This window comes from Schistocerca piceifrons, chromosome 7 (genome assembly GCF_021461385.2).
Source record: "Schistocerca piceifrons isolate TAMUIC-IGC-003096 chromosome 7, iqSchPice1.1, whole genome shotgun sequence".
Classification (NCBI taxonomy): Eukaryota; Metazoa; Arthropoda; class Insecta; order Orthoptera; family Acrididae; genus Schistocerca; species Schistocerca piceifrons.
In genome coordinates, this window is record NC_060144.1 from 10,701,531 (window position 1) to 10,974,101 (window position 272,571).

Here is a 272,571-nt window from a genome sequence, read left to right on the forward strand (position 1 = left end):
CTTTTTTAAATAGAAAAATATATTTTTTATTCGGTAATATTGTTCCTATCCTCAAGACTGGGTCGGAAACGTATCTCAAAACTGACTTTCACTCTCCCATATTCACAGTGGAGGTACACGATATAACATAACTCTTTCTCTTGCAGTTACAGAAGAGTTACAGTAAATTTTGTCTAACGTTTTTAATAACGTTATGTCTACATGGGTGATACACTGTGATACGTTTTTGAAGAGATCTTGAGGAGAGAGAATGTGTTACCGAATGAAAAATAGCAGTGCTCTTTTAAAAAAAGGTGTACTGCTGTTCCTGACTTCGTAAAGAAAAAAAGAAACAAAGAAGGCAGTGATGTTGGTTGATGTCCTCCTGAGAGAAAAAACATTTGTTCGATACAATTTATTTTCGAATGGATAAAAAATTATTTGGGGTGATTAATATAAATGGGGGATCTAGAGCTAAGCACTCAATAATGGTTTAGAAAGTCGAAACTAGTAAGTTGTGGAAAGGCAAATGATAAGTAAATGCAGCCAAAATGAAAATTCATTTAACGAGAGTGTGGCCGTGGCGTCCATTACGAAGAAGAACTAATTACGTCCCCGCGAATGACGATCCAGCTGACACGCCCTCCTGTTATGTCTCGCAGGCACCGATGATATCTTCACGCCGGCTTTCCGCAACCTGGGAGGGGCGTGACGGCTGGCGGACACGTCCGACTGTTGCGTAAAGCGAGGCACGTTCTGCGAGCACCCCGGTACGTAACAGGTGCCGGTTTGCGGCTCTCTCGCCTTGCAGCGCGACCGCCGGGGCCGCAGCAATCAGCCGCTGTCTGCACACCGCGACGGGCCGCTCAGCTCCAGAGGCTACACCACACCACACCACTCCACTCCACAGCAGACCGCACCTGCCGGCGGGTCTGCGGCGCTCCTGTAACGACACGCATATCATTTCACTACGTATAAGGTACGTCATTAACAACAGAGCTTTGTGGAGTCAGTGTCTTAGCGAATAATTGGCTCATATTGTGATTTAACAAAGTGCTAAACAATTCCAATACAAAACGCCGGAGAAAATTATGGAATTGCACACGGTTACATATTAGATCCATTACTGCTTTCTTCACCATTGTTAGGATGTTGTCGCTCTTTATCAAGCAAGTGTTCCAATTGTCTAGTAGATGAGTTTTGCTATTTGGGCAGCAAAATAATTGATGTCGGCCAAGTTAGAGAGGATATAAAATGTTTACCGGCCATGACAGGGAAAGAGTTTCTGAAGAAAAGAAATTTGTTGACACCAAATATACATTAAAGTGTCAGGAAGTCTTTTCTGAAAGTATTTATATAGAGTGTAGCCATGTACGGAAGTGAAACATGGACGGTAAACAGTGTAGACATGGGGAGAATAGAATCTTTTGAAATGTGGTGCTACAGAAGAATGCTGAACATTAGATGGGTAGATCACATAAATAATGAAGAAGTACTGAATAGAATTGGACAGCAAAAATTTTGTTTCACAATCTGACTAGAAGAAGGGGCTGGCTGGACATACTATGAGGCATCATTATTTAGTACTGGAAGGAAGTATGTGAGTGTGTGTGTGTGGGGGGAGAGGGGTGTAAAAGTCGTAGAGGTTGACCAAGAAATTTATACAGTAAGCATATTGAAAAGGCTGTAGGTTGCAGTAGTTACGCGGAGATGAAGAGGCTTGCACCTGATAGAGTAGCTTAGAGAGTTGCATCAAACCAATCTTCGGAGCGAAAACCACAACAACAAGAAAAACAACATCGGTTGTTAATAATACGCTGCAGTAAAACTTACCGAGTAGTAACAGAACACATACGTTTGAGAACTTATTTTTCCTATTTCAGCACAGTTCACCAATGTTTATGTCACTGTTTACAGGGATCGCAAATAAAATACAAAGTATATCCTGATCTACACATGAAACTTGTGCTCAGTCTATACACTTGGTACACAGCAGCCATTCTTCTTCAAATCACTCCAAACACATAACGCACTCTTCAGTCTCTTCTGTTGAGCCATTATTTCCTGAAAATTCGGGTTTTTTTCGCCGCTTTTTAATTGGCTTTCCTGGTCAACCCCGGTACGTTTATTTTAATTTTGGGCCATCTGATTTTAGTTCAGCATTATTTTAATCCCTTTCAGACCCCTTGGGTGGCGATCTTTTTCTCGTCTATTTGTTGCCTCAGGTACCGCCCTCGAGGTAACATTTTCCGCTTACTTTTTTCTCATTTTCCACCATTTCAGACAAATAACTTAAAAACTGAAATTCCTTATGGCAGACACTGAAAGACCGTCAGCTGGCCGGTACCGCGCAACGAACGTGCAGAATGATCTAGTCATATTGAATGCTCTTTTCAGGAATTGTCACTAAAAGTTTGTTAGATGTCATTCCTTACAAACATAGATAACGGAATTGTAGCAACGAAATTAACACTAAGCAATGCTTACCACAGGCCCAAAAATATCTTCGTGCACCAACAGCTACAGCAACACCATCAAGCACTCAGAACAGACAAAGCGCTGAAGAGAGGAGGAAGATCTCCGTCTCGAGCACTCGTGGATACGCAAGCTTGCTTCTGCGCGCTGTACCCTTCTGCCATTTGGAGGCTGAAAGGAAAATCACAGTCGTGGCAGATACTGTAAGCCGGCCGGTGCTGCACAGCTCTACCCTGTAACTCACTGTGATCTACGTAATTCGCTCTATAGCCCACAAATAATGCGAGTATCGTCCAGACAGCGGTGAAAAATCACGAGGAGCTGTAAAGTATAGCTGCGAATGTAGCACAATAGATATTTTTTATACGTAGAACAGCAACATTTGCGTTCTTTTGAATTTCGTCTTTTGAAAAACACAATGTATTTCTTTTTTTTTTATTATTCTTTATCCAAACATAGTGACACATCTGTGTCTGATTTTCACCTGAGGCATCTGTGTCTGATTTTCAGGGGACATCGTTTTATTTGTGAAACTACATTAATTCTATAGACGGATTTGTGCACGCTAAGTTCTTTTTATGCCTTCGATACAGCATCGATCGATAGGTATGGCTAAATAAGTTTTCTGAAATCTTGTTTCTGCGTATAAAAACGTGTGATACCAGATGAGAGTGAAGCGAAAACTGTTTGGAAAACGGTGTACTATACAGTTTACAAGCAACAGAGGAAACACACGAAAGATTTGTAATACGTCGAAAAAATGTCATACTGTGTCAAGCTATTAAAAAGCCATAAAAGGAAGCCAGATTGCATGAATCGAACTTTACAACTAAAGCAGTTTCAGAAATAAAACAGTACTCACAGAAGATGGCGCATAGTTGCCCAAAAAGTTTGGGTAAATACGAGAAAAAAGAAAAAAATACATTATGTTTTGTAGCAGGTGGATTTTAAAAAAACCTTGTTTGCTTTGTAAACACAAAAAACGTTAGAAATAGTTTTCAACCCCCTTCAAGATGTTTAAATAGGAATCAATTGAAGATAACGAAGCACGTACTGAAAAATAATAAAATGTTGGATTAATAGACAAATTGTTACCCATGGGTGTATATAATGTTCCAGCAGTTAGTCTTATCTTTGTAGATGCCACAACTGTTATAGTGAATCCTGATAGATAGGCAGCAGTAGAGTGTATGGTAACAATTGTTTTCGGAAGAATTATTAATGAATGATTTTTCTGTGAATGCTCTACGCAAACTTGAAGCACAATTGTTACTGCACGTCATAAGGCATGACGTAAATCACAGCTGTAGCAAATCGACAAGAGTTCGTAAGGAGGGCAGTACCTCCTGAACTTTTAAGTGAACATATACAAAACGCTAACAGACCCGTTATGGAACTTGTTAAACAATTCAATTAAATTTATACTTACTGTCACTGTAAATCTCGAACATGTTATGCCCAGTTTCTATTTGCTAATGGCTTATGGAATTACAAATCGTTGAAACTACTCTTTTCTCCAGTGTACTAAAGCGTGCTCTACGAATAATATTTCGTTCTCATCGAAGTCATCTTGTACATGATTCTTCAGACAGGCATTTTAATTACAGCTGTATAACATATTTTCTCGTGTAATTTTTGAAAATTAAACATAGCATAAAAGATTAATACTGTTTGTCATTATGACGCTGGATGAAGAGAATGAAGCCGGCCGTAATGGCTGAGCGGTTCTAGGCGCTGCAGTCTGGAACCGCGCGACCGCTACGGTCGCAGGTTCGAATCCTGCTTCGGGCATGGATGTATGTGATGTCCTTAGTTTAGTTAGGTTTAAGTAGTTCTTAGTTCTAGGGGACTGATGATCTCAGAAGTTAAATCCCATAGTGCTCAGAGTCATTTGAACCATTTTGAAGAGAATGAAGATCACAAGTTGTCTTTTGTAATGAAAGACACTGTTTGTGTGGCGTGCTTTCTGAATTTCCATTAGTGCCATATTACGCTAACAAGTGTCTGGTATACGTTTTTGTAGAAAACTCAAACCTCAACTAGCAGTTGGGTACAGCCAGTTACCAAAAATGTGCCACAATATCATTGTTAACCCCAACGTGAGAGTATAAACTCGCGAAATGCGTCCTAGGAGTGATTGATGTAGATGATTGTTTATTCGAACTTCTATTACGTTTGAAATTAATACTTTAGCGAGAAATAAAGCAAACTTTGCTACTGGACCGTTGCACTGTGAACAGGACGAAATTGGCAAAATTCACGTTGTTGGGGCGCTGACGCCGCCTTGAAACCCAGACAGAATAATACTGTGTCGTCTGCATACCTCAGGGTCAGTAACTGCCTTGTATCGAAGAAAAGCCAAACGCAGATGGCGGGCCTCGTACCCTTTTGATCTACACACATGAAAAAAAAAAAAATTGCGCCATCCTGGTTCCCAGAACTTCTGAAGGTAGACGTTAACTGTGGATATTGTATCACAGACACAGTCCCTTTGACTGTTAAGAGATGTCACTAAACCCGCCCAAAAATGTAAACAGCTATGAATGAGCAGCGCCTATTAGACGGAGAGGGTCCGACAGCCGATGAGTTCCAGTCATTCCACCAAGAAGGAGGTACACGGCTCTTAATGTCTGTAGTTCAACCATGCCTGGACGGTCAATACAGCGGTTCGATCGCGTCCGCATTGTTACTTTGTGCCAGGAAGGGCTCTGAACGAGGGAAATGTGCAAGCGGCTCGGAGCGAACCAAAGCGATGTTGTTCGGACATGGAGGAGGTACAGAGAGACACGAACTGTATATGACATGCGTCGCTCATGCCACCCAAGGGCTACTACTGTAGTGGATGACCGCTACCTACGGATTATGGCTCGGAGGAACCCTGACAGCAACACCACCATTTTGAATAATGCTTTTCGTGCAGCCACAGGACGTCGTGTTACGACTCAAACTCTGCGCAGTAGGCTGCATCATGCGCAACTTCACGCCCGGCGTCCATGACGAGGTCCATCTTCGCAACCACGACACCATGCAGCGCAGCAGATGGGCCCAACAACATGCCGCTAACGATTTGCATCACGTTCTCTTCACCGATGAGTTTCGCAAATGCGTCAGTATATTTATTCCTTAATGAAGTTTGTTGTAAATAATACATCTCTTTTTCCAACTAACTGCTTAGTACACAATATCAATACTAGGAATAAGAATAATGTACATAAAGATTTAAAATCACTCACTCTTGCCCAGAAAGGAGTCCAGTATGCAGCAACGCATATTTTCAATAAGTTACCAGCAACCATTAAGAGTTTAATTTCAGACAAGGCAAATTTAAACATAATTTAAAATAATTTTTGGTGGCCAACTCCTTCTATCCCATCCACGATTTTCTCAACAAGTGCAGTAGACCATTTTAATGAAAATTTATTATACTTTAATTTTTGACAGTAATTGGTTGCAACAGCCAAAGTAACTACCTACTGCATGAATGATGGATGTATGGAAAGCAGATGTAAGTCTTGAGTCTGTAAATAGAGGAAGTTTAATTTTAAATCTTGTACATAATCTGACTGTTCTTAACTGAGGATCACTGAAATGAATAATTTACTTTAATTTTTGACAATGGTTGTAATAGCCAAGAAACTAGCAAATGTCTAAACGATGGATTTAATGAAAGCAGATGTAAGTATTAAACCTGTAAATATTAAAAGTTTAAATTTAATTAATGTACATAATTTAGTGCAACCATATCGGCAACTTATTGGCGAGGCATTCGTCTACATGAAAGACAATTCGCGCCGCGATCGTGCACACCTTGTGAATGATTTCCTACAGGATAACGATATCGCTCGAGTAGAGTGGTGAGCATGTTCTCCAGGCATGAACCCTGAGACAGACTGAAAAGGTCTGTGACCTAACAACCACTCTGAGGGATCTACGCCGAATCGCCGTTGAGGACTGGGACAATCTGGACCAACAGTGCCTTGATGAACTTGTAAATAGAATGCCACGACGAATAAAGGCATGCATCAATGCAAGAGGACGTGCTACTGGGTATTAGATGTAGCGCTGTGTACAGCAATCTGGACCACCACCTCTGAAGGTCTCGCTGTATGGTGGTACTGTTGTGTTGGCGGAAGAGCCAACACCGTGTTACGAATGGAGCCGAAATGCACGCGTTTTAGCTCACGCAGGCTGGCGTCAGGGAAGGACTATACTGACATGAGGTCTGGAACATGACAAGGAATTAGAATTCAGAAAGCGGACGTAATTAGTTTGATACTTAACTTTAATCCATTAATGATGAACGTCGCTCTTGACAGTACATGATACACAATATTATCTGTTTGGAATACATTCTTGAAGAATATGGCGCCTTGCTAGGTCGTAGCAAATGACGTAGCTGAAGGCTATGCTAAACTGTCGTCTCTGCAAATGAGAGCGTATGTAGACAGTGAACCATCGCTAGCAAAGTCGGCTGTACAACTGGGGCGAGTGCTAGGGAGTCTCTCTAGACTAGACCTGCCGTGTGGCGGCGCTCGGTCTGCAATCACTGATAGTGGCGACACGCGGGTCCGACGTATACTAAAGGACCGCGGCAGATTTAAAGGCTACCACCAGCAAGTGTGGTGTCTGGCGGTGAGACCACAGGTACAACGTGTGGTTTTCAAGAGCAATGAAAAGGTCGGAAATGATGTTTATGTTGATCTCTATTCCAATTTTGTGTACAGGTTCCGGAACTCTCGGAACCGAGGTGATGCAGAACTTTTTTTTGAAGTGTGTATAACAGTGGCGGCGGCCTGCCGACAGGATGGAGGGCGTACGGCAGTCGCTGCGGCGGCTGGCTGCGGCCGTGCTGGTGGCGGCGCTGCTGCACCGCGGCGCCGGCGCCTTGAGCGCCGCCAGGGCCAGCCAGCCGCGGTCGCAGGCCAGGCTCTACCAGTTCCCCGAGGGCTTCCTCTTCGGCGCCGGAACCTCCGCCGTCCAGGTCGAGGGCGCCTGGAACGCAGACGGTGAGCCGGCCGCGGCTGCGCGCGCTCTCTATTCCACTCACTCACCTGCCGCGCAGCTTCGGCAAGCGTGCGACAGCACGAACACCTCGTACGAAAGCAAAGAGAGCTTCACTGCAAGTTTAAACGCAGCCGAAACCTCTCACACAAACAGAAGCTAAACGATGTCGAAGTTAGCGTAAGGAGGGCTATGCGTGAAGCTTTCAGTGAATTCGAAAGTAAAATTCTATGTATCGACTTGACAGACAAACCTAGGAAGTTCTGGTCTTACGCTAAATAAGTGGCTCGAAACAACATATCCAGTCACTTCGGGATGATGATGGCATTGAAATAGAGGATGACACGCGTAAAGCTGGAACACTAAACACCTTTTTCCAAAGCTGTTACACAGAGGCAGACCGCACTGCAGTTCCTTCTCTAAATCCTCGCACAAACGGAAAAATGGCTGACATCGAAATAAGTGTCCAAGGAATAGAGAAGCAACTGAAATCAGTCAACAGAGGAAAGTCCACTGAACCTGACGGGATACCAATTCGATTCTAGACAGAATACGCGAAAAAACTTGCCCCCTTCTAACAGCCGTGTACCGCAAGTCTCTAGAGGAACGGAAGGTTCCAAATGATTGGAAAAGAGCACAGGTAGTCCCAGTCTTCAAGAACGGTCGTCGAGCAGATGCGCAAAACTATAGACCGATATCTCTGACGTCGATCTGTTGTAGAATTTTAGAACATGTTTCTTGCTCGCGTATCATGTCGTTTCTGGAAACCCAGAATCTACTCTGTAGGAATCAACATTGATTCCGGAAACAGCGACCGTGTGAGATCCAACTCGCTTTATTTGTTCATGAGACCCAGAAAATACTAGATACAGACTCCCAGGTAGATGCTATTTTACTTGACTTCCGGAAGGCGTTCGATACAGTTCCGCACTGTCGCCTGATAAACAAAGTAAGAGCCTACGGAATATCAGACCAGCTGTGTGGCTGGATTGAAGAATTTTTAGCAAACAGAACACAGCATGTTGTTCTCAATGGAGAGACGTCTACAGACGTTAAAGTAACCTCTGGCGTGCCACAGGGGAGTGTTATGGGACCATTGCTTTTCACAATATATATAAATGACCTAGTAGATAGTGTAGGAAGTTCCATGCGGCTTTTCGCGGATGATGCTGTGGTACACAGAGAAGTTGCAGCATAGAAAACTGCAGCGAAATACAGGAAGATCTGCAGCGGATAGGCAGTTGGTGCAGGGATTGGCAACTGATCCTTAACATAGATAAATGTAATGTATTGCGAATAAATAGAAAGAAGGATCCTTTATTGTATGATTATATGATAGCGGAACAAACACTGGTAGCAGTTACTTCTGTAAAATATCTGGGAGTACGCGTGCGGAACGATTTGAAGTGGAATGATCATGTAAAATTAATTGTTGGTAAGGCGGGTACCAGGTTGAGATTCATTGGGAGAGTCCTCAGAAAATGTAGTCCATCAACAAAGGAGGTGGCTTACAAAACACTCGTTGGACCTATACTTGAGTATTGCTCATCAGTGTGGGATCCGTACCAGATCGGGTTGACGGAGGAGATAGAGAAGATCCAAAGAAGAGCGGCGCGTTTCGTCACAGGGTTATTTGGTAACCGTGATAGCGTTACGGAGATGTTTAGCAAACTCAAGTGGCAGTCTCTGCAAGAGAGGCGCTCTGCATCGCGGTGTAGCTTGCTGTCCAGGTTTCGAGAGGGTGCGTTTTTGGATGAGGTATCGAATATATTGCTTCCCCCTACTTATACCTCCCGAGGAGATCACGAATGTAAAATCAGAGAGATTAGAGCGCACACGGAGGCTTTCCGGCAGTCGTTCTTCCCGCGAACCATACGCGACTGGAACAGGAATGGGAGGTAATGACAGTGGCACGTAAAGTGCCCTCCGCCACACACCGTTGGGTGGCTTGCGGAGTATAAATGTAGATGTAGATACAATGACGGAAAAAAATTTCAACACTGAGAAAGTGTTGCGCGACATATGAGAAAGGTGGTAGGCGTGTTTCTACATCTCAAAGACGATGTCAGCCCAAATTTCGCGCCAGTCACGTAGGAGTTGCACTAGCAGCGCCACTATGAGGATGCAAATCAGGTTTGCTTTAAATACACAATGTAACGGTCGTAAATGTTAGTTACACACTCACACACTCACTGGTCATACCGGACTCGAGAGTCCATTACCGCAGCGTATTTTCGCCATCTGTCCCTGTCTTGGGCTATTTCCTTCCATTCACCTTCCATACCTGGGCTCCTCAAATCAGCCTTCACATTGTCCTCCCATCCACGCCTCGGTCTCCCCACAGGACGTTTTCCCTCTAGGTGCCCTACCAGTACTCTGCGCGCTGCCCTGCCCTCATCCATTCGAGCTACGTGACCCGCCCATCGCAGCCTACGTGATTTAATAATACTGATTATGACAGGGCTTGAATAGAGGTCGTGAAGCTCTTCGTTATGCAGTTTTCGCCACTCTCCGCTAATGGCATCCCTTCTTGCTCCGAAAATTTTCCTCAAAATTTTGTTTTCAAATACTCGAAACGGCTTTTCATTTTGCACAGTGAGAGACCAAGTCTCACACCCATACAGCATAACTGGTAGAATAATAGTTTTGTATATTCTAATCTTTAATTTCCTAGACAATATCCGTGATGAAAGTAATCTATTCAGTGAGAAGTAGCACGCATTTCCCGCCTCCTGATCTACTGTTGTTGACATTCTAGTAGTAACCAGGTATTTAGTTTTGTCTTCACTTATCCTTAGACCTACATTTTCTCTAGCCTTGATATTCGCATTTGCTGTTACAGATTCTTTCCTATCGCTAATGATGTTTAGATCATCTGCATACCCTAATATCTTAATATTACCATTTAACTCTACATCCTCTGAATTATCTGTTACAAATTCTTCTGACTCCAATTTACCCACGCGTACTCTACCTTTTGCGTTTTTCAAACTCGCTTCTATAAGTCTAACATACTTCTTTGGTATTCCAAGTTCCAAAAGAATTCTGTATAATTATGATTGCAATACTGAATCATACGCTTTTGTAAAATCTATGAAAAGATTATGAACTGGTTTATTGTATTCCCATTTCTTTCCCATAATTTGACGCAGGGTGAATATTTGGTCTATAGTTGATCTGTTCCTCCGAAAGCCAGCATGGTAATCCCCCACAAATTCATCTGAATATGGTTTAAGCCTGCTTATCAGAATATTCGAGAAAATTTTGGAACATACTGGTAATAGTGATAATCCCTCTATAATTACTACAATCCATTTTGTCACCTTTTTTAAAAATTAGAATCGACTGCTGCCACTCTTGAGGTATCATCTTTATGTTCCATACTTTAGTTATCACTTTGTGAACTACTTCCACCAATTTCTGTCCCCCATTTTTAACTAATTCTGCAGTTATGCAATCTGATCCTGGTACTTTATGGTTTTTCAATTTGTTGATTGCATCTCTTACTTCCTTTAACGTTGGCTCAGGTATCTGGGGTTCTGCTGTATGTATTTCGTACGCCTGCTCATTTCCTGCTTCCTGGTGTACCTTTAATAGATGCTCAAAATACGCCCTCCATTTACTTAATATAGCACTGTGGTCTGTCAGTATTCCTCCAGAATCCCCTGTGAATTTGTCCTAGCCTTGAAGCCCTTCTTATACCCATTTATGTCTAGGTAAGGTTCCCTAATGGTTTTTGTTTTACTGTTTGATTCCATTTTTTTAATTTGACTGTTGAAATAATCCCTCTTCTTTGCCCGTAGCCTACGACCAACTTCCCTTCTTATGTTCAAGAACTCCTCTCGTTTTCTATCTCCCATTCTATCCCATTCTAATCGCGCTTTTCTCCTTTACCAATTTCTTGCAATCCTCTTCTTAATTGTACCTATTGTGACCTTCGCTGCCTCTTTGATATTATTCCTCATAGTGATCCACTGTGTATTTACATCGTCGTCTTGATCTTCGTGTGTCCTGAGAGTATCAAACCTATTTGAAATTTCTATCATGTACCTTCTGCTAAAGTTTTCATCATTTAGCCTGTCAGTGTCGAACCTAACAAGTTTTGCATTGTGAAACCTTGATGTTGCTGTAGATAGGCGTTGGTTAACTTTGGCAAATACAAGAAAATGATCAGAATCGCAGTCTGCTCCCCTGAAAGTCCTAACATTTTCTATACTAGTGTGCCATCTCCGATCTACAAGAAGATGATCAATTTGGTTTCGGGTGTGTCCATCAGGAGAGACCCAAGTTGCTTTATGAATGTCTTTCCTTTTTATGTATATGCTGTCGACAATCATGTCTTTTGAAAGAGCAAAATTAACCACCCTTGTGCCATTATCATTCGAAATGCTATGCAAACTTTCTTTACCAATTGTAGGCCGGAATGCTTCCTCCTTCCCTATCTTCGCCTTAAAATCACCTATGATTAATTTTGTATCGTACGAGGAGAACTCATCCCACAGCTTATCCAGTTCTTCATAAAAGCCGTCTTTAACAACCTCTTCAGTGTCCTCAGTTGGTGCGTGTACATTGATTACTACTAGTCTATTCCACCTGCCGGACAACACTATAACTGATAGTCGGTCACTAATGAACCTTGAAACGTCCCCTTAGATAAATTATAAATGACTGTGCTTAAATTGGCACACAATATTTTTTGGCGCAACGCAATCTGACTTTCAATAATCCCTACAAAAGAATGGCCCTGAGTAACATTAACCTATACCTTTCACAAATCACCTATCTCAGAAAAATCTTCGTTACTCGAACTACTGCAATACAGCTAGCTCCACTACTGCCAGCTAAATTAAAGATTCAAACTACTGAAGGCACTAACTACTGATAGGCATAGTTAGCAAATGAACGATTTTGACAGAGAACAAACAATGTATTTACCTTAATAGTGTTCCAAAGTCATAATACGAGGGCAGTTCAATAAGTAATGCAACACATTTTTTTTCTCGGCCAATTTTGGTTGAAAAAACCGGAATTTCTTGTGGAATATTTTCAAACATTCCCGCTTCGTCTCGTATAGTTTCATTGACTTCCGACAGGTGGCAGCGCTGTACGGAGCTGTTAAAATGGCGTCTGTAACGGATGTGCGTTGCAAACAACGGGCAGTGATCGAGTTTCTTTTGGTGGAAAACCAGGGCATCTCAGATATTCATAGGCGCTTGCAGAATGTCTATGGTGATCTGGCAGTGGACAAAAGCACGGTGAGTCGTTGGGCAAAGCGTGTGCCATCATCGCCGCAAGGTCAAGCAAGACTGTCTGATCTCCTGCGTGCGGGCCGGCCGTGCACAGCTGTGACTCCTGCAATGGCGGAGCGTGCGAACACACTCGTTCGAGATGATCGACGGATCACCATCAAACAACTCAGTGCTCAACTTGACATCTCTGTTGGTAGTGCTGTCACAATTGTTCACCAGTTGGGATATTCAAAGGTTTGTTCCCGCTGGGTCCCTCGTTGTCTAACCGAACACCATAAAGAGCAAAGGAGAACCATCTGTGCGGAATTGCTTGCTCGTCATGTGGCTGAGGGTGACAATTTCTTGTCAAAGATTGTTACAGGCGATGAAACATGGGTTCATCACTTCGAACCTGAAACAAAACGGCAATCAATGGAGTGGCGCCACACCCACTCCCCTACCAAGAAAAAGTTTAAAGCCATACCCTCAGCCGATAAAGTCATGGTTACAGTCTTCTGGGACGCTGAAGGGGTTATTCTGTTCGATGTCCTTCCCCATGGTCAAACGATCAACTCTGAAGTGTATTGTGCTACTCTTCAAAAATTGAAGAAACGACTTCAGCGTGTTCGTAGGCACAAAAATCTGAACGAACTTCTCCTTCTTCATGACAACGCAAGACCTCACACAAGTCTTCGCACCCGAGAAGAGCTCACAAAACTTCAGTGGACTGTTCTTCCTCATGCACCCTACAGCCCCGATCTCGCACCGTCGGATTTCCATATGTTTGGCCCAATGAAGGACACAATCCGTGGGAGGCACTACGCGGATGATGAAGACGTTATTGATGCAGTACGACGTTGGCTCCGACATCGACCAGTGGAATGGTACCGTGCAGGCATACAGGCCCTCATTTCAAGGTGGCGTAAGGCCGTAGCATTGAATGGAGATTACGTTGAAAAATAGTGTTGTGTAGCTAAAAGATTGGGGAATAACCTGGTGTATTTGAATGCTGAATAAAACAACCCCTGTTTCAGAAAAAAAATGTGTTGTATTACTTATTGAACTGCCCTCGTATATATATATATCAGTTCATGACACCCAGTCTTACAAATTTACTGTCTCTGTCCAGATCATCCGCTCTCAAAACTCCGCCATCTCACTCCCCACATCCACCACTGCTGGTGGCTCACCTCCAACTGCGCAAAGCTACGCGCTGTTAACATCCAGCTGCCCAGCACTACAATAGTAAACAACAATGCAAACCAGCCACAGACTGCACACAGCACAGCCAGTGATTTTCATACAGAGCGCTACGTCGGGTTACCAATACAAAAACCTAAACAGCCTACTTACAACCTTATATCTCTGATTGCGTGAAGCACTTTTCTCTGTTCTGCGAAACCTGTTCCGAAACTTTGAGCTTCAGCACCTCCATAGAAAAATGTATAGTTACCCCTCTTTATGCTACCCTCCCCCTGCCACCGAGTTTCTTGAATAGCTGTATTGTCTAAATCGTATCTATCTAGTTCGTCTAATAATGTCCGGAACTTTCCTGGCCTGTTCAAACTTTTAACGTTCCATGTTCCCAAACTGAAAGTTCCTTTCGGCCTGAATCTCTTCGAAGTAGGTTCCTCCCGGAGTTCTGAATGGGAACCTAGTTTACCTCCGGGATATCATAAATGTTAGTTACCTTCAAGATTTGACGTGGTGACGTTAGTCAAGATTGCCTTCAAGGCAAAAAAGACAATTATCGACACCTCACTGATTGTGATCGAGATCGGGAGAGCTACGAGAAGATGGATATTCCTTCTGCGATGCTGTAGAAAGAATTGACAGGAATGTCGCCGCCAGCCGGCCGTAGTGGCCGATCGGTTCTAGGCGCTACAGTCTGGAACCGCGCGACCGCTGCGGTCGCAGGTTCGAATCCTGCCTCGGGCATGGATGTGTGTGATGTCCTTAGGTTAGTTAGGTTTAAGTAGTTCTAAGTTCTAGGGAACTGATGACCTCAGATGTTAAGTCCCATAGTGCTCAGAGCCATTTGAACCATTTGTCGCCGCTGTACACGATTGCTGGCAGCGGTGGAAACGACAATGTACGGTCGCAAGAAGACCGGGGTCCGGGCGGACAGGTTTGACTACCGGGAGGGAAAACTATCTTGTTCGACGTATTACTCTGACGCATTGTACTGCATCTGCAAGAGAAATACGAGCAGATTTTGGCGCCTCAGTCACTCCTCGAAATGTTAGAAATCGGTTACTTTAAGGTCAGCTCCGGGCCAGACGCCTTGTAGCGTGCACTGCATCTACCCCACACCCCGTCGTTTCCGACTACATTGGTGTCGTGCGAGAGCTCAATGGAGAGCAGGCTGGAGGTCTTTTGTATTCTCTGATGAGAGCTGGTTCTGCCTCGGTACCAGCGATGGCCGTGTGTTGCTTAGAAGGGGGACAGTTGAGTACCTGCAACCAACCTGTCTGCGTGCTACGGACACTCGACGTGCACTTCGAGTTTGGTCTGGGGTGCGGTTTCGTATGGCAGTGGGAGCACTCGCGTGGTCCTCCCATTCACTGTCACCGCAAATTTGTATGTCAGTCTAGTGATTCCACCTGCTGTGCTGCCACTGATGAGTAGTATTCTGCGGGGTATTTTCCAACAAGATATTGCTCGCCCACATACCACTGTTGTAGCCCAACATGGTCTACAGAGTGTCAACATGTTGCTTTGGCCATCTCGATCGAATATATTACCTAGATAAATGTATTTCCGAAACTTCATGCCGGCTGCTGTGGCGGAGCGGTTCTAGGCGCTTCAGTCCGGAACCGCGCTGCTGCTACGGTCACAGGTTCGAATCCTGCCTCGGGCATGGGTATGTGTAATGTCCTTAGTTTAGTTAGGTTTAAGTAGTTCTATGTCTAGGGGACTGATGTCCTCAGATGTTAAGTCCTATAGTACTTAGAACCATTTGAGCCATTTGAAATTTCATTACTATACATTAATTAGTTTTCGGTGCTGCGATTTTCTTTCCGTCAGTGTGTGTTCTCAAAAGCCACGCATAAAAACGGGAGTACCCAGGGGCACATACCTCGGGTCGTGATCGTGACAGAAAGGTTGGGTTAAGTGTTTCGGATAACCCTTAGGCTACGTACCATTTCTAAACCCAACCGAAGGATCGTCTTTCTGTAACTATCCTGGAGTACAGTATCAAAATTTCAATATTACACACTTCTTCCAGCTCACGCAAATGGAGCAAATCGCTTGTTTCTTTTTGTGTAATATATGATGAATGGGGCGCCTTAAGGGACTTATGCGGGCACCATTTATTTCATGGGCGGTTCCTGAGAAAATGGAGAAAACTTGGTTTTCCGGTACCAAAATCGAATCGCTAATTCGAAGACGGCTATGCAAGTAAATGAAATTTTTACCATATATTCCTAAGATCCCTAGGTCAAACAATCTTGAAAATTTTGTTGATATATTTGTCCATTCCCGAAATACAGAGGTTCAAAGTTATCCCACCTGCATACGTAAACATAGTTCATAAAGCGAAGTAGCACGGAGAAATATACTGTAAAGTGTCCACGTTATCATCAGAAGGGTTCTGAAAAGCCGCGCGGGATTAGCCGAGCGGTCTAAGGCACTGCAGTCAATGTGCGGCTAGTCCAGGCGGAGGTTCGAGTCTTCCCTCGGGCATGGGTGTGGATGTTTGTCCTTAGGATAATTTAGGTTAAGTAGTGTGTAAGCTTAGGGACTGATGACCTTAGCAGTTAAGTCCCATAAGATTTCACACACATTTTAACATTTTTTTGGTTCTGAAAACCAAATGTTGTAGTACTGAAGCAGACGCAAAGTATCTGTACACGTAGAATCTGGTGTCAGGTGTAAAATTAGTTTAGCTGTATTTCAGTTTCACGTAAGTGAAGTATCAAAGTTTTAATGATCCGTAAAGCTTTTCTCATATGAGTGACATATCCTGCTGTAGAGAATCAGCGGGCAAATGCTCCTGTTTAAAAAAGACTGACAAGGGGAAGGCCTCAGACACGGCCAACCGATTCGGCTCAAATTTGACAGATCGCTTGCGTAAAACCTAAAACGAAGGAATCTAAGATATTTTGGGTCAACACCCCCGCGTTTTTGAGAAAATCACCCCTAAAGGCTATGACGAGCAATCGACTCAAAATTGACGGGATCAATAAATAATTGTAAATAGAGCATTTCTCATTATCATGTATTTGGTCCTAAAGCACATACTTTTCCAGAAATCGAGGTAAGAAACTTTTACAACTGTCGCTTCTGTATCCACATGGAAAACGCTTTTTGCCGACAGCACCGATAGCGCAACGCCAAGGTAAATGGCTGGGAATCGTAGAAAACGGGTCTGAATCTCGAGGAAATCTAGCAAATGTTCTCCTTTTCGTTTGTATTTTTCATATCTCAATTGTTAGGGATAGGAGGGTTAATAAGATAAATAAATCAATAAGGAGTGATAATAATAAGGTAGGCAAATAAATTTCTCAAACCTCTTGGGATAATAAACAACTAAAATGTTACTCCAGCTCACATTACATTGGCTTTTCCAGTTACTGTTACGTGTCCTCACTTTTCTTCGAACAATTAGATGGATGGTACTTGTCATATAAACATTCGAAACAAATATACTCAAAGCTCCAATAACATCTAATGAATGCAATTTTTCGACAGCTACACTGCTCCTTTCGAAGAGTCAGCGGAAAACAAACATAGTTTACATTTAAAAATATGTCTTTTTCGGAAATTAATTTTGATGCATACCACGCATACGATATGATTGCCTGAAAAATCTGTGCTGAAAGTTGGTTATGAATTATACTGTGGATAGTTATTACATCAGTGCGGTTGTGCAATTCCCGCTGGGTTTCCAGAAACACACTGCAGTTCTGAAGCCTGGAAATAAAGTTTTTAACCTGACGATAGAAATAAACATGACACGGCTGGCACACAGGTGTGCAGTTTGGCGGTATTACTTTCACTGTGCACGTCGGCTGACCCTCGCCATCTACAAACATTGTGTCACGTATTTTAGTATTAATTTGTCCACTCCAGGAATCCAATATTAGACAAAACGTGTTATCAGAAACTCATGGTTTTAAAACCTTCTCAAGAAATTTTCTGTAAATCGCATCAGTTCCCCGGATTTGGAGCAGGTAATGTAAGCATTTTTCAACGAGTCGGTTAAACGATTGACCTCTTCTATAATCCGAGAACCAAATGTAACATTCGTTTCTTTTAAACTCAGGAAAACCTTAGGCAACACTTTTACAGAGGCTGTGATAGCATATTGCGCCCTGTACGAATGTGTTAGTTTGGTTTTACTACCAACTGCGACAAGGGTTCGTTTTTCTTCCTTATGCGATAACGTGCGTCGAATGATCACCCTATACTCTCATCTTGTTTGATCAGTGTTGATAACATAACCACGGCTAAAACCGGTCATAAGTGACGCCGTTTGCGTGCTGAAAAGAGCCGCCACTTTCTATCTTCTATATTTTGTACCTCATTATGAGAAACGTATTTAGTGACGTGCCGTTGACGAATTTTATACTCCGATTTGAGAATTTCTTGCCCAAGATAATGATACAGAAAACGTAAAACCCTTGTTGGCCGTATATTGAAGCGCTGCACCTGCAGCCCAGTCCTGAAGTATTCTCTTTGTGACATTCTCGTTACGACAACGAGATTCGACAAATCGGTCGTATGTCCACTTATTTATCGCCCGGTATTTGTCGTATCTTGTCGCTCCTTTAATGATATCACTTTCCGAAAATTTCAAGTCTTTCTTCCTTTTCAGGGCTGTTGTTGCTCCATTCTTTTGCAGTGTTTGTAAGTTCCAGTTTGGATGATTCCTAGTTAGCGCTACCGCACTTACTTTTACTTCAAGGGGTATAGCACCGTAGTTCAACCGTTTAGTAAACGGTTCGTAATATTCATCGGGATCAGATGAAGCACATATTCCCAGTGATGTGGAGATTTCCAAAGTGTTATGACCATTTTGCGATTCACTAGTCGGGATATCTTCCACTGAATCAGCTCCTGCTTCGTCTTCATGGTATAGTATTTCACTATCAGCAAAAATTTCGTTCGTCAGCTCCACAAATCGCACGACGATAGCCGCTCCCATCAATCTGGAATGCCGAGAAACAGAACTGCCTGCTTCCTGTAGTGCATTGATAATGCATCTGTCTTGCAACACTTTTACAAACCAAAACACAGCGTCGGTAACTTCCCGCTTGTCTTCGTCTGTGACAGGCTCGCAGCTATATATTACAGCGCTAGTCGAAAGGTTTACATCCTCAATTATTCAGATTATGCACCTGAGAGATAAGACAGAAGAAACAATAACTAGTTACTACGGCATAAACAGACGAGCTAATTACTACAAACTAATTACAGTACTCGTCATATGTTACTTACGGAAGAACACTGTATTCATTTACAAAACGTATTTCACTCGGCGCATTAACGATGTAAAAATCGCGACATGTATCTGCGAGGTTCGCGGCAGCCTGATGACGGAAAACAACTCTTTCCGATTGACTACTATAAGGCTCGTGCTAAACACCTTCACTCTTCCAGGTTCACAACCATGATATGACGGGGAGGCAACCGGGACAACATAGCTTTCCCCGCGTGCATTCTGTCCCGTGCCTCGCTGTAAACAAGCGTCGCGTGGTTGGCTATCTGTGATCCCTCGTGAGGAATTCGCAGCACTCTTACTCGGAGTTGTTTTCATGTTCAAAATGGTTCAAATGCCTCTGAGCATTATGGGACTCAACTTCCGACGTCATTAGTCCCCTAGAACTTAGAACTAGTTAACCTAACTAACCTGAGGACATCACACACATCCATGCCCGATGCAGGATTATGACCTGCGACCGTAGCGGTCTCGCGGTTCCAGACTGCAGCGCCTATAACCGCACGGCCACTTCGGCCGGCTGTTTTCATGTGACAAGGCTTAAAAGTTAAATACTTTACTAACTCACGGTGTTTGGGAAATTGGTTTGCCTACCTTATTATTACCATTCCTTACTGATTTACTTACCTTATTAACCCTCCTATCCCTAACAATTGAGATATGAAAAATACAAACGAAAAGAATAACATTTGCTACATTTCCTCGAGATTCAAACCCGAGTTCTTCGATTCCCACCCAGTTACCTTGGCCGGTGCGCTATTTTTTTTTTTTTTTTCTTTCTATGTGGTTCGTTATGTTTGGTCTCGGCGGACGTCACAAGACATCTGTTCAAGTTCATCGTGGATTCCTTGACTCAGTTTTTTTTTTTCATTACAGAGAGCACACAGCCCTCTCTCTTTCCTTTTTTTTTTTTTGTTCGTCTTTTATCGTTGTGTTTGGTCGTTGCGGACGTCGCAAGACATCCTGTTCAAGTTCGGTGGTTGATCCTTCCAGCCGGCCGCGGTGGTCTCGCGGTTCTAGGCGCTCAGTCCGGAACCGCGCGACTGCTACGGTCGCAGGTTCGAATCCTGCCCCGGGCATGGATGTGTGTGATGTCCTTAGGTTAGTTAGGTTTAAGTAGTTCTAAGTTCTAGGGGACTGATGACCACAGCTGTTAAGTCCCATAGTGCTCAGAGCCATTTGAACCATTTTTTTTTATCCTTCCACTCAGTTTTTTATTACAGAGGCCAACCGGCTCTCTGACCGAACACGCTGAGCTACCGTGCCGGCTATGCCCTCTGACGGAACACGTTGAGCTACCATGCCGGCATGCTATCACCGCTGTCGGCGAAAAGCGTTAACTATGTGGATACAGAAGCGGCAGTTGTAAAAGTTTCTTCCCTCGGTTTCTGGAAAAGTTTGCGTTTGCGGACCCCATACCTGATGATGAAAAATGCTTTATTTACAATTATCTATCGATCCCTCCAATTTTGAGTTGATTGCTCTTCATAACCTTTAGGGGTGACTTTCTCAAAATTGGGGGCGTGTTGACCCAAAATACCTTAGAGTCCTTCGTTTTAGGTTGTACACAATCGACCTGCCAAATTTGAGCCGAATCGGTTGGCCGTGTCTGAGGCCTTCCCTTTGTGAGTGAAAATTGAGGTACCGGCGGTCGCATTTTACCTTCCTCAGCATCGTTAAAAAAAATTCCAAAAATTTTGGCATATGAACGTATTTGCGCTTTTTTTATACTGAGAAAGAGGGAGATAAAGGCGGATGGAAAAAAATGGAAGATACTGCACAGTGGTTGTGGTATAGAAAGAGCGAAGGAGACAATGAGGGAAAGACAGGGACACAGTGGCTGTGAAACGTAACTGGCTGTGACGCAAGAGTGCTAGCAAAAGAGTGAAGGAGAGTAATAAAGAAAAGGAGAAATTGGAAGTGGGTGAGAGCCCATGGTAACGAGGGACTTAGTCACCGGGAATGACAACGAGGAAGAGAGAGACAGCGACAGTGTGAAGAGACAAAAACCGTGGGAATGAACGAATGAGACAGTAGCAGCAAGAGAGAGTAAGAGGCAGACAGTAGTGGTAGACTGTCAATGATGTGGCTGAATGAGTGAGTGAGAGTGGACAAGAGGGAGTGGATTGGCAAGTGGGAGCGGCCTAGAGCGATGTGCTAGTGGGTGTGAGCAAATTACACTTAGGGGAGTTCGTAGGAGTGAGAGATAAGTGGCATTTCCAAAGAGTGCGAATATCTTTGCATGCCAAAATTTTGGGGAAAATTTCTAGTGCTGTGCAAGGTAAAATGAGACAGTTAGCAGCCAATTATTCAGTTATTGTTTTAAAACAATACCATATTAGCCTTTTTTGTGCACCGATAGGAGCTTTTCATCGTTGGTGTTTAATTTACACTGTCCGCGCAAAAAGTTTTGAGATTAATTTTATTCCTGGTGTATAAGCGATATCAGCACAGTGACTACAACTGCAGGTTGAACTAACAACTGTAGCCGGCCGGAGTGGCCGAGTGGTTCTAGGCGCTACAGTGTGGAACCGCTCTGCCGCTGCGGTCGCAGGTTCGAATCCTGCCTCGGGCATGGATGTGTGTGATGTCCTTAGGTTAGTTAGGTTTAAGTAGTTCTAAGTTCTAGGGGACTGATGACCTTAGCAGTTAAGTCCCATAGTGCTCAGAGCCATTTGAACCATTTTAACAACTGTAAATAACAGGTCGCATTCTACCGGTCAGGTGTGAGCAGGTAGTATTAAGTAATGGTTGTGCGACTGTAGTGTGTAGTAGATCTAAATGAAGCATCGAACTAAACATCTTTAATATGCGACAATCGGATTTATTTATTTATTTTTTTTATATTTATGGTTCAGACAAGGGCCAGAGGTAGACCAATGCGTTATTGACTTTCTCTTGAATAAATCATCCAGTTTCCGCGAAATTTTCTTATTCTCTCGCTCGCTACATGCAAACTACAAAAATTGAGCAGGGTATTTTTTTAGGAAATTCGATTTTTTAAAATTTTGTACTGAGCATGTTCTCGTAGGGGGCCACAGTTTCCAAGTCATTCAATAAAAGCGTACAAAAGCGTTCTTCAAACGTACCTCCCCCCTCCCCTTCCCCCACGCTCCATTCAATCCTACCAGTCAGGATTTCTAGTACGTTGTTCATGGCACTCCATTCTATCACTGTTCAAAAATTTCAGACTGCGTGAACTATTTCTGATATTCGAACTTTTTGGGTCTTCGTTGATCGGGTGTAGTCGGCTACTTCTTTAACGTTGTTGATTTAAAGATGCCAGTGAGGGTAATGAACGAAAAAGAACTTCCATAGATGTTACGTTGAAACTAATTACGTTGACAATTAGGTCCAAACTTAACCCTTACAAGCACAGTACTTTCGAAGTGAGAAGGCATCATGATTACACCAATGTAACTGTTTGTTTGTTGCTTTTAAAATTCGAAAAAGTGTTAGTAAAATTTACACAAACATCTATTTTACAAGTGCTCGACTAAGCCGGTGGCGTAATAAGGCCAGGGTCAATGAAGACCAAGAAAGGCCGAATGTGGGAAATAGTTCATGCAGTCGTACAGTGGTAGGAGGAAGTGCTGCGAACAACATACTAGAAATTCGGATCGGTGGGAGCTGAATGTGAGAATAGTGCAGCAACGTTAAAGGGTCATTTTTTAGAACACCGTAGTTGTCTCCCATTGCGATGGAGAACTTTTAAATTTGTATCTTTCTCTGCAATGGTGGAAAAGCGTGGCGCCCTTCGACGTCACCCTTGGGTTTGGCGACGCTTAAAACGGCAAGAAGTCGGCACATGAGGAAAAAAAGGCCAGAGCGTAGACGTTCAGTGATGCATAGCATTGGTTGACGTCACATTGGCACCATATTTCACCAAACCTGTCCATCGCCACCGTGAGGGTTTTTCGAGGGCTATTCGGAAAGTAAGGAACGATAGGTCGCGAAGTGGAAACCACAGTGGAAATCAAAACTGTTTTATTTGCAACGGTTAGCGACACCTTCCAGCTACTTCTGTACACAGTCGTCGCTGAGACTTACACATCTATCGTAGCGTTGAACCAACTTTTCAATTGCCTCGTTATAGAAGAGAGCCGCGAGTGCTTTTCGACAATTTTATACTCTTTGTCTGTGTCAAAACATTGTGTTCGTAGACAGCGGTTCATTTGAGCAGAGATGAACCTCAAGGGTAGCCAACTACGGGCTGTATATTGTGCGTGATCAAAACTTATCATCGAAAGCGCTGCAGGAGCATCTTCATTGCCCCTGCAGAGTGTGGCCGAGAAATGTCGTGTACAACGAACCGCATGACAGTTATGTTACGTGGATTACATAGCTTCAGGCGAAATCTTTCACCAGGCCCTCATACTTGGCGGGAGACGCTAATTTCTAGCCATCTTTACGTTCTCACTGTCAGAACTGAAAAGTGTGACATGATGCGATCGACGGGCGTACTAGACACAGTGCCCAACGCATCTGCGCAAAGCTTCATCAGATTTTCACCGTATTTTCCATTTCGCGACCGATCGTTCCTTACTTTCCGAATAACCCTCGTAGACAATGGAAAGGCTGTCACACCCCTCCCCCACCATCCCGCAATCCCAAAGCTCACTCCTTCTCCTTATGCCTTTGCAATGTAGGTCAGAATAGCGACGACAAGCGTTGAAAACACGCGATGATCACGTGGGCGGTCGCAGAAAACATTTCAGGCACTCCGTCGATCAGAAGCGACGCGAAAAGCCTTCAGGAGGCGGTTAAAGAGTGTCACTGAAACTGCGTACATTCTTGGATGTGCGTTCACAAACATTTCGCGGTGAAAAACGACAGTCTGCACGGTGGTGTGCAAGAGAACGACATTTCTGACAACGTTTGACACTGCTGACACGCTTCACACGATTCAAGCCTTTTTGGGGATATCTCGGGGCAGCAATCTGATCTGAAGCGTCAAAATGAGGCTTTTTCGGGCCTCCTGTGATATGATCGCAGGGAGTTACCACATTCATATACCAGTGAAGGAAACATGACAGGGTAGTTGCAAGACGCCTCTGTTCGGCAACACATTCGGCGTCACAGGCGCATGTTTCTTTGGCAGTTTAAAAATGTTCCTGTACAGAGACAGCCAGTCCACTGATTCCTTCGTGCTGACGTGACACGCATCCCTTTCGACGCGCTTCAGATTTCGTGTGCAGCCAGCAGGAGCTAGGTCAGCGACGTAGCTGCACTCAGGAGAGTCACGTCAGCACATAGGAGTCAATGACTAACTGTCTCTGTGCAAGGACGTTTTTAAGGTCCGAACAACGGTGCGCCGGTGACCCTGAGGGTGTTACCGAACTCGGGACGGGGTAGCGGGAGATGCTCTTACAGCTAACTTTTTCTGTTTCATTCGTGTGTGTATCAACGTCGTAATCCCCTGTGATCAAGTCACATAGGGGCGCGAAACAGTAGCGCTGAAAAAGCAATTACACCCTTTGTTGCTTCAGATTACTTTTAGATTTCATCGAATGGTTTTCATCGGTCCCCAGTGGTTGCATTCTGTATACCAGAGCAAAATCTGTGGTCGCGTCACACTCCAGAATAGTCAGATCACATTCCGTGTGGTTGCAGCCCCACGATGTCATTACAAAGGATTAATTCATCCGAGGGTGGGCGGTAAGCAGTGTAAAATGTTGTCAAGAACATCATTCAGTCGGACACCGCAGTAGAAATTTGTCGTTTCCGACTGCAAAATGTGTGTAAATGCACGCCCAAGAGAAGGAGTGTTATCACTGACGCCCTTTATGCCACCTCCTGAGGCGTTTTCCTGTCGGTTCTGAGCGACGGTGTGTCTGAAATGTTTTCTGCGGCTTCGTAAATGACTTCGTAATGAAACCGTGTACGTAAATCAGTACACATTCAGATTTTGCTACACTAGTGGTGAAATCAGTTTATTTTTTTTTTTTTTTTCTCAGTCACACAGCTCACACACCACCAACACTCGCTACGTGTGTGAGACTACATGACTTAATCTTATGAAAATATTTTCGTTATATCCATTCTTACACACGAACAAATATGTTATTTAAGCATTTTAATAATTTCTGTACTACGGTTAGAAAGGTAAAATTCCTCACAACTAATGCAACAGTTATCAAGTTATTTATCCCTTTTAAAGTAATAATACATTTATTATGGAGATTCCCTACTCCTTGTTCAAATAATTCAAGAACATTACAGTGTAATATTTGACATAAAAGCTTATAAACTAATACATACATAAGATTATCACATTATTACTGCTAATTATTTTACCATAAACATTATATTTACAGTTATGGGGTAGTGCACTTGCACTTCTGATTGGTTCATTGTATCTTCACTTCGTTTTTCTTAGTCCAGGGGACCGCGTAAGATGCTCTTCAATAGGTCTTATGCGGATATACTTTCAAATTATATTGGTAATCTTTTATGATTCCAGGGTGTTCAGTGAATACTTCGAGGTATCTGGATAATAATTCTGTTAATTGTCTAGCCTCTGAAGCATTAATGCAAGTTGCCTCCTGTACTTTCTCTTCTATTGTTGTGACGATGTCACTCACGTTGCTGGGTGCACCGTTATTTCGACTTTTGTGACACATCTGTGGCTGCTTATGATCCAACACTAACAACTTCTGTTTGCTGACAGAAAGATTTATTTTTCTCATCAGCGGAAGGTTCGCACCGAACTCCCGATTCAGCATTAATGTTATGGGTCGCTGTTGGTACTTAAGTTCACATGTCCCACGGGCGAGATCAATTACAGCTTCTCTTTCCCGAAGGAAGTCAAGACCCAGAAGCACCGGTACTGACAAGTTATCCGTTAGTAGGAACGTACATAATAAGCGATCATTTCCCAAGGAAACTTCCACCTGTGTCTGGTATTTTATACTCTGTGCTTCTTTTCCCAATGCCCCTATAACCTTACAATTTGCAACCGGCAAAATCGGCAATCTCCTTTTCTCCGATACCTTCTTGAAAAACTGCGTGTTCATAACTGACATTAGCACCTGTGTCAAGCAGAATAGTAGTTGTTACACCATTTACAGCTCCGGTGACACTTGCTTGGATATTATCCCTTTGTGGCTTTTCAGAGTCAGCAGGTTCCTGATATAGCTCATCTTCGATCCTGTTGCCATTCTGATAGCGTATCATGTTTATTTTTTGTTCCGTCGACCTATTGCCTTCATTGTTGGCCTCGGTCACCTGGCGATGGCCTACAGGGACCGAAATTAGTTTGTTGGCTTCTGAGTGTTTTGTTTTGTTTCCAAAGGTACCTCCACTATTCTAACATTTTGTGAGTTTTCAGTCGGAGGAGGCCTGCTTGGATCCCACCACGGTGGATATTGATTGCTTGGTATAGGTATAGCCTGTACATAATTTATTGGCTGACCTGAATTGATAGAATTTTGCTGCGGCTGCCAATGACTTGGCCCTGGCTGTCGCCAATATTCACTGTCACCCCACATATTTTTAGGCTTGTCTTTATATGGACTGTCTGACCTGTTGTCATTTCGTCTCTTTCGGTTGCTATTGTTATTGTTTGGGTTTTCATTGTGGTACGGCTTCTGATTACCATTCGGTTGTTGGTGTTCTTCGGCCTTTTGATAATTACTGTTATTGGGATAACCAAAATTTTGGTTGTAGGGATTCTTACTACTATTATTATTATTGTATTTTCCGTTACTATAAGCTTTACTTTTATTTTTCTTTGGACTACCTTCGCCCCTATTTCCATTATTTCCATTCCATGAATTTTTTTCTATTAGGACTATTATTATTGCTGATCACGTCAGAATTTTTTCTGGCGTCTTCTTGCACTAGATCCAGAGAATCAATTACAGACAGAAATTCTTTCATATCGGTATCTGTAACATTAAATAATTTTTCTCTAATATGTATGGGTAATCTAGCTTTTAACACTCGCAATAAGTCTCGGGTGGTTACTGGCTCATCCCAGTACCGGGTCATCTTAATATATTTTTCAAAGTACTTTCTTAAGGGACCTGACTTCGGATTGTACATTTCTGCATTGTAAACAATTTTACGGAGTCGCTCTTGAGTAGACGCTGACCAGAATTGATCAAGGAACGCCTTCTCAAAGTCGTGGAAAGTCTAGCAAGTTTCTGCTGCATTTGATGCCCAGAGCGTCGCATCACCAGAAATATGTGAAACCACAAACTGTATTTTCTGTTCTTCCGACCATGATTTTGAAAGAACGCTTTTGAAGTTTCGAATGAAAATTACTGGATGTATGTTTTTCTTGCTTTCTTCGTTAAATATTTGAAACTGTCTATGCTTAATTAGGCTTTCTTCATGCATCAAAGTAGTTAAGTGCATGGAATTGCTATCATTCGCAGGTGGTGTGGTTACTTTATTACAAGTACATTCTATTCCACTATTATTGTTCCTTGGTGTCACATATTGCTCTGGTAACATTGGTTGATTACCAAAATTTGGTCTTCCTTTTGGTGCATTAAAATTCGCCGTTAGATTATCTGCGATCTTTTCCCTGTCAGTACCAGTGTTGTCATTACTGCATACTGTCAGATTATCAAAGTTTTGATTTTCAGAGCCCAGGCCCCTGGCTACTTCTATTCGGACTTGCTTTCGGATTTCCGAGGGCATGTCCTCCTGCGTTGTTTCCACAGCGGTAGCCAAGGCTTTGAATTGGTTCTCTAGTCTATCTACTTCAGTTTGAAGACTATTGACCTGAACTGGAATGTTTGTTAACGGTTCAATAGTGGTTTTTACTGAATCGATCTCCTGCTTAAAATGGGTAGTAATAGTATTATGACGATCGACCAACACTTGATTTATCCTACGGACAATTTCTTTATTTCTTTCCAGAAAAATATTGTTTATATTTTCCATAAATTTCTTTTCCTTTTCTTGGTCCCTGAGCTCCTGTTGCTGTTTTTCTATAAGCTTTTCCTGTCTACGTTTTTCGTTTTCCTGCTGACGTTGTCTTTCGCGCTCCTGCTCTTTAATAGTAAACTTCTCAAAAAATGCTGTTAGAATATCCTGTATCGACATAGCTTGAGCATTGCTAACTTCTGCCCCTTGCTCAGAACAAATATTGCCATTAATTCCTAACTGGTTGAATGCAGGAGTGTCAGTTTGTTTTGGCAGCTCCTCAGTTTTACTATCACTTGGGACATCAGTTACTAAATTGTCAGTCATAATTAAATTTTCTAATAATTCGACAGAAATGTGGGTAGATTGTTCTACCTGAGACTCTGATGTCATCTCTGCATCAGTATGCTCATTCGGTTTATATTTCTTTTGTTTAACCATTCTATCACCAATATAGCACAACAAATATATAAATCACTGACAGCACCAACTGACACAAAATAATCTTATAACTAACACATATACACAAGTAACACTTAAAAAATTATTCTCGCAGCCAGAACATTCAACTATTATTACTTACCTCTGGAGGTACTGATTTTAATTTCAAATTACACACGCAGCAGATGTTTATGTGCTGCTGCTCAGTTACCGAATATGTACATCTGCTCCTACCTGAATTGATTGACAGTAGTGGACAGCACTGCTTATGTGAAGTAATTCGTGTGTCTGGCACCAGTGCAGATACAGATTCGTACAGCAGTTTGGTAGGAAGATGTCAATGCTCATGAAACAAATAAATAAACAATGATTAATAGTTTGTTTTGGTACCCTGTACCTGTAATAGATCACAATTTCAATTATTAAAATGAATAAATGTGCATTGGTGGCACCACGTTGGGCGCCAGTGTGGCGTTCGCTGGGTTATTCAGTGGTTTGGTATTTACCTAATTTGTAAATGGAAATGATAATCTTATTTTGTTATATTGAGTAATTGCTAAATAATTTTTCTCCCGGCTAAAGATTTGATCAAGTTGCTAAAGAACTCCAAGTTAACGTCGTGTTAAAGTGTTGTCTGTAAGTTGTGTAAGTGTCACTAAATCACAGTTCATACAACAGATTCTATACAACTATTGATTAAGATGGAAGCAGTTATCTTCAGCAAAATGATCATTAAAACCCAGCCGCGCACAACACTGACATATGTTACCTGAAACAATATTCCTCGCAACTCGTGCGTAATTAATTTCGGTTCCATACATCAGCTAGAAAAGTTTCTTATAAGGATCGTGCTATGAAACATCCAATCTGATTCGAATTATTTTCATTAAAATGAGTTCGGGACCACCGGAGCACATTTATTTTTACACATTTGTATTACGTTCAGCGTTTATGTCTCCAGAGTTGCGTAATTAGAATTTGCCGCTGTGATAATTGTTAAGATGGCGGCGGACAATTGATAGAGACTTTCTATTGTTAGAGCAAATAAGTATTTTAAATGCTTATTGAACTTTACAGAAACTCTACTTTCGTATTGTGCACTATTTAGACTTCCTCAAGCAAACATTTGATTTGTTTCTAAGGAAAACACAGACAAAAACGCGATACAAATCGATATCATCAATGGCTGCGCTCGTTGCAGCGGAAAGAAATAATTAACACAGATAATGCTTACTGAGAGAGGAATTAGAGTTACAAATAATTAATCACTCATATTTATAATAATAATGAACTCTATTTTCAAGTAATAATTAACAAATAATTACAATTTCTTAACAGACCTCAGTTTGATATGCGTCTTGCGTGCTGAACCTACAAAAGCCAACCAACAAAAGGTTAAAACAAAGGAAGACAAACGCAGATCATAAAAGGAATTTACAATTATCATTGTCTTTGTATGATACACATCGATATGTCCAATTACATCGTAGAATATTATATAAATAATTAATTCACTATTTTTTCGTATGTCGAATAAATAGTGTTAATAACTGTTAGAGGCATAATTTTCTCTCGTCGCACTGTAGCCAAAAATTTATCTCGTGGATGTTACAGTCCGTTCATCTCTCGCGTAACTGTTAATTTTTGATAGTCTGTTTATAGTGTTCGTGTGTTAGTTAGCTACAGTGGTTGTGTTACACTTACCCCATGTTAATGCTGCCTAATTACAGGTTTAACGTAACACTTGATAAGATAACTGGTCACTTTTATCCTACTTAATCTGTTGATATGTTTCTATTTTACTTTGTCTGTGTATTACTTTTTCTGCATTTAATGACGTTTACTGTGTATGTTAAGTGTTTCTTTTTTGGTTCGTCATTAAACGTGTGTTAATCCGCTAAGGTACCTGTACTGCAGTTTTTCTACGTCAATTTGTTCTAGTTGCATATCTAAATACATATTTTACGAGGCACATGGTACAATAACCGGGCACGAACTATCCTACGCAATACGTTAACGGATTTCTCTTCTAACTTGTCTCTGTGTACTATTTCACCATTTAGTGTTGTACATGCCGTGTATGTGTAACGTGCATGTTATTGTTCATTTGTCTCGACATTGGTGTTAGTCTCAGAGGCGTCGGTTGCGCTGAACTCTTCATCTGAACCAGACCATTAGTCTCACCGTTCTCTAATTTGTTCTCTCTTTTGTTTACAAGCAATGCGTTCGATATTGGAGATTTGGTCTATGTGTACTTCTAAGATCTTCCCTATTTTTCTGTATCCCTGAGTGTTTCTTGTAGAGTCTCTCAGGTAATTCGTGGTACACTGATGAGCCAAAACACTGTGACCACCCACTTAAAGGCGTGTTGGTCCACATCTGGAACGCAATTCAGAAGTGGTTCTGCGTGTCATGGATTCGACAAGTGCTCGGTAGGTTTCCACACGTTTGGGGCACCAGATGTCGACGCACAGGTCACACACTTCCTCTGATTCACGGGCGGTTTGTTTTTAGGCGATTATTCTGTATGGTTCATCCTACATGTTGGTTTCCAATTGTGTTCCGAGGGTTTCCTCTCAGTGCTGTTTTCTTCTCCTCTGTAGTACGTTCTTCAATAGGTCCTTGGCATTTCTACAGTCCTGTAAACTTATTTGTCTATCATTGTGGCTGTAATTGTTCATTCATACATTTTTCTCTTCCGTCTTATGTCCTGCCTAAGAATGGTTAGTTCAGTACTCCAGGGTGCTTTTGTTCTTGGTCTGTTTTATATTCGTGGTGTAGCAATGTTTTATGCATTCTGTAATATTTCAGTTATTTTGTGAGTCCTACAAGCAATACAATAGTTCATATTGTACGACATTCTCAATTTGTTCCAATCTGCTTAACTGATAATGAGTCTAGCGTCTGTACCACGGTATGTAACATTGTCATGAATGTCAGTAATAATAATCTTATAGTCACTAGTCGTGGCTAATGATATAGCTGACGACGTGATGTTTGTGTTTCTACTTCCGGCACTGCCTAAACTTATGTCTGTGTTGGACATCCAACTTGCTTGTCCCATATTAGTTGGTCTTCCCGGTTTCATACGAACAAATTATTCTCTTGACTTACTTCACTAACAGCTTGTCTTCAGTCTTCGGTTCTACCTCCATCCCAGAGTGTTGACCTGGCATTATTGTCCACAGACATCAATAACTTTGTACCTCTGGAAAATGTGCCACATTTCCGATTATTGTCCACAGACATCAATAATTTTGTACCTCTGGAAAATGTGCCACATTTCCGATTATCTGCTGTGTCTAAATAGTGGGAGTCTAGGGATGCTATCGTCCAAGTTTGTCTGTCATTGCTTGTCTCAACGTTACTAAATGATTACTGTATTGTTCAGTTATCTTGGTGATACTTATGTTACTATTAAGTACAACAATTGCCGCCATGACTATACGATCTCCAATCATCATCATGGCACGGGAGGGAAGGCAGTTAATTGTCTATTCCTGAAGTAAGGTTCTTGTAGACATAGAATGTCTTGCTTATAATCATCTATGAGCAGGGTAATTACGAGTGCAATAAAGTACAGGGTGTTTCAAATAGCACTTTATAACTTTGAAAATTAATAAAAATTAATTCATTGTAGCTACAGAGGTGATTGTAGTGTCAATTTGTAGGGCAATACATCAAGTTTTGTCTCGCATAGTTTCCTAGTGCCGAATCGCACCGTAAGGAGCGCTAGCGGCAGTTGCGTTTGAGGTGGCTGCCTTCACTGGACCCGAGCGTGCTAGCTGTGTGTTTTGGTTTGAAGAATCGAAATCGGCGACAGCAGTTCAGAGTAATTTCCGTACCAGGTACGCTAAAGATTCTCCTAGTAGGTCTACAATTTATGAATAGCATAAATTTTTTCTAGAAACAGGGTGCTCGGTAATACACAGGAAATCGTGAGATAGTCCAAGCACATCTGACGACGTCGTTGAGCGAGTGAGGCGACGTTTTGTCAACGGCCCTACAAAATCGACCCAGCATGCATCTCGCCAACTGCAAATCTCACATACGACTGTTTGGCGTGTGTTGAGAAACCGTTTGCATTTCAAACCGTACACATTCATGATCGTACAAGCAATAAAAGACACTTATAAAATTGCTCGCAAGAACTTCTGTGCGGATATGTTAAATCGATTGCGTGAGGATGAACACTTCTTGGAAAAAATCACCTTTTATGACGAGTCGGATTTTCACTTAAGTCACAGGGTTAACACACATAACTGTAGGATTTGGGGCAGTGAAAATCCACATCAAACATTGTAGTAAAATGTTCGTGATAGCCCTAAACTGAATGTTTTCTGTGCATTGACCAAGAACAAAGTGCACGGTCCCTTCTTCTCGTGAGAGAACCATCAACGGGGTAGTGTACCTGGATATGTTACAACAATTTTTGATACCACAGATCGATGAGGATGACCAAGAACTAAATGTTCACTTCATGCAAGATGGTGCACCACCCCACTACCTGACAGATGTCCGAGATTCTCTCAGCGACCGCTTTCCGGGTCAATGGATTAGCCGTGATGCACCAATTGCACGCCCCCCACTTTCCCCAGATCTGACGCCACTTGATTTCTTTTTATGGTATTTCATCAAGGATATCGTGTTTGTACTTCCTGTGCCGGTATCTCTACATGAACTTAGAGCAAGAATTACGCAGCCACTGGTTACACCTGCAATGCTACAGGGATTTTGGGAAGAAATTGACTTCCGATGGGATGTGTGTAGCATAACCAACGGAAACCACATAAAACATCTTTAGTTTACCATAAAAAGAACTGATGTGTTTCCCTACAAAATAATACTAAATACAGCTCTATATCTTCTTTCAATAAATTTATATAAATTTTTAAAGTTGTAAAGTCCTTCTGGGGAAACACCCTGTATTCCTCACAGTATTTAGCTGTAATAACCTCAGGGCAGTTTCTTGTAGACGAATCATTTGGTACCTGTTTGTTTCGGGGGAAAAAACACTCTACCTTGGGCTTCCACCATGTCTCTGTAAATTTTCTCCGGTTCTAGGCGCCATAGTCTGGAGCCGCGCGACCGCTACGGTCCCAGGTTCGAATCCTGCCTCGGGCATGGATGTGTGTGATGTTCTTAAGGTTAGTCAGGTTCAAGTAGTTCTAAGTTCTAGGGGACTGATGACATTAGAAGTGCTCTGAGCCATTTCATAAATTAAGGATAACTGCACAATGTGCTACCACAAAACGTGGCACTACACAAAACTGGCGCTAGCAGCATAGGCACATAGGGAACACACACGACACAGATCTGTATATCCACGGTATTGGTGATAAGTTGAGAAAACCGTCCCGAAACACATGTGCTACGAAACGCCACTGTTTCCTGCGCATGTACCTCGACATCAATATGGGATATGATCACCATGCACACGCACACAGGCCGCACAACGGGTTGGCATACTCTGGATCAGGTAGTCGAGCAGCTGCTGGGATATAGCCCCCCCATTCTTGCACCAGTGCCTGTAGGAGCTCCCGAAGTGTCGTAGGGGTTTGAAGACGTGCAGCAATACGTCGACCGAGAGCATCCCAGATGTGCTCGATGGGGTTTAGGTCTGTAGAACAGGCAGGCCACTCCATTCGCCTGATATCTTCTCTTTCAAGGTACTCCTCCACGATGGCAGCTCGGTGGGGTCGTGCGTTATCATCCATCAGGAGGAAGGTGGGGCCCACTGCACCTCTGAAACGGCGGACATACAGGTGCAAAATGATGTCCCGATACACCTGACCTGTTACAGTTCTTATGTCAAAGACATGCAGGGGTGTACGTACACCAATCATGATCCCACCCCACATCGTCTAACCACGACTTCCATACAGCTCCATTTCAAGGACATTAAGGGGTTGGTATCTGGTTCCTGGTTCACGCCAGATGAAAACCCGGCGAGAATCACTGTTCAGACTATACTTGGACTCGTCCCTAAACATAACCTGGGACCACTGTTCCAATCACCATGTACTGTGTTCTTGACACCAGGCTTTACGGGCTCTCCTGTGACCAGAGGTCAGTGGAGTGCACCTTGCAGGTCTCCGGGCGAATAAACCATGTCCGTTCAGTTGTCTGGAGTGACTGCGGTAAGGTCCCGAGCAAGGGTACCTGCAGTACTCCGTTGCCGTCTGCGGGTACTGATGGTGAGGTATCGGTCTTCTTGTGGTGTTGTACACTGTAGCGCCTGGACACATTTACTGTCTGCTGGAATCGTTGCCATGCTCTAGAGATCACACTTTGTGGCACACGGAGGGCCCGTGCTACGACCTGCTGTGTTTGACCAGCCTCCAGTCGCCCTAGTATTCTACCACTCATAACGTCATCAGTATGTGTTCTTTGAGCCATTTTCAACAGACAGTCACCATTAGCACGTCTGGAAACGTCTGCAGACTTACTCGCTGCACCGTACTCTGACAAGGACCAACAAACTTCTGCGTAGGTGGACTCCTGCCAGCGCCACCGTGCGACGACTGCAAGTCAAATGCACCGCATGGTCATACACCGAGGTAGGTGATTTAAACCCGCAAACCGCCCACCAGAGCGTTGTTTCACCATGTATCAGCATTATGCTTAATTTATGAGCATGAGTGTAGTTCGTCCGATCTGCAGTTACAAGACTGATGAAGCAGCTCGCGGGGTTCACGTGAGTACGTTGGCATGTTCTCTGTACGCATTATAATTTGATCTGTCTGCTCTGTCGTTGGGAAACAGACTGCAAGTCACTTTGGGTGGGACTCATAGATCAAAAACCTCTGCGCAGTATGAAGTATGTCTCAGCGCTCATATCTACTTAATTTGAGATTATTTCCCAGAGCTCCATATTCCATTTAAAACTCCACCCCTTTTGTTGGTTCTTTTGAGGTGTGCCTGTTTATATCATTGTGGTATAAATGTTGCGTCTTTTAGGTACCTCCAGAGTGGTTTTTAGAATTGTGTCGTTTGTCATTACAGAACTCTACTAGCATGTTAGAGTCTATGGAAATTACTGTCTTTGTCCTAGTTACTTGATTGTATGTGTCAAATGCTTGTTTGTCATTTTCTTGATTGTCACTTTTTTCGCTTGGGTGTCGCATGTATTAATCGTCTTGTCGCAGTTTTAACGTATCTGAGCTTGATTTTTCCACTATGGATTACCTGGATTCAAATATAAAGGTGACTGGTTTTATATAAATTTGGCACCTGCTAGTATCGTACGTATTCTGATTGCTGACTTTTCGGTAGTTCGCAGGTTTTTTTGAGTGATACGATCTGTTAGTAGTATTTCAATGCTTTGCGACGTGTTGGCGAGGTTAAAGTTGCCACGAGAATCTCTCCATGCCTCGTGGTTATTCTCGCATCATACCTGTTGTTACTCTGGTTCCTCTATTCTGAGAAAAGTGTATTCTGTAATTTGGTCCACTGATCTTCTTTTAAACTGACTTGCTACCCCTAGTCTAATCAACCCCAAAGCACGTATCTCAAATTCAGGGAATAATGTAGGTATAGAGGAGAAACTTGACAAAAATACCTGAAATGACTTGGCTTTTTATTGAAACTAAAAAGTATTGCAAAAACCGGCAAGCTGATGGCGCTAGACACCACAGGCCAGTCATACCGCATGAGAATCGTGTACAAAATGAGCTGTAATGAGAGAGGAAGTCTGATGCGCTAGCAGTCGCGGCGTGTTGACTTTAGCAGAAGAGGCACTGCCAGTGAAGCTTTCTTATCAGAATGGGGAATCAGCTACTGCAGCTCTACGATCCTATTGCCATAAGAAGAGTTTTCGAACGGGTAAAGGTCCTGCGACAAGTATCGCTGTGAAGAAAATTATCACTAAGTTCGAAGCCATGTGTTCAAATGGTTCAAATGGCTCTGCGCACTATGGGACTTAACTTCTAAGGTCATCAGTCCCCTAGAACTTAGAACTACTTAAACCTAACTCATTACGGATGATAAGAGACAACATCCGAAGGCAGTTTCTCACTATACCTACTGATATCTGTACAATGCGGTTTACAACATCGTCCCTCGACTAGAGATACTGTTGATCAATAACGGCCGACATGTTCAGCATTTGTTATAAAGAATAAAGTGTTTTACAAGAAAATCAAATTTTACGCTGATTATTGCTTTCTTATTGTATGATGCGCCACCTGTTGATAATTTTGTGTAATTTTTTGTTTCAATAAAACTCCACATCATTTCAAGCATGTGTGTCAATTTTCACCTCTCTGCCTGCATTATTCCGCGAAGTATTGAATTTTCAAATGTTAACGGACTTCAAGTCACCCTGTAATGTTGAAGTAGTTCGACTGCGCTACTTCATTGTGGACGACTGAGGGAATTACGTCATGGTCACCAGAGAAAGACGACTCTGACGGCACCAAGAGATGGCTCGGCTCCACCTTCTTGTCCACGTGGAAGTCGACTTATGTTTCTTCCTGCTGTGTATTGTGTAGACCTTTGAGTGGGGGTCTAAGTTTGGGTAGTCACTTACTGTCGTTATCTGTAGAAATTGTAGCCATTACGGTGGTCTATTTTTTCAAGCTGTCTTGCATAAAGTCTCTAGTATGTCTGACAATTCACCCCGCAGTTTTTATAACGAGATTTTCCTCTACATCTACGTGAGCCAAGTATGCATCTTGTGATGTTTTTCTCCACCTGGCACTCTTTTTAAATTCCTCTCTTCCGTCACTGGCACACACCACTTGCTTTCTAGCGCAGTGTTTGGCTGTCTGGCCTACGAAAGTTGCACATAAAGCAATATGGTACTGCCAGAATGACTGGAAACCCAGAACACCCGACCTTGGCTGAGAAGTATGTTTCTCACAAGAGACTGACTGAACTAAACTCCTCCCGAACAGGCCATGAAGGCGCAACGGTACCGGCCGGCCCCCGTGTCATCCTTAGCCCATGGGCGTGATGGGAGGCGGGTATGGAGGGGCACGTAATCAGCACACCGCTATCCCGGCCGTATGTCAGTTTCCGAGACCAGAACCGCTGCTTCTCAATCAAGTAGCTCCTCAGTTTACCTCACAAGGGATGAATAGACTGACTGACTGAGACGAGAGCTAACACCAAGTATGTCGTTTGAAAAGCTTTTTTCCTTTTGACCTGCATTACACCTACGTTCAGCTCCTTGCACGAACTGTTCCTTTGTGATTTCGCATATCTGTGTTTGCGCCAGGAACGTATCGAACAGTTACAAGTTGTTGGTTCAAAAATGGTTCAAATGGCTCTGAGCACTATGGGACTTAACTTCTGAGGTCATCAGTCCCCTAGAACTTAGAACTACTTAAACCTAACTAACCTAAGGACATCACACACATCCACGCCCGAGGAAGGATTCGAACCTGCGACCGTAGCGGTCGCGCGGTTCCAGACTGTAGCGTCTAGAACCGCTCGCCCACTCCGGCCGACCAAGTTGTTGGTCTTTTCTTTTCTCTCGTACTTTATGTCTTTGAGTACCTTTCTCTTGGAATTATCTGCAGTAGTTCTGTACTTCAGTTTCAATGATTACGACAAATGAGGTCTGGGGCACTATTGCTCTTATTTTCAGCTTCTCTTTGCACGGATTTATTTGGGATGTCAGTACTTCGCTAATCTGTTTTAGGTCTTGATTAATAGCTGATTTAACAAATTTGTTGCTTTTTTACTTCGTTTTTTTTCTATTTTTGTTTCAACTGTATTTTTCACTTTTGTTATTCGGAATACTGCAGCCAAAGAATGCAGTGGGAGTCCGGTACAATTTTTAATTTCTCGACTTCCATCTTAATTTACTCTCTTTCAGTTTTGAGTCCCCAGTTTTCCATCTCTAATCTGGATTTGCCCAACTCTAACTCATCCACAAGTATGTTCAACATAATGTTTTCATCCTTCGGGATGTCGATTTGATTTTCAGTTCAGGCGTGTCGTAAAGGATCGTTGGATTCAGTGTCATGTCTTACAACAGTGATGGCGCGTATCACTACTTGTATTAGTCTGGCATTTTTCTGTTTCAGTATGTTTACCTGACTTTCCCAGTCCGCCTGGGGTATTGCACAAGTAGGCTGCGCTTGAGAACTCGCACTAAGAGAGCCCTTTTGCTTGAACTCAGACACAGTGTCAGTAATGTGTCAATCGCTGTTAATTTGTCGTCGTCGAGCTAGTGCAGTGTACCTTGCAGAGACCCCACGTGCATTTTACTGCACTGCTGTGTCCTGGATGTTGTGCTAGCAGTGCTCGACACGCCACCTGTTCTGCCCTTTGCTGACGCGGCAGCCTCCGTCTGCGCTGGCCGTGTTTGTACTCCCAGTTTCAACACGTAGCATACATATCCCGACCTACTTTCCCGACACTACTCGACGCTTTGACACATACGGAGAGCCAGCCAAAACTTCACAATTTGAGCAATACAGTTTGCCAAACACTTTAATTGCAATTTAGTCTTTGCACTGTGCAGCTGGAGTCAGCCGAAACAAATACTGCTCATCACGTCATCCATTCGACGGCCGCTGCCGATGAAAAGCGCCGATTTGTTTCTCGTTATTTTTAAAGTTCAATTTTACGTGCCCATGCGATAGAGCGTTCCGAAGTTCGTCCAGGGCGATATTCGTTTTGCCGATATGTATTGGTAGGGACACTAAAGCACGACGAATAGCCAGTACTTTGTCAGCGGCGATAGCACTGCCCTGGCCCGCGCTCGCTGTTACCGCCATGCACAGACACTGCTACTAAGCCCTTAGTGCCTGCTGTGTTACGAAAAACTGCTGGAAAAACTTATATCAATGTATTGTCAGGGATTCTTTGCGCCTAACATAGGGTGACCAAATTATTTTCGGTGAAAACCGGGACACATTCACCCGGGTGCCAATGGATACCTCATTCCATATGTACCCAGGTTTCTTAATTTTAAATATTAATGTTTTGTTGATACATTTTGTTAACCCGATTATTATAACTAATAAGAGGATACAAAAGATTGATATAATCTAGATTATCTGTATTATTAATGACATTTAATAAACGTATACAGTAATAAAGAAATGTATTACGATTTTACAAAATTTTACAGCCATTCAACTTTTAATCAATTAATATTAACATGAGCTTTAATATTACTGAACACTTGTAGATGGAATTGACTGTCCTTGGAGAAAAGGGTATTTTTCACTGCCTCCAGCCTTCTTGATCATGTCTTTGTTCTTTGAGACACAGTGATAAAACTCGGCACAATCCATTTTGTAGTTGTACAGGATCTGCAGGATTGCTTCAAGAGAGTCCACCTCCATTCCGTTTCTTTCAACAGTCCACTGGATATTCATAAACGAAAATATTCTTTCTAAATTGGCATTATGGGCTGGGATCGCAAATAAATACCTTGCAATTATTACCAACTCAGAGTAATGCTGAAGACAGTCACATCTTTTAAAAAAACTCACTCACTTCTCATGACATTCCAATGGTTTTTTTCCCATCATTCCACTTGTGAAGACTTTCTTCAACAAAATTTGTCAGTATGCCGAACTGATCAAAGAGAATGGAATCATCGATTTCAATCTCTTTACTCTTCAAATAAGAAACTGTCTCTTCAACACTTTCCCATTTTGGCACTCTCTTCAGTAACATCCAATCAAACGCCGGCGATGAGCGTAAATATGAGACGCTCCACTTGCTGAGATATTCTTCACAAGTGTCATAAAACTTGTTAACTTCTTCTCTAAAACTCCTTTCCGCTGCTTCTGATACTTCTGCTCTATTAAGGACAGATTTAACATTAAAAGAAATGAACTGCTGTTCTCTCGTCTTAGTAACAGAGTATTTTTCAAAACATCATTTACCTCTATTACACTTTTCGTGCTTCCCTCAATTTCCTTTATCCCATGCTGCAAAGTGCTAAGCTGACTGTGCATGAACCATAAGTAGGCTTCACTTAAAGGGTTATTGAAAAACTGAACCAATATTTTGGGGGCTTTGTCTTCATTTAGGAAAAAATCTTTTAACGGTTCAAACAGGCGGATTACTCTTTCAACTGCTGGAAACAGTGATAACCAGCGAGTTTTCGAGTGACACATTACATTCATATATTCAGTTCCCACATAATCACAGAACTCCTTAAGCCTCTCTGTTCTAACAGTATGTATGTAAAAGTGTGAGTATACCTTCACGACGATAGTTTCAATATCACAGCTTAAACTGGCAGCAGATGTCTGCACGCTACTGTGTAAAACATGTACAGGGCACCCTATGCCTTCAATGTTTTCCTGCAATGTTTCTTTTAATTTGGTAAATACGTTGCATTTGCCTTGTCTTTTTAAACCATCGAAGGTTGTGTTGATGTTGTCTCCACAAAATGCCACACATTTATTTTTCTCAAGATCAAACATTTCGATAGTATTCATACAACATCTTGAAATTTCGCCAGATGTTTCATTAGGTAGGGAACTCACCTTCAAAAATTTGGTCTGAATTCCCTGATTAATATCGAAAAACTGAACAACAAACGGAAATATTTTATTGGCCTTATGATTGCTGGCATCAGTGGATATCAAGTAGAAAGTCTTTTTTGATGTATTCAAGGCTTTCCTTTGCACTCTGGGGAGCAATAATTCCTTTCACTAAGGCTGACACTTTAGTTCTTGCTGAACTAAACTTTTTTGCAGTAGAAGAATCATCAAACATACTGCTGTTAAGCTTATTAGGACAATCACTAGATCTATAATTTTGGTGATGTTTTACCGTGTGGTAGGCTAGTGTAAGCTCGGCTGCTCGCACTTTCATCTCTTCACTTGACTGATGTTTCACAAAATTATTATGTAGAGTTTTACTGCAGCTTGGTGCACTGTATCTGTTAATGTGTTTCTTTGACCTGATCTGATCAACTATGTCGGAACGTCCACCATGACTTATACTAATAAAACATTTACATACGGAACACTCTGCTTCGTAATCAAAGCGATCTTTCTTAATGAAATTCCATTCCTTGGAATAACAGTCACTGAACTTGCAGGCACGTTTCAACATTGTGTTTCACAGTACTGCAGCAATAATACTACTAATATGAGAAACAAATATTGCAGTTTGTCTGACAAAACATCAACTACTACACTGTCCTGACAATGAGTGTGTGAGTAAGTGACGCGACAGTCGGACGGTTTCATAGCTCTGTTACAATAATACAACTTACTACTTGTTGGCCAAAGTACCGCTTAAAAGTAAACTATTGCCTGAGTGTATCAATATTGATACTGTGATTACTAGTATGGGACAATGGAGGTTTTAGACAAATAAACTAAAATACATTAATTTCTTGTGTTGTACTTCCTTTAATATAGCGAAATCCCAAAAATTTTAGAAAGTTTCAGGAAATGTATTTAAAAACTTAATTCCGGGACTTTTGAGCGTTCCGAAACAAATATTCGGGACACCCCGGTTTTCCGGGACATTTGTTCACCCTAGCCTAACAGAACCTTTCTTGCTGTCTCTATCCAGCAGTTACTTGCGTTGTTGACTTCAGCTGAAGCACTGCCCCTAACAGTTGGCTGACGAAATGAGTCGGCAAAACAAGTAAGTTCGCAAAAAATAAGCAAAACATCAAATGACAATAAAATTCTTCTGGGCCTGTGACAGCATTGTAAACGCGTAGCTAGTTATCAGAAAAACACGATGAGGAAGGCCATTTGCAATAGTGGCCGAAAGATCGGAAATTTTCCACACTGACAGTACGACAGAGACCCAGTAGAATTTTATCGACTGTCACAGTGGTCACGGAAGCCTACGCTTACAAAATTTGCTCAAAACGGAATCGCATGACTAAAATAATTTTCCGAGTTGGACAAGTTTCCCGATTGCACAAAACTCACTGGGCTACGAAAGTTTGTCAGGTATCATGTACAAAAGTACAGTACAAATTTTTAATTATGGATATACTGTATTTATGTACCTTCACTTCAGCGCAGTAGATGTTTATTTACCGTTCATTGGACCATAGAACGCTTGGCTATTACACTAATTGATAAATAATTCAGTATTTCTATATTTTTACTCGAACTTTAAATTCGTTTATTATTGTATGTACATACAAATATATTCCTATGTTTATTTGCTTTACATTTCACTTTTTTCGCCACATATGAAGAGGGAAACTTTTCTTAATTTCCTGTTCAACATTGTTTTTTATAGACAATGTTTTGCACCATACAATAGTTCCAACAACCTGGGAGAATCTGTGTATGCTGCAAATTGCATAACATCGTTTATGCATGCAATGGCTTGTTGAGGCGTATTAATTTTTCTAGGGACATCATTTTGCTCCTCTTCTTCTTCCTTTGTTTCTTCTTCATCATGTCTGTGTTGCGAATTTCTATTAAATCTGTTGCTGTTGTGAACGTGGAGTGAGTTGACAGAAAGTCATCACTTCGAATGTAATCATCTGCTCTATATGAAATGTGTCGCATTTTCATTAATTCCGCAATTTCTGCTGCATTTTCTAAAACTTAGATGGCCACAAGAACGTCCTGTTCTTGACAGCCAAACCCCGGTTTGTTGAAGCACTTCCTCTACTGCCAAGACAATCCAATTTACTGCATCCAGGACAGAAACTGATCGTGCAAGAGCAAACGCACTTCCGGCTTCTTCAACACTAAGGATGAGAGATTGCACCAGTAATCGCCTGTAATGACACTTCAAATAACCCCCTGGCCCACGGGTTGTGTGAGGCTGCTTGAATTTGGAGGGGACCAAGCCAATTTCACGTTTGATAACGTTACTTTCCGCTGGCAGGTTGCATTGTCTAGGAAAAGGAGAACTTGGCGATTTCCTTTTTTTCATTTTCGCATTGAAAGAGCCCAGCCATTCTTCCATAAGACCACTCACCATCCACGCCTTTTTATTGCTTTGCCATGTGACTAGAAGCTTACTGACGACTATGTTTTTGAATCAACGCGATTTTGCCGCCTTTCCAATCAACAGTGGCTTCTCCATTTCACCTAACATGTTTCTACACAGCAGTACAGTGAGTACTTCCTTGACATTTTTCCGCCGGTGCACTTTTCATCTCTAACTGCTAGCGATTTTGAAGGCAACGCGCGATAAAACAGTCCCGTTTCACCGGCACTGAACACGCCTTTCGGGTCATAATTTACAATTAAGTTGGACAGTATTGTCTTCCATTCTGTTGCTACATTTTCCTACACACCCTTAACTTCCCCACACACTTCATTCTACACGGTGTTGTGCCTAGCTCTGAAACTGTCCAGCCATCCTGTGGATGCCTTAAACTCCGTAATTCCAAGCTCTTGAGCGACATTCAGATCCTCACTCTGCAACATGGTTACAGATGAAGATAAGTTTTTTGCCCACGCACTTTCGATCCATTCCCACACTCTTTCGTTAATTTCTTCACTTCCGGTCTTCTTCGCCTTTCTTTTCATCTGCCCTCCCCTTTCATCCATTTGTCCTGAATATTATCCTTGTTTCTTAAAGTCTCATAAATTTGTGTTTTACCGCATTTGAAACGCAACATAATTTCGCGCACATAGAGTTTGTCTTTCTCACTCGCCGCGATTACATTAATCTTTTGGTTAAGTGTTACAGACACATACCGTTTGTTCGACGTCATATTACTGTATCTCTTATTAAAGTGCTACTAGTCAACGGAAACTGGTAAAAGCATTGTTTGACGGAACAATAGCCACCTCTTTCACTGCGCACGTTGCAGCAGAGTATTGGAAGATGCGCAACAAAGTTCCCGTATGCGCCGGCGTGCGTCAATAATAAAACGAGAAATCCAACAAATAGAGCACTGACGAACTTACCGTTTTCTTTGGTATACTGTACCGACACTTTCTTTCTTTCTCGGGGCCTTTGTCCAGCTCCACCGCGGGGTCGGCTTTGTTATGACGTATTTGGCAGTGTTAATGGCAGAGGGTGCCCAGATGCCCTTCCTGCCGCCACCCCGAACCCCCAGGGACGGAAGTAGTGTACCCCAGCTGTCTGCGTCTAGTGTAAGTAAGGAAATAGTGCGAACGTTTTCAAATGTCTGTGAGTCGTTTAACTGAGGCGGAACTTGGGGACCAGCCCGGTATTCACCTAGCGGGATGTAGGAAACCGCCTAAAAACCACATCCAGGCTGACTGGCATACCTCGTCGTTAATCCGATCCGAGTCCGGCGCGCTTATCCGAGTCCAGGAAGAAGCGTATTAGCACTCTCGGCTACCCTGGCGGGTGTACTGTACCGACAATGAGCGTATCTTACATATTCGTTGTTGCACAGAGCGGCTCGGTTTAGGTCCACACCAGCAGCGCCGCGCTGCGCTGGACCGCTTTTCTTGGTTTTGCACCGCTTAACAGACGCGTTAAAAGTAACGTTCTCGTAGAGTCCTGAATAACTAATGACCTGTAATATAGTAGTACTGTATATGCTCTTTCCCGCATTATATAATGAATTATTAAGTATCTTCTAAGATTTGCTTTCCGTTTCCGCGTTAGCCACGTTCTGCTTTATACAAACAATCAACATATAAAAGTGCACTGAATGCATCGGGACAGAGATACTTGTACGGTTTGGGCAGATTTCCGAATTATACACGTACCGATTTGAGCAAGTTTTACTGTATATTCCGTTATTCTTTGAAGTTCCTAGATTAACTGTAATACCCGCAACAGTTCTAAAAGCAAATAATTAGTTATTACGTTTTTTCTAATGTTCCGTTTTTGGAACACTGGTCATCCGGATTTCCCCGGATTTGTCGTACTTTTGAGGGCGTTTGGGGGCGTCCTGGTTTTTTGTATATAACTGTTTGAGTTAAACCTGTCTCTTTTTTGTGTCTGGAAGCATTCTATTGATTGGAAAGAAACAGACTTCAAGAAATCTTAGTTAAGATTCACTTATAAAATTTGGTGGTCATCCTCTGATTCGTGAAATACATGCACTAACATATAACATAGGGAAAATCAAAGAACGCCTGAGGACTGCAAAATGGGAATAATGTGCACTATATGCAAGAAAGATGAAAAACAGACTAGAAGCACAAGAAACATTGCAATACTTAACTGAAGTCTTTTCCAAAACAGATCTACAGATATCATATGAGAAAACACAGTACATGGAAAGAAAGTATATCAACACATAAGCCACACACAAAATATGGACGCTAACAGAGTTGAAAATCTAGGACAATATATACAATCTGTAGGATGACACAGGCATCCACCATAGAGCGAATAGTTCCTTTAGAAAGCATAAAAACTGACATGGATGCACTATAATAAAAGGAACATTTCAAGGCAGCCCAGTTCTGGCACTACAATGCAGTTGTACTAATAGAAGCACTCCACGCATTAGAAACGACCACAATAGAGCATCAAACATCACGGAGACAGAAAAAATAGAACGTAACATCCTCAGAAAAATTTCTGTAGCAGTACAAAGAGATGGTATATTGATGAAGAGACCAACCGCAGATTTACACGAACACATAGACTCACAGAAGTGATCAAAAACGAAGACTAACACTCTATGGACACATATATAGAATGAACAACAACAGATCCACAAAGAGATTTTCATGTAGTACACAGCTCAATAAGAAAACCAATTGGTTTTTAGAGGACCTAAAACTAGAAGGATTCAGTAGGGAAATGAAAAATGAAAGAAAGAAATTCATAAGACAAATTATGAACACTAAATTTGAAGTAAAAGAAAGGAATAAAACAGACAAAAATGATGTGGACAGAGTAAAAGAAACCGCAACACATCCAAAGAAGGAAGAGGAAGAGAAAAAGAAGAATGAAGCAAGAAAAAACTGAATAATCCTGCAACACTCAAGTTAAACAGTGTCTGCATCTACACATCTACATCTACATGATTACTCTGCAATTTACATTTAAGTGCTTGGCAGAGGGTTCATCGAACCACAATCATACTATCTCTCTACCAGTCCACTCCCGAACAGCGCGCGGGGAAAAACGAACACCTAAACCTTTCTGTTCGAGCTCTGATTTCTCTTATTTTATTTTGATGATCATCCCTACCTATGTAGGTTGGGCTCAACAAGATATTTTCGCATTCGGAAGAGAAAGTTGGTGACTGAAATTTCGTAAATAGATCTCGCCGCGACGAAAAACGTCTTTGCTCTAATGAGTTCCATGCCAACTCGCGTATCATATCTGCCACACTCTCTCCCCTATTACGAGCTGCCCTTTTTTGCACCCTTTCGATGTCCTCCGTCAATCCCACCTAGTAAGGATCCCACACCGCACAGCAACATTCTAACAGAGGACGAACTAGTGTAGTGCAAGTTGTCTCTTTAGTGGACTTGTTGCATCTTCTTAGGGTCCTGCCAATGAAACACAACCTTTGGCTCGCCTTCCCCACAATATTATCTATGTGGTCTTTCCAACTGAAGTTGTTCGTAATTTTAACACCCAGGTACTTAGTTGAATTGAGAGCCTTGAGAATTGTACTATTTATCGAGTAATCGAATTCGAACGGATTTCTTTTGGAACTCATGTGGATCACCTCACACGTTTCGTTATTTAGCGTCAACTGCCACCTGCCACACCATACAGCAATCTTTTCTAAATCGCTTTGCAACTGATAGTGGTCTTCGGATGACCTTACTAGATGGTAAATTACAGCATCATCTGCGAACAACCTAAGAGAACTGCTCAGGTTGTCACCCAGGTCATTTATATAGATCAGGAACAGCAGAGGTCCCAGGACGCTTCCCTGGGGAACACCTGATATCACTTCAGTTTTACTCGATAATTTGCCGTCTATTACTACGAACTGCGATCTTCCTGACAGGAAATCACGAATCCAATCGCACAACTGAGACGATACCCCATGAGCATAAATGTGTAATAATAATGACAAGTTAACTTGTGAACATTATACAGGCATAACTTTATTGATTATAATCCAAAAGATATTTTCCGTGGTGATGAATGAAAGGATAAAGAAGTGGGCTGAAAATATTATCAGAGAATAACAACGTTGTTTTCGCCCGAATAGAGGCATTCCTGGCCAGTTTTTTGTTAACAGACAAATTATGGAGAAATTTTTATGAAGATGACATAGATCGACACTTCTTATTTGTTGACTTCAAACAATATTTTGATAGAGTTAACAGGCCAGCATTGTATAAGACTCTTCAAGAATTGCGCGTCTGTGACAAGCTAAGAATGTTAGTTTGGTTCACAATGAAGGACATAAAGATAAAAGTAACAGGGAACAACAAAACGACGAACGGATTTAACTTTACAAAGTGAAACAGAGTGATTATCGCTCAGCAGTTCTTTTTAACGTAGCGCTGCATAGTCTGATACAAAAAATAGACAAGAGAGGAGCAATAATGATGAAATCCAGTTAGATACGTGCATTTGCAGATGATACTACAATTGTGGAAAGAGATGTAAATATCCTTAAAAAATTTACGAAATGATGAAAACAGAAGGAGTAAAAACTGGACTAACTGCAGACAAACACAAGACTAAATGCAGAGCAATGTCCAACTCTGAGGCTAGAAGAACGCTATACGACCTGAAGGCCTCTAATAGATGTCTTAAAGCTGTCAGCTGCTTCCGTTATTCAGCTGTCCTCTTAAACAGCCATAATAAAATGAGACAATGCATTAAAGACAGAGTATACCAGCAACGAACAGAGCCTATTTTGCAAACATACAGGTATTCTAGAATTGTCTAATCACAAGATCGATCAAGCTGAGAGTATATTACTCCTTAGCCTGCCCAGTTAGCCGTGCGCTCTAACACACTGCTTTCCGGGCGGCGGATTAGCGCCGAGGTCCGGTGTGCCGGCCAGTCTGTGGATGGTTTTTAAGGCGGTTTTCCATCTGTCTCGGCGTATTCGAGCTGGTTCGCCTTATTCCGCCTCAGTTGCACTATGTCGGCGATGGATGCGCAAACACCGTCTCCATGTACGTGTACACCATAATAATTCTACCACGCAAACATTGGGGCTAGACTCGTCGGGTGTGAGACGTTCCCGGGGTGTCCACTGGGGGCCGAACCGCATAATAGCCCTGGGTTCGGTGTGGGGCGGCGGCGGGGTGAGTGGACTGCTGTAGCCTGTTGTGGGGTTGAGTATCACTGAGGGCTACGGCGGGGACGAAGCCTCTTCGTCGTTTCTTGGTCCCCAGTTCAATACAATATTATTCATTTGTGCGACCAATAGGGTCACAAATGTGGACGAAGACTGAAGCGGATACGAACAAACTAAGGGCATTTTAAAGGAAAATCCTGCAAAAATTTATGGGCCCTGAGAGGCGCGGAGGGTTGGAGAGTAAGGTACCACCGTGAAATGTAAGAGCTGTTAAAAGGGAAAGATTTAGTGAAATTTATTAAACCCCAAAGAATACGACACATGCACAGGATGATAGATGATAGGACGTTCCAACGAGTAACGAGAGGCAGATTTATTGGCTGATCTTACTAAGATGGAGATCCGAGGATGGAAGAGAAAAGCAGAGAACAGAGACGCGTGGAAGCAGATTGTTGAGGAGGTCAAGGTCCATGAAGGGCTGTAGTGCAAAGAAGAGGAAGCAGTTAAAATTCACTAAATGAAGATTGTAACGTACGTCCCTTCGTTCGTTTTCTGTTACAAAACGAGCGGCGAGTACGCTTCGACGCCCTCCCGTATACTCAGTTCCCGTACTTCATCAGTGAGAACGATAAGAAACGAACGATAAGCGACTATTGGATGCACCGTGCTGCCTTGGAGAAAAACTGCATTACATAGAAGAGGCATGTCATACTGTGCAATTTATGACCACAGTTCGGAAAGTGTAACGTACCCGTAAATCATTTGGATTATGAAAATTTTCAGTTTCTCACGTGTACCACGTCTTAATACACAAAAGTGAAGCAACCAGAAGACATGATCGGACGCCAGTGAATCTTTCTACACGTGCACACCATGGGCTGCCGTCTTACTGACTGAAGCTGTAATTCTTTGTGAACGTTGTTCATGTTCAGTGTTGCTTCCAGGACTGGTAGGGTATATGAGGTGCGTGAAAAGCGTCAGCTGTTGAGTGATCACTCTGAAGTACAGGAGCCAGTGTTATCAGAACCTGACAGGGCTTCATTGTGGATCTGGTCGAATTGTGCAATGTCCAGATTTTTGGGGCAGATGGATATGAGAATGGCCCGATGTTGGACTGCATGGGATCGTTAGGGCAAGTGCACTCGTCACCAGGGTTCTGGTCGCCACTTCTGCCTACCTCATTGAACATCGCCACACAGCGCACAGAGCACACCGTAGCCCCTTCACGACACCTGCGCCTGCCGTCCGAAAACAAGCAGTGGAGCCCCTTCAAGTTTGTGTGTCCTCCTGCACCGTTAGTCGGAGATAGTCCGCCTCCGTAGGGTAGCGGTAGCGTTACCGCTTACCACGCAGGGGCCCCGGGTTCGATTACCTGCGGAGGACTGGGTATTGTGTGTCCTTCATCATCATTGACTCGCAAGTCGCCGATGCGCGTCACCTAAAAAGGACTTTCAATACGGCGGCCGAACTCCCGCGAATGGGCCCTCCAGGCCAACAGTGCCATACGATCATTTCCATTTCAGTTGAAGATAAACAGCAGCCGCACTAGGAAATTGCCCTGCCAGGTTTAGGCTGCCGTTAATACTACATGATGAACGACTGTGTTTGGAGATCTGCGGTGGCGGGGAAGGTTACGCATTGTGTTTCTGCGATGAATCGCTGTTGTACACTACTGCAGATGACCATCATCAGCGAATTGTGGAGAGGCTCGGAGGTGTGGGCAGCCCTTGGATATGAGCTGAAGTCGCGGCTGGCAATGACGGAGCTCTAACGACACCACAGTATGTCGCGAACATGCTAAATCCTCGCGTATTATCTCTCAAGTGACAATATGGTAGTGGCTTTTTTCAACAGGACGACACTCGTCCACCCTTGGCACCTGTATCTACGAACTGCCTGCATATTGCTAGGGTACTCTCGTCATCAGCAAGACCCTAGCGTCCGTATCCAGGACATCAAGGACCAGTTAGAACAGTAGTGAGCAAGCTTGCATCAGCAAAATGATACACGGCTTATGACACATTTCGCAACCGAATCAGCGCGTGCTTCTTCACCAGAGTAGAGTGAGGTGGCGCAGTCGTTAACACACTGGACTCGCACTCGGAAGGACGACGGTTCAAATCCCCGTCCGCCCTTCCACATTTAGATTTTCAGTGATTTTCCAAAATCACAAATACCGAAATGGTTCCTTTGAAAAGGACATGGCCGATTTCCTTCGACATCCCTTACGTATTATCCTAAGGACATCACACACATCCATGCCCGAGGCAGGATTCGAACCTGCTACCGTAGCAGTCGCGCGGTTCCAGACTCTAGCGCCTAGAACCGCTCGGCCACCCCAGCCGGCGACCGAGAGGGAATACGGTTTATTTCACAAGGAGGCCGCAAGGCAATCCGATTTTTGTAATTTTTTATATTTAAGGTACGTGTAATTCACAACCGAAATATCAATTCCTGAAATCTGGTCGATGCAGCTCTCAAAAATTCCGAAGAAAATCGACTTTGAAGTTTTAAAACCGTCTTAAATACCTTTAAATTAAGTCGACTTTCTCGACCAGCAGCGTGACTGTGTGGTAGAACGGTCTTTTGCCACGTTTGGGCCCTTAGTTCGGTTCCCAGCTGATACAAATTTTTAAACAGCGATGCATGTTTTACCAACATTTGCGCGAAGCGTAAAATACATTAAGCTGGAAAAAATCAATAACGTTGAGACTAGTAATCGATGGTTGGAAACTCGTTTCGATCATTACTTTTTTGTTTCTTTTTCTTTTCAGTTCGGTTACCTACTTCATTTAAACATAAAATTAATCTAATATACGCTAATTAACAATATGTGTCATTTTTATGAAGAATGTGCGTCTTCTTATTGCTAATTACATATAGCTTACAAAAATTCAGTATTCATTGCAAATATAAATCCTTAATTAGGACTCTTTTATGAAAGATTGTTTAAATTAAAAACAGAGCGGACTGAAGGGCCTAGAACCGCACGGCCACCACCATCGCAAGAATTCCTTACCTACCTTCTAACTAGGAAGGGAGCTCGTTGCAGAGAATGCAGTGTGTCGATGGTGTTCGCACACCCTATTATAAAACCACGTCCTGCCTTTTGTATTGTCCAGAACACCGCCATAAATAGCAGTGGCTTCAGTATAATGCTCGACTTTCAATAAAAGTGTCATTTCTTTTCGTATCACTGCCTATTTCTTTCAGTTACCTGCTCCACTACAATGTATCAGTCATTTCTCTATATGGCCCAAGTTTCATCGAGTTATGTTTCTTGGTAGTAACTTATCATGCGAAAGCTACTTTCCTCCAAAATTTTTGCACGGCAGTGTATATTTCGCTACGTGACAAACAATTTTCCTGTGCATCTACATCTACATCTACATGGATACTCTGCAAATCACATTTCAGTGCCTGGCAGAGGGGTCATCAAACCACCTCTATTATTTCAATTCTCTATTATTCCAGTCTCCTATAGAGAGCGGAAAGAACGAACACCTATATCTTTCTGTACGAGCTCTGATTTCCCCTATTTTATCGTGGTGATCGTTTCTCCCCATGTTGGGATGTGTCAACAAAATATTTTCGCATTTGGAGGAGAAAGTTGGTGATTGGAATTTCGTGAGAAGATTCCGCCGCAACGAAATACGCCTTTGTTTTAATGATGTCCACCCCAAATCCTGTATCATTTCACTGACACTCTCTCCCCTATTTCGCGATAATACGAAACGTACTGCCCTTCTTTGAACTTTTTCGATCTACTCCTTCACTCCTAACTCCTAAGGATCCCACACCTCGCAGCAGTATTCTGAAAGAAGTTGGACAAGCGTAGTATAGGCAGTCTCCTTCGTAGATCTGTTACAATTTCCTACTGTTCTGCCAATGAAACACAGTCTTGGTTAGCCTTCCCCACAACATTTTCTGTGTGCTCCTTCCAATTTAAGTCGTTCATAATTGTAATTCCTATGTATTTAGTTGAATTTACGGCCTTTAGATTTGACTAATTTATAGTGTAACCGAAGTTTAAAGGATTCCTTTTAGCAGTCATGTGGATGACATCATACTTTTCGTTATTTACGATCAATTGCCAATTTTTGCACCATACAGATATCTTTTCTAAATCGTCTTGCAACTTCTTTTGATCTTCTGATGACTTTACTAGTTGATAAACGACAGCGCCAACTGCAAACAAATTAACACGGCTGCTCAAATTGTCTTCCAAATCTTTTATACAGACAAGGAACAGCAAACGGCCTATATAACACCACCGTGGGGAACGCCAGAAATCACTTCTGTTTTACTTGATGACTTCCCGTCAGTTACTACGAATTGTGACCTCTCTGACAGGAAACCATGAATCCAGTCACATAACTGAGACAATATTCCATAAGCACGCAATTTTACTACAAGCGGCTTGTGTGGTACAGTGTCAAAAGCCTTCCAGAAATCCAGAAATGTGGAAGCAATTTGAAATCCCTTGTCAATAGCACTAAACACTTCATGAGAGTAAATAGCTAGTTCTGTTTCACAAGAACGATGTTTTATAAATCCGTGCGAATGTGTGCCAATAGACCGTTATCTTCGAGGTAATTCATAACGTTCGAACACAATATATGCTCCAAAATCCTGCTGCATATCGATGTTAATGATATGGGCCTGTAATTTAGTGGATTACTGCTACTACCTTTCTTGAATATTGGTGTGACCTGTGCAAGTTTCCAGTCTTTGGATACGGAACTTTCGTGGAGCGAACGGTTGTATGTGATTGTTAAGTATGGAGCTACTGCATCAGCATACTCCGAAAGGAACCTAATTGGTATACAGTCTGGACCAGGAGAGTTGCTTTTATTAACTGACCTAAATGCTTCACTACTCCGAGGATATCTGCTTCTACGTTATTCATGTTGGCAGCTGTTCTTGATTCGAATTCTGGAATCATTACTTCTTTTGTGAAGGCATCTCGGAAGGCTGTGTTTAGTATGCTTTGGCAGCACTGTCTTCGATAGTATCTCCATTGCTATCCTGCAGAGAAGGCATTGATTGTGTCAAGCCGCTAGCATACTTTGCATACGACCAGAATCTTTTTGGATTTTCTGCCAGCTTTCGAGACAAAGTTTCGTTGTGGAAAGTATTACAACTATCTGACATTCGAGTCCGCGCTAAATTTCGAGCTTCTGTAAAACGCTGAAGAATGGAAGATTGGGGTGAAGAGAGGAACATTAGTGTCTGACTGTCCTTCGACGACGGGGTCATTAGGGACAGTGCACACACTCGGAATGGGGAAGAGGGGAGGGGGGAGGAAGGACGGCTGTGTCCTTTCAAAAGGACCACCACGGCATCTTCCTAAGTGCTTCTGGAAAATGACGGGAAACCTTAACCTACAGAATCGGATTTTCAACTGCCTTCCCCCGGAATACTAGTTATTGTCTTATGCCTACGCTTCCTGACTCCATACATTCGCAGATGTTGCGGAAGATATGATACAAGTCGGTCACTAACAGAACAGTTATTCTTCCTTGGAATCACCTGCCTTATGACTGCTTTTATGCGGCCCGCCACGAATTCGTTCCTTGTTCCAAAATCTTCACTTCACCCCAGCACTTGCTCCCTGTGTTCTCAATTGTTTGTTGCATAATTTCCAATCTCTGTCTTCCCCTACAGCTTCTTCCAACTACAGCTTCCTCTAAAGCCACGGAAGTTATTCCCTGATGTTTTAACACATACCCTATCTTCCTGTCCGTTCCTGTTGTCAGTGTTTTCCATATGTTCCTTTCTTCGCCACAGTCCACCTAATTTTCAACCACATCTAAAATGCTTCGATTCTCTTCTTTTCTGATCTCCCCTAAATCCATGTTTCGTTACCATACAATGTTGTGCTCCAGAACTACATACTCAGAGATTTCTTCCTCGAATTAAGGTTTGTTTGATGCTAGCATTTTCTCTGCCTCGTGATGACTGGGTGTTGTGTGATGTCCTTAGGTTAGTTAGGTTTAAGTAGTTCTAAGTTCTGGGGGACTGATGACCATAGATGTTAAGTCCCATAGCGCTCAGAGCCATTTTTTGATACTAGCAGACGTGTCGTTGCCTATACTGATCTGCTTTTTATGTACTCCCTGCATCGTCCATAGTCCGTCATCTATTTTGCTTCCAGAGTAGCAGAACTCCGCAATTTCATTTACTGTGCGATCGTCAATTTTTATGTTAAGTTTACAGCTAATCTCATAATTGCAACTCTTCATTACTTTCATCTTTGTTCAATTTAATCTGAATCCATATATTATACTCATTAGGATCAGATTATTCGTCCCATTCAACAGATCCTGCAATTCATCTGCACTTTCACTGAGGAATAGCAATGTCCTCAGAGAGTCTTATCACTGATATCATTTCACTCTGAATTTTAGTGTCACGATTGAATCTTTCTTTCATTTCCGTTATTGCTTCTTCGATGTACAGTTTGAACAGTAGGGGCGCCATACTGCATCCCTGTCTTAAACCCTTTTTAAACCGAGCCCTTCGTTCTTGGTCTTCTACAGTAGTATACGTTACTCATCAGTATCTCTAGTCTAATGTACCCTGTTACTAACTAAAGTTTTTCCGGAACTTGCAATCATTAGCGACTGAAAAAATGCAATGTGTGAAACAGGATTCTGTCATCTGAGTATCTTACTTACCACGTGCTGTACTTAGAACTTTGAATTCACCCTTGATTGCATTTGCGTGCAGGCAAAGGCGAGAACATCTGGGACCACCTCCTGCACACACGTCCCAACTTCACAGAGGACGGCAAGAATGCGGACGTCGCTGACGATTCTTACCACAAATACAAGGACGACATCGCAGCACTGGCTAGCATGGGTGTAAGTACGCCGACGAACTCACCTGAGGGTGCTGGTTTCCCCCCCCCCCCCCCCCCCCCCATTTTCTGTTATCATGAATTTTTTGATCTTAGCAAAGAAATGTTCCAAAAACCGAGATATTTCGCTAAGCTACATGAAATGCATTGAACAGTGTAGAAGTTGCCAATGTCGTTCAACCTGCGCTTTGGGGAATGTAAAGACGATAAGGAAGTGATAGAAACTGATGAACTGTTGAAATGAGGATTTCTTGACGACATAGCGGCCAGTGAGCATAACAAAAACAAACTGCAGAAAACGTTGGCGAGGATGGATTAGATCTTGAAAGAGAAGGAAACAATAAAAATTATTACAAAGGGGACCTAAATTATAGTATACAACCACTAATATATAGCAGTATGTATCAGAGTTAATCATATATTTCTGAGATAACTGAATACACTTAACAAATTAGAAAGTAGAGTCACAGCAGATGGCAAAACATCAGCCGACGTATCGAGCAGGATTCCACAGAAAAAGGCTGCCTAGTACAAGAAACAGGCACTGTTTATTTAGAGACAAATAGAGATTTGTCTATAGTGTGGTACCGTGTGACTCCGAAACTTGGGCAATTGGTGCATGCAACTAGAGACGTCTGGAGACATTTATAACATGGTAATAAAGGTGGATGTGAAAGATCTCGCGGACGGTGAAGCCACAAATGAAGAAATTCTTAAGAGAATAGGTGAAACAAGATTTCTGTTACTAGCAGCACGGAAGAGAAGAGCTCAGTTAATTGGCCACCTCAGTCGACATATTAGTTTGCTAGCTAATTTAATGCAAGGAATGATTCAGGGCAAAAGAAGACGAGGAGGATCTAGACTGCTGTATTCTAGACAGATGAGATATGGTCTCGGAGCAGACTCGTACGAGGAAACGCAGGAGAGGAACAGGGAACAGAGATGAATGGAGAAGGACTTTTGCTGCCAAGCAGTCTTCGGATTGATACTTAAGAAGAAGTGTATGAATGAAATGAAGATCAAAGCAACAGAATTGTGTGTAGTATTTCTCTGTGTAATAATCACAAAGCTTATCGTTCGTGTTCCTGATAACGATAGCTAGCACAGAAATGCATTTAATGAGGTTTGTTTCCAATAAACGCATCCTATCAGATTTATATTATGTTTCTTTGAATGACTATCTATTTGGGTAGACAGTGCCCTACAAACCTTTTTGGAGGAAAGTCATAAGTTTTGTAAGTTATTTACATTTTTAAACCTATTTCGTCAGCCGATGACATTTTGAGAGTTTCATGTTTATATAGTAAAATATGTTTTATAACAGATACCACCGTTTAAATATAGCTGTTGGAATCTTTTATAAAACGTATTTTATTTAAACTTCTGAAATAGCATTCACACTTATTTTACAGTTATTCAAATAATCATTTTCATCATTTCAGAGTTCTTCCTGAAACGAAATCCTCCAACTAAGTTTTTGTAGCGAGATAGTGAAATTTCTATGACATAAATCCACCTTCCTGTGCATCATCTGTATCTCAGGAATTTTAAGGAGTTCAATTGATTAGGAATTAAATAATATCATTTGACTTTTTGCTTCCCAGTGACATAAAAACATATATCATGTTTAAATATTTCAGGAAAGTACCCTTTCTTATCACAGAAAGCAACGAATATCAGAAGAAATTCGACAAGGTAAACAGCCAATTGTTTTAAGGAGGTAGATTCATTTTGGAACCACAAAGACAAACAGTTTTCAACTACTCATCTTTTTATGTGATATATTTGAAAGGAAATTCGCATTTTCCCCTAGATACAATCCCAAAACTCGAAACGTCCATGTTTTTTCCCCCTTTATTGAGATTCGATTCCCCCCCAAAGTGGCGGGCTGGCAACAGCTTAGTATGCCGCTCTTCAGCCTACAGAATTTTTTATAAAAATGAAGATAATAAATAATAAAAGCAGGCGATAAAATCGGTGACTTAAATGGTAAAATGGCGGGAAATTGTGGATCTTAAAACATAAAACAAATGGTTGGCGATGCTAATGAAATACACAGGAAGCAGACAGGTAAAATAATAGACAGACAACAATTAGAAAACACGGCGACAGTCTGGTTTCTGTTCGCAAGAGAGATAAAAATCATGCCCAGCGCAGCATGATTTCTGTTCACAACACTTTGGAAAAGACGCACAACACTGAACACTCACTTAAAACACTGCACAAAAAAGTTTACACAAAGATAACAACCACAGCCGAGGGCAGATGGGGGAACCTGGACAGATGATGGCAAAGGAAAAGAGGAAAGAGAGGAAAAACGAAGTGGGAGGGAGGGGGAAGGAGCCAACAGAGGATGAGGATTCATAAGAGGGGGGAGCGAGGCTGGGCAGACGCGAGAGGGAGTGAGGAAAGGCAGAGGAGGGGAATGTAAAAGGACTCGGGGGGGGGGGGGGAGAAGGGAGGCAGAGAGAGGGTAGGTGGGGGAAAAACAGGATGGAAGGGGGAAGAGGGAGCCCAGGAAAAGGACAGAGGAAGGGAGAGGAAGGTGAGGATCAGAGTTGATAGGAGGGATAAATGGAAGGAGAGAGGGTATCATCTGGGAGGGGGATTTGAGAAGCCAAATTGGGAAAGGAGATGGCGTAGAGATGGAGGGTAGGGGGGACACAACAGTGAAGGTGCAGCAGAGGGCGGGGCTTGGAGAAGAGAGGAGCAACCAGGGAATGAGGGGGATCAAGGCGGTGGGAGGTGCAGAGTATGCGGATATGTTCGAGGAATAGGAGCAGATGGGGGAAAGGAATCAGGTCATAGAGGATCCACGTGGGGAATGGGAGGCATATACAGAAGGCGAGGTGGAGTGCATGGCGCTTGAGGATCTGGAGGGACATAGAAGTTGGGGGGGGGGGGGGTGGCAGATATCCAGGTGGGACTGACATAATAGAGGAAGGGACAGATTAAGGAAAGGTAGAGGGGTTCAACCCCCATGTCCAGCCAGAGACGAGTTTGAGGAGTCGGAGGCGGTTGTGGGCTTTGGATTGGATAGAGCGGAGATGAGGGATCCAGGTGAGGTGACGGTCAATGATGAGGCCAAGGTAGGTGAGGGAGGGGGAGAGGTAGATAGGATGGTCGCAGATGATAAGGGAGAGATCAAGGAGCCGGGAGGAGCGAGTGGTATGACCTACGATGACTGCTTGGGTCTCGGAAGGATTGATTTTCAGGAGCTACTGGTTACAGCATGTGGCAAGAAGGTGAAGGTGAGTCTGGAAAAGGCGTTGGGACCGTTGGAGGGTAGAAGCGAGGGCAAGGAATGCTGTGTCATCGGCATACAGCAGGAGGTGTACTGGTGGGGAGGGGTGGGGGGGAGGGGGGAGGGTTGGGGCATATCTGCCGTGTACAGGAGGTAGAAGAGAGGGGAGACGACAGAGCCCTGGGGCACACCTGCAGAAGGGTAGAAGGTGCGGGAATCGGCGTTATGGACGGCAACGTAGTAGGGGCGGCGGGAGAGGAAGGAGGCAATCAGATGGACGGAACGTCCATGAAATCATAATGCCTCAAACAAATTGTAGTCCTAAATAACAAGCAAGAATACACCTACAATTTAATAAATTTTGTATCAAGACTACATACAGCTCCAGTGGTTTTATTTTGAAAGCACTCCTAAAAGCAGTAGTACAATTTGACCACAAAAAAAAATAATAAAAACATCAGGTGACACACTTTCCTACAATCACATAGCACAATCTCTACAACTGATGCTTAGAAAGCTACATTCGTAGAAGTGCCTCAGTGTACCACTAGATGTCTCTAGCTCTGTATAGGGAAAGGACGGCCAACTTGCCAGTGGCCGCCATTTTGGGTCCACTGCTCCGCTGGTGATTAATTGTCTTGTGCAGCACATTTAGCCATTTATATTAAAGACGTGCACTGCTAAAACTGATCCGTGGCTTCAAACGGAACATGTCACATATTTAGCAACAAAAAATCTCAACAAGTTTAAGCTAAATGAGTCGATAAGCATTTGTTGTGGTGAGCATGAAACAGTTTTTTCCCTGTTATCCTTTATTAATGGCGAAAACAGATTTCACAGTTCTGTTTGCGGTATCGATATTGAACACCTATTTTCGTAATTAGTGTTAAACTGGTCCTATCCAATAGTCAGCAGGACAAAAGGGAATCAATATTAGTTAGCAAGTGCAAGGAAAAATCCATCGCTAATTTAAAGCTCTGTATCGACTTACTTTTTATTCCTGCTGCTCGATACTACGAAAATTCGCCCAATGTCTATTTTGTTATACGAAATAAAGCACAGGATTCAAATACATGTGCGCGATATCTTAATAAGTAGAATTGATAAACGTGCCTATATGATTACGCATGTTTTATATTTTTTTCAGATCCATCCCATAAAATTTTGTTTGCAAATTGTTCTACGACATTAGGAGAATGATTACGAAAGTACAAGAGATTACAATATTTTTAAAATGTGTTCGAATAGAACTAGGCCTACGATCAAAAGTAGGCTGTAGGAAACAGTAACAGCTAAGAAACTTCCTGGCAGATTAAAACTGTGTGCCCGACCGAGACTCGAATTCGGGACCTTTTCCTTTCGCGGGCAAGTGCTCTACCATCTGAGCTACCGAAGCACGACTCACGGCCGGTCCTCACAGCTTTACTTCTGCCAGAATCTGCCAGGAAGTTTCATATCAGCGCACACTCCGCTGCAGAGTGAAAATCTCATTCTGGAAACATCCCCCAGGCTGTGGCTAAGCCATGCCTCCACAGTATCCTTTCTTTCAGGAATGCTAGTTCTGCAGGGTTCGCAGGAGAGCGTCTGTAAAGTTTGGAAGGTAGGAGACGAAATACTGGCAGAAGTAAAGCTGTGAGGACCGGCCGTGAGTCGTGCTTCGGTAGCACGGTAGCTCAGCGTGTTCGGTCAGAGGGTGAGGAGCCCTCTGTAATAAAAAAAACTGAGCTAATCGATCAACAACGACCTTAAACGGATGTCTTATGACGTCCGCCCCGAGCAGATGCAACGAACAAAAGCGAACAAAATGACATTAAAATAAAAAAAAAAAGAAGATGGTAGAGCACTTGCCCGCGAAAGGCAAAGGTCCCGAGTTCGAGTTTCGGTCGGGCACACAGTTTTAATCTGCAAGGAAGTTTCATATCAGCGCACACTCCGCTGCAGAGTGAACATTTCATTCTGGAAGTAACAACTAAATTTATATTGATTTACTGTATATTAGCCGCTAGGTTGCAACTGTAATATTAGTGTCCTGGTAACGTTAATGTTTATTGAATGAAATATTGCAGGTTCGGTAATTGCCTAGTGCATAAATTATTTTCTTTTTGTACATTACGTTGTGTGGAACAAAGTACAATTCATTACTATGAACACTGTAAATATAAGTTTAAAGCATATTTTACCCATCATGATAACTTTGTACGGTACCACTCAGTATTTTTCGTTTTATGTGCAAACAGTGGCAGTTTTATCTCTAAGATTTCTATTTTATATCACAAGCTGCGACACTGTCCGAATAAAGCAGTGACCCAAATATAGAATAAATTTCCTTTGCTTTACGTCTATGGTCACAATTTTTTTGACAACAGATTATCAGTTTCGATCTATAATGACCATCTTCAGATAGACCGAACCCGGTAATCTATTGACAAAAAGATTGTGCCATAGACGTAAAGTAAAGGAAATTTATTCTATTTTGTAATTAAATTACCATTAAACAATCCTATTAGCTGTTATGCCCTTGTTTTGCTGTTCGAATGGATTTGAAGCTACGTAACAGAAACGTAAAAAGGAGACAAAAACAAAAGGCCTGAAATGAAGAAAATTAACTGAATGGTTAAGTCGAATACCTGCTACCTTTCCCATTGCGATCAATATTCTCCTTCTTGTTGCATTGCGCCCTTCGGAAGGAATTCTGTACAGTTTTCTCCATTTTCGTCTCGAAACGAACAGCCAAAAGCATTGCATTGAGGCATTATTCTACTTAGAACTTCGAAGATACACAACACTTCCTATGCTTCACACATAACGCTTGGGTCCACAATGGCTGCCAATGTCACGCGACGCGGTTTCAGCCAATCCTGAGGTGCGGACGGATTGCCCAGAAAATAACGTACCGCATTTTTTTTTTCAGCCGAAAGCAATGCTACGAATGTGTGTATTATTTGGAGTCTCTTGAGTGAGCCAGCCAAGTTGTCGACACATCCGACAGATAGCGTAGCTGCAGGACAGTTTCAAAATGGTTTCTGCAGGTGAAGTACGTTAAAAGCAACGTGTCGTCATTGAATTACTCACTGCAGAGAAAGAAACTGTGGGGAATATTCACGAAAGCTTGTGCAAAATCTGTGGAGCATCTGCTGTCGAAAGAAGTACAGTTAGTCACTGGGCACGGAGGGTGAGGTCATACGAAGGCGGTTCGGTGGAGCTCCAAGATTTGCAGCGGTCGGTGAGACCATCAACAGTTGTCACTGCTGACATGTTGCAGCGGGGTGATGTCGTCATTCGCGAGGACAGACGCGTTACGACTCCGTAGTTGGCGCTGCAATTGTCAATCAGCAAAGCAAGTGTGGATGCAATTATCCGCACTCGTGGATATTCAAAAGTGTGTGAAAAATGGCTCAACGCGGTGTCTAATGGTGGATCACAAATCGGACAGCAAGAAACATTTGTATTGATTTGTTGCAACGTTTTGAAGCTGAGGGGAGGCCTTCTTGTCCCGAATTGTGACAGCTGATGAAAACTGTGTTCATCATTTTGAGCCCAAAAAAAACCGACAGTTGATGAAATGGCGCTATTCCCACTCCCCACAGAAGAAGTAGTTCAAAGCAACTGCTTCCGCTGGTAAGTCCATGATCACCGTGTTCTGGCACTGTGAAGGTGTGATTGTAATTGATGTGATGCCAAGAGGCGGTACCATTAATTCAGAAACATATGTCAACACATTAACAAAATTGAAGACGCGCTTCTGGCGACTTTGGCGCCACAGCAACCCAGGATATGTTTTGCTGCAACACGGTAACGCTCGGCCCCACACAGGTCAGAGGCCTTCTGGACACATCGCAAAGCAGGGTCGGGCGGTGTTGTGTTACGCCATCCACCCTACAGCCCTGGCCAAGTCCCCTCCAACTTGTTTGGGCCATTAAAGGATGCAGTTCGTGGAGGACAGTTTGAGGACGGTGAGGAGGTGATTCACACAGTGGAGCACTGGCTCCGTCACCAGGACAAGGATAGGTACCGACAGGAAATACACGCCCTTGTTTCGTGCTGGAGGAAGGCCGTAGAACGGGATGGAGATTAAGTGGAAAAATAGTGTGTGTAGATAAAACACCATTCTTTCGTGTTTGTAATTCTCATTGCGTTCAATAAAGAATTGTTGAAGAAAAATGCGGCGCAGTACTTTCTGCGCAATCCTTGTAAATGGTTAATCAGACTTGTTTCACATGATGTTACACTCCCTTTGTCAGAAAAGTTCCAGGACAGGATTCTTTTATTTCTGAGTTTGCAAAACTGAAAAGGAACAAATGTTGTTTTCATGTTACCTGGTCTGTGTGCGTCCTTGAAATGACCTTGGTCATGTTTCCGCTCAAACTCACTACGTGACAGGACTGTGCTTACCCACCGTTTTATTTGGATTGTTGGCACATTAGCTACGGTGACGCAATGGATGTTGTTACGAGCAAAGAGTGAACATTAAGTTCTGCGTTAAGCTCGGGAAAACAGCTAGTGAAACGTTGACAGTGATAAAGCAGGCATATGCTGGGAGGTACTTTCAAGAAATTGTGTTTTCGAGTGGCCCAAATATTTCATGAGGTCAGAGATTCAGTACAAGACAATGCCAGAGCTGGTCGCCCGCCTACAGCACATACCGATGCAAACGAGGAGCGTGTAGGGCAGTTGTTGCAAGAACACCGTCATGTAACTGTGCGTGAAATGTTAGAAGAACTTAATTTGAATCGTGGTGTATGTCATAAGCTTTTTCGCGAAGATTTAGGGAAACGGAAAATAGTGCAAGACTCGTCCTCCACGTACTAACAGACGAACTGAAAGAGGAAAGACGAAGAACTTCTGCTGAACTACTGATTAGGTCCAGATGTGACCTCCCTCTCTGTCAAAGATCATTGCTGGGGATGCAAGAAGGTGCTACCTGTATCGCCCCCAGAAGAAGCGTCAAAGTGCTAAATGGCGGAGTCCTGGACCACCAGCCTCGGAAAAGGTCAGACGAAAACATCTACATCGAAGTATTAAAACGTCTGTGGCAAACAATTCGACATCGCTGCCCTGATTTGCGGCATTCTCAAGACTGATTCTTAGTCCGCGGCAGTGCAAGATCCCATATTGCTTTATCTATTACGAGGTATCTGGCCAGACATTCCGTTTTTGTCATCCCACATCCGCCATATTCGTACGGCCTCTCGCCTTATAATTTTTTTGTTTTTTGTTCTTTGTTACCGCGACTGGAAAAGCAACTGAAAGGAAAGCTTCATCAAGATATATCAGACATCCAGCGGGCTGTGACAAATGAACTTACAAGCATCGTAGTTGAAAATTTCCCAGATCTCCAGAAACGTTGGCAGCTGTGTATAGATAGTCAAGGGGACTACTTCGATGGGAGCTAGTATCATTATTTGGTAAGTGGAATTTTCTTTTTTCAAAAACACCTGTCCTGGAGCCTTAACTGACAAAGGGAGTATTCAGCAAACTTTCTTTTATTGTCTTATTTATTTTTGTCTCTTGAAGAAGAGACATGCTATTTACAGCTAAACTCAGAATACCTTGATTAACTAAAACAGTACAGTTGCTACTGCATTAATATCACACAATTCAATGTCCCATTTTTGAAAATGTGAGCACACATACATGGGATTTGTTGATAAATGCAGTCATATTCTTTTACAGCAATTCACGCAGGAACTGCTAACAGGTTAAACTGGTTATTTATCTCCGTCAGAGTTATAATGTAAATCTGATGAACATTATTGGTTTCGACTTCTATCGACCATCTTCAGATATCTGTCAGAGGCCTGTACGGTAAAGAGTCACATGTAACTTACTCCTCCTAACCTGACTACCCTGATCAGTGGAATACAGCACAAATAATGTCATTGTGACTTCTTACATTATCACCAACCAACTGCAACTGGCTATCGTAATTGTCCCGTAACTATCACTGGACTGATTAACCCACGAAATTCATCAAGCCGTAAAGTTACTATAAATCTACTTATTCGTTGTGTTATTTTGTGCAATATGTCCTTCGCTTATATAGACTATTATCTGTCTACGAAATAACTATAGAATATTGTTATGGGGAAACTAACAATTGCAAAAATTTGATTTGTAGCCACTTGTGAGGAGGCGAGCGTAGACGAAAAGTGGCTACAGTTTCCGTTTATACTCTGGATTTAGTTTAGTGTCCGTTCTCACTTGTATGTGCGACGAACTGAATTGCACCTGTGTATTTCACTATGTTGACTAGTGTATACTAACTTATTCTAAGTTTTTGAGTATCTTTTGATCTAGCTACTTCTTCGGTTAGTGTTATATTCCTTGTGCTCTAGACAAACATTCATTAAAGACGAATAACGAGCGCACCCATTGTGTACGGATCGTGGGGTATTGGCCAGTGTCTGCAGACAGTTGGAAGCTTTGTCTGCCAGGGTCAACAGGCGTCAGGCTGTTGCCGGGGCTACAGTGGCAATGGGGCACCTGAGACGAGTGCATTTGCACTAGGGAGCCGATAGTGTCGCCCGGGATCCCTGATTTCACAGCATCGTCCTGATCTGTCGACACCCGTCTGACGGTGAATGGTCAACAGTGGCGGTATCGCGAAACTCTGGGCGGAAGGCGATAGTGCGTATTGGTTGCACGGTTGTCCCCTTGCACCTTAAAAGTGGGTTTGAGGCATTGCTCGCAGCTTAAAGTAAAACTGAGCCAGCACAGAACGCTTTAAAAGGCTGATCTTGAAAGAGCACGACAAGTGCACAGCGTGGAATTCCTCGTCACTGTGTGCTCCAACTTTAGACGGATCATGGAGCCCCTTACAGAAAAAGCGGGTACCGCAAGGAGGAAGGCCAGCGGCCAGTCTGTTCGTTTGCTGGCGAGGTCATGCCCGAGATTCATTCCATTTCATACGTTGCGTATTTAAACACATGCTGCGTAATATTGTAAAAGCAGGTCGCACCAATTACACTTTTGTGTATAATGAAACATTGTTCCACGTCACTAGTAAAAATTGTTTTGATCAGTAAATAAGTGGGTAGTAACAGTGGGTAACAAGGAAAATTAAATTAGTTGAAGGAAATGGAGGATGTAAAATAATAGATAGGTTTGTTTGTAAACAACTCATCTGCTACCAGTCACGATTTTCTTATTTTATTTTTCGCACGACGCGTTTCGGGAAATGATTCCCATTTTCAAGTGCGTGTTTTGTGTTTGTTATGTCATCCCTATGTGATGTTGTCGATGAGGGAGATTCTGCTTCATTTCGTTGACTTTACTGCAATATATAAGGAAACACGCGATTTTTTAGTTCGTTACCGATCTTTTTGTGAAGTTAGTGGCGAAATTTAGAAGAATTTGTACTTACAGTTTCTTTATGGTCCATTTGTGCGGAGTCTCACACACACTAAACTGTAACTACAAATTCTTGTAAATTTCGCCACCAACTTCACAAAAAGATCGACAACCAACTAAAAATTCGCGAGTTTTCTTATATATTGCAGTAAAGTCAACGAAATGAAGCAGAATCTTACACATCGACAACATCACGTAGGAATGACATAACAAACACAACAAACGCACTTGAAAATGGGAATCATTTCCCGAAACCGCGTCGTGCGAAAAATAAAATAAAGAACTTCGTGACTGGTGGCAGATTAGTTATTTACAAACAAACCTATTGCTTTCACAGTCGCAGGCTTTTAGAACCATTTATAATGGATCATATCAAAATAATAGGTGTTAGTAATTTAGGGGAAAATGATAGAAAGATACGATCTGCAGATCTTCTTTTCCTGTTAAAACGAAATATTAAATATTAATTACGGTTCGCCTTGTTGCTGTTCCAAGTCGAAGGGCCTCGGCAGAAACATCGAACCTGTCTCACAGGAAGTGGCATGCAAAATTATGTTTTCTTATCTTACTAAGTGAAATACAGCAAGAGTGATCCTGTGCGTTCTTGTTTCTACAGGCTAACAACTAGTACTACTTACTACATGTTTTAAGTTGTTATGTAGTTCATATTTGTGTTGCTATGAGGAGCAGTCAAATGAAAACCGGACACCCGACATGGATTGGTTCCATTCAAAAGTAATCAACACACGCGTTAAGATATTCATCACAGCGGGAGGCGAGACAATCAATTCCCGTATCCTAGAGCGCGGCCGGACGGATCCACAGCCGTACCCACTGTTGCACTTCTTCATCCGAGTGAAACCGACGTCCATGTATGTCTTTCTTCAGGTCGCCAGAGATGTGAAAATCACGCCATGAAAGATCCGTGTTGTACGGAGGACGTGGCAGTGTTTCTCAACCACATCGCTGATGTGTAGCCTTCATCCGATTGACAGTGTACCTGAATTGATCATCTCGTCTTCTACTGACACAAATGTTTTAACGCGTGTCTTGATTATTTTTGAATGTAATCCTCCCATAGTCCCATTGTGGCAGGTGCGTGGTTTTCATTTGACTGCCCCTTATATACGTAGACTTAGTTGTACGTGTTGTAAATGTGCTGTTATGTTTGTTTGCATGATGCCGTTTGCCTTAGTCAATGTCATGGGTGAGAGGGCAGCATCAGAACTTATGCTTCGAGCCTCGTCTCCCCGTGTGGCGTATTGCTTACATGTAATCATTGTTCAATTGCTTTCATTAGTCATTTTCCTTTTCATTGTTTAGTTATCATATTTAAAAAGTAGTTTAGATACATGGACCAGTCCCGTGCTATGTCTTCTTATCTATTTTAGGTGTTATGCTCCTTACGTCACGAGTTTAGCTTTGTCTCATATTGTTGTATTTGTTTCTTCCTCTGTGTCTTTTTCTACATCAATATCTGTATCTATGTCTGAGTTTGTGTCCCAAGGATCGTGTTGTCTATTTGTTGTACGTCTGTTGGAGATATTCCTACGTATTTTGTTGTCTATAGACGTCACGTAGTGTTTTTGAAACATTTCACCGCTGTTGTCTAAAGCACGCCATTTCTTTCATGTCATCGTGTATAGGTGTTACGTGTGTGACGGTGCTGCAGTGTAATGTCACGTATTCAGGAGACTCGTATGTCCTCATGTAGCGCTCTGGCTGAGACCCATAGGCCGTGGCTAGTCAGTAAGTGAACCACGCCACTACTGGGATCCGCATGCTTCAGTTTCAGTCGTTCCGGTACTGAACTATGTGCGTTTTCAGCAGAAGAAGTCGGTGCAGGGATGGGAATTGACAGAAATTTAGCTATCAAGGAAGAGTTGACTCACGATGTGTTATTACAATGAGTTTTAAAACAGCGGGAGGCCCCAGGAACTGAGAGCGACGAAGGAGAAATGCCTTGGGCTGAGCCTTCAGGAGTCTTAAACACTTTTGTGAAATTCGCCAAGGGTAGCCAACACTACAACGTTTCTGAAGTCATGAATGTTCATATCACATATAACACTTCTTGTCAAAAAACATTTGAAACCAAGAAACAAGTTAGCATTTTTGTAATGTTACAAAGCCGTCAGCAAACAATTTCAGCTAAACGATCAGTGGTAAATACCAGTCCGCCATATTCGACGCTCTCGACAACGTCATATATCCCTGCTATCCCTAAAGAGAGTGGTTCCAATTAAATTGTACCAAATTCTTGATAACATTTTTTAATTACGTTGTTCCTGATTTTTTAAAAGCAATGGACTTAATTTTATTTTGTAACTGTCATTCAAAAATTGGTTTGATAATGTAAAATAATATTGAGCATTAACTTGATTTAGTAGAACAGTACAGTAATCGACTTTTAATTAAATTTTGAAGAATGTAATCTTCCTACTAGAGAACTTTTATTTGCGAGTATCGCAATAAATACATATACAGATTTCTCTAGTAAGAAGATTACATTTTTAGAATTTACAGATCGCTTTCCTGCTGACAATATCGGGTAATCATAATTCAATATTGTTTTTACAGAAACGTAATACAAGTCTATGCTTTAATCTCTCATGTTGTGTTTAATAAATAATAATTATTTGTTTTTGTAAATTAAAACTATAGGTTGTGCCTGTATCCCTGTCTTTAAGCCAGCTTTTAAAAAGTGCCACTGATAAAGCGGCATATTTGGTAATCTGACACTGACAGATTCCCGACAATGCCGGATAATCAAGGTCCTGCCATGCCAGGGAGAGAAACTTATCTGAAGCCAGATGTTACTTTCACGCGGTGGAGGCGTGCTTATATATATATATATATATATATATATATATATATATATATATATATATATACGATAATATCTAGTGATTCCCAATGCGAAATAATTTCGGTGAGGATAAGTGTTTCCTGCTCATGTTATAGCAATAGGTGGAGATATCAATTTACCAGCAATAGACTGGGAGACTCAAGTTATTAAGGCGGTTAGTAGGCACAGGGAATCGCGTGAGCTAATCAGAGAACCGACTCGTGACAATAATATATTAGGTCTCCTGACTATGCTCCCTGTTTACAGCACACTGAATACGGCTTTAAATTGGAATGTAAGGAAAGGTAGGAAGATTTTTCTGGTTGGCAAGAGTAAAGTGAAAAATTCGTCCCGAGGACCCAAAATATGGAACATCAATGGACAAAGTTCACGAATACTCCGTAAAGGGCGATCAAAATATTTTCATTTATAAGGGTGTACAGTCCAGAATTGGTATGCCAGTCAGGTAAACTCGCCGTGAGCACTGAGGTAATCGTACTGCCGACGCTCCAGGCTGAAGATACCCCTTTGGTAAAACACTGTATCCTGCTACCTGGAGAAGTCCTTAAATGTCTGGTGCACATCCTTGTCCGAGTGGAATCGTCGACCCTTCAAGGCTTTTTGTAAGGGACCGAAGGCATGACAATATCAGGGGGAGAGATCAGGACAGTGCACTTGATATGGCGTAACTTCGGCGTTACATTTGCGATATGGGGACGTGCGGTATCACGAAGCAGCGGCAGTAGGAAGTTTTCGACAGACAGGATGGCTCACACACACTCTTCATTGTCCAATGGATGTGTACCGGTGTTTGTCCCTCAGCAGCTGAGAAACGAATAACAGCACGCTGGTCCTGTTTGGACGCATTTGGTAATAACGTCACCATAATTCACGTTTCCCCTTTATCGCACGCACGTCGCATCGGAGTCGCGCTACGTTGCAAGCAATGCCCTCCAACGGAAACTTTCTGAGCGCCCCTTATACAACACGCCTTAGACAGGTACATACCGAGGGAAATTGTGAAGGATGAGAAAGATCAGACGTGGGCAGAAAGCCCTGTTAGAAAACTACTCCGCAAACAGAGACTGTTTCACTGCAAATTTAAACGTAGCGCAAGCTTCACAGACAGACAAATACTAAACGAAGCCAAAATTAGCTTAAGGAGAGCCATGCATGAAGCAGAGAACAAATTAGAAAGTAAAATTCTTTCTACCAACATGACAGATAATCCTAAGACGTTTTAGTTAAATGAGGAAACGTATCAAAGGTATTTGCCCAGACACTCTGAGACGATAACGGTGTCGAACTGGAGGATGATAGAGAGAAGAATGAAATACTGAACTCCATTTTCTAAACCTTTTCCACCTAGGAAGATCGTGCTGTGGTTCCTCCTTGAAACGGGAGATATCCAAAGAAGCGATCACGGGACAGAAAAGCATATGAAACCACTCAGCCGAGGAAAGGCCACTGGACGTGAGGGGATGCCCCTGTGATTCTGCATAGAATATGTGAAAGAACTTGCCCCTCTTCAGGCAGGAGCGTACCCCGGGTCGCTGGAGGAACGAAGTTTCCTGGTGATTAGAGATAAGATCAGGTCATCCGCGTTTACAAGAAGGTTCGTCAAACACACTCAACAAACCTGGAGACCTACGAGGTAGCTTACAAAAGCCTTTTCGCCCAATACTTGAATATTACCTGTTAGTCTGGGATCCATGCCAAATAGGACTGATAGAGAAAATAGAGACGATCCAAAGAAAAATAGCGCGTTTCGTTACAGTTTCATTTAGTGAGCGCGAAAGCGTCACACATGTGTTCAGCCGACTGCAGTGGCAGACGCTGCAGAGAGAGGGAGAGAGGCGTTCTGCATCACGCCGTGGTCTAACAGTCGCGCTTCACGTCAACCATTAGCGACTGGAACACAAATGGTGGTTGAGGGAAACGGGAGGGGAGGGGAGGCTGGGCGAGGAAGAGTCGTACACAAAGTACCTTATGTACGTGCCCATCTTTCAATATCGTTGGCTATTTCACTTTATTTAAAATGTGCACTGCTGCCAAGTTGATCAATAAAAGGCTCATTTTGCTTTGTGGTTGTTAGAAAACTGCTCCTTGCACATGAAACTTGCAGATATGAAACGCAACGAATACGCGGTTTATAAGAAGTCAAGACTATCAGAGAAGCTGTATGACTGCTGTCAATAGTCATCACTAGAGTCGCATAAATTTTAGCTTCTCTTTATCGCTTGATTTGCAGCATCATTCTCAATATGTACTATAATTTGCAGCCCTGACGTTAATTACATCTACATCTACATATATACTCCGCTAGCCACCAAGCGGTGTGTGGCGGAGGGCACAATTCGCGATAAAGTCATATTTCCCCCCTCTGTTCCACTCGCGGATCGCGCGAGGGAAAAACGACTGTCTGAACGCCTCAGTACGAGCTCTTATTTCCCTTATCTTTGAATGATGATCATTACGCGATTTGAAAGTTGGTGTAATTAATATATGCTCTACATCCTCGGTGAAGATTGGGTTTCGGAATTTAGAGAGCAGCCCCTTCTGTTTAGCGCGTCGTCTATCTGCAAGTGTGTCCCACTTCAAACTTTCTATGAGATTTGTAACGCTCTCGTGATGTCTAAATGTACCAGTCACGAATGTTGGCGCTCTTCTTTGGACCTTCTCAATCTCTTGAATCAGACCCAACTGGTAAGGGTCCCATACAGACGAACAATAAGACTGGACGAACTAACGTATTGTAAGCTATTTCCTTTGTTGAAGGACTGCACCGCTTCAGGATTCTACCAATAAACCGCAATTTAGAGTTCGGCTTACCCGTTAGTTGTGTACTCTGATCATTCAATTTGAGATCATTTCGAATAGTCACACCCAGATACTTGACTGATGTTACCGCTTCCAAAGACTGATCATTTACTTCGTACTGATACATTAATGGGGATTTTCGCCTTGTTATACGCAGTAGATAACACTTACTAATATTGAGAGGTAACTGCCAGTCATTACACCACGCATTTATTTTCTGCAAATTCTCATTGATTTGTTCACAACTTTCGTGTGATACTACTTTCCTGTAGACTACAGCATCATCGGCAAACAGTCCAAGGCCGCTGTCAATACCATCAACCAGATCGTTTATGTAAATCTTAAAAAGCCGAAGCCTATTATGCTTCCCTGGAGCACAGCTGATGTTACTCTTGTTTCTGCTGAAGTTATCCCGTTCAGGACGACATACTGCTCCCTGTCTGTTAGAAAACTTTCTTTCCAACAGCATATGTCATTGGATAGACCGTAAGCGCGCACTTTTTGTAGCAAGCGACAGTGCGGAACTGAGTCGAACGCCTTTCGAAAGTCGAGATATATGGCATACGTTTTATAAGAATTGATACCGCTGATAAATAAAGAATATGAGTTGGTAAACAGTCTGATGTTACTTCGTGGCCTTGGAATCACATGGAACCCCTGATGTCGCTGCGTCTTCCGGCAGTGAGCATCTTACCGGTCAGCCATCACTCCAGGGTGAATGGCGGACAGTGGTGGGCTCGCGCGTGCCTGGCCGAAAGGCGAAGGTGGGATCTGGCCGCGTGGCAGCTGCCTTATCCCTTTCCAACAGGTACGGGGTGCTTCCTAGTGGTGATGACATCGTTTCCGAGCCACCACAGGATGCCTCGCCTGTTGGGCCAGTGGCCGATTCTCCGGCAAGGTCCCGACAGTCACAGAGGGCGGGCCTATTAGTTATAGGGAGCTCCAACGTTAGGCGGGTTATGGAGCCCCTCAGGAAAATAGCGGGTAGGTCGGGGAAGAATGCCAGTGTGCACTCGGTGTGCTTGCCGGGGGGTCTCGTCCATAATGTGGAGGAGGCCCTTCCGGCAGCTATTGAACGCACTGGGTGTGACCGGCTGCAGATAGTAGCTCATGTCGGAACGAATGACGCCTGCCGCTTGGGTTCTGAGGCCATCCTTGGTTCCTTCCGGCGGCTGGCTGATTTGGTGAAGACAACCAGCATCGCACGCGGAGTGCAAGCTGAGCTTAATCTCTGCAGCATAGTGCCCAGAGTCGATCGCGGTCCTCTGGTTTGGAGCCGTGTGGAGCGGTCTAAACCAGAGGCTCAGACGACTCTGCGACTATAATGGTTGCAAATTCATCGACCTCCGTTATTGGGTGGAGAACTGTAGGGCCCCCCTAGACAGGTCAGGCGTGCACTACACACCGGAAGCAGCTACAGGGTAGCAGAGTACGTGTGGCGTGCACACAGGGGTTTTTTAGGTTAGAGGGACCCCCCCTTGGGCGAAACGATAAAATACCTGACGGCTTACCAGAGAGGACATTATCATCGTTGATAAAGAACGTTCGTCCTCAAAGACCAAAAACAGGAAAAGTTAACGTAATATTGGTAAACTGCAGGAGTATCCAGGGCAAGGTTCCTGAATTAGTATCTCTTATTGAAGGAAATAGTGCGCATATAGTATTAGGAACGGAAAGTTGGTTAAAACCGGAAGTGAACAGTAACGAAATCCTAGACACAGAATGGAATATATACCGCAAGGATAGGATAAACGCCAATGGTGGAGGAGTATTTATAGCAGTAAAGAATTCAATAATATCCAGTGAAGTTATTAGCGAATGCGAATGTGAAATAATCTGGGTTAAGCTAAGTATCAAAGGTGGGTCAGATATGATAGTCGGATGCTTCTATAGGCCACCTGCATCAGCAACCCTAGTAGTTGAGCGCCTCAGAGAGAACCTGCAGAACGTCGTGAAGAAGTTTCGTGATCATACTATTGTAATAGGGGGAGACTTCAATTTACCAGGTATAGAATGGGATAGTCACACAATCAGAACTGGAGCCAGGGACAGAGACTCTTGTGACATTATCCTGACTGCCTTGTCCGAGAATTACTTCGAGCAGATAGTTAGAGAACCAACTCGTGAAGCTAACGTTTTAGACCTCAAAGCAACAAATAGACCGAACTTTTCGACTCCGTGAATGTAGAAGAGGGTATCAGTGATCATAAGTCAGTGGTTGCATCATGACTACAAGTGTAATAAGAAATGCCAAGAAAGGAAGGAAAATATATTTGCTTAACAAGAGTGATAGGGCACAATCGCAGAATATCTGAGTGACCACCATCAAACGTTCATTTCTGAGGAAGAGGATGTGGAACAAAAATTGAAAAAATTCAGAAACATCGTCCAGTACGCCTTAGATAAGTTCGTACCGACTAAGGTCCAAAGCGAGGGGAAAGATCCACCGTGGTATAACAATCATGTACGAAAGGTACTACGGAAACAAAGAAAGCTTCATCATAGGTTTAAGAGTAGTCGAATCATAGCTGATAAGGAAAAGATGAACGAAGCGAAAAAGAGCGTAAAGAGAGCAATGAGAGAAGCATTCAACGATTCGAACATAAAACATTGGCAAACAATCTAAACAAGAACCCTAAAAAGTTTTGGTCATATGTAAAATCGGTAAGCAGATCTAAATCCCCTATTCAGTCACTCGTTGACCACGATGGCACCGAAACAGAGAACGACCGAAGAAAGGCAGAAATACTGAATTCAGTGTTCCGAAGCTGTTTCACTGCGGAAAATCGTAACACGGTCCCTGACTTCAGCCGTCGCACGGACGCCAAAATGGAAAATATTGAAATAAACGATATCGGAATTGAAAAACAACTGCTATCATTTAGTAGCGGAAAAGCATCCGGACCAGACGAGATACCCTTAAGATTCTACAGTGATTATGCTAAAGAACTTGCCCCTTTCTATCAGCAATTTATCGTAGATCGCTGGAAGAACGTAAAGTACCTAGCGACTGGAAGAAAGCGCAGGTCGTTCCCATTTTCAAGAAGGGTCATAAATCAGATGCGAATAATTATAGGCCTATTTCGCTTACGTCAATCTGTTGTAGAATAATGGAACATGTTTTGTGTTCTCGTATTATGACGTTCTTAGATAATACAAATCTCCTTCATCATAACCAACATGGATTCCGCAAACAGAGATCATGTGAAACTCAGCTCGCCCTATTTGCCCAAGAAATTCACAGTGCCGTAGACACTGGCGAGCAGATGATGCCGTATTCCTGGACTTCAGGAAGGCATTTGATACGGTTTCCGCACTTACGTTTAGTGAAAAAAAAATACGAGCTTACGGAATATCGGACCAGGTTTGTGATTGGATTCAGGATTTCCTAGAAGAAAGAACACAACATGTCATTCTTAACGGTTCAAAATCTGCAGATGTAGAGGTAATTTCGGGGAGTACCGCAAGGAAGCGTGATAGGACCTTTATTGTTTACAATATACATAAATGACTTAGTTGACAACATCGGTAGCTCCGTGAGGCTATTTGCAGATGACACGGTTGTCTACAAGAAAGTAGCAACATCAGAAGACTCGTACGTACTCCAGGAAGACCTGCAGAGGATTAATGCATGGTGCGACAGCTGGCAGCTTTCCCTAAACGTAGATACATGTAATATAATGCGCATACATAGGGGCAGAAATCCATTCCAGTACGATTATGCCATAGGTGGTAAATCATTGGAAGCGGTAACGACCGTAAAATACTTAGGAGTTACTATCCGGAGCGATCTGAAGTGGAATGATCACATAAAACAAATAGTGGGAAAAGCAGGCGCCAGGTTGAGATTCATAGGAAGAATTCTAAGAAAATGTGACTCATCGACGAAAGAAGTAGCTTACAAAACGCTTGTTCGTCCGATTCTTGAGTATTGCTCATCAGTATGGGACCCTTACCAGGTTGGATTAATAGAAGAGATAGATATGATCCAGCGAAAAGCAGCGCGATTCGTCATGGGGACATTTAGTCAGCGCGAGAGCGTTACGGAGATGCTGAACAAGCTCCAGTGGCGGACACTTCAAGAAAGGCGTTACGCAATACGGAGAGGTTTATTATCGAAATTACGAGAGAGCACATTCCGGGAAGAGATGGGCAACATATTACTACCGCCCACATATATCTCGCGTAATGATCACAACGAAAAGATCCGAGAAATTAGAGGAAATACGGAGACTTACAAGCAGTCGTTCTTCCCACGCACAATTCGTGAATGGAACAGGGAAGGGGGGATCAGATAGTGATACAATAAGTACCCTCCGCCACACACCGTAAGGTGGCTCGCGGAGTAAAGATGTAGATGTAGATGTAGATGTATGGGAAGACCAATTACATCAGAACATTTTGCATCTAAGTTTTTTTCTGTTATTTCTGATTTAAAAATTGGAAAGATGAACTTTCAGCAGTTCCAAACAGAGCCTGATTAAGGCGCAAGCGGCACAACCCGCCGCTTAGGACGCCAAGCTGAGAGGGGCGTAAGTGGCGCCAAAGTGTAAGATATGTAAACGGTGCGTACCACAGTATTATTAGTGAAAACTGACAGGTGAGGGAAAAGGAAAAGAGGGGGGGGGGGGGAGGACGGGTTGGGGCGCCACTTGTGTGGAAAAGAGTTCTCGAATCAGCCGTGGGTTCCATAGGGCATATAATTACGTAATGGTCACAGTATCACAGATGACTATTGTTTTCGATGTTCTCGTAAATAGGCGACTACCTTGCTATTTTTCAGTAATGTCTACTAGCTATCTAAAACGAACTTGCAGTGGTTCTGATTTCTATGCACAAGACCACTATAAAGATATTAGCATTGCTGATCACATTAGAACGAATGTTTTTGAGTTTTGTGCTCTCTCTAGACATCAATACGACATTTGGCAGGCTCAGAACTGAATCGTAACTTGTCGGAGAACAAAACAAAGCTACATCCGTAGTCCCCACATCTGCAATGTTCTTCCTTTCATTGTCGTGGGACGATATGTTGTCGTGTTGTTAATGGGGGTCTCACCATGGAATCACGAAGCAATTTTGATGAAGACGACTGTGGAAAGTTTTAGATGAAATTCTGTCCCCTTTTGCTGTTTACTGGGCTTACTGCAACTGAGTTCCGTTACACTTCCTGTTACAAAGAACTTTTCTGGGAGTAGTTACCTGTGATCGACTTTTCATTAATCTTCTTGGAACTTCTCCCGCTGTACGTAATCGAGGCAACAGTCATAAAATTTCCCCTCGGGCACTCCAGAGCCACTTACTAGCTAAATTTACGACTGACCAGCGTAATTCCTGTAGAACAGGAATTCGCCTTACTACCTGCAGTCTCCATTGTGAAAGCCAGAGTATTTTACGGGACGCACGTGTTCCTGATTTAATATTTAAAGGTGCTGGATAAAAAATAATTTTTTTTTACTGGTAACATTGTCAGACGCACGCTTACAATGAGATTTATGTATAATAATTTAGTAAAATAAATATACCGAATGTTGGTAACGTAAAAGGTTTCAAAAAGATTCATCCGAGTTCCGCAGAATAAATTTTCAACGTGAATGAAGATAGGAACTGCTGACGACTTTTAACTTACGCACAGGACTGCAACGTTTTTATTTTCAAAAGAACCATACAATTTTCCAACGGTATATCTTTCAATTGGCAATTCTGAGCCTACGATTTATCTCAGAAGACAAGTTAAAGAAACGAAAATCTACGTCTACGTATAGCATTTACAGATTTAGAGAAAGCTTTTGACAAAGTTGACTGGAATATATTCTTTGAAATTCTGAAGATTGTTGTTGATGCGATTTTCAGTCCAAAGACTGGTTTGCCGCAGCTGTCCACATTACTCTATCCTCTACAAGGCCCATCACCTCCAGCGACCTGCTGCAACCCACATCCGTTTCAACATGCCCACTGCACTCGTCTATTGGTATCCCGCTGCAATTTTACTCCCATCACTTTCCTCCTATATCAAACTGACAATTCCTTTATGTCTCAGAATGTGTCTTTCCAACCGATTCCTTCTTTCAGTCAAGCTATGCCATAAATTTCCTTTCTCTCCAATTATTTTCCGTACCTCGGCATTAGTTACGCGATCTGCCCAACTAATCGTCAACAGCCTTCTGTAGCACCAAGCCTCAAAGGATTCTTTTCTTTCCTTTCTGGACTCCATCTTCCACGTCCCGCTTCCATATAAGGCTACACTCCAGACAGAAACCTACAGAAAGACTTCCTGACACTTAAATTTGTATTTGATCTTAACAATTTTCTCTTCCTCAGAAATACTTCTCTTGCTATACCCAGGTCTGTATTTTATATCCTCCCTACTTCGGCTGCCATCAGTATTTTGTTGCCCAAATACCAAAATTTATCTATTACTTTTAGTGTATCATTTCTCCTGAGCTTTGCCTGATTTAATTCGATTACAGTCCACTACCCTTTGTTTTGCTTATGCTAAAATTCTGCTAACAAAAAACTGTCGCTACTGCATACCAACTTACCAGTCCTATTAGATGAATAAATACATTGACATTCTTCAATCTTGCTGTGTGTTACTGTTTTGTTATTATGCTGTTGTTTACTGTTTAGATTATTGAGACTATGATGTATGTGACACGAAAAGAAGAGGAGCGAACAACTGAACTAGAATCATTAAACTGAAACCAAGTTGTCCATCTTTGTGGTAATTTAATGAGGGCAGATCTGTGAGGGAGACTCCCTTCTACACACAGAACTGCCTAACTAGACTTACCGAATGTGAGCACCTTTATACTGTGTTCGTTAACAGGACATACTTTATTTGTTGAACAGGGTAACGTGTACCGCTTTTCCATATCGTGGGCGAGGATTTTACCTGCCGGTGACTTGAGCTCCATTAACCAAGCGGGAATAAATCACTACAGTCAACTCATCGATGCTTTGCTGGAGAAGGGCATCACTCCACTGGTAAGAAACGTCAATACGTAAGCGCAGTGTCGACAAAATGAACGTGAGACGGACACTTCGGTCCCTGAGCGGAGATTTTAATACATTTTGGCCCAGCGCATTTACGAATTTAGCGTGTAACATTTTTAAGAGTGAAACGCAGCTAAACTGCGAAGAGTTCCACTAACACCTTTCTACTGCTGTCCCTTAGGCCATTACCAAGTGACAGCTGATTAGATTCCGGAAAGAACAATGGTGTACAAGAAACCGAGCCTTGTTAACGTTAGTCAGTTCTTAATTGACGATTGCCCAATAAGCAGATAACTGGCTACTAATAAACAACTATTAGTGGAGCTAATCGCAATTTTTTTTTTCATCCTTAAATATGGAATAATTTACCAAGGAGCGAGCTTAGTTATACGTTAACATAAAATTATAACTTTCACATTGTCTAATTTTTTAAGAAGCTTTTGAGCTTCTCTCATTTTCGTTGAGCTTATTGCCTTAGTTGTTGAGTAAACCCACAGGAAATATTTCTGTGGAACGTTGTAAGTATTCTACTAATTTAGAGCTGTTGTCTATCTCTATTACGCTAACGTTAATGGCTACACACTAACTATTCGCTATTTTCTTGTTAAGCTGCTCTGCACGTTCCAAGTTTTGTTGGCTCCTGCAATTTTTCTCGTCTCTCCTAAGTTCTACCGCATATAACGATCGGGCTGCGTGTGATTATGACACTGCTATTTAATTTCAGGGGACAGCGATTCAGATTCTCATACTAACATTCAGATTTTTGATTTCCGTTTTTCTGCCTAAGTCGTTTAATGTAAATCCCTTGAAAAGGACACTTCCGGTTTCCTTCACCATCCTTCGGCAACCCGAGCTTGGGATTTGTCTGTAAATGTCCTTGTCGTCGACGGGACGTAAGAACACAACACTTTTCTCTCTTTTTCCGCCTGTGGGCTGTGGCACACGCATTCCTTAGCTGTTTCATCTCCTGGTAGCTATTTTCCATAGATTTCTTAGAAGTTTACAATAAAATCGCAATCATAGAACTTTTAAGAACCATAACGAGGGTGTTTTACCAGATATTTAAGCGTAAGAGCTAGCAGTTAGAATTTATTAAATGAGTAAGTTTCCTTACGTAACCCGCTCTTACAGCTGACTAGCTAATGGGCTTGGGTTGCTTATTCCTCTCTGTTCGTTATTTAATTAATACCGGTGTACCCGCTTTTCCTTTGACATGACTTCCTTAAGGGTTTACTGCTATTTCACCCACTATATGATGGAATACTCATCAGCACTGAGAAGCTCTGCGATAACTTCGACCTAAGGTAGTTTGCAATTTGATGTATGAAGTTAGTATAATAATTTACAGACAAATTGTGAAGCTGAACGATTTCAAAGTGTCCTGCAATACGAGTGGACTTGCCCTTTGTCTTTTTTAACTATGGATCTCTTGGTACATCTTCATATTTTTTAGTTCCATACTCCCGGAAAAATAGTGTTCCAAATTAAGGGTCAAATATCGTACTACTGGTTGAAACGAGAAAATGTACTAAAAGCAAAAGCAAAAATGTAAAATTGTATTTCTGCAAAATTTTAGTTATGCTCTTAAATGCATAATATATTTGATACGCTGACAAATTTAAAACAAATGAACGTGTAACTATTTTTTTCTCCCCAGGTGACAATGTACCACTTCGACCTTCCGCAGAAACTCCAAGAACTGGGCGGTTGGACGAATCCCTTTATCGCAGACAATTTTGTTGACTACGCAAAAGTTCTTTACGACAACTTTGGCGACAGGGTAAGAGTAATGTTTCACTGCAGCTTGTTGCGTGAACCATTGTAATTTGTCTCAGTCTGTAGAGTGGTATACCGTTTTGTCTCACATGTAGTTTGCTAAAGATAAATGGGCTTTAAACTGCCGCTACGCTTTTTGGTTTGAAGGTGAATTGAACAGCTGGGGTTGTGGAGCCTGCTAGGTTACAGAAAAATCTGATAAAGATAAAATGTTATCATGAAATTCCTACTACAAAATATGGGATATGTAGTACGATTTCCCCCGCCCCCCCCCCCCCCCCCCCCCCCGAACAGCCACTGCAAAAATTCGACCGCTTGCTCTAGCACATCATTCATTTACGTTTATCTGCAGAGAACATTTAGAGGTGAGAAACTGCTGGTTTTTAGACTTGTAGCTCGTAGTAAATGCGGAATCCAGGTGCTGTTTTGTGAAACCGTATTCTTGGAAAACGCACTTTTTCTGTTTGCAATGTCTTTAAGTGGCCTATGCTATGGGAAATTACGACGGAAGTGATTACACGAAGGTTTATGTCTGTAATATGGGTAACTTCAGTGATTTTACAAACTTTGATTCTGTGTTTTTGCATTATCGAATACCCACAGACATCCAAGTAGATTGTGACCAGTGTGCGGGTGCTTCATTTCTCCAGCTCTTGTTTATTACAGTCGCACTCACACACTAAATATACATTGTTATTTCTGTTTCAAACTAGTAAGTGTGACAATAAAGTAACGTGGTGGCGTCCAGAACAAGTGAAGTGGCCACCCGAGCGACTGATCGGTAGGGCTGACTTCCACATGTCAGAATCTGTCTGAGAGATGTATGCGCATCGTACAAGTGTGGCTGCAACAAATAATTTGTTGAACTATGACTCGCACGACCTCGTGCACTACCTCATATGAACTACCATTTGTAACTCGCGGAACAATGTGTCAATGTGTCCTCACGAATAACTTGTCTGTCTTACTCAGATACCTTCTGGGTTATTGTTGTTGATTGTTCTTCAACAATACACTGGTTTTTTCATCAGGTTACCTTCCGTTCGGAAAGTGGGTGTACTCAGCGACTGTTATGTGGCTTATAAATTATAGAGTGCAGCAATCAGTCGTCCTTTTGCTGGATTTTATTACGCAAATCCAGATTTCGGCTACTGGCTAGCCATTCTCAATGCACTATTTTCTATTCTCGATGCATATAAGTCCCTGTTGTTCGGGCGTCAAACACATTTCTTTGCATCGAGCGTACAATGTTTGGAAGACCACATGTTGTTGATTTTTTGGAAAACTGGTTTTTGTTGTACCGAGGTAATGTCGACAAACACATAACGTCAATATGTCACCGTATACTGCAAGTTTCTCCATACGGTACAACACGTTTCTCCATAGTGTTCAACATCCTGAAACAATGAAATGGTCAGAATTCCGCCATTAGTTCTTATTTGTAGAGTAGTAGATGTCAAACAACAACGACATCTTTTATCTGTACATAAACACGAATAACCTACAATCTAAACTGGCTCAGTGGAAGCAGCTGTCATTTTGAACTTTGCATCGAAAATCGAGCGTACAACCTCTGGAAACCCACATATGGATTTTTGGAATAAAGCAATAATTCAGACATGTTTAGTGGCATACCCGACAATCTTTTGTACTTCCTGTGTTGCTATCTCTAAATTTGTGTCAGCAGAATCAACACATGACAGTGTGTTTAAGTGGAAAACTTTGGTATCCAATATGCGGCACTTTCGGTTTTCCCTGTATCCCTCTTAGAATTAAAAAGTTGTTACAAATTATTGAAGTGTTTCGCTTACATCCTAATGCTTTATTTTTTTACATAATACAGCAAGATTGAAACAGAAAACTTACCACTTGCAATTTCTACATGCCCTTCTGAGTTTTGGATGAGTCTGAATTAGCCTCACGAATTGAACAATATGCGGAAGAAAATGTTTTTCACGGAAAAGTTGCATTTGGCAAAAAAGCAACATCTTTTTTCTTAGTGGTCTAGTAAGTAGGAACGATTTGGGCCAAAGAAATTCGTCGAACTACCATGGTCCGCAGCTCGTGGTCGTGCGGTAGCGTTCTCGCTTCCCGCGCCCGGGTTCCCGGGTTCGATTCCCGGCGGGGTCAGGGATTTTCTCCGCCTCGTGATGACTGGGTGTTGTGTGATGTCCTTAAGTTAGTTAGGTTTAAGTAGTTCTAAGTTCTAGGGGACTGACGACCATAGATGTTAAGTCCCATAGTGCTCAGAGCCATTTGAACTATTTGAACTACCATGTAGTGCATAAACTAAATAGCAAAAGTTAATATGTTATGTACAGTATCAAGTAGCGCCTTTTTCCTCATGAGTGGTGTGGATACAGAGCCTTTAAGGTATGGTTCACGTGGCTGCCACTTATCAGCCCTATTGTTGCTGAAATCTAAGACGGCAATGGCAGGAAATTAAAAAAAAAATGCAACATGCCAGTGGCGGAAAATTAAAAAATATCCAATACGGCTTTGGCAGAAATTAAAAAAATATCCAAGATGGTGGAACTAGCCCAGTTGTCATACATTTAAAATGTGGGAATTCAAAAAATCCAGGATGTATTCCAGTAGTGCTGTGTAACACCTCTATCACAGTCTACATCCATGTTCAAAAGTTTCTAAATATCCTGTAATATATATTAAAAATATGTAAAGATATTGACAGTACTGCAGTATTTCCATATCTGTACCATTTATAAAAAAATTGAGATTCATTTGTTTTGTGTAAGTTGACACAACGTTCAGAAGTATACAAATGTTCCGTTTTTTTTCTTGCCATACTTAATAGTTCCCAAACAATCTGAATTATTTAACAAAAATGTGTAAACCCCCTCCCACATGTATACACATTTTTTTCCTCCCATTCTCAGCATGGTTCACCTGATCTCACACATATGCTGTGATGAAGGAGGCAGGTGTGTGTGGGGTGGGGGGGTGGGGGGGGGCGGGAGCGGGGGGGGGGGGGGAAGGTTGGGCTCTATGTATGAGACATAAAGGAGGCTGTGATAAGATGTGTACTTATGGTTTGTCAGCAGTCTGAGCTTGCTGGCTAAGCATTTTGTTTCCCTGAACGTCTTGAATTGCTGACATCGGCAAGTCTCAACTTGCTGACTAATCACTTTAGCTTACTGGAACAAGTCACAAATTGTCAGAATAAGACTAAAATTACTTATTCCACGCCATATAGAGCAATCTGTTACAATTTTGTGGAATGAAGATAATGTACAGGGGTATTTGTTAGAATTTCATGCAACGATAGTGATGTGTAGGTCAGTCTGTTACAATTATGTTTCATACTTGGGATTTTGAGAGCAAATAGTTGGCACCAGCTATTAGGTTATGGCACATACACTATCAGCTTCTGGTGTTAGAATACAGTAGCTGGCAGTCACATTGTGACAACTGTCCACCATTGTCACACAATAATATTCACTACATGTTCAGCGTGATTGTAGTCACCGTCATTGGGCAATGGAAATCACTATACAGCTGAGCATGAGTGGCCAACAATAGTATCCACCATGAATCTGGGATAATGCCAGTCCTCGTGATCAGGGGGTAGTCAGTCACCACATCAGCTGACCGTCATTGCCTCCGCTGTGTACTGGGTAATGGTAGTCATCTTGATTCGGGCAATGGAAGTCACCTTGTATAAACTGACCATTGTTGCCCCACCCAATAGTATCTAGGGTAACGATAATCGCTATGACCAGGATAATGCCTGTGGATGCTCATCTGTAACATGGCGACGTATAGGGTAGTTTTTTTATAATTTTATGTAATAATGGAGATGTATGTGAGTAATTTTTTAATGTTGCAGTAACATAGCAATGTATGGAACATTTTTTTACAATTTTGCTATAACACTGTCATGTAGAAGGCAGTGAGTTAAAATTTTGTTTTAACATAACTACATATGGAACAGTTCGCTACAATTTGCTGTAAGATGACGATGTATGGGATAATGTCTTACAGTCTGTTGAAATTTTGCAGTAACGTCATGATGAATAGGGCATTTAGTTACAATTTTGCGATAAAATGGCGATGCATGGTTCGGAGTGTCATGTAGTCTCCGTTGTGCGACGGTATAAGTTAGCGTATCAGCAGAAGATGGGAAACATTTTATACTGCAAAACATGGTTAATATCCTAGCATGGAGTCACTATAATGGTTGGGTGACTGAAATGTAGTTGAAATGGGATAGCTCAAATCATACCAATCCTCATGTTTTGTCTGTACAAATGTGTATTAGTACTGCAAAACATGGTTAATATCCTAGCATGGAGTCACTATAATGGTTGGGTGACTGAAATGTAGTTGAAATGGGATAGCTCAAATCATACCAATCCTCATGTTTTGTCTGTACAAATGTGTATTAGTACTCTTCAGGTTTTCCTGGCGACCTAATGACATCTTGGGTTGTCGGGTGTTCTGCCGGATATCAGCGTCGTACTTGCACGATATTTCGGTCACATAGCTCGTAACCTTCATCAGGTGCGACCTGAGACTGGTGTGTGTGTGTGTGTGTGTGTGTGTGTGTGTATGATGAAAATTTATATATATTCCACATCGAAATACTCAGTCACATCACCTGCAATTTTTTTCGTAAATTTCCTAACATATTAATAGGAACCCTGACACGCTTTTCTCTTAAATGACCTTAAAAAGTGCAGGCGGGCTAAAACATCTGTAGCTGTACTACCCATGACATCTCAGGTCACACTCACCTTATCAGTGGTGTCGTCACCATTTCATGACAAGCCATAACTTCTTCAATAACGTCATAATTACATTCCCCTCCCACCCTCCCCTCCTCCCCCCTCTCAGCCCCACTCCTCCAAACAGAGCCTAGTATATTACCCATCATCAAAATGAAATCACAATCTATTATTTTAGCAGCCATTAAAAGAAAACAGACAATCACAATCTGGCTCTAGTGCATTCATCTTAGCTATGGTCAAAAGTATCCAGTTGATCTGAATTTTCTGTGTCATTTTTTTGGTCAAAAAGTACATAAACTATGTAACCTGCAGTATTTCCACATCTTCACTATGTCAGAAACAACCCTCCATCCCTCCCCCCCCCCCCCAAACACACGTACACACAGTGTTTACGCCAAGTTAAGCAGCACTCATAAGTTAAATGTTTTTCTCACGGTACCTAAACTATTCTATGATGCTTGCCAAGTGTCACAATTTTAATTCAGCGACTAAAATGTCTCCAAATATGCGCCATCAACGCAAGGTCATTTCATTCTTAATTCCATATAACGTCAAAAAATACGTCAGCGACTCACCTAATGTTTTGTCAAGTGCTACAATGGTATTTCCACATCTCAAATACAGAATTGGCGTTGGCATTACGATCTGAGGACATGTTATTGGTGGTTTCGTAGAAGAACTGTCATCAGCTGACTTTTTGCATCTTCTTCACAATTTCTTCACCATAGCAAATACCATTTCAGGCGGAACAATATAATGCATCATAATCTACAGTAGGAATATATAACCGTGTTTACTAAAAAGCTGATATTGCTTTATATTTGCATTTGAGCTAGACTTGCTTGAGATTATGTACAAAACGAATTTTCGAGGAAGGCTGCAACATTTACTGAAAGGATCTGCGATGACAAGGCTCTTGTAAGCTTGTACGGCTGTAATTCCCGCAATCAACTACTAAATAATGTCAAAAAAGTAATCACAATGCTCCAAAGCGACATGTAGAAAACATAAAACATTGTCTCAGACAAATGAACTCACTAAGTACCGTTATAGTATGAGGACAAGCTATAATGATGCGCCTTTTATTGCGATGTAACACTTGAACTCATGTTTTTTCAATACACAAAGTGAACTTTATAACAGAAAATGTTTACTTAAGACACAACACGGCCAGGGATGGTGGTGGAACGAGACAGAGATGAAGTACCCAGAGATAATGGTGAAAGAAGACAGGGATTAAACGTCAAAATCTTGTAAACAGAATCTTTGTCACGGAATTTTTTTTTCAAAATATGTAAACATTGATATGGTCTTTGCAGTTACTAGTCCACCTGCAATTTTCAAGGTCATATAAGTGCAATGTATGCCATGGTCGCTGTAGGTCTACTACTTAAATAATTTAGGTTGTTCGGATACTTTTGAACATGGCCCAAAAATATTACTTTTTTCTGGAAGTTTTCCCAGTCAATCGAATATTCCATCTGTTTTGGGAGTGCATCAGGGACACTGTTAACTCTTGTACCGATATTGCAGGCACCTAGCTGTTACCACCCTTTGCAAACTACAAGTGTATTTAAACCTTTAATACACAGGGCTGGCAGAAAGACAACAGAGTGAATTGATACACATGGAAGAAATATTCTGTAGGAATGAATACATAAAACATCAAGTTCAAAGAGCTCCACAAGCGAAAACGCTGGACCAAGCTAAAGAAGGCAAGAATAAAGAGATGTAAAGTCTATCGCCTTTGCACCGTATATGACAAATATTTTTTTTTTTAAACTGCAAAAATAATGAAGAGGCATCAAGTAGATGTGACCTTCCTTCTACCAACTAAGGAATGATGATCGGCTTTTACGAAAGGGAGTATATCCGAAATTCCCCGTGAGTATCGTAAAAGGACACAAGACAAACAATACACACTGTAAAAGAACATTACTTTGAACACGAGCGATGCACTCACCTACTGCAGCCCAGCAGATCTGCAGTGGCTGAACATTGTACTGTATTTCTGTTGGCAACTTCATGGATTACGAGAAAGTTAAGATACTCCCCATAGCCTCGTCCTACTGGGATTCAATAGCGTAGGACTCTGGGGAAATACAATTAGTAAACAACCTGCTCAACAGAGACGAGAGTTTCCATCTTCACAAAGTCCTATTTCAAATCTGTACTATCAAAGGAAATATTGTTCTAAGACTTCAGTGCCCGCCATTTCAACTCTGTCATCCATTATTATCAACCAAATACTTCGTAATCGCTATGAATTCGCTGATTCTGTGCTTGCTTTGTTTTACTCTTAGAGGTGTAAAGTTTAATCTATGACTGACTGTATGGTTACCTATACTGTTATCTCTAATGCATGCGCGTTCGCTCCGTGCTTTAAAAATCTTGCAAGTGGCTTGCCTTGAGAATGGCTGACTCTTTGGTTACCAAAATTATTATCTCTAATGCAAGCGCTTTTACTCTACAGTATCAAGTGCTTTAAAAATCTTGCAAATGACTCTCGTTGAGAATGGCTAAAGGTTGTCAGCCAAAATATTGGTATAAGAGTTAACAGCGTCGCAGACTCTCTCCCAAAAATTGTGGAAAATTTAGATTTTTCAGGTATTTTTAAACATGCCGCCAATTTCTGCAATTCAGCTGTTGCTGATGCTTTTTTCGATAAATACACAGATGTCGAAATGCTATAGTTTTGTCAATTTCTTTACATATTTTTGATAAATAATTCAGGCCGCTCGGATCTTTCTGAATATGACACATGAACTGTTATTTAAGAGGGGTTAAAAAGCAAAAAACAGTTCCGCCGCTTCGATTATTTTAAATCCGCGCCATTATAAACGTAAGACTACTGGGAGTGTTCTGCAATCTTGGATTTTTAAAATTCTCACCAACGCTATCTAATATATTGTTTAATTTTGCGCCGCTGCCATGCTATAGTATTTACATTCTCGACACCACCATCTTGCATTTTCGTGACTGCAGTGCTGACCAGTGGCAGCTACTTGAACTTTGGACTGAAAGCTATATAGCCATACTAGTCTCATGGAATAGATTGTTACAAAAGATATACACCTGGAGGTGGTACAAAATTTGTACATGCTGCAGGTAGCGACCAACAGTGCGAAACTCACATACGAGGGTCGGAACTTAAATAGTGGCAACTACCGATACAAAAGAGTTACATGTTTGCACCTGTTACTATCCTTCAAAGTAGTCAACAGCGTTGTGTAGAACCTGTTGCCAGCGATGGGGAAGGCGTAGTATACCGTTAGCAGAGCCTGTTCTGTTGATGGTGGGAATGGAGCGGTCTAAAGTTATGGTGATGCTCATGTAGGACTGTGATGGTGTTATCCTACCGCATTACGTTCCTCCACGGCAGACCGTCAATGCACAGTATTACTGTTCGTTTTTGGAGTATCACCTGCGACCAGCTTTGCTAACTTCGGCAACACTTTCTGCTCAACCCACCCATCATTTTGCACGACAATGCGCGGGCGCATACAGCGCAAGCTGTCGCTGCTGTGTTCGGTCGATGGGGACTGGGAAGTACTGTACCATGCATCATATCCTTGTCATTTTGATTTGATTCCCAAGATGAAGGAATCACTTCGTGGCCTTCGCTTCAGAACTGTTCCAGAGATTCGACAGGCAGTAGACTGCTCCATTCGCACCATCAACAGAATAGACTCTGCTAACGGTATACTACGCCTTCCACATCGCTGGCAACGGTTCTACACAACGCTGGTAACTACTTTGAAGGACAGTAACAGGTGCAAACATGTAACTCTTTTGTATCGGTTGTGAATAAATAGTTGCCACTATTTAAGTTCCAACCCTCGTATTAATAGGATTCTCTCACATGCATCTTCATGTATTTAAGTTCGTTAACTCCATGTAGAGAGACTGAGAGCTGTGGCTGGGGTAATGATGACACATTCCTGACATAGATTCCAATTTCACCACTATCAATCGCCCTACCTTACTCGATACGTTTTCTTTCTGGGCATGTAATATTTGTGTAACCATTTTCACTACAATTACAAGCCCAGAACAGCTCTGTCTACAAACATTTCGATGTAGAACAGGTTGCATCGAGTGTGAAGCTGACTTGGTTACAGACTTGATATCTGCAGAATCAGCAAGGGAGATGGCACTGCTTGCCTGTGCACAACTTCATGCAGTTCTTTACACGACTGCAAAGCTCCAGACAGAGCATTTAAAAAAAAAGAAAGAAACTCACCTCCACTGTGTGTTAGTAACACTGCTGCAATCACTTTTAATGATTGTGTGCAGTTCTCAGACCAGTCCCTAGACGTGAAGACAGCCACACACTCCTGGAGAAATGGAATTGCACTGGCTTAAAATGTCACTTCGAATGCTGTGCTTGAAGACCAAGACTCCGTTCTCTGATTCTTTGTTGCATGATACATCGGATTTCAGCTCAGTATACTTTGGGATCATGTTTTCTGTCACCATTATAAAAATAACGGAATTTCCAGTAATTCAGAAATGTCATAGAACTTGACACTATTATAAAGTAATATTGCAAGTTTGACGATTTGCAAATGGAATGTCTTCAGTGTCCTATCGTTTTTGACTAAACCACTTTTTTTTCTTTATCAGTCCCAGAACGTTGTTGCAACACTTACTTACACTTCACTGTACCCCTCTACTATGCATTTTACCCTGTTTATTCATTTACATGTAACTGACGATGTTAGTTAAAGTTTGAGCAATAATTTTTCTATGTATTGACCATCAGAAGGTACTAGATGCAGACATATTTTTTGTAGTCTTTCATTTTTACATCCGACATTGTTTGATGCCATCGTTTATTTCTTTCTACTTTCTGTCAATCTTCTCATCTCTGTATGCCACTAGGAGAGCAATGCACTTTCTGAACACATAGTGACTTTTGACCTTTAGGTTTTTTACATGCAGGGCAATGATGTTTGACCATGATTTTGAAGACCTGACATCACAAATGATCTTGAACCGTTGGCTTGACTTCGAATGCATACATAACCACGTCCCTAACCCTCCCCCTCCTCTAATAACAGTCCAGTATTTTACCAGTCATTATAACGAAACACACAACCAATATGTACTGCAGTGCCGCCATCTTGTCCTATGCGCATTTCTCACATGGTCCATTTTTCAGCTTCTACGTAAGCCACGTCCCTTTCTTGGAGTTAGGCCAATTACCGAGGTAATAACTCATACAGGTTCGAAATGACGCATATAGGTACGAAATGGAACTTGCTGTGCTCTCAGCTACCTCGTCTCAGCTACTTTTCACGGTCACCCATCTACTCACTTTTAGCTATTTTGCAATGTCACTATTCAAAAGATAATATAAGACTCGTTTTTAGGATTTTTGTAGTGTAACGAATAATAAAGCAAATATCCTCGTATAATATATTTATTGATCTATGCATATGCAGGGTGAACATTAATAACACCGACAAACTGCAGGGACGGATTCTTGACTGAAAATGGAAGTAAAAAAGGTCCTATAAACATGTGTCCGGAAATGGACAGTGTGTGTGTGCAACGACAACAAATCGTCCCAGAACACAGTAGAGAGCCGCGCCGCATCCACATCATAACACATGTTCAGAGTGGCCTCGATGGGACGTAATGTCACGCGCGATACACAGTCGTGCTTTGGCTTACACCATGTTGGCAGGCCGCTCGCCTGGAGCTTGTACTGAATATTCTGTAGAACCCGGTCTTCCAAATATCGTGTACGCACAATCCTCGCTACACGTTCGTCCGTGTGAGAGGACCAGCGATCACACAAACTCCTAGAAAGGGCTTCAAATGATGTGTGATGTGGTCGGTGTTTGTGAGGGTCCTTGTTTTTGTATAGCCGTGCTGCCGCTCGAAAGTTTCCATCTGCTTGACCGTACACAGGCACCATCTCGGCTTGTTCCCAACATGAATACTGGACCATTCTGCTGCTTACAATACGTTGCGTAAATCGCAACAGCCTGCAACACACAAGGGACGCACGGCGTGTGATCAGACGAACTGTCATTTGTCAGCACCATCTACCGTGGCCACGATGTATTTCCTGCGCATTTCATAGGTTCTTTTTTCTTCCATTTCCTGTCAGGAATGCGTCCATTGAGTTTCTCGGTTTTATTTATGTTCACCCTGTGAACTTACATACAGTAAACAACTCTTTCTTTATGTTTCTTAGATTTTGTTTTAGTAGCATCCAACTTAGTTTCCAACTTGAAATTTAAATCTAGATCCAAATCACCTAATTCCTTAATTATCCAGTAATTTTACAAAAACAAAGAGGGTTTATTCGCAAATTTTAATGCGCGCCTCACTCTTTTCCCGTAAACTCTCTATCGCATCCCCTTAATAATTACCTGCGTCCCTTCTTGCAGTTCTTCTAACTGAGAGCATTCAGATATTTTAACGTTGCCTCTTATTTTCTGCAAAACCAGTTTCGGGTGCATCCTCAGATTTTTTTGTGAGGCCGATTGGTCAGTTATGGGTCCACTCAGCCCCTGTGAGGCCAAATGAGGAGCTGAATGAATAAAGAAGCAGTGTTATTACCAGCATTTTTCCACTAGCTACAGCGGCTTGAGGGACTGCTGACATGATGTTCGCGTGTCACGCGATCATAGATCGCTCCTCGTCCTGCCTTGTAGGCGAGAACTGTCCAGTCACAACAGCCTGAGGCCTAACCTGTTAGTGGTGTTCACGTTTACGTTTACTTCCTGCTTTACACTATTGTTAAATCATTCCAAATCTTCTTGGCTGTAAGTTGCCAACTCTTCTTGTCCACATTCTTGCGAAATTTCATTACAGAACTTTAAATTTACGAGTTTGGCAGATGTAAGCCCATCAGATGTAGTGATTGCATCGGTTTTAAACTCCATGAGTGGTTTTCTGTTGCTTCATTCACAATATTTAGGCCATCACATATACAAACAATGCAACGATTCTTTGTAAGCAGATGCAAATGGTAATGAAGTTTATAAACTGGATAATGTAGTAAAAGTCTTTGTGTGCACAGTTTTCAGTGAGTACTGCAATATGTGGACTTTTTCCTTTGGTACTCACAGTTAATGCTGTGATCTTGTATTCGCTAGTTGTATCCATATTTTTCTGTATACTGTGTTTAACGTAATTTTTAAGCCTTGCTTGCACATATACAGTGACTTGTTCTTTTTCCAATATCAGTTCATGTTCTTCCTTCATGGCAACCGTTTTTGCAAAATACTCCAGTTTTCTTTCCTTGATTTCAAACTCTTCCATTCTCAGTTTTATTTTGTGTGCATATAACTCATTAAGAGCACTTAAAGGATTATTTCTTTAATGTGGAATGGTTTACGTTGACGCAATATACTTATCCTTTTTCTTAAATCCTGTGGAAAGAAATTATTCCGGGGAACCAATTCCAATTCTTCGATATCTACGAGTATATCTGTTGGTATTGTGCAGGGCAATGTCCTGGATTGAGAAAAATACGTTTCTCCAGTTTTAATTTAATGCTAATGTATAACACTTACGTTCTCTTTGTTAGAGTCCATGTTAATAATTTCCACATAGTCTGTAGGTAAATAATTAAAACTATAGGCAGACAAAACATAATTATTTTATAATCTTTTCTCGGTCTTGATTATCTAGAAAGTTTACTTGTGCACAAGTTGACTTAGATATATTCTCTTTGGCTCAGTAGAACAGTTGCAGAACACTGTTAAATAGAACTTAGCATTTGTTCAGTACGCTATCCAGTAGTTTACACTATGTAGAAGCGATTGGCAGATAGAACGGTGCAGCTCATTCTAAATAGTTTGATGGTTTTTAATACACTTAGACAGTCTTTCACAGGGTCAAACACACTAGCCATTCTGTAGTTACAAATTTTAGATTACAGTCCGGTAATACCATACTCTTTAGTCAAGGAAGATGTAAAAGTTTATCACAGATGCATATTAGAGTACTTTATAAAATCAATAAAATGGTGACTGATATGTTTGTTCACACATGGATTTGTGACTTGACACCTAAATTTGTTATACAGCATTACTATACAATTGGAGATCGTCCATGTTAACAATCTCCTTGCAGACAGAGGTTATTGTCTGATGTTAGGTAGTCTCACATCTACAGTTTGTTAAAAGTCGTAGCAAAATTTTGCATTATATCTGGGCCCATTAGGTAATAGTCATCTACATAGACCTGCTGAAGATCCCAGACAACTGTTCCATTATCATAGTTATTTTAACATTGGCCAGTTCGGCTTCATACAGTACAGCCAAAGGATTGTTATGGTTACTCTAAATGGGGCGTGTGCAGCTGGAGTGATATGGGACCCCTGATACGCCTAGATACCTGTCACGCAAGTAAGCATCCTGTCTGATCACCTGCATCCATTCACGTCCATTGAGGAGTCCGACGGACTTCGGGAATTCCAGCAGGACAATGCGAAAACGTCCATAATTGCTGCAGAATGGCTCCAGGAACACTAATCTGAGTTTAAACACTTCTACTGGCCACCAGACGCGCCATATATGAACATTATTGAGCATATCTGGGATGCCTTCCAACGTGCTGTTCATAAGAAATCTCCACCCGCTCGTACTCTTACGGATTTATCTGCAACTCTGCAGGATTGATGGTGTCAGTTCCCTCTAGCACTACTTCAGACATTGGTCGCGTCGATGCCAGGTCGTTTTGCGACACTTCTGCGTGCTGGCGGGAGCGCTACACGATATTAGGCAGGTGTACCAGTTTCTTTGGCTCTTTAGTGTACTATATCAACGCAATGTTAAGAGTGGAAATAACATTATGGCATTTAATTTTACTCTTCCCATCATGTTTTGGACGTCAAGAGTATCTTAACATATACCAATAGTGCCAGTATCTTTACATATTTGTGATGGAATTACAACGTGACATATAATTTGAAGTGATCATTGTGATTTGCACAAACTGGGGAACAAATATGGAACTGTAGCCATCGCCAGCTGGGGTAGAAAGAACAAGACCGATAACTCTGGGGAATACATACCGGTTGGACGTTTCATTTTAATTGCTGGGAGTATAATAGGCTGGGACAGGGATAGCAAAATGCGCGTGTGTGCGTGTTTTTCAGGTTGCTGCAAATCAACATAGTCTCAAATGAGTCGAGATTTGTGGAAGTTGTGTGTCTGTTCTGCTGGCGAAGCTGTATCAGTGTACAGACAAGATGGTGAGCTCCAGGGCACAATTGACGGAATGTTTCGTTTTTAATGGGCCACCAAAATACTGGGTTGTGACAGAGAGACATAAATATATACTGTAATACAAAAAACCGACGCACCGCGAAGAAATTATTCGAGTAGGATACTGGTAGATGTGATGTAAACGTACAGACAAACGAATGGTTACAATCTGAGAAAAATTGGATGATTCATTCAAGTGGAAGGGCTTCACAAACTGAGCAAGTCAACAATAAGTTGTTCCACGTCTGGGCCTTATGTAAGCAGTTATTCGGCATGGCATTGGTTGAAAGTCCTTCTGAGGGATATCAAGCCAATTTCTGTCGAATTTGTGCCTTACTGTCAAATTCTGGAGCTAGTTGGGGGGCCTGCCCATAAAACTCGCAACATTCTCAATTGAGGAGAGATCCTGGGTGCATGCTGGCGAAGGAGGGTTTTGGCAACCACGAAGACAAGCAGTAGAAACTCTCGTCGTGTGCGGGCAGGTAGGTTGCTGAAACGTAGGCGCACACAGGCTTGCCATGAAGTGTAACAAAACGGGGCGCAGAATGTCGTCGACGTACCGCTGTACTATAAGGGTGTCGTGGATGACAGTCAAAGGGATCCTGCTATGAAAATAAATGGCTCCCCGGGCCGTCCCTCCTGGCTATCTGGCTGTAGGCAGGGCGGCAATCAGGTTGGCACCACATCGCTCTCTGGACTGTCTCCCGACACGCCTTTGCTGGTCACCTGTGTTCAGTTGGAAGCGGGGCTCATCACCGAAGACATTTCTGCTCCAGTCAAGTAGGTACCGGACTGAAGGCATATTTGAAGGCGTCCCGGACAGCAGTGGGATATGAACCTGGCGGTCGCCTGCCATACAGTCCAACAACCAGGACTGATGTTCTGGGGTGCCATTCCTTTTCGTAGCAGGACACCTTTGGTTGTCATCTGCGGCACCCTTGCAGCACAGTGATATGTCTTCAATTCTGTAAGACCTATTTTGGTGCCCTTTACGACAAGCCACTATGGACTTACTTCACAGCAAGATAATGCTCTTCCGCAAACTGTCTTCGTGCTTGCCACACTCTACTTTGGCCAGCAAGTTCGCCAGATCTCTACACAATTGAGAACAGTTGGAGCATTATGGACAGGGCCGCCCTCCCCCCCCCCCCCCCCAAACAGTTCTGAATGTTGACAGTCTAACACGCCAGTTAGACAGAATTAGACGTGATATCCTTCAGGAGGAAATGCAGCATCACTATCAATCAATGCAAAGCCGAATAACTGCCAGTATAAAGGCTACAGGTGAACCAATGCGTTACTGAGTGCCCCAATATGTCAAGTTCTTTATTTTGAATAATTGATCAAATTTTTAGGACATTGTAATTATTTATTTGTATGTATATGTATATCACGTCAATCGATTTCCATCCCATCACGATAAGTCCTTCGTGGTGCGTCGTCTTCTTTTCTTCCAATGTATTTTATAGAAGTTCTTCGTTACATTTTTCGTGTACAGTAAGGAATTGCTCCACCCTGTATAACTGCTCTTCAGAATACGCTATTAATCCAAAAGTTAAAAACATAAGTAAGTAAAAATTGTTAGACACCATCACATTTAAAATTTTGAATGGAAGTCTACATGAGTGATGCATCATCATGAATAATTCCTAAGCTGTCCAAACGTAGGGTTCCAAGGTCATTGTTATCTTCAGCAGAACTTTTGATGCTTTATGAGCATGTCGTCATACTGCTCAATTTCTGGACACTGGGCCAGCCCCGTGTTCAGGTTTCACACAGGAAATGAGATACTAAGAGTAGCAGATCATAAGTTTCTTTAACATACGTCTATGGTCACAATCTTTTTTGTTTAATAGATTACCGGTTTCGGTCTTTAATGACCATCATCAGATCTGTTTCATAAAAACTAAGTCCTAATGTACTGCGGGACTTTGTTTTTATGAAACAGGTCTGATGATGGTCATTAAAGACCGAAACCGGTAATCTGTTAAACAAAAAATATTGTGACCATAAACGTAAATTAAAGAAACTTATTACATATACGGGTCACTGTGTTTTTTCGCGACGATGTCGCAGCTTGCGAAAGTAGTAGATCAGTTCTGCTGCACGTATCAAAAAACGTTTTGCATCACCCCAGTTCCCGGAACTCCTGAAGACAGACGTTGACTGTGGATATTGTATGACAGACACAGTCCCTTTGACTGTTCAGAGATGTCACTGAACCCGCCCAAAGATGTAAACAACCATGCAAGAGTAGCGCCTATTCGACGGAGGGGGACCGACAGCCGATCAGTTCCAGTCATTCCACCAGGATGAAGATACACTGTTCGTCTTGTCGGTAGTTCAACCACTCCTGGACGGTCAATACTGCGGTTCGATCGCGTCCTCATTGTTACTTTGTACCAGGGAGGGCTCTCAACAAGGCAAGTGTCCACGCGTCTCGGAGTGAACCAAAGCGATGTTGTTCGGACATGGAGGAGGTGCAGAGAGACAGGAACTGTCGATGACATGCCTCGCTCAGGCCGCCCAAGGGATACTACTGCACTGGAGGACCGCTACCTACGGATTATGGCTTGGAGGAAACCTGACAGCAACGCCACCATGTTGAATAATGCTTGTCGTGCAGCCACAGGACGTCGTCTTAAGACTCAAACTGTGCGCAATAGGCTGCATGATGCTCGCGACGTCCATGGCGAGGTCCATCTATGCAACCACGACACCATGCAGCGCGGTACAGATGGGCCCAACAACATGCCGCATGAACCGCTCAGGATTGGCATCACGCTCTCTTCACCGATGAGTGTCGCAATATGCCTTCAACCAGAGAATGGTCGGAGACGTGTTTGGAGTCAACTCGATCAGGCTGAATGCCTTACACACACTGTACTGCGAGTGCAGCAAGGTGGAGGTTCCCTGCTGTTTTGGGGTGGCATTATGTGGTGCCGACGTACGCAGCTGCTGGTCATGGAAGGCGCCGTAACGGCTGTACGATACGTGAATATCATCCTCCGACCGACAGTGCAACTATATCGGCAGCATTTTCGCGAGGCATTCGTCTTCATGGACGACAATTCCCGCCCCCATCTTGCACATCTTGTGAATTACTTCCTCCAAGATAGCGACATCGCTCGACTAGAGTGGCCAACATATTTTCCAGACATGAACCCTATCGAACATGCCTGAGACAGATTGAAAAGGGCTGTTTATGGACGGCGTGACCCACCAACCACTCTGAGGGATATACGCCGAATTGCCATTGAGGAGAGGGACAATCTGGACCTACAGTGGCTTGATGAACTTGTGGATAGTATGGCACGACGAATACAGGCGGCCGGCCGAAGTGGCCGTGCGGTTAAAGGCGCTGCAGTCTGGAACCGCAAGACCGCTACGGTCGCAGGTTCGAATCCTGCCTCGGGCATAGATGTTTGTGATGTCCTTAGGTTAGTTAGGTTTAACTAGTTCTAAGTTCTAGGGGACTAATGACCTCAGCAGTTGAGTCCCATAGTGCTCAGAGCCATTTGAACGAATACAGGCATGCATCAATGCAAGAGGACGTGATACTGGGTATTAGAGTTACTGGTGTAGACAGCATTCTAGACCACCACCTCTAAAGGTCTCGCTGTATGGTGGTACAACATACAATGTGTGGTTTTCATGAGCAATAAAATAGGCGAAAATGATGTTTATGTTGATCCCTATTCCAACTTTCTATACAGGTTCCGTAACTCTCGGAACCGAGATGATGCAATACTTTTTTTGATATGTGTATTTGGATGGCAAAATAACTGATGATGGTTCAATTAGAGAAGAAATAAAATGAAACTTCCTGGCAGATTAAAACTGTGTGCCCGACCGAGACTCGAACTCGGGACCTTTGCCTTTTGCGGGCAAGTGCTCTACCATCTGAGCTACCGAAGCACGACTCACGCCCGGTACTCACAGCTTTACTTCTGCCAGTATCTCGTCTCCTACCTTCCAAACTTTACAGAAGCTCTCCTGCGAAACTTGCAGAACTAGCACTCCTGAAAGAAAGGATATAGCGGAGACATGGCTTCGCCACAGCCTGGGGGATGTTTCCAGAATGAGATTTTCACTCTGCAGTGGAATGTGCGCTGATATGAAACTTCCTGGCAGATTAAAACTGTGTGGTTCAAATGGTTCAAATGGCTCTGAGCGCTATGGGACTCAACTGCTGAGGTCATTAGTCCCCTAGAACTTAGAACTAGTTAAACCTAGCTAACCGAAGGACATCACAAACATCCATGCCCGAGGCAGGATTCGAACCTGCGACCGTAGCGGACTTAGGGTACTAGACTGCAGCGCCTTTAACTGCACGGCCACTTCGGCCGGCTAAAACTGTGTGCCCGACCGAGACTCGAACTCCGGACCTTTGCCTTTCGCGGGCAAGTGCTCTACCGGGCGTGAGTCGTGCTTCGATAGCTCAGATGGTAGAGCACTTGCCCGCGAAAGGCAAAGGTCCCGAGTTCGAGTCTCGGTCGGGCACACAGTTTTAATCTGCCAGGAAGTTTCATATCAGCGCACACTCCGCTGCAGAGTGAAAATCTCATTCAAGAAATGAAATGCATATTGGCTGTATCCAGAAATGGGTTTCTGAAAAAGAGGAATTTGTTAACATGTAATATCAGTCTCTTAGAAAGTCTTCTTTGAAAGTATACATATGAAACGTACCCTTGTGTCGGATCGAAAAATTGATAATAACCAATTCAGACAATAAGAAAATTGAACCTTTCGAGTGTAGCGTTGTAGAAAAATGGTGAAGAGTGGGTATATAGATCGAGGAAGTAATGAGAAGGTACTTAATCGAACTGGGGAAAAATGGGCTAAGAGAAGGGATTGGTTGATAGACACCGAGAAATCATCAGTCTGGTAATAGAAGGAGGTGTGGGATGTGAAAATTGTAGAGGGAGACCAAGATTTGAATGCAGTAGGCAGATTCAGATGGATGTAGATTGCAGTAGTTGTGCAGAGATGATGAGGCTTGCATGAGGTAGACTAGCATGCAGAGCTGCATCAAATCGGTCTACGGACTGAAGACCACATCGACAAGAGTAATGTGATACCTCAGTCGAGCCATGTAGTGGCCGTCTGTAACCAGGTAAGAGGCGACCCTGGATCGCAGCGCCGAGGCAGTGCAGGGGTCGTTGCGTCCGCAGGTGAAGCTGTGGTCGACGTTCAACCAGCCGGACTACATCGCTTCCGGGTACACGTCGGACACCGAGGCGCCGGCGCTCAACGCCAGCGGCGTGGGCGACTACATGGCGGGCTACACGCTGCTCATGGCGCACGCAAGGGCCTGGCGCCTGTACGACGAGCAGTACCGGGCCAAGTACAACGGTGAGCCACCCGCTCTGCGCTCTGCACCGACACTAGCAGACCTGTTCCACTTCTTTACGTTACAGCTCCAGAAAACTAGTGCTGCCCGAGTTTCCGATCGTCCCGCGATCTAGTGACTGCTCTTGATACCACGTCTATGAAGTAGTATTGCGTTATTGCTATACTAATAATAGTGACGTTAAGAATAAAATAACCGCGGAACGGGGTCTCCATTATCTCCTGGAGTGCAAGTCCTTGGTTAAACCAGCAACTTATTTATTTATATTGCGTATGGCAAGGTATTTGGGGTTGAAGTTGTGTTCACAGAAGTTCACATTCGGTTCCTGGTTCAAGTGGAAAGCACACACCTCAGTCTTGGATGGATTAGGGTAGAGTTCGCCATTTTTTATAACAGGAATTCAAGGACTCCAGATCTACTGTGAGTACGTTCGCTCCTCCCCCAAGTGTTTTAGTTTGTACAGCTAGTGCCAAATCATCGGCGTAGCAAAATTTCCTGCTGACTGTATTTGGCAAGTCACTAATATACAAATTAAAAAGGGTTGGAGCCAACACAGATCCTTGAGGAAGGCCATTTTTTATTTTATACGATCTGGTGGTGTTGTGGACGATGCTCACTTTGCAAGACCGTCAGTATGTTGTTCATTAAGGTTGCCAGTTTTAAACTAGGGGTGTGTCTCTTGAACTTAAGTATAAGACCCTGGAGCCACACACAGATCAACAAAAGCTACTTGACTTCATCCTGTTCTGGAATCCGCTTTCTATACATGATGTTAAGGCTAAAACTTGTTCACAACAGCTGCGCTTGTTTCTGAAACCTGCCTGATATGGAGGGGTTATTCCATCCACGATGTCCTGAATTCTATTAAGTATTAGGCGTTCCAACAACTTAAAGCATACACTCAAGAGGGCGAAGGGGCGGTAGCTAGTTGGATCTTCTGGTAGCTTTCCAGGTTTAAGGATTGCTAGCGTGTGGGCTATTTTAAATTGTGGCGGGATTATTCCAGTGTTTAACATGTTGGTGCAAACGTTTCATAGCCACGCTTTTCCATTAGGTCCAAGGTGTTCCATAAATTCTAGGAATTTACCGGATAATCCAGCCGCTTTGCGTATTTTTAAGGTCTTTATCGCACCCTTGATTTCCTCTTCGCTAAATGGTGACGAAAGCGGTGTATCGTCATTCTGAGTTTTATCAAGTTCTTTTAGTTCTTCTTTAGTTTCTGCTTCAGTTGTTGGATCAAGAGGGGTTATCTCAGCACGCGCCTTTATGTGCTATGCCATCTTCGACGGTTTTATTTTAGGTTCCTGGTGGCGTGCTGAAGAGGAGTTAACAAGTTTCCTCAATAATAACCAGGCTTTTCTCCTGGAATGTATAAAATTCAGCTGGGACGTGAGTCCCTGCCACTTATATTTTCTGTGTGTGTTTAGTCCCTCTAATATTTGTCCACCGATTTCAGGGTTTCCTGCTTCTTGGTATTTATCATAAAGTTTGTTAATATTATTGTCCCAGCAAGGAATATGCTGTTGTCTCTCACGGCCACACACAGCGACAAAACAAGAACCAGCAACTAATAAATGAATATACGATCACTGAAGATTCGGTCCTAAGAGTCGAGTTCTCGCTCACCCCACCATCCAGTGACGACTGTTGGTACTATTTTCACCAGGGTTCTTGCTGCTGAAATTTATTCTCTCGATCGTTTTTTCATCGAGTTTAATATGATTTATGACATGTATTAGGCATTAAGTTCTTAATTAGTTTTCTTCCTGACTTCATCTGATTGTTAACATCTTGTTTTCAGGCTGATTAAAAGATGGTAACCTTCTATCTGTTGACCTATTTCTAACATGTGAAAAGTGACTGAAACCGTCATTTGGAAACCACTTGGTTAATCATTATAGTGTCCAATAACCAAATAAAATGTTTCACTTTGTTTAGAGTTAAATACACAACTGGCCATTAAAATTGCTACACGAAATAAGAAATGCAGATGATAAACGGGTATTCATTGGACAAATATATTATACTAGAACTGTCATGTGATTACATTTCGCGCAATTTGGGTGCATAGATCCTGCGAAATCAGTACCCAGAACAACCACCTGTGACCGTAATAACGGCCTTGATACGCCTGGGCACTGAGTCAAACAGAGCTTGGATAGCGTGTACAGGTACAGCTGCCCATGCAGCTTCAACACGATACCACAGTTCATCAAGAGTAGTGACTGGCGTATTGTGACGAGCCAGTTGCTCGGCCAACATTGACCAGACGTTTTCAATTGGTGAGAGATCTGGAGAATGTGCTGGCCAGGGCAGCAGTCGAACATTTTCTGTACCCAGAAAGGCCCGTACAGGACCTGCAACATGCGGTCGTGCATTATCCTGCTGAAATGTAGGGTTTCCCAGGGATCGAATGAAGGGTAGAGCCGCGGGTCGTAACACATCTGAAATGTAACGTCCACCGTTCAAAGTGCCGTCAATGCGAACAAGAGGTGATCGAGACGTGTAACCAGCGGCACCTCATACCATCACGCCGGGCGATACGCCAGTATGGCGATGACGAATACACACTTCCAATGTGCGTTCACCGCGATGTCGCCAAATACGGATGCGACCGTCATGATGCTGTAAACAGAACCTGGATTCATCCGAAAAAATGACGTTTTGCCATTCGTGCACCCAGGTTCGTCGTTGAGTACGCCATCGCAGGCGCTCCTGTCTGTGATGCAGCGTCAAGGGTAACCGCAGCCATGGTCTCCGAGCTGATAGTCCGTGCTGCTGCAAACGTCGTCGAACAGTTCGTGCAGATGGCTGTTGTCTTGCAGACATCCCCATCTGTTGACTTAGGGATCGAGACGTGGCTGCACGATCCGTTACAGCAACGTGGATAAGATGCCTGTCATCTCGACTGCTAGTGATACGAGGCCTTTGAGATACAGCACGGCGTTCCGTATTACCCTCCTGAACCCACCGATTCCATATTCTGCTAACAGTCATTGGATCTCGACCAACTCGAGCAGCAATGTCGTGATACGATAAAACGCAATCGTGATATGCTACAATCCGACCTTTATCAAAGTCGGAAACGTGATGGTACGCATTTCTCCTCGTTGCACGAGGCATCATAACAACGTTTCACCAGGCAACGCCGGTCAACTGCTGTTTGTGTATGAGAAATCGATTGGAAACTTTCCCCATGTCAGCACGTTGTAGGTGTCGCCACCGGCGCCAACCTTGTGTGAATGCTCTGAAGATCTAATCGTTTGCATATCACAGCACCTTTTCCTGTCGGTTAAATTTCGCGTCTGTAGCACGTCATCTTCATGGTGTAGCAATTGTAATGGCCAGTAGTGTAATAGTTTTAGAACAACAACAGTTTCAACTTTGAGTCTTCGCTGAACTTAATTATCACCAAAAATGGTTACATATACTTGCATACATTTTGAGTACCTTTATTGCAAATTTCTTCAAATAAAGCATAAGTTCGTACGATGGTAACATTTACTGCTTTTAACTCCTGTGTTTATCTAAATTTTAAGCAGAGCTGCTCTTTCCTATTGTTGTTCATTCCTGGTTTCTCGTATATCACATCATGTGAGTCAATTGTCAAGTGTCTATCAGCCCATATACCATATCAGATTCTCGGGCATATGGAACATTCTCATGCTTCTTTGAACGGAAGTACCGTTAGCCCTATCCTATGTGCTCAGCGCAGCTCGTAGCCTCTCATTTCCAAAACTGTTTCTATTTACGCCGTTTTTATTAAATAGCTTTCTCGTAGGTCTGTTTGTTTGGGTACCAATTTTGCAACTGATTTTAAACTAACTTCCAAATCAGCTACGGTCATAATGTTAAACATAGCTCAGAATTTTACGACAAGGCAATATTAAATCGCTTCCTTGTCTGGTCTGTGATGCTGATTACTTTGTGTGTCACTGCTGTTTCCCTGTTTTCCTGCCCGAGTTTGCAGGAACAACAGTTGCTCGTAAATCTCCATGTGAGCCTGAATCTCCCTAACTTCTACCTTCGCTGTTTTTTTCGCGAGATGTACGAAGGAGCACCAATATATTGGTTGACTCAGGTGAAGAGAAAGTGAAAGAAACCTAAAATTTACCACATGTTTCTGTTGTAATCTCACCGTAATGTTTAAATAAAAAATTAATTTTTATTGTACTAAGTTTTTAAAATTGACTAAGAAGTATAAAAGAGTTTCTCTAGTCCCACAAACATTCCTAACCCTATACAGATAGTTCTGAAAAACATATGATTGTGAATTTTTAATAGCTATAAAAATACTTGTAAGATTTAGAACAAAGAACGTGGGATGCATGCAATACAAATAAGCTAAAACAAGAAGCCAAACGATTTCATGCAGCCACAGGCATGCTCCTTAGCAACAGAAATGCGGTGGGCAAATTTTCAGGAAGACTCACGAAATTCACTTGCTCTTACATTGGCCTTGTTTAAACAAGGTAGGCACTGTACACTTCCACAGCCAGTGCACCAGTGCATCCAGCGATATCTTGTGACCGATGTCATCACTTAACCCACGGTGTATTAGAGCCATAAAGCCTCCAGGCAACACGTCCACTTCCTTGTGTACTTTGGCACTGCTACAGCATGTTGTGCTCGGCCTGCACTCAGCCCAGGTCGACTCTTCAAAATACTGCGATTCGAATCCGAATACAGACTGAATCCAATCAGCACGGCAAGCGCCTTCAAGCCAATGCGCTTCTACATCTACATCTACATCCATACTCCGCATGCCACCTGACGGTGTGTGGCGGAGGCTACCTTGAGTACCTCTATCGGTTCTCCCTTCTATTCCAGTCTCGTATTGTTCGTGGACAGAAGGACTGTCGGTATGCCTCTGTGTGGGCTCTAATCTCTCTGATTTTATCCTCACGGTCTCTTCGCGAGATATTCGTAGGAGGGAGCAATATACTGCTTGACTCCTCGGTGAAGGTATGTTCTCGCAGCTTCAACAAAAGCCCGTACCGAGCTACTGAGCGTCTCTCCTGCAGAGTCTTCCACTGGAGTTTATCTATCATCTCCGTAACGCTTTCGCGATTACTAAATGATCCTGTAACGAATCGCGCTACTCTCCGTTCGATCTTCTCTATCTCTTCTATCAACGCTATTTGGTACGAATCCCACACTGCTGAGCAGTATTCAAGCAGCGGGCGAACAAGCGTACTGTAAGCTACTTCCTTTGTTTTCGGATTGCATTTCCTTAGGATTCCGCCAATGAATCTCAGTCTGGCATCTGCTTTACCGACGATCAACTTTATATGATCATTCCATTTTAAATTACTCCTAATGCGTACTCCCAGATAATTTATGGCATTAACTGCTTCCAGTTGCTGACCTACTATGTTGTAGCTGAATTATAAGGGATCTTTCTTTCTATATATTCGCAGCACATTACACTTGTCTACATTGAGATTCAATTGCCATTCCCTGCACCATGCGTCAATTCACTGCAGATCCTCCTGCGTTTAAGTACAATTTTCCATTGTTACAACCTCTCGATATACCACAGCATCATCCGCAAAAAGCCTCAGTGAACTTCCGATGTCATCCACAAGGCCATTTATGTATATTGTGAATAGCAACGGTCCTACGACACTCCCCTGCGGCACACCTGAAATCACTCATACTTCGGAAGACTTCTCTCCATTGAGAACGACATGCTGCGTTCTGTTATCTAGGAACTCTTCAAGCCAATCACACAATTTGTCTGATAGTCCATATGCTCTTACTTTGCTCATTAAACGACTGTGGGGAACTGTATCAAACGCCTTGCGGAATTCAAGAAACACGGCATCTACCTGTGAACCCGTGTCTATGGCCCTCTGAGTCTCGTGGACGAATAGCGCGATCTGGGTTTCACACGACCGTCTTTTTCGAAACCCATGCTGATTCCTACAGAGTAGATTTCTAGTCTCCAGACATTATACTCGAACATAATACGTGTTCCAAAATTCTACAACTGATATACGTTTGAGATATAGGTGTATAGTTCTGCACATCTGTTCGACGTCCCTTCTTGAAAACGGTGATGACCTGTGCCCTTTTCCAATCCTTTGGAACGCTACGCTCTTTTAGAGACCTACGGTACACCGCTGCAGGAAGGGGGGCAAGTTCCTTCGCGTACTCTGTGTATGCCCCTCGGGGCATACTCTCAAATCCATCGCTGGGCAACCAGCACAGACGATTTCTAGATGTGACTATCGAGATACCCAAAGTCTAGTCATAACCTGGCATAACTGAACTCGGCTAGTTTAATTAGTAGAGGATTTTTTAATAAAATGGCTAATTGGAGTCAATGCTTTAATGACCTTACAAGACCAACAAAACGTGTCATCGACTTAGTCGAGATCCTCTTATTCCCCTGGCCTTGGACGCCAAAGTTTTAATAAAAACTTCACCCATGTTCAATCTGGCAGGATGCCTACCCCAATTATAGCACTGCGCCTCCCTCCTGCTCTGCGAGGAAATCTTTTACAGACAATAAGTCGGAGTAGGGAGAGTTGACAGGGTATGCAAACATCAAAGCGGCTGGAGTTGTATTATGGACCTTCTGCGTGGCGGTATTTAAGACCAGATTTAGCCGTGGCGTACATTTATTCCTCTTTATCTGTTTCAATATTGAAAAATACTTAGACCAGGTTTGAAATTGTGATTTACCTGCTCAGCGATGGATGACTGGGTAGTGGGGAACGGGGTCACATGAGATATCCAATTCTCGAAACAAAGTTCCTTAAACTCTCTAGGGACAGAAGTAGGTTCGTTATTATTAACTACGGTCTTAGGCATGACCAAAAAAAAGCATTAGTGAGTTCGTGAACGGCCAGCCTGGAAGACACCCCTCCCTTCCCCTCCCGGTCCAACTAGGCACCAGCCACAGGAAAAGATGAAAACATGTCAGTTGCTACAATTATGTACCTGTTCTCACTTTGAGTACGAGGAATAGGCACCAAATAATTAATAAAAACATTCTCAGTAGCTATTTCCTCATGAGTTGAGTGAGGGAGACCGTGATGAATACTGGGATTTGGTTTCACCCCTTTAAAGGCCTAACACTCACCAACCAACCTTATAACATCCTTACTTAATGTCACTCAGGTGCTGTTTGACTTTCATAGCACTCTTATAAATTCCCTAATTTTCCCAAAATAAGGTTTCGTAGAAGCATTTAAAAACTGCAGTAACAAGTTCTTCAGGGAGAGAAAAACCTTAAATTTAGTAGAATCCTCGAGTCCTGTATTTCTTTTATCTTACTGAATAAAGAATGCATCTCGATCAATACTGCGGAGACTCATGCTTCGCCCTCATTATCTCCCAAATCTTCGAAATATCTGTATCTCCCTTAGAAATACGGATTAAGACGTCGGTGACATTATACGAGTCTCTTCTGTGTTTTACCGAAAACTGGAGGGCGGAAATGCGGACGGCCGAACCCGCTATTTGCTCAGTTTTACGTGGCCGAGCAGGCACCTACCTCGATGAGTGAATGTACGTTTCTTGTAAGATTCCCCTAAGATCTAAGTACAATTTGAATTTTTCTAAGGTGGCCAAGACCATGAACGACTCCAACTCGTAGACCGAATACTTCAATTGAGTAGCAAACAGGGTCCTAGAAATACATGCGACTGGTCATCTTCCACCATCTTGCTCCTGTAGGAGGACCTCAGTGACGCCGCAATTACAGGCAATCGTTTCAACTATAAAAGGCCGCTCAAAATCTGAGATGAACAAGACGAGAGCATGGTTTTAAGGGAGTCAAACGTGGCCTGTTAACTCTCTGTCCACTGAACCAATCTCAAGGTAAACTACATTTTCGTATAGAATATGGAAAAAGTTTAACCAAAAGTACTGGCAGCTTGCTCATATGAATTAGATACCACGTCCACCCGTGCTTACTGTGCTCCTTATAACTACTTTACGTATGAGTCTATTTCTCACACTTGTATTGTCCTGTTTTACCTTCACAGCTAGTTCCGTTGCTTCCTGTTCTCTTAACCCTAAATTTACATCTTTTCCCTCATTCACGCTGCAAGGCTACATTCTAATTATCTCTGATGCTCTAGGGATTCAGGCTACCGCAATCTGGCTTGTTGGTTGTTTATGCCAACACCTGAGTCTCCCACTGAAAAGAATAAAAGCTACGAACAATACATTTAGAGCCTCAGTAGCACATGATATTTCTGCACTCAACATCACTGTCATGCGTCGTTGTTCTTTTCTGAACTGCACTACGTGCTGCATTAACTGCTCGGCTGAAATACGTCCTTCCTGCACGAAAATGAGTCGATCCAGGGAATGGATTATGCCAGGTTATAAAGTTTGATTTAGGAATGGTATATTCGGACCTGGCAATAACGCCAAAGGTTGGTCGTGAGATATTCAGTTGCATGTTTCCCGTAATCGTGGCTGATATATGGAAAGCTGAGTGTTAAGTCACATGTATTCCTGTTGAATAGTAACCCACTTCCCTTACATGTATTCCTGTTGAATAGTAACCCACTTCCCTTAAGTTCAATCCGTCTAATCTCTGAAAGCTTTCCGTGATCATAGTAACTCGCCACTTCTACCAAGTGATCATAAGTGGAGTAAATCCACTGTAAATCTGCTTCCTGGAAATGCAGCCTGGGTTCCACGATATCCTTTGGACAATCTAGTCCCTCCTTTCTAGCTAAAAATATCCATACTATTCGTGTGCTCTGGCTGCTTTTTATTACCATGTCAGAGGTACCGTGACCTGTCCCCTTCGACAATGTTGTAACTCCCCCTCTGCCATTACTGCACACCTGCTATCATCCTCCGAAATTTTCCATGAACTTCTCATTTCACTGGGTACATGTGAATGGCATAACATCTAAATTGTGCATGTCTTCCTCTCACGGGGAGTCGAACTGTAATATATGATCGCACTCTGTTAGTTTTCACTTCTACTGATGCTGCGTGCTACTCTAAAAGGGTGGATTTCTTCTACTACGTTCCACAATTAGGCTTAACTCTGGGAATAGCTCACTCCATGCTTTAAGTAACCGCAACAAATACTGTTCGGCTGATAAAATACGATACTGCTATGACTTCCATTCTTCCTCTTGGCGTATCACAACGTTGGGAAAATATTACCCTCCTTCCTTCTTCAGGAGGCTGCCGCCACTAGCAAGCCGATGCATATAAAAGAAAAACAATAGAAAAAACCTTCATACTAACACAATTTATTCACTACAGTCCTACACAAACATATAAAAAATACAAGTCCTTGACAAACGCCGTTCATATTCATGACCTTAACGAATACTCTATGTATTGCACGGACTCAACCACATCTTCTTGTCTCTTCCTCCGATTCAATCTGCTCACGTTCTTTCACTCTACCGATGAAGTTACTGGAATCAACTCTGACTCTACCTGGAAAGGGCTGTAGATACTAAACACGTAGTATCGTCATTTCTGTTAGCAACTGAAGCCTCACGTTGACTGGCAAAATATTCTTCAACACTTGATAGGTTCCTTGATACGTTGTGATGCACTTCTTCGTCTGCCGTTTCGACATGTGGACTGGATAACATCACCCACGTTCTACTTCATAATGTGGTAAACACGTTTCACTGATTCATCCTGCTTTCCTAACGCCTTTGTATTCACTTTGTGTATTCGTTTCCATACTTCTCATACTGTGTTTTCAAATTTGCATACCGATTCCCCATTTTCACCTTTCCTCGCCTTTATAGAATCGAATGGTGATGACATTTTGTGACCGCACACTATCTCATATGGGGCAACCCAGTATTCGTGAGTTCTTTTGAATAGTACACTGACACTATATACCTTATAATGTATCCCAGTGACAGTGCTGCGCGCTTACCTGTTAACTTAATATTCTCCCAAATGTTGTATGTACCTTTTCCATTCTACCATTGGCCTACGGATGAAGAGGACTAGTTCTTAATCTCTTCATGTATAATAACTGCCTATGGTCCTTCAATAAGTCCAACATGAAATTCGCCCTGAGGTCTGTGATTATCGTACTTGGCACTTTAAATCCACTCGTTAACCATTGGCTGCGTGGCTGCGTGGCTGCCGCTGCCTGCTGGTTTGGCATCGTAACCATCTCCATATGCTGGTGTACAACTGAGCTGTCTTAGTAGCTCAATTACAATCACTTCAAATGGTTTTGATGCTTCTAGCAGCCTCCACAATGGCAGTACTGATCCACATCCACTTTCCTTCCTTTCCACCAACACCTCCTGACCATTCTCTGGTTTGTTGCTGTGCACCCTCCATGACCAAATTGTATGTAGCCATGTGACTCCTTTCATACCTCATCTTTAAACTTCGCTGGAACTAATATCGATAGCCCTCACTACTCGAGATTTTTTCTCGTGAAGATAACATTTAAAATACGCGAAACCATAAATGGGGCTCAACACCTGTTTCTCTGCCTCTGATTAGTTCTTCTCCGCTATATTCGGCTGTCATGATACCTATGCTATACGATGCTCCTCGCCCTCAATGTCATGTCTTAAGACACACCTACTCTGTAGCAATCAGCATGGGTTTCGAAAAAGACGATCGTGTGAAACCCAGTTCGCGCTATTCGTCCACGAGACTCAGAGGGCCATAGACACGGGTTCCCAGGTAGATGCTGCGTTTCTTGACTTCCACAAGGCGTTGGATGCAGTTCCCCACATTCGTTTAATGAACAAAGTAAGAGCATATGCCCTGTCAGACTAATTGTGTAATTGGATTGAAGAGTTCCTAGATAACAGAACGCAACATGTCATTCTCAAAGGAGAGAAGTCTTCCGAAATATGAGTGATTTCAAGTGTGCCGCAGGGGAGTGTTGTAGGACCGTTGCTATTCACAATATATACAAATGACCTTGTGGATAACATCGGAAGTTCACTGAGGCTTTTTGCGGATGATGCTGTAGTATATTGAGAGGTTGTAACAATGGAAAATTGTACTGAAATGCAGGATGATCTGCAATGAATTGACGCATGGTGCAGGGAATGGCAATTGAATCTCAATGTAGACAAGTGCAATGTGCTGCGAATACATAGAAAGAAAGATCCTTTATCATTTAGCTACAGTATAGCAGGTCAGCAGCTGGAAGCAGTTAATTCCATAAATTATCTGGGAGTGTCCGCTACTCGTGGTCTGACGGTAGCGTTCTCGCTTCTCGAGCACCGGGTCCCGGGTTCGATTCCCGGCGGGGTCAGGGGTTTTTCGTGCCTAGAGAAGACTGGGTGTTGTTGTGTCACCTGCATCATCATCATTCATCCCTATTACGGTCGGAGGAAGGCAATGGCAAACCACCTCCAATAGGACCTTGCCTAGTACGGCGGTGCGGGTCTCCCGCATCGTTACCCTACGGTCTGTCACGGAGTATGGGACTTCATCATCATCATCATCTGGGAGTAGGCATTAGGAGTGATTTAAAATGGAATTACCATATAAAATTAATCGTTACTAAAGCAGATGCCCAGTCTGGAGCCGCGCGACCGCTACGCTCGCAGGTTCGAATCCGGTCTCGGGCATGGATGTGTGTGATGTCTTTAGGTTAGTTGGGTTTAAGTAGTTCTAAGTTCTAGGGGACTGATGATCTCAGAAGTTAAGTCCCATAGTGCTGAGAGCCGTTTGAATCATTTTTGAAAGCAGATGCCAGACTGAGAGTCATTGGCAGAATCCTAAGGAAATGCAATCCGAAAACAAAGGAAGTAGGTTACAGCACACTTGATCGCCCACTGCTTGAATGCTGGTCACCGGTGTGGGATCCGTACCAGATAGGGTTGATAGAAGACATAGAGAAGATCGAACGGAGAGCAGCGCGCTTCGTTACAGGATCATTTAGTAACCGCGAAAGCGTTACGGAAATCTTAGATAAGCTCCAGTGGAAGACTCTGCAGGAGAGACGCTCAGTAGCTCGGTACGGGCATTTGTTGACGTTTCAAGAACATAACTTCACCGAGGAGTCAAGCAGTATATTGCTCCCTCCTACGTACATCTCGCCAAGAGACCGTGAGGATAAAATCAGAGAGATTAGAGCCCACAGAGAGGCATACCGACAATCTTTCTTTTCACGAACAGTGCGAGACTGCAACAGAAGGGAGAACCGATAGAGGTACTCAAAGTACCCTCCGCCACACACCGTCAGGTGGCTTGCGGAGTATGGGTTTAGATGTAGATGTAGATCCCCAAACATGATAAAATGCATCACACAAAAGGGTAAACTCGTTCTGAAAGTCTGAAAATATCGTAACCATGAATGACGTCAAAACTCACTTCAATTCTTCACACAAGTCTTCTGTAGTAATTTGAGACCAACACAAAAGTTTGCTATTCCTTAATCTTCTTAGGTACTGCGAACTCAGAGGAGCTCGTACTAGCCTCGGATCTGTCGATGCTCTGTCTTCATCATAACTTTTCTAACGCATAATGGGACTTCTCTGTGCTCAGTGTCAGACACGGAGCACGGAGACCTCAACCCATTAAAAACTTCCTTTAGACGCTGCTTTTGAGAATACGGTACTTTCTATCATGTGGGGTGCTGATAGAAACTCTCTATCCTCACTTGCTCTGGTGAGTACATCGAACCACAAGGAAACGAACACACATTCCTGTAAGTCCGCAATACACTGCGTTCATGATGTGAACCAAGCCCTAACAAGTCTAGGACATAACGAAGTCAGCGTAGCGATACAACAGCTCCAAATCAGTAACCACTTGAGACCAGAAACAAACTAAGCCTACTTGGCTGTGCAGTGGCACAGCCATCGTCCGTGGTGAGAGGTAATGCCTGAAATTTGTTATTCTCGACACACTCTTGACACTGTGCATCTCGGAATTTTGAATTATATAACAATTTCCGAAATGCAATGTCCCATGCGTCTAGCTCCAACTACCATTCCGTGTTCAAAATCTGTTGATTCCCGTCGTGTGTCAAGATGACGTCGGAAACGTTTCCACACGAATCACCAGTGCAGGTGACAGCCCCACCACCGCACTGCCCTTTACATACCCTGTGTGCGCGGTACTACCACCAACTGCGTGTGTCCATATCGCTACCCGCTGGATTATTGTTACCTCAGTGTATTCTGATTTGTAAGGCAATAGTCATGTATACAGAGCGGATGCAATATCGAAGGCAGCTCATCCACTAATACAACCATTCGCCTTTATGTGTTATAGCCACAAGGTTTTTATTTATCACTGGAATATTTTCAATTTTCACTTACCAGCTTTTCTTCTGTTTATGTCCGTACTAATAATAAAACTGTAACACTATCGTCTATGTCTTTTTGTCTGCTTGAACACGCTAATATTAGAAACTACTGGAAGAATTTTCATGGGTTTTGACAGGTAGCTTGACCGTAGGTTGAAGCAACATATAGGCTTCGTTTAATCAAAATCGGATTGCAGAGAAAAAGATAGCGTAATGTTATAAATGCGACCTCTGTTATTACACGAATTAGGAAAAATATTTACTCTTTGCAAAAACAATCTCTCTTTGATTTTTGAACTTTATATACGCGAAAATGCTTTTATTGACTGATATGTGCTACGTAATACGATTGGACGTAATGAATAGAATGATTATCGATTTTCAGTGTATTTAATCCATACTTATTAAATGCAGAAATAATCTTGTCTGCCTATGCCCCCCTTGTATGCACTTTCCGGCAGCAAAGCTGCGCATGCCGCCACATCGTGTGCTCGGACAGCGTGGCAAGGCACTGGGTGGGGCATACATCACGAACCGTGACTCCTAAACAGGCAGACACTTGAGGGCAGCTGACGATACTGCATGTACTTATTTACTCACAATTATTTATCACAACAAGTCTTTTGACATCAGTCGACGTTGGTGATATAATAATAAAAACTTGCTGTATTTTATACAATTCTGTAGGTTGTAAAGCTGGCATTCAGTTTGTTGATACAGCTTATGAATAATCACTATAAAATATTTCGACAAGTTCTCAGTTCATGTCCCTAATCATACTAGTTGAGATATTGTATACAAAGAAGCTTTTTAAGCCAAAATTAAAGTCCACGCATACGAAGTATCTTGCACAGTTATAAATAAATACACGCGAAACGCCAGGTTTCTGACCTAGTTTCCAATAACTCTCTTGATGCCAAATTGCTTTTCCCATGCAGCACAAATAGCAGTTTCAGCTTGTCTCCGTGTATATCAGAGATGAACGTAGGCAGTTGTCATGTAGATAACTGTAACCTAATGTAAATGTATAAATCAGTTTAATATTACTAAAGTTAGAATTGTAAAGCATTCTGACATATGGGTGCAAATTAGGTCCAGCGACGGTGTGCCAAACGGCTCGCGAGCCAGGTGTGAGCATCATGTGTGGTCTGAGGCGTGGCGTGTCTCAGCTTTGTTCGGTCCTTCTCGGTAGTATTCGGTTCAGTGTGACATGTGATGTGGTATGGCGGTGTGGCATTTGTCAGACCGCACAACTCTCTTCAGTTCGGTAGAATCGTGGTGTCAACGCTGTTTACATTTTGCTATTCGTTCGTGGAATGGGTACATTCACAAGCCCGGTGGTTGTTTGTACAAAGAGAGGCAGTGTAGCGACCTATCGTGACAAGCGTTTGAAACTGAATAGGAATAGCAGTAGAAAGGTACAAGAATTCCCTGTATCTATTACAAAGTCGCGCAATCAACGGGTACTGCAGATCTGCTGTAAAAAGACATTGTAGTAACACACAGAAAGAATATAAAGATTTAGTTGACTATGAAAGGGCAAACAACTACAATGATAGCAAGACAGGATTCATTGCTAGACACTGTACATCAAGAAGGACTTTGGGCTAATGTGAACTTCCTAGCAGATTAAAACTCTGTGCCGGACTGAGAGCCGAATTCGGGATCTTTGCTTTTCGCCGGCAAGTGTTCCGCCATCCTTTCTTTCCATTTTGTTCGGTACTGTTAGATGCGTTTGGTCTGGGCGGACGTCAGATGACATCTGTTCAAGTTGATGGTTGATTCCTTTACTCACTTTTTTTTATTACAGAGGGCAAGCAGTAGTGTGACCGACACGCTGAGCTACCGTGCCGGCTACCACCTGAGCTCCCCAAGCACGACCCACCAGCCGTCCTGGCAGCTCCACGTTGTGAAAATTTCATTCTGGAAACATCCTCCAGGCTGTAGCTAAGCCATGTCTCCGCAATATCCTTTCTTCCAGTAGTGCCAGTCTTGCAACGTTTGCAGGAGAGCTTCTGTGAGGTGTGGGAAGTAGGAGACGAGGTACTGCCGGAAGTGCAGCTGTGAGGACGGGTTGCGAGTCGTACTTGGGTAGCTCAGATGGTAAGTTGGACTTTGGCAGTGCTGCGGTGAAGACGCGCTGTTTGCGTTGCGCCGGCAGCGGTGGTCTCGCGGTTCTAGGCGCGCAGTCCGGAACCGCGCGACTGCTACGGTCGCAGGTTCGAATCCTGCCTCGGGCATGGATGTGTGTGATGGCCTTAGGTTAGTTAGGTTAAAGTAGTTCTAAGTTCTAGGGGACTGATGACCTCAGATGTTAAGTCCCATAGTGCTCAGAGCCATTTTTTGTTTGCGTTCCTGCCGCGGAGCGAGCGCTCGTGTTGTTTACATCGTACTCGGCCGTTTCGCGCGTGCCGTACTCAGCATATAGATCACTATGGCGCGCCAATGCAGAAAATCGACGCTCACATTTACGTTCCGCAACGAATTTGCACGACCCAAAGCAGTTGACGTGGAAAGATTCCTACAGAAGAGGCAAAAATCCAGGCGACAGACATTCTTGGCATTCACTTGTCCATTGTGAATAGCATCGTATATGTCAGGATCATCAAAGACGCAACATGTCAACGGATCCTTCAGGAGACGAAACAGGGCCTCCGTTTCTGCCATGCTGATGGCAATTTGGGGACTGTGACCGTCGATTACTCTGGCGTGGGACTCCGCACGATCAGACTTTTCGAACTTCCATTCGAACTACCGGCGCAGGACGTCATAGCACCGCTGCGCCCCTACGGCGCGGTGCATAATCATATTGGAGAAAAATGGGCGCAATTCCAGACATATCCTGTACGGAGTCCACCGGGTCTGAATAGAACTTAAAAGACATGTACCTTCATATCTGAATATCGGTGGTTGCTGTGCCATCGTCATCTACGACGGGCAACCGAAGACCTGCTCTGGTTGAGGGAGCGAGGGACACCTCAGATCCGAATGTATCCAACGTCGAATCACTCAGCTGCCGCCGGCTGACGCGGACCCGCCATCGCAGCCGACGCTGCTTCCTGTGACTTATGTAGCAGCCCTCAAGACCGCTACCACTTCACCACGACAGCCGATATTCACTGTTGGGTCGCCGCTCCATCAAAAATGCTCAAATGTGTGTGAAATCTTATGGGACTTAACTGCTAAGGTCATCAGTCCCTAAGCTTACACACTACTTAACCTAAATCATCCTAAGGATAAACACACACACCCATGCCCGAGGGAGGACTCGAACCGCCGGCGGGACCAGCCGCACATTCCATGGATGCAGCGCCCTAGACCGCTCGGCTAATCCCGCGCGGCGCCGCTCCATCCTCCAATACAGGGTGATGACGACTCATCCGTTCTACATGTTACGGATTCAACTCCGATGGCGCCGCCCCCGTCGACGGATGACGCGATACATGACGATAGCACGGCAATAAACTCGCTTATTGTGGCAACGGCGCCTTTGTGCTGAAACGCTCTCCGAAGCGACGGAAGCGGAGGCGTAGAGCAACTTCCGAATGGGATGCCACACAGTCTCCAGAGGACGACGACTCCACCTTCAATGACGACGCTACTACAGAGGCAGCCGCCATTTCCGGCAGTGTGGCACCACCGAGCGTAAATGAGGACAAATCACACATATCGACATTGGCGCAATCGGATGCCGATATGCAGGACAGACGCTGCCCACCACATTCTGGATTGCAGGCACCCATGCCGTGTCCTGAGAAAGCTAGGAAAGCTGATATTGCTGTGAGTTCTCCGGCGTGGGTGGATGACCACGACGACGACGGCACCATGCAAGTTACGCCGACAGGGCCCACGCCATTGGCGCCGGCTCTCCAGACACCACTGCAGGTGAGGTTTGGGGGGATGCGGAGTTGCCCATACAATCGGAAGCTCCATAGACAATTCCAGCCTCAATGGATAACTTAGCACCTGCGGTTCGACAATAAGCGTTTCGTGTCGCCACGATTAGCCTCAATACGATAAGAACGGCAGTGAAGATCCAGTTGCTGCGTGAGACGCTTCGATCTTCGGATTTTGACATTGCTCTGTTGCAAGATGTGTATATAGCGGCCCTACCCGTCTTCTACTGTTATGTGACATATGTGTCACCGGCGGACCGAAATGGCAGCGGTACGGCAATACTAGTGCGCGACGGAATTGCCATCGAAGAAGTGACTTACCTTCCGTCAGGGAGGGGGCTGGCGATCACAGCACTGGGCACCCGCATCGTTAACATTTACGCTCCATCAGGCACTGACCAACGCAGCGAGCGATCGCAGTTCTACTCGGGGGATATCGCCCCCCTCTTTATTAGTCGCTTCGATCAATATATCTTCGGCGGCGACTCCACCCCAAAGACCATGTCCCACATTTCTCGACTTGTCAAGAACTTCGGCTAATAATTCAAGATCTGCTTGGGAGAAAATGCATGGTGACCGTCCCGGACCCACATACCTTACTAGTCGCTCAGCCAGTCGCCTAGACCGCATTGATGTCTCACGAGCTCTAGCGCCGGGAGTATTGGACGCCGAACGTTGGCCGCTTGCCTTCTCCGATCATAGCGCTTTCATATGTACGGTCACTGTACAGCAGCAGCGGATATGGCGCAGACGTGGATCCTGGAAGCTGAATGTGGAACACCTTCAGGACCCGGAATGCCGTCAGATTATCGCCAGCACATGGACTGATTGCGAACGTCGTCTTCCCCGATATCCTTCGACTCTATCATGGTGGATGGAATGTGCAAAACCAGCGTTTCGGCGTGTGCTAACACAATATGGAAAAGACATCGCAGCGTGGCATCGACACACATTGAACTTGTATTGCACAATGCTCCACGAACACGCCACCCAACCACCGTCACCAGACCGACAAATGGAAAGCCGCCGAATTAAAGGTAAAATATTGTCTCTTACGAGACAACGTTTGGAGGGGGTCGTCGTGCGGTCGCGACGTCAAGACCGAGCGGGAGGAGAAAAGCCGTCTATGCATCACATCGAGCTCGACTGCCGCCGACGCCGACAGCAGCTGATCACGGACCTCATGTTGCCCGATTTGTGGGCTCTCTGCCGAAAGATCACAATGCTGATGCACGCACAACTGTTTCGGAGCACGTCATTCATCGTACATTGTTGAACACGGAGCTCTGCAGCAGACCACCCCTACACACGATGACCCAACGACGCCGTCAATTACGACTGCAGTGGGCACAGGACCATCGGGATTCGACTGTAGATCGGTGGAAACGTGTCGGCTCTTCGGGTGAATGACTCAGGCGGCGGTTGCAGAAACTTTTGCAGGTCGCTATCGCCGGTTTTACGAAGAGGTGATTACGGAGAAGCGGAGGATCACGACATACTGCAGCACGTGTCGCACACCCTCGACAATGCGGCATCGGCGTCGCTTTCAGCTGGACTTACACGGGACGACGTCGAGGACGCGCTTCACAAGGGAGCACTCAACAAGTCTCCCGGGCCAGACGGACTGCCGCCCGAGTTTTATCGGACTTCCCGCGATCTAATGATGCCCCGATGGATCACGAAGAACTGGTGACCCCGGTTCCCACGTGCCACTTGGATTCATGGAAGGTGTCCTCATACCGGCACACAAGCCTTCCGGAGGTCGGAGGGTCGAGGCCTACAGGCCAATTACATTGCTATACTCGGACTATACAATCTTCGCCCGAGTTCTCGCCGACCGCATAAAGAAGGTCCTGCCACCACTCCCATCCCTCGAGCAAACGACACAGGGCGGAGTGACCAACATGCAAACGGCAACCAGCGAATGCAGGGATCTAATAACCATCGCCTCATCGAGCTGCTCTGATCTCCATTGATTTCGACTACGCCTTCGACAGAGTTCACCACAAGTTCCTTCTGTCAGTTATGGCCCGCATGGGCTTCCCGCCTGACTTTCTAGACATCTTTCAGCACCTTTTCCGCGGAGCTGCATCCCGTGTACTGGTGAATGGACGGATTGTGGGTCCTTTGCCGATCCGACGTTCAGTTTGCCAAGGATGCCCACTCTCCATGATCCTTTACGCGATCGCACTAGAACCACTTGTCGGAGAGTTGAAAAACAGGCTCTCGGGCATGTCATGGAGGCATCACATCTTTCACTGCAGGATATATGCTGATGACCTTCTATTACATGTCCTGAGAAAACATGAAAAACTTCGATTTTCAGTAGTACCAAAACTGAACCGCTGATTCCAAGACGACTATGCGTAGTAAACAGTTGAAATTTTTACTATGTATGTCTAATATCTTAGTCCATTCCCGAGGTACAGAGGTCCACGGTTACCCTACCTGTACACGCTTGCAGGCGAAAACGTAGTTAAGAAAGTGCATAGCACGGAGAAATATGCTGTGGAGTGTGTCCGTTACCATAAGAATGGTTCTGACAGCCCAGGTAGTAGTAGTGAAGCAAATGAAAAATTTTTGTGCGCGTAAACTCTGGTCTGAGGTGTAAAATTAGTTGTGCGTTACTTCACTTTCACAAAAGTAATCAAAATTTTCCTGACACTAGTCCTTTTCATTCAAGTGAAATGCCCTGCTGTGGCAAGAAAAAGAAGGGAACCAACGGAAAAACGATCCTATCAGAGCACAAAAAAGGCAAATATGCTCGTCATCATCAAAACACTCTGGCTGAAAAGTGGAGTGCCAACTGCCTCATTCTACCTTCCTGAGCACCTTGAAATATTTTCCTGTAAATTTGGCATGCGAACACTTTCGCGCATTTTATACTAGAAAGAAGGACACCCTGGCAGAGGGAAAGAGATGGAAAAATAATAAGTACTGAAGATGATAGACATTGGTTGTGGTATAAAAATGGTTCAATTGGCTCTAAGCACTATGGGACTTAACATCTGAGGTCATCAGTCCCCTAGAGTTAGAACTACTTAAACCTAACTAACCTAAGGGCATCACACACATCCATGCCCGAGGCAGGAATCGAATCTGCGACCGTAGCAGCAGCGCGGTTCGAGACTGAAGCGCCTAGAACAGCTCGGCAACAGCGGCCGGCTACGTTGTGGTATAGAAAGAGGGAAGCTAACAATGGCAGTGTGAGAGAAAGAGAGAGATACTGGCAATGGAACATAGTTGACAATGACAGAACAGTGTTAGGAAAAGAGTGAAGGTGACAGTGCCAGTGGGAGAGGCATAAAGAGAAGGAGAAAGTAGAACTGATAATGTGAGACAGAGTCTATGACAATGAAAACGGGGAAAAGAGAGAGGGTGCCAATGAGAAGATTCAGCAGTACTGCGAAGGAATGAGTGAGGTAGTGGCAGTAAGACAGAACAAGACGAAGACAGCGACAACCAGAGGAGACTCGTAGTAGGACAGAACGAAGCAGGCTGTGGCTGTCTGACAGAATACTGTGCCAGTTGGAGAGACGCAAAGAGATAATGAGCTGGGCGGTATGAGTAAGTGAGAATGGGCAAGTGGGTTTGGGTGGGCCTGAGCGACTTAAAGGGATGGAGTAGTGTGTGCGAACGCTGTGGGAGTGCAAAGTGAATTTGTTACAAAAGGCACAAATATATTCGCATGCCACAACTTTTGAGAAACTTTTTAAAGGTGCTGTGGAAGGTAGGATGGTTGGTTCCCGACTTTTTTGTCAGAGTTTTTTTTAATTAATTTATTTATTTTTGAAACAGATGCATATTCGCCTCTTTTGTGCTCCGACAGCAGTATTTTTCCGCTGGTACATATAATACTGCAAAGTACGTCACGTGGCAAGCCTCGAATGATTCATCCGTTTAAAACCCGCTATTGTTGAAATTATGAAGGCAAAAGGAGTGCAGGAACGAAAATAAGAACATCAAGAAGCCATTGCAGACTTTGAATTTTAAGTGGACTGACTGCACACTGCCCTCAGTAAGACACTGCAAAGTGAGAAAGAACTAATTTCTGATTTGATGGGAACGTGCGTAAAAAGAAAATCGTATTATGGAAGGGATTAATTCTGAGATAAAATACCCTCCATTTTCCTAAGATCACTAGTGTTGAAGAAAACACGAGGTTTGAAGAATTGATTGTGGTCATGAAAGACTTACAAGAGTTTCCTAAACATTTTGAGTAGACTGCCAACCTTAATCTGTTTTGGATACCGTATGTCGTTTCAGTTGAAAGGGCCACCGTGCATGTGCAGATATAACTGATTGATCTGCAATGTCATTCCCGTTTTAAAGACAAATTCTTTTACGTTAAAGCTATCCAGGATATCAATTATATATTGTTTTCCTCGGGTAGCGTTTCTAGGTCTCCATAACGAGTTTACAAAAGAGCTAAAAGTATTTCGTCAACATACGTGTGTGAAAGACCTTTTTCTATTAAATGAAAATGATATGATCGTATGGCATTGTTGGCCGGGGGTTGTCCCATCCGGGTTCGGCCGCCAAGGTCAAGTCTTACTTCATTCGGCGCCAGCCACGTTGGGCGATTTATGGCCGATGATGAGGATGAAAGGATGATCAGGACAACACAACATCCCGTTCGCGAGCGAAAAAAATCTCCGACACGGCCGGGAATCGAACCTCGCCCCAGTGCACTGGAGAAAAGCACGTTACCGCCCAGCTAAGCAGGCGGACACCTTTACTCGGTTATGAAACCAAATAAAGCACAATCACACGGCAACCTCGACGCGAAAATCTGCAAAATTGTTCGCATTTGTCCATATGTCGAAAGTCTGTAAAGATAAAAATAATAACTCGTTTAGAGCGCCAAAAATAATTAAATAGTACCGAAAATTTGTTTTGTTTGTGGTCTGTGTTGTGGAATATACACTGATCAGCCAGAACAATATGACCACCAGCCTACTATCGATATAAACCCGTCCGGGCGATAGCAGCGTCACCTGGCCGGGAATAACTGCCAGTCAGACACACGCACGGTGCATGTAGTGTCACTGAGCGAGCTGTCCGTGTGTAGAGTGGAGAAGGTGCGCCATCTGTCTTGAGTTCGACCGAGGGCAGAGTGTGATGGCCTAGAGGCTCGACAGGAGCATTTCGGAAACTGCACGACTTGTTGGATGTGCCGTGGTGAGAGTCTACAACACATGGTGAAACCAAGGTAGTCCAGGAAAATAATCCCCAAACAATGTTCGTGCTGGCTAAAAAGTGCGAACATTTTTAATCGATGTTAGGCATCCCAACATGACGGCTATACCCTCCTCTGGGGGCCTGTCACGAGAGCGGGGTGTTACAGATGGAACTCTGACTAGATACATTGCTGGAATGCAAACAGCAGTAGACGTTGCACACTAAATTGAGTTCTGTGGCATATCATTTACCGACATGGAAAATGTTCAAGGGAAACCTTTAAGGAAGTGCAGTTCCTGAGGAAGAACCGAGTAGTGCTGCTACGAGCCGTGAAGTGTACAGTCGAGGTGAATGGTGAAGCAGTCCTGATACAGTTTTCCGTTGAGTTCCTTTCCATGTGAAGTCACCACAACAGTTCGAGTCATATTTCGCCTTTGAATTAGCCTCATAACCATTATCTCTCTTCGATGACGACGGAATAATGCAAAAGACCAGATAACCGGACCACTTTAAGCTATTCAATCCAGTCAGTGTTGAGATCACAAGCAGCACAGTCTTCGTCCTTGACGGTGTCTTCCCTTTACACCGCTTCGTGTGGAACACAGATGAAGTATTTTCTTCCGTCACTGAAAAGAACGTGAATTACGTCAAAAAATACATTGGGCCCAAATCACTGTAATGCTTGATTGCCACCCTGAGGACGGAGCTGAGAAAAGCATAAAATCTGCTGAAAATGCTCCAAGAGCACGCGCTATGTCATCCGCTACCGTTTTATTTAATGAAAGAATGTCATCAACTGTGACGAAAGAACGTTTCTTATTAAATGGACTTAATAAGAACCGTCTTATCTCAATGTTGTCAGAAAAATTACGTAGTGAAGGGTATCAGGTCAAGCAGGCTCTTTGGCATGCAGACTCCTTGATTGTTGGCGCAACCATGGAAAAGTCGAGGCAGTGAAGCAACCTCTTCATTGTGGGGGAAAATACCGATTTGTTGGCCGTGCTGACTCACCACACAGCTGGTAGCAGTGAATGGGAAGAAACTGTTAGCAATATCTTTCTTATGAAACCTGGAAAAGGCAAGCAAGACACATCCATTTACACTCTCAAAAGTTCTAAGCTCTCTGAAAAAGTCAAGAAACATATTATTTCTACACGCCTTCAGTGGCTGTGACACCAACTCTACATTTTTTCGTCAGGGCACACTAAAATTTATAGACACTTTTCAAAAGAACGCGAGCCTCTAACACGTCTCCTCAGACTTCACGGATCACAAAGCCACTGCTGATAAGGTGGATAACGTGTTCCGTTTGGCATGTCTGCCTTCCACCGAAGCCGCCGCTCGCCAGCATTCCCTCAAGGTCTGCTTGCAGGTTCACATCTGGGGGAACAATCAGCTGGATCCACTGAACTGGGCATGGAAGACCACAAAAAAGGGTCTGATCCCCATTAGTACCACCATCACCCCAGAAAATTCTCAACACAACATCCTGCATGTGCAGGAAGGGATGTCAAGCAACTTGTTCCTGTAGCAGAGTTCATATAGTGTTTCACTACATACAGCAATTACAAGGGGCTTTCCTGCCTTAATTGTCCAACAGAAGACGACACCTTCCTTGATTCGACACAGATTAACATCAGTGAGGAAGAAATAGATGTACATCCCATGCCAGGAGAGGAAAAAGAACTGGACTACGCTTCCTCCCCAGGACCATCTACCCCGAAACGCAGTAAAATATGAAAAAGAAATAAATTGGCAGTAATTACTGCACAATAACTGAGTAATAAATGTTTGTAAAACAATCTATCTCTCATCAGTTTTACATCGTAATTACAATATATTTCCATTAATAAAACATTTCATTTGATATGTCGTTTTTTTTTCACTTTTAAAACGTTTATTACCATTTAGGACTGCTAACTCTGCCACTGGATCTGTAGCTGTCTGTCTCCAGTTTTAAGACAAAAACAATTCATCATACAACGTCTCTCCTGCCAAATACGCAAAACGCCTACTTAAGGATGACATTTGTTGTATATGCCTAGACCCTGTGTGAATTGAGCTGGTCTAAGGATATGCCATGAGAGTTTGCTTGCAATGACTAAGGATGTCGAAGTGCATGTTGTGCAGTTAAGCATCCTATGCGTTTCTGTTATATGCGTTACTCGTTGCATTCTGTTTGCAGTATGTGATGTCCAAGACAGCTGGTATTTTAAAAATGAGTCAGCGTCATTCTCTTTGTCTAAAAACTTATTTTCTTCATCCTTTCTTTAGGGTGTTAAATGATTTACTCTGATTCTTGTATTACGTTTTAAATGTATGTTTCAGTTGATCTCTGTAGGGCACACAGAACTCTCTTGCTGGATATGTGAGTCAAGCCTCAGCGCACTGTGCATCTGCAGCGAGTACATTTCTGTGCTGGGTTTTTACGTCGTTAACATTCCAAATGTATTCGTGAGACTGCGAGCCCTCGGCTAGGGAGACAGCGATGCCTGTATGGAAGGAATTCGCACGGACTAGTGATCATGTTCATATAAAGTGGAAGCCTTTGCAGGCACTGCTCCCTCCACAACAACTGTTTGAATCGTAATTGTGTTTGGACGCTGCTAAGTGTGTGTCACAGGAATTCTTGCTTGGTTGTGAAATTTCTTGCTATTATTTTCATCTGGTCCTGTAAGTTTTGGTGTGTTCATTGCTCGACGTAAGCATTCTGTATACCGTTATAACTGTTTAAATGACAGTACTAATTAGGCTGACATTGAAATCACTTCTCTGTCACAGTATGTTTTGTAGTATAAATTTTCTTATTACAGCTTTGCTTTGTAGTTGTTTAGAACTGCCGTTCTGTGTAACTAGCTTAGGACAAAAATGATTTTGTCTGAAATTTTTAAACAACAATTGTGTTGAAATTCGCTGAATATAAATAAATTCTAAGAAAATTAATCATGACAGGACTCAAACCCAGAGACTTCTGGCTATAAATCTAGGACTTTGGATTCTGCCAGGATAGTTGCTACAAGTGAAATTGGGGTGGGAATGAGAGCAGATGTAGGCTGATAGGACAATTGGCCAGATGTGTAAGTAGACCTGGATAATTAGAGAGTTATCTACCTTGTCCCAGAAGACTCATTCTCTACCACTGGAGAGAGACGTGATTGGTATATTTGTTGAAATGATTTGTTTTTAACAACAATTGTGTTCCTATGCATCATACTGATCTGAAGATAACTTTTCGATACTGTGGAAATCAGGAATCTGACTGGATAAATGCGATTTTTCTGTGGAAAGTAAAAGTATTACAGCTGATAGAGTTGTGTACTGCTTTTGTTTCAGGCAAAGTGGGGATCACGCTCAACATTGACTGGGGAGAGCCAGCGACAAATTCCGCGGAAGACATCGCAGCCGCCGAAAGATCACTCCAGTTCACTGTAAGTCCTGCCATACTGCACAGATACGTGCATCATTTGGTGTGGTGCGTGGAGCTGGTGCGTGGAGCCTTTAGATCTCTTCCCTTTAACTACTCACTTCGCAAACGAAAAATACTGGTATGATAATTTAAAACTGTTGTTCATAATTTTTACATTTCTTGCAACTCACAACGATTAAAAAACAATTGAGACGTAGTGTCAGGGCTACATTTAGGATAGCCTATGATGTAGGCCCTAACAGGGGAAATTTTGCGATGACTAAAGCGCAAATACAGCAGATGAGATTAATGTCAATACAAATATCAATATTTCAGTTTATAAAATAGGGTATTATAACTAGAATTATACTTATTTATTGTCAAATGGAAGGTAACTATGGAATATATTAATGAAGCTTATTTTAGCTACATGTAATTGAAATTCAATACGTCTCCAAATAATCAACCTCAAAAGTAAAGTCTTCAGTAATCTTATTAGCTAATTTCTTTGTTCCTACATTTCATACTAATGAATCCACTTGCAATATCTACACATCTTAGTTGTCTTTAAAAACTCGTTTTTAATACTGAATGCAGCCAAATCGTTGAGACTGTCTTGATTCCGTTAACCATTCTTTTGAAACTCTTACCCGCATTACTAACTAAAGTTCCACGCGTTCGACCGGTCGCCTCTGGGAATTCGATAAGAGTCAGTGCTTGGTTTGAAAGGTAACTGGCAACTTAATTCGTATCAGCTGTCCTCTGGAAAATCCACATTAATAAAAACACACAAAACAATTACGCTCACGCCTTTACCGGTTATAAGAGGGTCAACGCCACCGAATTAAAACCATGACACTTGATTATTTAATTGTGATTCTGGCACCTATGGGGATGGGCCTAGGTAGCATTTGCGTAAATGTGGCCTAGCGTAGAGTTATCTCTAAGGATTTACCGGCGTGACTGATTAATGCTCTGCTTGCGGGTGTTGTTGTTTTCATTTAATTCACAATATTTCGACGACCACCCCAATCGGCTTCTTCACTTTCTGCAAGCTTTTATGTGTAGCTGCTGTCTAAACTCCAACCAGACTGTGAACGATTATTTATTCCATTTGTTATGGAAGTCATACTGCCTGTGGGCGACTTTCACTTCTTGTTTCCATTATGGGGAGGCTTTGGTTTTTGCACTTCGTTTATTACGCTTTGGAGGAACCAAATGGGTGTTTGTAACCGTACCTCTGACCGTATCGTTCTAGAAGATTTATTTTATACCGTGTGAGGCAATACTGACCTTACGATTTATCTTAGAAGATAGATTAAGGAAAGACAAACCTACGTTTCTAGCATTTGTAGACTTGGAGAAAGCTTTTGACAATGTTGACTGGAATACTCTCTTGCAAATTCTGAAGGTGGCAGGGGTAAAATACAGGGAGCAAAAGGCTATTTACAATTTGTACAGAAACCAGATGGCAGTTATAAGAGTCGAGGGACATGAAAGAGAAGCAGTGGTTGGGAAGAGAGTGAGAGAGGGTTGTAGCCTCTCCCCGATGTTATTCAATCTGTATATTGAGCAAGTAGTAAAGGAAACAAAAGAAAAATTCGGAGTAGGTATTAAAATCCATGGAGAAGAAATAAAAACTTTCAGGTTCGCCGATGACATAGTAATTCTGTCAGAGACAGCAAAGAACTTGGAGGAGCAGTTGAACAGAATGGACAGTGTCTTGGGGAGCAAAATAACTGATGCTGGTGGAAGTAGGGAGGATATAAAATGTATACTGGCAATGGCAAGGAAAGCGTTTCTTAAGAAGAGAAATTCGCTAACATCGAAAAAGTGTCAGGAAGTCGTTTGTGAAAGTATTTGTGTGGAGTGAAGCCATGTATGGAAGTGAAACATGGACGATAAATAGTTTGGACAAGAAGAGAATAGAAGCTTTCGAAATGTGTTGCTACAGAAGAATGCTGAAGATTAGCTGGGTAGATCACGTAACTAATGAGGATGTATTGAATAGAATTGGAGAGAAGAGGAGTTCGTGGCACAACTTGACTAGAAGAAGGGATCGGTTGGTAGGACATGATCTGAGGCATCAAGGGATCACCAATTTAGTATTGGAGGCAGCGTGAAGGGTAAAAAACGTAGAGGGAGACCGAGAGATGAATACACTAAGCAGATTCAGAACGATGTAGGTTGCAGTAAGTACTGGGAGATGATGGAGCTTGCACAGGATAGAGTAGCATGGAGAGTTGCATCAAACCAGTCTCAGGAATGAAGATCACAACAACAACAACAACAACAACAATGTGAGCAACGCCTTAGCAAGGACTAATTTTGGTTGGCACTTTTAATTCGTTGTTGAGGAAGAGTGGCATAAGCTTCTTTGCCAGCGCCTGTGATTTCGTTCCAAGGTTGTCCACATGTTTATAGGAGAACAAGTGTTGGTCCGAAAGTACCTCCTTAATTCGGCTATCAGCGAAATTTCGCATTTGCACAGCGGTTTTGGCCCCTTCGTATTTTAATTCATGATTATATTCGATGCAGTGCAGTCGCTTTGCTTGGTTGCTTTAGTAAGATGTGTTGCTTATGTTCGTTTCTGCTTGTTGGATGCCAGCCTACTGATCTTTTTGGAGGTAGTCAGCATAAAGCATATGAGCGAGTCTTGGTTTTCCTTTTTCTTTCTCAATCTCAGCCTCATTCTGAGACGGTGTCTTTGACTACGACGCTCGTTTAGTTTGACGATCTGAACGCCCATCCCTTCGGAAGGCTATTTGTCGGTTTTGTAATCCACCGGTGACACATTCTTGGTCAAGAATGTAGGAGCTCTAGCGACCGGAGTATTTAGCATAGATTTCTTTGTGACAGATGGTGAGGGCTCGATGCCCAGAGATAAATATGACTATACAGAATTCAAAGTGAGAAACTGTTTCTGAAAGTAATCAAGAAATTATATATACGCATTAAGTTAAAATAAATGAATACAATGAATCTGAAATTATGGTCATAGCATAGTTTAGAAGGTGATATCATTGCCATGAGCAGAAGTACTCGAAACTATCCAAGTCATTAACAAGCCAGCTTTGTGCTGTAATACAGAAGTTATCCTTCTCTAGCGACGGACACCTGGCAATCAAATATTGAAATGGCGGAAATGTAATTCAAACACTTAAAAATGTCTCACTGCGGATAGTGTAGAAATATAGTAAATATTCGCGGTAATATTACATGTTCCAGACAAATAAATGTGCGAGGGATGGAAGGAGATGAGATGGGCAGCAAGGCCAACTTCCGCACTGGTACGAATTGCGTCTGAAAAGTGACGAGCTCAGTTAAGGTTATTTGCACATTAATTAACGAAGAATACTATTACTACCGAAATAATATAACTGCAAAATAAATATGAATGTGACTGGTATGTCGAATTTCTGACAGTTGAAACGTAAGACCACTTTCGACAATTTTGATTCTGTTACTGTATTTACTTTCCGTGTCAGCTAGCAGAGAGTAACCTTACTCACACAAGTGTGTTGTGTAATATGGAGCCACGACTTTTAACGACTTCTTCACGTAAATGTCAGATTCACGCTTTACTTTTGCTACCCGAACAATCAGTTTACAGCTGCAGCTGGAGACATTTCTCTCAAATGCCCCTCTTCTGCGACCATTTGTTTCAATACGTTTGCTTAAATATTTTTCATAGAAGTCCAACTTAAGAGGGCTGTACTCGTTGCATCATTTCCTTGTGCAAAGCTGCTCGTATAGCATAACGCGCAGCGCACTAGCTTACGAAACAGGGAAGTGAACCACTTTCGAAGGAATCCGCGCAGCGGATTAACGGCCGTAGGGTGGTATGTTCATCGGCCTACATGTGGATTCTAGGCGGTTTTCCACACTCGTTTAGGGACATGCTCGGCTTTTTCCCAAATTTCACCTCAGAGAATGCGATACGCAAACAGTTAAAACACAATAATAACAGAACAATGTTTACACGATTCATAGAAGATTGCGCACATGTCTTCCCTGACTTAGATTACCTTGACGACTGTGGGGATGGGCATCCGGCCACAACTTTAAATAACGAAATAAAGTTTACGAAATCCTGAAAAGGCGGACACCTTACTAGATACAATAGACGCTAGCGAAAAGTAAGAAGTATTATATCGATGTGGTTACTGACCCATTTAAAAGAATGTAGCTCCACCTTGGGTTGAGGTGCGAGGGGCAGTGGCTGACCGATCAAACATAATAATACTGTACCGAGAGCAGCTATTTTGATATCGTTTTATTGGGCAACCAGTTTAGCCGTTCCAATCACGTCATCTTCAGGCCTGTCGCATGACTGACACCAGGTACCACTCGTGCATGTAGAGGACATGAAGATCGGGTACCTTGTCTTATACATGAACGAATGGTGTCATTCATGCGACAGGCCTAATAAAATAAGATCAAAGTAACGGCTCAGGTTACCTTCCATTAGGAAAGTGGGTGCACTCAGCGACTGTTATGTGGTTTATAAATTATAGAGCGCAGCAATCAGTTGTCCCTTTTTTTGCAGGTTTTATTACGCAAATCCAGATTTAGGCTAGTGTCTAGCCATTTGAATTCAAAGAACTGTGAGTGACGCCCGAACAACAGGGAACTAACATGCATCGAGATTAGAAAATAGTGCATTGAAAATGGCTAGACACTAGCCGAAATCTGAATTTGTGTAACAAAACCTGGAAAAAAAGGCCACCGATTCGTGCGCTCTATAATTTATAAAAGTAAAGGCTGTTGGTACGGTATTATTGTATTCATTTAACAAATGTTTACGGATGTCTAAGGTTTTTCTGGATCCTAAATGAAGAACCACCTGGGTATGATGACTTATTAAAACTGAAGTAATTCCATAAGCTGTAAATAAACTAAGTATACAGCGCTGTCCTGAGTGTCACCAAGGACGTCAAACATTAATAGCCGCTCGTACCTACAACTTGTCACGAAGATAACTGACGCATACAGGAAACAAATACAATTACTACGACTCGTTACCTGCGTGTAACACGAACTAATCTGGTCACGTTACTAGGTACAGTCACGTTCCACTTAAAAGTACAACGTGTTGTCACCTCACAGTGCGAGTGCAAAAAGCGATAGCGGAAAGTACTTTTGCGGGAGGTCGCAACAGTTTGCTGTTATCGGCACCGACGTAGCACATGACTGAGACATTGTCAGAAACAGTTCATTGACGGTATAGGTAATTGTGTTATTAGACAGAATTCTGCGATGTCAAGAACAGTACAATAAACACCAACCTTCAAACACTCGACTGCTGTTGTCGCACAGCACTGGACTATCAGGTTAGCAAAGAAGGTCTTTTGTCAAAAATTCTCTTGCCATTTCATCTGTGTCAATCTATTACTTAGTCGAGAAATCCGCCCTTTATATTTTAAATTATGCCGCTGAATCTACACTGATCAGCGAAAACATTACGACCAGTGCCCACCGCCACGTCGGATGCCGCCTCTCTGCGCGGCTGACATGTGACGCGGTGACACAAGTATGTAAGAGGACACGGACAGGGGATCACCCTAGTGAAGATATGGGCTGAAAAATGGGGAAATCCACTGAGATAAGCGACTCTGACAAAGAACGGATTATTATTGTGCAGAGCCTGTGAACGGTTATCTGGAAAACGGCGAAAATAGTCGAATGTTCACGTGCTACTGTTGTGAGCATCTAAGGAAAGAGGTAGAAGGACAGTGAAACTATCTCTAGGCGCTGAATTGTTGAACGTCCACGACTCTTTACAGAACGTCGGAGGCCTGTATTCTCTGTAAAGTAGGATAGATGGTGATCTGTGGCAGATCTTCCGAAAGCGCACAATACTGGTGCACGCACAAGTGCTTTAGAGCACACTGTTAGTCGTACATTGTTGAACGTGGAGCTCCGCAGCAGACCATCTCTACGTGTTCATATGTTGACCCAACGGCATCGTCAATTACGATTGCAGTTCTCGCGGGACCATGGGGATTCGACCGTCAATGAATGGAAACGTGTCGGCTCTTCGGCTGAATCACATTTTTGCAGCATTAGGTCGATGGTCGCCTCCACAAACGCCGTCCTTCAGGTCGACGGCGGCTCGAAACGTGGAGCGCGCTACCGACGCAGGCTGGCGGCAGCAGTATCATGCTCTGGGAGACGTTCTCCTGTGCTCGCAGGGGTCCTGCGGTATTAATCGAAGACACGCTGACTGCTGCGATCCACCTGCATCTCTTCACGCTTCGTGTCTTCCCCGTCTGCGATGTCGTCTTTCATCAGTTTAATTGTCCGTGTCTCGAGCCAGAACCGTGTGGTAGTGGTATGAGGAGCATTATAGAGCACGCACGTTGATGTCTCGGCGACCAAATTTGCTTGATGTAAATCCGCTGGAATCCATCTGGGTCGCTATCGGGCGCCATGACCGCGTACGTAAATCAGCGGCCCGTTATTTATGCGAATTACATGAGTCGTGTGTAGACATCTAATGCCACATACCTCCACAAAACTGTCAACAAAGTGTCGGATCCCTGACATGCAGAACCGGTAATGTATTTGCTCCAAAGCAGTTGGCCATAATGTTTCGGCCCACGAGTGTATATCTTTTTATTATGTCACACATTCATCCATTGACAGCCAACCATCCCTCCATATGTGGCGAGGAGAATGAAACGAAAAATACGGGAGAAAGAATGTAGTTGCAAAAGCTGGAGAAAGAATGTAGTTGCAAAAAGAGCATAATTCAGTTGATGTTTTGTCCGCTCCAGTAGATAACTACTCGGCGCGGCTCAGCCATGCGGCGGACGCGGGTTCAAGTCTCGGTGTTGTCAGGATTTTTCCTTCGTGGGAGTATTGGAACTGGGTGCAATCACCCTTGTAATGCTGATTAGTCAGTCTCATAATGCTAATTAAGGAGATACACTATCTAGTAGTGCAGCTCCAGTTCTCAACTAACAACGACCGGTGTGCTCGTCCAATGCTGCTCCATTCCGCATCCAGTGACGCCATTGGCGGAGGGTGACACGGCGATCTGTCGGTGCCCATGGGCCCGATAGATCCTGTGGGCAGAGTTCGCGTTTAAAATCAGATGTTTTACGAAAAAAAATGAAGCTTCAGAATTAAACCGACCAGTAGCCGATTTAGACGAACTATGGAGTCATACGTAACTCATGTGAATAAGTGGCAGTGTGCTAAGACTACTGTGAAACAACAGTGCCGGTCAACGTTTCATTGTTGTGAATGAAGAGCTTAGTTTCGAGTTCATTTCTTCTATATATAACAGGAAAGCTTCGGACTATCACGTAGAAATGGTCAGAAAAAAATTGCAATACGTAAAGGCGGGGGAAGCTATGCTTTACGCATTATTTAAGGAGCACCAGATTTCTCCTGTTTATTCTGCCAAAAAAACTGTGTAAGAAAGTGGGTTCCGTCCTATTGATGCCACACTATTTAGACCTGCATCCTATAGTAGTGGTCTGGAATCTTGCAAGGAATCAGATATTTGGTCGTAACAGGTCAAGCATCCCGCGCTCTAACCCGAAAAGCTAATGGCTGATGCTTTTGCCGCTAATAAATGAATGTCCCGTGTCACCTTGCTTTGTGAAAGCCTTTGAACGTAATGCTACTTCGACGACTTGCCTGTCAATTTCGATGCTTTAATATTCAAGCAGCATTTCAATTACAGTCACAAGGCCGACTGGACCTCCTTCCAGACCTCTCCAGGAGTAAAACGTGAGTTGGTCATTAGGAATGAAACACGGAACCTCGACGTTAACAGACCACGTGTTGTGTTTCCTTATGCTGCTGTAACATTACCTACCGTGAAATTAGACGACTAGAAAGGTCGTAAATCAAGACAAAAAAGTGTGGAGGAGAGAAATTTTTAACAAACGAGGGAACTGAAAACTCAACGAAGTCTGTCAGTGTAAATTCGAACGAAGAGTGGGCGTTATCATCCGTCACTGAAACAGCAGACATCACTGGGAAAAAGAGTTTTACGGACACAGCGAGCGAAGTGTCTTGAGCAGCCAAGAAGAGTTGTGGTAAACGTCTTATTTGTGTTCTCTTTGACAATATGCACTTGACTTAGTTGTGAGTAAAGATGCGTAACGTTTGACAGCACTCCACTTCTAACAATACTGGAGTGTACGGTGTCGCTACGTCACTTCCTGTCTCTCTGGCGCAAACACGGCGATGCTATCACCATGGCCAGCAAACGAGTTCGCGTTGCTGATTAACAGAGGACGTAATATGTTTGGATAACGTTTAAGCCCGCAGACGGACACATTAATCGCAACGCGACGAGTTAGCATTCTAGGAAGGTTATCGTGAAGGAAAGCGGGAGCGTCTGCAAGGAAGGTGAAGGTTGTGTTGCTAGTGTGGTGTCTACGCATACTGAGCGAAACACACTTCTAATCGAATGAACTGGTACTCTTCTTTACACACTGGCCTCCTATTTGGCAGAAATCGTGATAACATTCCTCCTCTTCTTTTTTGTCCCTTTCTCCTGCGCACTGAGTGCCTCGCAGCCTTTCCAACATCACATTTTGACTTGCTCGCCTGAGTACTTACTTTGGGTGTAGCTTATTTGCTGCTGCAAGACGTTTAACTGGGCGCTGTTTCAGCATCTTTGGGGTGGACATGGCTGATATACGCTGATGATCCCAAAAATTATGACCACTGCTCACCGCAAGATTGATTGGCACCTGGTGGCGCAGCGAACACTTGCCACCGTAAGGAAAACATACTGGAGTCCAAAACTCAAGCACGAAAGTATCTTTCGCGTTATGTGTCACTGCCAAGTAATATAGCACGACAGAGCTTGGACCATGTATAAAAAGAACTGCTACAGTATAGTACAGACGGTAAATGAAAGAAATACACGATGCTACGAACAGAAGTGACACTTTTATTCAAAGACGGTAAGTACACTGAAACCGCCGAAATTTTTCATGGACGCTGGACACTACGGCGGAACATAGTTGTGAACAGGGTGCGTGACCAGCACGGATGGCAGCGCCTGCTTCCATGCTGGCCACAGGGTTGGAGAGGATCCAGCAGCGCGGCTAGCCACTGCCGGATGGTGGATGGTGCACGTGGGAGTGGTGCGCTAGATCTGCCCCAAGCATCCCACTTGTGCTCGATAGGGTTGACAGAGCGAGGTGGCGCAGTGGTCAGCACACGGGACTCGCGTTCGCGAGGACGACCCTTCAAACCCACGTCTGGCCGTCCTGATTTAGGTTTTCCGTGATTCTCCTAAATAGCTTCAGGCAAACGCCGGGATGGTTCCTTTGAAAGGGCACTGCCGTCTCCCTTCCCCATCCTTCCCTAATCCGCTGGCACCGATGACCTCGCTGTTTGGTCCCCTCCTCCTCCCCACCCCCACCCCAAATCAAGCAACCAACCAACCTCGATGGGATTTAAGTTGGACGAAACGGGCAGGCCAGTCCATTCGCCGAGTATTCTCTCGTTCGCATATCTTCTCCACCTGCCCTATTGCTATCCATAATGAGCCGTGGTAAAATTTGCTGTTTTGAAGAGCGCGCCGCAGCGCGTAGTGTAAAGCAGTCGCTCTCCGTTTCTGGCGGTGGCGCCGCTGTGGAAATCGCAGCTTTGGTGTCTCCCTCTGGTGGAAAAGGGGAAAGGTTTCTTGTTCACGTGCATTGAAAGGGTGCTATGAGCTCACTAGGGGGTCAGTCAGTCGGAGGCAGTTGGTCAGCCAGGACAGTCTGTCTGTCTGGGCGAGTCTGGTCAGTTGGTCAGCCAAGTTAGTCTGGGTCTGTCTCTCGTCCGCATTGGTGAGTCCGAGTCGGTCAGTCGGAGTGAGTCTGGGGGCAGTCTGTCAGTCTCGGCGAGTCGGTCAGTTGGTCAGCCAGGTCAGTGTGGGGCAGTCAGTGTCTGTCTGTCGTCCAGAGTGCTAATATGTGATAGGCCGCCAGTCTGCTCGAGTTTGTTCAGGCAATGGACATTGGCGGTTGGATTGATCGGTAGGTCGGTCTCTTCCTGGGGTAGGGATGTCGGGTAGCTTGACAGCATGTTTCCTCTGCAGGGGTGGGTCCGACCGAGTGTATCGCTTAGTCAATGTCAGTCTGCCGTCTGGAGTGCCAGGGTGTCTGTCTTTCGGATCGACCCTTAAGGCCAGTTGGATCGATGTGTTGGTCGGTCGTGCACTGAGACACAAGATGCCTTGCCGTCTTCGGCTTCGGCGCATGCGAGGTCGCCACGTGAGTCCGGTTGTCCGCGCCGTCTAGAGAGGAGTAGTGGCTTCGCGGCCGACACGAGAGCAACAGGAGCCAACCCACGACATCAGTCTGGCCGGCGCGAGCTGCGACGCCGTGAGACGGGAGATCGGTGCGCCTTCCTGCGTCCGTTGAAGCGGCTGGCAGCTGGCGTTTCGGCAGAGCGTTTTGTGGGTGCTGCGCCAAGTCTTTGCCAGAAATCGCAGTTATTGGAAGTTAAGTGATTAGTGATATGTTGTCTCATTTACTTGTTAAATTCTACTTGTCTTCTTGGTCAGTCTCTCGTCACCAGCTTGCTCGTCTGTCTCTCGTCCGCACTTGTTAGGCAGTTAATGTCTGTCTGTCTGTCTGTCTGTCTGCCTGTCGGGCTGCCATACGTTAATAGCTGCCTCTGTCATGTTTGTCGGATTCGGTGTTAACGAATTTATTGCTTAAAAGCCGAATTCTTGAAATATGTTTTTATCTTGCCTATCATCTTGCAAGGTGGTATATGTGTAATGTAGAGCATGTTATACATTTTATGTAAGTCTGCGTTTTATGGGTTTTATTTAAATAGTCATTTTAGGTTATCAGGTTGTCATCCTTCCACTGCAAGAGTCCTTCTAAAAAATGCACTTTCGGTGGCAAATAATTTGAGTGTTGTACCATTTCCATCCCTCTTACGGGGTGCATAGTTTACGTGTTTGTGTGAGTTGTTAAATTTTTTTTGTTTAAAGTAATTTGGTGTGTTGCAGATTTGCACCAGTGTATTCTTTCAGAGGTTGTTGTGAGCGGTCATGACTATGGCCGTGTTGAAAGGGAGCAGGCAAGCTTCCCAGCACGAAGGCTCATACTGTCAATATTGTTCTTTCTGCCTCTAAATAAAATTGTAACTTGATATTTCGAGGGTGCTTTTCTGCTTATAATTTTAAATCTGTTTTTGAAAAAGCTTTTAGGAATAAAATTCACATTTGTTAAAAGTAATTTCATTTTCCATCAGTTACTTCCTGGCAACTACTTCCACGCTCACCTAGTGTGATTAAATGTGTTAATGTTCTTGATGAATCGCTAGTAAGTAAAGTAAATTCTTTAAGAAAAGACTTCGAAAGTAAATTTACCGTTCACATAAAAATGAAATCAGGTCCGAATGCAGCCCCGAGACGACAAAGGAGTACACGATCTCATTCTAGCAGAACACGCAACTCCACTCACAGTTTGTCCAGTCTCCTTATGTTCTTGTCGCAATTGCAAACAGTGCTGCCGATGTGCAAGTGTCAGCGGAAAATAATGTACCGGTTGTCGGGCAGCCGCCGTAGCACTGTGGAAGGCGAGTCCGCGTGCCTTGCACTTCTGTTAAACGTGGTTGCAGTTGCATCCGGCGTGCGGCGTAGATCCTTTCTTGAATTTTCACAATGTAGCTGCTATCTGCTGTTGTACTTGACCACCTCCTCTCCTTCCGGCAGCAGTGTCTGTGGTTCAGAAGCCTCACACCACGCAAATATGTTGTGAGCAATGCCAAACTCCTAGATTACACAAGGCACACTTCGGACATTTCCAGGTTGCCGGTGGTTCTTACCTGTGTGAGGTCATCCAGATATCGCTTCTGGGGCATGTTGTAATGAACACCACAGCAGTTCATCGCAACTAATCGCTGTTCGACGCACGCTGTCATTTCCCGTTCCTCTGACTGGCTCATTTTCCGGAGCCAGTCACATTTGGGGTCACAGTCACCCTAGTTCAAATGGCTCTGAGCACTATGGGACTTAACATCTGAGGTCATCAGTCCCCTAGAACTTAGAACTACTTAAACCTAACTAACCTAAGGACTTCACACACATCCATGCCCGAGACAGTATTCGAACCTGCGACCGTAGCGGTCGCCCGGTTCCAGACTGAAGCGCCTAGAACCGCTCGTCCACACCGGCCGGCCAGAGTCACCCTGGCCTCACACCATTTGACGTAGAGATTTCTCTGCAAGACTTGGAGTATCTTTGGAGACGTGCTCCCGCACGTCCATTCACTATCTGGTAGCTAAAATGTTTATGTATCTCATCCTTACGTTTTGAAGAGGGGAGCCGGATGGAGAAAGATTCTAGCGACGGTATGGACCGCAGATTATGGCCTGACGATGGGAACCAAAGTCTCAGAAATGGAAATGTGGCTTCCTGTTTGCATGCTACTGTATTAAGTATCTACGGAAAGTGGGCGACAAGGAATAGGACGTCCACATCTCATCCGAAAACACGGAGATCGAAGGCTTGTTTGCTCTGAAAAGCAGGATGGGCGGCGATCTCTGGCAGGTCTGACAACAGAGTGCAATGATACTGTAGGCACAAGTGTTTCTGAACACAGCGTTCAGCGCACATGTTGAAAACAAATCTTCGCAACAGACGCCCACTACATGTTCCCATGTTGACCCAACAGCATTGTAAACTACGATTGCGGTGGGCGTGGTATCATCCAAATTGGACTACGGATAAATGGGAAAGTATCACCTAGTCGAAAGAATCACGTTTCTTGTTACATCAGATCGTAGGTCGTGACCAGGTATGATATCCATCCGAACGGCTTCTCGTAACATGCAAGCCCTCGCGGACGCTGGGCTGTGAGCAGAGCGGCTTCTCGTAACGCGCATGGCGTTGCGGACGCTGGGATGTGGGAGTTGTATTGTGCCATGGAGAACCACCATCTGGGATTCTATGGGGTCTGCGGTAATAATCGAAGGCACCATGACAGCTGTGGGGCCGGCCAGGGTGGCCGAGCGGTTCTAGGCGCTACAGTCTGGAACCGCGCGACCCCTACGGTCGCAGGTTTGAATCCTGCCTCGAGCGTGGGTGTGTGTGATGTCCTTAGGTTAGTTAGGTTTAAGTAGTTCTAAGTTCTAGGGGACTGATGACCTCAGAAGTTAACTGTCGTGAGCCCTGACATGGTGAAGCTCAGCACTGGATATGTGTCTCATCAAATTTGGATTTTCGGGATGTTGCAATGTCGGTTTGAGATAAAACATATTGAAAGTTCTGGACTGAGGAACTCAGGCTATGTATTCATAAAACAGGGTTCGCACAGCAACTTCAGCAGACGCACGTTCCTACATGAAGTTTATTTAAACCAAAACATCAAGAGGAGACCAAGGTGGGGAGTCAGAAGTAGATTAGGTTTTATCATCAATCTTTGGTGTTGACACTGAAGGAATATCGGACGGACTAACAGAAATATCATTAAAATATATGCATTGGAAATATTGATATTTATTTATCTATTCTTCATTTAGTCTAACAGATTTTTGGCTGCAAGCCTCCTCTTACATAGGATCTGGATCCACAGCTGCAAAAAATTACAAAACACTCTCAGTTTCTACCTGTAGTTCTGGTTCATTTATGTACATATGGGAAATTACTATCAGAACAACTATAATTACCAATACAAAAGTGAAAAAATGCGGATGGTGTAACCGTTAAACAACTACAAAAATAAATCGAAACCATCTGGGAGATTGAACAAGTACCAGAAGAGTGGAAAATAGCGCATATTCTTCCGTTACATAAAAGGGGGCCAAAGAGGCGTAACCACTTGCCGTGGGATATCTCTCCTCTCAGTGGCGTACCGGTGTAAAAACCTGCTCAGCAGATTATAAAATCAAGTGGAGGAGAATACCAGGTTTAGAAGAGGAAGTTCTTGTATTAAACCTAAAGCTCTTAATCATATATCAGAACCTTCGAGTCCAAAATCTTTATGTAGATTTTAAAAAGCCTGTGACTCCGTCGATAAAGGTACCGTGTTGAGTGTCCTAGAACCACTTGGAGCTGACAATAAAGCAATGGCAATAATTAAGTAAACTTTCACTAATATACACTCCTGGAAATTGAAATAAGAACACCGTGAATTCATTGTCCCAGGAAGGGGAAACTTTATTGACACATTCCTGGGGTCAGATACATCACCTGATCACACTGACAGAACCACAGGCACATAGACACAGGCAACAGAGCATGCACAATGTCGGCACTAGTACAGTGTATATCCACCTTTCGCAGCAATGCAGGCTGCTATTCTCCCATGGAGACGATCGTAGAGATGCTGGATGTAGTCCTGTGGAACGGCTTGCCATGCCATTTCCACCTGGCGCCTCAGTTGGACCAGCGTTCGTGCTGCACGTGCAGACCGCGTGAGACGACGCTTCATCCAGTCCCAAACATGCTCAATGGGGGACAGATCCGGAGATCTTGCTGGCCAGGGTAGTTGACTTACACCTTCTAGAGCACGTTGGGTGGCACGGGATACATGCGGACGTGCATTGTCCTGTTGGAACAGCAAGTTCCCTTGCCGGTCTAGGAATGGTAGAACGATGGGTTCGATGACGGTTTGGATGTACCGTGCACTATTCAGTGTCCCCTCGACGATCACCAGTGGTGTACGGCCAGTGTAGGAGATCGCTCCCCACACCATGATGCCGGGTGTTGGCCCTGTGTGCCTCGGTCGTATGCAGTCCTGATTGTGGCGCTCACCTGCACGGCGCCAAACACGCATACGACCATCATTGGCACCAAGGCAGAAGCGACTCTCATCGCTGAAGACGACACGTCTCCATTCGTCCCTCCATTCACGCCTGTCGCGACACCACTGGAGGCGGGCTGCACGATGTTGGGGCGTGAGCGGAAGACGGCCTAACGGTGTGCGGGACCGTAGCCCAGCTTCATGGAGACGGTTGCGAATGGTCCTCGCCGATACCCCAGGAGCAACAGTGCCCCTAATTTGCTGGGAAGTGGCGGTGCGGTCCCCTACGGCACTGCGTAGGATCCTACGGTCTTGGCGTGCATCCGTGCGTCGCTGCGGTCCGGTCCCAGGTCGACGGGCACGTGCACCTTCCGCCGACCACTGGCGACAACATCGATGTACTGTGGAGACCTCACGCCCCACGTGTTGAGCAATTCGGCGGTACGTCCACCTGGCCTCCCGCATGCCCACTATACGCCCTCGCTCAAAGTCCGTCAACTGCACATACGGTTCACGTCCACGCTGTCGCGGCATGCTACCAGTGTTAAAGACTGCGATGGAGCTCCGTATGCCACGGCAAACTGGCTGACACTGACGGCGGCGGTGCACAAATGCTGCGCAGCTAGCGCCATTCGACGGTCAACACCGCGGTTCCTGGTGTGTCCGCTGTGCCGTGCGTGTGATCATTGCTTGTACAGCCCTCTCGCAGTGTCCGGAGCAAGTATGGTGGGTCTGACACACCAGTGTCAATGTGTTCTTTTTTCCATTTTCAGGAGTGTAATTTCCAAAGTTAAAATTTTAGGTGAAATATTAAAATCTTACCGAATTAAAACAGCCGTGAAGCAGGAGGATGGACTGTCTTCATTGTTATTCAATTCCATACTGGATACAGTAGAACGAGAATGGAGAGAAAGAACAGAGGAAGAGGCAATAAATGAAGTGAATCTTTGGAGAAAGAGAGGCAATCTTGAAATTGACTGCTTACTTCTGCTGAAGATTAATCTCTTTTAGCAGAGAACCGAAAAGGTGCAACGCAACAGATAAACATTCTCCAAGAGGTAGCAGAAGTCACTGGATTACAAATTTTATTGAGAAAACTGCATGCATGACGAACCTTAAAGGAAACATATGAACCAAAATATGGAAAAATTAAGTTTCAGAATTTAAATACTCGGGAGAGAAAATCCAGCTGAATGCGCTGGACAAATCAGCTAACATAAAAGGAGTCATAAAAATGGAAACGACATACCACTTAACAATGAACATGTGCAGTGATAACTTATTGTCCGTTAGCACAAAACTGAGACATTACATTATGGTTATTAAACTGGGAGTCTTTATGGTGGCAAAAGTCATAACTACAATCAGGGCGAAAGAGGTAAATAATTTATACGAGAAAGAAGAAGAATAACTGGAAAAATTTCGGATCCAAAGCATAGTACTGGGAGCAGGATATCTAGTAGCACCAAGGGGGTGAATGAAAAAGCTGGAAGACATTTTATATCCACTAAAAAAGACTGAATACAAAGGGGCTGACGAAAATAATACTCAACTTCTGTCGCAAAAATCCAGAAACCCAAGTTCGTGGTTTATAGAAGTTAAGAAAGATCTACAGAAGTCGGGAATAACAGTCAAGGAAATAGAAATCAGACATGAATTCAGGGAAATGGCATAAAGTGTTAAGGGCTTTCAAAAGAAAATACAAAAGAAGGCAGACGGAATAAACAGAGGGAAGAAGAGAAGAAGAGAGAGGGCAGAATGAAGAATTACTTTTAAAAAAAGAGAGAGAGAGAGAGAAATGTAAATCAGCTGTTTCATGTAGTACTGAGTTGGCCAAATTCGAATAATAATAATAAAAGACATTAAAAATAACAACAAAGAGAATCAAAACGGATACAGAGATTAGCGAACACAGGGCTGTCGTAGCGAGACTGAATAGTGTAACTCTCAAATACTCAAAAAATATACCTATTCAAAAAAGCACATAAAAATTCACTCGACGCTTTCCTAAGAGACGATCTCGTTCCCTTCCAAATTAACAACACGCCAGTAAGTGTAAAGCGAATGTGGCTTGAATTAAAAAAAAAAAGAAAAAAGAAAAATAGCCGGCCGGAGTGGCCGTGCGGTTCTAGGCGTTACAGTCTGGAACCGCGAGACCGCTACGGTCGCAGGTTCGAACCCTGCCTCGGGCATGGATGTGTGTGATGTCCTTAGGTTAGTTAGGTTTAAGTAGTATTAAGTTCTAGGGGACTAATGACCTCAGAAGTTGAGTCCCATAGTGCTCAGAGCCATTTGAACCATTTTTTTTAAATACTATCGACAGCGATTGAGAGATTTATACCAAATAAATTAACAAACGACAGAGATAATCCCCCTTGGTACATAAAACTGGTCTGAACACTGTTGCAGAAACAAAGAGAAAAGCGTGCAAAATTTAAACGAACTCATAATATCCGAAATTGGCAATCTCTTACAGAAGTTCGAAAATTAGCGCGGACTTCAATGCGAGATGCTTATAATAGTTTCTACGACAAAACCTTGTCTGGAACACTGGCAGAATATTCAAAGAGATTCTGGTCTTGTGTAAAATATGCTAGCGACAAGACACAGTTAATCCCTTCTCTGCGCGATAACAATGGATTTCCTGTCGATGACAGTGCTGCTAAAGGACTGGTAAACCATTTTTCTTGAATATGTCGATCAATATCTGACAACGTAACTGCTTCATGAGTCTGTGCATTGAACGTTAAATCCCACATTTCTGTTTTCAGAATTTCTAAGTCTTTAACAAGACACACATATAGCTTTCGATCTAGACGCTCATATAAAAAAAGAAACTCTGACTAAGGAATGGGTGTTATAAGAACGATGGGCATTACTCACCTGTCCTAAGGACCATGTAAGGGCGGAGGGAAAAATGAAATAAATCAGTAGGCTCTGTTTGGGTTCTGACGCAGTCCTAAATTCTCACTTATACGCCACTGATACGGTTATTTTACATCTAAGTTCAAATGGCATCCAATGGGCAATCTACATCTATGAAGGCTGTAGAGTACCAGTATCTTAATTCAGTATAAAAGGTTTGGTCTCTTTTTCGCAATCTAAAATAGTACTAAGGACGTCAATCATCTAGCATGAACTGTTACTAGAGGTTGTGATGCCGTGACTGAAGCCATAACATTCAGCCAGGTGCGTTGTACAATGCAGAAGTGCCTGAGGAAGAAGGCAAAGAAGCAAACAACGATAATATTTTACAAAACAATGGCGATTCCGGCTCTGTTATACGGAATCGTAAAGTAGACGCTCAGAAATCCGTTCTTTGAAACTGGATTCTTTTTTCGGTGAAAAGTAGACATGCGCAAGGAATTTAAGTATGCAACGTACTGAGGAAGGCAAGGGAGGTCATGGAACTATCTTACACATATGTGTTTCACATATGTTGACAAAATCGAGGTATCTACCGACAGATGGCAGATGGAAGACTAACGAAAATATGAGCACCTGAACAGGATGATTAGGAAAGCGTTGAAAGGACGTGATGAAATAGAGAAGAGAAAGATTCATGCATAGTTAATAAGAAAACTATAGCAAGATTCCTAGGAAATATAGTAACACAGAATTTCAAGTAGCTAGTTCCACAATATGCTACAGTTTGAGACTTCAGAACAGTGATATTGGTTTCCAGATATTGTATTCAGGTGAAATGAAGTTTAAATCCATGTCCGCCCATCCTGATCTAGATTCCTTTTCGATTTACTTCAGTAATTTGAGGTGAATGTCAGGATGATTGCTTCAGCAAGGCTGTGGCACACTACTTTCTGCAGCCTTGTCCAACGGAACCAGTGTTCAGTCCCTGCTGAATTCGATTATCGTGACGGCAGATTGAGTGTGCTACGTGTACACATATTTTGTGTGACACCAAAACTGCTTCCTTAATTGCTAGGACCTAGAGACTGGGAAAAAAGGGGCCCTGGTTGTAGTGTATTTTCATAACACGTGAGCCAATTACATATGTCTGTCTTTTGTTCATATTTGTGGTTGCTTTAATAGTCTTAGATTCTCATTTCTATTGACCAAATGAAATACTGCATTTATATCCATTGCCCATCGAGACAGTTTAGTGTGTGTATTGGGGGCGAGTGGAGGGGGGGGGGGATGAGAGGCCAATGGGGAAGGGGCCTAACAAGTTCAGCACTAATGTTTAAGTGATTCGTTGTATTAACTAAACTCGTTTAAAGTATTAACGAGTGCGTTAGTAGCCATCGTGTTTGAAGTCTGCGACGGTAGGAAAATGATAAAATAACATGAATGCTGCTTCTAAATTGTTTGTTTGCTTACCTCTTGAGCCACCACATGTGACTCTATGAATTCTTGATTAATATACTGAAGTTCCTGGGATTTAGAATGCGCGATTGGATTTTTGTGATCTGGTTAGGATAAGGTCTACGGGACAACCCAACGCATTTGCCGCGTCTACTCTGAAAATATTGTCGCAGAGCTCACATGCAGGGTGGTGGGAAATGATGTTCACAACTCAAGGGCACTCCTCAAGTCACCGTACAACACGCTTCCTTTTTTTTTAAGTTGTAAGTCTTCCTCACAGGGATGTACACTAATTCCAAATGCAGTGTTACTCAGTGAACTCTGCATAAACTATAACTCTCATACTTTCTGAATTCCTTTCTAAACATATATTTTTCAGTGTAGCAGAGATGACGCACTTTCTGTTTGTTGTTTCAAAACTTAATATTTTCGACATCAAACAGTATACAGTGTGTTAACTGTAATTTTGGCCAATTGCTAGAGCAGACTTTAGGGAGCAGAAGAAGCAAGCATGACCTCCACAAAGACCGCCACGAGTTCAGGAGCGATGTAGGGGAAGAGGTAACAAGCTACGGTTGCTTCCCACACAGCAGGGACATTAAACTGTGCTCCAGGCTTCCACAAAAGCCAAACAAACGCACAGAGGTAAAAATCGCTTAAATATTGTTCGTAATAAAAACTGAAGTCATATTATTTATTGACATGTTTAACAAAGGTCCCAACTGCAAGTATTTAATACAGTTACAACACGGGAAGGAAAAAAGTATGAAATACATTGAAGTACAAAACAGCAACACGGCAGTCAAAAATGGTTATCTTACACAGTGCTCTCAGCAAAGTAACAGTGGCTGCAACCAGAAACAAATGAGCAACGGCCGGACCCTTCTGACTTCTGGCGATTCTGGTCTCGTGAGCTGATCGGCAACTTACAGTTAACACACACTACGTTTGTTGGAACACGTGAGGCAATACTGACCTAACGAGTTATCTTAGAAGAAAGATTAAGGAAAGGCAAACCTACGTTTCTAGCATTTGTAGACTTAGAGAAAGCTTTTGACAATGTTGACTGGAATACTATCTTTCAAATTCTAAAGCTGGCACGTGTAAAATACAGGGAGCGAAAGGCTATGGTTCAAATGGCTCTGAGCACTATGGGACTTAACATCTGTGGTCATCAGTCCCCGAGAACTTAGAACTACTTAAACCTAACTAACCTAAGGACATCACACACATCCATGCCCGAGGCAGGATTCGAACGTGCGACCGTAGCGGTCACGCGGTTCCATACTGAAGTGCCTAGAACCGGGGAGCGAAAGGCTATTTACAATTTGTACAGAAACCAGATGGCAGTTATAAGAGTCGAGGGGCATGAAAGGGAAGCAGTGGTTGGGAAGGGAGTGAGACAGGGTTGTAGCCTCTCCCCGATGTTATTTAATCTCTATATTGAGGAAGTAGTAAAGGAAACAAAAGAAAAATTCGGAGTAGGTATTAAAATCCATGAAGAAGAAATAAAAACTTTGAGGTTCGCCGATGACATTGTAATTCCATCAAAGACAGCAAAGGACTTGGAAGAGCAGTTGAACGGAACGGACAGTGTCTTGAAAGGAGGATATAAGATGAACATGAACAAAAGCAAAACGAGGATAATGGAATGTAGTCGAATTAAGTCGGGTGATGCTGAGGGAATTAGATTAGAAAATGAGACGCTTAAAGTAGTAGATGACTTTTGCTATTTGAAGAGCAAAATAACTGATGGTGGTCGAAGTAGAGAGGATATAAAATGTAGACTGGCAATCGCAAGGAAAGTGTTTCTGAAGAACAGAAATTTGTTAACATCGAATATAGAGTTAAGTGTCAGGAAGTCGTTTCTGAAAGTATTTGTGTGGAGTGTAGCCATGTATGGAAGTGAAACATGGACGATAAATAGTTTGGACAAGAAGAGAATAGAAGCTTTCGAAATGTGGTGCTACAGAAGAATGCTGAAGATGGGTAGATCACATAACTAACGAGAAGGTATTGAATAGAATTGGGGAGAAGAGGAGCTTGTGGCACAACTTGACTAGAAGAAGGGACCGGTTGGTAGGACATGTTCTGAGACATCAAGGGATCACAAATTTAGCATTGGAGGGCAGCGTGGAGGGTAAAAATCGTAGAGGGAGACCAAGGGATGAATACATTAAGCAGATTGAGAAGGATGTAGGCTGCAGTAGGTACTGGGAGACGAAGAGGCTTGCTCAGGATAGGGTAGCACGGAGAGCTGCATCAAACCAGTCTCAGGACTGAAGAGCACAACAACAACAACGTTTGTCATAGCTACATCGGTCAAAGAATATTTCAGGAAAGGAGTGAGTCTCGCTGACACCCGTCTGCATTTCCGGTTTCAGGCCGGGATCTGGGCGCACCCCATCTACACGAAGCAAGGAGACTACCCAGAGGTGGTGCGCACGAGGGTGGACGCCAACAGCAAGGCGGAGGGCCGCCTGCGGACACGGCTGCCGCCGCTCACGCCGGAGGACATCAGCTACATCCGTGGTGAGACATCAACGGCCCCTTGCCGTTGCAATAACTGCAAGTATACGTTCAGAGCCCCAACACAAGTCAGTCGGCCCACAGATCGCTGTCTTACGAGTCCCCCTGTTAAAGACACCTGGAGACCATAGCTTCCTTCAAATCAGTCACACAAATTCTAGAAGATCGACCACGTTTCCTTAGTCTCTCCGGAATCCATCCCCTCACCAATTTTGAACAACTATTATCATCCATTCATTCTAAATGGCCATACCACAATACCTTCTACTAAAGTTACGTTATAGTTTCCTATCAGGTCCCGGCGAAGTGCAGCAGCAATAAGCAGGTAAACAAAACGGCAGTAGATGCAAATCGTTATTATGTGTTCACTATATCGGTGCGGATTGGTCACCATTTAGAGATACTTTTTCAGTAAATGTTCGTGGCTGTTTGGTGATGTACTATAGTAGTATGTCTATGTTCTTCTGGAACACTTTGAAGACGTACATACGCAACGAGGACACTTCCTACATCCGCACCGTACCCATCTGAATCATCGCGCTCTGGCCGTTGTCCAAGATCAGGCAGCCGACCAGGTGTGTCGTTTACGTACACTCACACACATACACATATGCACACATACACAAACACACACACACACACAATGTTTACAATTACAGTTTGCTTTTTGATCAAATATACTTTGATTTGTTTCTTTAAAGGTCTTTAAAGGACACACACACACACACACACACACACAGACACACACACACACACACACACACACACACACACACACACACACACACACAATGTTTACAATTACAGTTTTCTCTGTGATCAGTGCACACACACACACACACACACACACACACACACACACACACACACACAGACACACACACACGCACACAATGTTTACAATTACAGTTTTCTCTGTGCGTGTGTACAAGAGGTTAAAATTTGCATAATTTCTTACGAATTATCAGTTCAAGTATTATAAGGGTCGTTTTACGCCGGTTGAGGTGGAAAAAATCCCCTTGCGTGTGTCGTTTTTTCCAGTGTGTTGTGCAAGTGTAGGCTAGTTCGATTTGTGTTCCACGGAAATAGGTCGATCGGTCAACGACTAATAAAGTTCGGTTTAAGTACCACGGAGATAGTTCGTTATGTGTACGACGTCCTGTGTACCACGATTGATAAAGTCTGTCGCTATCCATCGACTTTACCAGAAGAGTGGCTGCGGCAAGGAAAACTGGAGAGATATGTAGCAGCCAGGATTCCTCACCCCTTACAGTAATGGGAACTAAGTCAAAAAGGTAGCAGGTAAGAGCTCGCCTGCGAGCTCGCAAATTTTGGAAATGGAAGACGTACCACCAATATCTGCATCTGAGAAACTGCACTTTACGTATTCTGGAAATTTCCGTTGACCAGTTTGCAGTGTATCCTTTGTCAAAGACTGCCTTCTGTTTGATAATACTGACATAAACACCAATTTTAAGTTTCCAAGGGCGTGGATCGATCATTTTTATTTTATTATACGCCTCCGCTGGCTGCATTTTAATTGTCCTGTGTTTCGAGTGCTTATGTTGCTTTGCGAATCCTTGTACGGTATTAATCGATTTGTAGGAGCCCTGAGCAATAAATTTTCTGAACATAAGACTCTTGAGAGTTCTGCTGAAACGTTCAACTACGGAAGCTTTCATATTTGAAAAAGTGGACTAGTGATTAATTCTGAGATGTTGCATTAACTTTTTGAAACTAGTATTGTAGATTTATTTCCCAAGATCAGTTTGTAAGTGTACTGGAACCCGCCTGCTTTCTCTGCAATTTTTTTTAAGCGCGTTTTCAACTGCAACACCGCCTTTAGTCTTCAGAGCAGCACCCTATGCGTATTTGGAATAAATCTCAACCACTGTTAATAAATATGTATATCCAGAATTCCATTTCGAATATGCAATCATATCAGTTAAGTATGCTTGATGGAGGCTGCCAAATCCTATTGTGATAACTGCCCACATAGGATACGTCCAGCTGGCCGCGCTGGCCGTGCGGTTCTAGGCGCTACAGTCCGGAAACGCGGGACTGCTACGGTCGCAGGTTCGAATCCTGCCTCGGGCATGGATGTGTGTGATGTCCTTAGCTAGGTTTAAGTAGTTCTAAGTTCTAGGGGACTGATGACCTAAGATGTTAAGTTCCATAGTGCTCAGAGCCATTTGAACCATTTTTTGAGGATACGTTCAACAGGCAGGACGATGAAGCTCATCAGCAATCGCACCTTGCATCTTTCTTTAATTTGATGCTTATTGAAAACATCTTCCCAGGCCCAGTTCAACGCCGTTGGCTACTCAACAAAAGGGGACCACTACTGTTGGTAATAACGTCTCTAGTCAGGTATTAGGGAAAATGGAATTAATGATGGACGACAAAATAAAAAAATCGCAAAGGCAATTACAATCTGTTCGGGAGGAAAACGAAGAAATGTGGGAGGAAAACAAACAAATTCAAGAGAAAATCAAAACTAAATTGAACACGTTAACAGATACTGTCAATAATTTGCGATCCGAGCTTACTGAGATGTTCTCTGAAAAACATGATCAGCTCAGAGAAGGATGTAAAGTCAAACGCGAAGAAATCGAAACGGAAACTCAAGAATTTCGGACCCACGTTGACAAAAAAATGCAAGCAAATAACTGAACTGTTTAGTAAAGCTCTTGAGAAAACACATGTGCAAAATGATGAGATCATTAAAACCAATAATACAAGCAAGAAGGTCAAAAATCGATGAGTATAATCGTTAACAGCGTACGGATCTATCACAAATTTAATTGAAATATCTACAAGTGACAGAAAACTACTAGTGGTCCACAGCAATAAGGGGTAAACAATATGAAAATTGTCAAGAAAAAAATTGGGAATATGAAAACGTACTTATTTTTCGTAAGTCAAATTAAAGTGGCACCTCCAGCACGTGACCAGATGAGAAGAAACGCCGATTCCAAGAACTATCCCACTGAAGATGCATTAAAGTAAAATGCAAGACACGTGTAAAGGAAATAAAATACACTGAAGCAAGAAAAGAGAATTTTTGTTTATAAAACGAATATCTCTTCGCGTCCACAGCGCGTGGTCGTGCGGTAGCGTTCTCGCTTCCCGCGTCCGGGTTCTCGGGTTCGATTCCCGGCGGGGTCAGAGATTGTCTCTGCCTCGTGATGACTGGGTGTTGTGTGATGTCCTTAGGATAGTTAGGTTTAAGTAGTTCTAAGTTCTAGGGGACTGATGACCATAGATGTTAAGTCCCATCGTGCTCAGAGCCATTTGAACCATTTATCTCTACGCAATGTTCGCTCGAAAACTCGTTGAAACTGATATGTGTTCACTGATAACAGAAATTCCTGTCAATTGTAGAGCTTCATAGGCACGTTGAACAGTCCGCGTTGATATACCAACAAATCTCGTCGTCGTAACTGCCGCCTGCTTCACGTCTGTTGTCCAGCGAGCTACGTTAATTTAAGTATTAGCTGTATTTTTCTTACTTGTCACTTCTTCTTCCGTGTGTTTTTGCTTTTAGGAAGCTTTAATTGTCGAGTGCTAGTAATAGTGTTCCATAGATTTCGTGTTTGTTTTGAATACAGTCAGAGAGAGTCCCTTTAGTCAACCATAGTGCCAGCAGTGCTAGTGTTTGTTTTCAATACAGTCCAGAGACAGGTAGTGCTATTTTCATTGTTTTCTACAAGAAGTGTCTAGCAACCACAGTTTAGTCAACTATCAGCCGCCTTTAGTGAATTAGCAGTGTAGTTAAAAGTTGATTAACTCTCTACAGTAAATTGATTTCTTAGGATGGATAGGATGTGTGACTGCTGTGTGCGGACACAGGAGGAGCTGGCCACTGTTCGAGAACAGCTGAACGTGTTGATGGCCGCGGTCAGCCGTCTTCAGGCTGCTGCCTCGGAGTGTAGCGGCAGTGGGCAGTCTGGTGCGTCGCATGGTACACCCCAGGTGTTACATGCTTCACCCACTGTCCCTGCTGTCGAGACATCTTCGCGGGTACCGGGCGCGGTTGGGCCACCCTCTCCCCAAGGGGAGTGGCGGGTTCAGCGACGTTCGCGGCGCACGAAGCGGAGGGTCAATGTGGAAGCTGGCCGTGTGGCATAACCCGCTATGCCTGTGAGTGGACATGTGGCCGCTCCTTCAGCGAGGTCCGAGCAGGCACACGGGGGGAGGGGTTTATTAGGTATTGGGAGCTACAATGTCAGGCGGGTGATAGAGCTCCTTAGGGAAATAGCGGAAAGGTCGGGGAAGAAGGCCAGTGTTCACTCTGTCTGCTTGCTGGAGGGTTTCATCCGAGATGTGGAGGAGGCCCTGCCGGCGGCGATAGAGAGCACTGGTTGCACCCGACTGCAAATTGTTGCTCATGTCGGCACCAATGACTCCTGCCGTCTGGGTTCAGAGGTCATCCTCAGTTCGTACAGGCGGTTGGCGGAATTGGTGAAGGCGGAAAGCCTCGCTCGCGGGGTGGAATCAGAGCTAACTATTTGTAGTATCGTTCCCAGAAGCGATCGCGGCCCTCTGGTTTGGAGCCGAGTAGAAGGCTTAAACCAAAGGATCAGACGATTCTGCGGAGATCTGGGGTGCAAATTTCTCGACCTCCGCTATCGGGTGGAGAAATGTTGGGTCCCCCTGAATAGGTCAGGCGTGCACTACACGCCGGAAGCGGCTACAAGGGTAGCGGAATACGTGTGGAGTGCACATGTGGGTTTTTTATGTTAGAGTATTCTCCCCCTAGGCCCGACAAGACGCCTCCTGAGACGCGGCAAGGTAGGAGTAGGCGAAATGCAGCAGGGAATAACAATATTAATGTGCTAATAGTAAACTGCAGGAGCGTCTATAGAAAGGTCCCAGAACTGCTCTCATTAATAAACGGTCACAATGCCCACATGGTACTAGGGACAGAAAGTTGGCTGAAACCAGACGTAAACAGTAATGAAATCCTAAACTCAGATTGGAATGTATACCGCAGAGACAGGCTGGACAGTGAAGGGGGAGGCGTGTTTATAGCGATGAGAAGTGTAATAGTATCGAAGGAAATTGACGTAAATCCGAAATGTGAAATAATTTTGGGTGAAGGTCACGGTTAAAGCAGGCTCAGACATGGTAATTGTATGTCTCTATAGGCCCCCTGGCTCATCAGCTGTTGTGGCCCAGCACCTGAAGGATAATTTGGAAAATATTTCGAGTAGATTTCCCCACCATGTTATAGTTCTGGGTGGAGATTTTAATTTTCCGGATATAGACTGGGAGACTCAAACGTTCATAACGGGTGGCAGGGACAAAGAATCCAGTGAAATTTTTTTAAGTGCGTTATCTGAAAACTACCCTGAGCAGTTAAACAGAGAACCGGCTCGTGGCGATAACATATTAGACCTTCTGGTGACAAACAGACCCGAACTATTTGAAACAGTTGACGCAGAACAGGTAATCACTGATCATAAAGCGGTTACTGCATCGATGATTTCAGCCGTAAATAGAAATATTAAAAAAGGTAGGAAGATTTTCTGTTTAGCAAAAGTGACAAAAAGCAGATTACAGAGTACCTGACGGCTCAACACGAAAGTTTTGTCTCAAGTACAGGTAGTGTTGAGGATCAGTGGACAAAGTTCAAAACCATCGTACAATATGCGTTAGATGAGTATGTGCCAAGCAAGATCGTAAGAGATGGAAAAGAGCCACCGTGGTACAACAAACGAGTTAGAAAACTGCTGCGGAAGCAAAGGGAACTTCACAGCAAAGATAAACATAGCCAAAGCCTTGCATACAAACAAAAATTACGTGAAGCCAGATGAAGTGTGAGGAGGGCTATGCGAGAGGCGTTCAATGAATCCGAAAGTAAAGTTCTATGTACTGACTTGGCAGAAAATCCTAAGAAATTTTGGTCTTATGTCAAAGCGGCAGGTGGATCAAAACAAAATGTTCAGACACTCTGTGACAAAAATGGTACTGAAACAGAGGATTAGAGACTAAAGGCCGAAATACTAAATGTCTTTTTCCAAAGCTGTTTCACAGAGGAAGACTGCACTGTAGTTCCTTTTCTAGACTGTCGCACAGATGACAAAATGGTAGATATCGAAGTAGACGACAGAGGGATAGAGAAACAATTAAAATCGCTCAAAAGAGGAAAGGCCGCTGGACCTGTTGGGATACCAGTTCGATTTTACACAGAGTACGCGAAGGAACTTGCCCCCCTTCTTGCAGCGGTGTACCGTAGGTCTCTAGAAGAGCTTAGCGTTCCAAAGGATTGGAAAAGGGCACAGGTCATCCCCGTTTTCAAGAAGGGACGTCGAACAGATGTGCAGAACTATAGACCTATATCTCTAACGTCGATCAGTTGTAGAATTTTGGAACACGTATTATGTTCGAGTAAAAAGACTTTTCTGGAGACTAGAAATCTACTCTGTAGGAATTGCATGGGTTTCGAAAAAGACGGTCGTGTGAAACCCAGCTCGCGCTATTCGTTCACGAGACTCAGAGGGCCATAGACACTGGTTCACTGGTAGATGCCGTGTTTCTTGACTTCCGCAAGGCGTTCGATACAGTTCCCCACAGTCGTTTAATGAACAAAGTAAGAGCATATGGACTATCAGACCAATTGTGTGATTGGATTGAAGAGTTCCTAGATAACAGAACGCAGCATGTCATTCTCAATGGAGAGAAGTCTTCCGAAGTAAGAGTGATTTCACGTGTGCCACAGGGGAGTGTCATGGGACCGTTGCTGTTCACAATATACATAAATGACCTTGTGGATGACATCGAAAGTTCACTGAGGCTTTTTGCGGATGATGCTGTGGTATATCGAGAGGTTGTAACAATGGAAAATTGTACTGAAATGCAGGAGGATCTGCAGCGAATTGACGCATGGTGCAGGGAATGGCAATTGAATCTCAATGTAGACAAGTGTAATGTGCTGCAAATACATAGAAAGATAGATCCCTTATCATTTAGCTACAAAATAGCAGGTCAGCAACTGGAAGCAGTTAATTCCATAAATTATCTGCGAGTACGCATTAGGAGTGATTTAAAATGGAATGATCATATAAAGTTGGTCGTTGGTAAAGCAGATGCCAGACTGAGATTCATTGGAAGAATCCTAAGGAAATGCAATCCGAAAACAAAGGAAGTAGCTTACAGTACGCTTGTTCGCCCACTGCTTGAATACTGCTCAGCAGTGTGGGATCCGTACCAGATAGGGTCGATAGAAGAGATAGACAAGATCCAACGGAGAGCAGCGCGCTTCGTTACAGGATCATTTAGTAATCGCGAAAGCGTTACGGAGATGATAGATAAACTCCAGTGGAAGACTCTACCGGAGAGACGCTCAGTAGCTCGGTACGGGCCTTTGTTGGAGTTTCGAGAACATACCTTCACCGAGGAGTCAAGCAGTATATTGCTCCCTCCTAGGTATATCGCGCGAAGAGACCATGAGGATAAAATCAGAGAGATTAGAGTCCACACAGAGGCATACCGACAATCCTTCTTTCCACAAACAATACGAGACTGGAATAGAAGGGAGAACCGATAGAGGTACTCAAGGTGCCCTCCGCCACACACCGTCAGGTGGCTTGCGGAGTATGGATGTAGATGTAGATGTAGAAATAGTATAGGCAAAAAAGGAGATATTCCATAGGTCTACATTAATTTTGGCTTATACAGATTTCATTACTGGTTATAAACTTTGCTTATATCCTCATAAAAAATGAGTGACTAAGAACGTAAAAATTGGTCGATTCACTTTCTTTCTTGGTTAAAACTACTTCAAATCATTTCAAAATGATTTCACTGGTCTTGTCAGTCCTCCACAGACGTTCGTTAATACACTTCCGAATTTTCTTCTAATAAATTTTTAAATTTTGCAACACATCTTTCACTCGTGGTATATAGAGGAAACGTTCTGAGCCACGTTTCTTGTATTATTCGTAAGTTATCGACCGTAATATGTAGCAAAACTTTTGACCGTAATCAAATGTTGGCTAATAATTCAAATACTATTATCAACTTGGCTAATAGAGCAGACTTTCCAGTTCTACAAACATAGTCATGGATATAGACTAACAGATTTAAAAAAATCACAACATTTCATACGTTTAGAATGAAATATTCTTTTTTTTAAAATTACAATTATTAAATCTCAGCGTAACTGCTCACCTCTGCCTCGCTCGTTGACTTGCAATAAACAAAATAAACACTAGTAGCATATGTAATTTGATTTAATAATTCGACCTTAGTACACTGAAGGCATTATTTATAAATGACACGAACTCACCTGACGTCACTCAGCTCTCCACGAACTTAGTTCACCGTAACGCTTGTCACACTACAAAAAATGGTTCAAATGGCTCTGAACACTGCTGAGGTCATCAGTCCCCTAGAACTTAGAACTACTTAAACCTAACTAACTTAAGGACATCACACACATTAAACCTAACTAACTTAAGGACATCACACACATCCATGCCCGAGTTAGAATTCGAACCTGCGACCGTAGTGGTCGCGCGGTTGCAGGCTGAAGCGCCCAGAACCGCTCGGCCACATCGGCCGGCTGGAAAGAGGACACTGAAGTCCTGTATGAGGGGGAAGACTTATTTATCTGATGTGATAGAACAACAAACAGGAGTAGATACAGAAGATATAGAGGATCCAGTCTTAGAATCAGAATTTAGAAGAGCTTTGGAAGCATTTGGAGAAGTGGCAACAAAACGACTATTCGCGCTGATGTGTAGAATGTTTGAGTCTGGCGACATTATATCTGACTTTCGGAAGAATGTCATTCATACAATTCTGAAGCGTGAAAGAGCTGACAAGTGCGGAAATTACTGCACAATCAGCTTCACAGCTCACGCATATAAGTTGCTGACAATAATAATACATAGAAGAACGGAAAAGGAAATTGAGGAGGTGTTAGATGACGATCAGTTTGGCTTCAGGAAAGGTGAAAGCACCAGAGAGTCACTTCTGGCGTTGCGGTTGATAATGGAAGCAAGGCTAAAGAAAAATCAAGACACGTTCTTTGGATTTGTCTGACTGGAAAATGCGTTCGACAATGCCAAATGGTGCAAGATGTTCGAAATCTTGAGAAGAATAAGGGTAAGGTATGGGGAAAGACGAGTAATATACAATATATTCAAGAACCAAGGGGGAATAATAAGAGTGAAAAACCAGGTACGAAATACATGGACTAAAAACGGCGCAAGACAGGGATGTAGTATTTCGCTCCTGCTATTCAATTTATACATCGAAAAAGCAATAGTGAAAATAAAAGAAACGTTGAAGAGCGGGATTAAAATGCAAGCTGAAAGGATGTCAGTGTTAAGATTCGCAGACGACATTACTATCCTCAGTGAAAGTGAAGAAAAATTACAGGACACGTCGAATGGAATGAACAGTCTAATGAGTACACGGTATGGATTGAGACTAAATCGAACAAGGGCGAAAGTAATGAGAAGCAACAGAAATTTGAATAGTGAGAAACTTAACATCAGAATAGGTGATAACGAATTAGATGAAGTTAAGGAATTCTGCTATCTAGGCAGAAAAATAACCCATGGCAGACGGAGCAAAAAGGACATCAGAACCAGGCTAGCGCTGGCAAAAAGGGCATTCCTGGCACGAGAAGTCTACTTGCCTCAATTTGAGAAACGAATTTGTTTGAACGTACACGTGGAGCACAGCATTGAATGGTGGTGAAAAATGGGCTATGGGAAAACCGAAACAGGAGAGAATCGAAGCATTTGAGATGACGTCGTACAGACGTATGTTGAAAATTAGGTGGACTGATAAGGCAAGGAATGAGGCGGTTCTGTGCAGAATCAGAAAGGAAAGGAGTGTGTGGAAAACACTGTTAAGAAGAAGGGACAGGAGGTTAGGTCCATTGTTAAGGCATCAGGGAATAACTTCCATGGTACTAGACGGAGCTGTAGAACGGAAAAACTGTAGGGGAAGACAGAGATTGAAACACATCCAACAAATAACTGATTACAAGTGCTATTCTGAGATGAAGAACTTGGCACAGGAGAGAAAGATGACTAAAAAAAAAAAATCTTACATGTCATTTTAGAGACAGGTTTAAGGTCGCAGGTTCGAATCCTGCCTCGGGCATGGATGTGTGTGATGTCCTTAGGTTAGTTAGATTTAAGTAGTTCTAAGTTCTAGGAGACTGATGACCTCAGATGTTAAGTCGCATATTGCTCAGAGCCATTTGAACCATTTTTTCTAGACTTTCCTCATTACTTGAAGAGGTTTCTTTGGCTACAAGGATGGCCATCGAAAGACAACTTTTAGTGTCCCATCTCGGCTGTTTTTGACAAGTATTCACTTGACTACATCGTGCACGATAATTTGGGTCTTATAGGCCATTTTAAAGTGCAGTCTACCAAGAAACAAAGCGAAGATGCGTGAAGTATAGTTTTAGCTTGCTGACGTACAAAAATGATATTTCACAATGGACCGATTAAAATAATTGTACTTACATGTAGGATGAGTCAAAAAGAACTTTACAAATTTGGAATGATATAGATTTATTGAGCAATTTACAGAATCGTTAGATGTGTTATTTTTCATATAAAACTGTCAAGCGTCATTTTGGTTTGATGCGACTAGCATTTGTGATGTGGTAAACATCCCACCGGTAATTAATTTCTTCTCACATTCGATGCAGCTAATTGGGCGTAACATGTGAAGTGGCAGCATAGATTCAGATTTTCAGGTCAATAATTTGTTTGGTAGGGGAGGAAGATACACACGTTCTTTAACGAAACCCCAAGAAAGGAATCGAGTGGTGTCAAGTCTGGGAAGCGAGTTGGCCATCCAGGTGGCATTTCACGGCCAATGCACCGGCGTGGGAAGCGACTGTCGAGGAAACATCAAACTTCCGTGAGAAAATGATGTGGTGCACCGTCTTTCCGGCTGTGAACCAGCCCATCTCAGTCATCTTCATCGATTTGTGGAATTAAAAAGTTTCCAAGCATATCCAGATATGAAACTTCCTGACAGATTAAAATTGTAAACATATCCAGATACACAACATCAGTTACAGTTTTCTCCATGAAGGAAAAATGACAATAAACTTTCAATTTGCTAAGAGCACAAAACATATTAACTTTGGGGCTGTTATTAACATGTTCGAGGGTTGCATGTCGATTTTCGCTGCCCTATATTTACGCTGAGGAGACGTTGCAGGGTTCGTTTCATGAAACCAAAACACACAGTGAGTACGCTCCGTACCATTTTAACTGTGCACTATGTGCCACTGATGGTGGCGAAATTGAGTGCTGACGCTCAACGGGAATCAAACTTGAGGCTGTTTGCTGCAAAATGACACGACTACCGATTCTGTAAGTTATCTCAATAAATTTCTGTAACATTCTACATTTGTAAAGTCCCTTTTGACTCACGCTGTACTGTTACTGAACGGAGGATATAGCCAGTCAGGAAGCGAGCACATATGGCGCAAGCCTTAGAATGAAAACCAGAAAATTTATTGCGTGCAGTAACAATCGGTTTCATCCCTAAAGCCACGTTATAGGACACTAAATGAGTTCACTTTCGTTGTCGGAAGCCAACTGTCAGTTCTGCCTACGCTGGAAACAGTTACAAGAAAGGTACAGCAATATGAATCAGTTTGTCCATAAATCGACACATAAGTCAGAGACGTAACGTACTATCTGCATATTAAAAGATCGAAATTGTAACAAAAAAAACGAAATCTAGAGAAAAGCGTGCCAAGACATCAAATGCGTCTGCATAATACGGTGAAATCCATTCAAAGGAAGGATGTATTTATTACAGTTTTGACGTAAAATAATGAGAAACATTGTTCTGCCATATAGTACATAATTAGAAACATACCTGTGAATACGTAACTACATATACGTGTTTATTTATTTTAGCTACAAAGCGACATTCTGAAGATAGTTTACATTCAAAGTCTGAATTAATACATGACTCGCCATGTAGCACATAAAAATAACTGTCTTGTCGCGTTTTCTTTACATATCGTTACGTTTGTATTTTGGTTACATATAGAGTCCTATAACATGGTTTTGGCTACGAAGATAACTGACTGTATGTCAGTAAGCCTACATATACCTTTTGTATCTTTGCTGTATTTGTTTCCAGACTGCAGTTGAAAGTGATCGGTAAGGCCGAAATTGGCCATTCGCGCAAGATATAATAAAGTAAGTACTTGTCAAAAACAGTCGAGGTGCAAAACTTCAAAATGTCTTTTAACAAATATGCGGCTGTGATACCCAACATGAAGGTAATGATAATGGTGGGTATGTTCTTCCCTCCATGTTCTAGTCGTCAGGTGACGCATCATGTACAACAGTCATTCTGTGAAACATGGATCGTCATGAAGGGTCACGTTTCTTAACCACTAACGTCCCTGGACCTTACCCCTTTAGATATTTGTTTGTGCGGATGGTTGAAAGGCGAAGAGAACAAAGTAAACACAAACGACAAATAGATCGTTCGGGTTATGAATAGTGCTGCTCTCGTAAAAGAACGCGACGACGACCACAGAAGAGCTACACACGGTGTCAAGGGAACTCGAAAGTGCACTGAAATCGTAGGTGGAATTTATGAGAAACAGCTTCGAACTTAATAATTTCTTTTTTTAACACTTTCTGTGAGTATCTATTTGTTGTACATTCCGACAGCAGTATCCGGATACCTATTAATAACTGGACACATAATAAATGGGATATTTTATTCAAATTAGCCTATAATAACATATAAAATGTTTACTATGCCTCTCGAAACTCCCTGAATAGAAGAACAAAGGGAGAAAGTTAAGGTAACTCTTGTTGCCACCAAGAGAAGAAAAAAAATGAATTTACATAGATGATGAATGTCGACCTCCACATAAAGAAAATGAAAAAAGAAGAAATTTTTTAAAAAGTATGGTATTCTAAGAGAAAGGCCAGTTCTAATACGTTTCGCCATTGTCAACAGTAAACTAAGCAAACAAATTTTTAGGGGGATGACCAAGGCAACCAGAGGGCTTAGAAAAAAACATTACATAGATGGATTTAACAAACACATGACACAAAATAAAATTACGTTTAGAGCTTCGATATAAACTTTAAAGGTTTGCATAAGAAGAACAGAAAAAAGTTCAGATCACAAGGGAAAAAAGTGAAATTGGAGAGAGCTACTTTTTTGATCTGAACACCGCTATAGGAAATGGATAGTGGGTAAACGGATGTCGATTTGGAGTAGATACGGGATCCAGTATCAGAATTTGACAAGCCTTTGAAAGACGTGCTGCCAAACAAAGCAGAAGCAACAGATAAATTTTTTTCGGAATTTCTAAAATCATTGCGGAGAATGGTAAGAAGCAGTTGGTCTAGTCAGTTTGCAGACCTACTGTCGGATTTTCGGAATAATATCATACATACGATTTTGAATATAGTAAAGGCAGGCAAACGCAGATCGCGTAATCAGCTTAATAGTTTATGTATAGGGCAAGGATCGAAGAATAAATGACGGAAATGAAAAGAAAGGTTCAGGAGCGGTACTGAAATTAAGACTGTAAGTATATAAATGGTAAAATGTTACGTCTATAGTAAGTTAACGACACCAGAAATGGTTTGGGCTATGACCCATTTTCTTTAGCTCGAATTTGAAATAACCGTTTTCGATCGCTTTCGTTGTGAACTAACGTGATACGCATTGTGACCTGAGTTTCTCCATATGCAGATTAATCACAAAATTCTCAGCTGCCTTAATAGGACGGTCTTGTGTCACAATTGTTTGCTTCATACGGCGCGCATTGTGATCATTGATAAGCCTGAAAAACTGTAAAAGATTCAGTGTCACGTCCTTTGCGTGTTGGCATCATTTTCAGGTTCCTACTTCCGATTTACTACGCACAAGCAGAACGCCGTAACGGCGGTCGCATCTCCCAGTACTTAACTCTAGGCAAAGCTGATAATAGGGGGGAAAAGTGACATGTGGTATTCTACGAAATATTCATTTATGTAAAGGAACTTGGAAGATCTTTTACAAAACGTAAAGTTTTTAGAATTGGCCTTTTGCGAATGTCATGTGGTCGGGGACGATCGCAGTGTGCTGAGGGCTGTCCATTATGGTTGCCAAGTTAATTAAAAATGATGTTCATAGTTCTGTGTATGCACTCCTGGAGTGTCTTGGCATTTGAGCTGATAAATACCACGATATTGTGTTTGTCTACGGCAAAGCTGTCTTCAGTTTCTTTTGTATCGCGTTATCTGATCTGTGGGCTATTTCTGTCATTTTTTGTGTGCTACCAGTCCTGTCAATCGTGTGGTGGGTGTGTACCATCTGTTTGTTGTTGTTGATGACTATGTTCTGTGTGACTGTGTTTGGATGTTGATGATATTGTTTGTTATCGTATTTTTCTTGTCTCTTTAACCTCAGAAAGAGTAGAATATAGACTGATGAGCCAAAATATTATAATCACTGTCCACAGCGAGGCAGGATGCCATCTGGTGGGGTTTGCGGGCACTTGACTCAGTGAGGAATGTATGCAAGAGAAGGAGCGACGAATGTCAAATCATTCTAACGCTGATACGAGTCGGAAATGGGAAAATCCACTGGTGTGTGTGTCTGAATTCCTAAGGGACTAAACTGCAAAGGTCATCGGTCCCTAGACTTACACACTACTTAAACTAACTTACGCTAAGAACAACACACACATCCATGCCCGAAGGAGGACTCGAACCTCCGACGGGAGGGGCCGCGCAGTCCGTAACATGGCGCCTCTAACCGCCCGGCCACTCCGCGCGGCGAAAATCCACTGGTATATGCGACTTTGACACAGAGCAGATAGTTATGACCCGGCGCCGGGTAAAGAGCATCTCGGAAACATCGAAGTTAGTAGACAACAAGGTGCTAGACGTCCACGTCTCTTCAGATAATATGGAGGCCAGCGCTGTCCCTTTGTGTAGCGCAACATTGGCGGCGATTTGTGAAAGACATTACAACAGAATACAATGCTGGTGTAGAAACACATGTTTCCAGGGCACATCGTTCAGTGTACACTGCTGAACATACGGCACAGCAGCAGACGATCCCTACACTTCCGCATGTTGGCTCAACCACATCGTTCATTACAACTACAGCTGGCACGGGATCATCGAGATTGGACTGTGGATCAGTCGAAACGTAAGGCTATGTCAGATGAACCATGTTCCTTGTTGCGCCATATTGACAGTCGCGACCGGATAAGCCGTCATCCAGCCAAATGGCTGCTCGAAACATGCACCATGCCACGTGTGCAGGCCATTGGGTGTAGTGGAAGCTGTGGAGGACATTCATCTGGGCTTCCATCGTTCCAGTGGTAGTAATCGAAGACACCATTACAGGTGTGGACTACGTCAACATTGTCGCGGACTATCCATCCATTCACAATCGCAAGACGCCGATGGCATCTCCCATCAGACTAACTGTCCATCTTACTAGTCCAGAAGCGCTTGGTAGTGAATTCAGATTGATGCCTTGGCCAGCAAATTTGGCTGATCTGTAACCGATGGAAAACATGTGGGACGCCGTAGGGCGCCAGATCCGCGCATACAAGCCACCGGCCATTAATTTACGAGACTCACGTGACCTCTGCAGAGACACCCGATGCCATCTATCTTCTGAAACCTAAGGAAGATTTGCCGAATCCTTGATACAGAATCGCTACCGTACGGCATTCCAGATCTGTCCCAAGTTCCTCTAAGTGGATGATCATAATGTTTTGGCTTATCAGTGTATGTAGGCCTAGTGTGCTCGTACAGTGGCCCACATTGCGAGTTAATGTACGATCTGCGGTGTGCCAGGTACGGCCGACTTCCTGTCGCTGAACCACTACACGACGTGGATGGTGTCCGCCGGGGAGAGCGGCAGCGTTCCATCCAAGGTGCGCGACTCGGGGGCCGTGACGTCGCCCGCCACCGACTTCCCGCTCTCTCTGGGCTCCACGTGGCTCAGGGTAAGCGCGCCGACGTCCACACCTCACCCAACCATCGCTGGAGCACTGCTAATCTACATCTGCGTGACTACTCTGAAATTCACACTCAAGTGCCTGCAGTCGGTTTATCGAACCGCCTGCAGACTGTTTCCCTATCGTTGCATTCTCTAAGAGCGTGTGGGGAACACTTCCGTACGAGCCCCGATTTCTATTATTTTATTATGATGATCATTTCTTCCTATTTAGAACGGGTCCCATGTAATACTTTCGCATTTCATTTAACGCGCTTGCTTTTCTAAGCTGTATCCCTTATACCAGCAGTCCCTAAACTACGACACGTGGCCGTATGTAGTCTGAATCAAGTATTCGTGCGGTCTGCGGTTCTCAGCCGTATTTTACGATGATACACTTCTCGGAACTAGCTGTAGAATCCAAAAACGTCAACTAACATATTTTTGTTGCTCAGTAACAAACAAAAGTACTTAACTGACGTTGATAAATTCGGCTGTGAGGTAAGGAAAACTTAACGCTTACGTCAAAAGCAGAGTGGTATTTAGCGCGGCCGCTGCGAGGTTAATAGACGTGCGAGGATTAATACTGGGCTACTCAAAAAGGAGGAACAGAATTCAAGCATTTATTGCTTCCAAGCAAAAAAATATAGAAACACAATTCCAATGTTTCTGGAAAGAGGAGAGTTCGAATTTTTAGGCATTGAATGTGAGCACCGTGTGTTACACGACAAATATCAAAACGGTGGCTCATTTCCTGCCACGCAGCTGGCCTCTCGTTATCGAACTGACAGCTTCAACAGTGCGATGTTGCAGACTTTCAAGAGTGTAAGGCACAGGGGTGATAAAATGCGGTAAACGCGGTAACCCCACAGATAAAAGTCAGAAGGTGTGGGGTCTGGATATCTCGGAGGTCATCGGCGATGACCTGGTTGTCATCATACCAGAACGTTGGATTTAAAGAGGGGAACAGAAGGTGAACTTCATCGCCGATGACCTCCGAGATCTCCAGACCCCACACCTTCTGACTTTTATCTGTGGGGTTACCGCGTTTACCGCATTTTATCACCCCTGTGCCTTACACTCTTGAAAGTCTGCAACATCGCACTGTTGAAGCTGTCAGTTCGATAACGAGAGGCCAGCTGCGTGGCAGGAAATGAGCCACCGTTTTGATATTTGTCGTGTAACACACGGTGCTCACATTCAATGCCTAAAAATTCGAACTTTCCTCTTTCCAGAAACATTGGAATTGTGTTTCTATGATTTGTAGTTTGAAAGCAATAAATGTTTGAAATCTGTTTCTTCTTTTTGAATTCCTCTATATTTTATTGTTTGTCTTTCAGTGCTGACATTTCAAGAGCGTGTGCAAGTAGCACCGGTCTGCTGATATGGCATGAAAGTCAAACTGAAGTAAGACGGATTCGAGAATGCTCATTACAGAGGAGATCATCTCCAAATATGGTCCAAGTTTCTAAGAAACAATATGAAATCAAATTAATGCTGTTGTAATACAATGCAGTGAGCAAAAGAAAAATGGCATCTAAAACATTTGTGATCGAGCTTCATATTGGAATTACTGTTATTGATTAATATTAATAATTTATATAGGTTGCCAATTAATAGTAATATCGGTAGGGGAAGGTGTAGTAAAGTAGCTGCCTATGTTTTGATCTGAAGAGCGCTTCTGACTGTCAAGAAGTGGTCACGCTAGTTCTAGCAGACATCGCCACTGTTGACAGTGATGTTCACAGAGGAATTTTATTTCGTTATTTCTTAGTAAGACCTGTTTTGGTTTTGAATCGTCGCTCGTCTACTATTCCTGTTACAGCACCCGTATGGAGAAAAATAATTTTTTGACCATATTGGTGTTTAAACAACGTCTTTTGGCCTAAAAATCTAATTCATTTCAGTCTCATAGTTTCTTCTGTGAACCGATGGGGCAAAGTGCCCACACTATTGGTCGGAAGAAGTGGCCAAAAAGAGTAGTGAGTCACACGCGTAATACAACACATAAAACTGACTTCTAAACACTTTTATACCCACAAAACTATCATCCGCCATTCTTTCCTTTGTAACAATTTTCAGTTAATAAAATTATATTACGTAAAACAGTTTCTGTTCTGTTATATTGAGCCTAATACAGAAGTCCGTTTGAAAACGGTCTGCTGTAGCCTCTTGGTGTTGTTTTAGACAGAAAGTCGTGAAGCTGCCTACAAAATGCGCCCGGAAATCAGAACAACAGACATGGGATCCTGTTGTGAAGGCACTGCCCATAGTACCCGTTTAGGTACGGAAAATTTGTCACTGTGTGGTTCCCCAGCAAAATCCTTGTAGTTCCAATATATTATTTTGCGGTCACTTAAAAATAATTGGTGTGATATCTTACGCTGAAGCGCCAAGGAAACTGGTATAGGCATGCGTATTTAAATATAGGGATATGTAAACACGCAGAGTATGGCGCTGCGGTCGGCAACGCTATATAAGGCAATAAGTGCCTGGCGCAGTTGTTAGCTCGGTTACTGCTACTACAGTGACAGTTTACCAAGATTCAAGTCAGTTTTAACATGGTGGTATAGTCGGCACACGAGCGATGGGAAACAGCATCTCCGAGGTAGCGATAAAGTGGGGATTTTCCCGTAAGACCATTTCACGAGTGTACCGTGAGTATCAAGAATCCTGTAAAACATAAAATCTACGACATCGCTGCGGCCGGAAAAAAAATCCTGCCAGAACGAGACGAATGACGATTGAAGAGAATCGTTCAACGTGAGAGAAGCGCAGCGCTTCCGCAAAATGCTGCAGATTTAACGCTGGGCCATCAACAAGTGCCGGCCGGAGTGGCAGTGCGGTTCTAGGCGCTACAGTCTGGAGCCGGGCGACCGCTACGGTAGCAGGTTCGAATCCTGCCTCGGGCATGGTTGTGTGTGATGTCCTTAGGTTAGTTAGGTTTAAGTAGTTCTAAGTTCTAGGCGACTGATGACCTCAGAAGTCCCATAGTCCTCAGAGCCATTTGAACCATCAACAAGTGTCACCGCGCGAACCATTCAAAAAAACGTCATCGATATGGGCTTTCGAAGCCGAAGGACCACTCGTGTACCCTTGACGAATGCACAACACAAAGCTTTATGTCTCGCCTGGGCCGGCAGCACCGACATTGGAGTGTTGATGACTGGAAATATGTTGTCCAGTCGCACGTGTCTCGTTTCAAACATTATTGAGCGGATGGACGTGTACGGATATGGAGACAACCTCATGAATCCATGGACCCTGAACGTCAGCAGCGGACTGTTCAAGCTCGTGGAGGCTGTGTAATGGTGTGGGGCGTGTGCAGTTGGAGTGCTATGGGACACCTGATACGTCGAGATACGTCTCTGACAGGTGGCGCCTACGTCAGCATCCTGTCTGATCATCTGCATCCATTCATGTCTATTGTGCATTCCGGCGGACTTGGGAAATTCCAGGAGGACAATGCGACACCCCACACGTCCAGAATTACTACAGAGTGGCCCCAGGAATACTCTTCTGAGTTTAAACACTTCCGCTGTCCACCAAACTCCTCAGAAATGAACATTATTGAGTAATCCGGGATGCCTTGCAACGTGCCGTTCAGAAGAGATCTCCACCCCGAGGTACTCTTACGTATTTATGCCACGGATTTATGGACCGCCCTGCAGGATTTATGGTGTCAATCCCATCCAGGTCTACTTCAGACATCAGTTGAGTCCAGGCCACGTCGTGTTGCGGCACTTATGCGTGCTCGCGAGGGCCCTACACGGTAATAGGCAGCTGTACCACTTTCTTTGACTCTTCAGTGTATAACATGCAGATTCAAAATATGTAAATGGCAAGCTTCCATCAATAACCAAGGTTTATTGAAAACTGAAGTTCTCTTTCACTTGCCACTCCAACTCCCTCCCCTCACCCCCTCCCCACTTCCTATGCAGCCCAATGTGTCGCCCTACAATGTCTCAGTATCGACTCCTACGCAAAAATGTTTGACGGCCACTGCCTTACAGCGTAAGTCGCACTTAGTATAAGAAGTCAGCGACATATAATAAATCCATGGAATGATGCAATAAAACGCACAGTAGCGAAATAAAAACCGTTAACATAACGTTACTCCCATTGTTACACGTTTGAAATTACACATAGGAAACAAATTATAAATTCTTAACAAATTAAATTGCTTACGATGGCGTATCCAACATCAGGAGGTTTGAACACAGGTAACACAGAAATAATTCTTAACTTTACTTTCCACTCAAGGACATAGGTCATGTACACAACTTTACATTTCATACACAGAACATGTCGTATTTTCCATATGCCTTACACAGCTGATATAACCATTTCACTCTTCCCTTATTTTTTTCATCTTAAAGTTTTCATCTATCTGTCTCTTTTTATAGGTATGTGCGCAAGTTTCTTGTTTTTTGCCTTTATTTTGGCTTTTATTTCCTTTCTATAAGCACTTGATGATAATTCCGTTGTAGGTTTAGGTCGTTTGGTATTTTTCTTGATAACCGCTGTTATACAGGGGATAGGAGATAAACTGTTCAAGTAAGCCTTTATTTGTTGACTTAATGTTGGCAACTGTTGCAATAGTGTGTTCTTGTTCACATTCGTGAGACATTGCAGAAGGTTCAGACTGACCATTGAGAGTTGTTGCAACGTTAGGTGCCCTTCCAGATTTTCGGGTTGTTGCTTCTGTTCCATCAGCCGATTTTAGTCTGACTGATCAACAGTATTACGGTAGTAGCTGCAAATTCCTCTTTTTGACGACATTTCTAGCACATGATCAGAAACGTGTTGCCTGAAAACCGTTTAGTGCTATGTACAACTGACTGGTGTACTTGGTGTGTTCTTGTTCACATTCGTGAGACATTGCAGAAGGTTCAGACTGACCATTGAGAGTTGTTGCAACGTTAGGTGCCCTTCCAGATTTTCAGGTTGTTGCTTCTGTTCCATCAGCCGATTTTAGTCTGACTGATCAACAGTATTACGGTAGTAGCTACAAATTCCTCTTTTTGACGACATTTCTATCACATGATCAGAAACGTGTTGCCTGAAAACCGTTTAGTGCTATGTACAACTGACTGGTGTACTTGCTGTGGAATCTTTCGAAAGCAATGGTGGTTTCTGTCTATTAAAACTTAATTTTGACGTCATGGATAGAGGAAACGCGTTTTTGACTACGCAAGTATCTACGAAGTAGTCTCACAACATTCTAGTATTTCACTGATAGGCATCGTTGACGTTCAGTTTTCAACAAAACAGTCAGCAATCATAAGAGAGAAACTTCCCCATTTCATTTCGGGAACAGCAGTCATGATCTAGTCCGAGTATTTTTATATTTCGCCACCAGCTCTATGTTAGATGAAATTTACAATCTTCGATTCCTACACCAGTCCACCCGTCACTTCCATCTTCCATAATACTCTCTTAGAAGTTTGAAAACATCGTTGAAGGATTAATTTCAGACCTAGATTATGTCTTTTATCAACAACTGTTGAACAGACATGCTGATAGAATGAAGTTTTCTTGTCGCTGAACAAAGGGAATCACCCTTACAATATAGTGTCCACTAACAAACCAATGGATCGTAAATAACTAACAAAAAGCTTTATGCAATACTTGAAGGTTCCACCAACATATATTGTGTGTTTGAAATATTATCGGACTTAACTGCTAAGGTCAGCAGTCCACCAACAAATATTGTGTCAGACTGACTAATTATTCTGAGGTTTCAGCTTCACAGAATATTACAAGCTCTTGTCAGCATCATTATGTAACAACAAATCCGCTCCATCTGCAGTTATCACAGTTAATATATTCAGAACAGCATGAACCCCCTGGGTACTTGTAAGTAATTTCGATGGAATTTTCCGCCTAACTTTGTAAATAGATTTACGAAAGCTGTCGACATTTTTAATGGGTATCTTTGCTGTGTTTTCTCCTTTAAGTTGCTTATATGTAAGTTTTATAGTCTCTCACATATCTGTTCCGTAGCTTTGACAGAATAGTTTCTGCGTCTGAATTTGATCACCGTCTATGACTGGTTGTGGACATCTTGACGCGAGCACATCGGTGTCTTCAAAGGTGACGGTGTTAATAAAATTTTGCAATTCTTAAGGCTCAACGTCCGTCGCGCTACAGTTTTTTCTGAAGCAGCATTTTCTTTACCGTTTTACAGACTGCAACAGCCATAGGGAACACGTTCACTGTGAAGCGATGTGCCTTAGACTGAAATCTGAGCCAACAGACTACCACTCAGAGGAGTCATGGAGGTCCGGGCCTACTATCTGCTGGTGCTTAGACTCGTTTGGGCGGCATGGGTCCTGCTAGCATACAGGCCAGTCTACTTACGAGGTCCTGCGCCTCGACTGAAACGATACTCCCAAGGCACGCAATTTGAACAGGTCTTTTGTAAGGAACGGTGTCAAAAGCCTTCTGTAAATCTAGAAATATGGAAAATATTTGATATTCCCTGCCGGCCGAAGTGGTCGTGCGGTTAAAGGCGCTGCAGTCTGTAACCGCAAGACCGCTACGGTCGCAGGTTCGAATCCTGCCTCGGGCATGGATGTTTGTGATGTCCTTAGGTTAGTTAGGTTTAACTAGTTCTAAGTTCTAGGGGACTAATGACCTCAGAAGTTGAGTCCCATAGTGCTCAGAGCCATTTGAACCATTTTTTTGATATTCCCTGTCGGTGTCACTCATTACTTCGCGCAAATAAAGAGATTGTTGTGTTTCACAAGAACGATATATTCTGAATCCGTGCTGACTGCGTCAGTAGACCGTTTTCTTCGAGGTAATTCATAATGTTCGAACACAAAATGTGTTTCAAAAACCATATGCGTTGCAAAATTCTACTGAAAATCGGCGTTTTTGATATGGGTCTGTAATTCATCGCATTGCTCCTGTCTCCTTTCCTGAGCGTTGGTGTAACCTACGTAACTTTCCAGTCTTTAGGTATGGAACTTTCGTCCAGTGAGTGGTTGTGTATTAATGCTAAGTATAGAGCTATTGTGACAGTATACTCTGAAAGGAGCCCAATTGGTATGCAGTTTGCACCAGAAGACTTGCTTTGTTTATTGATTTAAGCTGCTTCGCTACACCGAGGATATCTATTTCTAATTTACTCGTGTTGGCAGAAGTTCCTGGTTAGCACGCTGCAATATTTTATTCGTCTTCTTTGGTGAAGAAATTTTAGAGAAATAAGTTTAATAACTCCACATGAAGGTTTGTCTCGTGTTTTCCTCTTTGATACTGCTTTTCTGTTCAGAAAACTAGCCTTTTCCCTGCAGCTTCACCCACATATGTGTCCGTGTCCGAAACATATGTTGAACACACCTCCTCCTCGCGCCTCCATGTGTCCACTTATTCCTCTCTCTGTCTGCCCACCTCGTCCTCCAACCTCTGTCTCCTATTCCCCACTCTCTCTGTCTCTTCACCTTCTCCTCCCCCTCTTTGTCTATTTCCTCCACCTTCTCTCTCTAACCATATCTTTCTCCCCCTCTGTCTGACTGTATCCTCCTACCCCTGTCTCTCTCCACCTCCACTCTTCTTTTTCAATCTTCCCACTGCCCCTCTACACCTTTACCTACCTCATGCGTCTCCCCTTCCTCTCTCTTTCCTCCACCACCTCTCTCTGACCATCTACCCTCTATCCAAATCAACCTTGTCCCAGCCATGCTCTTCGGCACGAGAAGCCCTTGCAGTACAGTTCAGTAAAGCTGGCCAATACTACTCCACCATAATGCAGGTCAGGCTACATATCAGGTGCTTGAAACTCATTTATTTATCCCTGGTATACAGGCCACGAACCAAAGCAGACTGATAAAACAAGCCAATACAATGTAACACAATACATCCATCACGCAGGCAGGCACCCTTCATGTTGGGGCTGGGAAAACTTTTGTTACCCTAACATGTAGGCTGCCCTGCAAAGCAGGTTGACTTGGCACACTGATACCATTCCCACATAACATGCCTGTCATACAGGGTGACCTATATGCCATTACCTAAATAACATTTTTTTGTTCTTATCTTCCCTTCTATTGGAGCTAGGCAGTTATAAACCCCTCACTGCTAATACTATTGAGACCTGCTGTTCCTGTTTGGATGAAATTGCTCAAGGGATCTGGGAGGAGAACCCAGGCATACACACATACATACATACAGGATGAAAATTATTGAACTATATGAAAAAAACGTAAATTAGTTACAAACTATGGCATGCACACACATCATTCAAGATGTAAACATCACTACAGATATTTGGATTTAGGTTATGACATGTTCAATATACCTGCCATCATTGGCGATGATGTGGCGCAGACGAATAGCGATATTCTGCATGACCTGCTGAAGTGTCGGAACATCTATGCTGTCAGTGACCTCCTGAATGGCTCAACAATGATATCAGGGTTATCGTTGTACGTCCTGTCTTTAAGATAGTCCCACAAAAAGGAGTCGCATGTGTTCAGATGCGGAGAACGTGGCTGCCAATCGAGGTCCTGCCAGTGGCCTCTGGGTACCCCAGAGCCAGAATGCGGTCCCAGAAGTGTTCCTCCGGGACATCAGACACTCTCCTGCTTCGATGGGGTCGAGCTCCGTCTTACATGAACCACATCTTGTCGAAAACGGGGTCACTTTGGATAAAGGGGATGAAATCATCTTCGAAAACCTTCACGTACAGTTTGGTAGTCACTGTACCATCAAGGAATATCGCACCGATTATTCTGTGACTGGACATTTTACACCACACAGTCACCCATTAAGGGTGAAGAGACTTGTCGACCGCAAAAGGCGGATCCTCAATCCCCAAAATGCGCCAAATTTGCTTATTGACGAACCCATCCAAATGAAAATCGGCTTCGTCGCTAAACCAAACCTTGAATGCGCATAGCAATTTCCGTCATGCCACACTGCCAGCCGTGCTGTTTGAACGTCCTAATGCAAACCGTTCAGAAGCCATACGATTTTCTTTCATGTAATTCAATAATTTTCACCATTTACATACACTATGCTTTTTACACAGGGTGATTCCGCTGCCCCAATTGATCCCGTTTTATGCAAACCGTAATATTGCATCTGGCGTTAAAAATTCATATGCGAGATTTTCATATTCTCTCGCCTGCTATGTGCTAACTATTAGTCTTACAGAAAAAAATCAACTAGATCTTTTTGTAGGAAATATAATTTAATTAAATTTTGCACAGGGATAGGTTTTCACCTGAGGCTGTAGTTTTCGAGTTATTTAAAAAGAATATGCAAAAGTGACCTTCAAGTGCACCCTCATTCAGGCCCCAGCAGTCCGGATTTCCAGTATGTTGTTAATGGCACTCCCTCCAAAAACTACTCGAAAGGAATATATTGGCAAGAAGATTAAGAGGAAGTTCCGCACGCTGCACACTGCCAAATGTTTCCAGTAGAAAGGACAGCAGCAACTCCAACCGAATGTCACGGGAGGGGAGAGCGAGAACGAGAGGGAAAAGGACCGCTACATGAACCAAGGCGTGGCCTTCAGTGGATGACGACAATGAGGCTGCATTTATTACTTCAGCCCAAACAAGCTGGGGAATATTAGCATAAAGATGCATCATAGCACTGCCTGTTTTTATAATCGTACATGGATGGGCCTCCTCGGGCATTGAAATATGTCTTCACTATCAAGAAAGCCTTTTGTCTGCTGTCAAGCTCTCCTCTATCTTCCAAAAGCACAGTTATGCGTGCGCGATAGCCATTGGTTGATCCTTCAGATGTTTCAATTTCCAACAACCTTAGATTTATGTCTAAAAATTGATTCTTGGAAATTTTGTATGGTTACACTTGAAACATTCATAATAATGACATGTAAACATGGAGATCCTCCAACAACAGTCTACGAATTGGTATTGTTTCTTCACGAAGAGTACTTTAAAAACCAGTGTTCTCTGGTGGATTCATGCGACTCTGCTTCATGTCAGGTAAATGTTCATTTGACTTGGTCCTATCTTACTATAGGGTCATGGTGTCATCCCTAGGTTCCGGTAGCATTTTTCTGTGATTCTCCAATTCTTTTGGAAAGCGTGCCTCCCTATGGACACTCACTCAGAATGAATGATTATTCGTGGACGTTACAACGGCAGTAGAAAACAGTAACAGTAAGTTTATTATACGGATGCTGCGAGACATTACACAAGTATCGTAATCCACAGGTTGTGCCGGTGGGGCTGAGGAAGACTCTGAACTGGCTGTCAGTGAACTATCCCGGGTACCCAATAATCGTCACAGAAAACGGCTGCAGCGACGACGGCACTACGCTGGATGACAAACAGCGCGTAGCCTACATCAGGGTAAGTCCATCTGGCCCGCAGCGCGCCCAAGCTGTGCGAGCGAGCGAAGGTATAATAAATGTCACAAAGTTGTGAGACTGTAATAACACATTACAAGTTCTTTACTACAACAGGTAAAGGTGGAAACAAAGCTTGCTAGTAGTGTCACATTTCAATTACTTCCTACGCATAAATGCATACCGACTTTGTAAGATGTCTTTTGAATTTCCATTGCCTGCTTGACTGTGTGTGTGTGTGTGTGTGTGTGTGTGTGTGTGTGTGTGTGTTTCGAATTGGTGTTCCACATTTCAGTTGGGCCCCCATGCGAAGCACTCTTGTCATATGCAGCAAGAAGAAAGGCTGAGGATACTTACAAGACCACGTGCCAATTGGATTTTATTTATTTATTTATTTTTTGTATCTAGGTTACGTGAAGCTCAGAGTTCAGGCTCGCTTCCCAGCCAGAGCAAAATTCTAAAGAAAAGCTGCTGTTCCATCAGTATTTCCGTGAAGCGCAAAATACACGGGGATGAAAAAATTTATTTCTAACGCTCTGTTTTTAATTTAAACAATCTTTCATGAAAGAGTCCTAATTAAGGATTTATATTTGCAACGAAAACTAAATATTTGTATGCGATATGTAATTAGCAATAAGAAGACGCGCATTTTCCATAAAAATGACACATATTGTTACTCAGCATATATTAGATGAATTTTATGTTTAAATGACGTAGGTAACCGAAATGAAAAGAAAAATGAACAAAAAGTAATTATCGAAACGAGTTTCCAACCAGCGATTACTGGTCTCGAACGTTACTGATTTTTTCCAGCTTAATGTATTTTAAGCCTCAGGCAAATGTTAGTAAAACATGCATCGCTGTTTAAAAATTAGCGTCAGCTGGGAACCTATCTCAGGACCCAAAAGTGGCAAAAGATCATTCTACCACACAGTCACGTTCCTAGTCGAGAAAATCGCCCTAATTTAAAGGTATTTAAGATGGTCTTAAAACTTCACTGTCGATTTCCTTCAGAGTTTTTGTGAGTTGCTTCGAACAGATTTCAGGAACTGATATTTCAGTTGTGAATTTCACTTACCTTAAATATAAAAAATTACAAAAATCGGATTGCGTTGCGGTCTTCTTGTGAAATAAACCGTAATTCCTCTTGGTCCTCTCTTTTTATAGGACACAGATACAACATTAGCTACAATTTCTGTAAATGAAACAATATGCTAACTTCTAGCGTATCGGAAGGAGCTTAGGAAAAATATTTTAAGGGGACCACAACCTGCCAATCGAACCCATGTTAATTTAGGCAAGTATTTGACCCATTTCTGAAAAAACTATTTAATGCAATAATACTTTTACTGTATGTTACATGATGCTAATAGAGTCAACTGTACTAAAATCTACTTTATCCATTTTATAGTTTTTAAGAAATACTTTTTTTAAATTTACTAACAAAAAATATTAAGTTTTATCTGCATAAAATATTTTTTGTGAGCTTCCTAATGGGGGAATATTAATGAACGTATTACCAGAGGTGGCTTTCTATGTTATGCAGAGTCTCTGAAAATTTCATTCATTTACCTATGATATTTTCTGATATAATGTGGCATATGTACTGAAAATTTTATTTGGTGGGAAATTGAGTTCAAATAAAAACTTTTGAAATTTGTTACTTACAGTTAATTAATACTCTCCCGCTGCATATGATGACCCTTCTTTGGCCTCTAGCAGGTCTTCCAGCTTCTTTTTCACCTTCCTGAGTGTTTGTCTTACTTTCTTGGCCATATTAGATGCTGACCTGTCTGCATCGGCTATCCTCATTTTATCGCAATGTTGCAGCCCACCAGCATTAATTCCCAGCTTTTCCGGTACCCAACACTTTCCAGTATTACCACAATTGAATGTAATAACAGCATCATGAACTCCTAGTTTCACTGTATGCATTCCTACAAATACAGTTTTAGGAAGGCGGTTCCAAATTATGCTGGTGAAACATTCATTTGGGTTCTGTGTCTGCCCATACAGACATTTCCTTAGAAGGTCAGGACGAGCAAAGTCTGTGAAAATAGATTTAACTGCTGTAATAACAGCAGCAGGAAGAGAATTTTGGTGAGAATAAGATTCTCCAGTTGCCTGAGCCCTATTGTATTTGCACCACGAATTTTCCCCTGATGGACACAATCCATGACATGGCTTTTCATCAGTAGAGGACTTATGGAAGAATATGGCCCAAACATCTCTCTTCATTGCCTCCATATTTTCTTTATTTCTCCGAATTGGCTGCCCATAGTATACCTGCAAGTTTTCTATTTCAGATTTAGTTAACTGACCCTGTCCGGTCAACAATTTTCCATCTTCTAATTTTTTTTCTCTCATATAAACAGTTAGTTTTCTCAGCCTTGTTCCCAAACGTTTTTGAACATGGCCTACACATTCTATTTTGCTAATAATGGCATCTCCATATGGTTTAGAATTCACCACATTGTTTTATGCCTTACTGTCACCATAGCCCAAATATTTGGTGTACTGTACGCCACTTGTTTCTACAGAGCGATGAAATATTTGTTGCACTCCATGAATTTCCATACGACCACTTGTTCCTCTAAAATTAGCCACACGATTGTGTTCTTTATGTTCACTGGCTTTACAACAGTTGCAATATTTAGACATTATCTCCACATCCAACACTTTACCAGTGTCTACACTCGTGGCAGTCACTACTCCATTCAGAGAAGTATGTCCTCTTTTCTGCCAACTTCCATCAAGTGCAACTGCAATGTCCGAACATCCATTATTTTCTTCCACTGCTTCCAGTTTCATGTTTTCCTCACAGACCTCACATACAGCTTTCTCTAAAATTGCAGTCAGTTTTTCAAATTTATTTGGTGGTTGATGTAAGTTCATCACTGAACAAAATGTTCTTCCTGCAGTCATGCCTTTGCCAATGGACCGTAGGGCATAAACAAATCTACTATCGATTTCATAAGGGCCACATGCATCTGGTTTTGAAGAACTCGTAAATGAAATCACAGCTGAGCATTTCGTGCAAATTAAATCCAAAGCAATTGCTAGGCCTTTTCTCCCACTGACACTCTCACAAATTTTCATACTCTGTGACTCACCACTCTGTCTACATTGTACAAATTTAGAAATTACATCTGATAATATTCTCAAATCTGTAATAACGTTACTGCACCCGTTGCCACTTACAGGAAATTCGTTGTAACTCTCTTGAAATTGTGAGAGCTTCTTTGATGACGCACTTGTTGAAGAATTACAATTTGAAACATCGTTGCCAGGTGACATAACCTCTTGTACAGAAAGCTTTCTAAACTTGTTTCCTCTAAATTGTCGTTTCTTGAAAATGCCTTTACGTTTCGTCATCTTCAATAAAGACAACAAAACACACGTAAACAAGCACTGCAAACGTAAGTATAAAAACTACTCGCAATCACACTTGCACAAAACTAATCGCGTGTTTGAAAGCGTGTTGTTTACAAACAGCAGAAACAAAAGAATACCGACCGTTGCATTCCAAGGATAACCAAGACACTCGGGAGTAAAAAAAAAAAAAAAAAATCCCTGACGCGCAATGTAGGGGATATAAAGATCTAAAATATATGCAGAAAAGTGGGTGACAGAATAGTGGGCGTGGCACATAAACACACGTGGTAGGAAAAAATTTTTTTCAGCAAAATCCTTTTCAGAATACTTAAATAAAACCTTAATCTATCGAAATATGATAAAAACACAAAATCGATTTTTTTCGACCTGAACCACGGTCTGGTCCCCTCAAATGCCTGTTCGTCCTCATGCTTAAGCGAGCGGACTTTGAGGAAACAAGTAAAAGATAAGAGGCTTAATACAACGGCAGTCCTGGTGTGAAAGCCTCATTAGGGCTTGTAGCAGTAGCCAATTGCAGTCGCCTTCCATTCCAGTTTTGGCATAGTACTCGGATGTTTTTGCGAAAAGTTTCAGCTTACTTCACTTGAAACATCCCCTTAGAAAAAATTTATGATTGACTGTGCTGGTAAACCTCTTACGTTATTTGATTATCAAACAGCTGAGCAAAACCGAACGTACTCAGACATTTCTCTCTTTACTCATTCTGATCATCACTAAACTGACACACAATATTTTTAGCGAAACGCAATCTGACTTTCAATAATCCCTACAAAAGAATGTCCCTGACTAACAATAACCTATACCTTTCATGAATCACTTACCTCACAAAAATCTTCGTTACTCGAACTACTGCGATACAGCGAGCGCCAATACCGCCAGCTAAATAAAAGATTCTAACTACTGAAGGCACTAACTACTGATAGGCATAGTTAGCAACTGAAAGATTCTGATAGAGAACAAACAATGTATTTACTTTAACAATATTCAAAAGTCATCATGTATATATCAGTTCATGATATACAGTTTTACAAATTTACTCTTCCTGATGGACGCACGTCCGGATCGTCCGCTCTCATAATTCTACCATCTCTCTCCCCACATCCACCACTGCTGGCGGCTCACCTCCAACTGCGCAACGCTACGCGCTGTTCACATCCAACTGCCCAACACTACAATAGCAAATATTCCAGCAATGCAAACCAGCCACAGACTTCACACAGCACAGCCAGTGATTTTCATATAGAGCGCTACGTGGCGCTACCAGCATAAAATCCTAAACAGCCTACTTACACACTGAACTCGTATTTTCAAGACCTTTCTAATTCCATGAAAATTTATATAGTTCCATTAAAGAGAAGAATACAGACATGTTGAAATATTTCGGTTGCTACAGAAGTTAAGAGTATCACACATGCAACAGAACTACGTGTTGCCCTGCATTCTTCCGGCAGAGGAAAATAAAACTGGCATGGAAAAATTTCAGGCATAAAAGAGTAGGCAACTTAAATTACATCATCTGTCCCAGTCAGATGCTGTATGTTGAGTTGCCTATCTTAAGGTGCATGAAATATTTTTCAGGGCTACTTTTATTTCTTGCGTGCTGTATGATTTTCCCAAAACCTTGTTTTAAACTGTTGACAAAATGAAAGTGCTGCTACATGTTCCACAGCTCTGTGTATATGAAACCAACGTGGACATGAAGCTGTTACTATGGAGAATCACCAACTGACTGCGGCGCCGCTAGTAGCTGACAGTAGTTGACAAAGTGAAGGCTGAAACACTGATGTGCCAATACGGAAGATGATAAAGTTGATAAAGTGAAGACTGAAACACTGACTTCTGTCTTCCCAATTTATCCTGAGCTTCACAACTTCGTTTCCATGCTGAACTGCAGATGGCAAATGTAGGTACAGAGGAGTGTGAACTTGAAAATCAGCTGCAGTGTCTTGTTAGATGAAAGTGTGCAGGACCTAAAGAGGTATCTATTAGATTCTGCAATGTGTGCCAGTAATCGTCAATAGATCAGAACAGTCTATTGTATATTAGAGTACTTGAAAGGGAACTGTATTGTTCTGAATGAATTCAATGTCCTGGCAGCGGTTGCCAAATGAAACTCAACTGGCCTCTTGGTAAGCAGAGCGGAGGCTGAATAATATGAGTAATTTAAAATATTAAGCCCTGGAACCAGATACACAATTTTTCATATTTATCCGTGGGATTCACAAGACGACTGCATCAAAAGTACTCACTAGACAGAAAATTAATCAGCCATAAAGAAATCATAACAGTCATTATTTAATACCGTTTAATTCCATCCCTGGGCTTGATAACCACTTGGATTCGGTTAGGAAATGCGTCCACAAGGTTGTGCTGGTATGTCACATCCACTCGCTAAAAATTGGATCGCGCATTTCCACAAAACTGCGGCAACACTGATGTTGGCGTTTGCCTGCTGTTCAAATTTATCCCACAAATCTTCTGTGAGGTTCAAATCTGGAGACTTCGCAGGATGTTCTCTGTTAGAAGTGTGGATGGGCCTTCATCCACTGCCTGCAGCAATTCCTCTCGGGTTCGGAAGCGATTTTGACTCAAGCCGTGAAACACGTTTTCGGTACCTCTCAGTCAGCGTATTTTTCCGACCACAATTCTGACGTCGCATTTCGTGGCCACGTGTGTTACACCGCCGCTTGTAAGCAAGTTGACCAGTCTGCTACGAGACAGCAACAAATCCACAAACTTCACACAACGTACGGCCATGGGAGCGGCCAAACACGATTGCTCCTTTTTTGCCATTCTGTCACGTTCCTTCATTCTCCCATTTTTACGTACAAGTCCGTTTGAAGTCTGAACGTCTCACGGATCGCTACTGACTCGTGCTAAAGTAGAGGCAGTGCAGGCGCGGTTAAGCATGGGGCCCGATCGATGCGACGTCTGTAAGGACTTAACTATTAATCTGTGCGTGCACAGTGGGGTGGTTTTCTTGTCCGGTGAGCTTGCAAGACATACAGGAAAGATACACATACTAGCGGGTAGACCATCTCCCGAAGTTTTTAAGTGACATTATGGGTGCTCAATACGGAGACCGCTTGTGTCGCAGCAAACGTCAACACTATAGTCAAATTCTTGCCATACACATCGCAACACGTCATGGTCTGTATCAACGTTCGCATTAATTATCCTTCCTTGCAACTCTTCAAAACTGACAACTGAGGCAAGAACACATGATATTTGACATAACGCCATAACAACAAATCACATGGAATCAAATCACGTGACAATCGGGGCACTCAAGAAGAGGAAAGTCATGATGGGCAGGAAATCGAATCCAACCCTGACGCAGTTCGGCACTGTTGTAGTCACAGACGCCTGAAAGAAAGTATGGTGGAACACCATCTTGCCGCAAAATGAAGTCTTCACTGTCGTGTTGTTAAATGTGCCATCAGTCACCGCTACAGCATGTTCAGATACAAGAAACCAGCCTCAGTTTTCCCAGCAAAGAAAAATGGCCAATAATCTTTTGAGGAGAGCTTGGCACAAAAAACGTTGACTTTAGGAGAATCACAAATGTGTTCCACAATCTCGTGTGGATGTTCTGCGCGCGCGCATGTTATGACGGTTCATTTTTCCTGGCAAATCAAATTTAGCTTCGTCATTGAAAACCAGACTCCATGAAAACCGCCTTCCTCCAGTAGCTGCTGCTAGTGGTGAACGATGATCACTGTCCCGAGTAGACAGCTCATGTAACAACTGCGATCGGTACGGCTTCACACACGCCCAGACACGCCTAACCTGTAGTGCTGCGCCACGGCGAAACATGGAGGGACTGATAAGTGTCATTTTTCTTCATAACTTGTGGTTTTTGTGCAATCGTTTTCCGAAACCTTGCACGTATTTACGAATAATTCCGTAATACATTATTATATTTTTAGTGTAAATAGGTCATTTCTTGCAAGGACAACCCGTGCAAAGCACATGTCTGTGCTCTCTTTATTAAACGTCAAGATCTACATGAAAGAGTAATTGAAAAAGTAGCCACGCATTTGACTACAATAGTAATATTACCACTGGTTTGTCTTACAGTCCAAAGAAAACTTGAAACATTTGTGCCCCATTAGCTGTCCCCACAGATCTTGACTAGCTTCAAATCCCTCATTTTTCGCATATTCTGCTTAGTTTTGCAAAAACCACTGTTACTGGTATCTTTGAAAACATTTAGAATTCGTTTTTTTTTCTGCATACTTTTCTCAGCATTTAATTTCGATATATGGTTTTATACAGGAAGTTAGACGAAATGATAATATCAGCTGAATTTACCTTAGGATAAGACTATTTTTCAGTCACTAATTTAAATTTCTGTAGTGAATCACATAACGTTCTTTATATACTGAGGCGCCAAAGAAACTGGTATAGGTATGCGCATTCAAAGACAGAGGTATGTAAACAGGCGGAATACGATGCTGCGGTCGGCAACAACAAGTGTCTGGCGCAGTTGTTAGATCGGTTACTGCTGCTACAATGGAAGGTTATCAAGACTTAAGTGAGTTTGAACGTAGTGTTATGGTCGGCGCACGAGCGTTGCGACACAGCATCTCCGAGGCAGCGACGAAGTGGGGATTTTCCTGTACGACCATTTCACGAGTGAACCGTGAAATTCAGGAATCCGGTAAAACATCAAATCCCCAACATCGCTGCGGCCGGAAACAGATCCTGAAAGAACGGGACCAACGACGACTGAAGAGAATCGTTCAATGTGACAGAAGTGCAACCCTTCCGCAAATTCCCCCAGATTTCAATGCTGAGCCATCAACAAGTGTCAGCGTCCGAACCATTCAACGAAACATCATCGCTATCGACTTTCGGAGCCGAAGGCCCACTCGTGTACCCTTGCTGACTGCACGACACAAAGCTTTATGCCTTGCCTGGGCCCGTCAAAACCGACATTGGACTGTTGATGACTGGAAACATGTTGCCTGGTCGGACGTGTCGGATGTGTACGGGTATGGAGACAACCTCATGAATCCATTGACCCTGAATGTCAGCAGTGGACTGTTCAAGCTGGTGGAGGCTCTGTAATGGGGTGGGAAGCGTGCAGTTGGAGTTAAATGGGACCCCTGATACGTCTAGATACGACTCTGACAGGTGACACGTACGTAACCATCCCGTCTGATTACATGCATCCCGTCATATCCATTGTGAATTCCGACGGACTCGGACAGTTCCAACAGGACGATGCGACACCACACTCGTCCAGAATTACTACCATGTGGCTCCAGGAACACTCTTTCGAGTTTAAACACTTCCGCTGGCCATAAAACCCTCCAGACATGAACATTATTGAGCATATCTGCTACCCCTTGCAACGTGCTCTTCGGAAGACATCTCCCTCCCACCCCCCTACCCCCTTGTACTCTTACCGATTAATGGACAACTCTGCATAATTAATTGTATCCGTTCCTTCCAGCACTGCTTCAGATATTCGTCGAGTCCATGCCACGTCGTGTTTCGGCACTTCTGCGTGCTCACGGGGACCCTACACAATATTAAGCGAGTGTACCAGTTTCTTTTGCTGTTCAGTGTAGTACCATATGGAAATCCTTGCTTATTGATAGTATCATTATTTCTGGGCATAATCATAAATTACAATAAAATTAGCCGCCAGTGTGGCCGTGCGGTTCTAGGCGCTACAGTCTGGAGCCGAGAGACCGCTCCGGTCGCAGGTTCGAATCCTGCCTCGGGCATGGATGTGTGTGATGTCTTTAGGTTAGTTAGGTTTAATTAGTTCTAAGTTCTAGGCGACTGATGACATCAGAAGTTAAGTCGCATAGTGCTCAGAGCCATTTTTTTACAATAAAATTCATGGATATTCTGTGGACACTCAAATTCTCCTACTTCTAAAATTTAACCTATATCTGAATCATTTGGCTATGTTTATTACCTCAAACCAGTCCACAGACAGACATGACACATAAGAATGTGGTACCTAATACATCCTTGCCCACGTGTAGAGGTTATTAACATTGAGGAGAGGGGAGAGGGGTGAAGAGAGTGTGGGCAGTGTGTGGGAGGGAGACAGGAGGGTTGAGGGAGGGTCTGATCAGGAGTTAGCAAGAGAGGCGGATGTTGGTCAAGTTCAAGGTTAGACTTCATCCATAATGCGCAAGGATTCTTCTGGACTTGTTTCCGAGGCTACTCATTTAGTTGGCCACGTGCCACAGTCTGAGGAACGAGCTGGAGAGCGATCTTGGTCTAACCAACACTTTTCTCTCCTACATAAGTCGATTCTATTAAACACTGGTAAATATTTCTATCAGCGTAACCTGTATTTTGTGTATTGTGGAAACGTCACGCAGCTGACTGGAAAATGGAAATTTGTGGTAAGTTCCTATGGGACCAAACTGCTGAGGTCATCGGTCCCTAGGCTTACACACTTCTTAATCTAACTTACGCTGAGGACAGCACACACCCATGCCCGACGGAGGACTCAAACCTCCGACGGGAGGAGCCGCGAGAACCGTGGCAAGGCGCCTCACACCGCACTTCTACCCCGCGCGGGGCACATCTCATGTTCGTGGCTTTATGTAATCAGAATATATCTTATTGCGACACTTTTACCTATTCCTTTTTTTTTTTTTAAATTAGCAGTGGTGACTCTGTCAACGTCCCTCAGTCTTCTAATTAATCAAGAACACCCTGTTAATACGAATGCAGTTATCGCCCTCTGCGATCGGCACTGAACACGACATTAATTTAAATGCGAATGGCTTTTAATTTCACCTCTGCCCCCCCTCCTTCTCGCACAAAGCTGGTCAAGCTCTTTAGCAGACCACTGCCTGAGACATGAGTACTACTAGCAGGGAGGTGCTACAAGCCTTGAAAAGCTGCACATTTGGTTGCTGCAGTTACCTCGGCCCCTGTTGGCGTTAAGAGCTTTGTAACAGAGAGAATGTGAGCATTCCTACACTGCCTGTAGGAAAATCCTATCATCGCCAGAACAGTATCAGTTTGTTTGTCTATGTCATCATACTTCCCTCAAAATTAATAGAAGTATTCTGCAATGTAAGCCAACATTAGTGCATGAGTAGAACATTCCTTGACACATCTTGATCAAACTAACGCCACAATAAATACGAAAGTCACATTAAGTACAAAAGACCCTTACAAAGTCTTTTACAAATATAGGTCACGTATCCTTATAGCAGGAACCATAGCGGCACCTTTTACATGTTCACGAATACGTAGCCAATTTGTTCAGTTTCTTTTGTTTTACGCCTCCGTTACAGATGTATTTTCCTAACACAGTCTTCAAAAAAGTGCTACGCTGTTCATTGATTTCTCAACATAAGTTCCTGTAGATGCTGTCAATTCAGATTCTGATGTCTACGGTGATGTCTGGTTTCCATTTTGTGTGACGTAAGTTCCCTTTTTTTTCTGAAAAACTGGATGAGCATCTCTTCGTAACAAGTGACGCGTAAACTTCAGAAACAGGATAATATGTTAGAATGATCCGCTGCAGAGTTTTGGTGTAAGGTTCTCCAGGAAAAATATTATGGTGGCAAAGGATATTGTGAAATGACAGCAATGTCTTATTATTATTTACGTATGTGACATTTCTTTACCGAGCACCCATTCATCTTTCACTACGTCGAATCTAGTGCGATATACACTGCCTCTTTAAATAAGTTTGATTTAGCAATATGTCTAAACTGCTGCCCTTTCTCCAATGAATTTGCAGTCAGTTAATAATACGAATTACGAGTGCTGATGCGAGGGAAGCAGAAACTGGTAGTCTGAAATTTTCGTATTTCGAAACGCATACCTCCACGTCATTGAGAGCTAAATACTAGATCAAAAACAGAGTGAAAAAAAGTGACGAAGACTGGATTCGATCCCACAACCTTTCGGTTTTCAGTCCCTCACTCTGCCTATAAAAAATACACCAGATGCAAATTAAATTACAGTTGGTTGCGTTGTCCAGGCACTGCCGTTGTCTTGAGTAATGGCAGCTGTTCACTAGGTGGCAAGGAATCGTTTTCACAACTTAACTTTTATTCGTCATAATTTAGACAATTTGCACGTAATATTTATAATTTGTATACAGAGTGGGTAGGGATTGGGTACAGGTACTATGGGCATGGGCATGTACACAGAAATGTATTTTTCTTCTAATGTCCAACAAATAACTTTTTTACCGTTGAAAAAGAGAAATAGAATAGCATTAACTATTCAGACCCCCGTATCAAAAAAGTTCATGCAAAACATAAGTTTATGGTTTACGAGAAAACAACATGTACGAACATGATAATAAATGAAACTTCTCGACACCCTCTTAAAGCATAAAAGTGCCTAGTTTGTCTCCATGATAAGTAGACTTTTAAGTAGATAACTTATACTAGAAAATAAACAAGAAATTACATAATAAAAACCCAGAGCAGAGGCAAAAAAATATAAAGAATAAAAAGTACATCTCCATGGCACACCGATGTCAAGTGTCAGGCAAAACTGAGAGATATTTTCGGAAATCTAATATCTCACTTGCATTCGATACCTCTAACAATTTAGCATTCAAATTATTACATAAAATAGGAGATCATGCCAATAAATATAACCACACAGGTGTTCACAAATTATGATGTGGGAATTCACGTGGTTTTATATTGGACAGACAAGCCATTCATTTCTTACCAGGTTTAGGGAGCTTGCTGAAAACCATAACACCATTACCTTGGTGATCACTTAAGAGAATCCAAACACATTGTGGATAATATGCAGAATAACCTAAAATTTAATGCTATGACCCTGAAGTGAAAAAGCAGACATTATTGAAAAGTTTCATAAAAAAGACAAATAAATGATGTTCTTAATGATCAGTTGGATAAAAATTTCTTCAACCTTTTTGAAGATGTATTCTAATATGATACTTCTCATTAACACAGATAGTTTTATGCTTTCCCCTCTATCAGACATTAGTACTTTATATCCATATATGTTGATATTCCTCATTTTGAATGCCTATAAACTACTAATATTTGTGTAAAATTTGCACATGTAACAAACAGAAATGGAATAAAATGTAACATGTACATCTCCACATTTTCATTTATGATATTGCTGATGTATGGAACCCATTTTCTATAAAATTGGTATCTATTTGATCAGTTTCCTAGGAACGTATCTTCATACATGATAACCTCAACAGAGTATATGGCCTTTCAGAAAGGGACCTTACTTTCTAAAATAATATTCATTTTCTACTTCTCATATTGTGTACGTTAACATCTCCCATCTGTCATACAAATCTTTTCTTTGTCTTATGTCACCTGATACACAGGAACATTTATAACAGAAATACAGACTTACAAAACTTCACTATAATACATTCATGTTTACATTTATGTTTCATGTTGCTTCAGCTAGGTATAACATATATATAAGTAATACTTTTGGTGCTTATGCAAATATGGTGCATGAAACCACTTATTTCTTCTTCACCTTGAACAGTTAATCATGGTTTTATCCACCACCCACCACAACATATATCTTTATGGTCGGTGATTATTTCACATGAGTTTGCCTATTTAAAAAATGTTACATCTTGAATTAATCGATGTAACTTGGGCACAGTTGCCACATAATCTTATTATTGTGACAACTGGTAGGAAGTAAGATAAATTTAAATAAATTTTATCCCGTGAAGAGGTTTTATCTATGTATCTATCAACATATACCTATGTTTTCTCACAACTGTACTACACAACTCTTAAAAACATAGCCAAATTTTACTTATCTCTTTGTCCTTGTAAGACCCAATGTCACAAGTACCTTTGTAATAGAATATGATATTAGCAAAGTGTATTCTTTATTAAATATATGCAGTCCAATTTTTGTGCTCATACTACTTTTAGGTAGTAAGCTTATATATTTTGTCGTAAGATACCATATGATCAGCATGATGTAAGAAGTGTGAATTCTTATTCTCAGTGTTGTATTGTCCACTCCTTTTGTTTATATTTGTTTTTGTCACAAATAACTGCACAAGTGATGTGTTGTTTTAAGTGCATTGCTTTAAGCTATTTTATCATATTATATTGTATATACTTCATGATGTGTCAACTTCCATGCCTTGTACGTCACCATACAGTTTGTACTTGTGTTTTTGGTGCTTTTCTTCACGATAACCTATCTACATGGTTCTCATTTGAGCATGAAGTAAGCTTTGTTTGTATTTCAGTATGTTGTTGTTGTTGTGGTCTTCAGTCCTGAGACTGGTTTGATGCAGCTCTCCATGCTACTCTATCCTGTGCAAGCTTCTTCATCTCCCCGTACCTACTGCAACCTACATCCTTCTATATCTGCTTGGTATATTCATCTCTTGGTCTCCCTCTACGATTTTTACCCTCCACGCTGCCCTCCAATACTAAATTGGTGATGCCTTGATGCCTCAGAACATGTCCTACCAACCGATCCCTTCTTCTAGTCAAGTTGTGCCACAAACTCCTTTTCTCCCCAATTCTATTCAATACCTCCTCATTAGTTATGTGATCTACCCATCTAATCTTCAGCATACTTCTGTAGCACCACATTTCGAAAGCTTCTATTCCCTTCTTGTCCAAACTAGTTATCGTCCATGTTTCACTTCCATACATGGCTACACTACACACAAATACTTCCAGAAACGACTTCCTGACACTTAAATCTATACTCGATGTTAACAAATTTCTCTTCTTCAGAAACGCTTTTCTTGCGATTGCCAGTCTACATTTTATATCCTCTCCACTTCGACCATCATCAGGTTTTTTTGCTCCCCAAATAGCAAAACTCCTTTACTTCTTTAAGTGTCTCATTTCCTAATCTAATTCCCTCAGCATCACCCGACTTAATTCGACTACATTCCATTATCCTCGTTTTGCTATTGTTGATGTTCATCTTATATCCGTCTTTCAAGACACTATCCATTACGTTCAACTGCTCTTCTAAGTCCTTTGCTGTCTCTGACAGAATAACAATGTCATCGGCGAACCTCAAAGTTTTTATTTCTTCTCCATGCATTTTAATACCTACTCCGAATTTTTCTTTTGTTTCCTTCACTGCTTGCTTAGTATAATAAGTACTTAACATAGCTTTCTATTGAAAGGTATGTTTATTTCTTGTCATGTCATGAAACCTTTCTGACTTTGCTATGCCATTCTATAAAAAATATTTGTTCACATACATGTAGACAAGATATGTCATCAAGTTATACTATGCTCCACCACAATGCGTTCTATAAAACTGTTGTGTGTATTATTATATTACAATCATCCCACACTACCAATTTAAAGATCTGTGGAGACTCTGTATCTTAAATGATTGCACATTTATTTTTTTAATTTGTTGAGTGTTTTTGCTCTTAAATGATGTGACTTGTACGTTGGTACTTTTAATTGCACTCCTACAGGTACCTATTGCAAAAATAATATGCACTTCAAGTTGTCACCTTGCTGAGACCCTTATTATTAAATTTTTGCCCCTGTATGTTCTTACCTTAAAAACAGCAGTGTTCCTACCTACATTACATAAATAATACATACTTCATGTTTTGTTGTTATGGGTCACACACTCCCACTGATGTGGCAATTACTCTGATATGCATATCTGTATATTTTTTATGATGAGGTACAACTTGTTTCACACCTATATGTGCATAGCCCTCCACAACAGAATATTACTTGTTCCCTTCTATAGTAATTCCTTTTGAGTTCAAATCTGTCCAAGAAAAGGGTAGATTTATACCTGTCATGTTGAAATACACTTACTTTAAACTTCACCAGGGTAGTATATAATATATTCATTCTGTACTATTATAAATTGACAATTTGAATAATTATACCTCAATGCCTTAATTTTCTATAATGGATGGTTTAGACATACTTTATAGATTGATAGTATTTACTGAACCTATGAACTGGAAATTCTAGTTTTCCAGAATCCATGGTACATGTAGCCAATCTTTACCCCCCCCCCCCCCACCCACCAACCCACACACCTATACTTCAATGTTTTATTATTTCTAAAAATATATGATAGGTAAATATTCTATAGAGAGTGTAACTTGAGCCCACACAGCCTCCCTCACCCCCCTCCCCTCCCACTCCTTTTCTGCTGCTCCTGTACACTACAACTGGCAGTTGCCTGTGCTCCTGTCACATTTGCGCTGTGACCTCGATCATCCTGAACATAATTTTCAACATAAACAAATAAATACGGAAAATTTCAGCTGTACGACGATTATAGCCGTTATACTTTAGATGAACCACTGTTTTCAGTTTAATTATTCAGTGTAGTTATTCATTTTGATTATATGTGTTGGGGTTGGAATGTGGAGCCCTGCCTTTTGTGAATTCAGCGGTGCCAATTACGCCATTATTCCTTCTTTTCAGTGTTACTTGTCTGAACTTCTGAAGGCCATTAATGAGGACGGAATTGACGTATTTGGCTACATAGTATGGTCACTCATCGACAACTTCGAGTGGCAAGCAAGTTACACGTAAGTTGCAGGTTTCAACAAAACCTTTTTTTTTTACAAAAATTCGTCTTTTGCAACAAGAACGAAACGCTCGTAATGATTTTGTTGTCATAAATTAAAAAAAAGTAAAACTGAACACAAAATACAATAATGCAGCGATTGTGTTGTTTTAAAATGAACTCCACTGGTAAAATGTGATAAATTTCGGATTTTCATCTTCATGGACATGGTGCAGTATAAAATGATGTACTAATCTATTTAAATCGACATACACAGAATGCACAAAGTAAAACTGACCCGAAAAATACTTCATGCCCTTAACAAAGGCAACCCAACATATGTCATTTGTCCCAGATGCTGATGATTAAGTTCGGATGTCTGCCTTTAGGTGCATGAAATATCTTCCAGGCCACTTCTATTTTGTCCACTCCATACATTTCATAAGCTGCTGTACAGTGCTTAGTAGAAGACACGTTCTGCCCCATTCTCTTGGTGTAGAAAAATGACTTTCTATGAGCCTAGGTCTGTGCACAAATATCTCTTGCCTCATTCGTTCAACCACTACGTGAGATAGAAGCTAGAGGTAGTGGATGTACTGCGCGCTCTTCCCCAAGTAGGTGTCATGTACTGGTAGCTTTTGTTTGTTCTGCACCGTTAGTTGGTTTTCTCCTAAGAATGACTCTGAAGCGTTTCGTTGTTTACTCCTAAAATATAAGAACAGTGAAATCTAAATCAATTAATATGACATGTTTCTCAGCTGAGCAATAGACTAAAGCAAACGATAATGGCGAGTGCAGACATATGACTAGATGCATGCGGATCTAGCTCTTTCTAAGCACCATTCGCCTCAATGTTCATGCTAAACGTCTATAAAATACAGAAACTCTAGATCAATATATTAAATGAGTACTTTCTGTAGTAATGGATGAGTGTTTATTAAAGATGGGGAAAGTTTTTCTTCTCTCACAATAGATACTTACCACATTGTAAATGTATTCTGAACCATACTTAATTTCTGTTGCAGGAGCAAATTTGGACTGTACTATGTAGACTTCAACGACTCAGAGTTGCCGAGGACTGCGAAGTCTTCTGTTACTTTTCTCAAAGGCGTCATTGCAGCCAATGCCTTGTCGAGCCAATATTTTGCTACTGATACAGACCAGAAAAACTCAACTTGTAAGTAAATAAAATTCTCTCTCTCTCTCTCTCTCTCTTCATGGTAGATGATAACACATTCCATCTCTCCTCTTCTTCTTTTCTCGCCATGATCCGTTTTTCTGTTTTGCTTCGTATTCGAAATGAGTTCACTGAAAATGACATAATGTTTCTGACTGCTATCAACTTTAGTTCTTTTTCTGAAGTCTTCATTTGACTATCAAAGTCGTTGCTAATATGCATCTCTCCTATTTCTTAGACTAATTGCTATTCCATGACTGTAACTTTTGTTAGATTTGGGATTTGACCTGCGTTACTTACTATCTGAAAGACATTGACTGAAAGCTTTAGGTAAATTGTTCTTGAAAGTACACCTGATATAATGAAAGAGCCCACCCCAAGGTTATCCACCTTGCTTGTTTACAAATCTGATTACCTATACAACTTCTCAATGTGTGAGCTAAGTTGAGCTCACTGCTCAACCATCCTGATCTAATATCACTAGACATAGTATTAGGTACCCCACTTAAGGAGTATTCTGGTCGTTTTGGAACGTTGCAGATGATGTACAGCTGGTACAAGGTGCTCTTGTAACCCTCCACCGCTGACGTAAGTCGTGGAGTGAAGTACTGTTTATATGCTAGTTGGTTGTATGGGATCAGCCCACAACTATGGGTCACTATAAGGATGTGATAGAATCACAGCAAGGAGATGTCTTCATTGGAAGTGCCCATGATCGGATCTGCCCAGATAGCGGTGCATATTGATGTGCTGCTCCTGGGACATGGAGGTTCGCTAGTCCCAGACTGAACCTCCCCAATAGATTCACAACAAGGGTCGGTATTCAAGAGACTCAGGGTGTGTTTTTTTTTGGCGGTTTCCCACATCCCAAGAGGTGAATACTGGGCTGGTACCAAAAGTCCTGCCTCAGTTACACGATTTGCAAACGTTTAGAGAATTGCGCTCTCTCTGGAGCGTAGAACTTCTGTCCCATGGTGTGTGCGGCTGAGAAGAGAATTGAAACGAGCTAACATCCCAGCTGAAATTAATTAAATTAGTAGAAAAGCATGGACACTCCTGAGCAATTCAGGACATCAATCTACAACAGCAATGCGGAACCAAGGATAATACCCTCAGAAATGGCATTCCACATTAATACATGTGCTGGAAAAAATTTCTTGGATAGCAATACCGACATATAGACAAACCAAGAGCTAAACCAAATCGGTAATGATCTACAAGACACATAGTCTTCTGAGATCCCTTCTGTGAACAGGGGAGAAACGAGGTCAGGAAAACTCTAGAAACTGGAAAATAAGCAGGAATGACTGGAATATTTCCCAGTACTTATAAAATACCTAGGGAAGCAGGGAAGGACTTGGCTGAAACAATTTTATACAGATCACTGACGAATTTCCTGCTCAATTTAAAATTGCTCTGCCATCGGCAATCCTCAAATCAGGGAAGACCCTGGAAGATACTTCTAGCTATCGCCCAATCATATCGCTCAGTGTCAGCTTCAAAATACTTGAATGCCTCATTCTGAAAAGGATCAGAAAATAGAAAAAGTACCTCCTACATTTCAGGCTAGCTTCAGGAGTGAGTGAATCTACTGTAAGTGGTGCTGCTGTGAGTTGGTGTTGCCTGTAACATACACACAGAGGATGGCTATGAAGACAGCACTGAGCATAGAACATACTGATCGTAGACCATTAAAATGGACTTCCACAAGGATCTGCACTGGCCTCAGTAGTAGACCAGTGAGGTGCCAAACACAAATGGCAGAACGTTTTGCTGTGTGGACGACCTAGCAATTCTCACTAAAATCAAAACTCTAGAAGAAGGAGAATATATTTGTTGTGTATGACTTCGTAAACAGAAAATTTACTTCACCTGCATTTCTCAAAGTGTACGAAGCCTCAGTATAAATAATGCAGCAAGAAATAAAGTCCAGCCATCAGTGCCAACAAGGATGAGTCTCTCTGAACTAAAAGACAGACGCTGGAGTCAGAGCCGCTACTAGGCAGCGTCTGCATATTGTCACATAGGAATGAGGTTCCAAGTGTTTGTTGATTGTGTAGCTGGTGCCGGCTGTCGTGTATCACGGTGGGAAGCTTGTGGTACAGAGCCGCCAGAGGCATGGCTCAGTGGGTGCGCTCCATTGGGTCCACCGGACCCTGCGTGACAGCTGTCGGCATCTGACAGACACTTGCAATTCAGTTGCTAACTTCGTCGCCCATGCACTACTACTGAGACATGATACATTATTCTTTGCGGGTGTTTAGAGTCAATATTATAAAAGACGGAGATTCCTCAAAGCAACTAAGACATAAGCATGTGCGTTCCAGTTAAATAAGGGAATAGCTAAACGACAGGTTATCGTAAGGTTTTGCCATAAAAGTGTGACACACATTTCCCCCCCCATAAGCACCCTGGCATTACACTAGGCTATCCATTAGTTACAAGAAGCAGCTGAAAATTCGAGCCAGAAAGTCAAGACTCGGGAAGGAGTGGGGGGTGTTGATGCGTCATCCGTGCTGAGCACTGGAAAGGACACAATTGGAAAAGGATTATGGCACTACTGCATTTAAAGGGACACTTTTCTCAAGGTAACGAATATGCACTGTGGATTCTGGATTTAAAGAGCCACTTATAAGACTTCTGAGAAAACACCCTCCCCCATATCTGAGGCAGTTCTGCAATGTAATGTGTGACATGCCACCCCCACCACCACCACCATGGGCACCATTGCCACTTCTCAGGTGGTGGTCACGGAACTATAGTACCGGTGCCAAAATCGAGGTCACCCCTCTCCTTGCATTATCACAACACTGTGAAAGTTATAGACAAGATAACGAGGTCACAGCCCCCGTGAGCCAATAAGAAACTGGCTCTCCGCCATCCACCCAGCCCCATTTTCTCCCTAGAGCAATTCATCATTTGCGTTCTGAATCTCGCAGTGTAGGGATCAGGCTTCTTTTTCTTTGTAAATAATAACAGGCATACAACACAATTCTGTTTCATTAAGAAGAATTTTGTTACAGTATTTTCTTTGCAGTTTAATAGTAAACTCAGAGACAACTAGAGATATAAAAGAGCGAAACTATTTACATTACAGCATCAGTATATTACTACATTTCCCATTGGTTATTTACGTACCTTTTCTTTATCCTGTGCAGTATTTTTCTATACGCATACAAAAATGGTACGACTAACAGTAGGTGAAGAAAAAACCACAGTCACACAGATGTGCACATGGTCCACAGTATATATAAATGTGAGAACAGGATGGTGCCAATCACATCCTCACAGATAAACTGTTTGTTGTCATAGTGTGACAGACTAGCTTTCACCTGTGATACAGTATATACTACATGGTCTCACAATCGAAACGCTACTTGGCATACCTAGTGTTGAGGACATTCACCTCATCTTTCATCAGGTCAATAACTTTATTCATTTGAGGTGTAACTTTATACAGTTGATCATCCGCATGTCTAGACATGTGTAACATCATGTGGTTTATCATCTGTATGTGTAGACATCTCAAATGAGTTACTACTTCATATGGATCACAGCCTTTCAATCATTCAGTGAAAGTGTCTGCATCCATATAAAGTAATACTGAATCAGTGAGGTTTCCCAAATTCATAGTGGAGGTGGTGGATGTGTAATTTGGAAAGGACCACCACACACATACCGATACAGACAGGCTTTGTGAATCGTATCTCAGGAGCGACTCATCCTTGATGGTAGATAGTGGCCAACTTAAAATTTGCCCTGGCGGTATAACCTAGAGGGCCATAACGCCCACCACAATCGTAAACTAAATGATTTTTCACGATGATTTCTCAAATCTTGTATAGTTTTTCCAGAAAACTGAACTGCTCATTAACTAGAACAATTCTTTTCAGAAGTGACGTCTTTATACTCCTTTCACCAGAGTGACTGAAGGAGATGGCGCAAGACCCTAATAAGTTTTTTCCCCAAACTGAGACACTGCTGCAGGTTTCTGTAATATATGATTTTTTCTTTTTATCCTCCTGTGTCGTCATGAACTTGGGGATGGGCCCAGTGCATGAGACTAATAACTCAAGGTACAGGGGCAAGCCAATATGCACATCATGCAAGCAAGGTAGGATATATCATGTCTACCTTCACAGATATTCATTACCAGAATACGCAGCCACATCTTTGAATTTATCAGTATGGCGATTTATCGGACAGCCATCAGAAACTTCCAATCGGCAGAGATTGCTGCCTGAGATACCTATATAGGTTGTGTAACATCCAATAACAGAATGTAACTAACTCGTCAGAGGGTTTGTACACATCCTCGCTTATTCACGGATTATTCACTTTGGCATACTTGTGCAGATACTGGCAAAGTTCCCTGTGAATCCCATGTTCGAAAATCCGCACCATGTAAACATAGTTCAGTACTGAACTCATGTTCTTTTTAATGCTGCATCTCACGAAAGTGAGATCCGGAGTATATGTGTCTATGCATACACTCTGAAATTCCTTTAAAATGTGCGCAAACAGGTGTGTATCTGTTTCTATTCATAGTCGAGTGTATTCCCCTAAAGCAGGTACGTCGAACTCCTGTCAAACATTAACCACATGCCTATACTTCTCACCCATTATGCCAATCTCTGTAAATTTACTGGAGAATGTGGCTATCCCTGGCAATGTGGTTTTGATGGAGCCTCTCCTTCAAATCCAGGTGAAAATAAGGAAAGAACACCTATGCTGTCACAGACTGAAACTTTGCAGCATCAGGATTCCTTGCTCTAGGGATATGCATGTCCTCCTGACATACTGTCCCAGCAAGTTTTTGAAGAGGTGGAAGCACGAAAGTTAGTGAAGCCAGGAAGTGGAGAGTGATTTTGAATGTGAGACTTTTGGGGATAGACATTATCAGGCAGGACACTAACCTCATCAACTAACCTTATCAACTCTCAAACCGATGTCACCCAAGTGCTCGACAAGGAAGTGAGTATAATACCTGCCCAAATTATGAAAGAAAATGGATATGTGCAATGCCAGCTGGTATTTTAAGTTTCATGCATTGTGTTCTGCACCATAGAACTTCGCCATCAGATTACAGTGATCATTATGTGGAATTTCTGCTCTTCTATCCACCGGTAGCCAGCAAATATGACGATCAACTGCCTGCTTGTATAAGGCATCATTCTCCCATGATTCGCTCATGGGAATGTTGTGGTAAATCACATCAACATGCCATGTAAAATTTTCGAGATCAGTGAGCAATCACCTCTCAGAATTTGAACTGGTTAAGACTCGAGTCATATGGGCAAACAACCTGATACACAGTTGCTTATTGTATGTGTCGTTCTGTGAACAACAATGAGGGACAGTAGGATCACCTTCACAGTGTACCACAGCAACTAACAAAATCCGCATGTATGATAATGGAACTACTACTACTACTACTACTACTACGTGATCAGGTCCAGTGGACCGCACGCATCTACAAGTTTCCTAATGGTGGCCCCTCTTAAACTTTAAGAAGTCGTTTATCTCAGTAGTAATTTCCACACAGACTGGTTCTTGGCTAGAACAATCAATCAGATGCTTTTGTAAATACTCAAATCTTAGTAAATGAGTTGAGCTGTCTATAACAAAAGTGTCTTGCATTGATATGTTTTGACAGTTTGGTTAGAAAGTAGGTGGGACATGATTTTGAACCAGAATACGTTGGGCCTCACCCTCAGAGAATAGTAGAAAATGTACCTTTTTTGGACACTGATCGGCTACATTTGAAAAATAGAAGGGTTCAAGTACTTTGTGCTCAACGCCTTTGTTTTGCATAGTGCGCTTTTCAATTCATCATCATCATCATCTTCTCTTTCTGCCTTGCATTTATCTATATCCACGCCATTAGCATAAATTGAATAGTTTGGGTTCAGCTTCCCAAACTTCGGCAGGTTCTGGAGTTTAAAGGGGAATGAGATGTTGTTGAAGTTTAATGCTCGCAGATACAAGACGTCTGGTGTGTAGTTGTGAGCACAGCATTGTACTCGTGATTTCTGTTGTAAGGCTGAGGCGACAGACAAAGAAAATTCATTATCCTATTCAAGATTCTGCACATAATACAGGTGCTTTTAGCGGCAATATCTTTTGGAGGATGGATAAAACTGAGTCCCCTAGTTAGAAAGTAGGTGGGACATCAAGGAAGAATACATATCTGAGTGCATTATGGCCTTCCTTTCGTATATGTCGGAAAAATGACGTTCAAGGTAGAACTTGTGAATCACTTTGTTTTTGAGTTACCGTGTAACCTCGAAATATCACGTTAGTTTTCCCCTAATTGTAGACAATGGGTTTTTGCTCATCTCCTTTACTACCTTCTGTAGGGGGGGGGGGGGGGGGAGGTAGTGGGAGAGGTGCTTGAGTTTGCAACATAGGACCGTGACTGCACTTAACGGCGGAGTGCCCCTGTTCATTGATATTTCTTGGGAACGCACTTTCCAAGATAGGCAGCCACGCATTAAGAAAAGTCGTAGGGTGCTAGTAGCCTGCATTACAGTGATCTTGCAAGATCAGGTTCCCGACGCAATGGGAATTGATGTGTAAGGTTACTACGTCATTCATATCAGCTTCTTCAACCTCCAGCCCTAACACAGATGACATGGATATTATGTATGTGTACTGTATTTTATCTGGAAAGAAATTTTTCTCCTGAAGCCAGTATCTTATTAAAGTTATGTAATAGGTATTGAAGTTCTGTATCGAGACAGGTAATAACTAACTTACCTTTCTGGGGTGACGGAGTTAAAGGCCGCAGCCCTCTTTTAAGGTCCACTGCAAAACATGATTGGAATTTTGAGCATGAAAGACGTGCTTTATTGCCTTCCTGTTAGACATACTTTTTGGCAGTTGCAGCATCAAAGTTTGATACAATCTACGCCGCAGTGCGAAATGAAGTGTAAGGTTAAAATGTCATCCATATCAGCTTCTCCAAGCATCACGCCGTAATCATTAAAGAAAAAAAGATCTACCTCACCCAAAATAATTGGTAGACGATACTGGGATTTAAATTTTAGCATGCTCCAAATTAGTACGGGATGCCCATCACCAGTCATGGATCAACAGGAGACGTTCGTTTTGTGACACGTTTGGTTGGTGTGAAACTTGGCATCTAGAAATTATGCAAACTTGAGGCCAAATGAGGAAAGGAGGAAGAATATCGAATTGTGAACTGCAAGCAAAGGCAGATAACAGATAGATAGAACATGCAATTTTAAAAAATACAGCTGCAAGAAAGTGAACTAGAAGATAAATTCGTCACATGGAAGGTTTGTGACCACAATCCAAATGAGAAGTAGAGCGTTTAACACAAGATATCTAAAGAAAACATATGAACATAATAACACAGGGAGATCCAGAAATGTTGCAGGTAACTTAGAAGGTGCCTCGAGGAACAATTCGAGGATAGGGACCGATGTTCAGAAACGTTAACCGTCGATGCTATAGAGCTTGCCACTGGGCTGCTCTTCGGCAGCAAACGTGACTTAGTGCACTGACGGACCATAGGCGGGACGTCTCTCAATGTTGTTTGTTACCAGGTGTACCGGTATGAAATGAGGTTTTTTTTGTGAAAATGAAACACTAATTTTGAATTGAAAAGTACAAACATTTTATTCAAAGTACTGACCATTGCTTTCTATACATTTTGACCACCTTTCTGGCAATTTGTGGACACCACGCCAATAGAAATGTTCGTCTTTTGAAACAAACCAATCAGACACCCAATTTTCGACTTCTTCGTAGGAATCGAAGTGTTCCTCAGCCAATGCGTGTCCCATTGATGAAAACAAATGGTAGTCGGAAGGGACCAAGTCTGGTGAATACGGCGGGTGGGGTAGCAGTTCCCAGCCAAGTGTTTCGATTGTATTCTGAACCAGTTTTGCTTTGTGTGCAGGTGCATTGTCGTGTAAAAAAATTACTTTGCCATGTCTTCTGGCCCATTCTGGTCTTTTTTCGATCAATGCGTAGTTTAAATTGATCTTTTGCTGTCTGTAGCGATTAGTATTCACAGTTTCACCGGGTTTTAGAAGCTCATGATACACCACACCTTTCTGATCCCGCCAAACACAGAGCATTGTCTTTTTGCCGGATCGATCTGGTTTTGCGGTAGATGTTGATGGTTGTCCCGGAGTAACCCATGATTTTTCCCGTTTAGGATTCTTAAATTAAATCCATTTTTCATCGCCAGTAACAATTCGATGCAAAACTGATGTTCTTTCATGTCTTTGAAGCAAAATTTGACAAACGGTTTTTCGGTTTTCCATCTTTCATTCAATTCATGTGGCACCCATTTTCCATACTTTTGGATCTGTCCCATAGCTTTCAGACGGTCAGAAATTGTTTATTGTGCAACATTTATCATTGTTGCCATTTGCTTCTGACTCAAAGTATCATCTTCATCAAATATTGCTTGCAATTCGGCGTCTTCGAACGTTTTTGGTGGTCTTCCACGTTCTTCATATCTTACATCAAAACCATTATTTCTGAACCGTTGAAACCATCTTTTGCATGTTGCTTCTGATAGAGCATGATCACCATATGCCTCGACAAGCATTCGATGCGACTCTGCAGTACTCTTTTTCAAATGAAAACAAAAAAATCAATGCTTTCCGCAAATCATCACTTTCTGGTACAAAATTCGACATTGTTAAGAGGGTGAAAACATATGATGTTGTTTGTTCCATGACTTTATGTATAGTAAATATCTTTGACAGATGTCATACCAACCAAACAAAAAAAAAATATGGCTCTTTCACAACAAATGTTCCCTATCGACACATTTGTATCTTAACGCTCATTTCATACCGGTACGCCTGGTACTCAGTGACCATGACTATTGGCGCAGTCGCCATTGGAGAACTTAGAGCTAGCTGATGTTTAGAAAGGCCATGCGTCCTATGAATGTGACACACGAGTGCCTTAGTGGGTGATGATTTCGGACACAAATTTCCATCCACAGTTTATTTTTCTCCTGGGACCCTCTAGAATCTCCACTGTTTTTCGGTACAAAGGGGAGAAGTAAACTGCAGATGGAAACCCGTGTCCGAAGCCATCATCTGCCAAGACAATATTGCATAATCACAGGAGACGAGGCTGGTTCCATCTTTTCCACTGGCGACCACGCCAATCAGTCGCGATCATCGAATAAGGAACAACATTGCGAGACATTCCACCCAAGGTCCGTCAGCATACCAAGTCACGTTCGCTGCCGAAGGGGCGGCGTGGTGGGAGGCGCCGGGGGTCATGACCTGCACGCACTGCGGCGCCGTTCCACGACGTTTCCGGACAGGGGTTGCTGTCCTCGATTTGTTCCTCAAGACACCCTCTAGAACCCCTCGAAGTATGTCGCAACATTTCTGGGACACCCTGGATATGTGCTATCCTGTCTGCAGGTGAGAATGAATATATTAGCTGGAACGTAGGTAAAAGATCATTTCCAGACGTTGGTTGGAGCAAGACCATCTGTGGTACAAAAATGGGCACATCTGTTTCACTATTGTACGTATATTGATCGCACCAAAATATTAATATATTGTCACAACCAATATCCGGAGAAATAATAGCAGACACGATAAAAATCTTGCCAAGACTGGGAGACTGGAAGTAGACAGTATCCCCAATAATTTTACAAAACTTTCTGGTTAGTCATCGGAGGGAGAATCAGTGCCGGAGATATACTACTAATCAAACCGGAATAATCGCAACTGTCCCAAGAAAAACAGAATAACGGATTTCAGGCTAACAACGTTGTTACGTGTAGACTCGAAAACATACCTCGTGACACAGCAGCAAGATTACAATGAACCATTCCAAACATCTTCCGACCGAAGAGGAGGCGTAACGTACCCATCAAAAGTATCTTAGTTGTAATTTTTTCCTTAAGAGAGACACGGCCTTCTTATGACAGCGCCAGGCACAAACGTAGGGCTACTGAACATCGCTTTAGAGAAAACCTTCCATGAAGTCAGCCATCAGTGCCTAAGGGGTGTTTCATCATTTCGGATTTTCACAAGCAACAGCAGGTTTTGATTTGATTTTAACAGGGAAGCTAAAACACCTTAGGTCTAACCCGTCACTGCCCGCACCGAAACTACGTTTATTGTATCGCTCCCTGTATATCCAGTAAAGCCAACCAACGCCCTTAAATAGTGAAAGGAATCCCTTTACCAGTTTTTTATTAGACACAATTTCTTCAGGTCTAGTTGTCCCGAAGATTCTGTATCTTTTACTCTCCAATGCCATGCATTCGAAGATTAGGTGTGATGCAATTTCTTCACCCTCATCACAAATCCTACATTTAGGGTCCTCTTCCTTTACACCCACTGTGTGTAGGTAGTTTCTTTTGAAATTCCATGGCCGGTCATCAGTCCAGTCATGAGTTTGATTTCTTTCCTGTTCAATCCCAGGATTACAGAGCTTCTTTTAAAACATGGCTTGGGCATTATTACCTTACCATATTTTTGTTTATGGACCTTGGTCCAATATCCTGCGTGCTGTTTCCTAAGCCAATTCCGTAGTTCTAATGTGATCATAGCCTTGGTGTTTGTCAGGACAGGTTCCGGTCCAATAAATTGAGTTGTAGTCCCCGTCCTAGCCAATTGTTGGCTTGTTCATTGCCACAGATCCCTGAGTGGCCAGGGACCCACACTGAGTTTACCCTCTTGCTTCCCCCTAAATCCAACAGAGTCCTGTGGCATTCTGCAACAATCTTAGAGCTTGTTGCAGAAGCTGCCAATGATTTCAGGGCTTCCTGGTTGTGTGGATAGATGTAGATGCTACGGTCCTTGTAGCTCCTACGCATATTCTCCTCCACACATCCCCTGACTGCAGTAATTTCAGCTTGGAATACATTGTCCTAGAGAGATGATGCCCTCCAGTCTTGGCTGAACCCCGTACACCCCTGCCCCAACGCCTTGCTCTATTTTCGACACATCAGTGAACCAAACAATGTCCCACATACGGTGTCGAACTGTTTTTTCCCACTGCTCCCTGCTTCCAATTATTATATTGTAAGGCTTGTCGAAGCAGTTGGAAGTTATTATATAGTTGGCACGCATTTCCCCAGTCATTCCTATATTTACCTCACTCACTGTGTTAGTGTGTGATTCTGGATATCCGAATGAGACCCAGTTTGTGCCAGTTTTAAGTCTGTGTGCCCCAGCTGCTGCTTCCATCTTGACCCGAAGGTGTAGTGGAGCCATGTCCAGCATGTCTTCCATTCGAGCGTTTGGTGTGCTGCTAATTCCGCCTGTTATGGCTGAGCAGGGCAATCTCTGCACCTTAGCAAGGTCCTTAGCTGCAACCCGCTGTTCTACCTTCTTCCACTACACTACAGTCTGACCACTGTGGTGTATATCCAGTGCATACCCCTGGGGCTTAGGCCCCAGTTTTTGCCACAAGCCCTTCTAGTACTCACTAGAGTACTTTTTGCTTTGGAGCAGATACTCTTAATGTGAGGGGTCCATGTCAGCTTCTCATGTAAGGTTACCCCTAGATATTTCACTATCCCCTTCACAGGTAGAGTTTCATCGAAGAGCTTTAGATTCCAACTTGAGTGTTGAATATGTCTCTTCGTAAATGGCACCAATTTCACACAATGTCCGATCCTCTTTGTGCCATATTTCTGTGTCAGTAAATTTGCCAAGTATCACTATGACAAGGTCATCTGCGCATCCTTGGCAGAAGCATTGACTGGCATTTAATTTCTCAGTGAATTTGTTCACCACTAGATTCCACAATAGAGGGGACAAAACTTCTCCTTGTGGGCAGCCTCTAGTGGTGTTAATTAACATCTTTTCATTCATCATGGTAGCGTCTGCTTTCCTTCCGCTAAGCATGGCCCTGGTCCACCTGCATATAGTGGTTCCCAGGTCATGCATCACTGCTGCCCTTACCATGGAATCGAAGTCGTGTTACTGAAGTCCCCTCGATATCCAGGAAGATGCAGAGGGCTATTTCTTGGAAGTGAAGTGCTTTCTCCACATTCCCAATGAGTTGGTGGAGAGCTGACTTGCATGATTTACCTGCCTGATATGCGTGTTGGTTTGAATGTAGAGGCGTCCACCTTAGCCTCCTCTCCCCAACATATACATTAACCAGTTTTCCCAATGTTTTGAGAATTAAGGACAGTCTGATTGGTCTCATATCCCTAGCCTTGGTATGATCAGTTCTCCCTGGCTTTGGAATGAAGACAACCTTCACTGCCCTCCAAGCATTGGGAATGATTCCTACTGCTAGGCTAACCCTGAATAGCGCAACGCTACGCGCTGTTCACATCCAGCTGCCCAACACTACAATGGCAGACAACAATGCAAACTAGCCACAGACTGCACACAGCACAGCCGGTGATTTTCATACAGAGCGCTACGGAACGTTGCCAATAAGAAAACATAAACAGCCTACTTACATAGCCCCCATGCTCCACACAAAAAATTTTACAAATTGTTTTGGGCAGTGCCCAATACAAATTTGAAAAAAAATTTTCATAGTTACAATAACAAAGATATCAAATACACACAATTATTGATACAATGTTGGTCAAAAGCTAAAATTTTCTCACAGTCCATAAAGACAGTCCTGATCATTCATCACAGTAAAATTGCAGTGTTTTTCTCAAAGTCTGAGCAGTAAAAGAAAATGCACACGGAAGTAGTGGATGTCCATGCAGTCTTGAAGAAGTAATGTTGTCCTTCCAACGGAAAGACAGTGCTGACTCTTGACATGCAGACAGGTAATGGGCCACAACAGAGCAAACCCACAGCAGAGTGAGTCGAAGTTTTGAAGAATATTGGTAGGTAGGTCATCACAGAGCAGACCCACTGTAATCCTGGTAGAGAGTATGATATTGGTGGGCCACCAGAGGTGCAGACCCACTGCAGTCCTTGTAGAAATAATGGTGTTGGTGAGTCATCAAAGGTGTAGACCCACTGTAGTACTTGTAGAGATAGCTAGCAGCCATCCGTTGCGATTGTGCAGGTGCACAATCACCATCGAAGAGTCTTACAGAGAATATAGCAAGTCCATAAACCACCACTTGTGCACTCACAAAGTTTCTGGAATTGTCCTTAGAAGTCTTGCAGACAATATAGCAAGTCCATAAACCACCACTTGTACACTCACAAAAAATTTTTTTTTGAAATGTCCTTAGAACCAGCAATGCTGTTATCCAGTCCCTTGCTGAATTATCAACACACATGCAAGCACAAACAGTCCCAATTTCTCACATATTGTGCATTACTATGACCAACAAAAACGTGTGCAGTGAAATGTAACTTACAAGTTACTTAATTTGATGAACTGGTGTCAATTACAATTTTATAACATAAGAATACAATAACAAAGTTACAAAATACATCATTAAAGAACATAACAATACAGATAACATTTGTAGTAAAACAGACTTTACAAAAGAATAGAAATAAACATGTACATCAGTGATACAGGAATTATGACATAAGTAAATACATAAAAGATCAGAATAATTATTGAAACATCAACTTCACACATGAGCATTAAAACAGAACAGAATTAATAATGTCTAACATCTTTACAAAGTAAATAACATATTATTAATGCAAATTATATTTGAGGATAACAGTATTCCTCATCATAGTGCATGTAGCTGAGTATTAGAAAAATTCTACAACATAAGTCTTATCAGATAAACATATAAAGACAGGAAGAACGTAAATACACAAGGGTACACAAACACATAGTGGAATAACACAAGGAAAGGACAAGGTTTGTTTTACTGCAGTATTTTGCAAACAAAACTTTCTTTACTTCTCGGAGATCTCCCTTCGTTCTTCATTATTTCCAAAAAGTCCTATCTATACCTGCTTTCTGTACTTTTCTCGTACAGCCTCTCAGTGCATTTCTTCAAATTCATCGCAACTCATTCTCTTATAGGCTACCCCCTCTTAACCTAACTTAAATCTACTGAGCTCAGATGCTAAACTAAGGGACGAGGCAATGCAGCAGCACAGAACAATTAACACAAACAGCAATGACAAAAAAATGGAAATTTGCAAAGCAAGCTACAGTAAATCTAAATTACCAAGCAATGCAACATTACAACTAATATGAGCCAATGTGCAGCAACAAGAAAAATAAATCAGTAGTAAAACTAGCTTAACAGAGTAATACAAAGTGAAATTTAGTAGCACTATGCCTGGCAAACAGCAGCAGCAAATGCAATAACTTATATCTAAACATGACATAGCTCAAGCAGAAAAAATATTACACTAAAGACAACAATGCAGAGAAGGGAAATGTATATTCACATCTTAAAGTCTATGTAATTAAAGTGGTGCACCACAAGAAGTTATTCTACCAAAAAAATTGCCAAGTAGTTGAAAAGAAAATTCTGTATGCAATTCCTGTGAAGGGAAATGTCTTTTTATGCTCCTTCGTTTTTTTGAATAGATCATAAACTTATTTACTGGATCTGTAGGCATAAAATATTTATATTAGTACATCTATTAAATTTTATTTTAACCAATGCTGCTGCAGCTAGAAACTTGATATTAAACAAAGTGAGCAAACTCTCAACTAGAAAGACAATAGATGTAAAATGTTTCTCATCATTTCATTAGGCATTTTAGTAAATATCATAAATTAAGAGCTCCACAGTATAATCATATGTTTTCAAGTTTGAGCGTGTCGTATTTGCGATGCTTTCTACAAAGAAATGTCAATAGCGAGGATAATGGCCTCTTTTATTTTTTCACCTGTGCCTCTGAAAAGGCACACACTAATGGCGTTTTCTCCAGGCGTCTGACACAGCTGGCCGCTCAAGACGCATTACGTCAAAGTCACTTGGCTTTCTTACTGAAATATTTACGACACCAGTTTGCAATACAGTGACAGTCTCATATAAAAAATTTCACAGGTCTAGAATTTGCGTTACAAATCTGTAGAAACAAAATCCTGTAAATATAACAGTGTCCAAAAAATTTTCGTCGGCATTGTGGTACAATCACGCATTTACTCACATTTCATAACTCTTAAAGTACGATTCTTGGTTTCCAACATCCTTTTTCACAAGTCAGAGTCCCTAACCACTACTCATTATTCCTTACCTTATTCGTCGACACTTCTTCAATATTTCATCATAACAGATATGTAGCATACTCAGATAACTCATATAGCATCAGCTTATTGATCATAAACATTCCGCAACAGCATAATACACATAGTCATCGTAATAATAACGTCATAACACCTCAGTCGACTCTCAAAATCGTCGTAGCTTCCTCCAATAATTTCAAAACCTAAAAAGAATTCTCTGCTCATTTCAATAGTTTCATCTACCTCAAACGTACTTTAAAATCATGATCCCATACCAAATACTTCATTCAAAGCTCTTGTAGTGTCACAATGGTTCCGAAAAAATACGAACAGTTCACAAAGTACAGACAAAATATAATTTCGTAAGTGTGAAGTTATCCAACGGTGTAATTACGTAAACATCTGTCACTGATGTAGTAAAATAAATGTTTGTCTCTCTCAGTTAAATGATCAGGTAGCTGTGTATTTTGTGTTGGAGAAATATGGTACCGATGTGTAAAGTTGTATTAGCAAATACCATATTAGCTAGGGCTCCTTGTGCTTGCCAAACACATGGTACACAAAGTAGGCGTGTACCCCCCTGAGGATACCACTGCTGGCGGCTCACCTCCAACTACGCAACGCTACGCGCCGTTCACATCCAGCTACCCAACACTACAATGGCAGACAACAATGCACACAGCACAGCCAGTGATTTTCATACAGAGCGCTACGGAACGTTGCCAATAAGAAAACGTAAACAGCCTACTTACACTTCTTTGTTTGTCTGACTGCAAGATTGTAGTTGACAAGGGTCTCACGATATTTAGCCCATTGTCATTTATGTCTTGCAATATTAAACAGTCTCCATACCTGTTTTATTTGTATTTGTGCACTTTATGGTGATTGTGCAGTTGTCCTGATATGAAGGCACTATGGCAGAGGTAACAGCCTCTGCTACTTGTTCAAATTCTACTGGATTCCCTGTCGAGGTTTTAATTTCCGATAAGCCTAAATCAAGGTCCCTCCTATATGTCTCCCAGTCTGTTTTCATGCTATTCCTATAGGTCATGGTCTTTCTGATTCCCATTTAAACCTTGAATTTAATGTACATGTGGTCTGATGAGGATGGCTCCACCACCAAATGCCATTGTTTGACATAGCTGCCCATCATCATGGAACTAAATGTTAAGTCAATTACTTCTTCCCATCTGCTATTCCTGAATGTAGGTTAATTGTCCCTATTCAGGACCTCTAAGTTATTAGCTAAAAGGAATTCGAGAAGGTACTCACCTCTACTGTTGGTGTACTTGCTGCCCCACACTAGGTTGTGGATACTGGCGTCGCAGTTGGTCACCTTGTTAATGGCAAGTCTCTACCAGTCTCCTCAGCTCCAAGGGAGGAGGAGAGCTGTCTTCATAAGGGGGGTATGCTGAGGCCAAAACAATTTCCCTCGTGATACCTTCCTCTCATTTCTGCATTTTAATGGTCACTGAATCCCTAGAGCACAAATCATTCATTGGCATGAAAGAAATTCCATTTCTTACATAGATGCATGTTCTGGAGTTTCTTAGATTTCTAGCATAAATCAGCTAACCTCCAGTGCCACCGAGGCCCAATACACCCCCTTCATATAAATAGGGTTCTTGTATCTGGGCCACGTCCACTTCCTGCCTCCCCAGGCAATGGCAGAGGCCCCTTTACTGTGCTGAAAATTAATCTGCAACACCTCCAGTCTCTGTCTTGCTGCCATCTTTGAGGTCTTTGAGAAGGTGACCTATGAGAACCCTAAAACCAATTTCAGGTCCTGCTCCCGCATCGCCTTCAGGGACTTCTCTCCGACCTCCACTACCAGGTTTCGTCCTTCTGGTGCAACCTCCTGGTTGATCACTCTCCAATCTTCTGTGGAGACGTTTGGGTTCTGGGCTCCTATTTTCCTGAACAGTGTCTTAGTAGAGACTTCCTTAAGGATCTTTGGTACTTGCAGTATTAAGAAGCTCCGCTGCCATCTTAACCAGCACCTTTGCATCTTCCCATGGGGATATCAGGGGCACCTTGTCCCTGAGCCATTCCACCGTGTGCACCCCCTCACAGGCAAAAATGAGGGCACCCGGTCCAGATAGACTCCCCAGGAGTTGTGTCCTGGGCCAGCGTCCTCCCCCCCAATCTTTTCAAAGAGAGACATCTGTACCAATTCCTCCTGCTGCGAGGTGATGGCCACCAGTGGACAGCCTTCCTGGATAACTGCCATCCTAAAAACCGAGACTGCAGTACTATAGGTGGGTATCCCTATTTCTTGCCTCAGTTTTTTCTGGACTCGCTTATCCTGGGAGGATGGTCTTTGATTCCTCCCTTATCCGCTTGCTACCTGTCTTTGACGTAGTGGGGGTCTGCTTATCCCCTTCAACCTGAGACAGTTTCTTCCTGGGGCTCTTAGGTTCAAGTCCCTGTAATTCCCTCAACTTGTCTTTAGGAAGCCATTCTTTCCCTTCCTTTTTCCTCTGTTCCCTGAGTAGTTTCCTTCTCTGGGCCCCAGACAAGCCTTTGATCTTAATCTAGTCTAGCTTCTCGGTTACAATTCCCACTTCTGGCTCAGGTCTAGACCCTGATTCAGTAGTGGGAGTGCCTTCATCGGTACTGACCACGATGATTGGATATCTGAGGTCTCCGTTTGCCCCTCAGTTTGTTTTTCTATGTTTTCTTTAATCGTGTCCATATTGGTCCCACGACATTTGGGGATCTACAAGGTCCACACCACGAACACCTGTGCAGTGTAAGGCTACTTACTCAGGGAGGTCGCGCAGTATCCCTGAGGATCAGTTTGCGACACATCTTCCCAGGCGCTACGCACCCCTAGGTACTGATGGCATCACACCTTGGGTTGAGTCAGGGAATTGGGTTGGACTAGGAGTGGATAGGGAAGATGGGACGTTGTGGGACACTCTCAGTCTGGTCCATTGGCTGAGGTCTTTCCGGCAGTAGGTCCTCTACTTTCGGCGTAGCCCTCAGCTTCACGCGGGTACTCAAGCCTCTCCACTCGCACGGATAGTGCTTCGTCAAGGTGGTGTTCCCCAGAGAGGAACAGGAGGTTTACTACTAACAAAGAAATTCCAAATTTTTTCCTCCAAAGAAGTGGTAGAAAAATTTGCGCGTTCTTTGATAGCGAATAGTACAAGGATATTGAATATCCTTCAACGAACCGAACGCGTCAACACATTGACTCCAAAACTTTGTATTTTACACAAATCATACCACCGACAAAAAATATATAGCTCACAGAAAAAAATAATGCAGCGGTGGTGTCGCTGTTTGATTGCTAGTTATTCTACGCATTCTACTGTCCCTGTTAACACATCGCTAGAACTAATGTCGCACTACACTAATTTTATTGCGCTCTATCGAATGTGCTGCTAAAATCCCGCTTTAAAATTATTTTGTTTGTAACTGGAACCAGACCAAAGCTTTCCGTTGACAATGGTCGTCATATGAAAGATGTGATGAGCAGGATTTGTTTGAAATATTTGGGCTGACTCGAGCTACACATTCAAAAATCTATATTTCAAATACCTGCAAAACAACAGACAAAATAGGGCGACGACTCTCAGGCGGGACACTCTACACATAATCTCAAAGCTTCTGTACCAGTGACAGACTTCTATACGACTTCTTATTGTACTTTGGAACGAGTACCTAAGGTCGGCTTCGGCTTATTGAGATAACTGTAGGAAAGTGTAACTCATCTGTATGGAAGACATCGTACATAACACTTATACACCTTGAATACTGCTAGAATATTCGGAAATGCCACTGGATTGGTTTAAAGGAAGACAACGAAGCAATTCGGAGGATTTACTGCCTGTAGTTTCGATAAAGAAGCCAATATTACGGAAATGCTCCATAAACTGAAATGGGAATCCCGGGAAAGAAGAAGACGTTATTCTCAGGGAACACTATTGAGACAGTTGGGAGAACTGGATTTGCAACAGGCTGCACATCATTCTTAGTGACAGCAACGTATACCTCGCTTAAGGCCAGCGGAGGCTATATAAGAAAAATCAAGGCTCACTCAGAAGCATATAGACGGTTGATTTTCCCCCTTTCATTTTGTTTCAGACTTCTTAGTGGTTTGATGCGACCCGCCGCGATTTCGTCACCTGTACCAAATTTTTCATCTAAGAGTAACACTTGCAATCTACTACCTCAATTATTTGCTGGGTATGTTTGGACCTCTGTTTTCCCCTACAGTTTTTGTACACTATAGCTCCCTCTAGTACCATGGAAGCTATTCCATGATGTACTAACAGATGTCCTATCATCCCGTCCCTCCTTGTTGTCAGTCTTTTCCATACATTTCTTTCCTCGGCAATTCTGTGGAGGGCCTCCTCATTCCTTAGCTTATAAGTCCATGTTATTTTATAACATTAGTCTGTAACTCCACATCTCAAATGCTTCGTTTCTCTACTGTTTCCATTTTCCCACAGTCCGTGTTTTACTAGCATACGATGCTGTGCTCAAAACGCATATTCTCGGAAATTTGTTCCTCAAATTAAGGTCTATGTTTCGTATTAGTAGACTTGTCTTGGGAAAGGAACGCCCTTTTTCCCATTTGCTAGCTTGCGTTTCATGCCCTTGCTCGGTCCATCATAGATTATTTTGCTACCTATGTAGCAGAACTCCTTAACTTCGTAAGTTTCTCGCTGTTCTCATTTCTGATACTTCTCATTACTTTTACATTTCATCGAGCAACTCTCAATCCAGATTCTCAACTCATTTGACTGTTCATTCCACTCAACACATCTTACAACACTTCTTCGCTTTCACTGAGGATAGCAATGTCATCAGCGTATCGTTATCTCTGATATCCTTTCACCTTGAATTTTATTTCCACTCTTTCTTTTATTTTCGTCATGACTTCTTCCATGTTTGGATTGAACATCAGGGACGAAAGACTGCATCGCTCTCTTACACTCTTTTTAATCCGAGCATTTCGTTCTTTATGTCCCAGCCTTATTGTTCCTTCTTGCTTCTTGTACACGTTGTATATTACCCGTCTTTACCTATATCTTACCCCTATTTTTCTCAAAATTTTAAATATTTTGCATTATTATACGCCGTGGAACGCTTTTTCCAGGTCTTTCTTCCGAAAGTCTGATGGTACACACCAACTTGAATAGTCGTTGTGTTGCCGCTTCCTTCAATGATTTCAGAAATTGTGAAGGAATATTATCTCTCCCTTCTGCCCTATTTGATCTTAAGTCATTCAAATATGTTTTTAAATTCTACTAATGGATCCGCTGTCTCCTCCCTATTGACTCCTGTTTCTTTTTCTGTCACGTCACCAGACAGGTTTTCCCTCACACAGAGGTCTTCAGTGTTGTCTTTCCATCTATCTGCTGCCTCCTATGCATTTAACAATGGAATTCCGATTGCAGTCTTAATGTTACCCCCCTTGCTTTTAATTTCACCGAAGGTTGTTTGGACTTTTCTATATGCTGAGAAAAAAACATGGTTCAATGGCTCTCAGCACTATGGGACTCAACATCTGAGGTCATAAGTCACCTAGAACTTAGAACTACTTAAACCTAACTAACCTAAGGATATCACACACATCCATGCCCGAGGCAGGATTCGAACCTGCGACCGTAGCGGTCACGCAGTTCCAAACTGCAGCGCTTAGAACCGCACGGCCACACCGGCCGGCATATGCTGAGACAATCCTATCAACAACGATTTCATTTTCGATTTCGTCACATTTTTCGTGTAGCCGTTTTGCCGTAGCTTCCCTGTACTTCCTATTTATTTAATGCCTAAGTGACTTGTATTTCTGTATTTCCGAATTTACCTCAACAATTTTGTACTTTCTTGTTTTGTCGATTAACTAAAGTATTTCTTGTGTTACGCATAGTTCCTTCGCAATTATCTTCCTTCTACCTATGTTTTTGTTTCACGTCTCCATGTTTGCCCTTTTTAGAGCTGTTCACGGCTCTTCAAATGAACTGCCGTCTGAGCTACTCATTATCGCAGTGTCTACAGCCTTACAGAACGTCAAATATACATCTTCACTCGTTAGTGACTCTGTAGCCCACTTCTTTGCCCATTGATTCTTCCTGTCTCTTGAACTTCAGCGCATTCTTCATCATTATTAAATTGTGATCTGAGTCTATATCTGTCCCTGAATAAGACTTCCAATCAAATATCTGATTTCGGAATCTCTGCCGTACCGTGATATAATCTAACTCGAATCTTCCAGTATCTCCCGGTCTTTTCCAAGGATACCTTCTCCCATAGCTCCATTAGTGAGTGGAACACGATCAGATTTTAAATGACAGTCGTGGCAGAAGGGCCGTCTTCATTACTATATCTAAGTAATGAGTCTTTTCTACATTGCCGGCCGGAGTGGCCGAGCGGTTAAAGGCGCTACAGTCTGGAACCGCACGACCACTACGGTCGCAGGTTCGAATCCTGCCTCGGGCATGGATGTGTGTGATGTCCTTAGGTTAGTTAGGTTTAAGTAGTTCTAAGTTCTAGGTGACTTATGACCACAACAGTTGAGTCCCATAGTGCTCAGAGCCATTTGAACCATTTTCTACATTAACTGGCACTTTTTTGTACTGGCAATAGTGTTTTCTTTTTTAACTGTGCTCTGTCTTTCGACTGGAAGACAAAGCAGTCTTAATGCCTGGAGTAGAAGTTTGGATACTTTGTATCAGGTAGTTGTTATACTCTTGACAGGATAAAGGAAATCTATGTTATGCATTCAGTCTCACTTGGTACTCAACTTTTAGGGCTGGATGGGTGGTGTGATGTGGTAATATCTAAGCCTGCACTTTGCTCTACTTAATTACTATCTGTGTTTCATGTTTTGATGTCACTGTTAACAAATATTGATTAAAGGGCTATCGCAATAGTCTAATTTAGGACCGCTCTATCGAATGACCACATAAAATGATTCCACTCGTAGAGTAAAACAGTGCAGCAGTTTCCGCCACGTTACAGGCGTGATAAGCAGCACGTGTCTGAGCTGCCTGCAGATAAAAATTGCGAAAGTGCACTGACGAGTCAGAACATTACGACCACTGTGCGCCGCGACGTTGGATGACTCCTGGTGGTGCTGAGGACACGTGACGCGGTAGAAAAGTGTGTAAGCGGAGCAGACACGGACGGGGGATCACCCTAGCGAAGGTATGGGCTCCAGATGGGGAAATACATTGACTTCGAGAAAGAGAAGATTACTATTACGTACAGCATGCAAGCGGGAATCTCAAAAATGGCGAAGGTGGTAGGATGTTCACGTGCTGCTGTCCTGAGCACACGCGGAAAAAGGTAGGAGAGTAAAACTACGCGTAGTCGCTAAATGGTTGAACGTCCACGACTCTTCACAGAACGTGGGGTTCGGAGGCTTGTCTGCTCTGTAATGTTGGATATGTGGTAACCTGTGGCATCTCTGCCGAAAGAGCACGATGCTGATGCACGCACAAGTGTTTTGGAGCTCAGAGTTCACCGTACATTGTTGATCACGAAGCTCAGCAGCAGATCATAACTACGCCTTCACATGTTGACCCAATGACATCGTTAATTACGACTGCAGTGGGCACGGGCCATAGGGAAACGACCGTCGGTCAATGGAAACGTGTCGGCTCTTCGGGTGAATCATATTTTTGATACACTAGGTCGATGGTCGTCTGGTCGTCTCCACAAACGCTGCCATCGCGGTGAATGGCAACTGGAAACGTGCATCGCGCCACGGACCCAGGCTGGTAGCAGCGGTATTACGCTATGGGAGGCATTCTGCTGCGTCTGCAAGGGACCGAAGACAGGCTGACAGCTGCGATCCACTTGCGTCCCTTCATTCTTCATGTGTTGCCCGATAGCGATGTCATCTTTCGGCACTATAATTCTCCGTGTGTCTGAGAAAGAACTGTCCGGTAATGGTTCGAGAAGCATTATAGTGAACTCACGTTGATGTCTCGGCGACCAAATTCACTTGATGTAAATGCTACGGAATCCATCTATGTCGCTGCGGGGCGCCATTCATCGCTTACGCAAATCAGCGGCCCGTTATTTACGCGAATTACATGGCCCGTATGTAGACACGTAATGCCACATACCTCCACGTGCCTACCAACAAACTGTCGGATTCCTGATGCGCAGAATCAGTAAGGTATTTCGTTCCAAAGACCGACTAAGAAGCTATTAAGCAGGTGGTCAAAATGTTTTTCGGCTCATCAGTGTGTACTGAAATCCTGCAAGGCTACTTCATCAGAGCCATGCTGTTTCTGTCAGTGCTGGATGTGTGCCATCATTTTTTAAGACAACTGTGGAGTCTGGAACAAGAATGACGAGACTGTAGGTGTAAAAGGCGGAGGGTGGGGAACCTGTTTCTTGCTGGCCCAGGAAGACGTTACTGTGTCCTGTATCGTTATCGGGACCACAACACTGACCTTGGTGTGGTGTCGACCACCTGCCGCCGCAGGTGTCGCGTGTGTGGGAGGCGCTCTCTGTGCATAACGGGCGGAAGCGCCAGTGGTGGCCTGGCTGTTTTGACACTCGCACGGCCAGATCAGCATGCTGAGTCGACAACTGCCTCGTTATTGACACCGGGCCGCCGGTACCTTCCGCATTGTCGTAGGTTGCGGCCAACGGCTGGAGCGCAGAAATGACGAGCGTCAGCAGGGTGATGGGCGTCGAGCCCTGGCCGATCAGGCAGCGATCATCAGGTTGCGGCAGTGGCGACTGCAGCAGTGGTCGCCTCTGGTCTCCTCCCAGTATTTTTAAATAAAAGTTCATTCGTCTCCTATCGTTGCGGTGATTGCTCGCAGTGAACATTTAGCGAAGTCGTATTTGTGTGTGTGTCCTTTTTTTTCTGGGTCTACTAGGTGCAGTCTTATAGAGACGTCACACATTAATAACACAGGATACGTACTCTGTTGCATAGCGCAAATTGTTTTCTCGGAACTTGGCTGCATTTGTTAAAATACCATACTGCCCAACTTGTACATCGGTGTGTTTTGTTAAAGTAATGTGCTGCAGAGTGATGAAACATTTGATCGTATACTTACACATATGTTACACTGGAAGGATGGGCATTTGTAGAAATTGGTATAATTATAGGAAACAGCAACGAGAGGTGGGAATGCTTACAGTATATCTCGTAATTCCACTATTGTATAGTACACTACTGGCCATTGAAACTGCTACACCAAGAAGAAATGCATATGGTAAACGGATATTCATTGGACAAGTATATTATACTAGGACTGACATGTGATTCCATTTTCACGCAATTTGCGTGCATAAATCATGAGAAATCAGTACCCAGAACCACCACCTCTGGCCGTAATAACGACCTTGATACGCCTGGGCATTGACTCAAACAGAGCTTGGATGATGTGTACAGGTACAGCTGCCCATGCATCTTCAACACGAAACCACAGTTCATCAAGAGTAGTGACTGGCGTATTGTAACGAGCCAGTTGCTCGACCACCATTGACCAAACCTTTTCAATTGCTGAGAGATCTGGAGAATATGCTGGCCAGGGCAGCAGTCGAACATTTTCTGTATCCAGAAAGGCCCGTACAGGACCTGCAACATGCGGTCGTGTATTATCCTGTTGAAATGTAGGGTTTCGCAGGGATCGAGTGAAGGGTAGAGCTACGGGTCCTAACACATCTGAAATGTAACGTCCACTGTTCAAATTGCCGTCAATGTGAACAAGAGGTGACCGAAACATGTAACCAATGGCACCCCATACCATCACGCCGGGTGATACGCCAGTATGGCGATGATGAATACACGCTTCCAACGTGCGTTCCCAGCGATGTCGCCAAACACGGATGCGACCATCATGATGCTGTAAGCAGAACCTGGATTCATCCGAGAAAAGGACGTTTTGCCCTTCGTGCACCCAGGTTCGTCGTTGACTACACCATCGCAGGCGCTCCTGTCTGTGATGCAGCGTCATGGGTAACCGCAGCCATGGTCTCCGAGCTGATAGTCCATGCTGCTGCAATCGTCGTCGAACTGGTCATGCAGATGGTTGTTGTCTTGCAAACGTCCCCATCTGTTGACTCAGGGATCGAGACGTGGCTGCACGATCCGTTACAGCCATGCGGATAAGATGCCTGTCATCTCGACTGCTAGTGATACGAGGCCATTGGGATCCAGCACGGCGTTCCGTATTACCCTCCTGAAACCACCGATTCCATATTCTGCTAACAGTCATTGGATCTCGACCAACGCGAGCAGCAATGTCGGGATACGATAAACCGTAACCGCGATAGGCTACAATCTGACTTTTATCGAAGTCGGAATCGTGATGGTACGCATTTCTCCTTCTTACACGAGGCATCGCAACAACGTTTCAGCAGGAAACGCCAGTCAACTGCTGTTTGTGTATTAGAAATCGGTTGGAAACTTTCCTCATGTCAGCACGTTGTAGGTGTCGCCACCGGCGGCAACCTTGTGTGAATGCTCTGAAAAGCTGATGATTTGCATATCACAGCATCTTCTTCCTGTGGGTTAAATTTAGCGTCTGTAGCACGTCATCTTCGTGGTGTAGCAATTTTAATGGCGAGTAGTGTAGTTAAGTCAGACACTGTATGATCAAGCGCATTACGTTGTATTTTATGCCGCCGTTTACTAAGTACGATAACCCTGTTATATCCTCTCACTACAAAGTCTGGACCGAGAATAAGACAACTATAGTAAGTAATAATAGGGGCTTTGGGAGAGGGGGAGGACCTTGTCTCTTAGTGGCTCTGGAAGGCTACAACTCTCGCAGTGGTGGGTAGCCTCACCACTTGGTACCAGCATGGGTACTGTGGTCCGCTGACCAAACACAACTGCCCGAGATGCAGCTGCGATAGTGGTGGAGGGACGTGACGGGCCGCGATGCGCTGGAGGAGGGGGTTCCCGGAAGTCTCACTAGCAGCCCCTCAAATCCAGAACCCACAATGCATCTCAGCGACCTTGATATAAGCATCCCTTTAAATCCAGAACCCGCTATCCATCACAGCGACCTTGACATAACAGCTCTTTACATCCAGAACCCACATTACTATGCGTCCCTTTAAAACACATCCTTTTAAATCATGGGATAGGCCTTTAAGTTATGGGCCTTTAAACCCAAAAGTCTCACTGACCTACTATTTACATTATTATTGTAATTAATGTAGTAAAATATATTATATTTTCACTGCTGTTATAGCCATTGGCATCTGTGTCACGTTATAAGTTTTTTTTTTTTCTACACTCCTGGAAATGGAAAAAAGAACACATTGACACCGGTGTGTCAGACCCACCATACTTGCTCCGGACACTGCGAGAGGGCTGTACAAGCAATGATCACACGCACGGCACAGCGGACACACCAGGAACCGCGATGTTGGCCGTCGAATGGCGCTAGCTGCGCAGCATTTGTGCACCGCCGCCGTCAGTGTCAGCCAGTTTGCCGTGGCATACGGAGCTCCATCGCAGTCTTTAACACTGGTAGCATGCCGCGACAGCGTGGACGTGAACCGTATGTGCAGTTGACGGACTTTGAGCGAGGGCGTATAGTGGGCATGCGGGAGGCCGGGTGGACGTACCGCCGAATTGCTCAACACGTGGGGCGTGAGGTCTCCACAGTACATCGATGTTGTCGCCAGTGGTCGGCGGAAGGTGCACGTGCCCGTCGACCTGGGACCGGACTGCAGCGACGCACGGATGCACGCCAAGACCGTAGGATCCTACGCAGTGCCGTAGGGGACCGCACCGCCACTTCCCAGCAAATTAGGGACACTGTTGCTCCTGGGGTATCGGCGAGGACCATTCGCAACCGTCTCCATGAAGCTGGGCTACGGTCCCGCACACCGTTAGGCCGTCTTCCGCTCACGCCCCAACATCGTGCAGCCCGCCTCCAGTGGTGTCGCCTGTCGACAGGCGTGAATGGAGGGACGAATGGAGACGTGTCGTCTTCAGCGATGAGAGTCGCTTCTGCCTTGGTGCCAATGATGGTCGTATGCGTGTTTGGCGCCGTGCAGGTGAGCGCCACAATCAGGACTGCATACGACCGAGGCACACAGGGCCAACACCCGGCATCATGGTGTGGGGAGCGATCTCCTACACTGGCCGTACACCACTGGTGATCGTCGAGGGGACACTGAATAGTGCACGGTACATCCAAACCGTCATCGAACCCATCGTTCTACCATTCCTAGACCGGCAAGGGAACTTGCTGTTCCAACAGGACAATGCACGTCCGCATGTATCCCGTGCCACCCAACGTGCTCTAGAAGGTGTAAGTCAACTACCCTGGCCAGCAAGATCTCCGGATCTGTCCCCCATTGAGCATGTTTGGGACTGGATGAAGCGTCGTCTCACGCGGTCTGCACGTCCAGCACGAACGCTGGTCCAACTGAGGCGCCAGGTGGAAATGGCATGGCAAGCTGTTCCACAGGACTACATCCAGCATCTCTACGATCGTCTCCATGGGAGAATAGCAGCCTGCATTGCTGCGAAAGGTGGATATACACTGTACTAGTGCCGACATTGTGCATGCTCTGTTGCCTGTGTCTATGTGCCTGTGGTTCTGTCAGTGTGATCATGTGATGTATCTGACCCCAGGAATGTGTCAATAAAGTTTCCCCTTCCTGGGACAATGAATTCACGGTGTTCTTATTTCAATTTCCAGGAGTGTATTTTGGTATAAGAGACTCCTCGTCTCAGGGGGTTTCTTACGGAGTAGTGATTTGGTTATAATTTATTCGATTTGCTACCTAAATTATCTTTACTTATGTGAAAATAATTTTAAAACAGCGATAAACGAGTAACGTGCAATCATGGAAACAACCGTAATGGTGTGAAAATACTCTGATGTGGTAGCCGTCACTTTCCATACTGCTGTGTGTTACTGTCTATGTACAGTGCAGATATTTTCAGTGCAATAAAGATACAAAGAGAAATGGTGATAAGGAATCAAACGAAATACAATGTTTTTTAACGTGCAAACGGTGACCACTGGTCCCTTGTACCAAAATACTCAAAACGTATCCTCGGAGAACCTCCAGTCTTTTCAGTGGAGAGGCGGTTGGGCGATTATACAGCACGCAGTCCTGCCCTCTGCCTGCACATGCTTGCTGGTCTGTCCACTTCCAATAAACATCACTTGGCTTGACAACTGCAATGACCTTGTCGCCGATTTTATGTGAAACAAAATCTTTCTTCATTTTATACTGTTCCACATCTTGTGACCCTCATGAAATACATTACCTGAAGAAGAAAAATAAAATGTGGAACACCGAGAAAGGACAGAGGAAACGAAGTGAAGCTTCGAGGGTATACGATATTATTTTAATGCTTACAAAATCGAGTCAGATTTACAAAGAGCCCGTTTTCAGCGTGGCGTTACACCTCACCTGGTCTAGATACTTGCACAGATTCATTTGGGAAGGGGATCCGCGAGGTGACTGCCAAGGAGAAGCTGACAATGAGAAAGAGATAACGATAACATTCTATGAGTCGGGGCGTGGAATGTCGGAAGCTTGAACGTCGTAGGGAAGCTAGAAAATCTGAAAAGGGAAATGTAAAGGCTCAAGCTAGATATAGTGGAGGTGCAATGGAAAAAAGGGTGGCATAGGTTTCATTACGAGTAGGAAGGTAGGGCAGAGAATGTGTTACAGTGAAGAAAAATTTTGTTTAGTATTTTACTTTCGGATTTTTACAGCACTTCTTTCTTCAGAGGTAAGCTGGTCCGCAACTTCCGATATTGGCCTTTTATATTCAAGATAATGGCATAGGGACGCCGTCACGTCGGAGCTGGTCCCACACATTGGAGACGTAGATAGTTCATAGAGACAAGAGTCGTGTGTAAATGAGCTCTGTCCTGCTGAAGAGCTGCGCTGCGATAATGTCGCATGAGAGATAACACACACAAGAGGGCGCAGGGTGACCTGTAGTCTAGTCAATAGCTCCCTGCACCATGACCGTAGGCCTCTCTGAAACACTGGAGAAATGAGGCTTCTGCCCAGATTCCAGCAACAGTCGCCTGTGGTGGTCATCCAGGGTAATGCACCACTGGACACAGTACCATGCCCTTAATCAGCAGTCCACGTTGCCCAGTAGCGCCACCACTCTGCTCGCAGCCATTGCTAGTGGCAACCTGCGCATGAGACGGTAGTTCTCTGGCCGTCTGCTGCTACTCTCCGGCCAGTGGTGCAGGACGTCAAGGACTGCTACAAGGAATCCACTACTTGTTCTCGAGTGGCAGGGTCACAGTGTGTGCTCGGTGCAGAATGTGGGGATCCTCGCTTATGGCAGTCAGACGTGGTCTACCCAAAACTTGGCGACAAGTCTGCCTGCCCTCACGTTGCAACAAAACGCAACACCGGCCCACCGTCACATCCGAATGCCCCACAAATCTGCATTCGACCAGCTGGCCAAATGCAAATCCACACCGAGTTTCAGACTCTGCCAGGTGCTGATGACGCTGTCTCATACAACTACGCAGCACCTAAGTGTCCCTCACATTGATCATTCAACATCTGAGGCTTCTCACGGACCTTTTATACCCTAAGAGGAACGGTAACACTGAACACGAACGTCACTACTGCACTGTGGTCGCATTTCTGTCACGGAGAATTTCAGCTCCAATCATTTACATACCAGCCGATGCGGTGGTGTGTATGTGTATGAAGCTACGTTGACAGCCGACCAAGTGTTCTGGGTGCTTCACTTTTTTTTTTATCAGGCAGTGTATATTTCGGTATATTCGATATTCTAGTCATTTACTTGTGAGATCATGCACTTCTTCGTCAACAGTTGTCTTTTTAGCAATTATTAGAATTCCTTCTGTCTGTTCACACCAAAATTTCATAATTGTACTGCGTATTGATAGTTTTACAGACCAAAATTTTGTCTCGAAGGAAATATTGATGTAATTTAGTGATTGCATTCGAATTATTCAGAGTTGGTGCTCAAAATAAGCATAAATAACTTTCAGATTTTATCTTGTATTGAATTGTAGCTTTGCATGACTTTTCGTCATACTGATTGCATTGAGATGGTGTTTTCTGAATGTCTTCAGTGCATGAAGAAACCAAGCCATAAACTCAATAACCTATATTTTCCATTTGAAGTTTGTGTTTCCAGGTTTGTATCTTCCTTTTTGAGCTCGCATAGTACAGGGTGATTCAAAAAGAATACCACAACTTTAAAAATGTGTATTTAATGAAAGAAACATAATATAACCTTCTGTTATACATCATTACAAAGAGTATTTAAAAAGGTTTTTTTCACTCGAAAACAAGTTCAGAGATGTTCAATATGGCCCCCTCCAGACACACGAGCAATATCAACCCGATACTCCAACTCGTTCCACACTCTCTGAAGCATATCAGGCGTAACAGTTTGGATAGCTGCTGTTATTTCTCGTTTCAAATCATCAATGGTGGCTGGGAGAGGTGCCCGAAACACCATATCCTTAACATACCCCCATAAGAAAAAATCGCAGGGGGTAAGATCAGGGCTTCTTGGAGGCCAGTGATGACGTGCTCTGTCACGGGCTGCCTGGCGGCCGATCCATCGCCTCGGGTAGTTGACGTTCAGGTAGTTACGGACAGATAAGTGCCAATGTGGTGGCGCTCCATCCTGCTGAAATATGAATTGTTGTGCTTCTTGTTCGAGCTGAGGGAACAGCCAATTCTCTAACATCTCCAGATACTGTAGTCCAGTTACAGTAGCACCTTCGAAGAAAAAGGGACCAAAAACTTTATTGGCTGAAATGGCGAACAAATGTACAACTAAATGAAGCTTTATAGCTCCCTTAATTCGCCGACAGATAGTGCTTAGCTCTGCCTTTTGTCGTTGCAGAGTTTTAAATTCCTAAAGTTGTGGTGTTCTTTTTGAATCACCCTGTATATTTGTATCGCACCTAGGATGAGAATACCTTTGTCAGGATCAGGGAGTAGATCAGTATCGTTTGTTACGTGCTAATATCAGCATAAGATCGTATTGCAAAAATAGCACGAGAGTGACACCCACCTACTTGTTGCATTTGTAGATCTATTTCATACTAAAAAAGTAGTTTTGATGAGTGACATGTTTTTATACAGTTTATGAGCTGACCCTTCTAGCAAAAAATATGTTCCATCTATCATTTAATGCAAGTAATAGAGAATTTAAGAATCGCTAGAAAAGAACAAAAATTGCTGCCAAACATGCATTCTTTTGTAATTTGACTGAGTTTTTATTAATTTTGCTTTCTCATATTTGCTAGTATATTCTGTTACAACATACTTATTTTGTAGAAGAAACACCTAGAACTGTATAAATAAATGTTGACAGTTGTCTGTTTTAGGAAATCACATTTGTCAAATAGCCAAAACAGTTACATTAATAGCATAATATGAAATCAGAAGCAGCTGATTCTCCTGACCACAAAGGAACATAGCTGGTTTCCCATACAGCATATGCTTACAAATACCAACAATTCTATGTGGTTCTTATAGAATTACCAGTATTAGGACTTGCAGCAAGTTTGTGTTGTTAGTTGCGTTTTTGTAACCTTTTACCGGATTGTAAACTTTTATATCAATCTGTGGAAATCCTCCTCTATTGCGTCATCGACAGTATTGCAGTTGCAGGTTCTGCTTTACTCTGGTGAAAGTCTCTGCTGAAAGTACTAAACGTAGGCATTCCGCATATAAGAATTAAAAATATTTATTGTGATTGCGGTTTCGAGATTTAGTAATTTTCAGGTGTAGTGAAACGTTAAAACACAGCCTACTGAGTTTAAAAGTGACGTTATGGAACGTAGTTCCAAGTAGTCTGAATGCAAATGTATTGAGATTTTCACATTTCGTTTGGTTTTTTGATCTTACTTTTTTGAAAAATGACGTGGCTTAGAATCGTGTTGACCAATATTACGCGGTACAGAAGATTATTTGGAGATTTAATAATGGACTCAGAAATTCAGCTACGTTCCATAAATATGCGTCACTACATTCTTCGGTGCGAAGATACTCATGTGAGAATCAGTTTGTGTGTGTGAGCAACATTATTAATCTGTACAAGGTGAGAGGCATCATTTTTCGGACTCAAATGATTTTTGACTCATTTTCACTCACCTAAACTAATAGTGATCGGTGGCTTGAATCGTTGCATATAGACGGGCGAGCAAATAATCCAAAATGATTAATAATTGCTGCTTGAATAACTAAAAAAGTTGATTGGAAAGAATAACTGAAAGAAACTAGAAGGTAATTTTTAAATCTGTAGACATAACGTGGGTGAATTTTAACTGGTACCAATATCAACAGACCTTCAATGTCAATACATTTATGATCACTATTCAGATTTTTGAGCTACGCACTGTTTAACATTAGTTCTATTATGTGTAGTGCTGATTATGACAATGCAGACACAGGATCGCCCCCTCGCTGCTTGCGCAAATTCCTCTTGTCTGCTTCGAACCTCCTGATGCAGGATTCTCGGCGAGGGCGAAATGAACAGACGGGTGTGACTGATGTAAATACATTATCTTTGCCAGAAAACACCTCGTTACTTCACCTTTTGCTTTATATAGAAAAGAACGAAGAAAGAAAAATAATAATACGATTCATCACAGGCTCTCGAAACAAAGACCAAAGCGATTCCTCAACTTGGCTGTTCATCGGGATACAGGATTCGCCTTTGATTTTTTTTCTGAGTTATTTCCATGGCACCACGATAGTAGATCTGACAAGAATTTACAGAGTAAAATCACACTGACTGTGTAGACTTTTGCGCTGTTGCATCCGCTAGCATGGTTCACTGCCTGGGAAATAACGTCGGCCTCTTTGGTAACCGGCGCCGTCGAAGCAAGAGGTATGCCATGTTCACACCAAGTGGTATGTTATTCACACGGCCATAACAACAACGCTCAAATTCCTACATTGAATGAATTTTTTCTCTGTAAGTTCTTATCAGATTTGCAAAATATTAATGTCACTGAATTTTTCTGTTATTCCGCAAATGCAAAAACGATGCCTGAACTGGCTGCTTAGTTCAAATGGTTCAAATGGCTCTAAGCACTATGGAACTTAACATCTGAGGTCATCAGTCACCTAGACTTAGAACTACTCAAACTTAACTAACCTAAGGAGATCACATACATCCATGCCCGAGGCAGCATTCGAACCTGCGCCTGTAGCAGCAGCGCGGTTCCGGACTGAAGTGCCTAGAACCTCTAGCCCACAGCGACCGCCGGTGATTAGTGAGACAGCCATAAACGCCTTGCTTTTTCTTTCGTGATTCTATTATGCGGGTGAGATAAGAATTCAGGTATCTCCAATTAATTAAATTTTTTTGCAGGAAAGAAAACTCTGTAGAACTCCCAAGTCTAGTAGGTTGTTAAGATTAAGCCTGATGTTTAGTCATGTACGGTTCGTAACTGTGCAAAGATCCTTGGCGTGCCGTGGGGTTCACCTGAACAAATGTGTTTTGCTATTGCCTGTCTTTGATGCCTCGAAGCTGAGTAATGGATTTTTTGTGTTTTTGTAGGCTACGTCTGGCCGGATGAGCAGAAAAGTAAGTCTGTTCCAAGAAGTCATCGGAAGGTATCAGTTCCTCAGCAAGGACGAACAACACACCAGCGAGCAAATGAAATGCGAGGCAGAAATCGGGGCCGACAGGGTAAGCGTACAATTTTCAGCTTACAAAAAGTAGCTTTTTGATAATGTTTGTGTTATTTCATCATTTGATCTGGAAGGTATAAAATTTGTGGAATTGTAGATGTGTAAGCGACAATGCACTCCACGCAACTTTTTTGGGAAAATTTTACAGTCTGTTGAAGGCTAACTCAACACCTCAGGTTCTAAAGCTTTTTTAACTTTTCATGCGGCAAGGGTCTTACCACGGTACGCCTGCTGTAGGAGTCTCCTCCAGTTGTTCCTGTCAAGTGCACTGTTCATCCATTCATCGTAGCTGCGTCCTCCCGGATGTTTCGCTACCTAGTTCTGGATCTTCCCCCTTTCTCTCATTCCCTCTTTCGATCTGGGGGTAGCGTCTTTAATTAGTAATCAAAACGTGTTCGATCCCAGATGCGAACGTCGCTACCGATTAGATTTTTAACGGAAATCAACAATGGCGGCAGAAGACTTCTGGCATAAGAAGTCACCCATCATTCAGCGAACGACCTTGTCAAAGATGGCGCAGGAGCGGACAGAGATTCAGAGCACTCACATGCCCTCTGGGAAACTGCCCCTAAAAGACAGAGAATCGGCGATGATCAAGGGCATGAGGATGCAGAAGGCAATAGAAACCATTTCATTAAGGACACATAATGTTTATCCGCAGGACATGTGACCTGTAATTTAAAAAGTGTTGTGACGATCTCTCCATCGGCAAAAGATTCCGGACTGGTTCCCCATTCGGTTCTCCGGGATGGGACTGCCCAGGAGGAGGTGACCATGTGAAAAAGATTGAATAATTAACGAAAGGGCACTATTCGACGAACTGTGGCGTGGAATATAAGAAGTTTGAACGTGATAGGGAAGCTAGAAAATCTCAAAAGGGAAATGTTAATTCTCAGTCTAGATGCAATGAGGTTCAGTGAAGTGAAATGCAAAAAGACAAGTATTTCTGGTCAGATATGTATAGGGTAATATCTACAGCTGCAGAAAATGATATAACGGGAGTAACCAGACTACGATTCGTTATGAATAGGAAGGTAGGACAGAGTGTGTTTTACTGTGGACGGTTCACTGATAGAGTTGTTCCCGTCAGGATCGACAGCAAACCAACACCGACAACGATAGATCAGCTATACATGCCAAAGTCGCAAGCTGAATGTGAAGAGACAGAGAAAGTGTATGAGGGGGATAGTGAAGGGTAATGGGTACGCAAAGGGTGATGAGTATCGAATAGTTACAGTGGATTGGAATGTGGTTGCAGTAGAAGGCGTAGAAGAAAGAGTTACGGGAGAATATGGACTTGGTACTAGGAATGAGAGAGGAAGGAGTTCTGCAAAAAAATTGAGCCAGTGATAGCGAATGCTCCGTTCAAGAATCACAACACTAGAGGGTATACTTGGAAGAGACAGAGAGATATGGGAAGATTTCAGTTGCATTACATCATGGTCAGGCAGAGATTCGAAATCAGATATTTGATTGTAAAGCATACAAAGGAGCAGATATAGACTCAGATCACAATTTAGTAAAAACGAAGAGTAGGCTGAAATTTAAGGGACTAGTCAGGAAGAATTAATGCGCAAAGAAGAGGGGTACCGAAGTACTAAGGAATGAAGAAGTATGCTTGAAGTTCTCTGAGGCTATAAATACTGCGATAAGGAACCGCTCAATGGGCACTACAGTTGAAGAGGAATGGGCACCTCTAAAAACGGCAACCACAGAAGTAGGAAAGAAAAACATGCGTACAAAGAAGATTACTGCGAAGAAAACATGGGTAACAGAAGAAATATTTCAGTTGATAAATGAAAGAAGGATATACAAAAATGTTCAAGGAAACCGAGGAATACAGAAGTACAAGCATCTTAGGTATGAAATAAATAGATAAGAAGTGCTAGGAAGCTAAGACGAAATAGGTAAATAAAAATGTGAAGAAATCGAAAACTGAAATGACTGTCGGAAGAACTGACTCAGTATATAACAAAGTCAAAACAACTTTCGCTGAAATTAAAAGCAGGAGCGGTAAAAGTAAGTGAGCAATGGGAATATCACTGTTGAATGCAAAGGAGAGAGCGGGTAGGTGGAAAGAATACACTGAAGGCCTCTGTGAGGGGAACGACTTGTCTGAAGACGTGACGGAAGAAGAAACAGGCGTCTATATAGGAGAGACAGGTGATACCCAGTATTAGAATGAGAATTTAAAAGAGCTGTGAAAGACTTAAAATCAGATAACGCAGAAGTGGTAGATAACATTCCATCAGAAGTGGTTGGATTAAAAAGAGTGTAAGACAGGGATGTATCTTTCGCCCTACACCTCAAAGAAGCAATGACGGAAATTTAGAAAAAAGATTCAAGAATGGAATCAAAATTCAAGGTAAAGGATATAAATGATAAGATTCGCTGATGATATTCCTATCATCAGTGGCGGTGAAGAAGAATTACATGATCTGCTGCTGAACATACACATTCTAATGAGTACAGCATGTGGATAGAGAAATCGAAGGAAGACAAAAGTAATGAGAAGCAGTAGAAAGGAGAACAGTGAGAAAGTAAACACGACGATTGGTGGTGACTTAGGCAGGAAAATAACCCATGACGGACGGAGCAAGGAGGACGTAAAAATCAGACAAGCACTTGTGAAAATGGCATTCCTGGCCAAAACAGATCTACTAGTATCAAAGGTAGTCCTTAATTTGGGGAAGAAATTTCTGAGAATGTACGTTTGGAGCACAGAATTGTATGGTAGTGAAACATGGACAATCCAAACATTTGAGATGTGGTGTTATATACGAATGTTGAAAATCAGGTGGACTGATAAGCTAAGAAATGAGGAGGTTCTCCGCAGAATCGATGAGTAAAGGAATATATGGGAAACACTGACAGGAGGAAGGAACAGAATGGTTAGACACCAGTTCAGACATCAGGGAATAACCTTCGTAGTACTAAAGGGAGCTGTAGAGGTCAGAAACTGTAGAGGAGGACACAGATTGGAATACATCCAGCAAATAACTGAGGACGTAGGTTGCAAGTGTTATTCCGAGATGAAGCAGTTGGCACAGGAGAAGAATTCGTGGCGAGACGCTTCAAACCAGTCAGGAGACTGAAGCATAAAAGAAGAAAATGATATTCTGTGTGGTCCATTCTCTTAGGTGACGAGCGCAGCTCAGCCTTTTCTTCCTTTGTGCTTCGACGACTTTACAGTGTTTGTCCAACTCCTGTAGTTCACCACTTTATCTTATCCTCAATTCCATGTCATTGTCGTCAATTCTAGAGCCAAAAACTTTGTTTAGAGATTTCCTATAGAAATTTAACAGCACCTTTTCATTTTTCTTTCTAAATACCAATGCTTCTTTTCGGCCTAATGTTACCTGTGTAATAGTTGGCTAATACATGCGACTTTCGAAGGCATGTAACTGCTGTTTTCCTTAAAAAGCTGATATAACTGAAAATGCTAACATGCGTCTATTTCTATATCTATTCTGTTGAATATTAAAAAGATTCCGTAAGTAACTGAAGCGATTAGCTGTCTTGAAATCCATCTACCTTCAAAGATGCATCACTTCGCATTTTCTTAGTTATGACCAATTAATTCATCTTCATTCAGACGTAACTATTTTTTCTCAGCGAATTTGTAATAATTGTGCATCATTCTGATTAATTGTATTCTGGAATCACTTATTAAACCAACATCATCTGCCTAGGCAAGTCCAGTTGGATCCCTTGTGGATCAGTGTTAGTAAATTCTCTGTAGGTATCATGTAACACGACGTTAAATAAAATAGATGAAATAGATTTCGCATGTCTCAGTCTAGTACAGACATTAAAATTTTCAATTTCTCCTACAGGTGTCTTTATACGACATATTTTTCGTCTGTACACATTTTAACTAATCTGATTAACTTTGGGTACTTCAGATTCGCTCGCTACGTTAAGAAGTATCTGTCGTCATCGATCTTTTTGAAATCTATAATTGGTATGCGGACAGCTCAATTGAATTCCTTGCCCACCTGGCAATCTGATTTTCGTACGTTTTTGTATTTAAGGTACGAGACGTTCAGAACCCTGATATCAGACCCCCAGAGCATCTCCACGAGGTCGTACCTACGAACAAAGGCTACACAAAATAAAGGGAAGACTTTCACCACATTTTACGAAATGCCAACTAATTGGAACCTTGACACATATTTTTACGAGAATCAGAGTTGGACATGGATCAGGAAAAAGTTAGCAATTATCAACAGAACCAGTGAGAACGCCATAACAATACAGCAAATCACAAAACCGGATTGGAAACCATTCACAGACGCGAAAAACAACAGTTACGTTTGGTGCATCGTAATTTGTACCTACTACGTTCTATTGATGAAATGCCCATCACTCCAAGTATATATATATATATATATATATATATATATATATATAGTTCATCAAGGAACATCAAAGAATCTTAAAGAATAAACGAAGATACATTCTGGGACACCCTCAGGGAGACTATTGAAAAAATCCCAAGAAGAAAGGAGCTGATTATCATGGGAGATCTGAATGGAAAGGTAGGAATTAGATAATCCTGTAGAATAGTAGGAAAACATGGAGAGGACGAATATAATGACAATGGGGAACGATTTATTGCAATTTGTGAACAATCTGATCTAAAAATTACCAACACATTTTTCAAACATAAGGACATTCATAAATATACTTGGCAACAGAACACTAAAGAACTTCGTTCTATAATAGATTATATTATCATTAGGCAAACAAGTAGTTTCAAGGCAGTAGACGTCAGGTGTTATAGAGGATCCCAGTGTGGATCAGACCACTATCTATTAAAAATGAAGTCTTTCTGGCCATGGAAGAATGCAAGGAATGATACAAGTAACATAAATAAAACGAACCAGACTGAGAAAGATGAAAAGTTACCTTTTAATATTGGCAGCCTACAAGACGAAAGTATCAAAACACTCTTTGCGGCCAGGATAGAAAGGAAACTGGTTGAATCATTTGAAGGAAGTACAGATGACTATATAAAAAGTAATGTGAAAATCATAGCAACAGAGGTGTTGGGTAAAAAAGATAGCAACCACAAACGTGCATCAGAGTGGTGGTCAGAGGAACTAGAGGTCCTCGTCAGAGAAAAACGAAATGCATTCCTTCAATGGTTGAATGATAAATCAGAAGAAACAAGATCAATATACAAGGAAAAGAAGAATCAAGTGATGAAAAATTTAAGGATGGCAAAAAATGAAGCATGGGAAAGAACATGTGCCAAGGCGAATAGCAAATCAGGATTTGGGAGAGCAAAAGAAGCATGGTCAGTATTAAAAGGGCTTCGAAAGGATACAAAAAGCAAAACTAATCTCCAACTGATAACACAAAAGGAATGGGAAGAGTATTTCCAAAAATTATTAAATTAGGACAGAGAAGAATATGTAGAAGAAGGAACAGTGGAAGAAAAAGGACATGAAGATGATGAGATCCAGATTTTAGAAAGTGAAGTACTTCAGATTGAGAACAGGAAAGAATGGTGAATCACCGGGACCAGGCAATATCAGTCTGGAGTGTCTGAAATATGGCGGTGACAAAATTGTGAAACTGATAACACAGCTCTTCAACAAAATGATACATGGAGATTTAATACCCAGCGAGATGAAGCTGGGTTACATTAATACAATACTTAAGAAAGGAGATAGCAAAATTTGTTCAAACTATTGAGGAATTTGTGTTACACAGTAATGAGAATTTTTGCGAAAATAATTAAAAACAAACTGGAAAAAAATTTTAGAACCCAAGAAGAACAATGTGGATCCACGGCTGGGAGATCATATGTAGACCATATTTTCACATTACGACAGATTTTGGAGAAACATAGGGAAAATTCAAAAAATATAGGGCTGTCCCATGTCACCATCATTATTTAAAATCTATATAGATATTAGCCTTAGAACATGGTCTCGTAAATGTAATAGTATGGGATTAGGAATATGAGATGTTTATCTACATAATTTATTGATGGGGAGAATGCTAACTACATGTGCAATCAACTAGCAGTAGCATACAAAACTTGGGGTTTGAAGATTAATTACCAAAAAACCGAATACTTGACTAATGATTTAGATGAGCTATACATTGAAGGAAAGAAAATCAAAAAGATAAACACTTTTTGTTATTTGGGATCCATTTTAGAAATCGAGGAAAAATCAGAGTCAGAAATCAATAAAAGTATTAGTAGCGGACGGAGGGCCATTGGGATGCTTAACTCAGTCTTATGGAGCAGAACTAAAAAATTAATATACAAATCCATATTAGAGAGTGTGGTTCTGTATGGAACGGAGACCTGGACAATTAACATGAAGCACATTAAAAAATTACAAGGTCTAGAGATGGACTTCTGGAGATCGGCAAGAATCTCCAGGAAAGATAAGACAAGGAACACCGAAATAATAAGGAGAATGGAAATAAAAGAAAGAATATATGACATAATGGATAGGAAGAAATTACAGTGGTATGGGCATGTACGACGAATGGAGAAAACCAGAATACCAAAATTGATACTGGAGTGGGAACCGGGGAGGAGTAGAAGAAGAGGACGACCTATGACAACCTGGCTCCAAAATGTACAGCACACAATGAGGAGAATGGGCGCAGAGGAAGAGGACACACAAGATCGAAACACCTGGAGAAATATTTTGAAAAATATAGTTTAAGAACGTTTATTGTTTGTATTGTAATTTCCAAGTAAATTATTATGTTGTAGATAAGCCTCTGTAATGAGGAAAAGCTCAAAATAATAATAAAAATAACGAAGATTTAAGAAGTGGTACAATAACAAGAAGTGGTACAATAACTGGCGTTGCCAACACAATTTAATGGAAATTAAAAATCTTTATTTTGGAAAAACTGCTGTAGTATCTTTTTATGTGTAGCGTTGTGGTACCCTATCATTTACAATATTTCTATGTGTATTCTATTATCATGTAATGAATCTGCATTTTGTTCAATATAAGTTTGAAAAAAAAAAGAACTGGGTAGTGTCGGAGAATGATAGTTGAGTAATGAAGGGATCGCTGGTTCGGATCGCGCTGGAGTCTTTTTTTTTTCGTTTTATTGTTTTCGCTCAGTTTGGCTACCTGGATGATTTAAATACAAAATTCATAAAATATGTACTAATTAACGCATATCTTATCATCATTCCTTTTATGAAAGATGCACATCTTCTTCTTTCTAATTACGTATCACACACAGTGCACATATAAATTCTTAATTAACGATAGTTCGTAAAGAATGTTAAGAGCGACTGTTTAATTTAAAACCGTTTGAAATTTATTAACACTCTTTTATAAAATAACAACAATTGAGAATTTATATTTGCAATGAAAACTGGAATTTTGTGTGCCTTACGTAATGAGACACAAGAAGACATGCATTTTTCATAAAAAATGATGATTAGATAGGTGTTAATTAGCATATATTTAATGAATTTTATTTCTAAGCGATGTACGTATTCGAACTGAACGGGAAAAAGGAAAGGAAAGACCACAGATAGATTCGAACCAGCGATCCATTCATTACTTGACTATCATTCCCCGATGCTACCAAGATGACCACACAGCCCATTATGGACATTACCTTGACTTTAGTGAATCACGTATCATGGAAATTTTGAAAATCTATTTTCTCGAGAATGTTCGAGAGCTGCTGTGAAACGCTTTGGCACATTTAATTTGGGTTCACCTACCATAAATATAAAAAAAATTGAAAAAATAAAATTGCTGGGTGGTCTCTTCGTTTGAGTGAATACATGATAACATTTAGTTTTATGTTGCTATCCACAGAGGAAGGCGGGAGATTAAACCAACTCTGATGCAAAATATGTATTTAATACATTTATTTACTGAGAGTAAACGAAATCACTGAAAACACTACATCAAGCTTCCCATGCCTTTTTAGATGCATTCGCACACTCACATCCTAAAGAGTTCAAACTGTTCTTATTCTGCTTGAGGAAGAGTGACTTGAAATTAAGTCCGAAGCGGCTACACTCACATCCTAAAGGGTTAAAACTGTTCTTATTCTGCTTGAGCAAGAGTGACTTGAAAATAAGGCCGAAGCGGCTACAGACAGTCGGTGGTGGGAGCCAGAAAGGGGAAACCAGGGCAAATAATCTTCACAACATTTTTTTAATTTGTCTTATGAACCATAGCTACATATTATCACACTCTCGTCTTTTATGTTACAGGACATCAAGCTGCGGTTCGAAATTCTGGAACTCGATCACGGGCGTCTTAGCGTACTCTAAAAGGAGACTGCAGAAGAAGTTGCTTTGCTTCGACAGACGTATTTCATGTCTGTTACGTAACATTGTTTCAAGAACTGCAACCAAGACAGTTCCATCCTCACTAACCAGAACATGTAACGAATGTTCGTATGTTGTTAAAACTACTGTCTATGAATTGAAACTATGTCAGAACAGCCTTCTGAACTCTGATGAGTACGTAGTCACTATTTTCAAATTGTCTGGAAAATTAAAGCAACTCTTGCAAACTACAACAATACTTTTTATTACAATTTCGTACAATGTTGGATATAACATATGTAAACCAAAGTCAATTACTGCACGTCGTCCAGTATAAACAAGTACACTGTGTGATTAGATCTTATGCGCTGCCTGTAAGGTAATGGGATTAAAATAATTGCAGATATCATCGTAAATATTTGAGGTGCAGAAAGACAACGTCAAGTTACGGGCAGGAAAACGGTCGCCTCCAGTTAATGAAACACCCTCTGCACTCTACAGGTCACTGTAACTGTTGATGACTCTCGGCAAACTCATGACTGAGTACCGGTGCTGTTATAGTGTGAAACTCCTTCCACATTTCAATAAAAACACACGCCAGATCTATATATGAAGGTGGTATCTGTTCCCGAAAGAACAGATACCATTGCTGACCGTGCAGCTTCTCTGGAATTAAATCGACAGCCTAGCTGCAAACCGGCGTTGATATACATCATTGGGGACATGGTGAAAATGTGTGCCCCGACCGGGACTCGAACCCGGGATCTCCTGCTTACATGGCAGACGCTCTATCCATCTGGCGTCTGAAATATAAGCAGGAGATCCCGGGTTCGAGTCCCGGTCGGGGCACACATTTTCACCATGTCCTCAATGATGTATATCAACGCCGGTTTGCAGCTAGGCTGTCGATTTAACTATTATTTCACAGACCAGAACCATCGTCACATCTATTCCAGTGTCAAACCAGAAACGGACACAATTATATTTACTGCGTGCAGCGATGCCTGTAACCCTGAGCTAGTTGACAACATTTCACATAAGAAAGAAAGATCTTGATCTACTTCTATGTCCACTCAGTAGCATCAGCCGTAATTAAAATTAGCTGGTATACTTTCTCGTGTTTAGGAAAGTCATCGAAAGAATTAGCCAAAACTTTCAAATCTTGCAAATGTAAAACTTCATTTTGCATAAGACGTACCACAGCTCATATCTTATTCAACAGCAGGGATAAAGCAGATTTATTAAATAATTGTGGTGTTTATCAAATCACATGCACTCGCTGTAACAAACAGTATATTGGTCAAATAGGCAGAGCCATAGCAGTTACACCGACTGAAAATGGACATAGCTGGAGATTACTCGAGGCACACTCCCATTTACTGTACAAGTTCTGACTAAAGGTAGCCGATACGAACTGAAGGGAAGCATATGAGGGGAATACGATTAAGCATGTAGAACCTTGCATGTGGAACCTTTGAGAACTGTCACGACGTTGTAGACAAAAATATTTAAAACAGTTACGCTTGCACTTTTGTTTCACTTTTATTCAGTCGATCAGCCAGCTGCGCCATCAGTCAGCCTCTAGTGCAGAGGCCCAGCGACCAAAAGTAAATTTTGACAAGCCGAGATTACAGCAACGAATTAAAAAAATAGGAAATAGTTGGGGTACTATTTACTCAGAAATTTTCAAGGTACAAAAGGTGTTCAAATATCACTTGAGGGTACCGATACTCGACAAAGCGAAACGTAAAGGCTAGTGAGAACGCATTTTAGAAAAAAATTTCAAGAAGAAGATTTCAACTTGAGCCTACAGGACAATTTTAAACAAAATGTTTTCAATGTTATTCTATATACAGTTGTAAGAATCTTAACTGTAGAATATGTTGCCATAGACAACATTTGGTCTCACCTGTAACTATCTAAGGGTAGGCGATTGTGTACTATCAAAGGATGTAGGAAACATGGCGTCTTTTTAAAGAGTGGACATTAAAAAGCAGGATTTGAAAGAGGAGCAATTTAATAATATATTTCTAAACATAATGGTAGCCTCGTGCTTTCTGTCTGTTTCTGTTGACCAATAATAGCAGTCATTCAACGTCCTTGCAGGAGTTAAGAGTTGTTTGAGAACGTCATTGGAGCAAGAGCGGATTTTGGATTACCTATGATCTCAGAGTTAGCCCGCCCATTAGATTATAAAAGATTTCTCATCTAAAATGAGCTATAAACAAGGCATTATTTTGTAAAGTACTACATTTATGTAAACTGCAAACTTTAAAAGTAATTCTTAAAAGAGACGTAGTTTGATTTTTTGCTTTGAAATTATCTGACTACTATATCTAAAAAAATTGGGGTATGGGCCTAAAACGCTCACCTCCGGCCCAAAAATTCTAGCGCCTTCACTGCTTGTATTACAATAAGATTGTCGCATATTTTACTTTGCTTCCCGTTACAAACTTCAGTATCACATTCATACAACTTCTGTATTTTAATTTTGTGTGTTTCCATTATGTGCTGTGTTTGATAATACCGATCTCGTAAACTGTAATTTGGATGCATATCACAAGTGACGAGTGCTCAATTTGACATTTCTGACTTAATGATGCAACCAAAGAGTATTCATAGTATCATTGCATCTAATATCTGGTTCTGAACAGTAGTGCAACTGACATGATGACTCTTGTGTATACCATTATTTATGTTTGACGATGCTAGCGCTAATTTTGTGTTTAGCTTTCGATGCCAGTATGGCTCCAGTATATTGGGACATATTTTCGTAAAACAGATCTGATGATGCTCATTATAGACTGAAACCGGTAGTCTGATCATCGACGTGAAATAAACGAAATTTAATGTCCGATTTCCTACGCTCTAGTGCCTCTTGTGGATGCTAGTCGTTTCACGATAATAGCCTAATAATTCAAAAACCGGTTCGAAACATACAAATCTTTGTAAAACTAAAACGCGTTTTGTTTTTCCACCTTATATACGAAACTATTTTAGCAAGCAATGACAATAGAATGTGTCTAACAGCCACAGCTGGCCTAGAGACAGGTGCCTTCGTTTTCATGTATGGTGACTAGTCGTTAACTATTTACTAGCATGGTGAAAACATGCCAAAAATGCTGTGACTGATAAGTTCCCTTTATAGGCGTTCTTCACCCTCCGTTCTTGTCAGTTTGTGGATGTTGCATCATAGAATAAAGTCATTACTTTTCGTCATTGTAGTAATTCTCTATACCTAACACTTGTTTCAAGAATCATAAAAGAAGGCTGTATACATGGAAGAATCCTGGAGATACTAGAAGGTATCAGATTGATTTTATAATGGTAAGACAGACATTTAGGAACCAGGTTTTAAGTTGTAAGACATTTCCAGGGGCAGATGTGGACTCTGACCACAATCTATTGGTTATGAACTGTAGATAAAAACTGAAGAAACTGCAAAAAAGTGAGAATTTAAGGAGATGGGAACTGGATAAACTGACTAAATGAGAGGTTGTACGGAGTTTCAGGGAGAGCATAAGGGAACTATTGACACGAATGGGGGAAAGAAATACAGTAGAAGAAGAATGGGTAGCTCTGAGGGATGAAGTAGTGAAGGCAGCAGAGGATCAAGTAGGTAAAAAGACGAGGGCTAATAGAAATCCTTGGGTAACAGAAGAAATATTGAATTTAATTGATGAAAGGAGAAAATATAAAAATGCAGTAAATGAAGCAGGCAAAAAGGAATATTAACGTCTCAAAAATGAGATCGACAGGAAGTGCAAAATGGCTACGAAGGGATGGCTAGAGAACAAATGTAAGGATGTAGAGGCTTATTTCACTAGGGGTAAGATAGATACTGCCTACAGGAAAATTAAAGAGACCTTTGTATGAATATCAAGAGCTCAGATGGAAACCCAGTTCTAAGCAAAGAAGGGAAAGCAGAGAGGTGGAAGGAGTATATAGAGGGTCTATACAAGGGAGATGTACTTGAGGACAATATTATAGAAACGGAAGAGGATGTAGATGAAGATGAAATGGGAGATACGATACTGCGTGAAGAGTTTGACAGAGCACTGAAAGACATGAGTCGGAACAAGGCCCCAGGAGTAGATAACATTCCATTGGAACTACTGACGGCCTTGGGAGAGCCAGTCCTGACAAAACTCTACCATCTGGTGAGCAAGATGTATGAGACAGGTGAAATACCCTCAGACTTCAAGAAGAATATAATTATTCCAATCCCAAAGAAAGCAGGTGTTGACAGATGTGAAAATTACCGAAATATCAGTTTAATAAGTCACAGCTGCAAAATACTAACCCGAATTCTTTACAGACGAATGGAAAAACTGGTAGAAGCCGACCTCGGGGAAGATCAGTTTGGATTCCGCAGAAATGTTGGAACACGTGAGGCAATACTGACCCTGTGACTTATCTTAGAAGCTAGATTAAGAAAAGGCAAACCTACGTTTCTAGCATTTGTAGACTTAGAGAAAGCTTTTGACAATGTTGACTGGAATACTCTCTTTCAAATTCTGAAGGTGGTAGGGGTAAAATACAGGGAGCGAAAGGCTATTTACAATTTGTACAGAAACCAGATGGCAGTTATAAGAGTCGAGGGGCATGAAAGGGAAGCAGCGGTTGGGAAGGGAGTGAGACAGTGTTGTAGCCTGTCCCCGATGTTATTTAATCTGTATATTGAGCAAGCAGTGAAGGAAACAAAAGAAAGATTTGGAGTAGGTATTAAGATCCATGGACAAGAAATAAAAACGTTGAGGTTTGCCGATGACATTGTAATTCTGTCAGAGACAGCAAAGGACTTGCAAGAGCAGTTGAACGGAATGGACAGTGTCCTGAAAGGAGGGTATAAGATGAACATCAACAAAAGCAAAACGAGGATAATGGAATGTAGTCGAATTAAATCGGGTGATGCTGATGGAATTAGATTAGGAAATGAGATGCTTAAAGTGGTAAAGGAGTTTTGCTATTTAGGGAGCAAAATAACTGATGATGGCCGTAGTAGAGAGGATATAAAATGTAGACTGGCAATGGCAAGGAAAGCGTTTCTGAATAAGAGAAATTTGTTAACATCGAGTATAGATTTAAGTGTCAGGAAGTCGTTTCTGAAAGTATTTGTATGGAGTGTAGCCATGTATGGAAGTGAAACATGGACGATAAATAGTTTGGACGAGAAGAGAATAGAAGCTTCCGAAATGTGGTGCTACAGAGGTATGCTGAAGATTAGATGGGTAGATCACATAACTAATGAGTAGGTACTGAATAGGATTGGGGAGAAGAGGAGTTTGTGGCACAACTTGACAAGAAGAAGTGACCGGTTGGTAGGACATGTTCTGAGGCATGAAGGGATTACAAATTTAGCATTGGAGGGCGGCGTGGAGGGTAAAAATCGTAGAGGGAGACCAAGAGATGAATACACTAAGCAGATTCAGAAGGATATAGGCTGCAGTACGTACTGGGAGATGAAGAAGCTTGCACAGGATAGAGTAGCATGGAGAGCTGCATCAAACCAGTCTCAGGACTGAAGACAACAACAACAACAGTAATTCTCTGTTTTTTCTATTACCTTTAACAATGTGAAAGAGAAGATTGTCCACAGTAGGCTGTATAGTTATCCTTTATTTGTTGTGCTCTTGGTCAATTTAGACTCTATGTCATTTTCCAGTACTTATTCGTAAGCAATATGCTAAATGCTTTACAAGTTGTGGCATTCATTATGTTCATCTGTTCGTGGAATATAACATCTTCACTACAGACTGAGATCGAAAACATCGTACTAGAAGTAAACAACTGCTTCATCTTATGTGTAAACCACAACACTTCCACATTTAGGCTGTCAGAGGTAACTCACAGCTGTGGAGTTTGCCCAGAGCAGACGCAGGCAGCTAGAAGTCTGCTGGAACAAAATGATGTTTGAATGACTGCATGGCGGCGAACAAGAGCGAGAGGCCTCCAGGATGGGAGCTGACAGCAGGTGAAGCAGATCGTCCTCGTGGCACGCAAGGTGGTGAGCACTGAGTCCCGAGCATCGCACTCGACATGAACAGCAGCACCGCAGTTAGCAGTGGCTAAGTCCAGTGGGCGAGACATTTAGAACCATGTAGACTCATTGTTTGGTATACACAAACACTGCAGACTGTTAACGGTCTCTGCTGATAGCTAGTTACTAGCAAGCTGTATCGCCTCTAACCGAAAACAAGGAATATTTATAAGGGCCCGACCTACCCTTGTTTTGCTATGATACTGGTCTCTAACACAAAAGCCGCAACAGAATCATGGCCTGAGCGTGAAGTTATGAGGTTGTTCGCCCCGTGGTGGCTCCGTCATTCTGCTGTGTCGATGCTTCAGCGCCTCTGGTGGCCCTGTCTGGGCACAGGTTGAAGCAACCCCAGTACTCCTCATGACCGTAGTACCTGCAGCATCAGCAGGCAGCCCTTGCATAACTTGCTCTGTCAGTCCGATATTACTGGTTTGTCTGGGTCTTGGAATAACCGACTAAGGTGTCTTAGTTTTCCACAGCCACGCCAGGCGAATTATTTGCGGCGCAACAATATACTGCAATCCAAAAAATATCCCAGTTCTTGTTTTAAACATTACCGCGGAGTTTGCGTTTTTTTTAAAACTACACTGGTTGAGGTAATGAAAGTTTTATTGAGTGTAGCATAATGTCTAGCACACGAAAGTTAGTTTACTTTAAAAAATCAACATTATCATATTTAGTACACTTCCCACGGGCGTTTTTGCAGGTTCTTCTAGATATTGAATGAACCTAACTTTCACACAACGTAGGCTCGTAAAATCTGGTAATACACGTGAACCAACTTCTCAACCAGCTCAATTTTAGGTACAAAGCTATACTGGCGTAGCTCTTTTGATATTACGGACCGGAAGTACTCAACAGAGTTCATGTAACGTGAGTCTGATGGCTACCACAATCTCTGGATCATTCAGTCATTTTTGTGCAACCCTTCATCGATGGCATCTGGCTCTGTCATCTTGAGAAATTAGTAGTACAATGGTTGCAATGCTGAAATGGTACCTAGCTGTGTTCATTACTTCCTTTTCAAACATTTTACAGTATGAAGTGCCATTGATTGTACCTGTACATAGTTTTATCCTTCCATTACCTTTGGAACAAAAGCACCCCACACAATACTACATTCAGAGAACGTTTCGACTAGAATAACGCATAATTGTTCGGTTTCTCCCTTGTCTTAATCCAAAGTTTTAAGCCAGCATCACCATCATGTGCTTTAAACTTATTTTTGTCTTTCACAGTTTTCCGCAGGCTCTTTACAAACTCAATCCTGTCGCGACGCGTTTCTGTTAGTAAGAATAAATGTCTTTTAGTGAGTCTTCTTCGTGACATTAGTTTCCGAAAATTGTTCAAGGACTGTTTGACCTGAAATACTCTTCCCAAAATCTCTTCAGTTTTCGAAGATGTCCGATACGAACTCATTTTCCATTCTCTCGTAGCTAGACATGTACAGCTGGGACTTGCCTCGTCGTTACAACAACATTCATTTACTTATTTTATTTTATTTATTTATTTATACGTCTAGTTCCGTAGGATCAAATTGAGGAGCAAATCTCCAACGTCATGGAACGTGTCAGTACATGAAATTACCACATAAAAGTAACAACAAATAAAATAAAATGTTTACGAACCCAAAAAACGTCAAGCCGCAAGTTTAAGTAAGCGCAGTCAACAATGTAACATAGGAATCAGTTTAGTTTTACACAAAACTCCTCAACAGAATAGAAGGAGTGATCCATGAGGAAATTCTTCAGTTACGATTGGAAAGTGTGTGCATTTAACGAAGTGCGATCCAAATGCAGATTTTATTTCTGCCTAGTATGAAACGAATGAAAGCTGCTAATTCTTGGGATAAGCTGATATGTTAACAAGAAGCTACAGTAAAGAATATATATATTGAGAGGCCAATGTGAGAATACCCAGACTAGTGAACAAGGGTCGGCCAGATGTTCGTGAACTTACACCACTTATTGTCCGAACTGCCCGTTTCTGAGCCAAAAATACCCTTTGAGAATGGGAAGAGTTACCCCCAAATATAATGCCATACGATATAAGCGAATGAAAATAAGTAAAGTAGATCAATTTTCGTGTCGAACGATCAGTTACTTCAGATACCATTCGAACTGTAAACATGGCAGCATTAAGTCTTTGAACAATATCCTGAACGTGGACTTTCCACGACAGCTTACTATCCATCTGAACACCTAGAAATTTGAACTGCTCAGTTTCACTAATCATATACCCATTCTATGAAATTAAAACGTCGGGTTTTGTTGAGTTGTGTGTTAGAAACTGCAAAAACTGAGTGTTACTATGATTTAGCGTTAGTTTTCTACACACCAAGTATTTATGTCATGAACTGCACTATTTCAAACAGTACCAATGTTGCACAAAACATCCTTTATTACCAAGCTAGTATCATCAGCAAACAGAAATATTTTAGACTCACATGTAGTACTAGAGGGCGTCTCATCTGTATAAATAAGGAACAGGAATGGCCCCAACACTGATCCCTGGGGCAACCCCCACTTGACCATACCCCATGCAGACCCCACATCATAGCCCTTCTCAACGCTGTGATTAATGACCTGTTGTTAAAGTGAGAGGTGAACCAATTTTGAGCTACTCCCTGTATTCGATAAGGGTCCAGCTACTGAAGTAATATTTTGTGATCAACAAAATCGAACTCCTTAGTTAAATCCAACAATACGCCTAGCGTTCGAAATCTTTTGTTTAATCCATCCAGTACCTCAGAGAAAAGAGAATATAGCATTTTCAGTTGTTAAACTACTTTTAAAACCGAACTGTACATTTGATAGCAAATTATTTGATATAAAATTTTCAATTAACCTTACAAACACAGCCTTTTCAATAACTTTAGCAAATACTGATGACATAGAAATAGGTCTAAAATTGTCTACATTATCCCTTACTCCCTTTTTATAAAGCGGCTTTACTACTGAGTACTTTAATCGTTCAGGATTCTGACCATTCTTAAAGGAAAAATTACAATTATGGATAAGTACAGGGATAAAATGTGTAGCACAGTACTTAAATATTCTGCTAGGTGCTCCGTCAGATCAATGAGAGTCCTTAGTCTTAAGTGATTTAATTACCGACTCACTCTCTCCTTTGTCAGTATCACAGAGGAGTATTTCAGACATCAGTCTCGGAAAGGTATTTTCCAAGAGATTTAGATGATTCCAAGTAGAAACTAAGTTTTTGTTTAATTCAACAGCAGTGCTCAGAAAGTGGTTGTCAAATACCATACATGTATCTGACTTACCAGTACCAGAAATATTTTCACCAGAACTGACTTTATATCGTGACCTTGTGCTGCTGACCAGACAGTTCCTTCCATCCAGGCTGCCTTTTACTGCTTGTGTCCTGTTTAGAACGTTCTAATGGAACGAAACTTTCAAAGATCATGAGAAATGTGTTAATGAAAGAGTTATATTTGTCATCTATGTTATTAGCACTATAAACATCCTGCCACTCTTGTTCCTAAATGTGGGTTAAAAACCCTCTATTTCCATTGTATTAGCTCTTCTGCATAGTTTGTAATTATGTATAACCTTTGATTGAGTACAAAAACATTTTAGTGTTAAAATTTGCGCCGCATGATTGGATAAAATACAGTCTACATCAGATCATGTGAATGTAGAAGATCTTTCAATGTCCTTTTATTTCCACACTCACATATAACTAATTTTTGGTACTTCCAATGAAGTGAAGCAAGAAACCTCTCTAGCTTTAGAAGAAATGATCTGAAGTCAGAGTTAGAGGACCTACAAATAACAACAATTAGAAGTTTAGTTAAACTCAACTGGCTCTTCAACATCTGTGTAGCAGGCTTGTTATTCCATTATCTCTCTGTTTGTGGTCAATGAACAGTTTCCCTGCAGAGTCCTTATTTGTATCACCTGCGTCTTTTAGGGCTAACGCCATTTATTGCCCACTTTGTGAAATATTCCTCTTCTTTCTCATACCCTAAAACGAAAATTTTAGATTACATATCCTTCAGTTACCTGTTACAGATGTTCAAACCATAGTAAAGTCATAACAACAATGAGCATACAAAACGTCAATTTCAAACTTATTATCATTTGTTATCACTTCAAACCAAAGAAAAAGTCTTATTCACACTTCAGTAACTGTTAGTAGGCACGAAATGTCACAGGATGATATTGTTGCGCAGTGTAATGTCGTAATGGTAGGTTATTGGCACAGGCGCTTTATAAGACTGTTTAGAAATTGATAAATATTAAACAGCATGTCAACAAGGTTTTCCAGTTGTTCAGAGTTTACTCTGCATCCATTTTCAAATAAGCAAATATAATTATTTTTATGGAAATATGTTTTTAATTTACTTGATAAACGGTTTTTAAACGATTCTGACTGATGAAGCGTTCTAAAAATATCAACATTCAACATGGAGTAAAGTGCAGTGAATCGCCATATACGATCTTCCATAAAACTGGCCGTCAGTGTAGTATGAAACTGTATAAAAGGTAATAAATCAAAAACACCAGTTTCCTTTTGTTCTACAATATTACTTTTATTGTTAACCGGTTTTCGGCCTACAAGGCCATCATCAGACATTTACTGAGTATTACCACCATTGAATAAGCTCTAACGAAAGACACCACTGCAAAATATATAGTTGCCAATGCACTAAATAATGAAAACTTTGGTGGTAATACTCAGTAAATGTCTGAAGATGGCCTTGTAAGCCGAAAACCGCATAACAATAAAAGTAATATTGTAGAACAAAAGCAAACTGGTGCTTTTCATTTATTATAATGTTGTTCTACCAAGGACCGACGGAAGATTCTGTGAACGGTATAAAAGATAATTTCCGTTCTGACATACGGCTTGGTTGACGCCATAAGAGTATGATCACAGTTCATCATTTTAAAAGAAGCTAAAGGCGAGCGGTTACAGCCAGTTTATGGCAGACATTGGAGAGGATCTTCAGATTGATCGTAGTGATTTATGTGACAGCTACATCTGTGCGTCAGTGCTTGAGGCACTGTATTTTTGAATGATGGCATGGTTGCGACATTGATAGGAGCCGTATCGGATTGCATAAAATGTATGTTCTTATTTGCGATAATAAACAAAAATTGTATGAAGTTTTTGTTTGTTATACAATCCTGAATATCGTCCTCGACATCCGATGAAGCTGCGGATCTGTAAACCATGAAGGAACTACATAAACCATACAAGAGTTGCGTATTTGGGTGTTTATTTATGGCAGCTCGATTAAATGGCAGAAAATAAACATAGGTAGATTACTCTGCAAAAATCACTGCAGATAGAGTAATCTCCATTACTGAGGTTTAAACGAGTGACAGCACTAACATAACACAGACACACAAAATATACATAACAGAAAACACGTAAAAATGCACAACTACTCACGTGAACATTAATCGATGATTGCAATTTACACTCCTGAAAATGGAAAAAAGAACACATTGACACCGGTGTGTCAGACCCACCATACTTGCTCCGGACACTGCGAGAGGGCTGTACAAGCAATGATCACACGCACGGCACAGCGGACACACCAGGAACCGCGATGTTGGCCGTCGAATGGCGCTAGCTGCGCACAGCATTTGTGCACCGCCGCCGTCAGTGTCAGCCAGTTTGCCGTGGCATACGGAGCTCCATCGCAGTCTTTAACACTGGTAGCATGCCGCGACAGCGTGGACGTGAACCGTATGTGCAGTTGACGGACTTTGAGCGAGGGCGTATAGTGGGCATGCGGGAGGCCGGGTGGACGTACCGCCGAATTGCTCAACACGTGGGGCGTGAGGTCTCCACAGTACATCGATGTTGTCGCCAGTGGTCGGCGGAAGGTGCACGTGCCCGTCGACCTGGGACCGGACCGCAGCGACGCACGGATGCACGCCAAGACCGTAGGATCCTACGCAGTGCCGTAGGGGACCGCACCGCCACTTCCCAGCAAATTAGGGACACTGTTGCTCCTGGGGTATCGGCGAGGACCATTCGCAACCGTCTCCATGAAGCTGGGCTACGGTCCCGCACACCGTTAGGCCGTCATCCGCTCACGCCCCAACATCGTGTAGCCCGCCTCCAGTGGTGTCGCGACAGGCGTGAATGGAGGGACGAATGGAGACGTGTCGTCTTCAGCGATGAGAGTCGCTTCTGCCTTGGTGCCAATGATGGTCGTATGCGTGTTTGGCGCCGTGCAGGTGAGCGCCACAATCAGGACTGCATACGACCGAGGCACACAGGGCCAACACCCGGCATCATGGTGTGGCCGTACACCACTGGTGATCGTCGAGGGGACACTGAATAGTGCACGGTACATCCAAACCGTCATCGAACCCATCGTTCTACCATTCCTAGACCGGCAAGGGAACTTGCTGTTCCAACAGGACAATGCACGTCCGCATGTATCCCGTGCCACCAACGTGCTCTAGAAGGTGTAAGTCAACTACCCTGGCCAGCAAGATCTCCGGATCTGTCCCCCATTGAGCATGTTTGGGACTGGATGAAGCGTCGTCTCACGCGGTCTACACGTCCAGCACGAACGCTGGTCCAACTGAGGCGCCAGATGGAAATGGCATGGCAAGCCGTTCCACAGGACTACATCCAGCATCTCTACGATCGTCTCCATGGGAGAATAGCAGCCTGCATTGCTGCGAAAGTTGGATATACACTGTACTAGTGCCGACATTGTGCATGCACTGTTGCCTGTGTCTATGTGCCTGTGGTTCTGTCAGTGTGATCATGTGATGTATCTGACCCCAGGAATGTGTCAATAAAGTTTCCCCTTCCTGGGACAATGAATTCACGGTGTTCTTATATCAATTTCCAGGAGTGTATATCTTATTAAGAATGAATCTAATTAAAATTAGAAGTAATTAGAAAAGTCCATGAACAGATATTGTACTGGAACCCACGTTAAAACTGTACCTAACACCGTTAAGAAGTTGCATAAATAATCACATCATTGTAAATGTAATTATGTTGTTGTTGTTGTGGTCTTCAGTCCTGAGACTGGTTTGATGCAGCTCTCCATGCTACTCTATCCTGTGCAAGCTTCTTCATCTCCCAGTACGTACTGCAGCCTATATCCTTCTGAATCTGCTTAGTGTATTCATCTCTTGGTCTCCCTCTACGATTTTTACCCTCCACGCTGCCCTCCAATAGTAAATTGGTGATCCCTTCATGCCTTAGAACATGTCCTACCAACCGATCCCTTCTTCTAGTAAAGTTGTGTCACAAACTCCTCTTCTCCCCAATCCTATTCAGTACCTACTCATTAGTTATGTGATCTACCCATATAATCTTCAGCATTCTTCTGTAGCACCACATTTCGGAAGCTTCTATTCTCTTCTCGTCCAAACTATTTATCGTCCATGTTTCACTTCCATACATGGCTACACTCCATACAAATACTTTCAGAAACGACTTCCTGACACTTAAATCTATACTCGATGTTAACAAATTTCTCTTATTCAGAAACGCTTTCCTTGCCATTGCCAGTCTACATTTTATATCCTCTCTACTACGGCCATCATCAGTTATTTTGCTCCCTAAATAGCAAAACTCCTTTACCACTTTAAGCATCTCATTTCCTAATCTAATTCCATCAGCATCACCCGATTTAATTCGGCTACATTCCATTATCCTCGGTTTGTTTTTGTTGATGTTCATCTTATACCCTCCTTTCAAGACACTGTCCATTCCGTTCAACTGCTCTTCCTAGTCCTTTGCTGTCTCTGACAGAATTACAATGTCATCGGCGAACCTCAAAGTTTTTATTTCTTCTTCATGGATTTTAATACCTACTCCGAATTTTTCTTTTGTTTCCTTTACTGCTTGCTCAGTATACAGAATAACATCGGGGAGAGGCTACAACACTGTCTCACTCCCTTCCCAATCACTGCTTCCCTTCAAGCCCCTCGACTCTTATAACTGCCATCTGGTTTCTGTACAAATTGTAAATAGCCTTTCGTACCCTGTATTTTGCCCCTGCCACCTTCAGAATTTGAAAGCGATTATTCCAGTCAACATTGTCAAAAGCTTTCTCTAAGTCTACAAATGCTAGAAACGTAGGTTTGCCTTTTCTTAATCTAGCTTCTAAGATAAGTCGTAGCGTCCGTGTTGCCTCACGTGTTCCCATATTTCTACGGAATCCAAACTGATCTTCCCAGAGGTCGGCTTCTTCCGGTTTTTCCATTCGTCTGTAAAGAATTCGCGTTAGTATTTTGCAGCCGTGAATTATTAAACTGATACATCGGTAATTTTCACATCTGTCAACGCCTGTTTTCTTTGGGATTGGAATAATTATATTCTTCTTGAAGTCTGAGGGTATTTCACCTGTCTCATACATTTTGCTCACCAGATGGTAAAGTTTTGTCATGACTGGCTCTCCCAAGGCCATCAGTAGTTCTAATGGAATGTTATCTACTCCCGAGGCCTTGTTTCGACTTAGGTCTTTCAGTGCTCTATCGAATTCTTCACGCAGTATCATATCTCCCATTTCATCTTCATCTACATCCTCTTCCGTTTCTATAATATTGCCCTCAAGTACATTTCCCTTGTATAGACCCTCTATATACTCCTTCCACCTTTCTGCTTTCCCTTTTTTGCTTAGAACTGGGTTTCCATCTGAGCTCTTGATATTCACGCAAGTACCTGGTTCCTTCTCCAAAGGTCTCTTTAATTTTCCTGTAGGCAGTATCTATCTTACCCCTAGTGAGATAAGCCTCTACATCCTTACACTTGTCCTCTAGCCATGCCTGCTTTGCTATTTTGCACTTCCTGTCGATCTCATTTTTGAGACGTTTATATTCCTTTTTGCTGCTTCATTTATTGCATTTTTATATTTTCTCATTTCGCCAATTAAATTCAATATTTCTTCTGTCACCCAAGGATTTCTACTAGCCCTCGTCTTTTTACCTAATTGATCCTCTGCTCCCTTCACTACTTCATCCCTCAAAGCTACCCATTCTTCTTCTACTGTATTTCTTTCCCCTATTCTTGTCAGTTGTTCCCTTATGCTCTCCCTGAAACTCTGTACAACCTCTGGTTTAGTAGTTATCCAGGTACCATCTCCTTAAATTCCCACCTTTTTGCAGTTTCTTCAATTTTAATCTACTGTTCAGAGTCCACATCTGCCCCTGGAAATGTCCTACAATTTAAGACCTGGTTCCTAAATCTCTGTCTTACCATTATATAATCTATCCGAAACCTGTCAGTATCTCCAGGCTTCTTCCATGTACAAAACCTTCTTTTATGATTCTTGAACCAAGTGTTAGCTATTATTATGTTGGGCTCTGTGCAAAATTCCACCAGGCGGCTTCCTCTTTCATTTCTTACCCGCAATCTATATTCACCTACTACGTTTCCTTCTCTTCATTTTCCTACTATCGAATTCCAGTCACATATGACTATTAAATTTTCGTCCTCCTTCACTATCTGAATAATTTCTTTTATCTCATCATACATTTCTTCAATTTCTTCGTCATCTGCAGAGCTAGTTGGCATATAGATTTGTACTACTGTCGTAGGCGTGGGCTTCGTGTCTATCTTGGCCACAACAATGCGTTCGCTGTGCTGTTTGTAGTAGCTTACCCGCATTCCTATTGTTTTATTCATTCTTAAACCTACTCCTGCATTACCAGTATTTGATTTTGTATTTAGAACCCTGTATTCACCTGACCAAAAGTCTTGTTCCTCCTGCCACCGAACTTCACTAATTCCCGCTATATCCGACTTTAACCAGTCCATTTCCCTTTTTAAATTTTCTAACCTACCTGCCCGATTAAGGGATCTGACATTCCACGCTCCGATCCGAAGAACGCCAGTTTTCTTTCTCCTGATAACGACGTCTTCATGAGTAGTCCCCGCCCGGAGATCCGAATGGGGGACTATTTCACCTCCGGAATATTTTACCCAAGAGGACGCCATCATCGTTTATCCATTCAGTAAAGCTGCATGCCCTCGGGAAAAATTACGGCCGTAGTTTCCCATTACTTTCAGCCGTTCGCAGTTCCAGCACAGCAAGGCTGTTTTGGTTAATGTTACAAGGCCAGATCAGTCAATCATCCAGACTGTTGCCCCTGCAACTACTGAAAAGGCTGCTGCCCCTCTTCAGGAACCATACGTTTGTCTGGCCTCTCAACAGATACACCTCCGTTGTGGATGCACCTACGGTACGGCTATCTTTATCGCTGAGGCATGCAAGCCTCCCCACCATCGGCAAGGTCTATGGGTCTAATACGAATGTAATATAAATTTAATATAAAGTAAGCAAGCAAAATCAAACATTGTAAGTACCAAACAGGAACAGATCATGAATATTACGCAGTAATTCAAAATTAAGGAGTCCAGTACACAAAAAAGTCTAGTTTTATTCTCCATAAATCTTTTTACAAGATTAGTAGTAGGTTAGTGGTGGCTTGTTATTTCTCCTACGGCTATGGAGGAACAGTATTTAACTTAATTAGATTACATAGAAGTAGGATATTTTTACAGAGCCATGCAGAATGTGTTTACTAACTCACCTAGAGTAGCCGTTATATAACCTAACAAACATCAACTCACACAGCACTCTAACAAATAATATCGACATAAATTAGATCCAAATGGACTGAGCAAATCGAGTTTTCCCGAAGACGGGTGGTAATACTAAAATGGGTAGCACCGCATGTGCACTCTGGACTTTAAGCTCAATACCAAGTCCCTTTCCGCAGGTGGTGTTGGTAAAGGGGTGTCTATATCTACTCGTTCGTGTCCTCTTTTATTCTCTTGTTAAATTACTCCATAAATTTATGATTTCCTACTTCCAAATTCCTGTATTCTAGCTTACAAAATATTTGTAATTGCTGTAAGTAAATAAAAGATAGCACCAAAGTGCAGACAAAAAACTCCACGTAGCCCCACCTACAAGTGGTGCTGCATGGGCAACAGGGACTGTGCCCTCCTTTCTGCGTAATTGTTGTGGTGCAGAATTAATTTACTTATTTCGTATAAGTCAGTGCAGATTGCTACGTGTGCTTTGAAATACGCGCGCAGGCGTCGGTCGCAATCTATAGCAATGATAATGTAACGTACCAGTTTCAACTCTGAATATTAGTTTTGGAACGCCACGTATGTGACGTAATCTCAATATGCAGGCAAAAAGTTATTTATTATTAATGGAAATGTTACGCTCTCTTTCAACAAATGACAACGTAACGTAACCTGCAAGTAACCCATCGATAATATAGAGCATAAAATGATTTATTTTTCTCAGCAAATTAATCTAATGTTACACAGGAAGAAAGAATGGTACAAACACCTGCGTTTTATTGAAATAATTTTAAAGAATTTCTTTGACTTTATCTCTTTAAGAATTGACTTAACTTTTAATCCTTTGAACTAACTGAAAATATTTTAAATCAGAGGTGAAGTTTCACCTAAGCCTTGCGGTGTTAAATCTCTGAATAAGTTTCGTAAAAATATTAACTAACTTTAATGTTGAAAACTGAATGTAAAAATTCATAAAAGCACTTAGAATTAGTTTCCTTTGCGAGTGAAGCTCGCAAACACTGAAATATTCTTTAGTACACGTAATGACGGAGTCAGCGCTACCGAAACAGTCGAAGCCCGTTTAAAATAAATTTCACGTGGAAGGAGAAGTATTTTTGAAAGGAAACATAAGATACTTTCAATTAACAATGTATTGTAACTTTAAAGCTCATACAATTGTACAGACAGCGAGTTATACATACATCGACCCACAAGCGAGAGAGAACAAACAAGCAGAAAACAGAGAATAAAAGAGGGGCGAGCAACATGGCCCTTATGTATATATATCACACTTGAAGTTCCATCATTTCATGGAACATATTGAAATATCGTATTTTTTATCTCTGATATTAATGGAAAATATTTACAATATTTGTCACAAAATGTTATCAGACTTGACAAAAGTACTCATAATATTATAGGCATTATATTTTAGGTTTACATTACATTCATATCAGTTGAATAAATCGCGTCATACATTATGTAGGCTTCCAAGTGACGCCATAGGCCTCAAATGAGAATCTCATACAAACTAAACTGACAAGAGACGTATCAGATACCCCATGGTACACACACCAGGTCGGGACACTGCTGCGCAAGCAACGAAAAAGAATTGTAGATTTAAAAGAATGCGAAATCTCCAAGATTGGCGAAGTTTTACAGAAGTTCGAAATTTAGTGCGGACTCCAGTGCGAGATGTATGATAGCAATGGCTATGACAGTCCCACTGAAGTCAAGTTTTTAAACATGATTTTTCGGAATTTATTTCTCAAAGAAGACGTAGTAAATATTCTACAAATTGAATTGAGAAGAGCTACCAACGTGAGTAACTTTGCGGTAATTTTCTCGGTGTAGCGAAGCAACGTAAATCACTTATTAACTACTTATGGTCGGGGTTCATAGCCATTTAGAATTTTTTAAAGGAAATCATATTCGCCGCTGAATACAGAAATTATTTATTTCACTATTGAAATTTCGACCTCTGGGCCATTTTCAGTTCGTTTTTTTGCTTCAGCACATATCTGAAGTTATGTGTACCTGTATACTTGCCTGAGGATTTCAAAGTCTAATATGTGCTGAAACAAAATTACCAAATGTCCAAAGGCCGAAATAACAATAGTGGAATAAATAATTTCTACAGTCAAAGGCGAGTATTATGTCCTTTAGTAAATAGCTTAATAAAGGAAAGTCTTCGTGTCCACAATGTGTACGAATTACATTCCTTTCGGAATATGCTGATGTAATAGCTCCATGATTTGTAATCATACACAACCGTTCGCTCTACGAAAGCAACGTAGCCACGCACTAGGAAGTCGCACAGGTCACACTAATAGTCTAGAAAAGAAATAGGAGTAACCCGTTGAGCTAAAGACACATACCACAATTCGATCCGCAGTAGGAGCTTGGAATATTGTGTTCGATCATTGTGAATTACCTCAAAGAAAGCGATCTGTTGACACAGAGCACGAATTCAGAAAATACAGTTCCTGAGAAACACAAAAGGCCCTTTGTTCTCACGAAGTAATGAGCGCTTTCGACAGGAGATCTCAAATTAAATAAATATTTCGAGATTTCCAGAAGGCTTTTGACACCGTCTTCACAAGTCACTCTTAATCAGATTTCGTGAGTATAGAGTATCATCGCAGTCGTGTAACTGGATTCGTCGTTTCCTGTCAGGAAGGTCACATACTTCGTAATAACTGACCGAAAGACATCGAATAAAACAGAAGTGAAAACTGTCGTTCCTCAGGGAACTGTTATAGTACTTATGCTGTATCTAATCTGTTTACGTGATTCAGGAGATAATGTGAGCAGCTGTCTTAGATTGCAGATGGTATTACTGTTTACTGTCTAACAAGCCATCAGAAGACGAAAACCAATGAAAAATGATCTAGACAAGATATCAGTATGATGCGGAAAGTGGTAATCGATTCTAAATTGTGAAAAGTGTGAGGTCAAAAAGAATGCGTGAAATTTCAGGTACAAGATAGATCACACATAGAGGTTGTCATTTCGACTAAGTATTTAGGCATTACAATTACGAACATATTAATATTTGGGACGCCCACGCAGAAAAAGTTATGGGGAAGGCGAACCAAAGACTGAGCTTTGTTGGCAGAATACTCGGAAGAGCAACAAATGTACTAAAGGGACCTTTTACATAATGCTTATCCTTCCTATTCTGCAGTACCGATGCGCGGTATAGGGGCATTTTAGGATAGGATTGACGGAGGACATCGGTAAATTTCAAAGAAAGGCAACTCGTTTCACGAAATTTCAGTCACCAATGTCCTCCTCGGAATGTGAAAATGGAGATTAATGTAGTAGGAAAGCTATAGAATCTGAAATGAAAGAGACACTGCAACTAGTAAGGATTTGTGAGATGAAATGGAAGAAGGGCAAAGATTTTTGGTCGGACGAGCACAAGATTATAGGAAAATGATTTTTTAATTTCAAAGAATGTGTTTCGGATGTCAATACGGCGTTAGTATTAATGCTTGTACGTTGCTTACAGTCACTCGTTGTGCCGTCTCAGGTTAATGCTCTGCTTCTAAATTGACTCCTGTTTCTTCTTCTATCATACCAAACAAATCTTCCACCTCATAGAGGCTTTCAGTGTATTCTTTCCACCTATCCGCTCTCTCCTCTGCATTTAATAGTGGAATTCCCGTTGCACTTTTAATGTTATCACCCTTGCTTTTAATATCACAGAAGGTTGTTTTGACTTTCCTGTATGCTGAGTCTGTCCTTCCGACGATCATTTCTTTTCCGATGTCTTCACATTTTCCTGCAGCCATTTCGTCTTAGCTTCTGTGCACTTCCTATTTATTTCATTCCTCAGCGACACGTATTTCTGTATTCCTGAGCTTTCCGGAACCTCTTTGTAGTTCCTACTTTCATCAATCAAATGAAGTATTTCTTCTGTTACCCACGGTTTCTTCGCACTTACCTTCTTTGGACCTATCTTTTCCTTCCAAACTTCTGTGATGGACCTTTTTAGAGACGTTCATTCCTCTTCAGCTGTACTGCCTGCTGAGCGATGCTTTATTGCTGCATCTATAGCCTTAGAGAACTTCAAGCGTATCTCGTCATTCCTTAGTACTTCCGTATCCCACTTCTTTGTGTATTGATTCTTCCTGACTAATGTCTTAAACTTCAGCCTACTCTTCATAACTCCTATATTGTGATCTTAGTTTACACCTGCTCCTAGGTACGCCTTACAGTCCAGTATCTGATTTCGGAATCTCTGTCTTACCATGATGACAATCAAAGTCTAACTGAAATCTTCCCGTATCTCCCGGCCTTTTCCAAGTACACCTTCTCCTCTTGTGATTGTTGAACAGGGTATTCGCTATTACTAGCTGAAACTTATTACAGACCTCAACTAGTTTTTCTCCTGTCTCATTCCTTGTCCCAAGCCCATATTCTCCTGTAACCTTATCTTCTACTTCTTCCCCACATGACTATTAGATTTTCATATTCCTTTACATACTGGATTACCCTTTCAATATCCTCATACACTTTCTCTATCTGTTCATCTTCAGCTTGCGACGTCGGCATGTATACCTGAACTATCGTTGTCGGTGTTGGTTTGCTGTCGATTCTGATTAGAACAACCCGGTCACTGAACTGTTCACAGTAACACACCCTCTGCCCTACCTTCCTATTCATAACGAATCCTACGCCTGTTATACCATTTTCTGCTGCTGTTGATATTACCCGATACTCATCTGACCAGAAATCCTTTTCTTCCTTCCACTTCACTTCACTGACCCCTATTATATCTATATTGAGCCTTTGCATTTCCCTTTTCAGATTTTTTAGTTTCCCTACCACGTTCAAGCACATGACATTCCAAGACCCGACTCGTAGACCATTATCCTTCCGTTGATTTTTCAATCTTTTTCTCATGGTAACCTCCCCCTTGGCAGTCCCCTCCCGGAGATCCGAATGGGGGACTATTCCGGAATCTTTTGCCAATGGAGAGATCATCATGGTACTTCTTCAGTTACAGGCCACGTGTCCTGTGGATACACGTTACGTGTCTTGAATGCAGTGTTTTACATCGCCTTCTGCGTCCTCATGCCGTTGATCTTTGTTGATTCTTTCGACTTCAGGGGCGGTTTCCCTGTGCGCTTCTCCGTCCTCTGACAAGGCCGTTGAGGGAATGAGGGGTTCGAACCCGGGACCGAGAACGTTTATGAGTCAAAGATGGTACCCATAGGCCACGGGTGCTGTAGCTCCATGAAACTTGGATTAGACATAGAAATAGCTGTGCTACAGTGTAGCACAGAAGGTAACAGAAAGAAAAATGTAGCGAGGCGAACAGAAATGACTCTAATTACACTGAGGTAACCACGAATTATGTTGGTCCCCTGACATTATAAAAAGTAGGTCGTGATTCTTAATAGTTTGTGTGGTCCCCACGAACCGCAGTGAAAGCTGTGCAGCTTGCTGCCATGCTGGGTACACGGCTGACACGGAGTTCTCGTGGCAGGGCGTTCGGTTCCCCCATCAGTGCAGTTGACAACTGCTGGATGGTCGCTGACGCACTTGGACGTGCTGCTGCAGTACGTCCTCGCGCTGAATATCCTCCAGTTCCAAGAGCTGTTCCAAGTCCGCTGTTCCAAGGCCCTGGCAGAGGATTCACCAAACCACCTTCACAATAATTTTCTACTATTCCAATCTCGAACAGCGCGCGCAGAGAAAATGGACACCTATATCTTTCTGTGCGAGTTCTGCTTTCCATAATTTTATTGTGATGATCGTTTCTCCTTATGTAGTTCGGCGTCAACAAAATATTTTCCAATTCGGAGGAAAAAGTTGGTAACTGAAATTTCTTGGGAAGATCCCGTCGAAACGAAAATGTTTTAATGATGTACATCCCAAATCCTGTATCAAGTCAGTGACACTGTGGCCCCCATTTCGTGATAATGCAAAACGTGCTGCTCTCCTTGGAACTTTGTCGACGTACTCCGTTAAACCTATCTGGTAAGGATCCCAGATCACGCAGCAGTACTCCAAGAAAGGACGAACAAGTGTAGTTTAGCAGTCTCTTTCGTAGATCTGTTACATTTTCTAAGTGTTCTGCCAATAATGCGCAGTCTTTCGTTTGCCTTCTCCACAACATTTTCAATGTCTTCTTTCCAATATAAGTTGTTCGGTAATTGCTGTTTGATGCGGACGCGCATTGTCATCCACAAAAATGGAGTCAGGACATAATTCAACCCTGAATAGACGCACGTGGGGAAGAAGCACACTGTCACAATGACTGCTGAGTGTACCGTGTTCAAAGATGTGGAGGTGATTACGCCCATGCAACATAATACCTCCCTGCAGCATAATGCCTGGACCACTAAAACGACCACGTTCCGGCGTAGTGTTATCCTGGATTATTACAGCCTTGGAAACAGCAAAAGGAAAGGGGAAACTTGGGTTTCGTGGATAACAGCGTTATCACGGACTATTGGCAACGTACTATGAGAAGTGGTTTTATGATCTGTGGCTCACTTTTGCAAGGATGTTGGACATGTCGTGATATTACATAACTGCTGCATGAAGCCATTTACATACAAGATCTAGTTTGACAAGAATTAAGTAGGTGATCGGCTGGGCTTCGATAGTAGGAATCATCGGTGTGACAAAAAAACTCGTAGCGAGTTTCCCAAGGAAATGTAATGCGACCGCTTCTGTTCTCTATATACATAAATGATGTAACAGTTGTGTAAATAGCAGTCTGGAACTGTTAGATATTAACAGTGTAGTGTATAGGACAGTGTCGCCTTAGAGTGGCTGTAGGAGGTACGGGATGGCTTGCATAGAATTCTTATTTGATGTGATCAGTGGAAGGTTGCTTTAAATATGGAAATGTGAAAGTAAATAAAATGAATAAGAAAAGAAGTACTGTGGTGTTTGAACACAATTTGGTAGCGTGCTGCTTGACACAGCTACATGTACAAAAATATCTACGTGTAACGAAATGAAATGGAAAGAATATGTAAGATCGGTTGCGGGGAAGGTGAATGGTTGACTTCGGCTTATTGGCAGATTTTTATGAAAGTGGAGGTCAGATTAAACGGAAACATCGATGCACTTCAGAGTTGTGCTGTTAGATTTGGTGTTGGTACATTCGATAAACACATATGAGCCTGCTACACAGACTAATATGGGAATGCCTGAAGGGAAGAAGACGTTCTTTGCACAAAACAAATTTAGAGAATGTCATTTGCGACACACTGCAGAATGATCCTACTTCCACCAACATCTCGCATAAGAACATTAATGACCGATTAGAGAAATCAGGGCTGATACAGAAGTGTATAGACCGGCGTCGGCCATTGCGCGCAAAACTGCACGCATGCACAGTGTTGTGCATGCTTGCATGTCGAGGCTCGGTCTGTCTCGGCAATAACAGTACGTCAGGGCACTTCTTGATCCTTCTCGGAAATGCTCGGTAGGGCGCGACACTTGTTTTAGCAGTGCGATGCAGCGCCCTTTCATCTGAGATATGCTGCTGCAATTTTCAAACAGCACGAATTTCTTCAGTTTGGCAGAATCGTAATGTCAGTGTTGTTTATTGTTTGCTATTTGTTCATGGCGTAAAGGCGGTCCACAGGTCCATCGGCTGTTTACACAAAACACGGGCAGCACAGTAAGCTATCGTCACAAGCCTTTAAAAATTAATAAGTATCACAGAAAAGAAGGATGGGAACTTTCAATACGTATTATGCAGTCGCATTATCGATGGGTATCGGAAATTTGCTATGAAACCGCATTACAACACCGTAGGAATTAAATATTTAGTTGCCGTTGAAGCAGCCAAACATTACAATGGTTGACAGACGATTTGTAAGGAGTTCGTTGTTTTGTTCAGCAGATGCTTAATAAACATGGTCCGTAGTATACTGTAATATCATTTTTATTTAATCGTGCGATTCGTTACCAAGTGGTTGTAAGAAATTTGTGGTGGTGGTGGTTAGTGTTTAACGTCCCGTCGACAACGAGGTCATTAGAGACGGAGCGCAAGCTCTGGTTAGGGAAGGATTGGGAAGGAAATCGGCCGTGCCCTTTCAAAGGAACCATCCCGGCATTTGCCTGAAACGATTTAGGGAAATCACGGAAAACCTAAATCAGGATGGCTGGAGACGGGATTGAACCGTCGTCCTCCCGAATGCGAGTCCAGTGTGCTAACCACTGCGCCACCTCGCTCGGTCAAGAAATTTGTGCAATAATGTTTTATCTTAATGTAAGATGTGTAAAGTGTTATTTATACACGGCGATGTATGCAGACAATTGAGTGCTTTTCCATGCTGGTTTTACAGGTGCTTAACAATGACAAGTAGTGGAAATTAGCTAATCGCACGATGAAATAAAAATCACATTACAGCCTACTACGGACCATGTTTACTTTTACTTTGTCCTAAATTTGCAGCCATGGAACACTTGATGAAATTTCCTGAATTTACGCCGCGCTTTATTATCCAGTCAGCTGCAACAGTTTTTAATGGAAGTGAATGTAGAAGGCGGAGATGTTGTATGTTGAGGCGAACTATGTCGTTTAATTGAAGGAACATGCATGGAATGATTTTTCGAATGAAGATTCGCTGTTGTTGAATTTCCGAAGGAAAAAGAAAACCAGACATGATAGTTAGAATGTCTGGAATGGATATCACACAAAGCACTTTAGTTGTCATTACTGCACAGTGCCCACATTAAGATGTTGCAAGATGAGAAACAACTTGTTTCTGATTTCAAGTGGATGAATTTAGAAAGAAAATCACGTTTAGAAAAGGAGGACTTCCACCATTGTAAACTCACTGGACTTAAAGAAAACACAAGTGTTGAGGAATTCATTGTATAATTGAAAGAAGAACAAGAATAGTTTTCTAAACGTTACTATTACACATGTTTCTGAGCTGTTTCCGAGACTATTTGCCGTTTCAGTTGCGGATGCCTCCATGTATGCGCTGACAGAACTGATAGACCTGTAATGTAATTCCCATTTAAAGGCAAATCTTCTATGTGAAAAATGCCCAGGATTCTCCGTTGTTTTCCTGAAGAAGGGTTTCCACGAATCTATAACGAGGTCGCAAACATAATACAATGTTTCCAGAATGAGATTCTCACACTGGTACGGAGTGTGCGCTGATATGAAACTTCCTGGCAGATTAAAACTGTGTGCCGGACCGAGACTCGAACTCGGGACCTTTGCTTTTCGCGGGCAAGTGCTCTACCAACTGAGCTACCCAAGCACGACTCACGGCCCGTCCTCACAGCTTTACTTCTGCCAGTACCTCGTCTCCTACCTTCCAAACTTTACAGAAGCTCTCCTGCGAACCTTGCAGAACTAGCACTCCTGAAAGAAAGGATATTGCGGAGACATGGCTTAGCCACAGCCTGGGGGATGTTTCCAGAATGAGATTTTCACTCTGCAGCGGAGTGTGCGCTGATATGAAACTTCCTGGCAGATTAAAACTGTGTCTCGGTCCGGTACACAGTTTTGATCTGCCAGGAAGTTTCATGATACAATGTTTCGCTCAACATATGTGCCTATTATGATATTGTACAAGTAACGGATACTTGGGAATCTGAGTGACGAATATCTGCGAATTGTCTGCGTCTGTCTGTAGGCCCACGCTATATACCAGATATAAATTTTTATTATGTTTTCAATGCACCAAAAGTAAGTAATAATAAAAACATGTTTTGTTTGTGATCTGTGTTGTTGCGAAGCATGAAATACAATACCAAGCCACATGCAAGCTGTTCATTATCCCTTGTACGTCTACATTGCTAAGTGGGGCATTCCTGTTTCCCCTGCTGTTTGTCATCTTTTTGCTCTTCCCACACAGACAGGGTGGTGTGGTATTGGGGTAAGTGTGCACTCGTATGATGCAGAATTCTTAACTGTACCTGATACAGATAATCTTTTCTCTCTTTCCATTTGCGAGTGTAACAGGAAACGGAATGACTAACAGCAGTACAAGGTACCCTCCGTCATGTGCCATACGCTGGAATATGTAAGTGGAAGTCGAAATATATGTATCACCCTAGGATTTTTCTGATGTATTTTTGAGAACCCATGAAGAATGTGAATTAGGACGGTTGGATGGTAATTAGAGCTTCACTTCTCCCGACTACAAGCAAATCAATTGAAAACAGTGCAACCTCGTCTGGTTTACCCCTTGGGTACAAAGCTCTATCGTTTATACATTATTGAAAAGAATATATTTCATGTACAAAAGCAGATAATAAGTGAAATCACAACAGAGCATTAATTTATTGCGTTACCTGGATCGTAAATGAGATCTTTGACAGTGTGGTGGTAGTGCAAGATAAAAGGTAGAAGCTGAATAATAAATAAATAAATGTAAATGGCACAAATAGTAAAAAACAATAACACTAAAATGGAAAACCGTGCCTACATATCAGTTTACGTTAAGTAACAAACCCAGTGAATTAAAATTAGTACTTGACGACGCTACTTCAAGTGGCATTAAACATAGGAACTGATACAGAGACCAGTTAAAGAAAGAATTAACAGTTGTAACCACAGAATATGCGGAGTATATGAGCAGTATCAGCAAGATAAAAAGAAATGAATAAATGCAGAAAATGGAAGAATATGAGGGAACACACGGTAAATGTCATCTTTAACAGTGTGGTGGTACTGCAGTTTAAAAGGTAAAAGGTCCAACAATGAATAAATGTAGAGGGACCCAACAGGAAAAACATTAAAACTATTCTCAGAATCCATGTGTTTACAACAGTTTATATAAAATAAACACGCCAAATAAAATGAAATTAGTAGATGATGAGACAACTTCAAGAGATATTACACACGGAAAGTGACACAGAAATCAATTAAAAATCAATTAAAATCAATTAAAATAAAAAAATTAAGAACTGTAACAACATAATAATTGGAGTAATTAGGCAATTACAGTAAAAAAAAGGAAATCAATAAATACAGGAAAATGGAGGAATATAAAGGAACAGGCAATGTGAGAAGTAGTGGAAAACTGAGAAGAGTATGCGAAGTTTAGAAGATGGAAAGTGTTAAGCTTTCCTCTTTAAGATTAGATTAGAACGGTGGGCTAGATGTTTGTTGATTCGAAGGGGTTCCAGCAGATTGAATTTTTTGCCTTTGTTTGGTGACTAAAGGTAATGGGACTGGCTGATAGCTGTGGCATTCAGTCATTACTTGCGCAGTCAGAATTCTGCAACTCCATCTGAATTCATGTTCAGCAGCGTAGCTGCAATGTCTTTGCCTGACTGAGCAATATAAAACTTATCACAGTCATAATAAGAAGTTTCAGATGACTCACTGTTGGCCAGTAATTGGTTCTTATCTTTGCTGCTGAGAACACACTTAAATGTGGTGTTCATCACCTACTAGGAAATCCTACGGTTGCAGGGTTTCAGTGTTTTATTACAGCCTGTGATACCTCTTCTAGATATGGTACTGTGCACCTCTTCCTGCAGACAAGGGAAAGGCCAGCAGATAGGGTCTAGAGGAGGGGTACGATTTTCAGTTTTTTATTTCCTGTGAAAGATGTGACCAATCAAGACAGGGTTGTAGCCAATGGACAAGGCAATAAATTTTATTGGTCTAACTCTGCTCTGAAATCTTCTTTGTACATGTAAACAGATATGAGATGGTGTACCATTGAGTGGAAAGCTGCATGTTCGTGTTTTACTAGGTGTCGTGAACAAAAAGGTATTACTGCATCTGTGGTTGTAGTTTTTCTATTCATTTTGAAACAAAGTGCCTGTGTATTGATGTCGGTGGTGAGATACAAGAGGTGTGTTTGTTGCCAAGCTCCATTGTCTCTGGAATATTTGTATGTTGACTGTTTAGGTAGCACAAGGGTGTGTTTATCTGTCTTGCAGTGCCAGTCCATATATACAGCATATCATCAACATATCAGAACCAGTATTTAATATTTGCGCTCAAAGGTTCTTTCTTCAAAAACTTTTAAAATGGTGTATGGATATTTCAACGATAAGTGGACTAAGAATTAAAATCAAATCATTGTATTTCAAACTCAGTGGATATTTAAATAAAATAAAAGTTCTATCCGTCTCACACAGTGATGAATTAGTATCCTTTAATGTCTGCAGTTTGTTTTCAAACACTCCAGTAGGGGATCGAATTGGTATTGCGACACAGTTTAAGTGTATCTCTAATGTCAATCCAGTGGAAGTGAATGAGATGAGACTAGCCACCCAAACATGGTTAGGGCAAAGCAACTTCCACTTTAAGGGACCCTGTAGAAAAAGTCAGATTGCGTAGCTATAGGTTCCCTTCTTTGTCCTCTTTTAGTTGAAATACCCAAGTACCACTTTAAATATTTTTGAAAAAAGAACCTTTGAGTGCAAATATTAAATACTAGTTCTGATCTGTAATTAGATGATGTTCTGATCATGTGGACTGGCGCTACAAAACAGACCAACAAATTTTTGCGTACCTTTACAGTGAACAAGAAAATATTCCATTTACAACGGAGATTGACAACAAATCCATAAACTTTCTAGATCTCACCTTTGACATCAGTACGCAGACACCTTATTTCAGAATGTATAGAAAAACTACAACTATAGACACACGAATACCTTCTTGCTCACAACACCGAGTAATACACAAACTCGTAGTTTTTCACTCTGAGGTACACCGCATTGTATCTGTTCCCAAGTCCAAAGAAGATTTCAGAGTTGGATACAATAAAATTTACTGTCTCATCCAGTGCGTACCATGCTGTCACGATTGACCATATTTTGCATAGGAAACAAAAACTGATAATTATACTCCTCCACTATGCCCCATCTACTGTTCCTTCCACTGCCTACTGGAAGTGGTTACAGTCCCATATCTAGGAGAGGTATCACAGATTAGAGCAAAAACACTGAAATCTAGCAAATATAGGATTGTCTGCTATGTGTAGAACATCACGGCCCAATGTATTTTCAGTATCAAAGGTAAGAACCAATTACTAGCCAACAGTAGGTATACAAAAGATTTATTCTGATTGCGATCAGTTTTATATTGGTCAGTCAGGCAGAGATATAGCATTTGGGCTGTCTTAACATGAACGGAGATGGAAATTACAGAATTCTGACTACACATTTGCTGAGCGTGTACTGCCACACTCCCATGTCCTTCACTTAGCAAACAAAGACAAAAAATCAGTCTGCTGGAAACCCTGAAAATCAACAAACATATATCTCACAGCCGTGAACTAATCTTAAATGACCAAACACAGCTTAATACTTCCCCTCTTCTAAACTTTACATGGTCCTCTCAGTTTTCCATTACTGCCCACACTGCCTGTTTCTTCATATTCTTTCATTTTCCTGTATTTACTGATTTCTTTTATTTTATTGAGATTGTCTTTGCACTCCATATATTACTTTTTGCAATTGTGAATTCTTTCTTTTAATTAGTTTCTATATACTTTCCGTGTTTAAAACCTGTTTAAGTGTCCTTATCACTGCCTAATTTTATTTTAATTTATTGGGTTTGTTTGTTGAGATATACCGTTATGTAAGCACAGTTTTCCAGTTTAGTGTTAACGTACTTCCTGATTTTGCTTTCTTTATATTTATTTCTTGTTCAACTTTTTGCCTTTCAATTGCAGTATCGCCACACTGTCAAAGATGTCCTTTGCTGTGTGTTTGTGCCTCAGTCTAGATGCCGTTTACAGACATTGTAACTTCTTTAGCGACAACAGTCACTTGAAATCTGCTGATGGTCTTGGTTAACACAATAGATGAGTCCTTTAGAACATAAGCAGTATAGTGTTTCTCACTTGTTATAATGTTGTTCTACCAAGAACTGACGGAAGAATCAGTTTACATTACAAAAGCATGTCTACAGGTAAATGATTGCAATAAAGTGAAAACAGCCAAACGTGTGTGCATTCCTAAGGGACCAAACTGCTGAGGTCATCGGTCCCTAGACTTACACACTACTTAAACTAACTTAATCTAACTTATGCTAAGAACAACACACGCACACCCACGCCCGAGGGAGGACTCGATCCTCCGGCGGGAGGAGCTGCACAATCCGTGACATGGCGCCTCAAACAGCGCGGCCACTCCGCGCGGCAAAACAGCAACCAGCCGCTGTTAATAATGCCATTTATTCACGGTGGCTGACTAGTGTTTCCATTTTTTATAAGAATCAAAATATACTTTTACATCTCCATTGTTTCACCATGTCAGTTTTCAGCAAAGGAGCACACAAATAGTACGCACATTCCCAGAATGAATTTTGATTATGTAGTGCAGCAACCAGCCGCTGTTAATAATGCCATTTATTCACGGTGGCTGACTGGTGTTTCCATTTTTTTTATAAGAATCAAAATTTACATGTCCATTGTTTCACCATGTCAGTTTTCAGCAAAGGAGCACACAAATAATACGCACATTACCTGAATGAATTTTGGTTATGCAGTGGGGTGATTTCTGATGTGACACTTCCGCAGATTAAAACTGTGTACCGAACCAGGATTAGAACCTGACACCTTTTCCTTTAGCATGTAAGTACTCTACAGACTGCGCTATCAGAGCATGACCCTGCTGCGCAGCTTTACTTCTGCCAGTACCTTATCCACTGGATTCCAAACTCAGCCGAAGTTCTCCTGCGAAACTTGAGTGACTAATACTCATGGAAGAAAGGAGTGCTAGTTCCGCAAATTATGCAGGGGAACTTCGGTGAAGTTTGGAATGCAGCGGACGAGGCACTGGCGGAGGTAAAGCTGTGAAGTAGGGTCGTGAGTCGTACTCGGGAAGTTCAGTTGCTAAAGCACATGCATCCAGGAGGCAAGGCTCGCAGGGTCGGCACACAGTTTTAATCTTCCGGAAAGTTTTACACACGCTTTATTTCGTAGTGTAAAAAGTTTCTTCTAGATGTTTAATTAACTTTCCATCGGCATACCCTTGGCATGGTACACTATTATCAACTAACATCAGGATCAAGACTGTTACGGCGTAAAGTCAGGCGCCGGCAGGCCGGTCGGAAACTTTAGAGCAGAGGGGGCTGTGGAGAAGACATCAGCCAGTCGCACGCTGACCGACCGCTCTCCAGCACGACAACGCAACGGCAGCGGCCTCTATGTGAGGAGGACATAAGCGCCGCACAGACTGGTCGCGGAACACTTCCACTGCAGCATCAAGATTAAAGATGCATGTTCCCTCCCTCACGTTGTTGAATGTGCCGTCCCCCTCCATGCTGTTACCTCCCTCCTGCGTTTTCGTGTTATGCATCAATGGGAAGAGGAGTGGCTGGCAGTCAGTGACAATAAGCTGCGTCTGGTCAAGGCCAACACGCGGCCATGGCGTACGTCCTACCAGTCATGCAAGTGGGATGAGGTTCACCTCACTCGCCTCCGCATCGGGCACAGTCCCTTAGCACATGGTTTTTTACTCCGGCGGGAGGACCCCCCAATCTGCAGTGCTTGTGGCGTCCAGATTACTGTCCGCCACATTTTACTTGACTATCTTTTATTCTCTGACCAGAGGGCGGTGGTTTCCTTGCCACCGGATTTGCCCTCTGTTTTGCAAAACGACGCAACGACTTGGTTAAGGTCTTACGGTTTTGTGTCCTGTCCAATTTGTTGCCTCGGATTTTAGGGAGAGGGTTTTAATGTGCTGCTGGGTGACTAGCTCACCCAGATTTTAGGTAAGAGGTCCGCCAATCCCGAATACCTCCTTGTTTCCCTTCGGTTTCTGTCCTCCTTTCCTTGTGTTTCCTTTCCTTTTTTAGTGCGTTTCTTCTCCTCTTGTTTTGCCTCTGTATGTGAGGATTTGGAGCTGCGTCAGGTCTGTGTCTTTTGGCCGTTCTCCTTGTTCGCTGTTCGTCTTAGTCCCTTCACTGCATGTGTTCCTGTTTTTATGCGTTTGGCGCTGATGACCACGCTGTTTAGCGCCCGTAAACCTCAAACACACACACACACACACACACACACACACACACACACACACACACACACTTCAAGACCAGCAACTTAGGAATTGTATATACTGAAGGACATTGTTTATTTTGCATGTCGCCCATTGCTTGCAACACATCTGTATTTCTCAAAGTTAACTTTTGTCATTTATTTTCTGTAATATAGCTCATTAATACGATTTGCTAGTATGGTTGTCTAGCGATCCGAGAAAGCAGGTTTCCTTGGCACCCCACATCTGATGAGTAGGCAGGATACAACAAAGACAGCGGTGTTTGGCATCAATTTTGTGTACTTCAGTTTCCCATTTGCTTGTTTGACAAATTGCGTCTGTTTCCGTCCATGACAGGTGAGATGTTGCGCTTAGAAAAATTAATAAGATGCCACCTGTTCCATACCTTTGGTGTAAGGTATTCCACAAAAAAATTATACTGTGGAAGAATGTTGTGACATGACAGTAGGTTTTATTATTAGTTACGCAAGTTAAGTTTTTTTCCAAATCCCTAAATTGTGAAGTCTAGTTATTCCTAGACTGTATAAAATGTATTGCTTACCCCCAGCTACATTTTAGGGAACTTTCTAAATACATCATAGTCATCGTCATCAGCATCGTCTTCCTTGCAAGTACTAGGCCTCTTGACCTGTTATGGTCTTGCCATAGTTTCACTGGTCGAAACAGCAGTCTTAGATCGTTGGGGTGGTAGTGTATCATGGCTCTTTGGATATTTTTGGAGCTCATTCATTGTTGATGTTTTCTCTCTATAGGCAGTTTACTGCAAAAATTTATTTCTTGGTAGAACACGATTTTTTGTGTCCTATCCTCAAACTTTCTTGTTGAATTTCAGTTTAGTCTAGGTCTTGTTCCATAGTCACGATTCATGATGTTTGCCAAGTACTTATCAAACTTTTTATATGCATCAATGATTGACAAATGCATGCCATAGCATACATCTCCAATATATTAAACAGATCTTCACAGCAAGCCCAGTTATTCGCTTTGGTTATTATTCTTACCCGCCCTTTCTGTAGTTTAAAAACTGTATTAGTATTTTGTGGCTTTGTTTCGCAGAAAAGAACTCCATAGATAGTTATTGAGTGTTCTTAGGAATAAAATGTAACTGAAAGACATTGCCTGTTACACACACTGATGACTGGCCACTAAGAGCATGAGTTCAGCTCACAATAAGCATTCTTTCCTAGAAATTTTGCCATACTACCAGTGTCAATTTCTCTCTTCAATCTAAAATTCATCGCATTTGTTTCAGTAATGTTCAACGTAAGTTCTCTGCACATTCAGCAACAGTAAAATACCCTGACTGTTTCATTTACTTCCTCTTCAAGGAGCTGTAGTACTCTTTTAGTGATCGTAATGTTAATGTTATCGGAAAAGAGGATTTTTCCCCATGATTTGCACTGACAGGAAAGTCATCGATTTATACAAGTTACAGTATTTATACTATTAACATGTCGTAAGAAAATACTATATGTATTTTTTAGTTATTGTACGTTTACCGCAAGTTTAGCCTTATTTTAGGTTTGTGTTACCTCTTCTCTTTGCACCCTATCTGCTAGGTATGATCGGAACCAGTCATTAGTTACGTTTCGTCCATAGTTTAGGAGCTAGCGTAACACATCGGACGTCAACGAAATGAATAAAATATCAAGACACTAGATAAGATTAGATTCAGTTTTCGTTCCACAGACCCAAAAAATGAGATGATTCTCATGGGTGTGGAACATCTCAGAAAGTATAACATAAAACATTTGAATGCAATACTTAGTACCCTGATCATTTGTCAGGAGATTGTCGAAATAGGTGAACACAATGCGGTAAACTGGAGCACCTAATATTTACAGAATTAATTCGCTGTCAGAATAAAACATTGTTATGCACTATTAACAAATTTCTCATACACAAAATACCTAATCTTGATTGTTGTGAGCAAGTGTTGTCAAAACTGAAATCTAAGACCCATTTTTTTACTTAAGCTGGCTTAACAGTCTCTGTTAAGATATTCACCTACAGAGTAGAAGGAGTTGCCTATCAAAAAGTCTTTCACACTCTGTTTAAACCGTGCTTTATCTGAAACCCTGTTTTTGATGGTTGCTGGCAATTTATTGAAATGTGTGTTCCTGAATATTGAACCCCTCTTTGGACCAAGGTAAGTAATGTTAGGCCTTTATTTAGGTTGTTCTTATTCCTAGTATTGATATTATGTATTGAGCTATTGGTTGGAAATGAAGATGTATTACTTGCCACAAATTTCGTCAAGGAAAAAATTTACTGAGAAGCAGTGGTTTAGAACACAAAGCTCCTTGAACATGTTTCTACATGATGTTCTTGAATTTACACCACAAATGATTCCTATCACACGCTTTTGCACCCTAAAAACTTTTGCGCGGTTTGATGAGTTGAGCCAAAATACACTCCGGTGTGTCAGACCCACCATACTTGCTCCGGACACTGCGAGAGGGCTGTACAAGCAATGATCACACGCACGGCACAGCGGACACACCAGGAACCGCGGTGTTGGCCGTCGAATGGCGCTAGCTGCGCAGCATTTGTGCACCGCCGCCGTCAGTGTCAGCCAGTTTGCCGTGGCATACGGAGCTCCATCGCAGTCTTTAACACTGGTAGCATGCCGCGACAGCGTGGACGTGAACCGTATGTGCAGTTGACGGACTTTGAGCGAGGGCGTATAGTGGGCATGCGGGAGGCCGGGTGGACGTACCGCCGAATTGCTCAACACGTGGGGCGTGAGGTCTCCACAGTACATCGATGTTGTCGCCAGTGGTCGGCGGAAGGTGCACGTGCCCGTCGACCTGGGACCGGACCGCAGCGACGCACGGATGCACGCCAAGACCGTAGGATCCTACGCAGTGCCGTAGGGGACCGCACCGCCACTTCCCAGCAAATTAGGGACACTGTTGCTCCTGGGGTATCGGCGAGGACCATTCGCAACCGTCTCCATGAAGCTGGGCTACGGTCCCGCACACCGTTAGGCCGTCTTCCGCTCACGCCCCAACATCGTGCAGCTCGCCTCCAGTGGTGTCGCGACAGGCGCGAATGGAGGGACGAATGGAGACGTGTCGTCTTCAGCGATGAGAATCGCTTCTGCCTTGGTGCCAATGATGGTCGTATGCGTGTTTGGCGCCGTGCAGGTGAGCGCCACAATCAGGACTGCATACGACCGAGGCACACAGGGCCAACACCCGGCATCATGGTGTGGGGAGCGATCTTCTACACTGGCCGTACACCACTGGTGATCGTCGAGGGGACACTGAATAGTGCACGGTACATCCAAACCGTCATCGAACCCATCGTTCTACCATTCCTAGACCGGCAAGGGAACTTGCTGTTCCAACAGGACAATGCACGTCCGCATGTATCCCGTGCCACCCAACGTGCTCTAGAAGGTGTAAGCCAACTACCCTGGCCAGCAAGATCTCCGGATCTGTCCCCCATTGAGCATGTTTGGGACTGGATGAAGCGTCGTCTCACGCGGTCTGCACGTCCAGCACGAACGCTGGTCCAACTGAGGCGCCAGGTGGAAATGGCATGGCAAGCCGTTCCACAGGACTACATCCAGCATCTCTACGATCGTCTCCATGGGAGAATAGCAGCCTGCATTGCTGCGAAAGGTGGATATACACTGTACTAGTGCCGACATTGTGCATGCTCTGTTGCCTGTGTCTATGTGCCTGTGGTTCTGTCAGTGTGATCATGTGATGTATCTGACCCCAGGAATGTGTCAATAAAGTTTCCCCTTCCTGGGACAATGAATTCACGGTGTTCTTATTTCAATTTCCAGGAGTGTATAATCCAATATGACATACAGTGAAAGTAAGCAAAGTACGCAAGGTTTTTATATTTATATACCCTACATCTGACATCATTCTTACTGCAAATACAGACATGTTTAGGCGGTTAAGCAATTCTGTGGTATGCCCTTACCAACTGAATTTATAATCGAGTTGTAATCCCAGAAATTTAGCACTATCAACCTCTTCGATCTGCATATGTTATACAACTGCTGGTAGAAAGTCTCTTACAGGCTCTGAACTACATATAGTGGGTCTTCTCAAAGTTTAATGACAGTGAATTATTTTTAAACCACTTATTAATGTCACTGAAAATTTGATTAGCAGCTAATTCTAAATCCGTACTTGACTTGCTACTTTCTGCAATGTTTGTATCATCTGCAAATAAAACAAACTTAGAATCTCGGAATGTAACAGATGAGAGATCATAAATGTGCACGAGGAAAAGCAATGGAACCTTCAGGAACACCACTTGTAATTAAGTCCTAGTCAAATGAAGACTGACTGCTTACTGCACAGGTATTTCGCGACGACAGCATTTGTTACCTGTGAACTAGATAAGACTCAAACCATTTTGCAGCATTGCTGGTGACTCCATAATATTCTAATTTACTTAAGAGACTGCTGTGGTTCACACAGTCAAAGCCTTTAGACAGGTCACAGAAAATGCCAGTAGTCTCTAATTTGTTATCTAATGAATTAAGTACGTTCTCGCTGTAAGCGTAAATAGCTTTCTCTATATCAGAACCCTTAAGAAATCCAAACTGTGACTTGAAAAATATATTATTTGCCGTCAAATGCTTAAGGAGACGCTTGAACAAAACCTTTTCAAATATTTCTGAGAAATTCGTCAAAATCAATCCATTTATTTAGAATACGTGCAAGTTGCAACATGAGAAATACATAACTTTTTTAATGCTATGAGTCCATCGATGCAGCTGTGATTGATCAACTGCCGAATTGTCCTATATACAAACTGGTTCACTTGCTAGAAATTATAAAGCACAATCACTGGATTACTGTTAAGATTAGCGTTGTGCTATAACGATGTATTCTCGCTGCAAGACTTCCCAGATCTGGGGGTTTAGCTCGGAGTCTGGCGTCTTAACGAAACTTGCCAACGGAACAGTCGAATGCAGTGTGTAATGCGAAGACGACGTCCTCTGGTGGACATGACGGATATATCCGTCCACTGTCTGCCAATTCACAGTGGGTTGGACGGATATATTCGTCCGCTAGTAGCTAGTAGCTAGCGGGAATGACCGATTACCGGCCCGCCGTTTAAACGTATTAGTTGAACTTCATCCACTTGATGGCAATCCTTTGCAGGCAATACAGTGTATTCTGGGCTAGTTATAATATTTTCCACTCGAGCGCGCGACGCCAGTATGTGTCCTGTGAAGCAGCCCCAATAGCGTGCATTTTTCGTCCGGCCGCGCGGTCTTGGGCGCCTTGTCACGGTCCGTGCGGCTGCCCCCGTCGGAGGTTTGAGTCCTCCCTCGGGCATGGGTATGTATGTTGTCCATAGCGTAAGTTAGTTTAAGTTAGATTAAGTAGTATACAGTCTTAGGGACTGATGACCTCAGCAGTTTGGTCCCATAAGACCTTACACCAAATTTAATAATTATTATAAAAAAATTCGTCAATGTTTACCGCCTCGTTAGTGAGTGATCATTGGCGGTGGCGAAAAGAAGTCGTTTATCAGATTCAGAGGTAGAACAGTTGCTCTTAGAAAGTGGCGATAATTTTAGTGAGAGTTATGAAAGTTTTTAAGATATGGTTGTTGAGGTTAGTGAAACTGACTTCGATTCAGAAACATCTGTCGACGAGACACTACTGCAGCAGACGATACCTAGTGCATTTTCAGTTCATGATTAATATTTCTTCAATGGTAGTAGTAGTACAGTTGTGCCTCTAAAACAATATGATGCGATGAGCCGCTTTATGTGCAAAATAATAGCCGAAAAGATGAACTTAAATGCACAGCAGTTGATTGCTTCTCATCACAAATTAGCAGCAGGCTTCAGGGTTCGCAGGTGGCAGTTTCCTACAAAGGATAATGTTAAAACTCTTACTTTAATGCTCATACTTCAAAAATTCCTCACAAATGGAAACACAAGAAGTTTTATCAAATAGACTCATTTGGCACGCTTTTCTGCAGGTAACTGATGGGTCAAAAGCGGTTTCAACTTTTATTGTAATTCCTCCACTTTACCTCGTATCATCGAGTAAGCACTATTGGCAGCGTAAATCCAGATCATTACACGTACCAGAAAGGAACATAACCGTTGACGAATCGTTGTCGATCTGGAACGGATGGCTTGGTTGCAGGCAATTTATTCCATTGAAGCAGAGATTGGGCATCAAACTTTACGAACTGTGTGACAGCGGCTCTGGGTAGGTATGGGACTAGAAAGGTAGCCAGTATCCACATGAAACAATAACATATCGAACTGTTTTGGAACTTGCACATGATCTGCCCTGGAAAGGACACTTTTTTCTTGACAACTGGTGTACCAGTTCATCCATATTTGGTGGACAAGCTAACCAGAAATGACACAGACGCTGTCAGAATGATACGGTAAGACAAGAAGGAGTTCCCCTGACTTCGTAAAAAAGGAATAACTGAAGAAAGGAGAGTATATAACAGGATACAGAGGCTAGTAGATGTAATAAAATTGGACAAAAGAGACGTTACTGTCAGGATCTTCTACAGCGATACATTGTTAAATGTAAACTCGAAGAAGGGAATCGTTCGAAAGCCACATGTTGTCATTGATTACAACAAGAATATAGGAGGCGTGAATAGGCGCGGTTCTCAGTTACACACGTACGAGACGGCCAGGAATAGGTTGAAAAATACTATCAGACGCTTGCCCGCCCCTTGCTGGACACTGCATGCTTCACTGCATACATTCTGTACAAGAAGCACAGTGGCGAACAATGCAGAATGAGCTTTATTATTAGACTTGGCGAACAGTTGGCCATATGTACACCACAACAAGGTGCTTCAGCAGGACACCCACCTAAGAACACCGACAACAACACGCATTACACCCAGGTATTTCCCACACCTTCTGCAGCCCACAACGAAGGAAAGACTAACAAGAAGGTGTGCGGTGTGCATGACGAAAGGCCTTCGCAAAGAGACTTCATACTGGTGCGTGGAATGCTAAGTTTTTTTGAGTGTAGCATCTTGCTTTAAAATGTTTCACACTGAAAACGACTTGTAATATCATGAAAATGAATTTCTGCTAACTTCTGCAATATATTTTATTCATTCCTACACAATGTCAATTTAAATTTAAAAACGAAAACATAAAGGAAAAGCACGCAGCAGCACAGTGCCAGGGCGCTCTGGCGCATGTTACCCGCTGAGGAAGAGGCGCAAACGCGAACTGCCCTCTGAATAGAGGCGTACCGTCTCTCGCGGTGGCGTGGGTAGCGGTCGACAAAGACACCGTCCATACCGCAGGCTGTACCTCTTATCCCTAACGATTCCAAGCTATTTAGTAGAACCTCAAGATCAACAGTATCAAAAGCCTTGAACAGATCTAAGAACGAGCGTGTAAAATACTCGTAGTTCTCAAAAGCGTCAAGTATCACATTTGCAAATTTTAATATGATTGGTTCTGTAGTTCTACCAATCCAGAGCCCGAACTGTGACTCATTTCGAGGATTGTATTTATACAGATAACTCATTATTCTATCTTTCATACACTAACGCTGGAAGCTGAAGTGCCAGGGCCGGGACACGAACCCGGG

General features: G+C 42.5%; 1 protein-coding gene across 1 annotated transcript; it reads left to right on the forward strand.

Annotated features, from left to right (window-relative positions):
• The first annotated feature begins 725 nt into the window (after window positions 1-725).
• LOC124805060 (myrosinase 1-like) lies at window positions 726-232,694 on the forward strand. Its single transcript, XM_047265484.1, has 14 exons — window positions 726-958; window positions 7,258-7,460; window positions 55,253-55,386; window positions 78,494-78,628; window positions 80,295-80,417; window positions 99,569-99,749; window positions 125,401-125,495; window positions 146,904-147,051; window positions 162,882-163,033; window positions 173,220-173,357; window positions 189,166-189,272; window positions 190,276-190,427; window positions 224,026-224,157; window positions 232,387-232,694. The coding sequence occupies exons 2-14, from the start codon at window positions 7,259-7,261 to the stop codon at window positions 232,434-232,436; spliced, it is 1,749 nt and encodes a 582-aa protein (XP_047121440.1). The 5' UTR covers window positions 726-958; window position 7,258; the 3' UTR covers window positions 232,437-232,694.
• The last annotated feature ends 39,877 nt before the right edge of the window (window positions 232,695-272,571 follow it).

What these genes read in the sequence shown, in the direction of transcription:
- LOC124805060 (XM_047265484.1), top strand. Translation starts at nt 7,259, where the DNA reads ATGGAGGGCGTACGGCAGTCGCTGCGGCGGCTGGCTGCGGCCGTGCTG. An exon ending in AGACCAGAAAAACTCAACTT is followed by an intron (nt 190,428 to 224,025) that starts GTAAGTAAATAA and finishes GTGTTTTTGTAG; the next exon opens with GCTACGTCTGGCCGGATGAG. An exon ending in CAGAAATCGGGGCCGACAGG is followed by an intron (nt 224,158 to 232,386) that starts GTAAGCGTACAA and finishes TTTATGTTACAG; the next exon opens with GACATCAAGCTGCGGTTCGA.